Below are 288358 nucleotides of genomic sequence, written 5' to 3'. Positions count from 1 at the left end.
ACTCTTGGATTTAAATTGTGTCATTCATGCCTGTGTTTCAGGTTTGAGGAATTTGCTTTTGAAGGGTTTTTCACACACACAGTGAAACCAAACCAAACTGTGCCACCCTAACTGTTTAAACCCAGAGTGGACATTTCTATTTCTTGGATTGTTTTTGTTCCTTTCAGTTTAATCCTATGCATGCAGGAAAGTTATATGTGATATAAATAATGCCTTGTTTGTCTTTCTTGTGCATGATAAGTGCAACCACAGTTCTAATTTTAGTGTGCAACAGTGAATCTCTGTGAAGCCAGCCCTAGTGTCGCAGTACTTATTGTTATGAAGCTCAGTTTGGGTTTTTGGTAATGCAGTGTTAGTAATTGTCCCAACAGTCATTATTATCCAAGAAAAGTGATGGAGCATCCCGGTGTTCTTCTACTGCTCCCATGCCCATATCAGAAAGAGAGATTCATTTTCAAGGAAGTGGAGTGCACTAACTCTACTATCACTCTGTCAACAATGACCTGCCCCCCGAAGATACAGGGTGCCTGGCTGGACCGGCAAGACGTGGCAGTGTTTTGTCTCTTTCTCTTCCACTCCCCCTTTCCTTTTGAGATACCTGCCGGGGTTTCTGTGTCCACCAGCAAGTGCTGAGAGGTGTTCCAGGAGGTCGGGGGCATACCATCGCCCCTGCAGACATCCTGCTTTTCAGGTGAGTGGCCCCGTCTCGACATAAAGCCAAACCACAACATACAGGGCTGCCTGGGCGATGGATTCCTCAATGGGTACTTTCAAAGGTTTAGCACAGGATTTACTAGCTGATCAGAATGCTCCATCTTTATTAGATTTAACTAGGGCCCTAGCGGATTACAGAAGAAAGTTCTTTCCTTAAAGCAAGAGAACCTGGAGTTGCACACTGAACTACAGCGGTATAAACCACAACACACCCCCTGGGGAGGAGTCAAACTAAAACAAAGATCTCCAGTATTACAGGCCCCTCGGTTTGACCCATCTAACCATGTTCCTAGACCCGATTAAGGCCCAACGACTTCCACCACACAACCCATGCACCATAACACCAACCCCTGTGCCCTTAGCTCCTCCAGAAAGGTTTTTTGGAGATAGTGCCAAGTTCAAAAAATGTCTAAACCAGTGCCAGCTACAGTTTTTGTGTCGGGCAGCTGCATTCCCCAACGATGCTGCAAAGGTAGCTTTTATTATCTCTTATTTGGGAGGCATTGCAGCTAACTGGTCTATTCCGCTGGTCGAGCGCAATTACCCTATACTGCATGATTTCAACTGGTTCAAGGAAGCCTTGCGGAAACTGTTCACCAAGCACCTCTTTGTGCAAGCCAGTGACAATGAGTTGCTGAATTTGCGCCAGGGAAACAAGGATCTACTGTCCTATATCACCTCTTTCAATCGGTTGGTGGCAGAGACTGAGTGACCCGAGGAGAAGAGGACCTCACTCTTCTATCGTGGCCTCTGGGATGATCTCAAGGATGTTCCAGCCCAAACTGTGGAGCCTCCTACGGAGTGTTCCGAGCTCATTGACCTGGTGGTACGATTGGATCACTGCTTGAGTGAACATAAGGAAGAAAAATTCCGGGATGACACACGCTTAGTGGTGCTCAAAACTGAGAAAAAGGAGTCCACCATTCCCACTCATGATACACCTGAGTGAGGGCCCACTATCTAAGAAAGAGAAAGAACGTAGGAAAAAATTAAAACTGTGTTTATACTGCAGTAAGGCAGGGCATTTTGCTTGGGAATGTCCTAACAAGCCTACTGCTCCAAAGAAAGCCATCGGAGCGATAACAGGGCCTGAATTCTCTCTTCCTGACCAGGCGGAAAGCTAACTGGCTCAATAACTTCTGAGACCAGTTTATCGAGCGCTTCTTTCACTATGGTCTCACATCTTCTGGCTAATACCACCAGTCCAGTACCTCGACATCTAGCTCTTATTGTGACGTTAGTGTTGTCCCCTCAGGTTCGTAAGGTCATTCCCATATTGCTTGACTCTGGGGCTACCGGAAACATTTTAGACTTGGGTTTGGCTAAAACCCTAAATATTATGACTGTCAGAAAAGACCTCCCTGAACCAGTCAGAGCCGTGGATGGCTCAGAATTGTCATCCAGGCATATTGTTTATCAAACAACACCCTTGTCTATGCTTTGTGCAAACATCCATACAGAACAAATTCAGTTTGACCTCATAGATACCCCAGTATTTAGAGCCATTTTGGGGATACCCTGGCTTCAGTTACACAATCCCAAAGTTGACTGGGCAGCAAGGACAGTGACATTAGACTCTAAACATTGCTGGCACTCCTGTTACCAAGACAAACCATTACTAGTGACACCCTTGCATTGTGGGCCCACACATAGTACGGCTATCAAGCCGGATGACACACTGGCCATTACTGTACTGTATTAAGACTTACATGATGTCTTTAGTGAACAGAATGCCACCCAGCTGCCGCCACATAGGTCATATGATTGTCGTATAGACTTGATTCCAGGGGCAACGCTACCATGTAGTAGGGTGTATGCTCTTTCAGAGCCTGAGAATTAATACCTGCGAGACTACCTGGATGATCTATTGGCTAAGGGTTTCATTTGTCATTCAACGTTACCAGTATCATCGTCTTTGTTCTTTGTGCCCAAGAAGAATCGCTAGCTGCACGCCTGTATAGATTATCGCTCAATGAAAAAAGTGACCATAAAAAATCAGTATCCACTTCCGTTGATCCCCGGTACTTTTAGATCAGGTACATCAGTCGACCATTTATACTAAACTCGACCTCCTGGGGCGCCTACCACTTGAACCGAGTGATTAAGGGGGATGAGTGGAAGATGGCATTCCAAACTAAATTAGAACTTTTTGAATACACAGTGATGCCCTTCGGGTTGTGTAATGCTCCTGCAGCGTTTCAATTTTTCATCAATGTAGTGCTGCAGGAGTTTCTGGATATCTGTGTAGTGGTATACATAGACAACATTTTGATCTATTCGTCTTCCACTGAGGAACATATAGGGCATGCAAGAGCGGTTTTACAACAGCTTTGTGAGCATCATCTCTTCGCCAAGCTGGAAAAATGTGTCTTTCATGCTACAACTGTAGAATTCCTGGGATATGTGATCACTCCCGATGGAATTTCCATGGATAGGTCCAAGGTACAGCCCATCCTGGATTGGGCAGCCCCAAGATCCATCAAGGAAGTGCAACAGTTTTTGGGCTTCGCAAATTTTTATCTGAGATTTATACCCCACTTTTCTACTGTGGTATCTCCCATAACTCGTCTCCTACGAAAGGGGGTTAAGTTCCTCTGGGATGCAGAAGCTGAGAAAGCTTTCCAACCTCTTAAAAACACATTCACTGAAGCACCCATTCTCCATCATCCCGGCTCAGCCACTTTTCGTGGAAGCAGATGCTTCCTAAATGGCAGTGGGTGGTGTCTTATACCAACGAGATCCTAAGTCTGGGCATTTCCATCCAGTAGCTTACTTCTCAAAGTTGCTACCCGCAGAGCAAAATTCCACGGTGGCGGAGCGGAAACTTCTGGCCATCAAGCTTGCCTTCCAGGAATGGCATCACCACCTACTGGGAGCTAGACACACTGTAAATATTTACCCAGATCATCATAATTAACAGTTTTTTCAAGCAACCAAGGCCCTGACACCTCGTCAATTACGCTGGCTTCTGTTCTTTAACGAGTTTGACTTTGTGATCACCTATAGGCCCGGTTCTACACAACAAAAGGCAGACACGTTGTCTAGGATGGGTTTCTACTCTGATGTTGTGCTAGAACAGGTCAGAAGCATTATACCCTCAGAACAAATCGTGGCTGTGTGCACTTCCCAAGAGTTCCTTGAGAAAATACGGGTAGCCCAATACAAGCTTCCCTGTTCAACTGATGTGTATGAAAAAGAGGGTTTGCTATACCATGCTGATCAGTTGTACGTCCCTACTAAAGAATTACGGGATACATTGTTACACTGGGGACATGATTCTATCCTCGCAGGTCACCTGGGTGAGAAAAAGATGTTAGATCTCTGTCAAAGATGGTTTTGGTGGCCCACACTTGTGCAGGATGTCAGAAGCTACGTCCAGACTTGTTCCACATGTGTTCGAGCTAAATCCCCACATACTCCAGTCACAGGATTGTTACTTCCATACCAATTCTGGTGGCCCCATGGAATACCATAAGTATGGATTTTATTTCTGATCTCCCAGCTTCCAATGGACACGCTGTCATATGGGTGGTTGTAGATTACCTAACTAAAATGGCTCATTTTGTTCCATTAAAATGCCTCCCTACGGCTTCCAAGCTCTCTGATTTGTCTGTCCAACACATTGTAAGGCTTCATGTGTTGGCCACCACAATTGTTTCCGATCATGGCCCTCAATTTATATCACGGTTTTGGCATAGCTTCTGTTCCTCTATCAGTATGGAGGTCCGCTTGTCCTCTGCATATCATCCACAAACGGATGGGCAGACAGAACGTGGTAACCAGTTGCTGGAGCAAATCCTGAGATGTTACATTGACACATGGTCTACTGATTAGAATAAGGCTTTATCTCTTGTTGAATTTGTATATAACAACAGTGTCCACATGGCTACAGGAGTATCTCCATTTTACTGTTTGTTTGGTCTGCACCCAAGAATGCTACCTATAACTGGGTCCCAAACATACACAAGAGTCCCATCAGTACAGAAACACCATAAAGAGTTACAGGAGATTCAAAAACAAGCACAACACTATTTAAAACTCTACCAAGCTCAAGTAAAAAAGCAAGCAGACGAAAGAAGGAGACCTGCTCCCTCTTATCAGATAGGAGATCAGGTGTGGCTCTCATCAAAAAATCTCCATCTTGCAGGATCCAAAAAATTAAACCCCCGATTTCTAGGCCCCTTCATCAATCCTGTGGTAGTAGAACTGACATTGCCAGATGATTTCAAGGTACACCCCGTGTTTCATGTGTTGTTACTCCGTCCCTATTCCAATGATACCTGCTATGCCCCACCACCTCCCCCGGTAAAAGTACACGGGCAATGGGAATTTAAAGTGGCCAAAACTCTTGACTCCAGGTGCGTCGTGGTGTTCTACACTATTTATTGGCTTGGAAAGGCTATGGGCCTGAGGACAATTGCTGGGAACCCGCGTCCACAGTTCATGCTCCACGTCTTACTAAAAAATTCCATCTCCTTCACCCTTCCAAGCCCCGTCCTTTGAGAGAGTCCTTGGTGGGGAGGACTGTCAGGAATCCCCAAGGTGCCTCCTGCGTTATCTGTCAGCATCCCCAGGGATTAGGCTTAAATCATTTCTCTGCTCTTGGTTAAACCTTCATGTTTCTAAGTAAACATAATGTGCTGTGTTACACAATTGGTTTTATCAATGCTTGTTTTACCAATGCTTGTTTGCTAAAGTGAGCATGTGCTTCTAATTGGGTGTGGTGTTGACATGTGCTTCTAATTGGGTGTGGTGACTCGTCCACATGTGGAAACTCAACTGCTTTCCTTATTGGCTATAAATAGCAGAGTGAAGCATGCCTCCCTGCTTGGCTTTGTTTTGGTTCCTGATCTCAGGATCTGATTTGGCAGTCCAGCCCCTGCTGTCATCCTCGTATTCAGGACTTTTGAGGCAATTCTTTGTTCCTGTACCAGCTGACACCAGGCATTCCTCCAGCACTCTGGAAAAGACTGCAGCTAAGTGACTAGTATTCTCCAGGGAGTTTGTTCTTTGAGCGCTGCACTTTCCTAGAACAGCTGGTGTATTTTAGACCTCGTATTTTGGCAGAGTGCTTATCTTGAAGAGACAAATGCATTTCTGAACATTCTACATTATTATTGTAGTTACTTGCCTAAATGTGCTTCAGAAAATCTGCTTGAGCTCAAGTACTACAAAAAGTGACAGTGCAATTTTAAAAGAACATTTACGTGACTTTTCTTTCACTAATAGCATAACTCTTGGATTTAAATTGTGTCATTCATGCCTGTGTTTCAGGTTTGAGGAATTTGCTTCTTCAGGGTTTTTCACACACACAGTGAAACCAAACCAAACTGTGCCAACCTAACTGTTTAAACCCAGAGTCAACATTTGTATTTCTTGGATTGTTTTTCTTGTGCATGATAAGTGCAACAGCAGTTCTAATTGTAGTGTGCACCAGTAAATCTCTGTGAAGCCAGCCCTAGTGTTGCAGTACTTATTGTTATGGTACTCAGTTTGGGTTTTTGGTAATGCAGTGTTAGTAATTGTGCCAACAGTTATTATTATCCAAGAAAAGTGCCGGAGCATCCTGGTGTTCTTCTACCGCTCCCGTGCCCATATCAGAAAGAGAGATTCAGTTTCAAGGAGGTTGAGTCCACTAACTCTACTATCACTCTGTCAACAATGACCTGCCTTGAGGGTGCCTGGCTGGACCGGCAAGACGTGACAGTGTTTTGTCTCTTCCTCTTCCACTCCCCCTTTCCTTTTGGGACACCTGCCGGGGTTTCTGTGTCCACCAGGAAGTGCCAAGAGGTGTTCCAGGAGGTCAGGGGGCATACCATCGCCCCTGCAGACATCCTGCTTTTCAGATGAGTGGCCCCATCTCAACAGTGTACAGTAGGTTGACAAAGTGAGCTTCAGGCTCCCCCCCTCCCTACCGATGCAACCAGTCATACACTCCCACACAGTCTTGATGGTAAGAAGCCATAAAGTGCAGCTGTAAAGCTGCTCAAATAGAGTGCACATCAGAAATGTAAGGAACTAGTTAAGGTCCCACTGTGGCATGGCAAACGGAGAGGGAGGAAACAAGTCATGTAACCCTTTTAAAAAATGCATAACAACTGGAAACTAAACAATAAAGGCTGATACGGAAATCGCAAAAAAGCAGAAAGAACAAAAAGGTACCTTTAACTGTGTCCAGGGCAAAGCCTGGCCAGGCATAAAACAAATAACAGAATGTCAGATAACTTCGGCAGGAGGGGCTCTAATTAACTGAGTGCTGCACCAGGCAACAAATTAGTCCCAATGACAGGCGTATACAGTTTTAGTCAAGAGAAGCCTGGCTGCCAAAATTACATCAATCACCTCAGGAGGAAGGTTGAATGTTGATGTTGATCTTACCTCAACTTAACTGCACCAGCAGAGCAGCAAGCTGTGCAACTGTGTTGCAATGTGTGGAATGACTCAAACAATCACCCTTGTCACACAGTGGTGTCTACACAATGCATAGAGACTGCCATCTGAAAGGCAACTACAGTACCACTTGGCCACAATAAATATAGGGGGTAATTTTGACCCTGGCGGTACGGGACCGCCAGGGCTAAAAAGACGGAAGCACCGCCAACAGGCTGGCGGTGCTTCCAGGTGTATTACGACGCCGCGGTCGCACCGCCGGGGCCGGCGGTATTCCACCACTTTTGCCCCGGCGGTGATAATCCGCCTGGGCAGAGCTGCTTGCAGCGCTGCCCAGGGGATTACGAGTCCCCGACCGCCAGTCTTTTTCTGGCGGTTTGCACCGCCAGGAAAAGGCTGGCGGAACGGGGAGTCATGGGGCCCCTGGGGGCCCCTGCACTGCCCATGCCAATGGCATGGGCAGTGCAGGGGCACCCTGACAGGGCCCAATGCAGCTTTTCACTGTCTGCTATGCAGACAGTGAAAAGCGCGACGGGTGCAACTGCACCCGTCGCACGGACGCAACACCGCCGGCTCCATTTGGAGCCGGCTCCTATGTTGCGGCCGTGATCCCCGCTGGGCCGGCGGGCGGAAACCAGGTTTCCGCCCACCGGCCTAGCGGGGATCTCCATATGGCCGCGGCGGGGGTGCCAAGGTCGTAATGACCCCCATAATGTTGAAATGAAAGTGAAAGAGGATAAATACTGTATGTCAGCCAGAGTACTTATGTCAACATCTAGCATAGATCTCCATTGACATAGCTTCATTTCATTACAGAGGGAGAAACTCCTCCTCCTGGCCAGCTGGCTGTTCTGGATGACGAACCTCCTGCCAAAGACATCCTGCCACTCATGGACGAGGACATATTTTACATTGTATCACCTTCTCTGGTTGTGGGGGGGGGCTGACAGCCTCAATGGGTCTCCAGAGGAACTGCTTACGAGGGTAGCTACCCCATCTGCAAGCCCAAGGCCCACTATGGAGTCAGAGGACCCGAGGTAGTCTTTCAATGTCAAGCGGAAGACGTCCAGCAGCAGATGAGGTGCAGGTGGGGATGGAGGCCGTTGCAGGCAACTTAGAGGGAGTTTGTAGGTGTGTCAGTCCCACACCTCTGCGGCAATAAGAAGCACCTACACTCCACTCCAGAGATTGGATCAGTCACTGACTGACATAGCTGGTGTCATGCGGCAGAGGCGACAACAACAGCCCTGCCGATGTGACACCAGTGAGATTGCCACTCAGATGTGGCAACGCTAAATGCACTATCCTTTAATCTATGGAGTGGAAGCAGGACTCTTATACTGCTACAATGGGTTCCTTTCACAACCACATTGTTGCTGTGCTGACAAGCCAACAGACCCTTCTCAGCACTGTGTTGTGTCCTTGTTGGCACAGGCAAATGCTGCTGGAAACAGGGGAGCCATATCTTTAGCCCCTGATGTGTGTGTGCCTCAGATGTGCTCTGCACAAACACAACCACCCTCAGGGGAGGCACAACACACATCAGAGGAGGAGGATTTTGACTTTACTACTTTCTGGTGGAGAACTAGCCAGTAACATTTATCTGTGCCTCTTGACCAGTTTCCCATGGGACTTGCATTGACTAACATGCCACCGACCTTATCATCTGGTACTGTCTCCTTTGTATTTGCCCACTTGTTAGTCTTATCCATTTGTGGACTGTCAATGAGGTCTACCTTCTCCAATGGCAATTTGGATTGCATCCTCACTGGAGTACTCCTCTTCTCTTCCCCACATGTCACATGACTTGTATCCCATATGGACTTTGCCTGGACATCCTTTAGATCTGAAACAATGCTGGGGTTGTTGGTGCAAGAACTGATACTGTGATTCATCCTAGTTGTGTAGGAGGCTGGCCTGGTTTGTAGTGGGTACCTTGGGTACTTACACCTTATACCAGGTCCACTTATCTCTTATTAGTGAAGTAGTAGTGTTCTAGCAGGTTAGGCTGAACTAGGAGACATGCAAAGCTCATGCAATACACACTTAAAGATACACAGTACTTATACACAAGTAAAGACAATACTCAGTGTTGCCACAAATAAAGGTATTTATTTGGGTGACACAGTACCAAAAATATCTTAGAGACAATACTCCTTCTGCAGATAAGTATTATACACAATATATACACTAGACACCAAAATTAGACAAGTAAATAGTCATAGAAGAATGCAAACAGTAGGAAATTCGATAGAATGCAATGGGAGAAAATAGGTCAAGGGGCAACACAAACCATGTAAGAAGAAAGTGGAATGTGAATCACAAATTCCCCCCTAGACAAGTGTAGTGTGTACAGAATTGCTGGGAGAGTATGAACACAGTAAAGGTAAGTAAATTACCCCACCCCAGAGCCCAGAACAGCAGGAGTAAAGTACTGCAAGTTTCCTTAGGACACACCACACATCGTTTTTGGGATTTTGCAGCAGCCAACTAAGTCTGCAAAGAACAACTGCTGGATTATTGGACCTCAAGACCTGCAAAGGAAGGGGACCAAGTCCAGAAGTCAAAAGAACTTCCAGGAAGGACAGGAGCCCCTGCCAACCCAGAAGAGGGTGCAAAAGAAGAGTCCCTAGTTAGTCGAAGACTGCAGAAATGCACCATAGGAAAATGCCAGCAGGTTCCTGCATGATGCAAAAGATGTCCCACGGCGGGAAGATCGTTGCAAATGAGATTTTGTGTTGGAAGGCACCAACAAGCCTTGGCTACGACAAAAGTGTGTTTTGCATCAAAATGGCGCTGGATGGACCCAGGAGGGACCTGGGGGCCTCAACTCTCCTAGAGGAGGAAGAGGGGGCTATCAGTACTTTAGAGAGCCCTCAGGATGCCAGCCAGCACCCCCAGAAGCCGCAGGATCTGGGTTCAAAGGAGGTGAAAATGCAGTTGATGCAGCACAACAAAAGAAGGTCCCACGCAGCCGGAGAACAACTCAGCGAGTTGAGAATCACAGAATGGAGTGCTGGGGACCTGGGCCAGGCTGTGCACAAATTAATTTTGCAAAGAGAGTGCAGAGGCCTCAGGAGGCAAGGAAGATGCAATACACAGGGGTATCGTCGCTCTTGGGGAAGGCAAGGTCTTACCTCCTCCAAATTGTGTCAGCAGGACCTCAGGACAGTCTATGTCGATGATGTCCACCCTCTGTGTCCTTAGGAGCACACTCGTCGCTGTGAGAGGAGTCCCAGGGTACCGGTCATCACCTTGGAAGGTGCCTGCTTGGAGCAGGGGAGTGACTCCGTCACTCCACAGGAGATTTCTTCAGTCCTTCTGGTGCAGGATGAAGACAGGAAGTCCCCAGAGCATGCATACCATTGAAACTGTTGCAGTTGCTGACTTGGAGCTGAGGTTGCTGAAGAAAGGTGTCTCTTGTAGACACTTTGTTGCAGTTACAGTGTTTCTTGGAGTAGGCTGCGGTTGATCCGAGGTCCGAAGAGTCTGAAGTTGATGCAGAGGATTCCTGAAAGAAACTTGCAAGCAGAATCTGAACAGAACCCAGAGGAGAGACCCTAAATAGCCCTGAGAGGGGGATTGGCTACCTTATCAGGTATGGACCTATCACGAGGGGTCTCTGATGTCACCTGCTGGCACTGGCCACTCAAAGCCCTCCAGAGTGCCCCCACACCTTGCAAAGCAAGATGGCTGAAGTCTGGACACACTGGAGGAGCTCTGGGCACCACCCCTGGGGTGTTGATGGACAAGGGAGTGTTCACTACCCTTTCCTTTGTCCAGTTTTGCACCAGAGGAGGGGAGAAGGGGTCCCTGAACCGGTGTAGACTGGTTTATGCAAGGAGGGCACCATCAGTGCCCTTCAAAGCATTTCCAGAGGCTGGGGGAGGCTACCCCTCCCCAGCCTTTAACACCTATTTCCAAAGGGAGAGGGTGTAACACCCTGCTCCCAGAGGAAATGCTTTGTTCTGCCTTCCTGGGCTTGGGCTGCCCAGACCCCCGGAGGGCAGAACCCTGTCTGTGAGGTGGCAGCAGCTGTAGCCCCCAGGATGCATGGAATTGGCTCCCCAATACCAGATTTGGAATGGGGGTACAATTCCATGATCTTAGACATGTTACATGGCCATATTCGGAGTTACCATTGTGAAGCTACATTTAGGTATTGACCTATATGTAGTGCACACGTGTAATGGTGTCCCCGCACTCACAAAGTCTGGGAAAATGGCCCTGAACTATGTGGGGGCACCTTTGCTAGTGCAAGGGTGCCCTCACACTTAGTAACTTTGCACCTAACCTACAGCAAGTGAAGGTTAGACATATAGGTGACTTATAAGTTACTTAAGTGCAGTGAAAATGGCTGTGAAATAGTGTGTGCACTATTTCACGCAGGCTGCAATGGCAGTCCTGTGTAAAGGTTTGTCTGAGCTCCCTATGGGTGTCAAAAGAAATGCTGCAGCCCATATGGATCTCCTGGAACCCCAATGCCCCAGATACCTAGGTACCATATACTAGGGACTTATGGGGGGGTCCAGTGTGCCAATTGAAATTGGTAAATGAAGTCACTGGCCTACAGTGACAAATTTAAAAGCAGTAAGAGCATAAGCACTGAGGTTCTGGTTAGCAGAGTCTCAGTGACGCAGTTAGGCACTACACAGGCATACACATTAGGCCATAAATTATGAGCACTGGGGTCCTGACCAGAAAGATCCCAGTGAGACAGGCAAAACACACTGACATATAGGTTTTTATCTATGAGCACTGGGGTCCTGGCTAGCAGGATCCCAGTGACACAGTAAAAACACACTGACACACACTCACAGACAGGCCAAAAGTGGTGGTAACCATGCTAGAAAGAGGCTACTTTCCTACAATTTGTACATATGCAAATAAATGCACTATTTGTAACCTGCCTGTTGTATGACTGTAGCTTATTGGACTAAGTACAATGTGATGGATGTGCTTGCCCAAACGATACTTCCTACTATCTAAAGGGAATTGTGTGTAATAGAGACATAGAAAAATCTACACATACCTAGGGGAATAGGTAAGGTGAGCTCCATATGCATCTAAACTAGCACGTAGTTCCCAAAGTTCACAAGCTGAAGTGCCACAATTAGGAAATAGACAATGGGAAGGCTGTTAGAATTTGTTGGCAGGTGGGGGACACTTCCATGGATACTAGCCAGCAAAGAATACTGATGTCAGATTAAAATGGTACAGGTGTGAGTGTGTAAGTGGCTGGCATCAGTGTGTGAACTGACCCATCCTTGATTTGTGACTATGGGTTGACATATTCATCCCTAGAATACATGTAGCATAATTTAAACACAGAATGGAACAGTAGGTGACTACCTATGTTGGGGTGTGGGTCCATTTACGTAAATAGGGCTACTGACAGTGCCTAAACATGATTGAAGATCCCTTAAGTGACTCCACTGTAAAAGTGACCAACTCTTGCCCATGGACATCTCACAAAGTTACATATATATATATATATATATATATATATATAAACATTGCATGGAAATCTGACAGCATATGCTTAAATCAACCTAAGCAGCTATGACAACTCCTACGCAGTAAATCATTAATTAGTCGTGAAAGTAGGAAACTTTGTTTATTATAAGTAACATCAAATAGTTAAATCTAAAAATACCTATACTACACAATCTTACCCTACTTAAACTATTTCTAAACTAACCTACGCTAACTGACCTACATTACCTTAACTTAGTTCTATCTTAAACTACCTAACCTTATCTTGCACTAATCTACACATATAGCACAACTGACAAGTTAATTATTAGCCCCATCCCCATTAACACACAGTCACACAATATAAACATAAACTACACCTATACACAAACTAACTATACATTAAAACCTAAACAAATATATCTTTTTAGATATTTTTTTATTTTATATATTTTTTGTTTTTGCTTTTTCATACAAAGACTAAACATTATCCCCCCCACCCCGTAAAACCAATAAACAATCTAAATACAAAATCCTCAGATTCTTTTAAAGCTACCTACTATTTAACTTATCTAAAACTGTTCTATCTAAAACTATCTAAAAACTAAGCTAACTATAGGAAAAATAAGAGTAATTAAAAAATGTTCACGCATGCTGGGAGTTCTGCTCCACACCCCCTCCAAACTGATAAGGCAAATGGCCTGTCAGTGCTGCTCCTCACGTACACTGTCCACCTCTTGGCTGAGTTTCTTAAACTCAGGAATGATCATGTAGTGGAACACAGAGTACCCCAATGTTTGCATTCTAGCTTGTCTGGCCAGACTTGGTGGTTGAGGAGCCGGTGGTTCGACACTTGTGCTTGGCTGTGTGTGTGTGTGTAGGGCCTGCTGTGGACTGGCTTGGCCCTGCTACAGCATGGCTTGGTCCTGCTATGGGCTATCTTGGTGTTGGTCTGTGGCGGCTCAGCCCTGCCCTGCCTTGGTCAGTTGATGTTGTAGAGACTACTGGTGTACTTTGCCTGGCAATGTTCCATATACCTGGAGCTTTTGCCCGCACATAAAGCGTCTGCATTTTATTGAATGCCTTCGCCACATTCTTCACATGCCTGAACCGGTCCCTACCCTGTTCACATGTGCAGTTCTCATCAGCATTCATGTTGACTAGGGAGAAAATAATGAATTGTTAATACAGTTAAAACATGTACATGATGTACAAACAATCCCTAAACCAAAATATAGAAAATCTAAAACCCCAAAACACTATGGGGGTCATTCTGACTTTGGCGGGCGGCGGAGGCCGCCTGCCAAAGTAACCCCGTCGGAAGACCGCTCCGTGGTCAAGAGACCGCGGGGGTCATTCCGACTTTCCCGCTGGGCCGGCGGGGGACCTCCAAAAGGGCGCCCGCCGGCCCAGCGGGAAAGACCCTGCAACCAGGAAGCCGGCTCCGAATGGAGCCGGCGGAGTTGCAGGGGTGCGACGGGTGCAGTGGCACCCGTCGCGATTTTCACTGTCTGCAAAGCAGAAAGTGAAAATCCTGCTGAGGCCCTGTTAGGGGGCCCCTGCACTGCCCATGCCAGTGGCATGGGCAGTGCAGGGGCCCACAGGGGCCCCACGACACTTGTTCCCGCCATCCTGTTTCTGGCGGTGAAAACCGCCAGAAACAGGCTGGCGGGAAGGGGGTCGGAATCCCCATGGCGGCGCTGCAAGCAGCGCCGCCATGGAGGATTCCCCCAGCCGGACCCGGCTGGGAGACCACAGCTTTACAGCCGCGGTCAGAATGCCATCTGAAGCACCGGCAGCCTGTTGGCGGTGCTTCCGGCATCCTCCACCCTGGCGGTCATAGACCGCCAGGGTTGGAATGAGGCCCTATATCTAACCCAAATGCTAATCCCCAAAAAGACAAACTCCCAAAAGTACAATTACACCAAAAATCCAATACAATGACAAAACACAATGTAGGACAGGGACAAGATATTGACAAAATATACAATCATAATATCATTAGACACAACTCTCGCACAGACACTCTCAAACAACCTCCTCCACCAAGCAGATACTAGCAGAGAGTAAGTGAAATCTAAAGTAACTTCACACTTCCTAGTTTGTAGCATGTCACAAACAATGTGTAATTTCCTACCTGTATCCCACCCATTTTACACAAATACATAGTTTTTTTCTGACGCATCAGTACTGAAATTGAGTGATTGACGCATGACGCATTGCTCTCAAAACATTTTGCAACGCTTTGGCACAGATGCACAAATTACAACCAATGCAACAGTTGCAGTGCGTCACACAAATTGGGCAATGCATGGATTTTGACCCAAGCAAGAGGCCTATTATCTGTGATACACAGTAGTGATTCATACAATGCAGGAAACGCAAACTGGGATACACTTTCCTTGCTCCTTTCGTCTTACCTGACAGACTTGATATCTTTTGATGTGTGGTTTGTCAGAGTAAAGAGTGCGCTTATGTGTGCCTTTTTGTTTTTTTCATGCAGACATATTGATTAACAATATGTGTATTTCAGGAACATGTACAAGTTGTGATGTGTAGAGACTTGTGCTATGTTTGGCTACATGTAGGTAGCTGTGGAGTAGACATTTATTTGCACAATTATATTGCATTGGTATGCCTATAAAATACACTGTTGTATATGCTATGATGCTACATATCAACAGTCATACAATCTGTCTGCTTTACTGCCCTAGGTTTGGTCATGGATGGAATCCACACTTTTGGAAGCACAGAGACTGGCAGGTTCTGCCAGGATGCAGTGTATATGGCATCCTGCTTAGCAATTTAATTTATCAATACTATTGATATGTTGTCAGGCCAATATGAAACCTGTGATTGTTGAAAGAACAATTAGCACATTAGACTAGCCGACTTCCACCATGGAATTTCATGCTACAGACGCATCTTATGTCTGGGCTTTGAGGGGTTTATTTACAACTGGTGCATCACTTTTGTTGACGCACTGGCGGTGCAGAGGGAAGACCCATATCTACGAGGCCGCACAAAGACACTTTTTTCTTGGCCTCATAGATGTGGTGTAAGTCACTGCAATGCAAGTCACTGCATTGCCTTACAAAGCGTCAGGGGGGTGCTTCATGGCTGTTGCAGTGGGTTTTCCCACACAACAGCCATGGGTTTTGATGTATTCCATGATTAACAAGGATCTGTAAACCTGGGAATGCGTCAAAACTGTACGCCTTTCTAGGGGAGGTGTAACAAGGATATTTATTTCTCCTCATTGTTTCCTCTTTCTATGTGTGCTGCATTCTGCATCACACATAGAAAGAGGAAAACGCCTCCATAGGTGGAAATAATGCAGACACCCTTGCACAATGGTGCAAGGGTGCCTGTGTAGGCGCTAGGCAGCAAGTTGTGCACCAGCGCAGGCTGAAAGGACAGGAATGCACCGCATCTCATAAATACAGTGCATTCCTGCCCTTTCTAATTTTCGCAGTGCAGCAAAAAGACTTGCAGCACTGCCCAATGCCCATTCATTGAAAATATGCCCCTATTTCCGCAACTATATGTGTGGCACATGCACAAGGCACCTAGGTTTATGTTACTACTACCTGCATTGGAGTTGTATACATGTAGTTAGACCATGAAATTTTATACTTACTTTTATTTGATTGGTGTCCTTGGTACTTCAGCACACATATTTTGAGCAATCAGGCTAACAACATATAGGTAATTAGTAAGACACACCATTTCAGTCACATCCATTCCTCCATGTAACAGTATCATCCTTGCCTCATGGTGTAAGTGTTCTTGCATTGACTCTAGTTGTCCATTCCAGCACCAAAACAGGTCAAGAGGCAACACTCTGAAGTGATATTTTGGATAGCATGCAAATATTGCAAAGTGATTGCAAACATAGCTGCGTCGTAAAGAAATGTTTTGTGCAGCACTGTATGGCCATTGCCAATCAATGCCCCTCTCATTCCAATCATTGGACATCATGTAGACTATTCAGTGACCAACATATTTGAGACAGAAACCAAAGTCATATTAATTTACCCCTCATGCGCCCTCTGTGTAGTGTGCCTAGCATGCAGGGATAAAGTTCTGTTTCCCTAGTGGTACTTGATGGGTCACAATTAAATCATGACTGAGCTGTCTAAATCTCTCATATTCATGTACATTTTATCATCAGTCAATATGTAATGGTGCACTGTGATTGACACATAGGTATGTAATGTGGGGCATCTCTGTGTAGGACTGTAACTGATATCTGTCTTCCACAGACCTGTACACAATACATTGGTTTTCACACATATGTGTAAACTGGTGTGGATTGTGAGCCTATTTGCAATGATTCTATCATCATTGTTGTGTCAAAATAATGTTGAGATTGGTATCCTGAGTACATTGTGGTGCCTTGTTCAGGTTTCATTACAATCTATGTTGATGATTGTTGAATGCCATATTGGACACATAGTTTAAGTGTTTGTGACTTGCACATTGATGAATTCATATGGTTTTCCTCTAGGCAAGTTACCCCCAGAACAGGTGAAACAACTCATTGTTTGCAACTTTCGATGTGGCTGTATACCTGAGTGTATATCTGTACTTGGACAGTCAGTGTGGCTGACAGATATGGCTTTTGTACTGTTGATGTCACTTTGTGAACCTGGATAGATTTTTGCCCATGTCTTGGGCCTACACTGACATTGGATGGCACACATGGCCTTTTTAAATGATTAAACCTGTGTTGTTCCTAACACTTTAATCCACATACTAGTATACTGGCATGTGTGACACACTTACTAATTTACAAAATACAGTTAATCACTACCCTAAAAATGATGAGGCTTGAGTGATACAGAGAGTAGGTATGCCATTGAGGAGACACTTATCTCAAACTTCTCTATTGTGCTAGATTAGTACTCATATTGGCTTTTTTGGCCTGTTACATTTTTTATTTTGAATTTGCTATCCGGTGCAGATGTTGTGGTCACATTCATTCACACAGATTGAAATGTGAAAAGCAGTAGTCACTGATGTTCCGACATTGATAGATTAGTGAGTGTATGTCAATGTGGAACATCATTGTCTACACATTTTAGTGTGTTGGCCCACAATGTGGCCCGTCATAAGGGCCCAGATATTTACGAATGTGGTACTGGACAGTGCAGCAAGTCACTTATCAGCACAGCACTACGTTACTGAGAAAGGGCAGTGTAGGACATATTTTAGGCCATACAGCACAATCCTGAGTTTTCAAGCTGCACTGGCACAATAGGCTGTGTAGCTCAGAGACAGGCACAATTGTAATATGGTGCTTGTGTGACTGCATTTCATGTGAGAATTACTTTGTGCATGAGGGGCCAACTTCCTGCACAGCATGAACCCTTGGAGGCCGGTTAGTCTATGTTTGTGTGTCACGGAATGCATCACACATAGGGGCACATTTATGAGAGGCTTGCTTCACTGTTGCATCACTTTTAGTGCAACAACAGCAGCTCAAACCTTTCAGCCATATATATGCGGCCACACAAAGGCCCTCATTCTAACCCCGGCGGTCTCAGACCGCCGGGGCCAGGGTCGGCGGGAGCACCGCCGACAGACCGGCGGTGCCCCGCAGGGCATTTGGTCAGAAAGGGTAAACCGGCGGTCTCCCGCCGGTTTACCGCTGCCCTTAGAATCCCCCATGGCGGCGCAGCTTACTGCGCCGCCATGGGGGATTCTGACACCCCCTACCGCCATCCTGTTCCTGGCGGTTCGCCCGCCAGGAACAGGATGGCGGTAGGGGGTGCCGCGGGGCCCCTGGGGGCCCCTGCCGTGCCCATGCCAATGGCATGGGCACGGCAGGGGCCCCCGTAAGAGGGCCCCACAAAGTATTTCAGTGTCTGCCTAGCAGACACTGAAATACGCGACGGGTGCAACTGCACCCGTCGCACCTTCCCACTCCGCCAGCTCAATTCTGAGCCGGCATCTTAGTGGGAAGGTTGATTTGCCCTGGGCTGGCGGGCGGCCTTTTGGCGGCCGCCCGCCAGCCCAGGGCAAATCCCAAAATACCCTCAGCGGTCTTTCGACCGCGGAGCGGTATTTTGGTGGGGGAACTTCGGCGGGCGGCCTCCGCCGCCCGCCGAAGTTAGAATCACCCCCAAAGTCACTTTGCGTGGCTTTGAATGGCCTCATAGATATGGAGTAAGGCAAGCCAGCACAAATCACTGCATTGCCTTACTCTGCCTTAGGAGGTGTTCCATGTATGTTGCAGTGGGTATTCCCATGCCACACCCATGGATTTTGATGCATCCCCAGATTTCCAAGGCCATGTAATCGTGAGGATGCACCAAACCATTTCTCCTCCCCAGAGGAGGTGCAACACGGAGACATATGTATATTTCTCCTTGTTTTTTTCTTCTTCTGCAGCATTCTGCAGCACACCTAGAAAGCAGAAAAAGCCTCCACTGATTATTTTTGTGCAGGAAGGTGTCCCTTCCTGCACAAAACAATCCTGCCTATGATGCAGACACCCAGTGTGTTGGGTAACTTTACTTATTTTTCTATGGTACACATAACCTGGGGAGAGCAATTGATTTGATACATTTCACAGTTTACCTGGTGTGGGATACATGACATGCTTCATGAACCATGGGCGTCACATGTGGGCACACAGAAAAGCCATTCCTTGCACACAGTGATGCAACATAGCATTTTGCCTAGCATTGTATTGCTCTGGATCTGTCCACCACTGAAATACACATACAATGCCTTTGAATGTCTTAACATGTGTGACTTGCATGTTTGGATTGCACATGTGTCATAATGTATGGTGCAAGTATGAGGCACAGCCCTCCTACACATGCACTGTCTCAGTCACCAAACACAGAGATGGCTGTTTTGTCATACATAATTTACGGTCTGTCATGTAATTCAGATGTACTTACCAACGCGTAGGCCAATCCCATATCACCCATTACGGAAGCACTCATTGATGAAGGAGTGCCTGAAGATGTATGCATCATGAGCACTCCCAGGGTAGTTGGCCAGAACATTTACAAACATCCCCAGATAGTCCACAGTTGCCCATGCATTGATGGAATACGTGTGCTTCCTATTGCAGTACAGGAGTGATGTTGCAGCAGGAGACACCAGTTGCACATGTGTGCAATCCATAGCACCCAAGATATGAGGAAACCCAGCTATGGTATGAAGCCTTGGTGTTGCTGTGTCTTGGGGAACATGAGGTACTGGGGTGTCAGGCTGATTATGGCATCCAGGACGGAGGGTAGGAATGCAAAAAAAGAAGGCTGGGATATTCCTGTCACTATGGCTATAGTGGTCTGGAATGACCCAGATACCAGCATGTGGAGGACTGCCATCAGCTTGACCTACGAAGGGATGTTGATGGACTTCTGAGTTATTGCCTGCAGCCTTGGTGCAATCTGGTTGAGCAGGCATATGATAGACTTCCTCCTGAGTCTATAGTGAAGTCCTTCTTCCTGAGGTCAATTAGAGGAGTCATCTGTTGGTCAAATGCTCCCTTTTCCTGCTCTGTCTATGTAGTGGTGGTGGTGATGGGGTGGTTGTGGTCTCCTCGCTACTTCAAGATGAAGAATGAGCACCTCCATGCCATAGCTGAGCTTGCCAAAGTGTTTTGTGTGTGTTCTGTTTATGTACCAGTGCCAATGCGTCATTTGTTATGCCTGGTTTGCCGATGTACAGAAATTCTGATGCATTTCATTATCTGTGCACCTCTTCCCGATATCATGTCACTTTTTCTAAGACTGGTAAATACCACTGCATCGATTATACATTACAATGAATGAACAAATGCTTACCTTGCATATTTTAGGATGTGCATGGTGCAGCTGGTTCTGGAGCAGGTATTTTCTGATGCATTGTCCCAAATACGTCACCTTGTAAATATGGTGTACTGAATGCGCTGTTGGAGTGTCAAAAATAATGACGCAATGGCAACTCAAGCTGCTTGTAAATATCCACCTGAGTATTTGTAATTGTAAAGGCCAGTTTCAGGTTCCTGAACTGCACTAGTGTGGTGTGTGGTGCTATGCACCATTGTAGTGTTGTAACAAGACATTATGGGCCTGATTATGACCTTGGCGGATGGGATTCTCCGTCACAAATGTGACGGATATCCCACCCGCCGTTTTACAAGTTCCATAGGATATAAACGCAAGGATGCACTAATAAAATTGCACAAAAAACTCAAGTGCCACAAACAGCAGCCATTCCTGTTCTGATGCAAAAATTTTGGTCCTCTCTAAATTTTTTGCCACAGCGACATTTACCTACACAAGGTGGCATAAAAGTGTAATTTTAGATATGTCACATAATGAGAGGAACATGGATTTGCATAAGATTATGCTGGTGTAACAGAAATTTCACCACGGCCTATTAAAGGCCTGGGGCTGTATTACATATCTGGTGTACATTCCCTGTTTGTGCTATGGTGCATATTTAAATAGGTGTGCCTTGTGCAAACAGGGAGAGTGTGGTGTATTACGGTGAATGCGCTGCCTCCAGGACAGCCGCAAACTTGTTCTGCCCTGGGGGCAGCATATTCATGTGTAATTCGGAGCGGCTGCTTCAAAGCCACTCCGTGTTTCACTGTGCAGGCAGCAACCCGTCTGCACTTTTAAAAGAGGAGAAAGATTCCCTTGCAGGCAGGTGCAGCGAGTTATTGCACCCTCCTACAAGGAGATGTCTGGGAAGGGTTTATGAGACCCCCCATCCCCTCCAGGGGGCTGCCCTTAAGAGGTGCACCAAAAGTGCTCCACCTTTTTAGGGAAAACTTTCAGTGTGCATTCAGTGTGCCTCTGTGCCCGCATCCATTATACAGCACAAGCGCAGAGGCAAAGAGATTCCCTCATTTGCATGGGGCCATGCCTCCATGCCCATGGCAGAACGTTCTCTTGAAATAGCAATGGTGCTACATGTGCGCCAGCACTATCTGTATTACAGAAGGGTCTGCACAAGCTTCTGTGAACCCTTCTGTAATATCAGTGTCCCACGGGCACACAAAGCGGGCACACATGGCTGTTGCGCCCCCAGGGCACTTTCTGTAATACAGCCCCTGGTGTGTAGTAAGAGTGACAGCAGGCACTATAGACTTTTCATGCTGATTTTGTAGATATTATGGTTACTTATGTTTCCTGCAGTTTGATCAAGATTGTTAAGAAATGATCACAAAACAAGCAATGCACATCCACTTTCGTTTTTTCCTTCCTCCGCACAACTGCAATCTTGCAATGGAATTCACACTACGAACTGTCGTGCATGCTGTTGAACAGAAACACTGGCTCTTTCACATTCCACAGTTGGAGGCTGCAAACTGAGGGCCCGATTCACAAAGGTAAACTTAGACTTTTGGTCTAAACTTAGACCAAATGTCTAAGTTTACCACCTTGGGAATTCACAAAGGGGATTTAGTAGTAGTATCTTTACCTCCGCTCTCTGGGCAGATCTCCACCCTGAGTGCAGACGTAAAGATACTACTCGTAATGCTCTTTGTGAGGTCCCAAAGACATATACTTAGAAGTTTGGTCTATGTTTAGACCAAAGGTGTAAGTTTACCTTTGTGAATTGTGCCCTGAGTGTCCAAGATGTCTTTGGCCACTTTGTGTTTGACTCACATGGTAACGTAGAGAGAACTTTGTCTCATCTCTGACTATGAATACAAATACATGCATATCCCGGCACCACGAGCCCCTTGCATCTGTAAACTTCCTAAAGTTCACAAGACAGGTATCTTTCTTCCAGGTAGACCCATCATATCTGGAATTGTGTCGCCAACAGAACACATTTCAGAATGCATTGATTCTTTCTTGCAACCTTTAGTGCGTAACTTACCATAGTACACCCAGGACACCAGAGATTTACTATTTCAATTGGAAGATGTTGATTGGACAGATGATTGCAAATTTGTGAGCCTTGATGTAAACTCACTATACATGTCTGTTCCTCTAGAAAACGGTCTAGAAGCACTGACTGCCACACTTTCTCACAGAGATGCAACTTTATTTGAACATAATCATATGCTTATAGATCTCACCAGATTTGTTTTAGAGAACAATGTCTTCTTACATGACGGTAACTAGTATAGATAAGCCTAAGGAGTAGTCATGGGTGCCAAATTTTCTCTGTCCTATGCAAACCTGTACTTGGGACATTTTGAGAGACATAATCTCTGGGCAGATTGCCCACCGCATATCTCGCAATATATTCTATTCTGGGGAAGGTACATAGATGATATACTTATCATCTGGACAGGTACCATCTCTGATTTGACCATTCTTATATGTCATCTAAACAACAATAGCTACAATCTAGTTTTCACACATCATGTGGGCACAGGTCGCATTGAATTCTTTGATGTTATTTTATATAAAATGAACAATATGATAATGTCCATGATATACAGAAAACCAACAGCATGCAACTCCATTTTGCATGCACATAGTGCACACCCTACTGCTCAAATCAGTGCAATCCCCTATGGAGAAATTATCAAAACCAGACGTAACTGCAGTTATTATACAGTTTTCTTACAAGAGCTAAACTTATTGGAATGACATTTCTGAAGCAGGGAGTATTCAGTCCAGGTTATCTCTCAAGCAAAAAAAAATATATAACATCCAAAGAACGTAGGACCTTACTGATTTGTAGAAAAAACATAAGAGTAACAAACAGCGATTTTCCATGATCACCAAGTTCAGTCCTGTACGCATGTCAGTTTATCGCATACTGAAACATCACTGGCATGTGTTACTGTTGGACACCCATCTAGGCAGGACATTGGGTAGGAACCTATCTTTAGTACATAGTAGAGGAATCACTTTGAGAAATATACTGTGTCCCAGTTATTGTCGCCCCACTAACACAGGACAAACCTAAGACATGGTTGCCCAACAAACCTACACGTTTCTTCAAATGTCGTTGTTGCATTTCCTGTCAATTTGTTCTCAAGAAGATGATGACTTTCTCATATAACACATGTGAGATCAATCAGATACAACAATTTATCAACTGTAACACGAAATATATAGTATCCTGTATTGTATGTACCATTGGACAAATATATGTGGGAAGCACAATCCGTCCATTGAAGGAATGGATCCAGGAACACATAAGAGCTATCAGGAATAACAATCCTAACTATCCACTAGCAGTACACTACAATTTCTCACACAAGGAGTCGGAAATCTTAAAGATCAGATTCCATGGCATTACACAAGTCACCAATCACCCTAGGTTGGGTGATAGGAACAGGGAACTGAGAAAATGTGAAGCAAGATGGATCATAAAATTACGAGCTGTCGAACATGGCTTAAATGTTGATAGGGAGTTCCATGTGTTCCTGGAATGAGTGTTTATTTATTTACGTACAACAACTATACTTTCTGATATGACATGCATAATATGTAATGATACTTAGAATTAAGTGTATTTTGAGGTTTTGTAACTATAGTTTCGCCATTATGTAACATGTCACACACAAAAGGCATTCATGTAACATCTCTAACATATTAATATCGAATATGCGTGTAAAGAGCCTATGTATGCACCCATTGTGCTTGATGCTGTTAACTTCCATCTCCTTCACCTTTCTCCTTCACTGTACATATTTATTCTATAGTTTCTCTGTATCTCCTTCTAATATTATCTTTAATATAGGTGGCATGTGACTGGTGTTCTGGTGACCAGCCTTTACTGATGACTTTTCCAACTACACTAGTACTAAAAGACAGTTTAACCATTCTAAGTATACATCAATGACAACTGACACTCAGCACTATATTGTATAGTACTTTCAGTACTTCGTACTACAAACTAAGTTAATCTTATTGAGGACACAACTCTAACATTATACCTATATGATAATAGGACTCTTATGGATGGGCCCCCCTTAAAAAAAAAAAAACACCCCTGTTTCATCCATTGTTACCACCTTGAGGTTTTCCTATATATAGAGATCATGTCTCAACATGTCCACGTATAAACACCGCAATCTATATAACATACTGATGTCCATTTGGATGGTCTACCAGTGTTCATCTTGGAAACATCCTTTGAATTTATACTCCCGATCATACTACTACTACATATTCTATTTTATACATGTATCTATTTGGACCATTTTTTTTACTTGACTTATTTGAATACAATACTCATTACTCTTCGATATTATATATCACGTAAAACAAGATCTATATTACTCCTGAATATACTATATTTCATATGTTCAACATTTACGCCATGAATTGCACCATATGCATATCTTACGGACAATTTAAGATGGCCACACTTTCGGAATCAATGACTGGTATGCTACCAGTCCTCTTTCTGTCTCCAAACGAGCATAATTAGGCTCACTGCGCATACGCCCTTGTGTAAATTTCTTCTTACACCAAGAGCTGACACCTTGCGTGATACACAGCAGGTATTTGTTCAGATAAATAATTTATATGTGACATACAGTGGCTCATTCTGTGGCGTTCTACCTCATTTCCTTTATTTAAAGTGCACTTTTTGTGCACATAACTATAGATTGTGTTGGCAATTTTGTCCTTATGTCTCTGTGGGTTTTTTACCTCTACTCTACACTTTAGCCATAGACTGATGTGGCATTTGTTCCCCAACTGTAGATTATTTCCCTAACTTTAGATCGTTTTGGCAATTTTATCCCTTTCAGTGGGTTTTGCACTTCGATTCTTCCCCGGGTCTCAATGGGCGTTTCATGCCTACCTATAGATTTTTATCTATCATAAATCGGGATAGCTATAAGCATTCTAGATCACTTTCTAGTTTGCAACATGTCATTCTCTGGGAAATTTACTTTTTCTTCCCAATTAGTTGGGGTACACCGGTATCGATTCGACTCTTATCATGTTCCTTTCATTCCTTTGTTTTCGGACAGATGAGGCTCTTATCATGGTCCTGTAAACAGTTACGCATGCTGCAATAAATTTTGGAACTTTTGAATTTTCCCACCTAGGCAACAGTATGGAAGAGACAACCATTGGACCACATTCTATGACTGTTGCCCATACTTACATCTGTAACACAGGTACCTATACAAGAATTTCATGTTTTATTCTTATTGTTATATTTTTATTCTGTTGGCTTAACATGGATCGCATGATCTTTGAGCCCCTACGCTACATACTAATTACCCTATGTGAGGATACTAACCCACTGGTTCATCGTTTTATTCCTGCTTATTCATACATGACTGATCCAAGTTTATAGGGAGTCATCGCTCCAAAAATTTTTCATAGGTTGATGTTAGTGAACATTGAGTCCTCCTTTACTCTTCTGCGGATTCACTTCGGGTGTAAGATTCTGTTTCTTTCACTCTGGATATTGTTTCTTGAATCTATACACACCTATGGCATATTTTTCATGAGAATATGCTTCATCACTTAGATTGGGAATCACCTTGGCGGTACTATTATCTTCCTCGCAAATAAGGAGCATTTGGCACCGTTTGAACCTATGCACAGTGCACAACATCCCTTTATGTTATTATTTTTTGCTTTGCATGGTACTTTGTCATGTCCATACATTTTAACTTTGCTCTCCTGTAAGCATATGTATCCATCTTTTTGCAGCCTTGCAAAAGTCACTTCATGAGGAAACACGTTGTTGGCTGTTATTGTATTGGACTGGCTGTTATTGTATTGGACTGACTACGGGCTGTTACTGTCTGTGCTGTTAGTATATGGACTAACTACTGGCTGCTACTATATGGATTGTACCATGGAAAAAGGAATGTATTTCCAATAGTCTTATAAGAATGAACAAAGTTCTAAAGAACTTCCTTCGACGTAAATAAACCTATGAGGTTACAAGGAGAGAAAAACTTTGCTTCAATTTTGCTTTTCCTCAAGGACGGTTCTTATATTACTTTATATTCAGTGAGTCACCAAAGTTGTTTTATATACCTGTGCTTGAGTGCTGTGGTACTTACTAAACACTCACATGGTAACTTACAAGAAGAAGGGGGGGAAGGGCCCCATCACAATGTGTGTTCCTCATCCTCCGCCCTCTCCTGGAGAAGAGCCCATACGTCTCTCCATCATAAGGAGAAGATATTCATAGGCTTCCCCAGATAGTTTGACTGCATAATCCCTCTTTTCCCTAAGCTGCATTTTCCTACATAGGATGTTGGGGGTTTGATCTTTTGTGCTTCCCAGCTTTTCATTCTTAGACTACAGATAAAGTATCTCTTGGTGTTAAATTGTCCACTATGTCATACCTTGGTGTGCCCTTTGCATTTAAAATATTCTTTTAATGAGCACTGGCCTTGCAAATGTGCAGGCTTCCTACATCTTTCAAACTGGTGGTTGATTTTAAAATTCTTTGGTGTGTTTGTTGGTGATCCTCTTGGCTTGGGTTCATGTTATTTCTCTTCAGAGGGAAACTGCTTGGTCGTCAGCACTCCTTTCTTCTGCTGTTCCAGGAGTTAAATGTGGGTCATTTTTGTTTGTCTTGCTCTGCACATGTCTCAGTTTGCATATTTTTGACACATGGTTTGGTAGTTCCTCTTGCTTTGGAATGGTTGTTGGTTCAAGGTGTCCATTGCATGATTTTGGCTTCCCTTATAATTAAGCACTGAGATGAAGGAGAGGGACATAGATATAATTGCATTGATATTTATTTGAAATTGTCATTACTCTTAGGTCTACTATTCTTCATATTAGTCCTCATGCAATATTTTATTCGGCCTTCAGTGACAGCTTGGAAAGTTCAGGAAGACTCTGGGACCGTCAGCCACTTTTATGACTCTCTGGTATAGTAATTTTATTTGTACTTATATAGCGCTTGCTACCCCTGATGAGGCATTGAAGCACTTTTGGGCGAGTAGCACACTCCTCTTGAACCCAAAAAAGTAATGGTGGACTAGTATAGAGAAATATGAGTATAGTATTTGTATTAGTATAGGGAAATATGAGTTAATTTGGACGGTGGACATGTGAGTCTGTTAGTTAGATCGAATAGAATAATGGAAGGATAAACGAGGGAAAAGCCAGAAGCGTTAAATGGGAAATCATAGTAGTAAGATGAGGTTTGGGATGAGTAAAGGAGAGTTGGGGGAGGGAAGAGTTTGTAGAAAGGAATTAGAGAGATCAAAATAGTTAAATGAGGTTTGGAATGAGTTAAAGGAGAGATACACGAGGGAGAATTTAGTAGAGTTGTTTGGCAGATCATAGTAGTAAACAGGTCTGTGGTGAGCCAGAAAGGGGAGAAAGAGGAATAGTCTAGGAAGGGTAATTTTGGAGTTCATTGAAGGGATGAGTCAGAGAGTGGGATAGAGCATGCATTAACAGAGATACAGGGTGAGACAGAGTAGTGCAATGGAGAGAGTGAATATTCTTTTTTACATCTATTTTCTTTCCCTTGTACAGTAGGACTAAGGTAATAAATATATAGATAAATTATTACATGCAAAGGGAATATGTGTGTGAGGAAGACAATATATTGACATTTAAAGTTGTATCATATAAACACAGGCTTTCAAGTGTTGCAGTATTTGAAGTTAATTTATTTGTGTACTTTTTATAACATTATTTTTATCTTTTCCTCAATATTTCAATAGTGAAATGCGTGTAGATAAATAGTTAAGATAATGTTTACCTATTGTGATAGGTAAACAAACAGAGACTCAAAAGCATCTAATCAGACAACTTATCATGTAATGACTTGTGAACATGTTAAGCATAAAACTCTATATATATATATATATATATATATATATATATATATATATATATATATATATTTATATATATATGTATGTATATATATATAAATATATATATATATATATATAACCATAGGTAATATATATATTTGTTATGCAGGCCTAAAGAGTATGAATATATTTTAGGGAAAAAAACATAGTTATCATACATATTTGTACAAAGAAATACACATATCTAGATATGCACATACAGTCAACTTATAAGTGTTTACATACACAAAGATATGCAGTACGTTGCTGTTTGAGTATGGTGGTTATGTAGGAAAGAGCCAACTCTTCAGTAGACTTCTGAAGATAAGATAGTTATCCGTGGATCTTATACAGTATTTGGGTGCAATGAATTCCATAGTTTGGCTGCTTGAACAGAGAAAGGTGTACTACCTTATGTCTTTTTCTAGTATGGTGGGGTTTTGAAGCGCGGTTCTAATCTTGATCAGAGGTTTCTTTGTTGAATGTATTTTGGTGATTTTATTCCTGATGAAAAGTGGTCCTGTTCCATGTATTGCTTTGTGGGTAATACAAAGCAGCTTGAAGGTAGATCTTCTGGCAACCGATAACCCACAAAATGACACCAGTTTTACTCACATAGAAAATATCCTAAATCACATAAGGGTGTTATTCAAGCACACCCACAAAATAACAATACCAGATTGATTTACAGTAAGGGAAAATAACAAGCACATAAACACAAGGGGGCATATTTAGCAACTATTCACACAACGCAATACAGAAAGCCACCCTGCTGCACTATACTGCACTGCGCTGCATAAAAGGGAGAAGGCAGGAATGTGCTGTATTTAACTGTGCATTCCTGCTCTCTTTCTGCACTGGAACACAAACTGCTGCCTAGCGCCAACAGTCTCCCTTGCACCATAGTGCAAGGGTGCCTGCATTGTAGGCAGAAATGTTTTTGTGCAGGGTGCACCTTTCTGCACAAAAATAATTCTCACAGACATTTTCCTCTTTCTAAGTGTCCTGCAGAAGCAGGACACCTAGAAAAAGGAAACAATGAGGTGATATTTCTTTTTGTGCACCTCTGGTGGGGAGGAATACAATTCTGATGCATTCCCAGGCCTACCAGTGTTAGTAAATCTGGGAATGTGTCAGAATGCATTAGTGGATGTGTGAGAACAACTACGCTCCATCCATAGCACGTCTCCTTGATGCACAGAAACACAAGGCAGTGATTTTCATTGCCTTGCGTAGCTATAGATTTATCAAGCAACGCAGGGCCAAGCAACATGGCTTGGTGTGGCTTGATAAATCTCATTTAATTTTTGCATGGCCCTTGCGTTCCTTTGGTGGCACAAGTGCAACACAAAACCTTGATAAATATAGACCAAGATTAAAAAATATAGCATGAGCAAAATTCACGTGAAATGTATTGCAACACACAAATCAAAGTTGCAAACAAGGGTAAGCACAAATCCTGGAATTAAAACATCTTTACATGAGTACTGAAACATTACAACCCTTACTAGTTGAGCCGCAGGATTATGCACACCTGAATTCACACATCATCAGTCCTTTTAAATGCACTGGGACATGTTTCTCATTATTTTGTGATGCCCTTGTGCCTCCCATATTTTCGTTCTATTCATAGATGTTGGCACTTTTCCCGTGTACAGCATACAATTAGAAAATTATTTAAAACTACAGTTGACTACAGCTTACACACATTTTGTGACACTAGCTCATGCTACCAACGCTATTGGAACCCATCTTTTACCCTCAGGAGCAGCACTGAATTTTTTTATCCTGGTCAAACTACCCCAACTACGTTTGCAACCATAAATGTGCTTTTGCATACAATACCAATCAATCAATCAATCAAAGGATTTATAAAGCGCACTACTCACCCGTTAGGGTCTCAAGGCGCTTGGGGAGGGGAGCTACTGATCGTAAAGCCATGTCTTGAGGCGTTTCCTGAATGTCAAGAGGTCTTGGGTCTGGCGAAGGTGGAGCGGTAGGGAGTTCTAGGTCTTGGCGGCTAGGTGAGAAGAGGATCTTCCTCCAGCGGTGGTGCAGCAGATGTGGGGGACGGAGGCGAGGGCGAGGCTGGCGGAGCGAAGGTTGCGGGTGGGGGTGTGGAAGGTGAGTCTGTTGTTGAGGTAGGCTGGACCTGTGTTGTGGAGGGCTTTGTGTGCGTGGATGAGGAGTTTGAAGGTGATCCTCTTTGATACTGGTAGCCAGTGTAGGTCTCTGAGGTTTGGGGAGATTTGGTTGCGGCGTGGGACGCCAAGAATGAGGCGGGCGGATGCATTCTGGATTCTTTGCAGCTTTGTTTGGAGTTTGGTTGTTGTTCCTGCATATAGGGCATTTCCGTGGTCCAATCGGCTGGTGACCAGGGCGTGGGGGACAGTTTTCCTGATTTCGACGGGAATCCACTTGAAGATTTTGCAGAGCATGCGGAGAGTGTTGTAGCAGGAAGAGGAGATGGTGTTGACCTGCTGAGTCATGCTGAGTGTGGAGTCCAAGATGAATCCCAGGTTGCGTGCGTGGGTGGTGGATGAGGGTGCAGATCCTAGGGAGGTGGGCCGCCAGGAGTCGTTTCATGCTGAGGGGTTGGCGCCAAAGATGAGGATCTCTGTCTTGTCTGTGTTTAACTTGAGGCGGCTTGATTCCATCCAGCTGGCGATGGCGTGAAGTCCGTTGTGGAGGTTGTTCTTTGCAGTTGTAGGGTCTTTCGTGAGGGAGAGGATTAGCTGAGTGTCGTCTGCGTTGGAAACTATGTTGGTGTGGTAGGTTTGTGCGATGTTGGCGAGTGGGGCCATGTAAACGTTGAAGAGCGTGGGGCTGAGCGATGATCCTTGGGGGATGCCACAGATGATTCTGGAGGCTTCTGACAGGAACGGTGGAAGGCGGACTCTCTGGGTTCTGCCTGCGAGAAATGACAAGATCCAGTTGAGTGCCTTGTCTGGGGATTCCAGCGGTGTGGAGGCGTGTGCGGAGATTGTGATGACATACCGTGTCGAAGGCTGTGGAGAGGTCCAGGAGGATGAGTGCTGCTGTTTCTCCTTTGTCGAGCATGGTCCTGATGTCGTCTGTGGCAGCAATGAGTGTGGTCTCGGTGCTGTGGTTTTTGCGGAATCCGGATTGGAAGTGCCTTGCTGTCTTCCAGGAACTGGGATAATTGGCTGTTCACTATTTTTTCGATGACCTTGGCTGGGAAGGGGAGGAGGGAGATCGGCCGGTAGTTCTTGGGGTCGTCTGGGTCTGCCTTGGACTTCTTCAGCAGGGCGTTGACTTCTGCGTGCTTCCATCTTTCTGGGAAGGTGGCTGACTCGAAGGAGCTGTTGATGGTGTTGCAGGGGTGGGGAGCGATGATGATGTTTGCTTTATTGAAGATATGGTGTGGGCAGGGGTCCGATGGTTATCCGGAGTGGATGGAGGCCATGGTGTTGGCGGTGTCTTCTTTGTTGACGGGGGTCCAGTTGTGGAGGAGGTGGGTGTTACTTGGGGCATTGGGTTCGTGGGTTTTTGTAGTCAGCTGGTGGGTCTGGGGGTTGAAGCTGTTGTGGATTTCTTCTATCTTTCAACGGAAGTGGCTTGCGAGCGAGTTGCAGAACTCCTGTGATGGCAGGGGTTCGTTGGAGCAGGTCCTGGGAGTGGGAGCTCTTTGATGATGCCGAAGAGCTATTTACTGTTGTGAGCGTTGGTGTCAATGCGGTTTTTGAAGTGGGTCCTTTTGGTGGGGCGGATCAGTTGGTGATGTTTGCGTATGGATTCCTTGAAAGCGATGTGGTTGGAGTTGGTAGGTTCAAGGTGCTAGGTTTTTTCCATTCTGCGACATAGCCGTTTGGATTCCTGTAGGTCTGGGGTGAACCAGCTGGCCTTGATTCTGTGGAGGGTGTTTGGTTTTTTTTTGAGCGGTGCGTGGGTGTTGGCGCAGTCTTCTATCCAGCGATGCAGGTTGGTGATAAGATAAGATAAGATAACAGCACTTGAGGGCCACACTCCAAAATGTTATCTGACTAGCTAATTTAGAAATAATGTACATGTACACTACTTTACCCTTAGCAAAAAATGAGTGTGACACAAAGGGTGTCATTATGAATTCGGCGGACAGTTTACACCGTCTGCCAAAGTCCCGATGGGCAGTGCGGCCACCTCCCCACGGCCCCATCATGAGTTTCCCACTGGGTCAGCGGGCAGAAACAGGGTTTCCACCCACTGGCCAGTAGAAAATGGCCTACAGCATTGTCTCTGGCTTGTTATTGAGCCTGCGGCAATGCTATAGTGCACCAGCATCCCTTGTGATGTTCACTGTCTGCAAAGCAGACAGTGAACATTGCAACGGGGTTGGCCGGAAGGGCCCAGCACTGTCCATGCCCATGTGCATGAGCAGTGCAGGGTCCCTCCCGGGGCCCCTTGCACCCCATCTCCGCCAGCTGTTTCATGGGAGTGCTACCACCATGAAACTGCTGGCGGAAGGGGGAGTCTTCCATCCTGAAGCGGTAGAGTGGCAGTGGTGGCAGTCCGACTGTGGCGCTACCGCCGCGGTCATAATGTGGCTATCGGACCACCACATTGGTGGTGGTCCGAAGTCCTATAGTATCGTAAGGCAGCCCAAAGTGTTTGGAGATTTATCACTATGGTAAGCAGTAGGAACAAATAGGAAGAGGTAATCATTAAGAGGTATCTGTGTCAGTGTCTGCTGTGTAGTGGCACAGGACATTGTATCAGCAATGATTAGTATCTCTGATTGAAAATAAAAAGAGAATGCACCAAAGTGCCAATAGCCGATACGTATATGTCCTTGTGGAGACTTCATCCTCTTTCTGATGAAGGCAGGATTAGTGTGTTGTAGCTAATAGCAAAGATTTACCTCCCCTTTTTTCCTCTCCTTGGTTGTCATTAATAAAAATGGATAGTAGACCAGGCCATAATGGTTCAAGAGGGTGAGTTACTCTGATTTTACTTTCTACACCTTTATGTATTGAAGTTATGCTGTTATAGGTTGTAGCTGTCAACTACGTTTGCATGAAATATTCCATCACTGCACATTGGTAGTGGAAAGTTCTGTTTGGGGGAGGGGTGACTTAGCAAGTGGGCCATGGGTTCTACCATAAGCAAGAAAACTGCCCTCTGCCCCCTGAGTAGGTACCGAAAGACAGCATAACTGGGATGTAAGGGGCCCCTTACACTACTGGGCCCGATAGATAGCTACCCCTCTGGTAGTCGATACTTCAACATTAGATATACAAATAACATAGATAAAAGACACTGTACAATTCCCAATGGTTGTATACATTGACTGATAAAATGCCTCACCGGGTTTTCATATGTCAGTTCTTTGTATATATAACTACCATTGGAGCACTGCATCATCTGCACTATGATCACATATTTTGTTGATTGTTACATCTGGAGTCAAAACATTACAACATTGATACTATATTAGTCCTGTGTTTTGTCTTCTTTGTGTTTAATTTTGGTCCGAACTATCAGTCTAAGTAATTGTGGTTTCCTTCTAAGACACAGAAGAAGGTCCCACTATTGAATGAGTCCCACAGCACAATATATTAATGCATACCTACCCTGGCCCACATTGGCACATAGGGTGTTCCTTGTCATTTAAACACTGTCATGGAACTGGTCTAGGCTGTTTGAGACATTTTGGGTTCTCCAACTACAATACGAGGGTTTATAAATCATTTAATTATTCTAAAGCTTGGTGTTCAACATCATGTTCATTAGCCTGGAAAGAAACAGCTTTCGAAAAAGAAGTGCTTGTTCAGTAACAGATTATAGATCACCAATAATGCTTGGCTATGCCTAGGGGCGGCCCTATGTTGGTTCCCTATTGGATGTGTTTTGCAAAATCATAGGCTGTGCAACTGCAAAATAGTAAATCGAAATAGACAAAGGCCCCATTGCAAGTCTAAAATTACCTTGCAGCAGCAACATGTCCTTTGTGATTGACTGTGGATTGAGAGGAGGGGTAGTGGGTGAAAGGGGCTTCCCTCTCCCTTCTAAGTAGCAATGCGATGTATCAGTGGTTTGTGACAGTAGTTGTGCGTGTGAACCACTGATGGAATATTGACCTTTCAAAGAAGGTGATAGCCATTTGCCAAGTGGACGCTGTTCTTGATCATTAGATTCCACCTTTTGACTGTCACTTGCGGGCATCGAAGGCAAGTAGACAGTGGTCCTTAGAACCAGGTCGTTTCTCAACTCCCCCTACCCGTAAAGACACTCACACATAGCCAACTTTTATTTTTCAAAGCAGATACAGGGGTTGCTTTAAAAAAAGTTTTTTTTAAAAAGCATTCAGAGAATTTGACTATGTTCCTTGCAGGCCTCCATCACTGCATTCTCAGACATTCGCTGTCAATCACAAAATCACTCCTGATTTATAACTAGCTAAGAGTTTCTGCCAATCCCTGCTAATGGGAATTTTGAAATACAGGCAGTTTAAGCAACAGTGAGTGCACAAAACGAAAGTAGGTCAGTGTCAGAAAACAAGAACTGCTTTGCGACCCCACGTAAAATACATTAGGTCTCAGGTGCCTTGATGATGCTAGAGAAACTGCTGATAAGAGCTCTTCTGCATTAAAAGCAGATTTCTCGCTGATATCTACAAAACGTTTTTTTTACACGGGAACACAGTCGTTATTGGCTGCATGGGAAAACAAAGCTTGGGCGCAGCATATTTGTTTTACCTATTTAGGATCGCATTAATTGGCTTCAGCTTGACTGACAAGTGTCATAGTGGCTAAAAGGGTAAATTACAGACTTTTTGTCAAATTTAATAAAGTGGTAATGGGCATGGAGACAATGACTTCATCACCTTGGTGACCCCCAATACATGGTTAATGGGAAGATCTTTAGAGCGTCCTTCTACTAATCCTTTTGCAGGAAACCTGTAATTCAGCTGCCCCCACTCGTTGCAGTACAGTCTGCGTGCACCGAGGGCCTGTGAAAATGATTTAGGGTATTATGACACGGCGCGTTGCTGGTCAATTAAAGAAGCTGAGAGATTGCCTCAAGGCAGTGAATTCCTAAACAACTCAATTGATGCCAAAGGTAAAATGGCGGTCTTATGCTAATGCGCCGATGGCAGACACAGATAGGCCATTCTTTACTGTTTGTTCCTCTTCACACAATCACATCAGCTCCTATTTTGAATGTCTTGAATTAGCATATTTATGCTTTGAAATGACTAAGCTGTCCTAGTGTTTTAAAGAGGGTGGTTTCTAGGAAGGAACAGTGACAAACTGTGATTGATAGTACCTGTCAGGTGCTCCTGTCAGTTTGATCTATAGTAGAAACCTCAAAGTTATTAACACTTTTAACAGTGTGTGCCAATCGCGCTGTGTGGAAATAACACACAAATACTTTTCATACCTTTTGTCCGAATACGTTTTTGCCGCACCAAAAATTTTCACAACGTAAGAAACGAAAAATGATTACCGTGTAAATAAATTAGAGCTATGGTTCCACACCTGGAACAGACATTTTAAATACAGTTATAAATTTGATTTTTAACTGAAATGCAGTTACCTTTACTGTAGCTGCTAACTGGTGGAGGGGAGCCAAGCTGTAAGACATTTATTCGTGGAAAAATCATAGGTTAATATTAGTAAGTCTAGTAAGTCAACACAACTGCATTCAGTTAAGCCAATAGATTTGTCAATGCGCGTTTTGTTTTGTAAAGCTTTAATGTTGGAGAAGCTGCTAGCCGCTGTCACTGATCAATTTAAAAAGAAATGCCTAAAAGCAAAAATATTTTACTTTGCTCCAGAAAGCACACTTTGCCATAGTAAGGGAACTTCTTTGTGTATGTAAGTGCTCCATGTGAACGGGAGGAATCGTGTCACTCACAGTGAAATTAACCAATGGCCGAAGTGGCCTGACCCACTGCCCCATGATGTAATGGGTGCAAGACATATGTGAGTGACACAATAACACACAAATGGATGAATAGGCTGGCTGCAAGCCCCTATAAGTAAATATAATATACATATAATTTCAATAAAATAAAAATACTTTGGCTAACACCAGTTCTAAAGAGTAAGAAGCTGTTAAACTCACCATGGACGGAAATCGAGATTATGTGCAAAAAAAACTTTATTTACGAAGAGTTTCTCAAACTTCCCAGCCCTTCTCCTTTAACTTTTCAATATCTCATTGTGATCTACTAGTCCTTGCACACGCCAACATGAAACACTGTTTCAGCTGACCAGCTTATACTTCAGCAGCCCAGTCTGTATGAATGTGTATTTTCTGATTCTGGTTCATCCACTAAATTAGCTAATTCAACACCAGTTAGCTAGCCTAAAGACTATGGGTTTCCTTCTAACTGGAAACATACATATATGTTTGAGTTAGTGACCCCTATCGCCATCAGCTCAGCCATGGTTATCTCCAATTAAGCCCTCAACCTCCACTTTACCAACTGAGTCATTTTGTTACAAACTTCCTAAGATCCTATCCAAGGCTCCTCTATATAAGGGATCATTGGAAGCTCCATCAACATTAGCTTATAAGACTCACACCAAAAATATTACCTTTCCTGTTCCGGATCAAACTTTAGAAAAGTATTGTCAGGAGTCCTCCAAACTCCAGCTGAGATTAGCTTATCCTCTTTCTCAGTTCACAAAAATATTGAGAAGGATAAACTGGAGAATGCTAATCTTGACAATTCCCCATAAATGGCGAAATAAATTGTGGTTGATGCTCTGACAGAGATGGGTCATTTCAGACCTACAGGAGTTGACTCTAAAGTGGCTGCTGCAAAGCAGGCATGATTGATAAACAAGAAAAGTGTTCAAATACCCCAAAATAGAGAATTCGGGAATGCTGCCACAAATTCTCCCTTTTGTCCCTGTGGGCAGACTTACAAGATTGAAAATGCCACCAAATAGAGGAATCCCTATCATCTTTTTTCAAGTTTTACTCAATGTCAGGTACCCGTCACTCATTATCCATTAACAGTAAAATTACATTGGGTAAAGCGCCCTTGCCCCAGCATGGGGGGGGGCGGTGGGGGACGGGGCCTCTGAGGCCCAACGCTCCCCTTACGCACTGGAGATGCGCAAGGCTGGCCATTACTTCTGCACCCACGCCTCGCGATGCGTGGGGGTGGAATTTAATCGGGAGGGATCGTAGCGGCTGCGTTGGCCGCCAGCCAGATCCAGCCGCTGCGAACCGGTGGGGGGCTATTTAAGAGCCCCCACAAGAAGGCTCGACCTTCTTTTCCGTTTGTGGCGGCTGGTGACGCGGGGGCCCGCAGTTGTCGGCGTTGGATACACTGGACTCTCTTTTTCACGCTCCGTCCCCAGTTTTCGGTGTTTGGATCCTCTGGACTCTCCCTTGTCGCGCTTCGTTGGAGTAGGGGGAGCTGGTGAGGTGGTCGCGGCGACTGGCGCTTGTCCTGTTTCCTGCACGAGAGGTGTAGCGGTCGTTGAACAGAGAGATGTAAGTAACGCGCTCAGGGCTGCTTGTTTTTGGAGATCGCGCGTCGTAGCTGACTAGCGCATTTGGCACGCAGGGGTTAATACCAGGACGCGCTTGTGTTTTACTGCACCGCGTGTGTTTTAATGTGTGTATTTATGAGTATTTGAGGCGCGCTGGCTTTACTATCTTGCGGCGCGGTAGTGCATGCCTGGAAGACTGCATTTACAGGTATTTGACCACGCGCTGGTTTTTTGCTGCCTTACCGCACGGTGTTTCCACCTTGATTTATTATGAATATTTTGAGCGCGCTAAAGGCGGTGCACGTTTGTTTGGACCTTGTATTTGAAGTGCACGCTATTTAATTGAATCCCGTGTTTGTTGACTGCCCTTATATTATTTCAGGTATCTAGAGCGCGCTAAGGGAAGTGCGCATTATTTTATGTCAAGGGCTTAGAGCGCTATAGTTCTTAATTTAGCAGTGTGCTCATGCTTAAAATACTGTATCTTCGGTTGCGACTGCCTAGTGTGTACATGCTTTTAGCACGGGTTGCTGAAGTGTTTGTGCTCCCCCATTATTGAATTGTGTCTTTATTTGCCGTTTGCTACTTGGGGCGCTTCTTTAAATAAGGGCTTTCTGGAGATTTTGCTTTAATTCATGGCACCTTGACATTGCTCTTATTGTGGGGTTTGGCACTTTTTAAAACATTGGGCTCATGTTGTTGTCCTAAAAGTCCAGCACTGGCGTGAAGCCTGTGCGGGTGAGCTTTATTAGCAGGTTTTACTGTCCTTGCTAAGTGTTAAGTCTAGTGGGTTTTTGATGACCTTTTTGAATAACTGTGAAATATCATTTTGTTTGCAGGGTCATCACTAACGCCTTTCAATAAACAAAAAAAAAAAAAACTATTTCAGCTGCACCGTAGGGTAGCCTTTGTTATTGCATTTCATCATGACACCTAGCAAGGCTAGCGCTGTGAAGAGAAAAGGGAGGGACCCTGAGCTATCCCAGTTATTAAAAATGGTTTTGGAAAAGTTAGGGAATGATGACACGGACAGTAGTGACGTGACATCAGATAACAAAGATAATGGGGCAAAAAGCAGCCGTCCAAGGCGGTCCCATGTAGCCCCTTGTGCTGCGTTCCCCCGTGTTAAGCGCAGGAATAAAGGGAAGGCTCCTGCTTCAGCCCCTCATATGGAGGCGCCTACCTTAGCGGTTAGTCCCCCAGAGCAGGTCGTTCTGCCTGAGATTCCAGTTCCCGCAGTGTGCGCGCAACCTGAGCCTCAGGGTATAAGTGAGGGTGCACCCATGACACCGGGTCTAGGTGTGGCGGAAGTCTTAGATAGTATTTGCAAATTTTTGGCTTCCTTGGCTCCTGCTACGGTGCCAGGGGTCCCACCAACCCCGTGTCGAGGGTTCCAACTCCAGCAGCGCGGCCCTTGGCCCCTCCTTCACCCCAGGTACCCAAGCGGCAGGCACAGGCCCAAGATCCATCCAGGCAAACCTTACTAGAGGTGTCTAGACTGCTAGCCAGTGTTAATGGCCTAGCCAGAAACCCTCCCCCTGCCCATAGCTCTTTGGAATTCTAATGACTCTTTGCAAAATTCTTTAACAGAACTGAAACGGCAGGTAGTTATGTTGGCAGCAGCACATACATCAATTCCTTCTCAAGAGTGTCACCCCGAAACCGAGCGCTGTAAATACTGCAACCCCTTTAGTTTCAAATGTGTGCCCGAGTTAATCCGAGTTCCAGGAAAGGATAATTCTACGAAGGAAGGGACAACCGATGCATTACTATGAAGACCAGGTAAGCTGGAAGCACAGGTTAGTGCGGAAGTAAAAGAGAAGATTTGGAAAGGGGAATTTGTGGACATATTTTCATTAATTAGGGCACAGAGGAGGAAGTAGATATTAAGGATAAAGAGGCTGAGTCATCCTCCTCTGGGGACAAGAAACCAAAGGTAGAGGAGAACATTACGAACTGGTTGTTTGGTTTTAACGTATTCATGTCTGTGTTGCTGGAAAAGAAACCGGATTTGGGTATTTTATTGATTTACTATGCAAACAAGATACTGAAGGAACAGCACACTTACGGAGGGTCTGCCTGGTTGGAATATGATAGGGATTTTCGCTGGGCAAAAGTGGAAGATCCAGCCATTGGTTGGGATCAAACAGAGGTGAACGTTTGGTTGGAATGTGTTAATAACAAAGTTCCAGGGAGGCAGCCCTTTCGGTCGCAATACTCAGGTGATAAGAAGGGATCCTGTTGGGCGTTCAATAGGAAGTTATGTTCGCGCCCTGCTGGGTCCTGCAAGTTCAGTCACAACTGCTCTTTTTGTGGACACCCTTCCCACCCAGAATTCAAATGCATCAAAAAATCTAAAGAAAAAGGCAGAGATGCGAGCAAGCCCTCAAACTAACCCCCCTTGCCTTCCCCTATTAAGTTAGACACCCTGCTCCCATGGTTACAGGCTTACCCTGTGGCAGGTTCTGCAAAGATACTTTTACAAGGCTTTTCCTCTGGTTTTAGGATCCCTGCCCTTGATGTCTCTCCAGTGCATCATTGTAAAATCTTAATCTCCGCCTAACGGAACCGGACAGTGGTGGCCAAGAAGTTAGCAAAAGAATGTGCGCTGGGCAGGCTAGCGGGTCCCTTCCTGGGCCCACCTCTGGAAGGGTTTGTTTGTTCTCCTTTGGGGGTAGTTCCTAAGAGGGAGCCGGGTCAATTCAGGCTGATTCATAATCAGGCTGATTCTGCCCCGAGGGGGTCATCAGTGAATGAAGCCATCGATCCTCAGCTGTGCTCGGTCCGCTATGCATCTGTTGACCACGCATTCGAAAAGGTTAGAGCTTTAGTCCATGGGGCTTTGTTAGCTAAAACCGACGAGTATTTCTATGATAAATGCATGCCCATGGGTTGTAGTATATCATGCAGCTATTTTGAGAAGTTCAGCACATTCCTACAGTGGGCCTTTTCACTTCACACTGGTCACCACGACGTCATTCATTACTTGGATGATTTCTTAGTTTTAGGCCCTCCAAGGTCAGCGAAATGCGAGTGGGCGCTCCAGGCATTGATTGCAATGTTTGAAGAATTTGGGGTTCCTTTGGCCCCTGACAAGACTGCCGGACCCTCTACTTCCATTACCTTCCTCGGGATAGAGATTGATTTCGTGGCAGGGGAATGTCGCCTCCCTCAGGATAAGCTTCGGGTATTCAAGAAGTCCATACAAACAATGCTATCACAGAAAAAAGTTACCCTCCAGCAGCTCCAGGTACTGGTGGGTCAGCTTAATTTTGCGCTTAGGATTATTCCCATGGCCTGCCCCTTTTCTAGATCCATCGCTCGGTCAATGACCGGGCTAACCAGGAAACATCATCATACTCGGTTATCTCTGGAGGTTAGGGAGGAATTAAAGTTGTTTGAGGTTTTCCTGCAAGATTTTAATCGGGCGGTCATTTGGCCTCATCAGGCGATTTCCAGCCCGAAGCTGGGCCTTTATACTGATGCAGCCGGCATCATAGGTTTTGGCGCAATCTTGGGCCCTCTGTGGTGCAGGGCAGACTGGCCATCTGAAAGGGTCAGCTGGGGCTGGACTAAGAACATTGCTTTTCTGGAGCTCTTCCCCATTGTTGTTGCAGTCACTATATGGGCAGAGGAATTTAGGAATAGAGTTGTAATCTTTTGGTCCGACAACATGGCAGTGGTAGAAGTCATTAATCACCAAGGAGCTACATGCCCACTGGTCTTACGCCTGTTAAAACGTTAAATTTTATCATGTCTACAATATAACATTACTTTCAGGGCTTCATAAAAACACTGCTGATGCCCTGTCTCGCTCACTAATGCAGGACTTTCTCCGGTGCCACCCACAGGAGATGGAGAAGATGACGGAGTTCCCAGGATCTCTGTGGAAAATTGATGTCCCGCCCTCCCAGATTTCGTAGCATATGTTTTTGCCACATGACAATTAAACCCTACAATAGAATTTACTGTGACACCAAACATAAATTGCTAATTTTAGAGGTTCAGGGTCTTTAGTTGGTGCTGGCATACAAATAAGGGTAGGACCTGCAAAATAAATGTCATCAGTGGCTCCCAATTTGCTTCAAATTAGCCTTTTGTGTCTGTGAGAAATGCTGAAAATCGTTCCATTGTCAAGATATTCCATTGTTATAAAGACCATAACGCAATAGATAGTGACAAGAATATAAGTCTCTCATGATCATTACTTTCATAACCAGATGTAGCTCCCAGTGCCTTAGATGCGTGTAGTGAAAGTGTTTGCTTTCCTCTAACTGAAATTTTTTGTTACAAGTTTCAGCTGAGAGGTTCCCTTAAACTCTAAATAAATCTGAGATAGTTAAGCAATATCTCATTTACCAACACCTAAACATGTCCAGTTGTAAATCTGTGGCAGAGGCAGGGTTATTTTAAATGGGAGTGTGAGGTGAAGGAAGGGTGATTCTCCTGTGTTTAGCAATTATATCTCATACTTCTAAAGTAGCTCTAACAGGGGAGCATTAGTGGGCGAAATTGTGGGAATGCTTTACAGAGATGTGCTGCTACTGACATGCTTTTTAGATGTGCTGGAACTATTTCTTTGAAGCCATTTTGAAGGCCCAAAAAATGCTCCAGCAATTTGTCTTTAAAGTGAATCCTGGTTTGCCAACCTACCGTGATGAGCCTGTGTGGACATTGTCTAGCTAGGGGTGAGCAGCAGCAGGTGTGTGAGCTCTGAAGTCTGATCTCCTCCGGTCTGAAGTTGGAAGGAAAGGTGAGATGGCGTCAGAGAACAGGGCTGGTGTTTTCAGGGCTACTGCTCAGCTCACCCAGTGGAGGCAGCCTGCTCCTTCCCCCTCTCTATTGTATTTTTGGTCATAGACTGCAGCCAGAAAGACAGTTCAATTGGATTAAATGCTTATCAATGACAAATGTATTTTAATAAAGCACAGAATATGGTGTAGATGATTCTTTTGACACTATAAACAGAGAAATCAGCAACCAACATACTGTGCTAAATTATTATTAGAATAACCAGGTTTTGTGTTTTTCAGAAACTTAGTAAGATGTTCTCAGTGTGTATGGACAAAAGGATTTTATTCCCTCTATGGGATCCTTTAATCCGTAATGCTCTCCCTCCCCCACCATCTCCCATATTTATAGTTGCTCATTTCAAATAGGTGTTGGATTTAGGTTTGTAAAACCTGGAGCATTGACAATGCCAACCAGTCTTGCTTATGTGTAAGGGAATGCAAAACCAATTGCCATTGCCCATGCTTGTTACTCAATATTGTGCACTCTGAATTAATAAAATATGATATTAAATGCTCACAATTAAGGTAGAACACTGCCATTTCAGATTTAGGGTCAACTGAGCACAATCAGACACAATGCCAAGTTCAAGTTGAGTTCATGAAGACGCAGCAAAATGGAATCTGAAATGGTCTGATTGTCAAGAGCAGGTCTCTTAAGGAGCAGCTTAAGCCTATTATTACGGTGAAGAAAGGGTCCACCACCTCTTAAGGCAACTGTAGACTCCAAAATTGTCACAGGCAATCACGAGGTGTGATTAGAAGTGTAGCATGATAGAAAATGTCCACCAAGCCCGTCCGATCAGAGAGATGAGCAGAAGAACTAACCCTGGAGAAAAAAGCAGAATATGAAGGAAATCTAGTGAGTCCAATGCACAAGCAGCAGGCAAACATGCATAATTGTGATACACATTGGAACTGGTCTGGTCTCTTTTCTATAGCCCTAAACAAGAAGGATATCTGTAGAAAGAAACAGGAAATTATCTGCCGGCATCTTACCCTGGGCAATCCAGACACTAAATACTTGTAAGAGGAGACCTTAACCAAAAAAACATTTCTGCAATGGACTACTAAATATTTAAGCCATAATCTTGTAAAGCTGTACCATTAGAGAGGTGCTGCAGGTAAGAACAACCTTATGGCATTGGATTCTATTGAAACACTGCCACCAGTAAACAAATTCACACAGAACACACACCTCTCAAAGCCATGTGGCCTCAAACTAGGAAGAATTCATTCAGCCGTGCAACACCAAAGGAAAGTAATGGTGCCTTCCATGGTATGCAAAAGATGAATTTCTCAGATATGAGTGACATTTTGCAACACATCTTGGACTGCAGGAACAGGATACCAGAGTTTGGAAATCGTTGGAAGAACTCAAGGATAAAATCCAGCTTGATCAATATGGATAAAATATAATTGATCTATCAAATTAATTATTGCAAATGAACTCTCCAGCTTGGAGTAAGGATTTCCAATCATTCTGAGGAACAGAGACTTAACATATTTAAAAATATTTCACAGTTCTATTCAGTCTTTCAATCTATCTGCTTGCTCATGGGTGATATCAGAAGCAAAAGTTGTATTGATTCCAAGTCTTTTGCAAAATGGCATCCAAAATTTGGAAATGTATTGAGATGCATGACCAGAAACTATTTTATTAATCTTAAAAGGAAGACTGCGAATCCTAAAATATCAGCGGAACAGGTCTGAGCCATTTTTGACACAGAACAAATTTATGGCAGTGCTAAAAAGTGTGCTATTTTGGTAAATAAACTGCCATTACCGTAATATTGCACAACCTTCTGAACTTGGCAAGTTCACAATAAAGAAAATGTAGATAATATCTACCAAGGCCTTGTTGGCAGCTCAGAGTTTAAGGAGAGACCAGTCTTCTTCTTGGTTTCTATTTCACCCTAAGTGTAAGTTCATAAGTGCCTAAATACTCTTACACATCTCATTGGAGACTAGGCCACCAGAGCTTCCTCTTTTGTAGCTCCTCTGCGACATGGCCAGAGACTAATGATTCATGATTAGGGCACCAAGATTTATGGTATTTATTTTTTTACATTTCCACCTGCATTTATCCATATTTAATTTGTTGGCCACTATATTGGTATTAATCCATATTCATTTTATATTTTGAGAGAGAATTAAGTTGTAAAATGGTATATTTCCACATTTGTTTAACTGATTAACATGTACGCTACCCCTCAGATATCAGACAATACCCCCTAGACATAAGGCAGGGCATTTCCAATGCAATCCTAAGAGAAAGCAGCACTCACACCAGTAAGAAACCAAATAGGCTGTTTGTCACTACCAGGACAGGCCATGCTACTACGCTACTAGGCACATGTCCTGCCTTCTGCACACATAGCACCCTGCCCATAGAGCTAGCTAGGACCTACCTCAGGGATGACTTGACTTACATGTAGTAAAAGAGGAGTGTCAGGCCTGGCAAGTACATTTAGATGCCATGTCCCTGTGCAGTAAAACTGTGCATGCAGGCCTTACGATAGCAGGCCTGAGACAGGTTTGAACAGCTACTTCTGTGGGTGGTACAGGCAGCGCTGCAGACCCACTAGTAGCATTTAATTTACAGGCCCCAGGGATTGGGTTACCACTGTACAAGGGACTTACAGGTAAATTAAATGTACCAATCAGGTACAAGCCAATCATGCCAAGTTTACAAAGGAGAGCACATGCATTTGGCACTGATTAGCAGTGATAAAGTGACCAGAGTCATAACATCATCAAAAAGGGTCAGAAACATTAGAAAGAGAAGGCAAAAGGTTTGGGGAATGACCCTGTAGAAAAGCGCCAGGTCCAAAGTTCCCAACCACAGCCTCAACCTCAATATACTATTAAACATGAGGCTAAATCACCTATGAGATAGATTCTCACACAGAGTGCCAGGGTGTAATTGAGCCCTGCATCTCACCAATGAATAATCCACTATTTCCCGTTGCGAAACTAGAACATTCATATAGAATAGTCTTCGGTTACAGACATTTAAACAGTCAGAGATGCACATTTGCTATGCAAAATGCACACAGCACAGCACTCATTAACAATATAGGGGCACATCTATATTCTGTTTGCACTGAATTTGTGTCATTTTGTTTTTACCAAATGCAGCACAAACTTAAGTTCATATTTATATTTTGACGCTAGACCCATCTAGGATCAAAATATTGGAGTTAATGTAATTCTTTTGGATGCGTGAAACCATCTTCGGTCAATGAGATGCAAGGTAGGCGTTCTCTTTTTTAAAATGTCTCAAAGCCCCTAGTGCCTTATTTATCCTCCCCTGCTAAAAAGTTGCATTGGTGGGAGGAGGGCCTAAATAATGGCGCTAAGCCTGCTTAGTGACATTATTTAACGTCTGGGACACACAATGCATTAGGGGACATGTGGACCCATTTCCATGGTTAAACACTATGGAAAAAGCCCACAGGTGCCCACCCCAAGCCCCAGGAACACCCACACTAGAGGATGGGGGACTCCATCCCAGGTGAGTATAGGTAAGTATTTAAAAAAAATTTAAGTGCCATTGGGGGCCCTGGAAAGGGCCCCCCTACATCGCACTGGGTGCAATGGCCATGCCCAGAGGACACTTGTCCCCTGTGCTGGCCATTGGGCTGGTGGGCATGACTCCTATCTTTTATAAGTCAGGAGTCATGTGGTATGGGTGGTTTCGAGTCAGGAAATGGCACTAGGCTGGTTAACGGCATTTTTTTGCCTCTAACTAGCTTAGCACCATTTTTTGAGGCAAAACCTCCTTCCCCCGGCCCGCCACCCTCACCCGGCTAACGTCATTTTTGCTGACGCTAACCCACCCTTAGCGCCGGCTTGCAGGATTCCATAAATTTGGCGCCCGGCTGGTGCTTTGGACTGACGCAAGCGGGTGCTATACTTTTTGCCGCAAAACTGCATTTTAAATATGGGCCATAGTGTGCAAAAAATACAAAAAACATTGGATATTTCTAATTTGTTTTTCTGCCAGAATATAGCACCTGAAAGAGGGAGTTAACAGCAGTTAGCACTTTAGTCTTGCAGAAACAAATGTCATAGAACCCCACAAGGGTATCAGAACAGTCCGGGCTGTTCTCAGCATGTGTAACATCCATTTTACACTACATTGACCCTGAGGCATTATCCTATGTAGATGACATCTCCCTTATGGATGATGAGCTCATTCGACATCTAAGACAGGGGGCCCGCATTGTTCTGAGATATGCCAAATTTACCCACAATTTGAAGAAATCGGAAAAAGTGCCTTGATCAGTGTCCTCTTTCTGGGATACGAGTTATCAGATGAAGAAATTAGCCTAGATCCCCACTTTCTGGAAAAAATGTGCACAATTGCAACCACCAAATACCATAAAAAAGCTCCAGTCATTATTGGGCTTTTCAAACTTTGGTAGAACTTACATTCCAGATTATGCACAACGTATTTACCCATTATATTATTTAATACGTCCCGACTTTTCAAGCAAATATTAGACAGTCGACCACATACAAATTCTCAGAGCATTGCAAAAAGACATGTTTGTAGCAAAACACTTACATACAAGGGACAACAAAACAAATTTGGTCATCAGAATAATTGCTGGTGCCATAGACTTCACCTATGTAACATTTATGGAGGGTGATACTGTCCCTGTAGCCTACAAATCACATTTGTGTTCCACAGCTGAATACAAATGTACTCCCACAGCTCTCACAGAAAAGATTCTGGCTGCTTTTCAAATGTCTGTCATCAAAGAGCTCAGGGGAAATGCATTATTGTTGTGTCTTTGATCCCAGCCCTTGAGGCTGTTACAAACGCAAAAGCATTACAGCCACGTTGGATTCAATGGGCAAGGACTCTGACAGCCACTGATGTAGATTACATATTTGACCCAAAATTACAAACTCAAGAATTCCTTCAAAACAAAATGGAACATCCAATACCAACAAACACTTTGCCTCATGTTCAATATCAAACAATTATTCATACTGATGGTTCAGCCCAACCAGCCGTAGGCACTAAACACCAATCCTCCTTTCATGTGAGTAGCTACATGAAAGATGGTGAATTCCATCCACAAAATACTTACACACAGACCTTAGGGGACTGTCCCACACAATTAGCATGGCTCAGTGCTCTGATTATGGCACTGGAATAACTATTGTTAATAGTGTGTGATTCATACTACTGTGTCCAGGCCTTTAATGAATATCTGCTTTACTGGCATCAGAATGGGTTCAGAGATTCAAAAGACAACACCATTTAACACAGGTTACTGTGGGGGTTACTGTGGGGGAAAGTAGCGAATCTGAAGGAAATGTAAGCCAATGCCATGTATTTCATACATTGGGACATCAAAGTGTAGGAATACAAGCCACAGGCAATACCTTGGCTGATAAAGCAGTAGCTACGACTTCTGAGGCTGCAATTACTTGTTCACAAACTAGACTGGATGATGAAACACTAACTGATGTGAAAGCTTCGGCTGATGGCAAGCCATTACCAAAGGCATAGCCTGCTAAATATTCCTATACCATAACAAGCCTGAATACTGCCTTAGTAACAATACCAGGGGTGATTGATCGTGTGATCCCTAACCAAGACCAAAGATCTGAGTTGATAAAAGCTGCAAATGAGGAAGTTGCTTCTGCCCATGGAGGTGTGGTGGCTACTATTTCCTTACTACAAAAACGCTATTGGTGGCCAGGTCTATACAAACAGACAAAGCAGTATGTTATTTGCTGCAACATCTGTCCACAAATAAAAACGCCCACTGCAGATGCCCATTCTTAATTCAAACAAACCCTTATAATGTGTGTACCTGGACCATTGTGGTCCTCTCACACCTGATGGTGCATGCAAATACATCTTGGTCGCTGTTGACTCATGACCCAGATTTCTATGGGTATGTCCATGGTGGTAAGCTGACGTTTGAACTGTTATTAAAGATTTGCGAGTCTTCATTTGGACATACGTAGTTGTGGCATTCCACTCGGACCAGGGCCCTGCCTTTGCTTCAAGGGCATTCATGAACACCATGGCCTCAGTAGTAGTCCAGCTCCATTTCTCGTCCCCCTACCATCCCAAGGGTAACTGTGTAGTGGAACAGAAGAACCAAGATTTAAAGCGATCCCTGACAGTATGGGTCGTAGTTGGCTTAATCACCTGTATGGAGTCGAGAGAACACTTTATAATCTGCCTGCCAGAAGGTCCCTGGGAGGACGCACCCACATGAGGTGCTGTTTGGAACACAAATGTGTGTTCCAGTTATTGATGGATGTGGCGCGGAGGTGGCAGACACACCTTTTGACATACCTTAACATGTCACTGTCTTACAGGAATTACAATAGTTCCTTGCTGAAAAGACGTCTGCCTGTGTCGCGTCCTTGGGAATAAGGGATGTACCGGTAACATCTACCAGCTGGATTCTGCAAGTTAGGGATCTAGTATGAGAACAATTTCTGTGAAAAAGGAGTCCTTCGTGTTATGCACTGGTTCCAGTCTTGGGAATACATGGAACTAGAATTGTTATTCTACCACTGCTGTCTAGCTTAAAAGAAATCCGCTTAGTCTCCATAGATAATGTCAAGTTACACCAAATGGCTGTTCCTACACTGAAGACCTAGATGACTCCTGGGTAGTTCCCGAATCACTCTCACTACACACCTGAAAGCTCCTCTACAGGTGTTAATCAGGGATGCTGACACTTCCCAGAGCTTAGGGAGGGTGGAAAATGAACTTTCATTAGTACCACTATCTTCATCTGCAACAAGAAACGTCTAAAATAACAAGCAATTCTACTGAAATTCAACTCAAACTGTTGGAATCATTTACCACAACCACCAAGGGTGACTTCTGCCAGTTCTCCACTTCCTCACACGACTCCAATCTTTGTACTAACTGCTTCTGTATATTTTGCCGACATCAATGACTCTATCACCGACTCATCCACTTCTTCTGCGATACAACTGTCAAGACCACGTACGCTGATAGATTGACTCAAAATTAACTCTTTTATTCATCCATAGAACTATCTATGGCTCATACTAACTGTACTTGCCTTTCTCCTTAAGATCAGGTTTGTCATTGTCTTTTCCTTACTCATACATGGTGTTAGACTTTTCATCCTTGGCGTGGTCTCCCTTAACTTCTTGCCTCTGTTGTCCAGGTTGTTGATGGGTGCTGATCTCTGTTTTTGCTGTTTTTGTTACTCTGGGCACTTTATCACTGCTAACCAATGCTAAAGTGCAAGTGCTCCTATACAAAATTTCTATGTAATTGGTTCATCAATGATTGGCATATTTGATTTACTGGTAAGTCCCTAGAGGTGCCCAGGGCCTGTAAATCAAATGCTACTAGTGGGCCTGCAGCACTGGTTGTGCCACCCACAATAGTAGCTCTGTAAACATGGCTCAGACCTGCCACTGCAGTGTCTGTGTGTGCAGTTCTGAACTGCCAATCTGACTTGGCAAGTGTGCCCACTTGCCAGACCTAAACCTTCCCTTTTCTTTCATGTAAGGCACCCCTAAGGTAGGCTCTAGGTAGCCCCATGGGCAGGGTGCAGTGTTTGTTTAAGGCAGGACATATACTAATGTGTTTTGTATGTCCTAACAGTAAAATAAAAATGCCAAATTCGGTTTTCCTGTTGCAAGGCCTATCCCTCTCATAGGTTAACATGGGGCTGCATTTAAAGATGATTAAAGTGTAGATTCCCTTTGGGAGCGGATAGACATGTGGAGTTTGGGGTCTCTGATCTCACAATTTAAAAATACATCTTTTAGTAAATTTGATTTTAAGATTGTGTGTTTGAAAATGCCACTTTTAGAAAGGGAGCATTTTTATGCTTAAACCATTCTGCGACTGTTTGTGGATTCCCTGTCTGGGTCAGTTTGACAGTTGGGCTGTTTGCATCTCTCTCTAGACGGTGGCACAAAGGGAGCTGGGGTGTAGCCTGCGTATCCATCTATGCTGGCAGGAAGGGGAGGAGTGGTCACTCACACCTGAAAGGGCTGTGTCTGCCCTCACACAATGAAGTCTCCAACGCCCTGGTGTGTGTCTGGGGCCTGGCCTGGGCAAGGCAGGATTTCACAAACAAGAGAGTCTTTTCTTTGAAGTAAGCCTACTTCAAAGGGCAAAATGGGTATAAGAAGGGCACCCAAAACCACAGACTTTAGATCACTTCTGGAAACCAAGAGGAACCTCTGCCTGGAGAAGAGCTGAAGAGCTGAGGAAGAAGAGCTGCCCTGCCTGTGACTGTTCTTTGTGGAGCTATCCTGCAGTTGCTGCATTTGCCTGTGCAAGAGGACAAACACTGGCCTTTGTGTGCCTTTCTGCTTTTGAAGAACTCTCCAAGGACTTGAAATTGAGCTTGCCTCCTGTTGTTGAAGTCTCAGGGACAGCAAAGACTTCTCCTCTGCCAGTATCTGGACTCTCTGCAAGACTCCTGCCATGCCAAGTGGTGCCCTATCCAGTTCCTGTGGCTTTGAAAGGTGAAGCTGGAAGACCAAGGAAATCCACGCACAGACCGCCATGCGGGGACATTTCTGATGCAACCTCCAGAGCGCGGCTGAAAAACGACGCGCCGCCGGCTTTGCGGCTGAAATTGATACTCCGCCTGCAGCATGGCTGGGAAATCGACGCACGCGGCTGGAGAAACGACATGCAGCTGCAATGAGGCAACATCACTGGGCGCGGAAAAACAACGCAAGCCTGCCTGGACCCGAGGTGTTTTGTCTGCATTGACGCATCTCTCTCCTGCGGAGAAAGAAACAATGCACGCCGGTCGGACCGAAAAAGGAGAAGAGATGCACGACCTCGCTTGTGGGTGAGAAATTGATGCACCGCTAACATTTTTCGACGCACACTTGCCCGTGCGTGTTATTTTTACACAACCCAGGTACATTTTCAAGCTAACAGCATTAACGTTGTGTTTAAAAGAACATGAAGACTCTTTTTACATTTGAATTAATAACTTGACTTGTGTATGTTGGATTTTTGACATTTTGGTCTTGTTTTGTTTAGATAAATATTTCCTATTTTTCTAAACCTGTGTTGTGTCATTTTGTAGTGTTTTCCTTAAGTTGCTGTGAGTGTTGGTACAAATACTTTACACTTAGCTCTCTGAAGTTAAGCCTGCCTGATCGTGCCAAGCTGCCAAGGGGGGTGAGCGGGGGTTAGCTGAGCGTGATTCTCTTTTACCCTGACGAGAGTATATGTTCTCGCTTGGACAGGGGGTAACCTGGCTGCCAACCAAAGACTCCATTTCTAACACATGGTCATTACCTTCCTTAATGCTCTACAGTCGAAATCGTGGATGAGGTCCTAAAATGCACCTTTCCTCACATAGGGTTAGTCGAGGCTTGTCCCTAGTGAACATTTCAGCTATACCAATTCCTGATGGGATTGTTTGGGATAACCTATCTTTCAATATATTTGGCCCAGCTGAGATTCTTCAAATTCCATATGCTTTCAAACTGCCAATGAATGAGGTGATAATACCTGGGCTTGTTTCTGATGAATGGGATGTAAAAACATTTAATTCCATGCTTTCTGAGTATTTTACTGTCTTTGAAAATGAAGATATTTATCAAACAAAAGAAAATTATGGAGTTATGTTCTGTTATAATTATTAGGACATCATTCATAAAGCAAGTACCCTAAAGCCTATTTTTAATTATACACAATGGGAACATCCCACACCACCCTTGAGAAGTTCTAAAACATACATGGAAAAGTTTACATATTTTTCTGGGCATAATGTTAAAAATGCTGAGTCCTACTATTTAAAATTGTATCTAATGGAAATGCACAATGTACTGTTACCGGACACAAAATTGATTTATTCTGATTCCTTTGGGTCACGGTTGGCTATAGAAGGCTATGAATATTGGATGAATTTGATTGACTTAAAGAGTGTTTGGGGAACTAAATATTGCAAAATACAGGGAAGGGAAGATTTATTTAGAGCATGCCTGATACCTTTATAAATTATACTGTGCAGCAAACAAGTTGCCTAAGTTTACCAGACCTTTGTTTTGTGTCATAGAACATCTGGGTATTGTGACAATATACAGTGTAGGAAAGTTGTGCCAGCAATGGTTAAAAGGTTCCTCACTAGATGCTGTAAAAGAACACTTCAGTCTCCTGTCAAATAATACAGATTTACAAAATGTCCTGTTAGGACTCAGAAAACAAGATAAAAAGCGCTTCTCATATGCAAATTACAATGAAATTTGGAAACTTTCACAACATGAAGCCGCTGACGGTTAAGGCAAATAGATCAGAAAAACTTACAGAACACATTAGCCGTTGTAGATAATGGGATTAACACCTTGTCTGACCACATATACATTCTTAACAACATCATTTCCTATGCAAACTGACATGTCATCCCTACAAGATGGGCAGAGTCAACTTAGGTCCATTATGCAGTTGGGTTGAACACCACAAACATTGAAATGTGGTCGCATTCCATGGTAATATGTTAGAGTAAAAGATGTGGGAAGTGAACCGGTATTGGCTATGTAGTTTCTGGTCTTCAAAATTGTTACTTGTTGCTGTAACGTACTCCCCCCCATGCAACAGAGAGAAGTAGCAGACATTTGGGTGGTCTTTTATTAAGACCACCGCAGTGTCGGCCGCCAAAAGACCGCCATGGTGGTGAAAACAAGACTGCCGTATTATGAGTCACAAATTCAAAACCGCCAAAAACAGCCACAAATCTTACACCACCAGGCTGAACGATGGCGGGAGACAGTCTGCCCCACCTCCCACACTGCCACACTGACAATATGCCGCCCGCCATATTATGTTCCACAAATCAGCACAGGAGTCTCTGCACGGCTGTTAATCATTGGCGGTTTACACCACCACACAACTACCCATTGGGTATTATTGCTGCCTATGGGGGGCTGGGGTCCATGACGAACGATGCCGCAGTGACAGTCTTGTGTGAAGCAGCTGTCAAAGCCTTCATCTGCCCCATACCTCACATGTCTCCTGACAACCTCCATGATGTGGGCTGCCATGGGCTTCCTGACAGGTATGTGGAACAACTGTAATAGGAGGGGGAGTGTTAGCGAGATCTGTATGTTTGGTGTGTGTGTGAGTGTGTGTGTGTGTGTGTGTGTGTGTGCATTGGTATGGGTGTGTGGAGGTGATGGGGTGCGGTTGCGTTTGTCCTGTCCTGGGGTGAGCTACCTCCAGGGTTTTATGGTGGGGTGACCACCACGCAAACCCTGTCGTTATGCAGCCTCGTAATCCGGTCAGGGGTGTCATGCCACCTACCAGCCTGGAGAAGGCAACCGCCAGCCAAGGTGGTCCACCCGCACTGGCAAGACTGGCGGAGGTGTGGCTGTTTTTCGTAGGCCACACAGCCATACTCATAATACAGCGGTCTTCACCACCGGGACCGCAGCAGTGAGACCACCACCTCAACTGTGGCAGTCCTCACACCGCGGAACTCGTAATGACCACCTTGGCCTCATATTGCTTCTTCTACTGTAAATTTTCACAAGCTAAGCACACTAAAAGCTCTATTGTTCCAGAAGACATGTGGCGCTGACTACTGCCCGTGAAACCTTTGCACTCCAAGTAGTGAGGTAATCTGCAGAGATGCAGTCCTTTTTAAATATAAACTTTCCGAGACAGTTCGGTGAATGAATTAATTTTCAGCGCGTCCAATACTGCAGGGATTGTACAGTTCTTTAAGGCTGTTCGTCAGCACCTTTTCGTCTATATTTGATATTATACGTTCAGCCATACGCTCAATATTTTTGGACATTTTTGGGGGATTCCCAATTACTTTGGCCTTAATTGTTGGCAATTTGCTATTGCTATTTTTTATTCGTAATGACTGCCCCATCTCAGCAAGGAGGACTGACGGCGTTTCCACCAGTGCAACTGTGTCGTGAACACATGATGCAGTATTTGGTAGCACCACTCCTTAAAGAACTGTAGTGCAACTGGTCTTTATCATGTAGACCGGTCCTGGAATGTGTGCAGCCCATTTTTTGTTGCCTTTGGTGCCTTTTCGAGTGTGCACTGCAATTTTGTCTTTCTACGTGGCGCTTACTTTCACTGGACCTTGATCTGTTGATGTTCTTGCCGAAGGCTCATTACCAGACATGCATATGTACGGTGCACTTTCTACAGGAAACCACCTGCTGAAGTGGGTTTTTTCCTTGAGTCGGTTGTCATGGATATAATTGGGGATTTTCAAAATGACTGCCTTTTGATGTAATGTTGATATTCAACTTTTTCATAAGATTGATAAATTCTACATTGGCCATTTTATTTGGCCTGTGTCAGTGTGTTTTGCTTGTCAACTTGGACATTTATGTACATTTTTTATTTTATTTTTTACTATGGTATGCTGGCCTCTACACTTTGAACCGACAAGGGGAATGTGTTGTGAGGTTATTTTAGCATCATTTTATGGGCACGTCATGTTGGCCATAGGCCTGAAGCTTGTGCCTTTTAGCCTAGAAAATAATTAATTTTATTTTAGCAGAAGCTTTGTTTTGTGGCAATGTTTTTATTCTTTTATCTGTTGTTCGCTCTGCTTAGAAATTGCTTTCATTTTTTAGCACAATATCTTCACTCTGTGCCCCTCCTCAAGGCTGTACACAGTATTCCCTATTGTTTCATGGAAAGATATGTATTCTTACATTAGGGCAGTATTCTCAGACCATCAGATGTTTTATTATAATTCACTCCTCTGCCTACTATACGTTAGAGGGAAATTCTAGTCAGAAGTCGTCACCGCATGTTGTTTGCTTCATTGCAGCTCTCCACTCAGACAAGATGCCTTTTCCGCCTACATGGGAAAAGACTCTCGGTAGACCAACAGCCCTCTTCACAATTACCATATTCAGGTACAGGGGATGGTGTCTTCCCAGGGGTCCTGAATGGCAAATTAAGCCCAACACTGCTGTGTTCTAGTTTAGAATAGTATAGTATACTATAGAACTTTAGTGGTGTAGGTAGAAATTCTGACACTTAGCATTGTGACATTATGGTGGGACTTTTCTTATGCTTCAATTTCTTTGTCACCGGACTGCTATTGCTGTGTTTCATTATCCTTATTATTGCAGTACATGCCTTTCTTATCTGGGATGAAGTTGATTTAATAAAATCCATTGAACCAAGTCCTGCTTCTGTTTGTCTTTGCATGTGTTAGACAAATGTAACTGAGACAAAAGGTGTAACTATGTATTATCTATGTATTTCCCTGAGAAATCAGAATGTCATGCACACAACGGCCACAAATCACCTCTACCCTTGGGTACTTGTGAGGCACTGCTAGCTGGTCGGAAGAGTTAGGCCGAAAGTTGTCACTCAGTGTGGAATTGAATTCAGTTTCACACAATCCTGTGGTGCTGCTGCCCAAATCCAACAGTCTCATTGTTATTATGAGAACCAACACAACACCTACAATAAAAGGATGATGTTGTGTTGAAATAGGATCAAACATAAGAGTTTCTTGGCAAGATATACATTGGGGGCCAAAGGTTATGTTTCTTTAATTACTGGATCAGACGCAACCAAAGTTCCATCTACAACTTCAACCGCTTCTGGAAGTTTTTTAGTTTTGAGTGGACAGAATTTCCATTAACTTAATGCATGTCTACATAATTATTGGACCCTCCACAATGAATAAGCACAAGAATGAATGCCAGACAGAAGAAATTAATATCTTTCCTTGCAGAAGTACAAATACAAAAAGAGGTGAGTTTCCATGCTTTCCGATGGCTTGTAAGATCATTCAGAATGAGTTGAATAGTCACCCTACAAGGGTCCTTTCAGCTCAAGTAAAGGCCTGAAGTCTAGATTACCGTCTGCTGGATTTTTCTTTCTCCATCAAAAGGGCAATGAGTAGAGGCCACCTGCATGGGGTGTTCATCAGAAAATGGAGGTTTTACTGTAGGATTATACTGTGGCTTATGAATTGGTCTAGTTCCTATTTGTTTCTTACTCACAAGACTCCTCTTCTGAATTCAGAATGCTGGTAGAGCAAAAAGTGGCCTACTAATGCTGATTGCAAACATTTTTTATAGGCTGGTGACTACATTTTATAATGACTCATCTTACTTTCATTGCCTTGTGTGTGATATGACGAGGGACTGGGATTTTTTAATTATTAATTACTACTATAACTGTTTTGATGGAAATGCCTCACGGGGTGGCTGAGCTTCAGGTAGTGTTGCGGTCTATTGGTAACGATCACCCTAAGGTCCAGAAGCTTCTTTGGGTGGGTGAATTCAATGCCCACCACTGTCCAAAGGTTGGAAAGCCAGTTTGTGGACCATTAGATAATGAAGAGGATACTTTAGTTCACTTTAAACACAATGAATGGTGTAACACCCCTAGTAGTCTTTTAGTAAAATTTAACCTTGTAATGGTGAATGAGGTTTGGACCCATTAAGCCGTCTCACTCCTACTTTTAGGGGTGTGGATAGAGAGTCTACAACTGATTATATTTTATCTTCAGAGGCAGTGGTTATGTTGATATAGGACTTTGAATCTGTATTTTCATGCTTTAGTGATCATGCCGAACTGTCCTGTATTTTGAAGTTGGAGGGAGTGAGCAAATCCTACCCCAGGGTGGTTTAAAACTGGTGCTGTCAACAAAAAATGGCTCCACCATCAGATAGGACAAGGTTGATAGAGGAAATTTCCTTCCTGGTGTTCTTAATCATAGCCAAGCAGAGGCCTGTCTCTGCTTGAAACCGGAAATGGTCCCTTCAAAATTTAAGTCAGCTTTTTTTGGGTATCATGACCAACATAAAGCAAGCTTTGTCATGTGAATCCCGCCCTACTAATCTGAACTCACAGGGATGGTTTGACTTTACATGCACGAATGCCCTGAAAAAGTTACACCTGGCTTTGTGCACATACCAGAAAGACAGGGATCTCATTAAAAGGTTGTGCACTGTCTAGAAGGAGGCACATGCAGTCAGGATAAAGGAGTTGAAATAGAGGGCTTGGGAGGCTCTTCAGACAGCCAGCATGGACAAGGATTGAGCTAGCTTTTGGAAGGTGTTAAATGCCCCTTACATTAGGGAATCGAATGATCCCACTACTGAAGTACACAAACAGGAATCAAGGAGGATAGAACATTTTTGTATGGTTTATTTAAGTGATCTTGTGATGATAGAAGCTGCTGACCCAAATAAGCAAGGGGTGGATTTCACTCCCCTAGTTTTTGATTTAGATGAGGTACAAAGTGCTTTGGGAGAATGCAGTAGTGGTAATGCTCCTGGTCCTGATGGGGTACTGCTTGTGAATGTTTTTAACACCATCCCAAGGGTCAGGCCACCTCCCTCATGGCAAAAGTCAATCATCATCCCAATTTACAAAAAAGGGGATAAGTCACACCCAAAGAATTACAAACCCATTTCCTTACATGATTCCACTGCTAAAGTAATGGGTTGGATTTTGCTGCATGGATTAGAGGACGGGGCTATGGCCAACAACATTCTAGCATACATTCAGTATGACTTCAAGAAGGGGATAGGCACCATCAACTAAGACATACATTTGGGTATGTTAATAGGCAAGTACGCAGTTGGGAAGAAAGGCTCAATTTTTCTGGCATTCGTGGACTTCACAGCTGCATTTGATTGTGGTGTATACTCTAAACTTTGGGCTAATATGTCTGACATGGGAATTGAGGGTGCCATTATTACTTTTATCAGGCAGTTGTACTCTGAGGTGAGTGCCTGCATACGTTATGGCAGGGGAAGTGAATGGACACAGTCCTTTAAGATCAAATGGGGGGGTTAGGCAAGGGTGTGTGCTTTTCCCCTTGCTCTTTTCCTTGTGCACTAACAGAGCTGAAGAAGCTCTTGTGAGAAGCACCAGAGATGTCTCATACATCAGTGCGCATCTCCTCCCCATTATTCACCATGCAGACGATGCACTGCTCATGGCAAGAACTGGATGGACACTGTAGGCTATAATTGAGGATTAGGAAGTGGGGTTGGGAGCACACTGCCTCACATCCAGTAAGGTTCGCCCCTTTGCCTCCTAGTAAATGCAATTCATAGTTAGTGCTTACTTGAAAATGATCTGCAGTTTTTCACCAAAGTTGTGCAGACATTGCTGTATATCTCTAGACATGTGTTTCTGAGTTTAGCGCTTCGTCAGTGGAGAGTAGAGAATTAAGAAAATTAATCTGGGGTTGCTGGAAATTCTGCTAAAATCCTATCAGGTCAAATATCAATCACAGACACACAGGTGCATCTCCAAAGCTCGTCAGCTCACTGGCTCAAGGGAGCCTTTTAAACAGGAAGGGAGGTTGGGAGCACCTTGCATCACATCCAGCACAGTCCGCCCCTTTGTATCCTGGTAAATACAGTTCACAGTTAGCGCTTACTTGAAAATTATCTGTCATTTTTCACCAAAGTTGGTGCAGACATTGCTGTATATCTCTAGAAATGTGTTAACGGGCTCAGCCCTTAATCAGTAGAGAGTAGAGAACAAAGAAAATTCATTTGGGGTTGCTGGAAATGCTGCCAAAATCCTTTCAGGTCAAGTATCACTCACAGGCACAAGGTGCATCTCCAAAGCTCGTCAGCTCACTGGCTCAAAAGGGCCTTTTAAACAGGAAGGGGGGTTGGGAGCACACTGCATCACATCCAGCACAGTCCGCCCCTTTGTATCCTGGTAAATACAGTTAAAAGTTAGAGCTTACTTGAAAATTATCCGTAGTTTTTCACCAAAGTTGGTGCAGACATTGCTGTATATCTCTAGACACATGTTTCTGGGTTTAGCCCTTCAACAGTAGAGAGTAGAGAACAAAGAAAATTCATCTGTTGTTGCTGGAAATGCTACCAAAATCCTCTCAGGTCAAGAACCTATCACAGGCACACAGGTGCATCTCCAAAGTTCGTCAGCTAACTGGCTCAAGGGAGCCTTTTAAACAGGAAGTGGGGTTGGGAGCACACTGCCTCACATCCAGCACAGTTCAATCCTTTGCATCCTGTTAAATACAGTTCACATTTAGTGCTTACTTGAAAATTATCTGTAGTTCTTCACCAAGGTTGATGCAGACATTGCTGTATATCTCTAGAAGTGTGTTTCTGGGTTTAGCCCTTCATCAGTAGAGAATAGAGAACAAAGAAAATTAATCTGGGGTTGCTGGAAATGCTGTCAAGATCCTCTCAGGTCAAGTACCACTCACAGGCACAAAGGTGCCTCTCCAAGGCTCGTCAGCTCACTGGCTCAAGGGAGCCATTAAAACATGAAGGGGGTTGGTAGCACACTGCCTCACATCCAGCACAGTTCACCCATTTGCATCCTGGTAAATGCAGTTCACAGTTAGCACTTACTTGAAAGTTATCAGTAGTTTTTCACCAAAGTTGGAGCAGACATTGCTGTATATCTCTAGACATGTGTTTCTGGGTTTAGCCCTTCATCAGTAGAGAGTAGAGAACAAAGAAAATTAATCTGGGGTGGCTGGAAATGCTGCCAAAATCCTCTCAGGTCAAGAACCAGTCACAGGCACATAGGTGCATCTCCAAAGCTCGTCAGCTAAATGGCTCAAGGGAGCCTTTTAAAGAGGAAGTGGGGTTGGGAGCACACTGCCTCACATCCAGCACAGTTCACTCCTTTGCATCCTGGTAAATACAGTTCACAGTTAGAGCTTACTTGAAAATTATCTGTAGTTCTTCACCAAAGTTGGTGCATACATTGCTGTATATCTCTAGACACGTGTTTCTGAGTTTAGCCCTTCATCAGTAGAGAGTAGAGAACAAAGAAAATTAATCTGGGGTTCCTGGGAATGCTGCCAAAATCCTCTCAGGTCAAGTACCACTCTCAGGCACACAGGTGAATCTCCAAAGCTCGTAAGCTCACTGGCTCAAGGGAGCCTTTTAAATAGGAAGGGGGTTGGGAGCACACTGCCTCAAATCCATCACAATTCACCCCTTTGCATCCTGGTAAATGCAGTTAACAGCGCTTACTTGAAAATTATCTGTAGTTTTTCACCAAAGTTGGTGCAGACATTGCTGTGTATCTCTAGACATGGGGTTTAGCCCTTCAACAGTAGAGAGTAGAGAACAAAGAAAGTTCATCTGGGGTTGCTGTAAATACTGCCAAAATCCTCTCAGGTCAAGTACCACTCATAGGCACACAGGTGCATCTACAAAGCTCATCAGCTCATTGGCTCAAGGGAGCCTTTTAAACATGAAGGGGGTTGGTAGCACACTGCCTCACATCCAGCACAGTTCACCCATTTGCATCCTGGTAAATGCAGTTCACAGTTAGCACTTACTTGAAACTTATCAGTAGTTTTTCACCAAAGTTGGAGCAGACATTGCTGTATATCGCTACACACGTGTTTCTGAGTTAAGCCCTTCATCATTAGAGAGTAGAGAACCAAGAAAATTAATTTGGGGTTGCTGGAAGTGCTGCCAAAATCCTCTCAGGTCAAGAACCAGTCACAGGCACATAGGTGCATCTCCAAAGCTTGTCAGCTAAATGGCTCAAGGGAGCCTTTTAAAGAGGAAGGGGGGTTGGGAGCACACTGCCTAACATCCAGCACAGTTCACTCCTATACATCATGGTAAATGCAGTTTACAGCTAGCGCTTACTTGAAAATTATCTGTAGTTTTTCACCAAAGTTGGTACAGACATTGCTGTATATCTCTTGACAAGAGTTTCTGGGTTCATGTCAGAGTCACAAGATCCTCGTGGTCTGCGCACATTCCCAACACGTCCACCACAAGACAGCTCCAATACTTTGATTAGAATGTCACAGAGTCTAAGAGAGTCCAAGTGGGGAAAAGAGGATTAGGTAGGGAACACCTGGGAAGGAGACCTGTAGGAAGCAAAAGGTTAAAACACACAATATCAAGATTATATCATATTAATCATTACTAGACTATGATTCTAAGCATTGTCATACTGGAAACATGGATAACTTAAGCATGGACTAAATAACTAGGCCTCAAGATGTCTGGTTACCTGTGAAGGAATCAAAAAAGATTAATACAACTTTTCAATGACCTTCTCAATGAAATGTTACACATGGATTAGAAACATCTGAACCTTCTAGAATTACATTTTCAAATTCAAGCATAGTCTTTTGCATAAGGACAAGAAAATAATTTGAATGAATTTTATAACACCATAGGAATTGTTCTTAAGGGACTTATTATGCACATACAATACAACAACTAGAATACAAGCAGTTTAGTTTCTTAGAATGCAGGAACATGAATTGCGCACATTGCGGATTTTCACAAGAATTTGTAAATGCCATGAAATGGTTGTGCACAATGAATAACATGAGTTAGGCACAAGAACTGAATCGCGCGTCTTGCCGATTCGAAGACCACCAAGTAAATGCCATGCAATGGTAGCGCACAATGAATAACATGAGTTCAGCACAAGAAATGAATTGCGCGTCTTGCCGATTCGAATGTCACCACGTAAATTCCAGGAAATGGTAACACACAATGATTATCATGAATTAAGCACAAGAAATGAATCGCACGTTTTGCCGATTCGAATGCTACCTTGCGAATGCCATGAAATGGTAAATCACACTGAATATTCATGAATTAAGCACAAGAAATTAATTGCGCGTTTTGCTGATTCAAATGCTACCTTGCGAATGCCATGAAGTGGTAGCGCACACTGAATATTCATGAATTAAGCACAAGGAATGAATCGCGCGTCTTGCCGATTCGAAGGCCACCATGTGAATGGCATGAAATGGTGGCCCACAATGAATAACATGAATTAAGCACAAGACATTAATCACACGACTTGCCGATTCGAATGCTACCTTGTAAATGCCATAAAATGGTAGCGCACAATGAATATCAAGAGTTGTACACGGGCAAAGAATTGCGCGTCTTGCCGATTCGAGTGTCAGCATGTAAATGCCATGAAACACCAAACGCACATTTACACGCACAAGAGCAAAACTGTTTTATCATGCAAATTAGGCCCAAGAACTCGAAAGCTTTCGAGAACAGGATCGGGGGCCCAGCCCGACCTCCATCTTACTGCCCTGATCAAGAATCACCAACAAAGTGAAAGGGCAAGGCCTGGAAGATCAAAGTAGGCCTCCGGAACAGGAGCTCAGGAAGCTGCTGCTGCTTTGCACCGGGACCTCTGAATAGTGAGCACGTGGAGCTGGGCTAGCTCCCTTATATAGAGTCTTGGCCCAGCCCACAAACCACACCCAGGCATGCTGAAGGGGAAACCTTCTAGAAGGCTCTAGAAAGGGACCACATACTGACACACTCTGAAAGCCTGCAGCAATACATTGCAAATGAACAGTATTTATAAGCACCTTGAAAATAAGTCTTCAGGATTAAACTCTGCAATGCAAAAGGTTAAACAACACCATATCAGCACAATGCATAAATTACGTTATCTTGAAAGTGCTGAGTTTTTGCATTCTAGTTGCCCGTAGGGCGCGCACTGCCCTGATGTTGACAGTTTAGCCCTTCATCAGTAGAGAGTAGAGAACAAAGAAAATTCATCTGGGGTTGCTGGAGTTGCTGCCAAAATCCTCTCATGTCAAGTACCACTCACAGGCACACAGGTGCATCTCCAAAGCTTGTCAGCTCTCTTGCTCAAGGGAGCCTTTTAAACAGGAAAAGGGGTTGGGACCACACTGCCTCACATCCAGTACAGTTTGCCCCTTTGCATCCTAGTAAATGCAGTTCACAGTTAGCGCTTACTTGAAAATTATCTGTAGTTTTTCACCAAAGTTGGAGCAGACATTGCTGTATATCTCTACAGACGTGTTTCTGGGTTAAGCCCTTCATCAGTACAGAGTAGAGAACAAAGAAACTTCATCTGGGGCAGCTGGAAATGCTGCCAAAATCATCTCAGGTCAAGTACCACTCATAGGCACACAGGTGCATCTCCAAAGCTCTTCAGCTCACTGGCTCAAGGGAGCCTTTTAAACCGGAAGGGAGGTTGGGAGCACACTGCCTCACATCCAGAACAGTTCACCCCTTTGCATCCTGGTAATTGCAGTTTTCAGTTAGCGCTTACTTGAAAATTATCTGTAGTTTTTCACCAAAGTTGGAGCAGACATTGCTGTATATCTCTACACACGTGTTTCTGGGTTGAGCCCTTCATCAGTAGAGAGTAGAGAACAAATATAATTCATCTGGGGCAGCTGGAAATGCTCCCAAAATCATCTCAGGTCAAGTACCACTCATAGGCACACAGGTGCATCTCCAAAGCTCGTCAGCTCACTGGCTCAAGGGAGCCTTTTAAACAGGAAGGGGGGTTGGGAGCACACTGCCTCACATCCCAACACAGTTCGCCCCTTTGCTTCCTGGTAAATGCAGTTCAAAGCGCTTACTTGAAAATTATCTGTAGTTTTTCAACAAAGTTGGTGAAGACATTGCTGTATATCTCTAAACACGTTTCATGGATTAGCTGAGACTACATGCAGCTCTTGAGATACCCTGGATGTCATATGTGAAATCGACTTTGGAGGAAATCAGGCTGCCTGATCTATTCACCTCAGGACATTCATGTTTGGCCTGCAGTAGGATAAAGATGAAGACAGCTTTTTTGGTGAACACTATGGTGAAAATAGTGGAATCTAACAAAAACAAAGCTGCTGTAATTTGCTACAATCTAATTACCCTGTATGTAGGCCTGCAACCCTATTTATCAGCTACTCCTTACAATCTAATCAGCACATTGTGTTTTTTTGCCCGTCTTATGAGGTCCTTATGAAAATTCTTATATTACCACTACTCAAATGTTATAATTTCAGACAGAGCAGACATGTCCTTTGTTTTCTGCAACATCTTGATATCCTGTTGGTTTGGGAGACTATGGCTCTCTGCATTTGGCAGTGTCTAAGCTAAGAAGTTGTGTTTCTCTTTGAAAGGAGCCAAGCAGGAATGATAATGTTTTTGCACTATAATTGCACTTTCAATGTGCGGAATGGTAACAAATGTCTAGTTTTTTAGTATTGTATACTCCTTGTGGGGGAACTGTATTGTATCAATGTTTTTTTTATTGATTCATATTTTAAAGTGTGTTGTTGGTTGAAGGTAAGTTTTGGGGGACTTCGCAGTTTATTTAGATTTTTAGGGTAAATTAAAACTATGAATGCATTTTTAATGCTTGTTTAATGTATATTGTACTTTTATGCTACGAAAGCGTAGAAAATAAAGTTTACTGTCTGACTGAGAAAATGGATGACTAAGGCTGAATCTGGCCACTCAACTTGGAAATATAAGGTGGAGATGAAAGTTACCTTGATTCGTTTTTAGAATGTCTTCTTGTTTTGAGTAGTTATGGTCCTGACAATTAAATATTTTCTTAACTTCAGAAAGGAAGACTGAAAAGTTATCAAAAGTGGACTAAGTTGTGAAATTAAACATGTAACCCATGGTAAAGTGTTTGCAGTAATGTTGCTAATAATGAATCCCACCTGTTCTTGATCACTAGACTATATGTGCAGCTTAAAGGTAAAATTTACTTGAAATGCAGATTACATTGCTTTCCATTAAACCCCTGTCCAACAGTCTCACTAATGGTGATTCAAGAATACCTTTTTGTAGACTTGCCACTGAGTGAAGAAGGAGGCATTTTCATTAGTCGAGGTCTGGATTTGTAAAGTTAAATTATTCACCACTGTCAAAAGTTCTTGAACTTGCTCCATTTTCACAACCCTTTTTTGGCATTTCAATTTGTCAATGGCAGGTCATGTGGTGACAGATGAAACCTCTTATTGAGGTGAAGAAAGGGTCGACCACTTCTTGAAGTCATGCTTCAGAATTGCCACAAGTAGTCAGGAGATGCCACTAGCAGTGAAACAAACCATAAAGAAAGATTGCAGCAGTGAAACAACAAAATACAGTAAAGGCGTTTTCAATAGCAACATAAACACTGAATTTACCTACAGTTAAGTGGGAGGTAACACTGGTAAGTGTATTTAATAGCTGGAAATGAGTTCCTCTAGATTAATCTATAGACTGATAATTCATAATGGAAATACATTATTAGATGGACGGTGATTAATGAAAATCCACAGGGTAGTGTATAGCACATTTCTATGATATGCGTGGGCACTAGTCCTATTGGTCATATAGGGGCAATTTTCCAAGGTTCTGGAGTTTTTTTACTGACCATTCTCTCAACATTTGCAGCAATACCTGTGGGAGCACTTTAGAGTGCCCCTTAAAATATAATGCAATAATTTCAAACACCTTATGCAGAAGCCTTATCATCCCTGACAAATCTCCCCATATATATTTGGTATGTCCTCAACATTGCTGTGAAGTTAGATCATGGTGTTTAACAATCCCTGAAAATGTAAAGCGTTATCATGTTGCATAGCTCATAACTCCCTTTGTCAGGTGAAGAACTTTCTGGCTTTTTGAAATTGCTTAAAAGCAAATTCTACAGAAGGTCTGCCCATCACAAGGAACAGTATGAACTGCTGTGGAAACATACTGATCTGTGAGACTGAATGCAGGAAGGTAAACTACCTAGAAACTGGAAGCAGCATCTGGTGACATAGGGCCTGATTACAACTTTGGAGGACGGTGTTAACCCGTCCCAAATGTGACGGATATCCTGCACACCATATTACAAGTTCCATAGGATATAATTTGACTCGTAATACGGTATTTGGTATATCCGTCACATTTGGGACGGATTAACACCGTCCTCCAAAGTTGTAATCAGGCCCATAATCTCCACATATTTTCTATTTTAGGTATCCCCTCTTGGATTATGCATGTTAAGTTATTTAGGTATAATTTTTAAGTGAAAATGCACAAATGCCAATATTACAGAATTATTTGTTGCATAGCAACTTGACAACTCAGGTTGCTCAAATATATTCATGTTTTATTTTAGCATGACTTGAATTGCTTTTTTAGTTATTGTTTTTCAATGATGAACAAGGCTTCAGTGAAATTATTATACGGATATCTCTGTTTCTATCGAGCATGGGCATAAGCTGAAAAAATAAACATAAAATGTACTACAGATTCAGATACACAGTTACAACCAGGACATAAATCAAGTGCTGGTGAAAATCGCCAGCTACCGGTAAGGGACTTCAACGGTAAACACCCAAATCTAAAACGAACATACAAACTCTTACATAGTAAATCGGGGATTGAATCCAAGTAAGGTTCAAACTGAGGGTACCATTTAAAATCGAGAAATTGTGTTGTCAATTGACCATGAGATGTACGTAAGAGATAATTGTTCCTAACATAGGACCAGTAGACAGATTTCAAATGTTGTTTCTGAGCCTTCCCCAAATTGTGAGGATTCTTCCAAAAATCCCCAAGTCCCAAGATGTAAAGCCACTTCGAAACATGCTTGAGCCAGGAAATAGAAGCTACATAAGGTCTGTCTAGAATATCTAGGAGGGAGTCCCTATAAACAGTGACCTCTGGAGTGGTCCAAATTCGTACCCAGAATAGTAAAGATCTTAGAGCTATCACATCAGAAATGCGAGAAAACCTGAGGTCCAGTAAAACCTTAGAGCTATCACATCAGAAATGCGAGAAAACCTTGAGGTCCAGTAAAACCGGGAGCAATGGTGTACTGCGAGGACATGCAAGAAGAGCTCTTGCAAAATTATTTTCATATACAGACAGTTTGTTAGTATTAGAGGAGCACACACCTCAGCGTCATATGTTGCTGCACCCTGCGCCTTTGCCAAATAAATCTTAGTAGCCGGAGAAACAGCTTTCACAGTGATGTATTGTAAAAGCGCAGAATGGCACCTGAAAGATGCTGGAGAAGTGAAACACTCTTACCAATCTGGCCCTCCCACTGCATGTTGTTTGTAATTCTACTTCCAAGTAATCTATTGAGCGTACCTTATTTAAGGGGGCCCCATCTAAGGTAATAGTACATCTCTTAGCAGAGCCCGTGTTTAATATCATTAATTTAGGTTTGCAGGCATTGAGTTCCAGGCCATGGTCCACACAAAAAGCACTGAGCCTATCAACCAGGATCTGCAGACCCAGGGGGGTTTTAGAAATCAAAAGAGAATCGTCTGCAAATAATAAAATAGGAACTTTTTGCACATTCAGCGAGGGAGCATCATTTGGACAAGAGGACACAACGTGCACCACCTTGTTAATAAACAAAGTAAAAAGTGTTGGTGCAAGGACACATCTCTGGTGAACCACCTGCCGGATGGCTATATGATCGGTTAGCTCTCCCTGGCTACCCCATCTTACCTGGGCATATGTATTCTCGTGCAACCGTTGTAATAAATGTACTATATTATCAGGAATACCTATTTTATACAGAACGTACCATAACTTTTCTCTGGGGACCAAATCAAAAGTGGACCAAAGGTCCACAAAAGCGACATATAAGTTTTGCTTTGCCAGGACGATATATTTCCAATATAGGAGGGTCAGCCTAAAAACCTGATCCACCGTACTAATTTTTGGACGAAAACCTGCCTGAAGTGGAGATAGTACCTGATGAACATGAACCCAATCTAAAAGCCTATGCAGAAGCTGCTTGGTCTATAGTTAGCGGGGAGCCCACACCACCCTTTTTATTAATAGGAATTATTTCAGCCCCTTTCCATGTCTCGGGAATAGGGCCTCCTGCTGCTATAGCATTTGATAACATATTTATATACCAGGACCAGATAACTGGCTCAGATTTAAAAAGATCCCCGATATATTATCAGAGCCTGTAGCCTTAGCCGATTTTGAGGAGTTGATAGCAGCTAAAGTTTCCATAGTTGAGAAAACAATACAATCTATGGAACCATCAGTAGGTATTCTTGAATCAGCAATCTCGTGCCGCTATTTAGCCAGAAACGATGAAGAGGAATCCTGTGTTGTGGATAAAGCATAAAGCTGAGAGAAGTGTTCCACCCATCTTTCAGGTTGAATATGCATCCGAGTGGTACCATTACCCCCTCTGTGTCTATTAGCCAGTAGCTTCCAGAAGGTCCCGTTATCTTGAAATGTAGTTGCATCCAGCAATTTCTGCCAGGTAGTATCTCCCCAACCTTTCTTTGCCAATTGCAGGGTTTTATTATACTTGAGTCTAGCAGTTCTAATCGCCCCTTGTGAGTGAGTTATGATAGCTGATTTTAAGGCTAATTTAGCATTAGAGCAATCCTTGTTAAACCATTCCCTGATTTTAAAACTATCACAGGTGAGTGCTTAATAGTAGTCTTCCTATAAAAAAATATCCTGCAAATTCCTTACCATTTCTTTGTGAATGCTCAAAATTGGAATGTCACTAACTTCATGCTCCTCATATCCAGACATAATTTCTGAGAAGGACAGATACATTTTCTTGACCAAATAAGGGTTAGATGTTACTTTTGGTCAGCTACCGCAAGTATGCCTGTGGTTCAAAAGAGGTCCCGGAACCTCACAAATCTGGGTATTCTGCAGTTTCCTAAACACATTAATATGTAGGGTAAGGAGTAGAGGATTGTGATCGCTCTCGTGGCGAAGGTCTACCTTCATAGCTATAGAGAGGGACCAAAGCCTGACATCCACTAAGAAATAATCAATAACACTGGAAACCAGCCCTCGCTTAAAAGTGGATGCAATGTTCAAGTCAGAGCTAGTGTGTCCATTACATGCTCTTAGTCCAAATCTAAAACAAAGATAAGTCAACTGTGAAGCCGCGCGAGAGGCCATACATTGAACATTTTCCTTCAATTGAGGGATACCCCGAAATTCGTCCTCCTCAGCCGTCAAATTAGTATTAAGGCAATTGGGTTCTAAGGTGCAATTCCTGTCCCCTGCAACCGCTAATTTAGTTTACGAGTGCGGGGTATCCATAATCCCCGAGTAACAGACCTGGCATTCTCTGTTATTGTTTCTAAACAGCAAGCAATGTTTCATGGAATATTATTGTGCAAAAGGCTAACTAGGACTCATCAGTAATTGTTTATTCTGAAGATGTTCATCAATGTGCAGACAGAATATATAAAATGGAGCAAAGTATTACTAGATAGAGAAGAACTTCAATCCAGGAGTGTGAGGCTGAGGGAAATCCAGTGAACACCTTTCCTTGCTGAATGCTATGGAGAAGGCATATTGAGTACTCCTACTAGCTTATCAGCCTGTTTGTGGTCAATATAGCCAGCAATATAATGAAGCTGCTGCTTCTTTATTGAACATTGCTTCTATTGTTAAAAGGTATGCAGGTGCAGGCCATCTATGAAACTCAAGTAGGCCCCTTTTTGGAGCTACGGTTAGCTTGCGAGGGAAAGGAGGGGTTGGAGATATTGATGTAAAGAGACTCTAAAATACCGTCATAATATTACAAGATTTTCTACTGGTTCACCCTTGGCCAACTATCATTATCTTGTTTGTTTTTTCTAATAGTTACTATTCATATCCCGTGCGCTAGGATAGGATTATAAATGCAATATATCTTGAAAACATGTTCCTAGCTTCGAAGTGCCCATGAGTGTGTCTATTCATGTTGAAAGAGAGCTTGGGTTCTACTAATTACTCCTGTGAGTCACACCGTACTGATTGGTACCTAATATGCACTCTCCCTATAAAATCCTCAGTTGTTTGTGAAATGTTTGTGGTCCACCGGATTCTCTGTGTCATATGGCACATTAACTAAGTCCTTAGTACCATAGGATCTAGAAAGCCCTTTTCTTGAGCCATGTTCTTGAGAGAAGTCCTGTAAACATATCTCTTGAAACTTTGGAGTTACCCTTCCCCCGCCGTTTGTCATGAGTATTAGAAGAAGATGCATGCCACAGCCTGTGAGTTTTGAGTAGAAGAAAAGATGCAGTTTCCCTTAAAATCTTTGTTTAGTTTCGCAAATATTTAGCAGAGCTGGGACTAGATTAGCCCCAGTTGCTTTAGGTGTTTGACAGTTCCTTCTCAGGCATTGTCATTTGGTTTGATTGTTCTTCCTTTTGGCATCAGAGAGGACCAGGCAGCCTGCCCCACCATCAATAGTTTGGATGATGGTAATAGTGGTTTTATCTTTCTGCTTTGTTAAAGCTGAGTCATGTGGATCCGAAACATTTCTGACTGCAACACTTCATCTCCACAAACCTAAATTGCAAAATGATGTCCTTAGCAATTTGATAAAATATTGCTGAACAAGAGCCAACCAAGCCATCTAGAACTCTGACCAACTGGACTCTTGTAATGGAAGAGAACTCTATTGCTCCAATCTGGGTGTGTGTAAGTAATTGGGGTATTAGTTGAGGGGGCAATTACCTATCTCAAGTAATATCACAATCTTTGTCAGGGTGAACCACTAAAGTCACTAAATAACTCTGAGCTCAACCCCATGGAAGCTATGGCACAGGAAGGCCAGGATTAAATGAGAGGCAATGTGCAAAGTATTCATGCAGTACCAAAACAGTTATGAAGTCAAAACACAACACAAGAAAATTCCCAAACCAACTTAGAAAAATAGAGTCCCTTTTAATAAATAAAATGAGATCCAAATGGCAAATGTCCCTTATGAGGAACTAGAGATATGAATTTGTAATGTTTTAATAAAAATTGCACCGGCTGCCATCAAGAGCTCTCTAGACAAGGACCTATGCGCAATTTGAAGCCAACCGCTATGTAGTGTGGGCTAGCTATAGAAACCAGGTTGGACCCAATCTGAAGCTTTGCCTTTGGACTTCTGGCCTGATTCACAAATTGCATTTTGTACTGCAAATGCACTACAAATATTATTAAAAATATGTTTATTTCAAGTATTACGGTAAATTAATTTTATATATTTACTTTAAATTTAGAAAAATGAAAAAATACCTGTGTTATTAATTTTAGTTTGAATGTTTTTTATTAATGCAAATATATTATTTTTTTATTACTTTTCTACATTTAAATTACGTTTTCACCTGAAGTAAAAAAGAAAATATTTTTTAATATATTATTGTTGAGTAACTATTAAAAGAGACAGAATTAAGCTAAGGTAATTTAATTATATTTTAATACAAATGTACATTAATGTTTAAATTAAAATAAATTGATAAAATTATTGACAAGTATTTAATAAACATGTACTATTTTCTTAGCATTTAATTATATTTATGTATATTTTTAACTATTTTAAATCATTTAATTTAATTTACCATTATTTCCTTTGTCCTAAGTCCCTAACTCCATCACTTCCTATGGGAGGGTGTTGCAGTACCAATGGTTGATTATGTGTAGTGCCATACTTACTACTGTTTTACAGTGGTAATTTAGAAGTGCAGTTTGTGAACAGAATTTAGTAGTACATTTGTAGTACCATTGTAGTATGACAAAATGCAGTTTGTGAATCAGGTATCATGTCTCTGAAATAGAAGTCCAAAATCTCCAAGGGGCAGGGCAACAGGATGTGGTTGAGAAGCGCTCCAAGAGGTCATATAGCCATCGAACGAGGTACCAGTGAAGTTGATTATGTTTTCTTTTGGTGGGAAAGCTCCCTACTGGGAGAAATTTGACTTTCACACCAAAGGAAGGTCCCTCACCACTGAATACTTTTGGTGACTTCACCCGATGAAGAGATCTATATTTTGCACTTAGTCACTATTTTGGAGCTCAGATTCCTACACTGAGGCAAGGCTGGAGGTTGTAGCCCAAGAGGGCTCATCAACGCTGGATACCTTCTCTGTGTGGTCCCTCTGAAATGGATTTGATGGTGTGTGTTAGACCTGACAACCTTAGGGTGGTCACCCCTATTTTTTTGCCTACCTATGTCCACTTTTTAGATACTGTTTTTGCTGGTTTTAAAACTCTGCGCACTTTACTACTGCTAACCAGTGCTCAAGTGCATATGCTCTCTCCCTTTAAACATGATAACATTGGATCATACCTAATCGGATCATTTCATTTACTTATAAGTCCATAGTAGAGTGCACTATATGTGCCCAGGACCTGTATAATAAATGCTACTAGTGGGCCTGCAGCACTGATTGTGCCACCCACTTAAGTAGCTCCTTACCTTTGTCTCAAGCCTGCCATTGCAAGGCCTATGTGTGCAGTTTCACTGCCAAATTCGACTTGGCATTTGAAAGTTCTCACCAAGCCTAAAATGCCCCTTTTTCTACATATAAGTCACCCCTAAGGTATGCCCTAGGTAACCCATAGAGCAGGGTGCTGTGTAGGCAAAAGGCAGGACATGTACCAGTGTAGTTTACATGTCCTGGTATTGTAAAACTCCTACATTTGTTTTTACACTGCTGTGAGGCCTGCTCCTTTCATAGGCTAACTTTGGGGCTACCCTCATATACTGTTTGAGTGGTAGCTGCTGATCTGAAAGGAGTAGGAAGGTCAAATTTAGTATGGTCAGAATGGTGATACAAAATCCTGCTGACTGGTGAAGTTGGATTTAATATTACTATTTTAGAAATGCCACTTTTAGAAAGTGAGCATTTCTCTGCACTTACATCCTTCTGTGCCTTACAATCCACGTCTGGCTGGGTTCAGTTGACAGCTCCCTTCTGCATTCACTCAGACACACCCCAAACACAGGATACTGAACCTCACTTGCATACATCTGCATTTTGAATGGGTCTTCTTGGGCTGGGAGGGTGGAGGGCCTGACACTTACATGTCAAAGGACAGTAACCTGCCCTCACACAAAGGACTGCCACACCTCCTACTGGGACCCTGGCAGACCCACTCTTTGAAGTCTTCCCCACTTCAAAGGCACATTTGGGTACTCAAACAGGGCCTCTGCGGCTACGGAATCAGACACTTTTTGGAGAAGAGAACCTGAACCGGAACCTGCAATCTGCCAAGAAGAGCTGCCTGCCTGCTCAAAGGACTCACCTGACTCCTTTCTGTGAAGGACTGCTGCCTTGCTGCTATCTGGCTGTGCTGAGAAGTGCTCTCCAAGGGCTTGGATAGAGCTTGCCTCGTTCCATGAAGTCTCAGGACTACAAAGACTTCATCTCTACAAGAAGGATTCCTTGTGCGGTAAAAATCGACGCACAGCCTACCAGAAACTACACACAGCCTGAATCGTGGTGAACAATTCACCACACGTTGAACCGGAACGACGCAGCCTGACTTCGCAACAAGAAGATCGACACAGCTCCAGCGTAGCAACTGGAAATTTGAGGCACTGCCCACTGGATCAACGCACAGCCGAGCCAGAACGGCACAGCCTGACTTCCAGAGAGGAATCGACTCAGCACCTGTCGTGCGGTAGAAATTTCCTTGCAACGCCCACAGGATTGACGCAGCCCTTGTGACTTCGTCCAGTCAGCGCAGGAAATCCACGCACCATCCCCAGGGCATTTGAAAACCTGGAAACCCTAAGAGGATCCACGAACGAGCGGCGGAAATTAATGCATCGCCGTGTGCGGCCCGAGAAATCGACGCACACCTCCCTGTTTTCCATGCATCTCCTCCTCTGCGGTTCTTTGCGGAGATTTTGAATGCAAACCAGGTACTTTGTGCTTGAAAGAGACATTGATTGCTTTTGAAAGACTAAAGACACTTTGGCCCTCATTACAACATTGGCGGTAAAAGCTGATTACCGCCGTGCAGAAGACCGCCAACACACCGCCGCGGCCGCAGAATTCCGCTGCAGCTATTATGACCCACAGCACAGAATCCGCCAAAATTCAGACACCCACACAAGTCCGCCACACCAAAGGTCTGTGATAAACTGGCAAAAACAAAACCTCCACCGTCACGCCAACAGAAATACGCCCACACTATCACGACAACCGCGATATTCCATTGGCGGTACACACCGCCGCGCTCAAAATACACACACACATACAAAACACAGCCACATTGGACAATTCGAAATACACACACCTGATACACATACACACACCACTCCCACACACCCATTACAATATAAAACACATACCCACATCACCCACAAACCCCTGCTACCAAAAATTCCAAAAGAAGGCCAGAGAGAGACAGCACCAGCAAGAACAACAGCATCCACAGGCACACAACACCATCACCCACAGAACTTCCACCCATCTCACACAACACACCACTACATATCAGCACACTTATCACCACACACTTCACCCCACACATCACCTACACCACCTCATGGCACGGCAAAGACACCCCAGGTTCTCGGAGGAGGAGCTCAGGGTCATGGTGGAGGAAATCGTCCAGGTAGAGCCACAGCTATTCGGAACACAGGTGCAGCACACCTCAATTGCAAGGAAGATGGAGCTATGGTGAAGAATAGTGGACAGGGTCAACGCAGTGGGACAGCACCCAAGAAATCGGGAGGACATCAGGAAGAGGTGGAACGACCTACGGGGGAAGGTGCGTTACGTGGTCTCAAGACACCACATGGCGGTTCAGCGGACTGGCGGCAGACCCCCACTTCCTCCCCCACAACTAACAACATGGGAGGAGAAGGTCTTGTCGATTCTGCATCCTGAGGGTCTCGCAGGAGTAGGTGGAGGAATGGACTCTGGTAAGACAAATCTTAACTATTACATCCCCCACCCTACCAGCATGCCAGCACATACCCCCACCCTCACCCTCACCCCGAGCACTCCAACCCCTCACATATGTCCCACTATCACAACCCACCCATCCCAACACCAAGCCCTGCATGCAACAACAAAGCATGGACACCCATCACTAAAGCATGCCCACTGCACATACCCATACAACCCCTAAACCATCATCACACAAGGTCCCACACAGGAATGCAATCACTGGGGTACACGGTCACCCACATACTGCACACCATGACACACACAGATGTAATAACCATCCGTTTATACCCCTGCAGGACCCTACCCAACGTCACCGGACAGGAGGGTCCACACATGTCCACACCACCAACAGAAGAGGCCCACAGTGATGACAGCACCTCTGTCCAACTGGATCTAGATGACCAGCCCGGTCCATCGGGGACCTCTGGACAGTCGGTTGCCCTCACCCAGTCACAGGCCACCACATACCTTCCCCCCTCTGGAAACACCAGCACAGCACCCACCCAGCGGGCCCATACCTCCTTCCCCAGGACACATCAATCAGCTGTGTGTCCACCACTACAGGGAACCCAGGCTAACCCACCACCCCAACAACAACAGGGTCCTGGGGGCAGTGGTAGTGGGCACACGGTCCAGGGGACAGAGGCCCAGGAACACAGGGGAACTGGGAGGGCTGCTGTGCGACAGGGGGCAGACAGGCCAAGGGAACCCACTCTCCACGAGGCCCTCTCCTCCATCATGGGAGCCTACGACCACTCCCAGGAGACGATGGCAACGGTACTGGCCAAGTTTCAGGAGACCCAGCACCTGCAGGAGGAACAGGCTTCAGGGAGGAACTCAGAACCATCAGCTCCACCCTGGGCACCATCGTAGGGGTGCTGAAGGAACTCGTCAACACCAGGAGGGACACTGTGGGACTACAAGGGGCCCCTGACACTAGCACGGACGATGAACTGCCCACCACCTCCGCCGGCGCTAGTGGACAGGACGCCCCGCTACAGGACCACCACACCAGCACCCCACCCCCTGCAGAGGGAGAACCACCCTGCAAACGGTCCCTGAGATCCAGGAACAAGACAGAGCACGATGCCAAGATCCCTGCCAAGAAATGAGACCACCCTGATTGTCATCCTACTGTCCCACTTTGTCACCCTGTCCATACTTAAACTGCCCCAGCTCTACTTCCTATGCCCATATGGGCAATGCACCTGTGAGACTAATAGACTGGACTCTGCCATGGACATTCCTCCGCCATCACCTCTCACCATTTCACTACCCCCTCCAATATAGAGCACTTAAATAAACACACTTAAAGCACAAAACAATCTGGAGTCTGTCTGTGATTTCGAAATAGTGTATTAGCAATTACAGTGACAAAATGCTCTTTCAATTGTAATGTCAACATACCTATGTCACACAGCTCTAGTCCATGAGGAATCTAAGCAGATGTCACACAGTGGGACCCACATCTGTGAAATCGTAAGGGAAAGTGACAACTCAGTGACCATACACTGGGTGAAAATAACAGACAGTAGAGAGGTAGTAATGTTAAAGTACATGTAGTAGGCAGGTCTGTACTCTTACCTGTGTCTCACTGGAAATATTGCTGATCACTGAGTCCTTGTTGTTCATGTCTTCTTCCTCTGCTTCCTCGTCTTCACTGTCCACAGTCTCCACAGCTGCCACAACACCGCTATCTGGACCATCCTCCTGCAGAAAAGGCACCTGTCGTCGCAAAGCCAAGTTGTGAAGCATACAGCAGGCCACGATGATCTGGCACACCTTCTTTGGTGAGTAGAATTGGGATCCACCTGTCATATGGAGGCACCGGAACCTGGCCTTCAGGAGGCTGAAGGTCCGCTCAATCACCCTCCTAGTTCGCCCATGGGCCTAATTGTAGCGTTCCTCTGCCTTTGTCCTGGGATTCCTCACTGGGGTCAGTAGCCATGACAGGTTGGGGTAACCAGAGTCACCTGCAAATGGCGAGGTACAACTGTTAGACACACACTAACCTATAGGGATATCCCCAGACCCTGACAACCATTCCCACTGACTAGGATCCAGGTGCTCACCTAAAAGCCACACACGGTGCCTCTGGAGTTGACCCATCACATAAGGGATGCTATTCCGCAGGATGTAGGCGTCATGCACTGAGCCAGGGAACATGGCATTCACATGGAGATGTACTAGTCTGTCAAACATACCATCTGTACATTCATAGAATGATAACTCTTCCGGTTTCTGTACACCTGTTCACTCCTGTGGGGGGGGACCAAAGCCACATGTGTCCCATCAATGGCACCTATGATGTTGGGGATGTGTCCCAGGGCATAGAAATCACCTTTCACTATAGGCAAATCCTCCACCTGAGGAAAAATGATGTAGCTCCGCATGTGTTTCAGAAGGGCAGACAACGCTCTTGACAATACGTTGGAAAACATAGGCTGGGATATCCCTGATGCTATGGCCACTGTTGTTTGAAAAGACCCTCTTGCAAGGAAATGGAGCACTGACAGCATCTGCACTTGAGGGGGGATTCCTGTGGGATGGCGGATTGCTGACACCAGGTCTGGCTCCAACTGGGCACACAGTTCCTGGATTGTGGCATGGTCAAGCCTGTATGTGATAATCACATGTCGCTCCTCCATTGTCGACAGGTCCACCAACGGTCGGTACACCAGAGGATGCTGCCATCTCCTCACATGTCCCAGCGGACGGTGCCTATGAAGGACAACAGCGAGCACAGAGTCAAAAAACTCAGAGGTACGTACCCACAGTTTACACAGAACACCATTCATACACAAAAGGTGGCCGGGTATGTGTGTTGAGTATAGGGCTAGGTATGTGTGACGCAGTTGAAAATGAAGCCATGTGGGCCCCTGAAATGGCGGCTGCCTGACCTGTAAAGTGGGACAATGGTATGTGAGGTAACTGCGCTGGCGTTGTACACCGTCGCGGTAGGCGGTCGAAGACCGCGGCGCAATGCTGCATTGGTTAACATTGTACCCTAAGGGTCCCAGGAGCCAATGACGATGTACGCCAGCGGTGATGGTACGCACTGCCGTAGACCTGACTGCCATTTTCTATCTGTTCAGTCACTCGATACCTGATCTTCGACAGGAGAGGACCTACACTGCAAGTACTGCTGTGACCTCAGTCTGGAAGAGACAATGGCTCGAGTGTCTGAGGAAAGGGCCCCTGCCTTCACATCGGAGGAGTTGGAGAAACTTGTGGATGGGGTCCTCCCCCAGTACACGCTACTCTACGGTACTCCAGACAAACAGGTAAGTACGCAAGGAGCATGTTGTATGGGCTATGCCTGTGTGGAGAGGGCTAGATGTAAGATGGAAGGGGGGAGAGTGCTGAGTGCATGAAAGACGGTAAATGCATATGCCACATGGCAAGGGTAGGGATGGGGGCCAATCAGTTTGACGGTGCAGTTGGTAATAACTTCTCTTTTTCCCCTGTACATTTTATGTAGGTCAGCGCCCACCAGAAAAATTATATTTGGCGTGCCATCGCCAAGGACGTCCGGACCCTGGGGGTCTACCACAGACGGAGCACCCACTGCCGGAAAAGATGGGGGGACATTCGCCGCTGGAGCAAGAAGATGGCGGAGGCTCAGCTGAGGATGGCCTCCCAATGTGGGAGGGGTTCCCGTCGCACCATGAACCCCCCGATGTTCAGGATCCTTGTGGTGGCCTACCCGGAGTTGGATGGGCGCTTGAGGGCATCACAGCAGCCACACGGGGTGAGTACACTCTCATTCTGCTGACTTTGCGCACAGTGGAGGGATCTGGGTGGGGGAAGTGGGCTGTGGGTTTCCCTAGGCCAGGGCGAGTTCCGTAGGCAAGGCCCCTCCAGAAGGCAGGCCATGTGGCACCCCACCCCACCTCTGTAGAGTGACAACTACACCTAGTCATGCTCCTGTTTCATCTATGTGTGAAGATGTCGTCCATAGCCTTGTAGGCCATTTCCCAGGAATTGAACAGTGGAGCCCAAGAGCGCGGCGTAGTGCAGGGGGCTTCTGTGTCTGTCGTGTCCGCCAACTGTAGCGGTAATGTATGCACTCAACATGTCTTTCTTCTGTCGCCCTCCCCCTTTTTGTGGTCTCCCTGTTCTTGTGTGCATTAGCATCATCAGGCGGAGGAGTAGTGGCACCGGAGCACCAGGGGGCTGCATCCCACATGGCCATGGAGGGCCACACTACGGACTCTGAGTTCACCAGTGAGACGGAGGGTGAGGGGAGCTCCACTGTGGGGACAGGAGCTGAGACCAGTGATACGGACTCGTCCTCTGATGGGAGCTCCCTTGTGGTGGCGGCAACATCTGTGCCCCCCGCATCTACAGGTACAGCTGCCACCACCTCACCAGCACCACCCTCCCAGCAGCCCCTCAGCCTTCGCCCCGTGCCCGCTCACCCAGGATGGTGGGCATCACCTTCGCCGCAGGCACCTCAGGCCCTGCCCCAGTCACCCCTGCTGCCCTCAGTGAGGAGGCCATTGACCTCCTCAGGTCCCTTACTGTTGGGCAGTCTACCATTTTGAATGCCATCCAGGGTGGGTGTAGAAAGGCAGTTGCAATAAACCAATGCATTCCTGGAGGGCATTCATTCTGGTCAGGCAGCCCTTCAGTGAGCTTTTCAGACTCTGGCCTCAGCACTGATGGCAGCCATTGTCCCTGTGTCTAGCCTCCCCCCTCCAACTTCCTCCACCCCGGCCCAATCCCCTGTACCTTAGCCTATCCCAAGCACACCTACAGACCAGCATGCACACACCTCAACACACAAGGGAAGCGCAGGCAAACATAAGCACCACACATCCCACAGGCACTCACGCAAGCATCACACACATGCAGACACACCAACATCCACTGCCTCCACTGTGTCCGCCTCCTCCTCGTGTCCCTCCTCCCTCCCAGTCTCGTCTACACTCACACTTGCATGCACTACCTCTACAGCCACTACGTCCCTCTCCAGCACACCCACCACCACACCCCGCTCACGTGCAGTCACCACCCCCACTACCATTCACACATCCTCTGTGTCCTCTCCCAGTGTGTCTGTGACGCCCCCTCCCAAGATACACAAATGCAGGCACACACCCACCCAACAGCCATCCACCTCACGACAGCCTCCAGCGCATGCACCTTCACCCAAAGTCAGCAAACGTACACCTCCTACAACCACCACCTCTTCCTCCACTACCAAACCCCCTACAGCTACCCGTCCCAGTGTGTCCAAAAAACTTTTCCTGTCCAACCTTGACCTCTTTCCCACACCTCCCCCACCCCGTCCGTCTAATAGGTCCCGAACTAGCACCTCAGCCACAACATCTCCGGGACCAGTAGTGCTTGTAGTCACCGGAATCTGGAGTGCACCGGCCACCAGGGCAGCCAGTGTGGCACGGAGCCACAGCACAGACAGTCCCCCACCTGTGAAGCATCAGAAGTTGGCCAGTGCCCGACGGGAGAGGGGGAAGACTCCAGCCACCAAAGCAGACCCAGGGGTCCCGGTGGGAGTGTGGAGTCAGCTGTGACACCTTCCAAGGTGGGGAAGGGCCACAAGAAACCAGGAAAGTCTGGGAAGAGCAGCATGGCGGAGAAGACCGCCATCATCCCCACTGCCCAGGAGGCCACCTCCAGCACAAGCCCAGCTGCCCAGGACAGGACCGCCAGCACAAGCCCAGCTGCCCAGAGGGGCCCACCAGCACAAGCCCAGCTGCCCAGGAGGGGCCCGCCAGCACAAGCCCAGCTGCCAAGGACAGGACCGCCAGCACAAGCCCAGCTGCCCAGGAGAGGACCGCCAGCACAAGCCCAGCTTCCCAGGACAGGACCGCCAGCACAAGCCCAGCTGCCCAGGACAGGACTGCCAGCACAAGCCCAGCTGCCCAGGACAGGCCTGCCAGCACAAGCCCAGCTACCCAGGACAGGACCGCCAGCATAAGCCCAGCTGCCCAGGACAGGACCGCCAGCACAAGCCCTGCTGGGCCATGAAGGCCCGCCAGCAAAAGCCCCGCTGGGCCATGAAGGACCGCCAGCAACTGAGTCCCTGCAATGGAGACCGCTGCCTCAAGAACCGCTGAACAGGGCACCGCCATCTCAAGCACCGCTGCACAGGGCACCGCCATCCCAAGCACCGCTGAACAGGGCACCGCCATCTCAAGCACCGCTGAACAGGGCACCGCCATCTCAAGCACCGATGAACAGGACACCGCCGTCTCAAGCACCGCTGGCCCATGAGCGGCAAGGGCACTGACGCAACTGAGTCCGTCACGGGGTGAATGATGCACTCTGGGCACCATGCCTCCTCCAGAACCAGTGGAGACTGTCATCCACTACCTCAGTCCTTAGCAGGATGAAGCACACTGGGCACCATGGCCCCTCCAGAACCAGTGGAGACTGTCATCCACTACCTCTATCCTTAGCAGGATGAAGCACTCTGGGCACCATGCCCCCTCCAGAACCAGTGGAGATTCACATCCACTACCTCAGTCCTTAGCAGGATGAAGCACTCTGGGCACCATGCCCCCTCCAGAACCAGTGGAGACTGTTATCCACCACCTCTTTCCTTAGCAGGATGAAGCACTCTGGGCACCATGCCTCCTCCAGAACCAGTGGAGACTGTCATCCACTACCTCAGTCCTTAGCAGGATGAAGCACACTGGGCACCATGGCCCCTCCAGAACCAGTGGAGACTGTCATCCACTACCTCTATCCTTAGCAGGATGAAGCACTCTGGGCACCATGCCCCCTCCAGAACCAGTGGAGATTCACATCCACTACCTCAGTCCTTAGCAGGATGAAGCACTCTGGGCACCATGCCCCCTCCAGAACCAGTGGAGACTGTTATCCACTACCTCTTTCCTTAGCAGGATGAAGCACTCTGGGCACCATGCCTCCTCCAGAACCAGTGGAGACTGTCATCCACTACCTCTATCCTTAGCAGGATGAAGCACTCTGGGCACCATGCCCCCTCCAGAACCAGTGGAGATTCACATCCACTACCTCAGTCCTCAGCAGGATGAAGCACTCTGGGCACCATGCCCCCTCCAGAACCAGTGGAGACTGTCATCCACTACCTCTGTCCTTACCAGGATGAAGCACTCTGGGCACCATGCCCCCTCCAGAACCAGTGGAGACTGTTATCCACTTGAGAGACTGTGGCTTTGCACTCCCCAGGATAGAACAGTGGGCAACCCACCCACTGTAGAGACTTGAGAGACTGTGGCTTTGCACTCCCCAGGATTTAGCAGTGGGCAAACCACCCACTGTAGAGACTTGAGAGACTGTGGCTTTGCACTCCCCATGACTGAACAGTGGGCAACCCACCCACTGTAGAGACTTGAGAGACTGTGGCTTTGCACTCCCCAGGATTGAACAGTGGGCATGTGGCACCCTCGTGGATTTGGCATCGTGCACTCAAGCGGCTGAGGTGCCCCCCCATTTACCTCCCCCTGAGGTGCCTGTTTAGTTGCTGTCTGATGCCCCTTCAGTGTTCTCTCCGTCATGGTCGGGGATCTTGTGTGAGCCTCGCCCATACCGTATGGTCCCAGTGTTCCACGGACTTTCTTAGAGCACTACCTGGACTACTATGCTTGGTATATATTTTGTACATGGTGTATATATATATTTCTGCCTACTTGCTTTTAATATATTACAATGGTTACACTCATTTTCTATTGTCTTTGCATTCTTCTGTGGGGTTTGGGGGGTGTAACTGCGATGTATTGATTTGCATTAGTGTGTGTGTTGTAGTGGGTGAGGTTGGGGGTGTTGCGTGTGTATGTCCCTGTTTTTTCCCTCCCCCCTCTGCTGTGTCGTAGGTGCTGTACTCACCGTGGTCTTCGCTGCCGGCGTTCGTGCTCCTGGTAGAGGAGCAGGAAGACTATTGCAGGGAGAATTTGGAGTTACGGATCCATGGCGTCCTCGTTCCTGGTGGGGTGTGTAGAGGTGAGCGTTTTCCCTTTGGGATTCTTGTTTCCGCCGTGTTTTTATCCACGGTGAATCCGCCCAGGAACAGGTGGCGGATTGGCCTGTCATAATAGTGTGAGCAGTACATTGTCTCCCGCCTGTCTGTTGGCGGTGACCGCCGCGCTGTTTGTTTGTACCGACGTGGCGGTCGGAGGGTTAAAGTGGCTGTCTTTGTTGGCGGTTTCCACCACGGTCGTAATTGCAAATTTTTTACCGCCGGCCTGTTGGCGGTCTTACCGCCGCTTTAACACCGACCACCAGGGTTGTAATGACCACCTTTATATCATATTTACAACATATACTTATTGCATCTTAATCATTTTTACCTGCATCTTATCAGATAAATATTATATATTTTTGTAAACACTGTGTGGTGTATTTTTGTGGTGCCATAACTGTGTTATGGCATGATTTATTGCACAAATACTTTACACATTGCCTTCTGAGTTAAGCCTGACTGCTCAGTGCCAAACTACCAGAGGGTGGGCACAGGATAATTTGGATTGTGTGTGACTTACCCTGACTAGAGTGAGGGTCCTTGCTTGGACAGGGGGTAACCTGACTGCCAACCAAAGATCCTATTTCTAACATTGGTGATCAGCGGTGAGGATAGGACTTGTATTTGTGCAGTGACATACAATAGCTAAGTGTTCATTACCTACCCACAGTTGAAGGTCAACTTGATTTTTTATCTTTTTCTGTAATTTTGTTTTCTACCTGACATTTTTTAACTAAAATCCTCATTCAACATGTCTCAGCAAGATTTTGATCTGGCCATTCTGGAGACCTACACTGTTAAACAGCTGAAGGGGTTCAGCAGGGATAAAGGAGTACCTTCCCAGAAGGCCTCCAGAAAGGAGGAATTCCGAAAGGCACTGAGGGCCTGGGCAGAAACCCATTCTGATGAGAATGTTGAGGAGGAGGGTCTAAAGGATGGTTCATCAGAGGATATTTTGCCATTGGTGGAGGATGTTACCACTGCAATTGTGCCCCCTGCCGAACCAGGGAGCAGTGTCTCTGATCAGGGCCTGACCGCAGAGGAAAGGAGAGAGAATTCCAATTGCAAATGGGAAGGTTAAAAATTGAAGCTCAACAGGAGGAAAGGAGGGCAGAGAGGGAAGCCAAAGAGGCTGAGAGAGCTGAAGCTGCAGCTGAGAGAGCTTTGGCTGAAAATAAACTCTTGCTGGCTCATGAACTGAGCCTCAAGGAGCTGGATATCAAGGCAAGACAGTCTGAGTGCGGCAGTGATGGTGGCAGCATACATGCAGGACCTGTTGGGGAGAGAAAGGTTTATACACCCAGAAATTTGGTGCCAAGTTTTGTCGTGAGAGATGACTTTGATAAGTGGTTGGCTGCCTATGAAGTTGCAGTAAGGGCTCATGGGACCTCTAAAGAGCAATGGGGGGGCGGCCTTGTGGTTTATGTACCAGCAGTGGGGAGGGACAGACTCCTTACACTAGATCCACATTATCATAATGTCTATGCACCCAAGAAAGCCGCTTTACTGGCCAATTTTGGGCTGAGCCCTGAAAAATATCGTCAGGGGTTTAGGGACAGCACCAAACTTACCACACAGGCTTGGGGAGACTGTTTTGATTTCTCCAATAAGGCACTGAATGGATGAGTGCGGGCAGCAAAGTAAATGATAAAAAGGGTTATATGATTTGATTCTAAGAGAACATATGTTCAATATTTGTTTTACAGAGTTGCTCCAGCACTTAGTGGACAGTAAACTGACTGATCCCAGGAAGCTTGCTGAGGAGGCGGACCTCTGGGTTAGCACCAGAGTGTCCAAAAAGGTATCTGGGGGGAAAACCCAAAAAGGTGGTCAGGGTTCCCTACCGAAGAAAGAGGGGGGAGAAAAACTTAAAGATAAGGAACTCTCAAAAGGCCCTCAAAACAATTCCCAAGGGGGTGGGGGGGTGGTAACCATTCCTCATCTAACTTTGGAAAGAATCCAGGGTACTTTGATAAGAAGATAGGGAAGTTCATCCCCAAATGCTTAGAGTGCTACCACCATGGACACTCTAAGGGTGACTCCCAGTGTTCCAAGAGAGCACACGCCACCACTGGAGGGCAGACAACTTGGTTGGCTAGTGTAGCGCTCGAGGGGGAGACAGTCCCAGTTAGGTTTGGGGGACAGATAGAGGTGCCCCTAGTATCCCTGAGAGATAAGTAGATTGTGCCAAAATCCCTCATGCCTGCCAATACTTCCAAGTATAGGCAGTGGGTCACTATTGATGGGCAAAGGATGGAATTTCTGCGTGACATAGGAGCCAATATGACTACTGTCAAGAGTCAGCTGGTGTCAGCAGAGCAGATAGTCCCTAATACATTCCATCAGATAACAGTAGCTGACAATCGTGAGAGTCACCTACTGGTGGCTCTGGTTCCCTTTGAGTGTGGGGGGTCTCTTGTCCTCTAACAGTAGCTGTGATGCCATGCCTGCAGATTGCATGCTAGGCAATGATCTTGAGCACACCGCCTGGAAAGAGGTAGAGCTCCAATCCCACCTGGTGATGTTAGGTTTGCCTGAGTGGATCTGCATGACTATAAGGTCCATGGCTGCCCGAGAAGGGAGTCAAGGACGTCTGGAGCCCGGGACAATGGCCCAGACAGCTGCACAAAGGAAGGGTAAGAGGTGCGGGAAACCCACCTCAGATATTCCCAAGGTGGTGGACGGGGTCCCAGAGGAGGAGGCCCCTGAGCCACCTGGAGAGGATATTGCTGACCTGGGTAACCTGCCTGAACTTGCTAGCTGGAAAGTAGAGGGTGGGCCAACCAAGGCAGAATTCTGCAAGGTGCAGAAAGAATACCCAACCCTCGAGGGTCTGAGGCAACAGGCCGCAGCCCAAGCAGTTGGTGAAGCCTCTGGCAATCACGATATCTACTAAGAGAATGATCTCCTTTACACCAACGCTGATAGTCTCTCCAGACACTTCCGCCTTAGGGATGAGAGCTCCCAGGAGGTTGGGTAGCTCTCCCCACTTTAAGCTGGGGGACACACATGTTAGACATGACAGCCTTAGGGTGGTCAGCCCTAGCTTTTGCCTGTCTCCCTTCACTTTTTAGATACTGTTTTTGCTGGTTTTAAAACTTTGCACACTTTACCACTGCTAACCAGTGCTCATGTGCACATGCTCTCTCCCTTTAAACATGATAACATTAAATCATACCCAATTCGATCATTTGATTTACTTATAAGTCCCTAGTAAAGTGCACTGTATGTGCCCAGGGCCTGTAGATTAAATGCTACTAGTGGGTCTGCAACACTGATTGTGCCACCCACGTAAGTAGCTCCTTAACTTTGTCTCAGGCCTGCCATTGAAAGGCCTGTGCGTGCAGTTTCACTGACAAATTCGACTTGCCATTTAAAAGTACTTGCCAAGCCTAAAACTCCCCTTTTTCTACATATAAGTCACCCCTAAGGTATGCCCTAGGTAACCAATAGGGCAGGGTGCTGTGTAGGCAAAAGGCAGGACATGTACCTGTGTAGTTTACATGTCCTGGTATTGTAAAACTCCTAACTTTGTTTTTACAGTGCTGTGAGGCCTGCTCCTTTCATAGGCTAACATTGGGGCTACCCTCATATACTGTTTGAATGGTAGCTGCTGATCTGAAAGTAGTAGGAAGGTCATATCTAGTATGGCCAGAATGGTGATACAAAATCCTGCAGACTGGTGAAGTTGGATTCAATAGTACTATTTTAGAAATGCCACTTTTAGAAAGTGAGCATTTCTCTTCACTTAAATCCTTCTGTGCCTTACAATCCACGTCTGGCTGGGTTCAGTTGACAGCTCCCTTGTGCATTCACTCAGACACACCCCAAACACAGGGTACTGAACCTCACTTGCATACATCTGCTTTTTGAATGGGTCTTCCTGGGCTGGGAGGGTGGAGGGCCTGACACCTAGATGTCAAAGGACAGTAGCCTGCACTCACACAAAGGACTGCCACACCCCCTACTGGGACCCTGGCAGACAGAATTGAACTGAAAGGGGACCTTGTGCACTTCTGAACCCACTCTTTGAAGTCTCCCCCACTTCAAAGGCACATTTGGGTATTCAAACAGGGCCGCTGTCCCTACCAACTCAGACACTTCCTGGAGAAGAGAACCAGAAACTGCAACCTGCCAAGACGAACTGCCTGGCTGCCCAAAGACTTCATCTCTTCATCTCTACAAGAAGGATCCCTTGTGCAGTGAAAATCGTCACACAGCCTGCCAGAAATGACACTCAGCCTGCATTGCGGTGAAAAATTCACTGCACCCTGAACCCGAACGATGCAGCCCGACTTCGCAATGAGAAGATTGACGCAGCACCAGTGTAGTGACTGGAAATTTGACGCACGGCCCACTGGATCGACGCACATCTGACCAGGAACGATGCAGCCCGACTTCCAGAGAGGAATCGATGCAGCACCTGCCGTGCCGTAGAAATTTCCACGCAACTCCCACCGGATCGAAGTAGCCCCGTGACTTCACCCTGTCAGTGCCGGAAATCCACGCATCGTCCCCGGGGCATCCGAAAACCCCGCAATCCGAAGTGGATCCACGACCGAGCGCCGGAAATCAACGCAAAGCCACCCCTGCATGAAAACAAATTGCTGCATCGCCGTGTGCGCTCCGAGAAATTGACGCACACCTCCCTGTTTTCCACGCATCTCCTCCTCTGCGGTTCTTTGCGGAGATTTTGAACGCAAACCAGGTACTTTGTGCTTGAAAGAGACATTGATTGCTTTTAAAAGACTAACAACACTTTATAGCATTTTTACCATGATTTTTTCAGCATATTCTTATTGCATCTTAATCGTTTTGACCTGCATCTTATCAGATAAATATTATATATTTTTCTAAACACTGTGTGGTGTATTTTTGTGGTGCTATACCTTGTTATTGCATCATTTTTTGCACAAATACTTTGGATTGTGTGTGACTTACCCCGACTAGAGTGAGGGTCCTTGCTTGGACAGGGGGTAACCTGACTGCGATCCAAAGACCCCGTTTCTAACAGTGCAGAAAAGCTAAAAGCAAAGAAAACCTGAATCTTCAGCGCAGCAGCAATGCACCTTCAGATCAGCTTGGCAGGTTTTTTCAGGTCCTCCAGGGGTCTTTGGTGCCAAAATGCTTCTAGGTGTAAAGTTTCTCACTATGTTAGGAAGAGTATACTTTGGCACAGCCCAGGGTTCTAGGACCTAAGGAACAGTACTTGGGGCTCAGAGCTCACTTCAGCAGCAGGGTCCAAAGCAGATCCAGTTGGAACTGGTCACCTGGGCAGTTGCTGGAAAGGTCTCTTATAGCTTGTGGTGTCCCTGTAGCTTGACCAAGAGTTCAACCTTATGCCCTCTGGGCCCACTTTTTTGTCCTTGGTACTAGAAGGAGAGTATGTTCAATCATTCAGGACTCTTCTCAGGTCTCAGATTTCAGGGTCAGTCCTCTTCTCATCTTCTTCATGTCCAGTAATGCTCTGAGGAGGGTACTAGGGATGCCACATTTATACTTGCCATCAGCTTTCAGGTATTGGTGACTCCTGGCACCTACCTAACCAATACAGTGAACATTCCAAGGTGTAAACCTACCCACTTTGGTGGCATTTCCTGAGTGCCCTACAGCAAGCAATCCCACTGTACTCCTCTTTGCCTAAATCTAAAATGGTGAAACCAGGTATCCCCTTGTGCAAAGGCTGTGTAACCATCCCAGAGTTGTGGCCAGGGAAATAAACAGCCCCTCCTCTGTGGTCACAGAAAACCACTTATGGGGGCAGCACGCTTCCCATTGTATTTGGAGCTAGGCTGACTGGGGGAACAAAGAAGAGGCCATATGCCGGTGACATCTGACATCAGCTTGTTGTAGGGGAAGCTGCTTTGAGGGCAATTAAGGCATTGCCCAAATGGCCATCCTGCAAGAGGAACAGAAATACATCCCCACACCCAGGCCTTTGTCTTCTGCTCTAGGAGCAGTTTTCATACTTCATTTATGGCTGAGCACTCAGAGGCCTGCAGCTAGAGATTAATGGATGCTCCTATTAACCTTGGTTTGATCCATTCCCTTTGCATCCGCTAGGCTCAGCCAAACAAGAGGGGAATCATTTTTATTAGCACAAGTGGAATAATGCTGGGTGGTAGGAATTTTGTGAATTCCTAAAGGTTCTGGAAATTTCCATCACAGAAATGTAAGGAAAAATGAATTACTTCACTTAAAGTTTGAGATTTGCAGGGCATTGTGAGTAAAAACCTCATGGAATCAATGAATGGCATCATCCTGGATTTTCCTAGGGGTTTCTTTTTGTTTTTTAAATGTGCAGGTTTGCTAGATTTCAAAAGGTGCAAACTGAGCTAGGGCCCAAAATTCACAGCTACCCGCTTCTCATAAAATGGGTACATTTTGAATAGAAAAGTGTGATGTATCCATGTTGCATTTTTGGTAGTTTCCTGGCACGGACACTAGGTCTACCCACACAAGTGAGGTACCATTTTTATCAGACGACTTGGAGGAATGCTGGATGGAAGAAAGTTTGTGACTCTCTGCAGATTCTAGAACTTTCCATCACAGAATGTGAGGAAAATGTGTTTTTAGTCAAGGTTTGGGGTTTACAAAGGATTCTGGGTAAAACAATCTCATTAAGTTACCCCATCCTGGATTCCTCTAGGTGTTTAGTTTTCAAATTTGGACAGGTTTGCTAGGTTTCAATAGGTGCCGACTGAGCTAGGGACCAAAATCCACAACTACCCGCTTGTCAAAAATCTAGTCAGTTTTAAGTTTTAGGATGTATCTATGTTGCATTTCGTGACGTTTCCTGTTGGGGGCCCTGGGCCTACTCACACCAGTAAGGTACCATTTTTATCGGAAGACTTAGAGTACTGCTGGGTGGAAGGTCCTTTATGGCTCCCCATGAATTTCAGAACTTCCATTAAAGAATGGTGAAAATACATTGTAAGGTACAGGTCAGTTGTTAGCTCTGGGTACTTCGGGTTCTTGGAAAACCTACAAACCCTACATATTCTCACAACCAAAAGGGTCTAGCAAATGTAATGGTACATTGTTTTTGTAAATTGGCCGCTGTGACAAAAAGTTACGGATGAAAACATTATTACAATCAGCTGTTTTTTCTACCCCTTTTCAATATTTCTTTATTTCAACACTTAGGGCTTAATTATGAATATGGCGGTCCAACCATCGGACTGCCACTACGACAGTTGAGAGGCCACTGCCAACCCGGCAGCCTCTCGGCACCCATATTACAAGTTCCCTGCCAGGCCAGCCAGCACGACAGTGCAGCGGCCCTGGGTTTGGCTCCCAGGGACAGCCGAGGCCAATCTCCCCACACTATTACTGCTGGTAGCAACCTCAGGATGCGCACTGTTTGCCATGTAAGACAGTGTGCATTCAAGGGTGCTGGCAGGGGGGAGCCCTGTACTGCCAACGATGTGGTCATGGGCAGTGCAGGGGGACCCCTGTGGCCCTGTCTGTGCCTCTCTGCCAGCCTTTTCACGGTGATGACCCCGTCATGAAAAGGCTGACAGTAAGGCAAGTTGTGATCAGCACAGAGGTGCCGACATTGCCATTGCCGTGGTTGACCATGACTTGCATCACCGCCAACCCATTGGGATCCATGATCCTGCATTGTGATCTAGTGGTCGGATCGCTAGGATTGTGGCAGTCAGTCCACCAACCTGAGTATGGCAGTCTTATGACCACAGTTCTTGTAATTAGGCCCTTAGTTTCTTTGGGAAAACTGTGAGGGATCTACACATATGACCCCTTGCTGATTTTTTTCCACTTTTCAGAAATATATAGCTTTCCTGGATCACCTATTTGTTTTACACTGGTTTCCACCACAAGCTGGTAGTAGATTGAAGCACAAAAAATAGGAAAATTGGGCTACCTCTTTGAAAAATGCCAAAACTGTGGTTAAAATGTTTTTTTTAATTCAGCTTTGCATGTTTTCTGAAAGCTTGGAAGACAGTAACATTAGCACCACAAACCGTTCATTGATGCTATTTTTATGGAAAAAAACAGACACTTTTACCTAGAGCACATTATTCCTAATTTCCCCAAAAAACTGAAAATGTAGCCATATTTTGACTATTTTCTCAGTTCCCTTCAGGGAAATACAGAAACCCTGGCTATCTTTAGAATCCCCAGAATACTATAAAAAGGACACAAATTATTTGTGGATACCTTATGTGGACAAAACGTTAAGGAGGCTTAAGCATGAACTACCCCAAATAGCCAAAAAAGGGCTCAGCACTTTGCAGAAGTGGGGTTGGGGGATGAAAAGGGGTGAAGGCCTATCAGCTAACGGGTTAAAGACACTTCTTTGTTTCCACCAAAATAAACATTGTGAATGCATATTTGTGCTTATATAATAGCTCATATACTAGGGGTGGGAAAATGTAATGTAGGCGTGATTTTAATTTATTAGGTTAAATTGCATAGCTTGCTTTAAGTCTGGAGACAAACGTATCTGAGAAAGTACCACTCATCGAAAATAAACATGTCAAATAATCAGTGGAAACTGATAGGTGAGGATTGACGGTCTTCTTGTCGTGTTAATCCTACAGAAAGGGTTAACATATAGAGCAGAGGTCTTCAAACTGGGGGGCCTCAAACTCTGGCCAAAAGAAATATTATACAGATAACATGCCTTTGCTTTAAGCAGAAGCATGATATTGCAGTTTTAAAAAGGTAACAGTACTTAACTGCAATGTTTAAATAGGTTTAGACCTATTTAAACCTTGCCATCTTTCTAAAATAATTGTGAAAAATTCTGAAGGGGGGCCCAATGATTTGTATTTTTCAACTGGGGGGGCGCGGTATTAAAAAGTTTGAAGACCACTGATATAGAGGATTCCAGACCATTTCCAATTTTCTGCCTGCCTGTCAAAAAAGTCTGTCCATCTGGCCAAACCACTCATTAGTCTCCCTATTAACCTCCCCTCGAGTAAATAAACTAATGGGTGCTACCAGCAGTTAATAATTAGGCAATCAAAGTTTCCTCCGTGGCCGCCATTCTTCCCTTTGATGCAAACCATCGTGTGGAAAATGGTTTCAACGTTTTAATCCCACCAAGGCTTCCTTTGAGTGCTGGTCACAAGGGAAGAATGCTTTGCGCTACCCTCGCTGATCCAGAAGGGCACTTTGTTTGGGGCGTGCTCCGTCCTGCAGGAAGCTGTGTTTGGCCTGGGGCGTCTTCGGGGATGATACATACCACTGGCAGGCACTGGCTGAGGGCGCGTTTGACGAGAAAACCCTGAAGATAGCACGTGACTAAAGTATCCTGGTGGTTGACAACCCGTAAGCGTTTCCTATTCTAAACTAAAAGTATAGTCGGGGGAAAGAAACGAATTCCCGGCGAGGCGGGGAGTATTTTATGATCCTAAAGTTTTTTGTTTTTTTTCAAGCGCTGTGTGCTTTCTGAATCTTTCAAAAAGTCCTTCATATTTCCTCATGAAAATATGTATGTCAGAATAATTTTAAATGTTACAATTTAACTTTCCTACCGCATTGTAATCTCCCAAAAATGTGCGCAGACGTTTAGCAGTCTCCGCTTATCCCGATGACATTTCTCACCAGCTTGTGTTAGAATAACAGTCCAGTATCAATAGGCCTAATTGAAAACATGTTTTGAACATTAGCCGCCGTACATATGTATTTTCAATGCTCCAGTCTACGTCGAAGCTGTTGTATAGTGTTAATCTCTTGCATAAATGCAACACAAATAAATAAAAAAACAAACGACACAGTTTAGCACGGAAAACGAAGCCATTTAAAAATCATTGTTTGTAAACATCTGGAAATGTATATGCAATGTATGTTTTCGTTTCGTGAGATTTAGCATATTGACATAATTTACATACTAATGAAATAGGTCCCCGAACGAGATCATATAAACCACCTTGTGCTGAAGAAATGTGACTTCATCGTAGGTATTAGCTGAAGCAAGTAAACAGATCTGTGTTTGTGGTATTCGAAGTTGTCGGTAGTAAATCGTGCACTGCTTGATGTTAGCACGATATGCCACAAGATAATACACATCTCCTTGTTTCCAGAACTATTTAAAAAAAATAGCACAAAAAGTACTGCGAACAGCTTTTACTGCCGATCATTCTCACCGGTTGAGATTTGTTTATGTGATCTACCAGTGCCACAAACCATTGGAACAGAACCAGTGCAAAACCATTTGCCTGGTCAAGACCTACGTTTTTGTCACTGATGTCATTCCTTTCTCTTATGATCAAGACGTGTTTTTTTGGGGCTGTATTCAGACATTGTTTGTGCAACCCTCAGCGAGCTGTGTACTTTCTGGTTGTCTTGAGCATAGTGCTTTACCACAAGTAGGGCAAAGCGATAAATACATCTAGACACTCATGTTGCATATGGCAATTATGGTTTGAGCAAGTGAATGTGTAAATGGCACTGGACTGAAAGAAGTGTGGCTGGAAAGGCATTCAACTCAACAAAGCACTAAATGCTGGCATTGCGATTAAATGTATTGAGACATAGATCAAAAGAATTGGGACTGTTGAAATTAGCGGTGCATAGGCTGTAAAAAACAGAGGTTGCAAAAGTCAACAAAAAGGAAAACTTTGGGACTGAGGAGGAAAACGAATGTTCACTGTGAGATAATTGTACAGTTTGCTCACACGATCTGCAGCAGATTTTATTTTACAAAATCATGCAGGCAAAAACCACGAGGTGCACAATTCACATTCCAGTTACAATGCGAAATTGGGCAAAACAGGAGTCTGCACCTTGGTCGAGATTTGTGCACCAGTTACTCTGAGGCCCTTGTAAAAATGTTAGGAAACAAAACTCTAAGATGTTACTCTGAGGCCCTTGTAAAACGTGATTTAAAACGTTCCTTCAGAATGTATGATCTGTTCAAGCAAGGTGTTTTATCACGGGAGAATAAATCCACCCTGACTAACTGTAATAGATCCTTTGCAGGCATAGTGTTGTGATGTGTCTAAGCAGGAGGAGTTCGCAAACAGGAACGTGAATACTTCCTTGTATCAGGGAATACCAACAACAAGCATTGACAAAGCAAATAGGTCTTGTTTCGCTAGGAGCCATATAATCACGCACATATTTTCTAGTCTGTTTAAAATATTACTTCCAATTATAGAATTTCAGGTTTTTACTTAAACCTGCTGGTGGACAGGTAGTTTCTCCTGAATGTTTCCATGACCTACTTCCTCCATTATGTGTGAGCAGCCTGTGATTCTTAGGAAACAGATTGACCGCTCTGATTTCATTTTCATCTCAATTTTGTTAGGGATAGTCTTTGGTAATAGTAGGCGATTTGAAGAAAGTTCCACAATCAATTGCTGGAGCTGCAACAGTATGGAAGTTGGGAGAAGGGCCTCTTTGTTAAACAGTCAGCATTAACGTAGGTGAACTGTTCCAACAATCAACAGTTTTATGAAAAAAGTCAGAGGGTGAAGGTTGCATTGTATGAGGTGAAAGGAAAAGATACAAACAGGATCGTATTGGATAATAGAAACTTTTGACAATGGGAAGGTATTTTGGTGCACCTGTAAGAAAGCTTGTTGCATGCACATCTTTACATTGAGAACAAAAACGCTGTAAATCGAACAGTATGTTCCACAACCTTTCAGCCCCACATGGATCTTCAGTGAACAAAGCAATTGACCCCTAACTATGCTCAGTTTGTTATGCCACAGTGGGTCAGGCTCTTGAGAAGTTGCGCGACTTAGGCCGCGGGGCCCTTCTTGCCAAGACTGACATTGAATCAGCATTTCAGCTTCTCCCAGTACATCCAGAAGATCCAATTTGCAGTGTCTTATTATTACGATAAATGCATGCCAATGGGTTGTAGTGTATCCTGCAGTTATTTTGAGCAGTTTAGTTCCTTGTTGCAATGGATTTTCACCAAACGCACTGGGCACAGGGATGTGATTCATTACTTCGATGATTTTCTGGAACTGGGCCCTACTGTATCAGCAAGGTGTCTGTGGGCTTTACAGGCCTTGACTACCATGTTTGATGAATTTGGGGTTCCACTAGCCCCAGATGAGACAGCGGGCCCCGCGACCTGCCTTACATTCCTCGGGGTCGAGATAGACTCGGTGGCTGGTGAGTGTCGCCTCCCCTTTGATAAATTGATGGCTTTTAGAAACTCTATTGACTCAGTTCTGGCACAAAAGAAAGTCACACTCCATCAGCTGCAAGTGGCGGTGAGGCAACTGAATTTCGCTTTACGAATTATTCCCATGGCGAGACCCTTTTCCCGGTCCATTGCAAGGGCTATGGCAGGGCTGACTGAGAAGCATCATCACACCAGGCTGTGGCTGGAGGTCAGAGAGGACTTCAAAATCTGGGCTTCCTTTTTACAAGATTTCAATGGGGCGGACATTTGGCCTCCCCGCCCAGTCCCTAGTTCTACTTTGGGCCTCTTCACTGATGCAGCTGTTAGTGTGGGTTTTGGGGCTATCCTGGGACGCAATTGGTGTTGAGGAGATTGGCCAGCTGAGTGGCATGATGCTGGGATGACGAGGAATATGGCATTCCTAAAGTTATTCGCCATAGAGGTTGCTGTCACAATTTGGGCTTTTATGTTTAAGGATAGATCTGTGATATTTTGGTCTGACAACATGGCAGTGGTGGAAGCAATTAATAGGCAGAGTGCCTCATGCAGGTTTGTACTTCGATTACAGAAACATCTTGGGCCCTCATTACAACCCTGGCGGTCCAAGACCGCCAGGGCTGTTTTGGCAGAAGCACCGCCAACAGGCTGGCGGTGCTTCAGAGGGGTTTACGACCGCGGCGGTAGCGCCGCGGTCGCACCGCCAGGGCCAGCGGTTTCCCACCACATTTGCCCCGGTGGTGATAATCTGCCAGGGCAGCGCTGCTTCCAGCGCTGCCCAGGGGATTACGAGTCCCCCTACAGCCAGCCTTTTCCTGACGGTTTGAACCGCCAGGAAAAGGCTGGCGGTACGGGGAGTAGCAGGGCCCCTGGGGGCCCCTGCACTGCCCATGCCACTGGCACGGGCAGTGCAGCGGCCTCCTGACAGGGCCCGTGCAGCTTTTCACTGTTTGCATAGCAGAAAGTGAAAAGCGCGACAGGTGCAACCGCACCCATCGCACGGCCGCAACACCGCCGGCTCCCATGTTGCGGCCCACATCCCCGCTGGGCCGCCGGGCGGAAACTCTGTTTCTGCCCGCCGGCCCAGCGGGGATGTCATTATGGGCACCGCGGGAGTGCGGCCGCATTGGCGGCCGCACGGCGGTTACAACTTGGCGGGCGGCGGTTGCCGCCCGCCAATGTTGTAATGACCCCCCTAGTCTTAATGTGTTTGAAACTGAATATTACCTTCCATGCAAGACATGTTCCGGGTGTTCATAACAATGTGGCTGATGCTTTATCTCGCTCATTAATGCAGGATTTTCAGAGGTTCTACCCATAGGCGGTGGAGAAGATGACGGAGTTCCCAGCATGTCTGTGGAAGATTGGAGTCCCGCCCTCTCCTATTTAGTAGTAGCGTCCCTAGCAACCCACACATTGGGTCATACGAAAAATCATTAAAGCAATATAGAATGTTTTTGAACACTCTCAAAATTACAGATTGGTTTTCAACACAGGCCATTTGCTGTTTTTTAAGGTCACTTAGGGAACCTGGTAAACCAGTTTCTTGTGCAAAGGCTCACCTTGCTGCCATTAGTTTTTTCTCAAACTTACATAATCAGGAGACTCAACTTAACGCATTTATCATTTAGAGGGCAGTGGCCGGGTGGGTTCGCCTAGACAGCACAAAGAAGGACACTAGACGCCCCCTAATGGCTCACATCTTGGTGGAGCACCTGGCCAGCCTCGAGAGGGTTTGTTCCTCCCCCTTTGAAGCAACACTATTTGCGGCAGCATTCTCTACAGCCTTTTATGGAGCTTTTCATGTGGGAGAATTAGTGGGGTCATCCAATGGTTATTACACAGGAGGCCTCCAGTTGGCCAACGTTCAGATTATCCCAGGGTTCGTAACAATTTGGTTACAAAGGTCCAAGACAGATCAACAAGGGAAAGGGTCGACCACTGAACTTAAGGCTGCCCATGGCTCCCTTTTGTGCCCAGTAAATCGCTTGGGATCCTACTTAGCAGTTCACCCAGTCCCAGATGCCCCAGCTCTGTTTCTTCAAAAGAACGGGGAGTGTTTATCATGTTACCAGTTCTTAGCAGTAATGAAGGCGGCACTAGAGGCTGCTGAGGTATATCCACAAGGTTACTCATCACACTCATTCAGGATTGGGGCGGCTACTCTAGCGGCCAATGCTGGGATGTTTCCTGAAGAAGTGAAGACCATTGGGAGATGGTCATCCAATTGTTATAAACGTTATATAAGGTCTGAGTTACAATAAGAAGTGTTACACACTCCTGTTTTTGATTCTTCGTGCTGGTCACTCATGCTACTTTCTTTCGTTTCAGTACTATGCTGTCTCACGTAGTTTGGGTGCTGGGGAACTCTTTTGTTCGGCGGGCGGCCTACAGGTTGCAATTGCTCCGTAAGCCCAAGCCGGCGGCAATTCGTGATGTGGCCTTTCGTCGGTGTGGGACTGGTGAGCTGGGAGTCACTCAGCTGCAGCAACTTGTGAAGATGGTGAAAGGGTGCAAGGGACTCCAGTTCCCGGACTTCATTGTCATACATAAAGGAGGAAATGACCTGGTTCGACTGGGGCGCAAAACTCTGAGAGAAGCGATTTTAACTAAAATCACCCGATTATCCAACGAATTCTCGAAAGCTGCCATTGCGTGGTCGCATATGGTACCTCGTCGAAACTGGGGTCCGAACACTAAATCAAGGACCATGAATGTGTCCGTTCATCGACTTAATGCAGAAATATCAAGACTGTGTCCTGGCCCAGGCCGCTTATGGAACATCCCACACAAACTGCGAAAAGGGCCAGACATGTTTCATAAAGATAGGGTGCATTTATCTGACGCGGGAATGGACCGTTTCATTGTGGACATTTGGGCCTTCTCTCTCAGCTTGTTTGGGGGTGGGGATGGCAAAGGGCCTTGGGGCCCCTGGTCACCCTTGTGGTGGGAGAGGAGATAGTAAAGTCACCATAACCAACAGAGGTGTCCCCAAGGCAGGGTCCCCTGGATAACACCAGAGGTAGGATCCTGAAGTTCTGAACCAACCTGCGGATGTACACACCAGCTTGGGGGGTAAGGAGCCCAGATCGCTTGGGTGGGCATGGGGCTCCCGCTCCTGGCCGCCCCGTTACACCTCTATGGCAGATTGGTGTTTGGGGAGGGGGCAGAATCCAGAGCATGAGGGCAAGGGACGGTGAAGTGTGGGGAACCTCCCCCCCAGGGATACAGGTGAGGTACAGTTCACCTGTGTGGTCCAACGGAGGTTCAGGACAGGAAGGGATCCTGTCACATTGATTTATGACTTAAGTGACTGAGAAATTTTTATTGAAATGTTATGAAGTTATTTGATGTATTGTATTGCTTTTTAAGTGAAATATTAACTGCATGTGTTTTTAAATCCCTTCAATTTAAAATAAATTCCTTCCAACAAAATAAGTCTTGTCGGTCTGCATGTGGCAGGGGTTGGGGTGAGGGCTTTCTGGTGGCCTCCGGGTTCTATTGCATGCACATCTTTACACTGAGAACAAAATCGCTGTAAATCCAACAGTATGTTTTCCAGACGGCAGTGTAGAACAAAGGAGCCTGCAGGGGTGATTAGTAAACAGCCTTTATCTGCCTTGAAGGCAAACAGGGAGCATTTCCAATAAAAAGCCACAATCCAGCAATTAAAATATTACCATGTGATTATATATATAAAAGGATACAATGACTCTGGTATCTGTAGTGTAAGCAAAATACTACATGAGCATGATCACTTGTGTGAAAACAAATGGGAAAATATATGCATCCTCACAATGCCATGGCCTACACCTAAGCACAAGTGTTACATAGGAGTCATCAAGATGAGGGAAGAAATAGGCTGAGGGAAGGGATGAGAAGGCAATGGGTCATATTTACAATTGTAGCTTCTTTAGAGAGCCCAGGGTAGAACATAGCACATAACAACAGGCGTCTGGGTTTCCAAAGGTGTAAAGGGGTGGGGGAGATCTGTAGCAGTGGAGGTGATGGGGAGGGGAGAATTTATACAGCTGGTAGCTTCTATGAAGGTGAGTGACTGATAACACTTTTCTTGTCACTAAGTTTGTGCAACTTGCCAATCAAAATATTCACAAAGTTGAACTTTTTCAGTCTGTCTGTTGCAAGTTGGGGGTGCAAGATTAAGGTTCTCAGATCTTGTTTGAAGGATGAGAGTGAGGTCATTGTACTTAGGCCAGGTGGCAAAGAGTTCCATTCATCATTTTAGCTGTCTTTTTGGAAGGGGGTTCCAATAGAAGTGAGACAGTGCTTTTTGTGATGTGACAGCTCTGAGAGTTCTAGACTGTCAGTTGCTGGTGAAGGAGCTCCATGTTATCCTGTGTTCTCATCTACCAATAAACTTATGTTTATATTTCAAGGGATTCAAAGGTGTTTACTTCACAATATTGCCATTCGTAGACCTGCAGTTTCTGTGTGAGGTAAATGAGACTGGATTAATGTGCAGCCTTGTGTATGATGCAGACCAGTTTAAAGAAGCCTCTCGCTTTCAAGGGGAGCTAATTAAGGGACATGAGGATGGGCGAAATGTGGCTGCTTTTCCTGGATCCTGGGACTAGGCTGGCAGCTTTGTCAATGTGTTTTAGCCATGTTGTACAAAAAAAATTTAAAGTTAGGAAATAAGGGCCAGATGTAGCAAAGGGTTTTTCCCATTCTGTGTCAATGGGAAAATGCGTTCGTACATATGGCCCTAAATCTCTAAGATGTGGCCCCATCAAAATACTTTTTTGTGGTGTAAGGGGGATTCGGGATGAGTAACAGGGGTGGAATGGGGAACAAGGTAACAAAATGACAGGTGAGGAGGGTGGGGTTTTGGGGCAAGCAACCACCGGGGTGGAGGGACAGAAGAAATAGCTATATTGCCATCTTTGCATGCTCTGTCATAGTGCTTTTTCTGAGAGGAGGGGTGGGGAAAGGGGCATGCAGCAACAGGGTCAGAGGTCGGGGAATGGGACAAGCAAAGACGGGGGAGGGAGCAGGGGTAGAAGTCAAGCAACTAAAGAGGAGTAATCAAAGGGGCAGGGCAAGCAATGATGAGGGGAGGGCTGCAGGGCAAGCAACAATGGGGAAGGAGAGTGGTTGTACGGGGGCAAGTAAAACAAAAGAATGCTAGAGAGGGTGGGGTGGACGGGGCAAGCAATATCAACAGAATATGGGAGGGGATGGGAGGGATGGGGCAATCAACAATGGAATGAGGAAGGGTGTGGGAGTGATAAGGGTAAGCAGCTATGGAATCTGGGAGGGGTGGGTGGACAGGGGCAAGAAAAAACAGAATGTGTGAGAGGGTGGCAGGAACAGGGGCTGCCACAAGCAACAATACAAGGTGGGGGTGGAAATAAATGGTCTGCAAACATATGCACTCTTATGGAGTGCTGCAACTAAAATAACAAAAGTACCTCCAAAGGCGCATGGGCAATGGAATGACTCTGAGCACTGAAAGGAAGCAGAAGAACGTTGTACTTGGTCCATGCTCCAGTGAATGGACAAACACACAAAGAGGATGTGATTTTGGCATGTGCTGACCAATGAGAAGCAAGGAAATGAGAATGACATTAAAGCCAGCCAGTAACAAGTAATGGGTGGGCTCTAAATCCTCATTGAGCATACAGAATGCCTCACAAGCAACAGCACATGGGCTTACTCAGGCAAAACCTAAAAATGCATGCAAGCCATTTGCTTAAGAGGGCTAACCCAAAGCCCACCTTTTCTGTGCTACTGTGCATTTCTGCCAACAGCACTTTTCATCAAGGGACTTACAGTTTCACTATCACAATTGCAAGTGATCAAATTCTCAGAAAAAGGTGGGGCTAGTTGAATGTGTCACACACCAATTTGGTACACTTGGCAGACACAATAATATTTGCAGAGATCTCATGGTACCCCATGTTCTACCATACCCAGTCATGGTTTTAGTCATGATGCCGTATATGCTGTAACTCTTTTTTACTGCTACTGATGCATGCAGAATTGCCAGTAATAGAACCGATGCAAACCAAAAGGGGTAAGCATTACACATGTCATAGAGCAATAAATTAATTCTCTCATATAATATATAAGAATGGTAGATAGATTTAAGATTAACTCCTTGTTTTCTCATTGCACTGTTTGATACTCTATCTAGATATGTCAAAATGGAAAGACTAGTAGCTTAAATGATAACGTGAGGCACTTGACTGCGTAGTGCTCTGATGTGATGAGATACATTTTCAGCCTACAACACTTTATAAGGTAGTGTTTGGAAACATACTTCTGATTGGCAAGCATGAAACTAGATGTCCACAAATGCAAATTGATGCTGAGTGAAAAAAACAGGATTGAGGGCAGGACTTTGCAACTAGGCCACATGGCCATATGTGTCCAAAGATACCATACTTGGTTAAAAACATGTGAGGTTACATATAAGACATAATGAGGTTCAGTAAGATGCAGAATTCCACATGGTGCCTTCAGGGAGGGGTATGCTGACATTATGGGTGGGCCCGGTGGTATTTGGAATGACTGATGGCAAGGTGGCACTCTGGGAAGTGGAAGGCTCTTGGATCCCAGGCCTGACAAATAGGTCAAGATGTGCCTTCAGCGTGTGTATATCATGCAGGGTAGGAGCAGTTGTGAGGCAGGTTCCCCACAACATTAAAAGTGGAGGCCCGGAGTGGTGCAGCCTCTTTTCACACCCTTCCTCACTGCGGCCATGAGACAGCTCTGATCAACTTCTAAAGTTGTGTAGCATGATGACTGCAACTGCCTTATATGCACTGCTGAGGTAGTTGGTGGTACGTGCCAGCTGAAAGAAGAATCCTGACACCTCCATTAATGAACTTTGGGAGATGCTGAAGTATTTTGGAGGTTACCATCTTCAGGTTAGCTAACTCTGTATGGATCATGAGCTGGCACTTTGAGACTGAAGCAATGTCAGAGGTATTGAATAGTGAATACCATCTTAGATCTGCTTTAATTAGGCAAAGCATTTCCCAGGGAGCTGCATGGACTGGAGGATGCACCATGTGGTGATGATGGAAGAATAATGGAGAACAATTGCAGACCATTAAACTTTGTTGCAGAAGAGAAGCTATTGGAGAATACTTTGTTGTGGAAGATAAGCTATTTTAGAATATTTAACTGTCTCTCACTGCAAGATTCTCTGAGTTTGGAATTCCCAAGGAGTAAATTAGAGGTTGACGTGGATTCCAGGTAAACACACCAACCCCAGGAGACCACTCCATGAATGCCATTGAGGAAATGCTTCAGCAAAGTGAACACGATAAGGAATTATCACAGAATCTGGAGGTCCGGGTGGTGTAGCAGACGATAGGTAAATAGCACCAGCTGAAATCTTATAAAATAGGTGAAGATAATAAGAAAATGAGAGTTCCCTTCATGAACGAAGCTTGGAAGAATACAGTTTTAAGGGATGGAATTTAGAAGTTGAATACTCATTTTACAGCACTGATTTTCAAAGTTTGTACCATGCCCTTCTGGGTGACTCAGTGGCATGCTCAGGTCACTCGAGACCAACTGAATGGAGACCAAACTGTGAGCCCAGTTAGTGTCAACGTGAGTCCTTGCTGCCAGACGTTTTCCTCTGTGCAGTCACAATAAACAATTGCACATACTTTCACTTTGGTCTCTTAGATGGCCTTTAAACACATCTTTAGGATGCCTCAGGTGAGAGGGACAGGAGGCGCTCCTAATTGTCTATAGAAAAACCTACATCACAAGTGGTTAGAAATGAGTTGCACAATACATTTATGTGATTTGATTAAGCTGGAAAAAAAGTTGTAGCAATATCATGATAGAAATTGTCTAAATCTTTAAAAATGTTTTGAAAGTCGATGCCTGGACTGCTTAGCTCAGCTGCAGCGCCGTAGTAATGGCTGTCTGTACAGTATACATATTACATGATACTCTTGGCCTTGGAAGGGCAGGAGACTGAACTGAGAAAGTTGGGATCTGAATCTGCGACAAAAGTCAGCATTAAGTGCTCGACATACTGATCTTTATTAAGACATGTATGCAGATCATCAACAATAAAATCTATTACAAAGGGGATAGAAAATGTAAACATATTCCTCTCGAGATAGCTGTACAGATAGCTTTTTACATAAATGCACATCTTAACAGCCACAGCTAAATAAATATTGGTTATTAATATCAGGGTTGGGATAAGGTGGCGACACATCTTCCTATGACTTCAATTTCTGTGAAGTCACAGAACATAACTTCTGCCAATTAGTTTCCAAAACTTTACAGGGCAGATTTAAGAAAAGTGGCACTTCACCCAGTGCAGTGCCACTTTTCTTGCGTCCATTAGCACCCCACTACCGCCACCATGAGTGTGCCATATTTAAAATATGGTGCACCCTGGTGTAGGGTAGGGGGCGACAGCATCAGAATTTTTGAAGCTATTGATGTACTGTTCAGGGTTAGCGCCAACATTTTAGTGCTAACCCTGAACAGAACATGGGTGTCCATTATAAATAATGGTGTCCACCCTTTTAACACTTGCTCTGAGCAGGTGTTCAAAATACCGAAAACAAAGCGATGCAAAGAAATCTTTGAGATTTCTTTGCGTAATTTTTTTTGCCCCCCAACAGGGGAACACCCCCCTTGTATACATTATACCTTGTGCAGGCATAATGTGGCGTAATGAGTCACAGAGTGCTGCAATGCATGCATTGCGCCACTTTGTAAATCTAGTGCAGTATTTTCGCCACAATATTGCCACATTAGCGTTAACAAAATGACACCAATATGGCAACAAAATGGTGCAAGGGGCTCTTAAATCTGCCCCTACATCTTTAGGGCTTGGATTCTTTACTTCCAGCTCATAAGCAGTGATATGAGGACTGAGGGCTGAGTTTCATTAAAGAGGGTCAGCGAGTCCTGGAAGGTGTTCTTCAAGATTGGTTAGTAGGCTCAACGATTGGCCCGTGGTAAGTTATGAAGGCTAATGGGACCTATGTGAGTCCTCTCTGGGGGTGGCCCAAGATACTTGAGTGTTGGCACTAAGGTTTTAAGAACCAGTAGATTATATCTCGGGGTTTCTGTAGGCTAACAGAGTAGGACTGAGAATCTGTGGGTGCCGGCTCAAGACTGGAGCATCACTGGGGGGCCTCTAGAGTTCACTATGGTTCAGCAAAGGGGGGTTAAAGTTTTCCAAGGACTAATAAACGGTGTCTGTGAGCAGATTAAGGCCAAGAGGGGAGGTTGACACACTGAACAATGGCCGACTGGGTCAGAGCTCCAGATGAGGTTCACAAAGGTCCAGATTTCCTGCCACCCTGCTAGGCATAAATGAGTGGAGGCTCAGGGGCTCCTAGTGACTAGCTTTGTGCCTCTGTGACCAGTAGGCAGAGTATGGTGGGTGGATGGTTTCTAGAGAGATTCTGTTCGATGACAAAGGAGCTGTGGGAAAGATTGGAGGTAGCAGCAGTAGTGCCATGTCAAAAGACTTCAAGAAAACGTTAACCGTAACCCACCCCCCTCCCCTGGGTACACTGTTGGGGGTAAGTGGCCCCGGGCCTGTATCTGTTCTGTGGAATAGGTAGCTTTACAACAATGCTGACCGTGAAGTATCAGGCCTGTGTGTGATGGAAGTGCCCACTGCATCTGCCTCTGCTGACCGTGTCAGTTTAAGGGCCGAACAACTTTGATGCATTTTAGAAGAGAAGAAAAGTGGAACTAGCGCCTGGTATCTCTAAAAATAAATTTAAGAAACAACACAAATATTTTGATTATCCGATTTCGTCCATAAGACAATTCAAAAACGATAGGCACTGAAATCAATAAGGTGAATGTCTCAAGACTATAAGGTGAAGGAAGACACATTGTTTACATCCATACTGAGAGATTCACAAAGAGAAAAAAGTTATATATTTTGAGGGGCATACCCAGCTAAGGCCTTTCTGGAGAGTTGAAGGTACACAGGGGTTGGCAGGACTGAAGTTGAGTCGTCTATATCTGTATGATGTTTGCTCCACTACAAGCCGAGGTGCAGTGACATATGGCATGATAAGAGCACAACTCGGGTCATCCTACACAACACCAAAGCACTTCCAACAAATCTCACAATACAACTCTACATACTTTCAGTGAAGCACAACTTTCAGAGTAACATGCTACATGTCTGTCAAAGTCCACCTCATCATGGGTTTGGAATTCTTTATAAATGAGACTACAGTGCAATGAGTTGCACGAGTTGAGCATTTGATCTTTTCTTGCGCCTAGGTTGGTGATAGAGGCCACGACCCTTAAGTGTCGGTTTAAGGTTTCTCTGTCTTCGGGAATATGGGAGGTGTGTGCAGTTTAATGATAGCTTCCACGACAAAGGGATCCACAGGTAGTTGAGGTGGGAATCTCAAGCCTAGGTGGTACTTGTGAACGTAGGATTCACTTAATAGAAGGGTGCTTCAAGGCACAAATCCAAAGGGAAATAATGAGAGGATTAATTTCCATATGCAGTTCCCAGTGATGTCACAGAACGTCGCGTCATGCCATTACAATAATTCTCACTTAAAAGGTCAAGTGCCTACTTTACAAAAACAACAAGTTAGCAAGCTTACTAAGCAATGTGGAAAGAACATGATTGCTTCTACTTTTTAAAGATAGGCAGCGCAAAGGGCTTGTAAATAAGTCCCAATATGTTGTCAAATAATCAGTAGTTTTAAGAACTTCAAAACAGAGAGCAGAGAGAGAGGGAGTGTTTTTGTCTGTGTGTGCACCTAAAAATCCTAGGTGAAATTCGACAGCCACTTCACCATACCCGACTGAAAGACCTTTACCCAATTATTTACTAGAGAACACATTTATTAGGGGAGTGTAACACCCCAAACACTCCTCAAACCCAAAGCTACGCCACTGGCAATAGATTTTACGGTGCAAGGTTTCTGTTCCTCGATGTTCTCACAAATATATAAAATGCAGTCAGTTGTATGGAATTTTACAAACATATACAGCTCAGGATACAGACATAGTCTTTCCAAACGCAGGCAGCTGCAGCTTTGGGGCACAAAGTGACACCTCTCATCCTCGGGCTAAGGCGAACAGAGCCTCCATTCTAATAATAGCAGGTGGAATCCGTCCACCCACGTCCACTTATGCTCTGGGGTGCTCTCGTATACCACGAACTGAGGGCAGTAAATACAACACACATGGTGGTTTTCTTGCAGGGAGATGTTAGAAATGGGGTCTTGTGCAGTCTCATCGGAGTAAAAGTTCATTAAAAAAGTTAAAAAAGAGGGCCTGGTAGTGTTCATGTGAAGTGTGACAAGCAGCAAGATGTCTTTTCTTTAAATTTAAAGGACCCACACCAAACCAATTTCGCTCCCTTCTGTCAGTTGCACAACATGTGTTTCTTATTGAGGACATGTTCCGCTATCACATATTTTACTTTAGTGCAACCGTGTGGACAACTGCCATGATTTTGCACCAGTACGTAATTTGTGCCGGTGATTGCCTTAGCTCGACATCAGCACTAACTTTTAAACAACTACACATGTTTTGGGGAATACACCACATGGGGGCTCTCTCAGCCTAAGTTTTGAGCTTGGCACAAGTGTTTAGAAATTCAAAGTATTAAAAAATGATCAAACTCGTACTTCCAGGCCAGCCTTAAAGCTTGGGGTGACCTGCAGTAGTCTAAAATGTCGCACATTTTTAAGTGTTATAGCTAGTAAGTAATGCTGGCCCAGGCCTACAGCAATAGCGGACGTTTGTGTGGTGCCGATGGCAGTGAAATATCTTGGGCCCTGGCACTAACGTTTTTTTTCCTCAAATTAAGCTCTGCTATAAAGCTATTGGTGTGCAAAGTCATGTACCACATTGAGAATTGCGTATCACATACATTGTCCTAAACTATGTATTACTGATTCACACGTGTTTCCTTTAAAAAATCATGAAAACTACACTGTTTCTACTCAGTCATGCAATGTAATTCTTAGCTAAGCTCTCAGTCTCACATAGGAGCAGTAGTGTCACCGGCCCCCTACCAGCCTACATCCACCCGAGTACATACTGGTCTGAAGCTGTTTTGGTGGTCATCTTGTTGAGTGGGGTGATGAGAACATAGGAAAAGATAGATGTTTTTATCCGGTATGGTTACTTTAAATACTGAGTGAACTTTTCCGGTATATTACAGTCAGTTTCAGCATTTGAAAGGTTGCAATTCAAGAACGGGCGCCCTCTGCCGGTCGCCTGCTTTTTGTCTGAACGGATAAACGTAGCCTAACAAACAACACACCTCACCTGGAGAGGTGTGTCTCTGCAATGAGAGTTTTGAAGAAAAACTAACTGAAATAATCCCATTAGGTTTACTATCAATTTATTACCAAGGCTAATGTTTCCAAATAAATGATTAATACTGTCTAGACAACACGTGCAGAGGGGGTGTTAAGCCTCCATCGTCAGTCTTTTAAGCCTCGTGAAACACATAATCTAAAGGGAGGCGTTTCAACTAATTCGCCTTCACAGGTTTCCTACACGTACAGTTTGTTTTGCACTTCTTTATTCTCCTTAGAAAAATATGGTCTCATTATATGTGCTGGGATGTGAATGCTGTGCTTAAACTACATAATACGGACTGGTCATTTTATATCTAGGATAATTATCTACCCAACATCAGTGTTAAAGGGCAGGGCGCGATTCATGGGAAATGTTTTATTTACATTTTTTATTATGAGTTAATGGCAACAGATGCACTTTCCACAAAATATAAACATTTATGAACTCCACTTAAAGTAGGCATTATTGAGGACTGTGTATTTATTTACTTCAGTGCTCTAAATGGTCCGGTACAGAGTACCTGCACTTTTTTATTTTGAGAGGGAGAGTACGTGCACTTCTTAAGAAAAATGTAATACTTTTAATTGGAGAGTACCAGCGCTTCTCAGAAACAAGCAGGTACTCTGGTACAGAGTACCTGCACTTCAATTTTTCCATTTCAAGCACTACTTCTACCACAATTTCCTTATATCGTACAGTTATGTGTATGCGACAAGACTTCCAAAATATGTGCACAACATAAGAATTGTATTAGATTATGGGTAGTGTATATTTGCATTTTTATTGTTCACAAATTTGCCTTAATGAAAACTATAATCATGGACATTGGAGCGCCATTGTGTTGACTAAATTATGCGATAAAACAAGACAAATTAGGTGGCATAATGCAGCACACTTTTATGATAGTATTGCTTCATTATTTTGCAATTTTTGCACATGTTAGCAATGTCTAGGCATAGTTTGCACCTCATTAGTACCAGTTTAGCAGCCAAATATAATAAGCAACATGAAAGTGTCCAGTCAACCTTTGGAGAGGGATTCCAACTTCAGATCAACGCACCACTGCATTTTCAGTAACCTTTAAACTGTTTGAGCTAGAAACAAATGTCTTTTGTTGAAATGTGCAGGTAATACTGCAGATGACAGGTTATGAAGCAAATGCGGCAAATCCACATTTCTGCAAAAACAAATGTTGCAGGAGCCTAACTGCATAATTCCAGTGATTTGGTGTAAATCCGTTCAGTAGTTTTTGAGTCATTAGAGATTTAAAAATATAGATATCTAGGGATACGGATCCAACTGTCCTCATGCTGATATCTGATTGCCTGCCAACATTTCAACAAGGGAGTGTTGGCAGCCATCTTTGGACTCGGCTTCAGTTGAGTTCCACAAAAAAAAGTGATAAAAAAAGAAAAGGGGCCAGGCTAGGGTCACTCTGAGCCCCTAGCCTTGGTCTGGGGGTCCCTCATGGACCCCGCCACCCCTAAGAAGCATTTTTTTAAAATCTCTGAAAAATCTGCAGTTCCGAAATTATGGATTTTCCTGTCATTTTTTATTTTTCCCCCCTGGTAGGCCAGGTCCCGGAGCCATTGGGGGATTGAAAATAGGAGGGGGACATACGTGGCCCCCCTGCTAGGGCTTCTATTTCCCCCAGGGACCACTACCTCCCCGGGCCATGATGCAAAAATGTAGCCCCTCTGCACCCAAGGACCACCACTTCCCCAGGGCAAAATCATTATTTAAAATGGGGGAGGCCCATAAAGCCTTCCCCACAGTCCCGGTGACCGCCACCTCACTGGGGCTAATTCTGAAATGTATGCGGCTAGGGCACACAACTTCCCACAGCCCTGGGGACCACTACCCCCCGGGACTGAAATAAAATAAGATATCCGGCCCTGGGGATCACCACATCCCTGGGACTAAGCAAAAACATTGGAGGGGGGCGCACGCCCCTCCCTCGAGGAGCCAATAGTGGCCCTGGGGTAGCCACCCTCAGGTCTGCCTCCTGCTATGTCCTGGGGTGCCCACCCCTGAAATAGAGTTGTTTGCTCTGACATGGCAGGAGCTTTGACAGCTCCTGCCAAGTCAGAGGAAGCACTCCGCTCCCAGCAAGTGGGAGTTGTCATATAGCTTTCACTTGCTGATATCTGAAGTTTCCTCTGTTTCCCTGCCCACTAACAGTCTGTGACAGCAATGCCAGCTCCCACAGGAGGCAGGGAGCTGGTTTTGACTGCAGGGGCCTTCAGGCTGCTTCTGCGGTCCCACTGCTCACTGTGCACCCAGAAGAGATGGACGGGCCCAATGGGATGCTGTCCCTGGGGCTTCCATCACCCTGGGGAGGAGGGCCACCTGACTCACCTCCTCCATTTAGTGAAGGCTGGGCCCTGGGTGATGAGGTATCTGGGGCTAAAATTAGCCTGGGGATGGGGCCACGTTGCCTCCCACCCCCACTGAATAGAAGTGGGCCCTGGGGGATGGGGTCCCTCAGGGCCAAAATTGGGCAAGGGAGGGGGGCTGCGCAGCCACTCTCCCCCATGGTTCTCTCTTCAAATTGTTAAGAGTATGAAAATGTGCAAATCACCTGGAATCTGTGCCTGCTTGGCCCCGCATCGTATACCTTTGTAGTATGCATATGTCTTCCCCCCTTTTGACAGGATGATTGACAGCTTCCCAAAGGTCCCCTCAGTGCATTTCCTGGCAATTTTGATGGTGTGTTCTTGATGCTGAGGAATATGAAGACATCTCGACAAAACAAAGAAGCACTTACTTCATATAGATAAGAGGGCCCTGGTTTAGTGGTCTTGTTGGCCTCTCTATAGGAGGATTCATCTTATCACAGAATTCTAGAGAAAAATGCACAGGGAATAATCACATTGCCAAAAGCACACAAGATCACTGGTGACATTTTCTTGTGCTCCATTACACAGCTGTAGTGTAGAATAGAGCTGGACATTTACCCAAGGAGGTAGAATGCACTCCACTTGTCTAGATATTTCATACAAAGTTGTGGACTTGTTGGATAGAAGGCCAGCTGAGGTTCCTTTGTGGCAGAGTCACTCACACAACTACTGACACAGCCACACAAACACTCAGCCACCCACTCTCAGATACACTCAGAGACTCAGGCACCCACTCACAGATACACTCAGAGACTCAGGCACCCACTCACAGACACACTCAAAGACTCACACACCCACTCAGAGACTCACACACCCGCTCACATACCCACTTATAGACTCACACACCCACTCACAGACCCACTGACACACTCACATGCCCACTCACAGACCCACTTAGAGACTTACACGCCCACACAGACCCTCACACACCCACTCACAGACCCACTCAGACATTCACACACCCACTCACAGACCCACTCAGACTCTCACACATTCACTCACAGACCCACACAGTTACAACCCACTCACAGAGACACTCTTACACCCACTGTCACCCCCTCTTACACATAGTCTCACACCCAGATACTCTCACTCTCACATCCACATAGACCCTCTCACACCCACTTTCACCCTCAGACACTCTTACACCCACTCTCACACCTAGAGACACCTTCTCACACCTATTCTCACACCCAGAAAGACAGGCTCTGCAGCCGATTCCTGCTGCACAAAGCCGAAGGCTGTGTACAGCATGGAGTTGGGTTATTAGGGAGGTTTGCTGTAGGGACTAGATGTAAGCCAGGCCCTACGGCCAACCCCCGCTGCACACGGCTGAAAGCCATGTGCAGTGGTGGTTGGATTAACATATAGTATTGAAAATTACTTTATGTTAAAAAAACATAGATATTCACTGAAAAATACAAATGTTATAGGGAAGTTATAGTTAGGAAATAGAATTAAGAAAAACATAGAAATTCACTTAAAAAAACAAAGGTTACAGGGACATTATAGTTAGACTCTGAATTTACTTGTACACAACCAGAGAAATTCAGCAGTTATAATTAGAGTTCTTTCAAGTAACCTAAGGTAACTATAACTTGCACCCTCGCCATGCACTGCTAATTACCCCAGATATTACAGCACTCGTGACAACTTCTATAACATGAATAAAAATATCAATGAAACATTAGAAGTCAAATAATCGGCACGAAGTTATAGTTACTGGAAATAACTAACTATAACTTCTGAATTTCTCTGGTTTTGTGCAAGTAAATTTGGAAACTATCTATACAGTCCCTGTAACCTTTGTTTTTTTTTATGTGTATATATATATATATATATATATATATATATATATAAATATATATAGATTACCTAGTTTTGGTCACGACTAGGTAGTAATAGCTAGGACCTAGTTTCTATAGAAAAAAGTTGGTTTTGTTTTGCCTATAACTTTGGTGCTGTTTGATGAATCTTCACAAAATGTTCCAAAAATCAACAAATGTCACTTCAGTTGCTGTTTGGAAAGTTTCGGGTTGATCCGTCAAGCAGGGGTGGAAAGAAGGGGTTGTCCCAAAACATGTTTTCTCCTTTCATTTTTCCATAGGGATTTTGAACGATAGCGTTGAAACCACTGCTAGACGGAAATACACCAAATTTGGCAGAAAGGTAGCTCTAGGTCCAGAAAGAGGCCTTTTTGTTATTTTGTGCAAATCCGTTCAGTAGTTTTAGAGAAATTAAAGGAAATTTTGATTTGTATATATAGGAACGCGAAAGATTTGCGACCCCTTCCGATCTCATGCTCAGATTTGATTGGCTGATAATGATCAAATGGAAGTGTTGTCAGCCATGTTGGGACTCTGCTTTGGCCGAGTCCCACAAAAAAGTTACAAGTAAAGAAAAGGGGCCAGGGTAGAGTTACCCTGACCCCTTAACTTCGGTGGCGAGGTCCCAGAGAGAACTCCACAGGGCTAAAAAGCAGTTCTTTAAATTTGCGGTAGATCTGTGGATTCGCCATTAATAAAAACAAAAAAAAGATGTGCTGACTCCTGCGATTCACCTTTTTTAAGCCCCCGGTTGGGCCAAGTCCCAGGGGCATTGTTTATTTGAAATAGGGTAGTGGGGGGCTGCCTGATCCCACTGAAGCCCTGGTGACCACCACCTCCTTGGGACTTCAAACAATTAAAATGCGGGGGGCACCTGGACCCTCCCCCCGTGCAGCCCCAGAGACCACCACCTCCCTGGGGCATTGAATACATCATCTACAGCCCCAGGGACTGCCACCTCCCTGGGGCATTGAATACATCTGGTGTGGGCCATGCGCCTCCCTGCAGCCCCATGGGACCATGACCTCCCTGGGACAAATCCTGAAAAAAGAAAGAGGCTCTGTTTCGGGCCCCAGAAGCCCCAAGGATGACCACCTCCCTGGGACTATGCATGTTGGAGGGGGGCCATGCAGCTCCCCTCGAAGAGCCACTGATGGCTCTGGGGACCGCCACCCCTAGAGGCCAGCTCCTGCTATGTCCCTGAGTGCCCACCACAGGACATAACTGTTTGCTGCAGCTTGGCTGCAGCCAAGTCACAGCAAACATAACTCCGCTTTCAACAGTGGGACAAGTCAAGCCCACTATCAGAAAGTGGAGTGTTCATCTGGCTTCCCTGAAAACATTGCTCCATCAAGCAGGGAGCTGCTTTAAAGCAACTCCCTTCTTGGAGGAGCAATGCCGGCTCATGCAGGAGGGGAGAGAAGGCTGGGACAACGGGGAAGGCCTTGAGCGTGCCCCCAACCCCCGGTCCCAGATAGCCTGTACAGGGCAAAAAATAAAAAATAATTGTGTGGGAGCGTGGGGGAGGCCATGAGGCACCCCCGTGGCCCCAGATAGCCCGTAAAGGGCAAAAAAAAAAAAGTAAACAAAAAACATAGTCTAGGTGTAGGTCCCAGGCCTTCAATCTATGAGTTGAGGGTTTGAATCTAGGTGTATCCCTATTAATTTCCGTTCTTTAATTTTATTTTTAATTACAAATGTTTAAGGTTCATACTCAAATGTGATTTCACTATTTTTAATTGACAAATACATTTTTATTTCCAATCTGTGCAGAAATATCTCAATCTGAGTATATCACACATCAAAGCCTAAATAACTCTCTATTTCTCTCCCTCTCACTCTTTTTCTCTCTCTCTCTCACACACTCTCTCTCATTCAATCTCCTTCTGCCTCTCACACACCCACTCAGACCCTTACGCACTCACTCACAGACTCACTCAGACCCTTGTGCACACACACACAGCCCCAATCAAACCCCAACGCACTCACTCACAGACTCACTCAGACACTCACGCACCCACTCACAGACCCACTGACACCCTCATGCACCCACTCCCTGTGACTGACCTCTGCCGCACAAGGCCGGAGGCTGTGCCCTGTGGTTGGTTTAACGTATAGTAACGAAAATTACTATACGATTTAAAAAAACATAGAAATTCACTGAAAGAAACAAAGGTTAGAGGGACATTATAGTTATGAAATAGAATTTAAAAAAACATAGAAATTCACTTAAAAAAACAAAGGTTGCAGAGACGTTATAGTTAGGCTCACATTTTAAACGTAACAAACCATAGAAATTCACCAGTTACAGTTAGAGTTATGTTCAAGTAACTATAACTCATGCCCTAAGGTAACTCTAACTCACGCCCTCGCCATTACGGCACTCATGACATCTTTGATAGCATCACTGATAATATCAATGATAATATCAATGTAATAGTTGCAGAACATTTTTTATGAAAAAACTGTGCATGGTGGGGGTGCGGGTTATAGTTACCTTGAGGCACGAGTTATAGTTACCATTGTTTTTTTCAGTGAATATATATATAATGTACACATACACACACACAGAGACACGCAGACACACATATGTTCTTCTTTACTATTAATACGACTTCTCAAGAGCAAGCGTAGTAGAACTAACTAATGCCATTGATCTGAAGTCACCCATTGCCCCCAAGGGATGCCCATGTATGGCATGCTGCGTGTGATATGTTTCCATATCAGGCCTGCTGTCTCTCAAAGATGAAAGGAAGCTGTTTTCCAGTTACATGTCAGAAACAACAAAGAGTAAAGTAAAAAATATGAAGGACTTGTCACAGAAGATGGCTCTTTTTTAAACTTGTACGTCAACACTTAGCACATCAGCTTGAAAGTCATAGCATGGTCTTTCACTTAGTAAACATAAAAGCAAGTTAAAGAAAATATAGATTTAAGTGAAAACAATGTAAAAAAGCACAAAGACTATTAAAATGACTTTATCCTCGACAGCTCTGTACTTGCATGATTGATGAGTGATTTGTACATAAATAAAACTGCTTCGCATTATTCACTCAAAAACCACAAAGTTTATTTAAGGAGGATTAAAGAATGGCGTCTTGGTAGTACCTTGCTTCACATCCTTTGGTAGAATGCCCAGTCAAGAGTTCAAAGGTGAAATCATAGATGTATTGATATAAGAATTGAAAGTAATAGAGAATATTTATGTTCTTCTGTATTTGTTTATGTACTTCTACCAAACTGCAAATTGCACATAATACATCCATAAAAGAAAGCCAGACATTTTGAAAGCTACCAATTGTACTGTGCGGTTTGTCCATTTAGAGACCGATAACAATCAGTTTGTCATAACTACTATTTTCGTATATACACAGAAACATTTAAATTACACTAGTCTCACTATTTAAAATCACACAAAAAATCGACTGAAAATGTACAAAATGAATAGTGTTTTATTGGTTTGACTTTGTTTAAAACGCTATGAATGAATTGAACGTTCCCAGCCCATTATTTGTTCTTTATTCTGTGCTGTAAATAGATCAAATAGTCTGGGAGACCATAAATTGCCAGTGGAGGGGCAGTGCCAGAAAGGGGTGGAGACCTGAGGGACGGAGTCATGAGAGGCATCTCATGAAGTGCAGAGTCCATGACAGGGAGTCCAGACCTGTCAACCCCGAAACATGTTTCACTATGTATGAGAGAGGTGGTAAAGCATGTACGGGCGGGGCTTTGAGTCTCTTTTACCTGAAAATACATGTAGGAGGCGGAGCCACAGAGAGAAGGTTGGGCTTAGAACCTTTAATGGGTGGCAGAGCCCCTACTACCCTTCATAAAATGCTCAAATAATCACTTACAAAGCCACCTATGGTGTCCTTGGGAGGATAAAAAACACTTGAAATGTTTGTAAAAGCGTAGAACCTCCAAAAAAAGCAGGAAACCTACTCTATGTCGGGATTTTTAGCTCACCTTCCTTTCCCTGTGTAATATTAACTCTTCACTGGGTATCTGTGTGAAGTGTCAATATATGTGTTGCGCATAATAGCACCATATGAGTGGGCAGGTGTGCAAACTGCCCCCAAATAAAAGGACAGCAATAGAAATATGTGATAGTAAAGCTGTGCTAGTTTACATAATCAGATACAAATATACTCTGTAGCAAGTTACCTCAAGGGGTTTAGACACCTGCTACAGAGATCTATACATGTCCAGCAACGTTATGGTAATATAGCCAGTGTTGCTGCCCATAGTGTATATTGTAGGTTGTTCCTGATTGCCTTTGACTAATTGGCGCTCTCAAAGGTTGTAGAGATTAGAACTGGATCTGCTTCCCTGATTTAAGCATTTTGAGTGATATTTGTTACCTTTTGGAAAATTATTAACAAGTGGAGAGGAGAACTAATTTGCTTGCTTGCCAATGATGAGTACTCACTTAACCAAGGGCACCAGAATATGAAGTACTAATACTTTTTTTACAATCTTAACAGTGATGTATAGGAGAGATGTCAGTTCCATTCCATTAATTTTCTGAAGATTATCAATTCTGAAATGCATTACAAGCCACGGACCATCTAAATGTTTCAGAGATAGAAGATTTTTTTTTAGCAATTTTAATTTACATTTGTTAAGTTTAATAGTTTTCCCATGCTATGTTTCAGTAAGAATAATTACAGATTACATGTTTGTGGTTCCACTCAGTTCTCCAGTTATGCAAACTAGCTGCATGTTCAACAACTGAGCATAACAGGGTGAGCAAGAGAAAGAGGATGAAAGGATCCTGAAAATATTTTTTTTTTTTAACACAGATCCATGCCTTTCAATACCATGTTCAATGTTAACCTGCTTGGAGGATGGAAAGTAAGGCAGAAACAAGAATGTACGGCAATCAATTCTCAAGAATATCATCTATTAAAATACCATGAAGGTAAATATATATAGGTAAATTTACTTTACATAATTCTGCATCTATGTGCTTGACACTGTAATTATCACCGCCACCAGCGACCCGTAAACAACTTTTGTAAAAAAACTACCTTTCAAGTTTCAGATGGACGGCAAATCCACCATCAGGATGAACCTCGCAAACCGGCTACCAGGATCCCGGAGCAACTTCAGCAACCTCCTCATCAACCTCATTACCCTCTTTGCCATAAACTCCAAAGACGTCTTTCTCCTTGTCAACCTCAACTTACATCTTGACAACCCCGGAGACTCAAACACCACAGACATACTAGACAGCCTACAAAACATGGGCCTCACTCAGCTCATGAAAGGACCTATGCAATCTGCAGAACACACCCTGGGCCCCATTTTTACCTGCAGTGACAAAATCAAGGTCAGCCACGTCTTCCCACTCACATGGTTGGACCACTTCAACATCACAACCATACTGATGGATAGGCTACGCACCCCTAGCCGCAGCTGGAGGAATGTGACCGAAGTCACTAGGATCCGGAGGCCTCCAAAACGGCCCATACTCCCCCCGCCAGGAATACACGAGACGACAAGCTTTACTCGTTGGAAGAAGTATCTTTTATTTCAAAAGACATAATTCAAAATGACTCATAACTTCAATAAGCCAAACATCAAATAGCAAGCATGGCAAGGTTAGTCAACAGGAAAAACAGTTTTTATCTACATGTTACTGAGAAATTCTTGTGACCATGACCAATCTGACAGGATCCCTTCCTGTCCTGAACCACCATTTTGACCACACAGGTGACCCATGTGTCACCTGTATCCCAGGAGGGACGGTTACCCCGACTACACGGTACCTTGTCCTCCAGTTTCGGGTTCCGCCCCCCCTCCAAACACCAATCAGCCCTGGGGTGTAATGGGGGGAGCCAAGAGCTGGAGCCCCATGTTCTCCCCCAGCGATCTGAGGTCTCTTACCCCCTGATCTGGTGTGTACATCCGCTGGTTGGCTCAGAACTTCAGGATCCTATCCCAGATGTCCTCCTGGGGGCCCCACCTTGGGGAACCCCTCCTATTGTTTCTAGTCACATTTTTTATCTCAATTTCCCAACTTCTTTCCAAACTACTAAACATAAAGGAGAGGGTGGGTGGGACAATCGCGGGCCGCACGCCAGGTCCCGCCGCCGCACACAGGAAAAGAAGGTCTAGCCCTCTTGGGGGGGCCTTTAAATAGCCCCCCACCAGTATGCGCCGGCCGGAACCGGCGCACGGCGAACGCCGGCCCCACGTCATGCCCCCTGCAGGATTGACTTCCGCCCTAACGCCTCGCGAGGCGCCAGGGCGGAAATCCGGCCGAACTCCGGCACCCCCGGCAGAAGGAAAGGGGGGGAGTGCCCCAGGGCCTTGGAGGCCCCGTCTCCTAACGGGACGCGCCCCCCCACTGCGGGGCGGGCGCTTTTCCCATGGCTCAACACCCTCCAGTTCCACCCTCTACTCTATCAGTTTAAAGAAGGTTGGACATGATTGACTGCCTGTTTACTAGATAAAGTGTTCCTTTATCTAAGAAAAATCAGAATAAACAATATCAGCTGTATCCTGAAAATCTAATGTTCATAGGGAATAGTTAGAAATAATATATCTTCCACCAAACTTTTTTTTTTTACTTTTTTTTGGGGGGGAACCTCATTATTACTTCAAAAAAGCTAAGCTGCTTATACAGTTCCTGTACATTCCCTATAAATTCTGCAAATGACAGCTAGGCAGATGTCTGCACTTCTTAGTACAGAATGTATGTGCATGTGCTGTACTTGGTAATCTTATAACAAAAGGTTCTAGCAATATAAAGAAAGTGATTTACTAATTACAAATTGTATGGTATCGCGATGCCATGTATATAGTGCTTCACATCCTTGACGAGGCATCGAAACATATTTGCAGATAGGTAGCACTCAACACCGTGTGGAATTCATGCTTCACTGGAAGGGTTGTCTATAGGGGAAGTGTTTCGGTGTTGGACACGAGCAGCCACAGTGGTGCACTTTTTTTTGCTCTCTGCGCCTAGTCGTGTAATGGCAAGAAGTCAGTGCTTGAACGCACGCTCTTTTAATGAATTAATTTCTATGCATGATTGAGCGGGTCTCTATGGAATCTACCCATGACAAAAGAGGTGTGACCTGGCAGCTGCTCTATTTATTCCTCCTAGAGCACCTGGTGTGCAGCCCTCAGGCACGTCTGCAGTGGTAAATGATCAGAGTCCATCTAGGAGCGGCAAGGAGTAAACTATAGACAAGAGTTGACTTAAGTTCGTGTTTGCTGAACCGCAGACAGGGCCATCTGTCAATATATGACAGCTTTTCTGCATATCCTCAATTTAGTGGCAACAGTAAAGTGGAAGTAAACAATTGGCAGTTTAATTTCAATTAAATGTAACTTTCCTCTGTTTATTACAGGATATTATATAAAGCAATTAATTATTTAAATCAACATTTTGGAAAATAAATTTGGACTCATCTATTTTGGCAATTACCTGGATTCCAATGTTCCCTCTTTCAGATGGTAATAGAATTACTATTTTTTTTTATATTTAGTAAACTTAAAAATGGGTGCTGTCAGCTTTTTAATGGACAACAAGTCACTTTACTTGTGAAGATTTGACAGTCAGTGCGTGTTTGTAACTCTGCAATCGCGAAATCAATATCCGAATAAACTATTTTATGTGTTACTGATTTCGGGTGGTTGGGATGGATAAGGAGCGCCCAGGTACATGGGTGCTGCTTTTAGAGAGTAAGATTTCAGAGCACCTCAGTGTGCGTGTTTAGTTGATGCACTGGGGGAAGGGAGCTCTCGGCAGGTGCGCGTCACACACTGCCTCGCGCTGAAGCGGAGGGAAGCTTTATGAAAGGCTCCCTGACAGGCTTGGCAAGAAGAGCGGCCGGCTGAAAGATCTTCGATCCCGGAATAATTAACATAAAGCCCTCCCACCACGTCTGATTGGCTGAACGGAGCTGACTGGCAGGGGAGGCCACGCCTTCCGCTGCTTCGAAGAAAAAGTCAGGCTGTTTAGAAATTTCATCCACGCCAGAGCTGCGTGGATTGAATTTCTCCAGGAAGGTACACAAAGAGCTGCAAGTTATGCGTCTTTTGACGGAGTGAGCCGTTTCCAGGGGCCACGGTAAGTCAGGGGACCCTTTTTAGACATGTAAAGAGGTCAGAGGTATACGTGTGCGTGTGAGCGAGCGGCTGGTGTCCTCTCTGCAGACACAAAGCAGGGGACGCGGCAGCAGTGCCGGACTTGCACTTTGTTTATGTCCGCTTCAGTGCTGAACTTTGCGATGCGCGTGTGACGACGACGGGACGCCCTGCTTCCAGTGTATAGGGCGAGGTCACGCTGGGGGTTCACAAGTTAGGGTTGCCACCTTTCCCAGATAAATACCGGCCATGTGTTCCTGTTATAAGGTTTTGTGGAGGCTCGGACATTATACGTAGCTAGGATTTTATATAAAATCGCCCTTATTCATCTTAACATGACTATGGCGTTTTTGTTTGCTACTTTGCTTTACTTATTTGTCATGCCCCGAGTCGGTGCAGAGTGAGAAGCGAAGACTAAACAGACGTGTCAGACCAGACATTACAATGACAGCAGACCCTGCTCGCCGCGGCCTCTTCATTTATTTACCCTGTCTTCCTGCCAGGGGGCATAGTTGCCACTGTCTGACTGGCAGATGGAGATAAAGTGCATCAGTGTCAACCGTGGTGGTACCGGTCCTTATATATTAAAAATAAAAAAATAAAAACAACATATTTTGTGCGAGTTTTCCTCCCGCAAATTTGGAACTTCTTGGCAATGAAGCTGGTCATATTCCAGGGCTTAAATTATTGCACCTGCAAAAACTGTAATTCAGTCAGTGGACGACGCATCTCTGGTAGTTCTCCATCGTATTTCCTAGGGGCTTAGCTATTAATTGCGCAGCAGGTACAGTGACTCCGAAGGCTTGAAGGACCAACCGAGCCTCGAATATTCTTGTATTTTACTACCCGACCAGTGTTCAGGGTGCTGATTTTCCATGGTTGCACTGGAGTCCATCGCACGCCTCTCGTTAGCTTAAATTTTAATGACATTTGAGATAAGCTAGATAAGAAAAAAATATTTCAGAAGGCTATGGATCGGAAGGTAACTTTGTGCCCAGTTTGCATGATTTGGTACCTTTTGATGGCACCTCACATTCTCAGTATTTCAATCTATTTTTGAAATGTAGGTTCATTTTATTTTGTGATCTTTTATGGTGAGTTTTGCCTTTTGGTGGAGAGTTGGTGAAATTCATGGAGATTTGGTGTCAGCGACAGAATTGGACAGGCTGCTACACACCGAGAAACGTCATGGGTTGTGCATAGGTCTACTTGGATTTTAGCTTTTATTTGGAAAACTGTCATGGTTACTAACCTTAGTACTGCATATAAGGGTTTACTTCCACATCCCTTTCAAGTTCTAATGCCACAGACACATCAAAATCAAGGAAAAGGAGCATACTTCGGTAAAATTACAGCAACCAGGGCATATCTAGAGTAATGGGGAAATGTTGTAGATATTGTTTGGAGCAATATGTTGATTTAGAAGGAGGAGCCAAACCGCATAGGAATTAAGCTTTTTAGAAAACTTTAAATAGAAATATAGTGACTCCCGCCCCGTAAAACCAGGGGTCTGACTACCTAACATTGGCCCTTTTGTATAACCTCTTGGATTACACTGGATAGCTGTGTGCTCTGTACAGCAGCAAACAAAAATAATTATACTTTAACATGTTTTGCCCCAATTCAATTATTTTATGCATCATTCCTGCTCAGTGCTTGAAATGGAAAATTAGAAATGCAGGTACCCTACACCATACTACCAGCAAACTTCTAAGAAGTGCTGGTACTCTCCACCTAAAAGTATTGCACTTCTGCTGAGAAGTACAGGCAGTGCTTAGTTTGTAACTGACAGACTGCCAGAGCCCATCATCTGCTCTGAAGCCTACAACTGGTACAATTAGATGTGCGCACACGGAATAACAAGACTGCATAGACCTAAATCCACCTCATGCCTTTGTAATCAACTTAACAGACATCCCTTTCCCTCACTACTTCAGGTGACTGCTTTCTTTCTTTGTGACACTTTTCCCATCTTTCTCTTCCTCCGTCTTTCCACTTTTTACATTTTTCTGTCTCTTGATCCCTGTAAAAGTGTTATGCAGAAACATAAGTGCCATCCTCAAAAATCTGTGCTTGTGCCCCCCACCGACAACCACCGGCTCAAATTAAGCACTGAGAGCAGACACTCTTATTTTCCAAAAACAGAAGTGCAGGACTCAGTACCTGACAGTACCAGCCCATTTAAAGAACTTCCCCTGCCACAGTTCTTCAAAAACCCACATGATTGGCAAACATGCCTCCTAACTGAACAATCAGCCAGACAACTATACAACCAACACACCAAAGCAATCTGATAGGTTCTCCTCTATACAATATATGAGTATATCATCACGTGCTGGCCTCCATTAAGTATGATTCACCTCTCAATGAACACAACCAATGCAACACCCACAAACTAGTTTGCTTCCGATAAACCAGTGTCCCAGAACAATAAATTTCCAGAAGCGTAAAGGGTCCCCTGTCTCCAAAAGTAGAACAGGACTATATAAATTGTATTGAAATGCTGTGAAAATGCATGTAACATAACAAATGCCTATTATTCTAGGATTTCCCCTCACAGGCAAATTGTAATAAGTTGACTCGTCAAACAGTACATCATGTTTGTAAACATTAAAAAATCTTGGCTACCGTACATTGCAAAATGACATTAGTAAGTGCTGCCGGAAGAGGAGATCAGACTCAAGAGTACCTTCATAGGGCTCCTAGGGAATCCTGCTGGTGTTTGCAGACATTCTGTAAAATGCATGGATAGCTGGCAGACAACAGACAGCACTTGTGTTTGGGAGATGCAAACACACAGTATGGAGGTTGTAGTTTCCTCTCAGTCCGCAGGGCCGGCCCTGCTCCTTGTTTGAGGATCTGTCGATGAGGACTCGGTAATTGGCCTCTGGCCTGCAAAAGTCACCAACCTGTGATAAGAGGTTATTATTGCCTTCACCTTTGACCTCTGCGGGTCGTAGAGCGTGCCTGCGGCCACTAGTTGACTTTAAGGGTGTCTAGTGTCCGTGCACTCACATATTACTTGACTCTAGCAGCAACGGAGTTGCTAAAATGGAAAGGTATTTTCTGGACCATTTTTATTCACATTCTAATTTGAAACTTCTGGCTGCACTGAATGGAAATGATGTGTTGTTTAGACAATCAACAACTGCAATACTTGCGTTTCTTTTACGATGGCATTTAATATTTCTGATGGTTTCACACAATGATCACCTTGCCAGGGAAAATATAATTGAATTTGAGCTGGCATTTTATAAACCACACTTGGGCATTTTAATAAAGGCAGAACTTTATTTAACACAGCAGTCTCCGAACACACCTATATTTCTTTTCCCAAAGCTGCCATGAATCTACCACGTTCCCGGAAAAAACAGCAAAGGCCCCTGTGCACCCAGCCTCAAAAGCAAAATAAACAGCAGCTTCATTGACGTCACAGTTTCCGGATGAGGCCTGTTCAGAGAAGTGCCTTGTCTATGCTATGTATGTGTATATTTATCAGACTTGAAAATATAGTGGGACAAACGTATATTTGAAATACACCTCAGTGGGGCTGTTCAAATCTTCAAGCCACATTTGAATATTAAAATCCTTTCTACTATGGAGCTGGGCTGTAAATGCGATAGTACAGAGCTTACTTGTGCGTGTAGTGTTTACGACAGATTGCTCACAAAATGCAACAGCACAAAACGTGAAGATAGATTGTCACAATAACATAATGCTACAGGGGAACATTCTTTGGCCTGTAAGAAAAATGCTTTTTAAATATTTTTTAAAATTGTTAAGCGTGCTGGAGTCAAAACGTTTCTTAAAATAATATAATTTGCTAATATAGAACGAGTATGAACCAATCACGTTTTCCCGTGTTTGTTAACAAGGATGCCTTTCCACTCTAATAAAATAAAGAACAGTCGTTCCATTTGATCGAAGGGTTCATTTTATGTCAGACACTGGGCCCTAGCGTTCTCTAAGTCGGGTAGATTCTGTCAATTTCGCTGTTGACAAGTCACTTTCCAGTATGCGTTCTGTGAGGAGTAAAGGCCTTTATGTGGGGTTTGTCTTTTTTAAAAAAGAAAGTTTTACCGAAAATGCTGTGACAAATAAGACAAATTGTCACTAGCCCCTTGAAATGTATGTTGAACTATTTTCTCACGTTTGATGAAAAAAAATATTATAGGCATTCGAAGTAATAATGTTCTACTGTATTTTTTGAAAGCGTAAATATTTATATTTTTTGTACATCGACATCATATTTGATACCACCTTGTCAGCAGAGTAACAACTAGGTGCACAGCTGATGGGCAGACATAGCACCAACGCACTGCGACATTGTTATTGCTACACAAAAAATCTAGCGCAACGTCGTATTTATCAAAAATTCGAAGTAACGCTTTTTACTTCATAATAGTAATCCCCCGAGTACGAAAACTGGACCACCAACTCTGTACTTACTGCTCAGTCGGTGAAAGCATTTTGTCACTATTTTCACGCCTATTGAAAACGCACTTACGTATCTAAATAAGGCTCTAGTGCACTCTGCGGGCTACTCAATTTCTCAATGAATGTGCAGTTTTTCTTCAAGTGCGGTTTCACGTGCATGTTACACGTGCACTGAATGCCGAATATAGGAACACGTAGCACCGGTAGAGCCACCGCTGGAGTTCAGCGCTAGATAAATGGCTGCCTTTTCCCGCGCAGACGCTCGCTAAAATGTGGAGAAGTTAAAATCTCGATAAACCGAACACGCACTTTTTCTCGTTTTCTGTCACCTGCTGACTGTCACTGTGTTTGTCTCACGTTAGGGCGGCACGGGTTAGCACTAGCCGTAATGAGGGAGCTGTAATTAAATCGACACCTTGAGGAAGATGAATAGATGGGAAGGTTTCTCTAGTAATTAACCAGTATCTATGTAAACATTAAGGTATGCGTTCACCCCTTAATTATCTAGATAAGGCCTTTTAGAGGTTCAGATGCACCCTGGCCATTTAACCCCTTGGGTCCCTGGGCGTGTGCTAAACCACAACAGACTACTTTATTGTCATGATAAACCTGTAGCACGTTTTAGAGGTAAATTATGATATGTCATTTGATTACATTTTGCATTTTAACAAAAACCTCGTCGTTTGCTTAATTGGGCCATTTTCTGTGAATGGGGGCACACCCGCATTTGCTGTAAGATAACCATATTGGTGACTTTTATTGTGTGTTGTTCGCTGTGATTGGCATTGCTCGGTCACTAAGGGCGCAGTGGGAAATCAGTTTTGTTATCCAAGTTGGATTTTGATGTGTTTTGTATTCTGTAATTTTAGCTGAAAACGTATTTGCTCCTTGTTTATGGAGTAACACCGTGAATTCCACCTTATTTTAATTCAGTTTATTATAGAGAAACTGAACAAGGGCCGTTTTTAAACCCGAACAACATACTATCTCGTTTGTATCAAAAGCGATGTATTTGCACTTCTCTTTTCTAGTGCATTTAATTGCATTATCTGCTGACCCCCTTTAAGCTATCTTATTTCCCGAAGCCCGGTTTGCGTCGCATAAAACTATAAATAAAAACTACAAAAATACAAAATATAAATATGGTTTCATACAAATATACAGAAAGTCACCAATTTTCTTAGAATCCTCTTAAAAGCTCTCATGTATTTGTATGTTTTGAATATACATGATAACTGCATTGTCCTGCTGCCAATGCAAGCCACTCTGTAACAATAAAACTAGGTTACACACACATGGAAGTACGATAGTGGTTTATGTGGGACAACCAAACTCCCATAGATAGAAAGTTCAAGGAAAGCTAGTCTAGTGGCCAGATGGGGGCTCTTTCCTGTCTGATGTCTTCTAGGAAAAGCATCAATTGTAGTTTATTACCTACGGAAGCCTCCTATGAACAAGTCAGGTCAGTTGTCGGTGGTTTTCTACGGAGAAAGTGGTATGAGTGCTCAAGGATTACTGAAGAGAAAAGCGGACACCCAAACCTGTGTAAGGTCTTGTAGTCCTTTAGGAGATGGAAGTATTTTTTAACTAAATCCAGAGTACAATTTTTTTTATTTATTTGAAATGAGGTTTAGACTGCTTATTTAAGAATCAGCATTAGATCTGTAACTTGTTTTTAATGATTATTTTAGCCTAAGCATCGAGATTCATAAAAAAATGGTAGTGTATGTTTTTAGATATTTCGATTGTTGTGCTAAGGACAGCCTGGGTGAGCTGCTTCTCATTCATTAAATTGTTTTGCTTGTTTAGTTTTGGGTAATGCACAGGCTAGAGATCACATTATGTTTGATGGAAATCTAAAGCATCTATTTTTATGGTAGTGATAAAGAGTTGCATGAGCAGTATCGGAAAATATCATCAGGGATGTAATTCACCATCACATGTCCAAACTAAACTAGGCTTCATTTCCCAGACCCCCTTCCAATAAATTGCATTACCAGCTCCTCCATGAGAGGGGTGCGAGAAGTGGGCAGGGAAAAGTCAAATACATTTAGCACCTGGCCCTAACTGCCCAAAACAATCTCTGTAAACTACCCAACACACAAGCCTTTGTAAAAAGCTCAAGAATTACTAGACCACATAGTAATCAGTCGCAGTGCGCTTAGGTGAACCCGCAGGCTTCGAATCCTGTATACATTCACATAGAGCCCATGAACGACACACAATTGCGGTATACAAAGGCATATTGTCCCCTTTTATATCAAGAGGCCTTTTACCAGGCACAGAGTGTACAATAACACATATGCCACATTCTTTGGGTGGGAAACCTGTGATTTAAAGTGCTGACTCACACATGGTATACGGAAAATGTCCATATTAAAGCATGGCCTCAGTGTGAGTTGTGTCTGGCAACTTCAAAACAAAAAAGTACCATTCATTGCAATAAACTTGGTAATGAAATTTATAAAAGGGCGAATTTAATGTCATTTCTTATACATTGACAAACCATTGAAAATCCTTCATATGCCATTGAGTTTAGTTGCTGTTTATGCAGAAGGGTACGAATGGCTCCAGGGGTCATATTGCATAAAGTGAGCACTGGGAGCGCAACGTGAAGACACAGTCTGCCACATCTTTGGGCTGACGTATGTCTTATGCACCTGGAATAGTGCTATTTTACCACTTTAGACATTGGTAAAAGGTCGTTCATCACCAGAACTTTCAAAGCATGTCCTCCTTTTGTCTGGAAATATACCATCAGTGTTGTTATTTTTTAAGTAAGTAACTGAACATAACACAAGTACATGCACAAAATAACATAACAACTCAGGTAGATAATAACAGGGCACATAGCAACACAACTGTAAAATCACTTTCTAGTATTTCAGCACAATAACACAGCAACACAAAAGAACACATCACCACCACAATAAAATTCCAACACAACAAATGTGCATAAATGTTCTTGTCACCGATTAAAGATCCAAAATTCTGTTTTCACAATATGGTGACAAAAGGTCTTTTCATTAAGCACTGCCTTCATTTACCACCAAGGACATGAAATAGCACCCCTTAAAATTTGTTGTGATGCAACCACATGACGTCAAAACAGTGGGTCTTATTTTTTACCAAGTCACTGAATTGTTTCCACTAATTAATTCAATTGCGAAACAAGTGAGACGGTGCATACATGAACTATTGTAAGAGGGGGGTTTAGGCTAAACACAGCAGTGTAATTTGAGATTACAGATTGTTAACACTGCAAGAAGCAGAGGTGTACTGAGCTGTGACTTTCTGAAAGGGGACCAATAAACTTACAATGCACATTCAGTTGACAATGTTGAGGCAATAAACGCCTAATTTAACCTGATTATTGGAAATGCGCGAAGTGTTCTGATCAAATGCTTAGTGCTTGCCAGATTTGCTTAATTATTTCCCAGATCCTGGTAATTGCCATACCTTGAAAATCAGTAAAGTAGCTCAGTGAATGGCACACCTGTTTCAAAGATCTGTGTGTGACCTGCAGGTCAAAGGTTTGATTTCAAGCAGCACCAAATCAAGCCCCTAGTTAGAGAAGGACGGTTTTGTGAAAAAGTACTATTAAATGTGAGTCAAGGAGATTATTGCATGCTCATCACTGCTATTTAAAATCTAATGTTTTACTGCATTTGTAATGTATACAAAGGAGCATTCCCCCAATAGGGGGGCCGAAAAAATGGCGTAAAGAAATCTAAGAGATTGCTTTACGCCATTTTTTTCGGAACGTTTAAAACCTGCTCTGAGCAGGCATTAAAAAGAGGCTCCCTCCCATTGGTTACAATGTGCCTCAGGGTGCTCTGCAAGATTAGCATCAACATTTTTGATGCAAATCCTGCAAAGCGCCGAAATAGCGTAAAAAATTGTGACGCTAGTTCCCTAACTACCGCCATGTGCACCGTATACATACTGTGCACACATGGTGGCGTTAGGGGGGCACTAAGGGGGGCAAGAAAAGTGGCCTGCACTAGCTGCAGCAGCACTTTTAATAAATATGCCCTCTAGAGTTTACCTTGCACCATTAAAAGAACAAAGACCAAGTTATTCCCCATTTACAGCTAGTTCTGTTCTAATGCTACACTTACTGGGTGTGGGAAGGTGATTTCCAATTCATTGCGAATTTACCAAAAGTGTTTAAATCAGGACCCCAGTTACTCATCCTTTTGTCAGGAGGCAATTCAGTTTGTGGTGTGGTCTATAGACTAATCTTTATTTTGTATTATTATGTGGCTATATAAATCAGTTTTAAAAGATTACAATGTTGACTATAGTCATTCCAGCGCTTGGACACCCTCACTGGTGCTAAGTTGCGGTCCACAAGTCTACTAATTGATTGATTCATTGGGACACCTTTTTTATTTACTAAAGTTCTTTATCATAGGGAAATAAAACAATTTTGGAATAAAGTCATGATATCTTTTTTTGTTAAATTCAATATTTTGCAGTTCAGTTTTCACAGATCTGTTGTGAGAATACTCAAAGCTCAACAACAGCGGATGAGGATGTTAATGATATTTGCACATTTTGTTCTTTTTATTTGTAAGTACGTGAGGGCGGATCTTAGAATATAATAAAGCAAAACAGCATTTTCAGTCAATGTTTTTGGTGGCGTCTTTGAGTTTGCAGTAAACCTGCTTGCCAAGCCGCATGTTTTATTTCAGCTTCTTTTTGCTTAACACTGAAAGCTAGCCTTCCAAGAATCTGCTGCCCCTGGGCGACTAAAGCATTCCTGCTCATGAGACAGTTAATACATTGCTCACAGATTAATTTACGGTGTGATTAACATTACTTTTTTACGGACAACAAAAGTGAAAACATCTTAAATGTGGCAGTAATTAATTACTGCACATTTTGAAAATACATTGTAGTGTCTGGTATTGTTATTAATCAAGAAATCATGGCACAGCTGGTATATTTGCTATTAATTACTAATGATACATTTTCAATCCTTAGACTTGTTCAAACACTCTAAATGTAATCTCAGAACTGTAATTGTCTGTGATTTGAGAATGATGTAGGAACCTGCTCTCCTGCCAACCCAAAGGTAGAATTTAGTACAGGTCCTTGATAACTGCAGGTCACCAGCATAATGGACAGTACATGGAACAGCGGGGCAGCTTCTCCGTATTCATGGTTCAAAATAATATAAATATATTTAACTTTATGCCACTGGATTGTAGTGTGCAGGAGGCTTGCATTTTACTGCTTTTCCCCTAAAATTTGGCCTTTTAATAACACAGTGCTATTTAGATTTCATATACTTACATTGAGACCGCGGGAAGGGTAGACTTTGTCAATGACCTCATGGTGGCCAGTGATTTCAGTGAAACAAGAAAGTCAGATGCCTCTTTATGTCGTTGGAGATTAAATATGAAAAAAATCTCAAAGCCAAGAGTATGGCTGCAGATCCTTTTCTTCCTCCAGGACAGAACAACAAGTCCGTTAAAAAAGTCCAATTTTGTATATTCATTGTAAATGGACCACAAAAGATTCTAGGAACTCGGAGTACTATAATTGTCTTTTTTTAAATAAATGACGTCTACTGTAAAGGTGATTGAGATTACAAAGGAAACATACTTCCAACTTTTGATCTGTAGAAACAAACATTAGGCGTTCTAGTTAGTCAGCTGCTCTTCTGACAAAATGTTTTCAAAGAGTTATCTAGCAACATTTGGTATGTTCTACACCAACCTGCATTTACACTGAATCAACAATAATGGCAAAGTAAATCAATATTTCCCTTCGTACGCCTATCTAGACAGTCTGTTGACAGTAATCATTCATAAGTTACACTCCATACGTCTACTAATTGATTGCTTCTGGAGTCAGCACATGTGCAGATGGTGCTACTGTTGGAAGTGATATGATTGCTAAACTTATGAGCTTCATGTTTAAAACTTTATGCCGCATATAGATTGCTGCAATAGGGAGTGAATATATCTTTTGATGCTTTAGAAGTAAAGCTAGGTGATTAAAGGTTACTAGCAAGGACATAGGTATTAGTAGTGTAGCAGGCCAGTGAGACTGAGACCCAAGTGATGTGGGACACTGGGAGCAGCACTATTACTAACCACAAGATAGAAGTGATGCATTTTGTGCTTGAATTAAGGCACTAGCATCCTTGCTAAGCCAATAGCTGCTTGTGTCAACAGAGAGGTTTTGGCATGGAAAAAAACTACTACACATTTCTCTGGAATCAGAATCTAACACAAATTCACCCAGCACTCATTTTGACTGCCCCACACAGTTGTCTGAAAGACATGCTGGCTTCTCTGAAAGGAAGTACCTTTTTGACATGTTAATCATTGGAACAAAGAGCACCTGCCCCTGTTTTCTGCATTTTCTAGGGGGCTTTTGTATTATAGAATGGTGAGTAGATGCTTGTGCAACCCCTTCTGTAATACTGATAGCATCAGCGCGCATATGTTGCCAGTGTTATCTTAAAAGGACATTCCCTTATTTTCACTGGGGTATGGTACCAAGCAAATGAGGCAACACTTTCCCTCTGCACCTTTGATGTATTACAGGCTTGTGGCAGAAGCAAAGAGGCTCCTAGGACACACATTCACTGTGTGCCACAAAAAAGGTGTCACACAGTAGGTACAACCCTAAAGGCAACCTTCTGAATAGGATGAAAAGGGGGTCCATGGACCTCCAAGACATCCCCTTGCAGGTTTGTGCACTCACTACATCTGCATTCGGGGTAATATTTGTTTCCCTTTTCAAATGTTGATGGGTGCTGCCTTCACAGTGAAAGAAGGAGTGGCTGCTTCAAGAAGTCACTCCACCTTTCACTAAAGCACTGCCCCCAGAGCAGTTAAGAGTTTGCAGCTTTTCTGGGTTCATTACAATGATTGTAATGGGGCGCACGGCCAAGACTCCCCAGATGGACCTTGTTAAAGGTCTACCACGGCACAGACCTGCCTATAATATAGCCTAGATGCACAATCAATAGATTTATGTTTAGTCAAAGTCACTTTTGTGACAAATAACACAAATCTATTTGTGGCAACAGTAATTATGATTCACAAAACCAGGAGGCAAGTGCTTTGTCCAGTTGACCAATGGACTTTATCAGGGCTTAATGAATTTGCATTTGCTTAAAATATTAATCAAAGGGTGAATAAGATTAAAATGTAGTTTAAAATAGAGTTTTTGAACAGCAGCATAATGTATTTCAAGTAGAGAGCAAGTATTGCAAGACAGAGAATAAAATCAGTACACTAGTGACACCTTTGCAGTATTATAACATTCTGTTGAGGTCACCCTCTGTTCAGCCAGCATAAATTGCAAAAGTCCTGTTTTTTCTTGACTGAATCACACACTGGGCAACAGAATAAAAAACAACTAACATCCGATTAAAGACAATCACCATAACAAAAATAGCTATAGTCTGATTTGAAGACTAGGTTAGGAGAAAGATAGCAAAGGAAGTATAACTAGATGGAATTTGTTGTATAGTACTGGGTACGCCACAGATCGGACTGGTACGACATTAATATACAGATAAATCACATAAAATATTTTATACATGTTGCTTCATCCATTCATCCATTAGTATCTGAGGTCAGAATAAAGCTAAAGTGAGGAGAGATACGATGTAAACCAAACCACATCAAGGAAATCATTGAGGATATTATGCATGGGCCAAAGTAGAATTTGTGTTTATCATAAAAGTGACTTTAACTAAATATAGGTCTATTGCTATTGCTCGTGCATCTGATGTTGCCCTGTTAAATAATGATACGAAATGTGTCAACTGATCGGAAGGCAAGTTTAACCTCTTCACTGCTAAGCCTTTTCCCCCTCCTGTGCTAAGCCTTATTTTGGCTATTTGGAGTAGTTTGCGCTTAGATACCCATAACGTTTTGTCCACTTATGCTATTCACACCAAATTGGTGTCCTTTCTTTTTAATAACCTGAGGATTCTACAGGTACCCAGGGTTTGTGGAATTCCCTGGAGGGGACGAACAAATTAGGCAAAATACAGCAAAACTTGTTTTAGTTTTTAGAAAAGTGGGAAACAAGTGCTGCAGAAAAAAAACATCAGTTTTTTCCCCTGCAAATCTGCATCAATGAACGGTTTGTACCACTAAAATCACCACCTTCTCAGCTTTCAGAAACAGGCAGATTCGAATCAGAATTTTTTTTTTTTAACACAGTTTTCACATTTTACTGGGGCATAACCCATTTTTGCTATTTTTTGTGCTTTCAACCTCGTTCCAGTTAGTGGCAGAAATGGGTATGAAACCAATAATGGATCCCAGAAAACTATACATTTCTGAAAATTAGAAAAAATGTTAAATTCAGTAAGGGGTCATTTGTGCAGATCCTTCAGGGTTTTCCTATAGAAAGAAACAGTTGAAATAAAAAATATTGACATTGAGTTTAAAATAATTGCTATTTGTGTCTACGTTTTCATTTTTTAACTTCATCTAACTATGGCAGATTTTCAAAAGCAATGTAACGTTGCGTCTGCTGAGCCCTTCTTGTTGCGAGGATATATGAGGCTCGTAGGTTCACCAAGAACCCTATGTTCCAAGAGCCAATAAGGGAGCTGCACCTTGAAATAGTTTTTTATTGTGTAATGGGCATCCAGTAATTCATTTGGTAATATATCAAGAGTGAAAAATAGGTGTCAATGGAACCTATATATTTTCATAATGGGCACAAGATATGGAGTTTGGAAGCTGTGGTTATTTGCACATCTATGAATTTGGGTGTACCAATACTAGCATGTAGAATTACAGGACATTTCTCAAAATGACTTATTTCTTACACACTGTCTTGCATTTGGAAGGCTCAAATGCAGAGAGAGATGCTTGATAATAACACTTGTTGTGCTAGTCCATGTTCCCTCAAACCTCCCAAAAAAAATGGTACCTCAATTGAGTGGGTAGGCCTAGTGCCTTCAACAGGCAACGGCCCAAAACACAACTTGGACACATCACATTTTTCAACTGAAAACAGGCAAATGTTTTGCAATGTGCCTATCTGTGGAGTTTTGGCTTTAGCACAGTGGGCACTTAGGGAAACCTAGCAAACCTGTATATTTGTTAACAGTAGACTAGACACCTAGGGAAATCCATGATGGGGTGACTTTTGTGGCTCTCACCACATTTTTCTACTCAGAATCTTTAGCAAACCTCAACATTTGTCTAAAACCACATTTTCCTCACATTTCCGTGATGCCAAGTTCTGAAATCTGTGGGAAGCCACAAACCTCTTTCCACCCAGCATTCCGCCAAGTTTCTTGGTAGAAATGGTACCTAGTTTGTGTGGGTAAGCCTAGGCCCGCTACAGGAAATGCCCCAAAACGCAACATGGACTCCACATTTTTCTACTGAAAACTGACTCATTTTTTGCAATATGGCTGCAGCGGATTTTGGACTGTAACTCAGCTGGCACCTAGGGAAACCTAGCCAACCTGTACATCTTTTAAAACTAGACATGTACGGGTATCCAGAATAAGGTGACTTGTGTGGCTCTCACCACATTTTTCGACCCAGAATCCTTTGCAAACCTCAACGTTTGTCTTACAAAATACATTTTCCTCATATTTCTGTGATGCAAAGTTCTGGATTCAGTGGGGAGCCACAAACTTTCTTCCACCCAGCATTCTCTCAAGTCTCCCAATAAAAATGGTACCTCACGTGTGTGGGTAGGCCTAGTGACTGCGATAGGAAACAACCCAAAACATATCATGTATACAGCACATTTTCCATTGAAAACTGACCCTCTTTTTCCGATGTGGGTAGCTCTAGATTTTGGACCCTATCTCAGCCGGCACCTAGGCAAATCTAGCCATCCTGTACATTTTTGAAAACTAGACACCTAGGGAAATCCAGGATGGTGTAACTTGCATGGATCCAATTAGATTTTCTTACACACAATGGCCTGCAGGCCCCAAACGTTTCCTGAAATTACCCATTTTCCTTACATTTCTCTGATGGAAGCTTCCGGAATCTGCATGAATCCACAAAATTCCTACCACCGAGCATTGCCCCATCTGTACAAATAAAAGCAGTGCCCCACCTGTGTGGCTGGGCCTAGTGTTGCAACAGGAACTGCTCAAACCAAGGTCAATGGGAGCAGTTGCGTGAAAACACGTATTGACCATGGCAGGAACAGTTACTGTCACTGTTCCGGAAATTTTCGTCACAGAAATGTAAGGAAAATGTGTGGCTCCTGATAAAGAAGGAGGTTTACAGGGTGTTGTGGGTAAGAAAATGGCGTGTGGTGCATTTGAAGCACACCACCCTGGACGTCCCCAGATGTCTATTTTTCTGAAGTGATTGGGTCTGGTAGGGTTTTCCAGGTAGTAGCATACCCAAGCCCAGAAAGTGCACCCCACACCATTGGAAGTGGGATGATATTGGGAGTTAACCAACTTTGCAACAACCAAGAGTCACATCTCCTTTTCCTTGCCATTGAGATGAGATGCCTTAGTCAGCATGGGGGTGAGGGGGAGAGACTGTGCCCATTTTGGTTGGTAGGGGCATTGCTGGGCAGCCTCCACCCCTACTAGTGCAGGGTGCCTAGTAGGCTTTCTTCCCCCTATTGCCCCAGTAGGCTATTGCCCCATCTGCCCCCCCGGGGGGCAGACATACTGTGCCTTTTTGTTTTGAGGGTGGGGGCATTGCCATGCCCATATTGTGCATCCCCCTCTACATTAATAAATACAAATAGTCCCTGGTGCCTACTGGTCCTTCTGCCCCCCCCCCCCCCCGGGGATAGATTGGGGACTATTGCCCCTATCTGCCCCTAAAAGGGGGCAGAAAGACTGTGCCCTTTATTCTGGTGTGGGTTCATTGACATGGCCATTATGGCAAGCCCCCTCACCTACACTAATAATAAAAAGAATTCCCTGGTGTGCTAGTGAGTTGTCTGCCCCCAGGGGGTCAGATCTGGGGCTATTGCCCCCTTCTTCATCCCGGGCTACAAAAAGGCTGTGTCCATTTTTTCAGGATGAGGGCATAGACAGGGCCATCATGACCTGCCCTCACCCCTACACAAATTAAATAACAAATGCCTGGTGTCCTAGTGGGTTTACTGCCTCCCTGGGGGGAAAGATTGGGGGCTATTGCCCCCATCAGGCCCTTAAGGGGGAGGCAGAAAGATTGTACCAGTTATGTGAGGATGGGGCATTGACAAGGCCATCATGACCATCTCCCACAACTACACTAATAATAAAAACAAAATCTGGTATACTAGTGGGCTTTTTGCCTCCCCTGGGGGGCTGAAAGACTTTGCCCATTTTTTGTGGGGTAGGGCATTGATAGGGCCATCATGGCCAACCCCTATGCCTACACTAACTAAATAAAAAAATCCCTAGTGTCCCAGTGTGCTTTCTGCCACTCTGGGGGCAGATTGAGGGCTATTGCCCCCATCTGCCCCATTGGAGTGGGGGGGTCAAAAAGACTGAATTGTGCCCTGAAAATAACCGGGGAGCAAAAGCCTTTGCCCAAGGAGCTGCTCCACCTCCCTGGGGTCTAGTGGGTGGATTCCCTCCTTGGGGATCACCCTCCTTGGGCGTTCCCCAAGCAGGGATCCACTTGGGAAAGATACGATTGGAAAGGGGAGATTCTCCCTTTTCCAACAATACCTTTCCCATCTGGATCAGTGCTCAGGAAGTTGAGATAGACCCACAAGCATCAGTGCAGAGAAAAGTAGCCGATTGCCTCATTTCACTTTAATTTTCAGGTACATGACATCAGGCGCGTGGCACGCACGGATGTCATTTCCCTGAAAATAAAGAACAGCATCGGACGGTGGGAAGCTTTCTCCCACCTTCCGGGGCTGTCTCTTTTTCCAGGAAATCCCTCTGGTGTGTGCACCAGAGGGATTTCCAGTGCTGTGTATGTCGGACGGCCATGAGCCGTCCGATAGACAATAGCTCTGATGCATAAGATGGCCCCCGGACGTCATACACATCGAAGGCATTAAGGGTAAGATGTTCACTGCAAATAGTAGTTGGAACATGCTTTCATTTTCACTAGGGTCATAAGTACCCAGTTTAAGCTAGTTTAAATTAAAAAAGCCATTAAAATAGTGTGAGTTATGTAATGGGGCAGCTTGTGAGAGCCTCAAGACTTTGTTTCTGATTAGTGTCAAGAGGCCATCATGATGGTCACCAAGATATTTATAAAGCACAATAACCACCTATGTAGTGAATGCAGATTATCAGCAACCCTTTTTACAGAGTGTTTATGTCTCTTCTGTATTCTGTAATTTAAGAAACGCCTTTGGGCCTGAATGTTGCTGAACCAACTCTTCTGCTGTATTTGTTCTGATGTACATGTTCATATAAGTGATAATATACCACTTTAAGCTCATATGATATGTCATAAAAAAATATCAAACCTCTTTAAGAGTACATGTGAATTTCAAACACACAACAAAAGATAATGTATATTACTGGCATAGAACCATTTTGTTTGGATATTCAGCTTGTCTGTCCTTTTTAGGTCACAGCCTACTAGACAGTGTAGCTCTCTGGTTTGCTAAAGACATCTTGTGGACAATCAGAAAGTTGATCTAGAAATGCATTCTGCTGGTTGCTTGCCATTGGCTTTGTGGTTTGTACCTCACATTTTCTTGATTTCTGTTTGCTGACTTTATTAGTTTTAGGCAGTCCAGCTTGAGTTCATACCTTCCCATGCCAAAACCATGCCTTCCTTCCTGTAAACAGGCCTGTAAATCCTGTTTTTAGCTCATCACATTTGCTGTGTATTCAATGACCGAGGTCAAATGTCAAGCGTTGTCTTCTGAGGGTGCTTGTTTTCTTTTCTTTCTCTTACTTCAAAGTGAGAGAATTTATGTGACAATCTTGCTGCATTCTGTGGGTAGGTAAGAGTTTGTTTTCTAGCACACAACATTTAAATGAACTGTGTACATATTTAAGAATATATCAGAATGAGAAACACAAACGCAACACATTTTTTGTTATTTCTCAAGCTTGTTGGAAACAAATACTTTAATACGATGAAACAAATCATTAGACTAGATGATGCAATTTCCACACATTTCCATCTGTGGACTGTATAGTTTGTGCAAATGTAATGGTAATTTCAATTGAAAATGTATTGTCTGCTACAACACTATGAATATTCCACTCTACACCACTCCCATCCACTCTGCACCACTCCACATTACACCACTCCATGCCACTGCACTCTGCATTACCACTCTATGCCACTGCACTGTGCGCCACTTCATGCCAGGCCTCTCTCCTCTACCCTGCACCACTCTGCTCTATTCCAGTGCACTCTTGGCCACTCTACTCTACACCACTGCACCATTCACCACTGCATTTTTCACCACTCCAGTGTAGTCCCACCAATCTAGTCTGCACAGCTCCACTCTAAGCCCCTGTACTTTATGCAATTGTAATCTACACTACTCTTCAGCACTGCACTCTACGCCCCTGCACTGTATGTCAGTACACTCTATGCCAATGCAAATTACTCTGTAAAACTCAACTCTGTGCCAATGCACTCTATGCCAGTCCATGGTATGCCACCCTAAGCTACTTGCTTGGCACCTCTGCACTCTATGCCAGTGCACTCTACACCACTTTACTCCATTACACTTTATGCCACTCTATGCAACGGCACTCTGTCCTACATCACTCCACTCTACTGCTCTTCACTGGACTCTGAAACAATCTACTCCGTGCCACTCTACTCCACTCTGCGCCACTGCACTCTACACCACTCTACTTTTAACCACTTCACTGTATGCCAAAGCACTTTACACAACTGCACTCTGTCACTGCAATCTGTGCCACCGTACTCTACTCTGCATAACTGTACTTTATACCATTGCTCTCTAAGCCACTGTAATCTATACCACTGCAGTCTGACACTCTACTCTTCAGCACTCTACACCAATGCACAGTACAACAGTCCACTGTACACTATGCTACTCCATGTATGCCACCTCCACCCGACTCCACACTATGCTACTCCAATACACAACGCTGTTTTGCCACTCCACTCTACAACACTCTACTCCACTCTTCACCATTCCACTGTTTGAAACTCCAACCAGTCTCCTCTACGTCACTAAGTTATAGCCATGCTGAACAGCAGCCACGCGGATGTGCAACATGGCTAAAATAAATTGGCAAAGCCAGTAGCTCCTGCATAGGCAAGACCTATAAGCTCTGCTGATGCTTGTTCATGCTGTCAGGAATCTGTAAGAAGTCTTACACACATGCAGCCACTGTACAAAGTCTAAAATAACAACAGCCACCAAGCTACTTAGTCTTTCTCGTATTCAGACATTTAGCCTTCCTTCTTTGCCGTCATGTTGTCAGTATCCCAGAGTACTTTAAATCCTTGCAAACCCCTGCAAGAATGACATGACAGGACATGACATGAGATTATGACAACATGACAAAACAAGACAGAACGTAACACTCTCTTGAGAGTATGGGCCACACAACATTTGACATCTACTTCAGTTTTCTAGACACAATTTGTCTTTGCTTGGCAGGGTATGTTTACAACACCAACAACAGGATTCGTGTTAGAATCCTTGTCACATATTTAAAAGAATGTGTGTGTATAGTACTTTAAAGAGGCAAAAGTGGGCTGACTGTGGCAGTGTAAGGTTACAGGGCTGGGCTGAAGAGGTGTTTGTAAATTATATGCAGTACTTTTTACCATACCATAAATCCAGTTACTGTTCTGCATTGTATCTTCCACAGACGTTTAGTTTTCTGTATATCCTTTTTTAACAAACAAGCGCTGCTCAATATGGAAATGATGGTTTTATTACAAAATCATTACAGGGAATATTGTATATACTTTGCAGTTCGATATGACGTAAAACACATCTTGCACTAAATAAAATGTTATTTCGTCTCTCACACTACCGAGTACGCTTTTCTGAAAACAGAGATTCACCATGTTATGCCACGTTATGTTAATCATTTTTCACTTTGCAGCATTTTATTATAAATTGTCATCATCGCTAATAATGAAAACTTTAAAAACGACAATAACGCCCACTGATATTTATGACTTTGTCATGACCTTTTTCTAAAATTTAATGTGATGCCCTTGACTCCTTTCTCCTTTTTAAAAAAATGAGATTGTTGTGTTATTTCGATGATTTGATACCATTTGGTGCCTCCATAAAATGCTGCCCTAAGGTCTCCTCAAAGGGCGCTTGGCTTGTTCTTCCTTGTAATTCGGTATCACCCACTTATAGAGAATGTATTCATTGTGTGCATCTATCCCCTTAATTATAAACATGTGCAAACGTGGTTCAAAGTGGAGCTAGGGAGGGACACATTCTAAATTTTGGTGGGGCATGATTACACACCTTGATAAACATGTAAATGTCATGTCTTCTGATGATTATCCAAAATAGATGGGATCGAAATGATCTGTGAACTGACACTGGTGTTTACCCTTAAAAGATCTGAAGGAGCACTGTGACAGCTGGTTCATTTGTGTGACTTCCACACCTTGTTATGTAAGTTTGTCACGGATGTGCATGACACGTCTCTTTTTAGATGTTACCAAGAGACAGTTTTATCTGTGTCCCCATCCTTATGTAATCAAAACGGCTTTCCAATAAATATTGCATATGTGTGTACATAGATAGAGTGTCTTAAGCATGACACATGGAGCACTGGATCAGCACACTTCATCCATTTGCTCTTTTGCACTATGAGTGATGGCATGTTTTTCCTAACCACGTGCACATCCGCCTAAAACGAAGTGGGCTGAGAATCAGAACTGATGGGCTAATACTTTATTTTGCCAATATGTTTTTATATTTATTCTTTATCCCTTGTTTTATTTTTACTCACTCTTCAGTATTTAAGCTATATCGTCAGATTAGAGTAATGCAAAATCAATAATGTTTTTTGTGGCCATACCGATCTTATTTTTTTGTGATGTGCATTAAAATCAATAAGGTACTTGTTCTAAGAATGCCTGTCTGCTTGTTCTATTAAAATTATGTATAAAGTTGACTTTATTTAATTTTTACATGTTTATTCCATGCATATAGCCACTATCTCTAGGCAGAGGACTTTTGTTTTACATTTTGAGTTATAAGTTTATAATTAAAAAAAATAGAAAAACAACCACTGCACCTGCTTAACAAGGCCAACCCGTTGGCGTAGACAGTGCTTATTTAGTTTGCCACAAAAGTGGAACATTGTAGTGCAAGAATTGAGCAAGAATACCTCCTGCCTTATAACATAAAATAATGTGGTGCACATTAGTAGCTTTTTTAAATTAGATCAATTGCACATACAATCACTTGGAGATGTATCAATACGAAAAAAAAACATTCACAGATATAAACAGCTCATTCCTTAATTCATTCATTCATTGTTTCTAGAAATGCACATCAGGATATTTGACAAACTACTGCTGTCTTCCCTCCACATGAATTGCCAGATGGCTATAGCTTTCCTCCTTGCCCTAACTCTTTGTGCCTACGTTTCTTCCAGTCTCTGGACCTGCCTCATTTTAGTCACCCAAGTCTTGAATGTTGGGGAGTCTGGGGATTTCCATTTTTGCAGGATCAGTGATTTGGCCACAAGTGAGCAAATGAAAAAGAACTGTTGCTCCCACAAATTAAACTTGCTATTAGTTAGGGAAATCCTTAAAAAAGCTCACCTCAAGTCTGGTTGTATGTAAACTTGACTTGCTTTGATTAATCGACTATGGGATTGGGCCATCTTTAATCTAAAATCTTCCCTCCTAGCATGATTAAGCTTTTGTTGGAGCATTTCAATCTCTTCTCATCAAATTCTATTTTGCCACGCTGTATGGGCGATAGTTACGCCTTGTATAAAGGCTTTACCTGCCCCCCAGATGGCATAGTTTGAAGCGGAGCCCTGGCTTATTTGTAAGTACCTAGTTAGTTCTGTCCCCATGTTGTCAACCCATCCCTCTTGTGTTAGATAGGACCTATCTAGGGTCCATCTTATTGCCCTCCCTATCTCACTGTTGGTTATGAAATCAACATTTGGAGGCTCAATGATCAGAAAAGCGATTGTAGAATATTACGGATCCTAGTCTCCTCCAGCTATAAGATATAAAAAAATAGTCAATGTGAGAAGCAATATGGAATTGCTTTGAGAAACATGTATGTTTCCTTGCTACGGGGTTGTCCATGCTCCAGGGATCTATCAGAGCCAAGTCCCACTTAATCTGTATCAATTGTCTTAAAGATTTCTGCTTATTCTGCATTTCTTTCCACCATGAACAGTCCCGACTAATATCTTGGATAAGATTAAAATCTCTGCCCACCAAAATTAGCCCTGTCAGCGGGACAAAAAGATCATACAGTTTCTGAAGTAGTATCTGCACATTTTCTATAGGGCCATAAAAACTGACCTTAAAGAAATCAAAATCCATCTAGCTTTGGGGTAAAACCGTAAAACTTTGTCGGTAAATCTATGGGTGAGTAACCACAGCTTCAGCAGATGTGAAAAAAACCTGTAATATAAATGTAGGCAGAAATTATTGTTTGGTGGTTACTTTTAACTGTGTTCCCTGGAGTAAGATTGCTTGTGCTCCAGTGGAATTGAGCCATGACAGGAGGGCTTTTCGCTTCTGTGAGTTACTAATACCATTGTTATCACACGAAATTACCCTGAACCCCTTTTCACTTGACATAGCCATGCTGATCCATTCCCATGATTTCTTTTTCCTCCTGCCTGGACATAGCCTGTCTCTGTCTAGATTTGACTTTTGTCATAGGATATAGCTAATCGTTTTGTCTAGATTATCTCTTTTATTTTTGTTATTCCCCTATGAACACCCCTACTCTGTGTAGCACCACCCTTCTTAAACCCCCCAGACCCCCAGTATCTGAGGCCCCCGCCCGGGCACTCTTGCAGCATTCCCCTCCCTTTCACCCCCCAGGTGACACCTCCACTTCCTATCCCCCTTCACCCCTCTACTTCCCATCTCTAAGTTGTGGCACCCTGGCATGGTGCCTGGAAGAGGTTCTAAAGGGAATTACCTATGGAAGAAGGGCGCTCATGCTTTAGCCCCCCTCCAGTCATCCAGGAAACAAAAGTGAAAGGTTAATAACAAACATATACATCACCCACCTGACCCCCACAATGCCGTGGGGATCAATCGAGCAAAGGCCCCAGTTCCTTTGTGCGGGTTATCTAGAAGACAACCCCCCCCTTACTACAAACGCTTCCACTCAAACAAATTTGGTCCAAAAAAGTCCTTGCTTGCCCCACAGTTTGAAAGATCTGTAAATGACCTTTATATACCATTTTGAGTTTTGCCTGTTGCAGGATGCCTGCCGGGGCCCCTACTGATTTAAAGGTCTCAATCATTCCCTTGAATTTCTTACAGTCATGAGCTGCAGCGGATGAAATGTCGGAGAATACTCTGAAAGAGCAGTTATCTGCGGTGTAACAGACCCCCTTTTGAATCACTCTAACTAATACCCCGCTCTTTTATTCTGCAACAGCCAAGTCAGGGCATAGATAATTGTGAATAAGTCCTGATACCACAGTCATGATGGTAGTCGCATTCTCACATCCTTCCAGGACTCCTACAAACCATAGGTTTGACCTGTGTGAGCGATTCTCCATGTTGTCGAGCTTCCATTTAATTTATGTCATTTCAGATTTGAGTTCCAAAGTTGCTGGGTCTGTCTTCTGTTTAAAAACCTCTAAATCTGAGATTTGCTGTGATGGATGGGACATCCGTATGTTTAGAAGCTGAATATTCGAGTTAAGTTGGGTAATCTGCTCACTTGTTTTTTTGTGGGTCTCTTCCTGGGATAGCTTCAGTTTGCGAAGCTCACCAAGGATCTGGTGCAGAAGTGATTCCACTGGGGGCATGGATGCCAGAGGCAACCATGTATGTGATCCTGGTAATCCCTGCAATGAGCGGCCCAGAAGTGAGAGACTCAGTCCCCTATTGCAGATTGGATTCAGAAGAATGGTACCTTCATTATCGACATGTATTTGTATTAGGGTTCACACAGCATTATCTAATTCATCCCTATGCTGTGGAAGGGTAATTCCAACCTCCTCATTCTCTCCTGCAGCTGGTAATTCTCCTAACGAATCTTGCTGCCCAGGCGGGTGTCTTGCGGTCGTAGCTGCGAAAATAGGATATGTTGATAAGGTTGTGATGGATTATGCCTGCTTATTGCTGCACTGTATGGTCTTTCCAATGTTATTTTGGATACTGCCCACTGGGCCAGTCTCTGTTCTTGCCTCCACGCTACATCCTGTAAAATCTTTCTCACCGGAAGCCAGAACGGCAGGCAGTATGTCTTTGCTGATGCCCAGCGGGGGTTGAGAGACCAATGAGGCCCTGTTATTGTTCTCACACAATATACTCTCAAGAGAGATTGAATGTAAGGAGATCTCTGGACTGTCAGGGTTAGTCACTAATTCTTCACGTCCGCCTTCACCTTACAGTTGCTGGGACTGTTGCCCACCTGATGTTTCAGATGCTTTAGATACTTCGCAGCAGTGTGAGGCACTGTTTAGAATCCCAGAATAGCCTTTTCATCCTGCGCTTTCTTGTAATCTATTTTCGTTGGTGCGGGCTATTGTGCAATTCGGTGCGAAGTAGCTTCGAAAGGGCTAGAAAGGTGGCTGAGAGATGAGAAGTGTAGCCAGGAGGCTGAAAGCCGCATCCATGACTGCAGAGACTACTTCTGCAACCTACTGGGTTTTGCCTCTGCCTGGAGAGGCCCCTAATGTGCACCCCCAGGCTGCCTCAAATTGTCCTATAACACCCTTTTGAGATTAAAGTCTGTGTCCAATTAAAGAAGTGCAGGTAGTCAGAATTTGTGAGTAACTGAACTGTGCATTTAGAGCACTGCTGCTACGTAAAAAGAAATAGGGGAATATACCCAGGACACTGCCTAACACACAATTGTACTCAAAATAACTCCCACCTGCAGGCACAGAATGGGAACATGTGTAGCAAAATAGCATTGTTTTTCGTAAAAGAGTATCTCACAGGCAAATTTATAATCAATCTATGGCGAAATTCATTCATCTAATGGACTGTACATTAATCATGAAAAACAAAAGATATGAAAACATAGAACACTGATTTACTGTTCCCGTAACAAGAAAATTGGAAACTTTAAAAGGAACAGGTACTTGCACCACACAACTGGCAAATATAACGAAAAGCAGGTAGCACAGAAATACAGGACCAAACTTACTAAGGGTTTGTGCATGGTTAAAGTCAACGCAAAACTTAACAAAGTCTTGTAAGGGTATTTACTTTTTGTCAAAAAGGTATTTTGTGCTGTATTAATGCTCTTTTCTTAGCGTCAATAGCTCACTGTGCTGTGCACCACTTTGCATCAAGGGGGAGTCACCTGGATGTAATATAGGCGGATCAGTGCATTTACCCATGGTTATTGATGCCAAGCCTAATCTACTTACATGCTCAGGCCAGGCTTTGTGTAGAAAGATCACACCTCCATGAAGCACTTGCTAACAAGGAGAAATGCTTTTACTTATCCAAACATTCTACGCCTTGCTCTTGTGCCACACTGTGCAGCACACACACAATGTGTGAAACGTTAAAAAAAATTGTCCTGTTTTATAATTGTGTACTAGAAGGGAATTTTATCAGTACAAAAAACTATGCCAGCCAGCACATTCATATAACCACAGGTTGATGCAAAGGTTTCACACACAAGTGCAGGAGTAGTGAGCAGAAGCAGTCCATTTAAATAAATGTGGCTCAGAGCTGATCCCACTCTTGCATATCACAGTGCTGCAACCATAGGTACTGGATGTAGAGTGCTGGGGGTGCCCCTCTAGAAATAATCATGCTGGAATTCAGAAGGGTTAATGAGCAATAAAGATGCCTTTAAATATTGTGTTTATCTTGTCTCATTTGCTACCCAAAATCAAGACACCTTACTTGGCGATGCACAAACGATAAATATTCACTGGAACCCGATTTCTGCACATTATCATTTTTTAACTCTATAGTTCTATCAGTGAAACTGTACACCTGTGATAAAAAATGCACCACCTGCTGCATACCACACCCTTACTGCTCGCCTACTGAGCGGGCAAGGCACATTTACTACACTTGCTTTTATGTATAACGCTTGGTTTTGTCACATTCTCTGTGACTTCAAGGGCATAATATTAATGGCAGCACCCCAACTCTAAAATTCTCCCAGCATCATTGTCTGCAACCTTGGTTGTGGTCTGAGTTGCACAAAAAATAATAAAGATGCCCCACAGCAATTCATTTTTTGCACCCAGAACAATGTTCCAATCCAAAGAAATGCAGGAATTGCACTAGGTTAAGTGCATTATGCTCCTAACTACAGTATTCAGACAATACATCTACTCAGTGGTTATCTTGAGCGAACAGTCCCCCTTCTCTGTACTATGGGATTGAAAACAGTAGTACTTCTTCAGTTTACATGAACATATGTAGTACTTGAGGAAATATGACAGAAATTATTAAAAAAATATCCACTGAGGATCAGGCATGGCTCCAGACACTCATATAAATCTCACAACTACATAGACAGCAAAAAAGAGGTGCAACAGAAATAAAATAAGAGGCAATGAGGGTGGCACACTGGGCAAGTGATCCCACCGTGACACAGTGATGGAGGAAACGATGAAATGACAAAAGTTATGTAGAATGCTCTTGATTCCATGAGTATCTGCTACCAGAAACACCTTCAGGGCAACATCTCCCACACCATTGAACATCCTTGTCAAATGTATTGAAAAGAGAACATGCAGCAGCCTCATAATCAGGCATGCTGTACATTATAGCAATTGCGACCCAGCTAAAGAAAACAGTGCACACCAGCCTGAATGGTATGAGAAAAGGCCCCTTAAAGAACAATACACTTAAGCCATCTTACAAACCAAGCAACCCTTTCTGGTATGATTTTAGCATTGGGTTGCATCACCACTTTGGCTCCTTGCCATTACGTTGACCCTGTCTCTACACAGAAACCTCATAAACCTGAGGCAGTCGCAGTCTGAAACCCTTCAACCCCTAATGATCCACTACCAGATGTGAAAGACGAATGCATCAGAGAGCCCTATTTGAAATTTGGAAGACATAGACTGCATCAGCCCTGCCAAGTACCTCACATCAAAGGTTCAACTAACACATTTCTGTACTTGTCCCCCCATTTCTGTACTGAAAGGCATTAGTCACGCAATGAAACCTTCTCCATTCTTGCAGTGACTTGAGCGGACCACACTGAAATATAAAGACGTTAGGTTAAAATTATTCCTGTCCTAAACTTGCAATGTTTTTGGTTTGTGCTTTCCCCCAAAAAATAATAGGTGTAAAGAATGCCAAATGGGAGACTGACACAGTTAGGAGAGAGAGAGAGATGAGAGGGGTGTGAGGAAATAGGAGTGGAACTGCAGAGGAAGAAGAGTCAATAGGGGAGGCAAAATAAGCATAAGAGAAAGGGAGGGAACAATTGGAGGAGAGAGGTGAAATTATAAGAGATTCCAAGCAAGGTGAAAGGGGGGCAAAGGGAAGAGAAAAGGATAAGACTGAAATTTGAGGATGGGTAGTGAAAAAAAGGACCGTGGTGGGGGAGAGACAAAGAGAGGGAAGGTATAGTGACTTGGAGTAATAAAGAGAGACAAAGAGAAGAGAGAGAAAAACGAAAAGGGAGGCAGGAAATACATGAGAGGAGGAAAGAAAAATACAAAAATATTGACGGAATGAATGAGATAAGTGACAGAGAAAAGAACAAGGCATACAAAAAGCTAAGCTTGGAGAAGAATAGAGGGAGACGGTTTGAAAGGTAAAGGAGGGAGAAAAGGTGTACAGAAGTACAGAGATGAGGAGAGGAAGGAAAGGAAAGAGGGAAAATTAGGAAAAAACTATAGTGAAAAGATTGTAATGAGTGGAAATATTGCATGAATGGGGAGGGGCAGGGAAAAGGAGAAAGAGTACATGGAGGAAGGTGAGTAGCGAAAGTGGGTATGAGTGTTTGAAGGACAGAGAAGAGAAAGAAGCAAAAAATGTTTCCAGATATTTTCTGGTCTGTGACAACAAGAGCGGGACTGATACGCCTCACACACACAAATAATTGTGTCAAAATATTTTTACAAAGAGTTATCTAGCCCTGCAATACCACATTAGTCACGTCAGAGTCCTGCTCACGTGCTCTTGCAGTCAAACAATCTGGGGCCTAGTTAAAAGCTGTGCCAGAGTGGGAATCCTCTAGTTTTGAGTGGAGGTCCTTAGTATGAGGGAATCACATTAGAGATTACTTTAGGGATTATATTTTGGGGATGGGTGCAAAGGGTAGATTGTCTTCTGATTTCGGTAGTTCATCCAGGGGTGGGATTATTTTCCACTGAGATTCAGTTCTAAATCAGGACTGCAAAAATCCAGAAGCAAAACACCACTCTACATCAATGGATCACCTTTGGAAGCTGTGGTGTTTAAGTACTCAAGCGTGTATAGTCACTGAAAGTATATGGGGAATGATGCATATCTGCACATGTCAGGGTCTATCACAGCAGTCAGTCATTTACAGCAGATATGCATGTTTATTTTGGAAAGGTTGTAACTTTCATTCACAATTTTGTTTCAAAATCTTTCACTAGCGCATGGGTTCACAGCAGGAGAACCCTCTTGGTACCCTAGCTACTGTTTGCCTCATTCATGTTCAAAATGGGATTCATTAGTGACCTGGCATAGGCAGTTCAGGAGTGTTGCAGATTTTCTGAGTTAGTTTCCAGGCTATTACAGTGACATAGAAACCTGAGAAAAACTGGTAAAATTAGTAATTTCTGGCATTTGCATCATTACAGCAATTTAACAGGTTTCGTACACTCACTCAAAATGTCACACATAATGCATTAAAGTGTCACAAATAAGTACCCTCAAAACATAAAAATGTCACACATAAGCAAACAAAAAGCTTGACAGCTATGCATCATAGCATCCGTTTCTCCAAATCGCAGAGCAAGTCATCATATGCTACAAGAGCTACTACCATTCTCTGAATGCCTGATGGTAATGAGACCTCTCAGCGCTATGTAACCTTCTTTATAGGATTCCTTGTAATTTCCTTCTTGGGACCCAACAAGTTTGAAGGTTTCAGTCCATCTATGTTCCTATAAATTCAGTTTTCCGCATCCTTGTCGCAATGTGAAATAAATTTACGAGTCTCTTCTTCTAAGAGGCTGAATTTGTATAAAATAGAATACAAGGATTCGGATTATGCTTCAAGATAGCATTTTATTCGCTGCATCGATCACCTCCCAAGAGTATCCAAATGGAACTCTTTGGCCAAACCAACTGACCTTTCCCTTAGATTTCGTTGTCTTTTATTGCAAAAAAAAAACACTTTACCACACTATAAATGCATCACAATTTCCAGACGCCTTAAAGCAAACATTTCCTTAGCATCTTTAAACCACAAGAACAGGATGTTAAATCACAGAGATAACATTTCTACATAGGGGGGTTTAACACATCTACAAAGTTTCACATCTGCAACAAATTAAATTAAACAGGTGATGAAGGCATACAAATTTGTTCGTAGTACAGAAAAAATTGACAAAATGGAGCCCTCCTGCCAAGTTAAGAAAGTCATTTTCACAGCAAATATTAATGGGTCGAAAACCTTCTATTTTTCATCCAACTGCCAGTAAACTGGAAGACGTATAGATGAGGTGGAGTGTGTAATGTGTAATGCTTATAACTTATACTCAGCCTTTAGGACCGGATGCAGTCACTTCAGAATGATAGCTGTCCAGTCCTACATGTCTCTTCTCAGTTATTTTGTTTCCAAGTTTAAATTATATAGTGTAGTATCAAAGATTATTGTTCAACAGGTGATTCAAATTGTTTATAACTGTTTGAGGATGTGTTTTGAAAAACATAGCAGATTTTAATGTTTTCAATGTAGTATCCTGGCATGTTGTGTCCAACGCAAAGCCAGTACAAGTTTTTGATCTTCAACCTAGTGTATATAATGTAAAATTTGTGATACATTTTCATGTACATTCGTTTTTTGCTTTACACCTAGTGCCCTTCTTGCGTGTACCACCTCTCTCCCCTTTGATGGATTTCACACGTTTACACTGTCCTTTGCTCTTAATGTGCATCTTTTCCGTTGCTTTTCTGTTCTTTTTTCTCTATATAACTTCTCCAGTCCCATCTATCATTATATCTAAATAGTCCACACTGTAACCAGGGACCTTGGAATTATGTGATTTCGCAACCATGGTATTTTCTGCATTATTATGCGTTGAATGCACTTGCACATAATCCACCAACTCCTGAATAATTTGCAGATGTCAAAAATACTTATGTTTATTTCTATCTCAAACGAACAAAAGATATTAAAACAAGCCACAGAATTTGGCCCTTCCTTGCCACATGACTCCAGTGGCCTGACAGTGCCTAATAGATACACAATTCTCATCTTGTTAACTTTTCCAGTTGGTTGGATTAATATTACAAAGTAAATTATCCCTTTACCATTCAGCTCTCAGTAATGCTGTTGCCTAAATCTTATGTTCTGAATGTGCAAATACAGTGATTTATATTTCATTGCCTCTTTACTACCTTGTACACATATGTTAACGTGAACGAAGATTTCTTTCAGGCCATTTACACTAACTTCAGCTTATTTATGTTTTTTTCAAAACTATGCCAACACTCTTTAGGTTGCTAACATACTTGTGGATGAAAAAAAGGATGCTAATGTGTCTGTCTATAACCCCATATCTAGAGGTGGTCCCATTTGTATTAGCACATTTGAGTTTGTGAGCAGAAGTAGCTTAATTTACTGTTTTTTTTTTGTTTTTGCAAGGGATCAATAATGTTGTTCTCTCCTCTACAGTAGTGCAGGGTCTTGCTTAACTCTTCTTATGACTGATTCAGGTAGCAGGATAATAGCAGGCTATTGTTTTTGCATCCATTGTAGTCAACTATAATATATGGTATTTGTGTCGATGCAGTGAATGTCTTGGAATATTAACGAGAAATGTGTGTATACTAACTGCCGATTTGCATGCAAAAAGCTGAAAGCTGACTAGAGAACATTTTTGTACCTGGCAAAACATTGCTATTTTCCAGAGGTGTATTCTAAAAAACAGAAATATGTTCAGTGCTTTGTTCAAAAATATGTCGGACTGACACACTGTATCCAAAGTGTAGCTCAGCATAGTTTACTGAAGTTAAACCACAACCAATAATGACACTTTCTAAGTTAGTTTGTTGTTTATTTTCTGTTGCAATGTTCAAAGAATGCACTAATTGCAAATGGATCCATCAATGATGCCTATGTTGAGCTTCCTTTCTTTTTTTTAAAGCAAGGGACCGTCTGAACATTCCTTAAAATCTCAGCCTGACGGCAGAGATGAAGGGATGAGTGACACTGTAAAGTATTGTTTAAATGAAATCTTGAACAGCCCTCATTCCCTCATAGAAACGTGGTTGTGTTTTGAGCGTTGCTAATGAAATACAAGATGCGGGCATGTTATTTCTGGAATTCTGCTGTATTTTGGTTGAAGAATTTGGAAAAGGCAGAGCTCAATGACTCTGTAAAAAATTAAGTGACTTCTAAACTGTTTTGTCTACAGTGTCAGCTGATTGCACGATCTATTTGTTTTGGAAGAGTCTTGTGTGGTCCCAAAAGCTTTTCTGCTATAGCATCTGAGTGTGTTTGTTGTCTGCTGTCCGTGGGTTCTTCAAGGCACCTGCATGTTTTAAAAGCCTTGTTTCCCCAAATGTCTCCATCCGCGGTGTGTTTTGATCCGAATCCTTAACATCTCGGCTGTGTGTAACATATGAGTCGATTTGGAAGGACACCTGTGTGGTCTCCGGAACTTGTTTATGAGGACAGCTGCATGGAACATTACACCACGAAGATAGGTGGAAGTGGAAGTTATAAGATAATGAGAAGTTTTAAGGGTGGTAGCACAGGGCTGGGGTCAGCAGTGGCAGGTTCAAGGGCTGACTGTGGCAGACAGGTGCTCTTAGTCAAGATTCCCTGAACGAGGCAGTATACGTGACATACCGGCGCAATGTGAGTATGGATAGATGATGTATTGTTATGCTTCAAATACGTTTCAAGCAAAATTAAAACGATTGACCTTTTTCAGTGAGAACATTCAGTAGGAAAAGTGTGACATGCGAATGACCTACTGGCAATACTGTGACGTGGGTGAAAAGTGTCTACAGGGTTATGGAGTGTTTCCTAATAGTTGAACGTTTTCCAGGACTTTGCCTTTGAATATTTTTGACAATTTTCTGGGTTTTGTTTTTCTACAACCAAGATCTTTTGAAACTATTTTCCAGTGCAGAGGCTAGATTACCTTCCTTTTTTAAAACAAAACTCTGTGGCCCTGATTTATACTTTTTGATGTTAAACTGTGCTAACGCAGTTTAGCGTCAAAAGGTATACCGCCGGCTAGCGCCATTCCAAGATGCAGGCCAGGAGTCATGTTTATGGTATGACACTAGTATGACGTTAGCCGGCGGTAAGGCCCAGTTAGCGTAAAAATATTTGACGTTAACCGGCTGGGGGAGGCGTAGGGAAAACTGGAGGTTGTTCATCAAAGAATGACGCTAATCAGGTTAGAGTCAAGAAAATGATTCTAACCTGATTAGTGTCATATTTCGCCACACAATCCCCATGGACATGACTTCTGTCTAAGTAAAGACAGGAGTCATGCCCACCAGCCCAATGGCCATGCCCAGGGCACTTATGTCCTCTGGATATGGCCATCAGGCCCATTGCCATGTAGGGGAGCCCAAGTTAGCTCCCCCTATGGCACTTACATTTTTTTTTTAATATACTCACCTCTACTTATCTGGGATGGGGTCCTCCCATCCTTAGGTGTCTTCATGGTGTGGGTAGGTGGGGGTGTCCCTGGGCCCAGGGAAGGACACCTGTGGACTCTTTCCAGGGTCTCTGACCATGGAAATAGGCCCACAGGTCCCCTAATGCCTGCCCATACCCAGGCCTTAAATAATGTCGCTAAGCAAGCTTAGTGCCATTATTTAAGGCCCCCATCCCCCCATGCATAATTTTAGCATGAGGCTAAATATGGCGCAAGGGCCATAGCGTTTTTTTTCTGCACGAGGACGCCTACCTTGCATCTCATTGACCCAAGGTAGGATTTCTTGTCCGGAAAATGACTTTAACTCCATAACTTTGGTGCTAGACGTGTCTAGCGCCAAAGTATAAATATGGAGTTAGGTTTGTGCTGTATTAGCGTAAAAAATGATGCTAATTCGGCGCAAACCGAGTATAAATATGCCCCTTTGCCTCAGACTGACAGGTACCCAGTGACAACTGTGAAGGCATTAGCCTTTCTTATTCCCTAATGTAATGTTTATAATCCATACGTCAAATTGTATGTGCAGTGGTGGATTTCCACAAGAGTTGACCACAAGACAAGCTGTGATGCCATAATATAGGAGATTGTGCAATATACGATTACTAATTAGCAATCAATAACAATTTGGTTTCTGAAGGACAGAAAATTGTGAACTATGCTGAGCCACAGTATGGATACAGTGTCAGTCAGACACATTTTTGAACAAAGCACTAAACATATTTAGGTTTTTGAGAATATACCACTGAAAAATAACACTGGTAATGTTTTGCCAGGTACAATGTGGTTCTCTTTTCAACTGTTTACATTTTCGCATGCAAATCGGCTGTTAGCGTACGCATATTTCTTGTTGTCTGCATTGCAACAAATATCATACCTTACAATTGAATGCAATTGACGCAAAAATACTTAATTTGGCACTTTAGACATTTTTGCAATCATGTATTAAAACATCTGCAAACACTTTCGTATTTTTTTAAGTGCTCAGTGCAAACATTAAAACATGATAGTTGAGTCAGTATTTAGAACTTAGGGGCATGCTTATCAAATGTTTGCACAGTGCAGGGCAACAGGCAAAGTTGATGCGTTTAGTGAACGGGAGAGAGCTGAAAGCGCGCTTCTGCTTTCTTCCTGCTTGGTGCACTTGTGGCTGCCTTGTGCCATGGTGCAAGGGTTCCTGCTTGTGTTGCAGACTGGATTATTTTTTTAGCAGAAAAGGATACCTTCCTGCACAAAAACAATCCAAAGAGGTATATTCCTCTTTCTGTGTGTGATGCAGAATGCATCACGCATAGGCAACGTAAGTAACCAGGAGAAATAGATAAATTTATCTTTGTTAAACCGCAAAAGCTCCATAAATCAGGGCCTTCATCTACATCTGTATGCTTTTTTCTTCAGGAAAATAAGCCCCCTTAGAAAGGAAAGTCAGCAGAAAAAAACTAATATGCACTTTATCAACTCTTTGATACACTCGTTAATACTGTTAATATGTAAAGGCACAAAAAGAGAATATTTGAACACAATATTTACTTTTTCTCTAAAGTGATACCGATGTGGATTGCAGGATAGTTAAACTTCTTGAAATTCATCATAACAGGTTTAACGTTACACCCTTAAGAAAATAAAGCACCCATCAGAATGATGTTTCTATGAGCATATGCGACTTACTCTTTGGCTTACTTCTGAGTTCTAAGAGTAAGCCAGGAATGCTAAAAGAGTAAGTCACAGCAAAACTATCAGTGTGCCCAGAATAGGTCCAACACAATGCCCAACAAAACTAGAGTAACACAATTTCACCATACTTTCATGTCACTAGAGAAACTGTTCAACTAATACATAGTGGCAATATAGATTTTTTTAATATCGGGTATTCTGTTATCTGCGCCTGAAAACAGGGAGTATAGTGTATGAGTGATATGATTGGACTCAACAAGCGAGCCTTCATGCCCCAAAAGAACCTATCAAATTATTTCAGAAGGAATTGTACATCCTGATGTAAGCCAGGGACCCACTCTGCACCTGTGACCTTGCTGAAACGTGCAGAAGAGTTTGAGATGTCAGGGTTACTGGTGGACCAGAACAGCAACATCATTTATTAATCTGATTTGTGGATTTCGGAATAAAAGATTCTCAGAATTCATCCACAAGTTAATATTAGCAACATAATTCCCCTACACCAGTTAAAAATAGCAAGTGCTCTCAATTCGCTGATCATGCCCGCACTGGCTATACACCACCAGTATGTGTGGCCCGATGATGAAGGCTGCCACAACAGTGGGTGAAAGTCTTTAAATCAAAGAAAGAATTTTCCTTCCTCTCTTTTTCTTCTTCATAATAATATCATAAAATCAGTGATTTCAAAACGTTCTGGTAGATTTTCTTGTATGGTACAACTTACTTACCCACGTTCAGATATTACTCACATGTGCTACAAAACTTGGAACTTCACAGGCAAATCCAACAATATGTGGTAATGCCATTTACCATTTATTCTGCAAATCTCAAAATCCATGTTTGCTTCTTAATTTAGCTTTGCTTTCCATTGTATATTTCACATTAGTATAGAGTTGTAAAAAGGTTGAACCTTCACATGCACATTCTGTATGTGGCTATTTAACATTCCCAAAGCTCTTTTATTGATTCTACACTGTGAAGGCTCTGCTATTTCGTTAATGTAAATCGCGAATTAAAAGTTTATAAACCAAGCTGGTAGAAGTCTCGTTTAGAAAGAGGATTCTAAATTACTCTAGAAACTCGGTTCTTGCTAAATTCAATTTGGAATTAAGAAGTTATAAGAAGGTACTTTGCACTTACATGTCGGGCACTTGCTTTTTCCTTGTGATCAAATGTAGTTACAGTTTTTTTGAAGATTAAGTGCAGCTCAGTCGTCTGAGAGGCCACAGAGATTAGTCGTCCTTTTATCACCTGAATAATTCCTGTCATGCTGCATCACTTCAGATGTTTATCCAAATGGGCAACTGCTGATTTACAGTTGGATTACTTCTTTAATTGCCTTTCACATTGCTGGTCCCTAAGCTGAGAGGGCCGTAGTACATATGCAAACTGAGCTAGTTTATCACCATTGAAACTATGTGCAATTTCAGAGATTGTAGATGTGTATTCTTTAGGGTTATTAGTAAAGGTGAAGTGCAGGAACGTCTGGCTTCATGTTCCCTCTAAAGCAATATGGCTGTGTGTGGTAACGTCTTCTTACAACTACTATTATTTACATAACGCTCATCAAAATAAAACGGACGTGTTTGTAACCCAGGGATCAGGTCTACTGAGAACCTTGCATAATTCCAAAAATGAACATTCTGCAAAGGTCATATGAGGTTGAACGTGCTGTGTTAAGCTGTGTTCAGTCAACCACTGCACCCGACTGTGTTCAGCTCACGAGCACTACAGGCAGCAAATTCTTTCCAAAGCTATAAACCTCTACTGTATTAATCTGGACAGAGATATTAGGTCACTTACAATCCTTAGGTTTCAGCAGGACTACCTAACAACCAACTGCTTGACCATGATTACATTACAGACAGATTATAAGGATGAAAGTGGGGCCAAAGCAGGAGCTTCATAAACAGTAGAAACCGTCCTGATTATTGATTTACCAAGATGCCAATATAATGTGTCAATAGAAATCTATTTCCTTATCGAACTCCTGAATGGCTCAGCATGCAAAACACTTTCAGGTAAAGCTGTAATTGTTTTAAAGGATTTACAAAATCCTGTAAATCACACATGACACTTCACGCTAACTTTCTAAAGAAAACAGACAGCAGGAAGATGAACATGGCAAAATAACACTCTATTTGAATAATCACAATGAAAGGGTTAAAATTAGGTAAAGGTGCATATCTAGGTCTAGCACAGACATCCTTTAGCTTTTTTCTTCCTGTTATTCTTTCCTAAACTGAAGATGGTTAGTAAAGCATTTCCTTTTACACCCCACCTCCACCCCCGTGCCCCCAACCCCTTATTGCTCTTATTCATCTTTTAAAACTGCATTCTATACATTTGGAAGGCAGTACACCATACACATGAAAGACAGATAGCTTTATATTTAGGAACATTAAATGATCTCTGCCTTATATCAAAGAAAGGTTTCTTTTAAGTATTAATCATATTATTATATATGAGACTATAATTGAAGTGTATTTAAAACCACTTTGATGTACTGTTGCTATTTGATCAACCAGCTTCTCTGAGAGGATAGTTCATAAGTTTTCGATGAAGGCATTGTAGTTCTTTTCTGTTTTAATGTTCGTTGGAAGCTTGATTCGTGTCTCTTTTACTAAGGACTTAAAAGGATTGTCCACTCAAGGAACTCCATCATGATAAACAGTGAAGGTCATCTTGGCTGCTGAACACAGATGTCTTTCATGTTTTTCTGTAAATAAATATGTCTACTACCCTTATACGAACATGTTCATGTTCACAGTGCTGTGCGCTCAAAACATTGAACGTGGGTATGTCTGGTATTGGAATCCAGCCAAGACGTTTTTGTAGAAAATAAATGATGGAGATCTTTAAGTAACTCCATGTTTATCCTCTGCCTTCTTAGACTTGCAGTGTGTTTCCTTTCTTAATAAGGCACCTTTCTGAGAATATTTGCAACATATATGAAGTAATGCACATATCATACTGCATTTCATCATAAGTTGAGACATCGAAGTGAACATATAGGAGGAATGACGAAATATAAACAGCCCTGTAATATTGAAGGTTGTGTCTGGTCAGAACTCTGTATATTATCTCACAGCTGCAAAATACTGCCTTATAGACCTTAGACCTTATAGATGGTACATATTTGAGACTTCACTGTTGCTTGGACTACCTTAGACCGCTATCTTTATGAGCTGCATGTTGGACACAGCACACACTGCTTGAATAAAATAGTTAGAACTCTAGATGTTATGACTACATCACCTAGTTCTAAAGCGTATCAGATTATATATGTTTTAAAGAAACATCAAAGATGTCTTCTTTAAGCTGTAACAGAGTTTATGTACGTGTGTGTCTGTCTTTCAGTAAACATGACTGATAACATCTTGTGTCTACCAGAAAAGTCTCGCATGAAGAAAAGGAAACTATCAGGGTTGATTGATAAACCCACCTCTTAATCTTCGACTTTATTTGATGTGCAAAGATGTGTGAGGTCCAAAGAGACATCTGTCAAAAGAAAAAAACATCTTTTCCCAGGATAATATGGAAAAAAGTGATGCATTTGTGAAATACCAGGGGCATCTGAATGGATAATCTGCTATTCTGTTTGCAATGAGAATGTGGCTTCGTCATAAAAAAAGAAATATTCTCCAGGGAAGGCCCGTCTTCAAAGAAATCCTTATGTCTGTTACTTGCATATGTTTTTGCCTTTGCAAGCTGTAGCCTTCCATAATGATAAAATAACCAAACAATGTATTTTAATGGAAAAGATTTCCTTCATAGTTATTACATACATAAAATGCATGCCGATGGGAAAAAATAAGTTGTTATTATTATTCAAAAAACATTTAGCAAACTACTACTACAAACCACTACTACACATGAGGACAGCTTGCCTCACGAAGTATGTGCAGGAGTGCCACAACAGTCCTCCGGTGCCCATCTCGGGAGTATTTCCTGTCATCTCAAGCGCCTTGATACCCTAACCCTGACCTATCACGTTTACCTGTTACCCTGCCTGCGTCCGTTGCAAGAGCAGTGAGCCCTAATTCCCGAACCCCTACTTTCACTTCTCCCACATTGTTCAGAGATAAAATAAGATACAAACAGTACCACTCCGGCCAATCAAAAACGGGACCTTTTGTCCCATTCCTAATTCACCCAATCAGGGAAAGCATATGAAACAGACTGTAAGAGTTAAAAGGGGCCCGTGCCTCTAGTAAACAGAACAACCTCACTGATCTATGCCCAGTGAGGACCGTTGTGATGATTATGTGATAGCCCTTGCTACTGGGTCATGCTATGTGGGCATAAAACCACCATGGCACCAACTTTCTGTGCGTACGGTTGTTGATATGCTTTTTCTGGCCATGTTACTGATCATGTTTAAATGCTTTACAAGCTGAAGGAATCACAATGTTGACCACTTTGCAGATTGCCATTTTTATGCCTGCCTGACAAATTGTGACATTGAGAACAGACCAGTGTAAACCGATCACAAGAGAACCTTATCAAGCTAAGAAAGGACCTCCGCCACCAGAAGCACCACACCGTAGACATAAGGCCTCCCAGTTTTAAGAACCATAAGGAATCAGGTGGGCTTAACTTTGCTTGTATAGTTACAGAAACCTTGCTGAACTTTTGTGCTGTAGAGCAATATTGTCACAGCGTATATGTGCCCTCTTTAGAGGAAGAGTTTGTATTGCATTCACTCTATGAGGAATGTTTCAATTATGTTTCAAAAGCGTGCCTTTTGTGTTCACTTAGGGTTAAGGCAAATTATGAGTTTTATGTGTTTCCACATTGATATGTTCCCTTCCAGAAGCATATGTCAGACAGGAAAAGGATATTGCTACACATTTGCTTGAGATGTCAACACGTCTTTGTGCTCTTGAGATCTCACACGTCAGTGCCTAAAGAAAATGCAGATTGAAAGGATAAATTGAGATTATAGATCAAGTATACATGAATCATATTCTGTTTTCAGTAAATATTGCCAAACCACAAATCATTTAGGTGCTAATCTTATTGTGACACTGATGCAGTCACAAAGAGTGGGTTGGAGGGAGGAAAATTACTTTTAGGATGTAAGGTGCTAAAAGATTCCATTTTGACCAAAAGATGTAGGATTAACACAGACCAGACGTAGATATTCACAAACTAATGGGTCTCCTTTATGTCTTGTTTTTTTTGTTATTACAGAACTGTGATGACAGCAAGAAACTGTTGTTAACTGTCCTTTGGTCATTAACATTATCAGCATGCCACTTAAAATATATATGGCGTTCTAGCAAATTAAAACTTTAATGCACTTTGTGAATTTGGATAGAGCAACAAATGTTTCGGGTGGAAAACTGGAGCATACATAACATACATATGCGTATCTCTAATAATGAGAGTACACCCCGCACTCTGAAAATGAGATAGCAAACTACCAGTCATAGCAGTGGGCTTCAGCTCTTACAGATCATCGAAATGTAATATAATTCAGGAGCATCAAAGAACTACTTCCTCAAAACAATGAGAGGTCTTGATAGCTGCGTGTGGTTGGATTTCTGAAAATATGGCTCTTGATAGTAGCAGAATATCTTGCGTCTTTCAGATGAAAAACACACACAAAATATCACATCCTTTGCTATTCAGGTTTGAGGAAGTAGTGACTCCTGTAAGGTCCATCCTAATATCAGTAAACACACACCCACTTTTAAATAGGTTTCATATTTCTGACACCTTTCTAAGCTGTTGCATTTTGGCCCCTGTTTGCACGCCTTACCCATATTCGTTTGTGACACTACCAGACTGTGGTGGCAAGTGAGTGTTGGCTGCCTGATTTTCTCTAATTTCTGGATTGCAGAAGCCACCCCAACCAATTTAAAGAAGTTATGTTCACCCATGCACTACTATCAGTACTGAGGTAAACAACACACATCCTTGCTACGTGTTGCAATTGTTAAACTGCAAATGACCTGTTCTTTACTCATGTTCGTCAATTTTATGTCACTATAATTTACTTATAACTAGTTTCCTATTTTCCTACATTAAGGACCAGATGTAACAAATGATTTTACCCATTCTGTGTCTATGGGAAAAAGCTTTCGTACATATGGCCCTAAGAACTTTAATTAGGGGTATGGACAGACTTGTTACTGGAGAGCACGATCATTATTTTTGCAAATCTCTAGATACTCCACATCACGTTCATCCATCTGAACGTAAGAAGTGCACCCCTATGCTGTTGATGCATGTTTTGGGAATCTCTCCGATATGCAAAAGATACAGGTGCTGCAAAGGCACGTTTGGTTGTCCCAGTTAATGGTACACATGACAGTGCTGCCTGTGGGCCAAGTGGCATCATCAACCATCCTACACAGAAGATTGAATGCTATTCTGGATGTCTGATAAAACTTTTTCTCCATATTCAGCACATGAAATCATGCATTTATTTAGATCCCATAAAGGCATTACTCTTCCCCCACGCATTCTTCCCTCTACTTTTTTATACTTAAATACCCTTTGAATTATATACGCCTTCCTACACTGTCATCAACGTTTGGAAAGCAGGGTGATACATATGTGTTTAATCCATAACAATAGGCTGTGGATCTCAGGTATCTAGTTCTCTTTAGTAATTGGGTGTTGTACACATTGTTGATAGCTCCAGGTTTGGAAGGCCGGTTGACTTGTATGAACCTTACCCATAAAAATCAATTGATTCCAGTGGCATTTACAAACCTACTGGGTCCTCAGCCCCTTGGTTTATAATAATGCCCGAGCTACTCAATGCAGAGGTCCTAATCACTGCATGCCGAGGGTGTAAGCTAACTAGACTTGCAGAATTTCTATGATTTGTGTGTTTAAAATCTGCCCCTAACTATAATGTCCCTGTAACCTTTGATTTTTTTAGTGAATTGCTAATTTAAAAAAAATCTTATTTCCTAAATAAAAAGTACCTGTAACCATTGTTTTTTTTTTCAGTGAAGTTCTACGTTTTTAAATGTTATTTCCTAAGTATAATGCCCCTGGGTGTGTGAGTGGTTATAAGGGTGTGTGAGTGGGCATGTAAGTGGCTCTATGGGTCTGTGAGTGGGTGTATGAGTGGCTGTGTGGGCCGGTGAATGAATGTGTGCATTGCTGTATCGGTCAGTGACTGGGTGTGCGAGTGGCTGTGTAGGTATGTCAGTGGGTGTATGGGTCTGTGAGTGGGTGTGTGAATGGTTATATGTGTGTGTGAGTGTCTGTATGGGTCTGTGAATGGATGTATGAGTGGTTATGTGAGTCTGTGTATGGCTTTATAAGAGGCTGTATGGGTGTGTGAGTGGGTGTCTGTGTGGCTCTGTGAATGTGTGTGTGAATGGCTGTGTGGTTGTGTTAGTGTCTGTATGGGTCTGTGAGTGGCTGTGTGAGTCTGTAAGTGCGTGTGTGAGTGGTTGTGTGAGTCTGAGTGGGTTAGTGAGTGCCTGTGTGGGTCTGTGAGTGGGTATGTGAATGGTTATGTGGGTTTGTGAGTGGAAGTATAGGTGTGTGAGTGGGTGTCTGAGTGTTTGCATAGGTCTGTGAGTGTGTGTGTGAGCGGCTCTGTTTCTTTGAGTAGGTCTGTGAGTGTCTGTATGGGTCTGTGAGTGGGTGTGTGAGTGGCTGTGTGGATCTGTGAATGAGTCAGAGAGTGGGTGTGGGAGTCTGTATGGGTCTGTGAATGCGTGTGTGAGTGGTTATGTGGGTCTATGAGTTGTGTGTGAGTGGCTGTATTGGTGTGTGATTAGATGTCTGACTGTATGGGTGTGTGAGTGGATGTGTGAGTGACTATGGGTTTGCGAGTGTGTGTGTGTGTGTGAGTGGCAGTATGGGTGGGTGAGTGTGTCTGTGATTGGCCGTTTGGTTTATCATTCAAATACTATCTTAGAAAAAAAACATTTCACCAAGCCCCCACTAAAGAGAGGGCTCTACAGTGTGCGTACATTTGTCAATGTCTTCCTTTACACACCCAGTCATTTCAGACCCTCAAATCCCTCCCTCATGTCCCAGAGTACATCAGCCCCCAAGAATATTTGGGCCTCTGGTGCTTAATGCCCCAGATGCTGAGATGCTCCCCGGCTGGGGTACAAGTCTGTCAGGCCGCTGTAGTGAGGTTGTGTGTCTGCATTGAAGCCTTCTCCTACTGAGAGTGGGGGGAAAGTGGGGGAGAGGAGGAGACAACGCAAGGAGGCTTGGTGCAGCATAAGCCTCTGGTTTCCACAAAAAGGAAAAAGGCAGCCCGTCCAACATCCTTTCTGAGTGTTTTTAGGGGTAGTGAGGCGAGGATCCTTTGGAGTACCCAAAATAGCTAGGGATGGTCTCTTGGAAGGATGCTGAACAGCCTGTCTGACTGCAAGGACTGCAAGAGGGCACCCAAACAGTCTAAGTGATGGAATTCTGGGATGAGGATGTCATGCAATGCTGCCAGCGCATGAACCCACCCCCAGCTGCCACGCATTTCAGGAAGAAGATGGCGCTATCCATGGGGGTCTGTCAACTGTAGCTAGGCACTTGTTTTAATAGCTGACTGCTTTTTTGGCCTCCTAATTCACACAAGTGTCTTAGGAGGATGACTAGCTTTCACATGACCCCAGGAGGGGGAATGCGTGGCTCTTCTCCCTCTTCTTTTATTCAGCAGGGCCCTGGGGGATGACGTCCTCCGGGGCTGAAATTGGCAAGGGGAAGGGGAGCCACACGCTCTCCCCTCCCCGTTAGAATTATTAATCCACCCCCTGTGACCTGGCCTACCTAGGGGCATACACAAAACAAGAGTGGGAGCCTCTGCTTGTCCTTTTTTCAATTTTACTGCAGTTTTGCGGATCCTCTGTGAAATCATGACAACATTTGGAAAAAAGAACGTTTTTGGCCATTAATAGATCTGTTCTATTTTCTGCCTCATTACCCTCCTTATGGCAGTGGACTGTTTTGTACGAGGAACATCACAACAGTAAAGAACATTGTGTAAATCTATGAAAATTAAAGTGATTCGCAAGACGCTTCATCTTCCAAAAACACCTACGTAAAACAATATGATTCATCCGCTAAACTGTCAAACTGTAGGGTACTGTAAATGTAAACCATTTATGCAAGCAGCTGATTAGCAAAGATATCTTGAATCCTACTTCATGCTGTGGAAATTGACCTCCCTGGGTCCAGCTGGGTTGTAAAGGACAGTCAGCCAGTCATAATTGGGTTCCAGTGGGCCATTCGCACCCAGAACGTAAGTGCCACTGCACCTGCTGCACCTGCTGCACTAGTGATAGCTATACCCGGATGTACAAGATCAAGTCTCAAGCATCTTTGCCCTTTAAAAGCAATATATCTAGGGTTAGTTTCGTTTTCTTTGAACATTGCTGTTATCCATAATTAAAGAATACTGACAGTCCCTTAGAACATAACTGTGATGATGTAAATATTTTCCAAAGTAAAGATTTTCTCAGCATTGTGTGGCTGTTCAAAGGAGTTGTGTGCTGCTAATTATCTGTCTTGTGCTGATCACCCTGCATGCCTTTGAAAGTCTTTACAGTTTGTTTATACAACATCATCTGTGTTGTATGACAGATGCAGTCCTTGCATAATGACAGGTCCAGTTGTCTACATCAAACTATGTGTACTTTTACAAAGCACACAACAGCTAAATAAGGGTGATCCATTGAGCTTGTTGCTGAGAAGTGAGCGAGGAGGAAACAGAGACGGAGTACAGAGACTGAGTGATATGGAAAGAGAACGAAAAGGGAAGGAAAATGGGGTGAGGAAGAAAGAGAAACAATAGAGAGGTGGAGTGGGAGAGAAAGAAAGGGAGGGAAACTGAGAGAGAGATAAAGAGTGAATGCGGTTGACACAAGAAATATAGTTTGATTTTGTTGTCACGGAGTATGCATGTTATTGGTGACAAATATTTGAAGCTGTACTATGAATTTGGTTTTCTAGTAGTCTGTAGTAGAACAAGAGGAAACCTTAGTGGAGATGTTTTTATTGTTTTAGGAACATGTTTTTTTCTGAGAAATGGGGGTTTTCTATCAGCTTCATCTTACAGGACGTTGCTATCACTGTACATCTGATTAAATACAACGTCTATGTTACGTTTCGTTTTTATGAGGCAAACTTTTATCAAACAGTGGGAAATTATATTACATAGGTAGCATACATGTCTCTGAAGTTAAGTCTTCAATGCCAATACACACCATATTGAGGTGAGTTTATGGCAAGAAACACTTGGCGATATTTGCAGGACTTGGAAAAGTGGAAATATATGACAAACTGCAGACATGTAGCTTGTATAAGGCTACCTCAAGAAGGAAACTAGCAAACTGAAACATTACCTCGATGTGTTCAATAAAGTATTAAGCATCACTACTTTGTGGCCCTTACAGGCATTTACTCAAGACAAGAAATCGGGTTGTTGTATGCGGGGCGATTACAGAACTTCGACCTCTAATTCGGTTTTATTCACTCTTGGGAACTCAAGGGCACAGCTAATAGTTTTTTTTTATTGCTTTTGATATTGAGTACTGCCAAACACAAGAATACTCATTATCCTGTGTTATTTATTGTGTTGCGGATGAAGGAATTTGGAGCATCAACTTATCCTAAAATATTTTTTCCACTTCCATACTTTGAAATGGAAGCAGGTTAAGCTTCCAGGAGTGCTCGGTGGCCCCAGCCGAGTGGACAGTGTTCTCTCTTCATGAAAAATCTGTTTGTGAAATGGAGGTTTCAGACTAGAAGTTAAACGCAGTGGGGGCAAGAGGGCTGAGGGCAGACCGGTAACCAAGAAGGAATGCCATATCATCTCCACAATTAAGAACCAGTTGTTCTTAAAGTCAAATGTTGAAGCAACGGAAATGATAAGCATTGTAGATTGTTTGAGCCACGAGCCAAATCAGTTTGCCCACCAGGGCACTGGTTTCACAACTGGTCTCAATGTCACTCCTGCTTTAAAAACAATTTGTGTCGCAGAGTTTAAGAGAAGTTGGAGCTTCCCTGGGAGAAGCTTAATCGAGTTTGGTTTGTGAATGATGAGACATGAAAAAGGAATAAAGGGTGAAAACCTATGTCTAATATATCCTTCTTTTTTCTTTCGTTAAACTGGGTAATATGGTTAGTGTGAAAATGCTTAAGTGCTCAAGTTGTTTGTCACAAAGCGACAACCACCCTAACTTTGCAGATCTGTGTAGTCCTTAAGACTCAGAAAGTACAGCTGCAACGAGAGCCAGTGGTCTTTGTGGCCATTTAAGCACTAACAGTCATTAGAAATGGGTGCTAATTATACTTGGTCCAGTTTTTGACATGGTAATTAGCACAGCTGAGTTTGACAATGAGGTAATTAAAGTTGGCAGGATAGGCACAGAATCGGTTTATCCACATTCGACATTGTTTTAACACCAATATGTTAATCATGCACACAAAACACTTAAATACATATACTCCATAAATTTGGCATCTAGATGAGTTGCCTTGCAATAACATGAGAGAAATTATACTTCTGTCAATCTATGCAGCTCAACAGTGGATTAGTGATGTACGGAATTCAAGAAGTTGTCAAGTTTTTCAATGTTCACAACTTGATGTTACGATTACATTTGTTTGCCAAATAATATTGTTTGAGTGAGATCTTTTAAAAAAACAAAAATTGCAGGATAGCTTTAGAAAAAAAATCATGATGTTAGCAGTAGTCAGCTTTGCCAGCTTGGCAAGCGCCTAGATTAGATCCTAGAATATCACAATGCATACCTTCAGCTTTGTGCCATACTGTCACTTGCACAATGGACGTTATGCTGGCTGGCTTTGTTTGTAATCCTTGATTCTGGCAACTGTTTTTTCTAATGGCACAAAGTTGCTTATTTGGGCTGTGTATTCAGTCATTCAGCCTCATTCATGCTGGTGGTTGTAAGTGGTAGGTCAGACTTTAGACCGAAATAGAGAAAGAAAATTAGAGAAGAAAGAGAGCAAGACAGATGGAGAGAAGGGTATCAAAAGTGATAGAGGAAGAAAGCAGTGAAGGAAGCTAAAGAGACACAGGGACATATTTATGAGAGGCTTGCACCACTGGAGTGTCACTTTTGTGACAATCCAGTGGCACAGGTCTCTCAAACATATCTATAAGGCCATGCAAAGCCACTTTGGTGGCTCTTCATGGCTTCATAGATACGGAGTAAGGCAAAGCAGCACAAGTCGCTGCGTTGCCTTACTCTACATCGGTAACTTACTACACAGCCATGTGCCGCCATTCTTCGGCCGATGTCTATGGTGGAGCAAGAAAGAGTCATCAGGTGCAGTAAGGACTAGGTAACCCTGGAATTCGGGAACCCTAGCATTCAGCAACGGTGTTGACAGCTCCTAAGCTTCATATGAAGTCACCAAAATACATCATTGGCGAATCTTGAAATAAAACCTAAATATTGTACCGACCAGTCATGTGAAGCAGTCTCTGGTAGCTCACAATGATCAATATATTTCTAAGTTCCTGATGAAAGGAACACTTATCGCAGTTCAGTGTTTGGGTTGCTGACATGCAGAGGCTGATCTTGGAAACTTTTGATAGATGGATGTAACCAAGTTGTAGGATGGAAGCGAATGCGGGGCTGGGAAATGTGTCTGCTGTCTGAATAAATCACCTCCAGGAAGGGCATTTTTGGAGGGAAGGACTTTTGATCGATATGTGGCTGTGAACTGGCATGGTGCGTGTGAGAAATAAAGTTCTATTCTGGACCGCGGCTCTTGAGAGCCTTTGTGGTAGCACCTGCACCCTGCCATGGGCATGCTTTTAATAGAGATGAACCTGTGCAAAAAAACGTTGTCTTGTTAGATTTATGGCTTAAGAATAAAAGTTCTGTGTAGGAGGCTGTGTTTTATACTCAGAGACTTACAAATATTTGTGATTAGGTGAAGATCCTTTAGCCCACGCAGTATAAAAGGTAAAATATCATTTAACTTACATGATTTTTTTTTGTTGGTTGCTTCTGTATTTTTTACCAAAATGTGTTTTCCGATTGTACAAACTTTCTATTTTCGAAGAGTAAGATGAGTTTATGGAGAGTGGCACACTCATGTCCTAATAATGTTCAATCAATATTTGGAATGGAACGATCCATTTTATGGCTTAAATTATTTTAATGACTAATGGGTAGTTCAAAATGTTGCCTTTTTAGTTTCGATGTGTACCCGTACATGCACTCTTGATGAAGTGCACAATAAAGACCTGAATGCATATATGGAGTAATATTCGATAGATATGTGGGCATGAATTTAATTACACTTTTATATAAATCCTAACTTTATGTTAAAATATTTACAAAACAAATTGCAATATGAAAGGACATTCATCCGAATTAATAAATCATTGTGTTAATATTCTTTCTTGGAAATCTTAAGTGAATGATTTAAGTGATATAAGGTAAAAGTGGATGCAAACTTGCACTATGCATACTGAGAAGATCCTTTGGAAACACATTGGGAAAGACACATGGGAGTGCACAATAGTGCGCAGACATATTTGACTTTGTAAATTACAAATCTTGACTGTCACCTTCATATTGAGCAAATTTGGTGCACGTCTCAGTTTTATAATGGCTGATCGGCTAAACTTTCATCTCGCAGATGGTACTAAGAATACAGTAACAATGTTGTCAGTAGTTCCAGTAGTATCTCTTATGACAGAAGTATAGTGCGTTACGGTTGGCAGTCATGAAAGTGCTGACCCTTAAGGTGGATTATTGTCTCAACTCTGCAACAGTGATGAAGACATCTTTCATCCATATTCTTAAAACTATGGCCAAGTTTCTATCCTGTGCCAAAGAATACTCTCAATGTATGTGCTTGCTGGCCTGCAGCTTTGAATAACATTTTTGGCTGTATTTCATATCTTTAGGTTCATACTCCGATCATATTGTCCCCTGTTTTAGTTCTGAATTTGCCATTAGTGCAATTTTAGTGCTGTGCAAGGTCCGATGATATCCTTTCTGTAGAAATAAATGCATTGACACATCTGGTGCAATAGTGCATTGCTGCATCCTGGCAAAGCCCATTTAGCACAGGAAAAAAGCCCTTACTAATGAACGCATCCCACTTGTCGCCACTGAACTGGGAAACACACACATTGACTGGTAAAAGCACACCAACCATTTGGATCATAATGTTTTAAGCACACAAGGGTGGTTTGAACATAACAGTGCTCAGAGTGTCTTGATTAGGCCCAAAGCACTCTAACAGCCCTCGTTGCTAGGCCCTCATAGATTGTTTTTTAATTTTTTTTACAGCAGAGTAAGCTGGCCTAAATCTCGGTTACACTTGTTGCACAATGTTTGCCCGTTGAAAACTAGTTGGAGGTGGCAATGTCCCACAGAAAACTAGCTATGTGTTGCAGCCACATCCATTGTGCTAGCAATGTGTTCTGCATGAGTTTATACACTGTAGAAAACACAATAAGCATATATCTCACATTATTTTTCTATACAAAAGCATACATCACTTGATTATTCTACATATTAGGCAGATGATCGTCCAGTCATGTTTCACATGAAACACATAGTTTTCTTTTTGGAAAATTATGTATATTATTTATAGAACAGAGTTAAACAATGTCGCTCATCCCAACATCTGTCTTCCTACCATCAATCAGTGAGCCTCCACAGAAAGTGACAATCCTGCATTAAGCTTGCATGGTGGCTCATTTGCCATGCTCAATGTTTGCGGGTAAGGGAGAGTAGCACCCTACTATCAAACTGGCGGGTGCCCCTTCCAGGAGGGCATGAATTGAGCTTGGGAGGTAGGGAGCACCAAGTACTGGCGAGAAGGAGCACCATGCTGACAACAGTGTTGTGCATTTATTGAAAATGGACCATCAGTACGCTATTTTGTCAATTAGTGTTCTGGCTGGTAAAAAGTGTTGACGGTGGGTAGCTGAAAATAGCCTACAAAATTCCCATCCCAATTTCTATTAAATAATACTTTAGGTCAATTAGACTGCCTATAACGTGTTGGCATTCATGCGTTTGATTGCATTCTTTCAGAGATAACTGAACATTACTGCATTGTTTAAATTTTTAAAATGTAAATTGTATAGAATAATTGAGAAAATATTGAAATGTTTTAATTCCGGGGGCCCAGTGGATTGGGTGCGGCATTAAAAGGTTACCACTGCTCTAGGTGCACATTCTTGCTCTCTTTGAGTTGCTGCCATAGCTCTAAAATGGATATTGATACTTCTGCTTGCTAACATATACATCGTATGTCTACTTGGTATTTGAAGCCGCCTTCAATGTAATGTAACACTGTGCAAGTATATTTCTGTTTCTTGTATAATTGTGTTCATATTCTAGCAAATACATTCATTTACACTCGCTTATTTAATGTGGCCATTAAAGTGGAGTGGGGAGGGTGGTACATGCAGGAGTAAATGTAACAATCTAAAAAAAAAGCTAGAACAATAATGTGTTAAAATGTCTCAAATATGCTTATTTCATATATGACAGAGCAGAGAAGCTTAATGAAGTGTACAATTGTCTATTGAAACCCAGTGAAAATCTAATTTATATATGTTTGTCCATGTCCTCTACAGAGTTAAATGGGAAGCACCTTGTTTGACATAACACAGGGCATTGAAATTCCTGGCCATGGGCAGATTCACTTTTCAGGTATGATTTTTTTCAAATTTATTTGAGTGCTTGGTATCTTAATCTTGAACATTTGTGTATTATTAACACAGTGGTGATAATAAGATTAATATTTAATACATGCTTACTGATCTGTCTAAAAACATAGCAGAGAAAAGCTACTGTAGAAATTGCTGAATGTTATTAGTGCATAAATCGTCAAAATATATGTAAAATCATATTGTGCGTTTAAAAAGGTATAAATCAATGCACATTTAAGGCTTCATTGTTCCATTTCTCGTCTAGTTTCTTGTGTTATTCTTCTGTTGCTTATTTGGATATTAGCAGTTTCATATAGAGTGTGCTATATCTCAGAACAGTTTACAAAACAAAAGATACGTTGGAACCAGTGCTTAATTGGTGCTTGTTGTTTCCAGTGCTGAGCACCAGCACTTATTTTTGAGGGCCGGGGCTTATTTTTCTGCCTCAAGCATTTGCTGCTAGCAAAAGACACATATGGGAAAGACGGAGGAAGAGAAAAATGAAAAAGCATCACAAAGGGAGAAAGTAGAAAGCTGCAAGAGTGAGCTGAAGGGGCAGGAAGTGGCTTTATATTGATTGAAGAGGCCCGAGATGGCTTCAGGATTATGCTGCCTCAGTATTCTGTGTTCGTACATTTACTTGCAGCACCCGCATGTTTAAGAGGAGGGCTTTGGGCACCGGCACCTTTTAATTTACAAATTAAGCACTGGTTGGAACCATCCAAAGTTTTAATTCTTATGCATAATTAAACAAAAATGTAAAATCAGCTCATGATTCCAACAATTAAAGTGACAGTATGAACATACACACATCAATAACCACATACATTTTAACAGTTAAAATAATATTTTGTGCATTCCACAACTAGTTGTGTTGATACATAACATAGTCTGGGTGGTAGAGGAGAAAATAACAAATAAAACAAATACAATGGCAGAAAGTAGGCGTATATTTGCAATGCTAAATTTAAAGTGACCAGATATGAATACCTTTTACATGTTACATGGCAGGAACAAAAATATCGAACAAAAGCGAGACCTTAAAATTCCTAAACTCGCTTATGCCTTATCACTTTCCCTGCTCGGTTAAAATATGTTTGCATGGAACGTTGCTTAACATGTTGTGTTATTTTGTTTTGTTGAAAATCCTGATTGTAGTGGAATTTATACTGGTCTGTTTGGTGAGAGTGAGTTAATAATATATATACCGATATAGTGGAGACAGATTTCCTACTATCCTTTAAAATTGGATGACAAATCTGTTACAATTCAATTCGAAAATCTATTTTCTGGAAAAGCTAATGAAATAAAATAATATGAATTATTATGTAAAAGTGACACCTTTAAAAAGCTTTGTCATTACAGTTGCTACATTTACACGAATACTAAATAAAATACTATTCTCGTTTGCATAGCAGAGAACTGAAGTATGGCAAGTAAATGTTGACAGTCTTAAAAATACATATTCAGCATGATGTTTAGCAGACGGCAGAATTTGTTTCATATTGAGTGGTAGACTTGGAAACTGAAAAAATCCCTTTGTTTTGATATCGGAAGTTTTTCCAATTCTGCTCTATGAACGTTTGTGATGTTAAAAGTTTGGTAAGGTGCCCACCATAGCAAGTGATCCATCGGGGCCAAAGCAAGTTTTGTAATGAGATCTTGTATTAACCCATATGCAATAATGTCTCGGAAATGTTCGCCCTCATGGAAATCTACGAGCAGCCATATGTTCCCCCTGTCTGTGTTCTCTGGATGGTCTTAGTTTTAAACATACTGGGCCAGATGTAGGTAGGTGGCAATTTGCGAGTTGCAAATTGCGAGTCCTTCCGACTCGCAATTTGCAACTCGCAAATTGCTATGCAGTACGGTGTCTCAGACACCGACTGCAACTCGCTATGGGGTCGCAATGACCCACCTCATTAATATTAATGAGGTGGGTCGCAAATTGCGGCCCCATAGCGAGTATAGGCACTCGCTAACATGGAGGCCTGCTGTAGTCAGCAGGCCTCCATGTTAGCGACCTGCTTTTCAATAAAGCAGTTTTTTTTTTTTTTAAATGTAGCCCGTTTTCCCTAAGGGAAAACAAGCTGCATTTCAAATAATCCGAAACCTTTTGTTTCGGTTTTTTCAGGGCAGGGAGTGGTCCCTTGGACCACTCCCTGCCCTGAAAAAATATTTTGGGGTCCATTCACAAAGGGGAAGGGGTCCCATGGGGACCCCTTCCCGTTTGCGAATGGGTTACCATCCACTTCAAGTGGATGGTAACTGCGACTCCATTTGCGACCGCATAAGCGGTCACAAATGGAATTGCATACCATTGCGAATCGCAAATAGGAAGGGAACACCCCTTCCTATTTGCGATTCGGAAATGCATTTTGCGAGTCGGTAACGACTCGCAAAATGCATTTCTGCATAGGAAACACGCATTTGCGAGTCGCAAACGGCAAATTTTGCCGTTTGCGACTCGCAAAGTGCTTCCTACATCTGGCCCACTGTTCGCACGTGCTAGGCGTCATAAATAATTAAGTACTTAGGTGTTATTTCCTACAAATTTTCAGCTACAGATGAGTTTCTCCAGCCTGGCAGTGAGAGAATAATGCCTGCTACGATCTGCTCTTCGTGCATCACCATTACATTATTTGGTTTCAAGGATTGACTCCCCAACGGCGTTGGTCCACAAATTCACCTGGGTGCTGGTGATCAGTCATCCCATCTGTACATCCATCCATCTCCCTATCCTTGTGCTCAATCTTAGACCCCTTGCGCTCACTCTATATATTCATGTAGATGTCATTCTGCTTCTTTGTGGTCTCCTGTGAAACAGATTTATCCTTTCACGAGAAAGATTTTCGACGTCCTCACTGAAAAATAAGAGGCTTTTTATTTAATCTGTTCATGATGCCTACTGTGTTACATCACAGACCTCAAAGTAGCACCAACTTCACAAAAAACCTTTAGTTATATGTATTGTGAGTGTGGGGGACGATGGAGAGAAGATTTTTCTCTAATGTGTTAGTTTCTACAAATAGCAGATGTGGCAGAATGGCCACAGGAGCCTATCTATGTTCACAATCTATGTTCACAAACAGATGTGTTACCGGGTTCAAATGCAAAATGATGAATTGAATAGACTTTTTAAAAGAGAGAAAAAAGTCAGAGTGCATATTCCAAGGGAAGCAGTCCCTTCGACACCCCATATGTTAAGGAAAACACCGACATTCCCTCCCCCATTCTGAAGTTTGTATTCTCCTTGAGAATTGGTTAAGAGGCAGCACAGGGTTTGTAAAGCTTGTAGTCGTCCTCTAAAATCTTACTACTCTGCCTAGTTAAGTGCTAGCATCAAATAGGAGCAGTGAGCCAAGTATCCTGCTCATGCAACATTGTAACCCTACACCTTTGTCAGCTTACTTATGTGCAATAAAGGGTTAAGATGTACAGCAACTCCTGTCCACAAAAGCCCTCACACTCATTAGCAACATTTCTTTTTACTCTGTGGCTTACCTGGTCTATAATATGAATTGTTTTGTGTGCTGTCTCAGATGGAGGACAGTTATGCAGCTGGGGCTTACACTGTTAAATAAAAACTGTGCACAGTGGAGTAGTTTAGGTGATAAAGACTAATATGTCTTCTTACTTGATAGGAGAACCAGCACACTAAATTTGTTGGGACTATTGTTAACTGAATATAGTTTTATTGCTTCTCAGTGGGTGTTCATTACACCACATGCCACATATCACATGCATAATATCATAGCCAATACATCGGCATACCACTGCGTTGTATGGCAAGTATATAATTACTATTCTTAACTCCACTTATGCTTACGTCTCAAAGTTAAACTCCACTTATGCTTACGTCTCAAAGTTAAAGTGAGTGGAGTTAAGAAGAATAAATATTTACTTAGCTTACAATGGAGTGGTAGAGCGACATAGTAGATGTGTTATTATTGTAGATCAGTATTAACAACCTTGAATAGTGTCACAGAGCAATTAAAGTTCATAGAGAAATATAGTTACCTAATAGTTCTACTAGGAGCCTCGGTACAATCAAAACCATTGTTTTAGTGTGAATGCTAAATTTGAATCATCCACTGTGATGTCACAGCAGTGGTTAACTACTGTTGTGATGTCACACAAGGGAAGTAGTTGCTTTCTTTTTCTTATCCTGCCTCGCCCAGGTCTCCTGAAACCCAAACACAGTGGTTAAATGATCATTGGGGGTCTCGCCCATCTTCCCCTACCTATCTAGTGTCTCCACGGATCCAAGGAAAGTCAGAACGTGGGTGGCACTGTCCATATACAGCCACCTTCTCCCCTGTTTATGTGGGTCTCTCTGAGAGGAGAAAAGAAGGTGCCCTTGCAAACACCTTTTATTGCCAGCAAAATGCCACTGCTCCACCCTCCATGTGACATCATAGAGTGTGGCTGTGGGCGGAGAGAGGGTGGGTGTGTGGAGAGGGCAATGGGAGTGAGTGGCAGGACAATGGTTTATTTTTGTTTAATTTTGGGTGGGGTGGGAAAGGGTTTTGCAGAGGTGGTCATGGTGAGTGACAAGAGACTAGTATTTGTATTTTGGTCCACTGTATTTAACAAGCATTGGCAAAGCCAATATGTCTTGCCTGTGCAAGAGCAATTGGCCCGAGCTATTGGCTTTGTCAATGGATTGTAGCCATGCCCTACAATAGCGTGGCTGAAAGTAAAGAAAAAAGTGCATTGTTCAGTCAGCGCAGGGCACATTATATTGCTTCTTTTTTCATTATTTTCAGCTACACTGCTGTACAACATGGCTAAGCAAAACACTGAGAAAGCCAAAATATCTTGACTAGATGAGACCTATTGGCTTTGCCAATAGTTATTATAAAAGCTCTTTGCACACCAGAAATTCCTGTCTAGTTTCTTGCTGCACTCAATCACAAAAAATGTAATACAATAATCATAACTTAAAATAACACCATGTTGAAATCTGCAGAGGAGAGGCAACTTTCCAAAAAAATAATTCTATATTATTTTGAGTGGGTAGGAGAAGCAAAGTACTTTAATAAACTGAGCGAGGAGCCAGGATGAACTGCACTTTTTGTGACAGACTGGCAGTGATGGCTGCAGGCCCACATTTACAAGGCCACACAAAGCCACTTTGTGTGGCTTTTCATGACCTTGTAGATATGAAGTAAGTCAATAAAAAGCAAGTCATTGCGTTGCCTTACTTTGCTATAAAGAGGCATTCCATGGGTGTTACGTTGGTGTCCCCATGCAACACCCTTGGATTTTGATGCATTCCCAGATTTCAAAGGTTTTGTGAATCTGGTAATGCATCAAGAGGCTACACCACCCTAGGGGTGGTGTAGGGGTGGCAAAACAGGGAAAAATAACTTTATTTCTCCCCGTTTTCTTCTCTTTATATGGGTGCTGAGCCTCTCATGATTTTTTCTATGCAGGAAGGTATCTTTTTCTGCAGCAAAACAATGATCCCCACAACACCATGGTGCAAGGGTGCCTGCACTGGTTGATGGCAACAATATGTGCATCAGTGCAGGGGAAAAGGACAGGAATGTGCCATATTTTGTAGATACGTCCCACTCCTGTCCTTTTGTTTTGACGCTGGGCAGCACAGCAAGAATGCTTGTGGTGCTGCTCTGCATCAAAACGTTATAAATGAATCCCTTAGTTATTAATTTAGAGTATTAGGGTTTACATTGAGGGTGGTGGGGTGGGTGATAGGAGACTAGTTTTTTTTATAATTTGTATTTAAATGTTAAACTTGGTTACCACTTACTCCTCTGTCCCCGTGTACATGTTGTAAGCTGTTTCAGATGATTTGAGGGGGGCATATAACATAAAATTACAGATGGGTAAAATGTGAATAACAGCAACGTTATACACCTCGAGGTTCTGAGTGACATAGACAAGTCGAGCATTGTTCTCGCTGTCTATTTGATGTCACTCAGAATCCCTCGGAGAAAAGCATCTTCATTATTCACAGTTCCCCATCCATCATTCCATATGTTGATTGAACGTTGAATGACACACAAACTTGCAAAATAACTTTGTTGTGCAAAATAATGTACCCTTTATAGCATGACAAATTCAAAATCTGTGTATAACTTCAAATTGAGTTGTGAATACTTACACATTCAAAATCTCAATGTTCTGACGTTGAAAAATGGAGCACTACTTCTTGTTTAGAGTCCGTGGCATTGGTTGAGACCATTAGGGGTAACGTACTCCATTTTTCAAACTATGATGAACATATGGGGTAGACAGATAGGTGCCAAAGGTGCCAAATCAGCACTAAGAAAACAATAATGTTTGTAAATATAAAAACATTGTACATTTTATTTGCTCATTAAAATGTCAGGAAGGTTTGAGCAACTCTGTTTTGGGGATATGTAGGCTTTATTCGTGTGCCTTTGACATCACAGATCGCCTTCCAACTTGATTTGCACATGAATTATCACTCGAGGGGATACTTCCCATAGCTGATCCTGTTGTCTTCCACCACCTCTGTTGTGAAGAGTACGGCGCATGACAGACAACTTTGAAAGCTCCCTCAGGCTCAGGCGATTAATGTGCCACACAAATCCTGTATTAAATTACATATGTGGAAGAAGGAAAAACTGACGCAAGATAAGATGTGGTATCTCTTTCACAGCAATTGAACTGAGCTTAAGTGTGCATGTGAAAGGGAATGTAAGGGTTTTTTTCTAAAGTATTGTAGTGTTTGTGTTCTTGCTTTGGGAAACATATTTCTAATGTATAAAAAACACAACTGGTCTATTTTGTGATATTATACACCATGGTAATTTGTTGTTCACCTTTCTTGGACATTATTTAGATTTCTTAGTACACAGTTTTACTGTCCTGCATTAAAATTGACTCAATCTAAAAGAAAACAGAAAAAAACAAGTTATTACTGTACTAGACATTTACCTAAATGTGATTACCATTTCTGACATCCAAGAGTTTTACAGAGGATCTCAGAACTACTATGAAAGTGCAGAGGTTCCAGGACTAGGTCCTTTTGTGAATTCGAAGTTTGTAATGTTCCAATTATAAATTTGCATTTTAAACTTATTTTCTTTTTCTTCGTGAAAACTCTTCCAGGGCACCCCACCAATATTTTGGGGCTGTGGGCTTGGAGGGTGTTGCCTCTCTATTCCTACCCTGGGTACGGTTTTACTCCTGCTGTTGATTGAAATAAACCATCACCTGTGTCCTTGGTGTGGTGTGAATGTGCTTTTGCAAGAGGTTATGAATGCCTATAAGTGTGCAAGTCTGTGATTATTCACTTCTTCAGAGCTAGAAATACCATTTTATGAACTCTAGCCTTTCGACCTCTGAGAAAACATGGATTTGCAAAACCTTTAGGGCCCTGTTCAGAGCTTAGCAGATGGGATACTCCTTAATAAATTTGGCAAATATCCTATCCACTATATTACAAGAACATTATAGCCTTGTAATTCTGCTGATGAAACTCCCACCGCATCTTGAATAAGTATCCAGTCCACCAACCTCGAAAAAAGCCCATAGAATTTTGGACTCAGAAGTAAACAATCCCTTGGTTATGCACTTCTTCTAATAAATAGTGAGAATTAGTAATTATGCACATGCCAATTATATTTCAAAATTTGCCTTCAGATTTTGATTTACCTTATGACAATCCAGCAGGACTTCTGGAAGTAACTCTGATGTGTGAGTCTTAGAAGGAGGTAATTTAGCATCCAGTATAACTGACAAAAATAGATGTTGTGTGCTTATGATTAGAACATGGTCTGTTCCAACCGTGATTTGATAATAATGTTTACTTTTGTACATGGATGCTTTATACTGTCTAAGCTATGCCTCTGGACCTGTTGGCACTGATGGAAGATTAAACCACCACTGGGTTAATGGATAAAGCAACTAATGTGGTTATAATTTGGCTTCCATTAAATTATAAAGGCATTCTAAAGTAAATGTAAGGCAAGTAACTGTGGTAGCATTGCCTGTGAAATATCTGTTCCTTTGAGAACAGTGTTTGTGATGTAAACATTTGTTTTCCTCAATTGTGAAACAAACCACGTTCATGAGAAAAGAAACCATTCTTTCCACCATGATTGAATTACATTTTAGAATGTCCAGTCTTATTTTTCTGCTGCGGCCATAAACCCTTTACCTAGTCCATTATTTGGGGATGATAACACCATTTAGCCAAACCTGTCACCTCTTGGAATACGTAAACATGCCAAACAGCAGCCGGAAGAAAATCATTTAACTTTAGCAGGTCATGTGTGATCTTGCTCTCTATTAACAGTTGTTGTATTAACTCTTAGCTCTTGGGAGGTTGAACCACATTTTTCTAAATCCCTAAACGTTGCTGCTAATGGCGAAATATATTTCAAGTTCAGCAAATCCATATTTACCTGGAAAACGTTGAAGTTGTTGAATTGTGTAATTCAACGGAACATGTCTATAACAGTACTAGGTTTGGATAACGATGCTAGGGTTTATCTACTCCAGTTGTAGAAATCTATTCGGAATCTCATTAGAATAACTTAAAAAACAGGTATATAGGCAATCACGTTTTCTGAGAGAAAATCTGTTTACTAATTTAGAACTTCAAGAAAGTCCTTTACAAATTACGTATTAGTTGTCATGATTTCCAGTAAAGTACTTCGGGGCTTATTTCCAAGCCCCTTTTTCCCATAGAAAAAGTGACGCTCCGGTGGCGCAAGGGGCTTGTGAATAAGCCCGGGTGTGATCTTGGAAACAGACGCAAGGGAATGCGCTTTGACTTGCATAATGTTGCATAAGAATGTTTGTTCATTTTTTGGCTATGGGAAGGGAGCTTTATGCTTGAGGGGTGATAGAGAGATTTTCTCACTTACTAAACTATTAAAGCATTATGCTTTGTAGATTATACACTAATTACCGAGGTAAGAACTTTGTTCAGCCATCAAGAGAGACTTGAGTAAAATTCAGAACACCATATTTTGCATTCATGCTTTAAGGCTACCTCCAAATATGGCAAGAATTTTAAGTCTTAACAGTTAAAATATTTGCAAAGCAGGGAGTAGCAATGGAAGCATGGAATACATTTCAATTGCATGGAGTGACATGTGAACAGTTAAAAAACTGATGTAGAAAATGCACATAATATGGCTTTATAGGGAAACAATGATAACAAAATGTTAACACTGTTTAAAAATACATTTTCATCAAATGCAAGGTTAGCATGCCTTATTTTATACATGTCTATTTGTGGGCATCACATGTTGATGAAAATAAGGGTACTCTACCACATAATGTGACAAGTGGCAGTGTTACTTTCCTAGTAAGTGACCTTCAAGAATCTGCACTCTCTGACCCAGTTTTTCGTTATCACTCCAACTTCCTGTCTATCTCCAACCTCTTCTGTAGCCCACTCCTCCGACCCCGCATTTCTTCTGTTACACGCATACAGAAAACGCACTGAGCAGACAAACTAACATGATACGTATGTACAGTGACACATACACACATTAACATAATCATACACAGAGACATGAACTCCCACACACATGCAAATGCACACAGTCATACACCCACACAGATCAAGATTTACTTTGAACACTCACACTATAAACACCTAAACGCCCACAAACCCACAGAGTATGTTGTGTCCTCATGTGACTTTTCTGTTGAGCTACATCCTTTATCACTTACGTATATGACTTTAATACAATGTTGCATGGGTTTTGTATGGTTAAGGTATGGGCAGTGGCAGTCTCTGCAAAGCTCTAGGAGAGTCGGGGATGGGGAAATAAAAATAAAACTTACCTGTGCACAGGTTCTCACACAAGCCTGGTGCTGCTCTCATGCTATGCCTAGCATGAGAGCAGCACCAGGATTCCTCTGAGTGACTTGGTCTGCTGCTCAGAAAGTGCATTGGGCTCTGTGCTGTATCTCCAACCTGTCGGTGCACCCACCACCCCTCCATATTATGGCCAACAATACAGAATCCAGATCTCTAGTTGAACTCCTGGTCTCACTGGTATAAGTTTCCACTCAAAAAGGTTGGCATAGTCGCACTTTACTTATTGAGGTTCCCATGGTACATCAGACTATCGGTCCCTGTGTATTGAAGCTATTTCTGGGAGCAGGAATGGGAGAGTCTCGGGCTCTCACTCCCACATTTCACTGGTAATTCTTGTCATCATATGTAGGCAATCCCAGCTTCTGTAGTCAGTGTATATGGGCACATACTGACCAGCATGGGTTTCTGCAGGAATCTGGTTCTCTTCATTCTGTCACATCATTTGGAGCCCCTGTGCCTCTCTGCCATGCTGTTAGCATCTCCTGCACAGTAGAGGAGAAACATTGGCTGGTCAAGAGTGAAATCATTAGTTCAAGTTCTTCATTAAGCACAGTTCTGAGGTTGGCACTGCTCTCCATCTTTTCATTACAGTGGCAGGTATGCCCCCAAGTTTTCACCTTAGGACCACTTTCTTTTTCAATATGCACAAGATACCACTGTGGGTGCGGTTGTTCTGCCAACTGAACTAGGTTTCTGTGCTTTTTGGATTTCAAACGCAGTAGGTCCTTTAAACACCTCCCTGGCCACTAAGAGAGTGCCATTGGTGATATGGATGATGCAGCACAACTAGGATTATAGAGAAATCACAAGGCATGACAGTAGTCAAGGAAGGCTGTACATGGTGATATAGGTAGGTGCCCCAGCAGACAAAACTCCACAATATGTACTTTACTGAATAGGTGACATTGAACTTAGTAAATCAAAAAAGATTACACATGGTTCCATTTAGTGCTGTAGGTTTCAATCAAGTGAAAAGCTTGGTCAGCAGATAGGAACCGAAGCTTCTCGAAGCAAGGGCCCTCACTCACCATCCGGTGACATGCTTCATCATAGGGCCAGCTCCTCTATGACCACAAACCCCATTGGAATATAGGTAGGTATAATAATGTCTCTTAGAGAGAATTTAACATATAAGAGACGGAGCACACAGGATCCCCTGTGTCACTCTATGTAGTTGGTCAACATGTTTCTCGCTTGTAACAGAAGAATTACCTTATGCGATTCATCAGGACCTAATACCTACCTATATTCCAATGGGGTTTGTGGTCATTACTCCACTGACTCCCCGTTTTTTTGGTTTTTAATCTTGTCAGAGGTATGAGCACGAGTATTAAAAATAATTAGTTGTTACCTCTAGGCATTTTTAATAGTTTTTTTCATATACCAATCCTTCACTTCATTATTCTTGACCGGCTATTTACGATTCTCAAAAGACCTCCGGCAAAGAGCCCCCTTGCGGGGCCCGTCAGGCATTGCAGTGCCGGCCTGACGAGGAGCTGGCCCTATGATGAAGCATGTCACCGGATGGTGAGTGAGGGCCCTTGCTTCGAGAAGCTTTGGTTCCTATCTGCTGACCAAGCTTTTCACTTGATTGAAACCTACAGCACTAAATGGAACCATGTGTAATCTTTTTTGATTTACTGTCTATTGGGAAACTTACACACGGGACCAGGAGTTTTCACTCCGAATATCCCATTTTTCTGCCCCTCTTTTGTTGTTTCTTCGACATTGAACTTAGACCAGTGAAGCTGTGATCTCGCCAAAACCGAAAAAAGGTTTGTGCATGAACACTGTGCTCAATAATCAGTGTAGCAGCATTAAACAGAGTGCTACTATGGAATTTCCAACACACACAAAAGAGATTCACCTCAACACCATAAGGAAGTACAGCTTCAGGAACTGTGTAGTGGGTTCGCATCAGAGCAAGTGACCATCCACCAAAGCATCTTAGACCAGCCACCAATCAAGTGTACAACATGAACCGCTCCAGCACAAGTGAAAAAACACCTTAGAATTGGGACTAAGATGAAGGGACCAGAAAAACCTAACACTGCCAACAGTCAAATTGCTAGTGTGCTGTGCATAATAAACAAACACCTCAAAAGAACACTGCAGGCATCAAAAAGCCCACAAATGGACCAAAAAATAACCTGCAGGTTGTTGAGTGAATACACCAACCATAAAGACAGCACAGTACCTATGTTTAAGTGCAAGGCATCACTGAAATAATGTTTAAGAGTATGTACCATAATACTCAGCTCCACAACATGAAAAGGAACAACATTGTATAACAGTAGTGTAGTGAGTGAGTTGAGTAGATAAATTGAGTGAAGTGAGTAATGTAGTACCAATACACGCAGTCACAGACTCACTCATTCTTAGTCACATACATACTAGTGAGCGAGTTTTGACAAGGTGAGTGATGTTAGCATGCAACTTTGTGGGCACATTACTGCAAATAAGATGTGTGGGTGTGTGAATGTGTGTATATGTACACACTGTGTTTCGTTTACAGGATTTTGAGGGTTTTTCTTCTGCTCTGTGTGCTTGAAGCATAAATAACAAAATCTGCTACTCTGACCTGACTGTTTGATGAATGTCGAAAATCTGATGGTGGAGTGATCTCTGACTATGTGGTGAACTCAGCAGGTCATCTACACTGTGCTAAATGAGCCACAGCATGCAGCAAGCACTGTATATAAGAACATTAAATACATTGATCATTTGAACCCAATTGACAAATTTTCATAATTCTTGATAGAACATTTGGTTGAGCTGTGTTTTGGAGAGTTTTGTTCAGAAATGTCAAAGGGCCCGAAAGAAAATGTACATTGCACGACTAGCAAGTAAATCTTATATACGTGCAAAAAAAGAATAGAGAAGTCTGTGTAGATAAAAAGAAATTTGAGGTGAGCAAATCTAGAGTGTCGCTGGTGTTGCAGGGTGCTCCTTACTAGAGTTGTTATCCACCTAAACTTGGGAACTACCCAGAGTTCTCTATTCTTTTTTGCATAATTTATGCGTCACTCTAACCCTGAAAGGGATTTGTTTTGACTTATACTGGGTGCTCCCTTGTGTGTGGACAAAGCTAAACCTCTCTGATGAGCTCTAATGAGAGCGAAAGCCGTGTCAGAGGTTGCTTTTACTCATTCCAGGTTGGCTTTGGACGGTATTTTACCAGTCCAAAGCTGTAATACTATGGTAAATGGCTTTTGTCATTTTACAGCTCAGCAAGGTTGACACTGTGTCAAACTTGTGCTTAAAGACTTTGCTGTACAAATGGCAAAATACTTTGTCACTATCTAGCTCAGCGTGGATAGCAATGTGCTGATCCTATGCTTAAAAACTTTGCTAGGTAAACAGACATTTGAGGTGGGCAAATCTAGAGAGTCGCTGGTGTTGAGGGTATTCTTTACTATAGCTGCTCTCCATTTAAACTTGGGAACTACCTAGAGTTTTCTATTCTGAAAGGGATTTGTTTTGATATATATATATATATATATATATATATATATATATATATATATATATATATATATATATATATATATATATATATATATATATATAACACCAACGTTGCCAGACATCCGAGGCTGCTATTTCAGTAGCGGTCCAGGCGTGGACCTAGCCATCCACATATTATTACCAACAATCCTCCTGTTACATGCAGAAAGTTCCTGGACACCAAGTGGAGGTCCAAAAGACTTTATTCACCAATGCTTCCTCCCAGAACGGCTGAAACGCGTTGTTCTGGGAGGAAGCATTGGTGAATAAAGTCTTTTGGACCTCCACTTGGTGTCCGGGAACTTTCTGCATGTAACAGGAGGATTGTTGGTAATATATATATATATATATATACATTACATGCAGTAAGGCTAGAGAAATTAAAGAAAGTGCATTAATATGCATAATTTATGTCACTGAAGAAGAAAGCATTTTTAGGGAATATTCATTTACGCTGGTTTACTTCGAATAATTTCGTAAATTTTGTGTAACACAGGTTATGCCAAATTCCTGAAACTGTGCCATTCTCCCAAGTCGTGATTATGTGTATTAGGGGGGAAATTTGAGTGTGGGAACGATGTGAATGACCTGAAGACAAGCAATCATTTTTCACAGCAGTTTTGTCTTTCTCATTTTTTCCAAAAATTCATGCAATTATCAGCAAGCAAATCACATAAATTTCGAGCACCCTTATTTTAAATACTTATTGTAGAAGAATAATGCTATTTCGTATAATTTGACAAGCTGTATGTCATATTTTGCCTCTTGTTATGGTATGTAAGCAAGTGTAATTGTTTGTGAGAAAAGGTTTACAACATTTTAAGAGCGGTATGTTTTACTTCTGTAGTTCTTTTAATACTTACAATATGCCTCTGTGCACAAAATAATATTAACAGTAATTGGGTTCTTTGACTTTAAAGTTGTAATTAATTAAACACAGCTAAACCCGTAGGAGTCATCGAGAGTTTGTGCTTTTTAGAATTAGCTTGAATACACGACATTGGTCAGTGTCCCCCATGCTGTTTGAAGCTATTGATCTTCATTTGTAAATGTAAATTAGCACTTGTATAGCACACTACTCACCCATTAGGATCTCAAGGTGCTGTACTCATACCGCTATGGAACCCCTCCTGGCTTTTCCTTGTGAGGCACCCACTCCTGAGCACCCCCAGGGTGAAGCCAGGCATCCAAGCGCTGTTGGGGCCGTATTGGAGATTAAGCAAGCTATTGCCCAGAGTTGCAGAGTGGGACCCATGAATTAGATTAGGCACCGAGGCTAGAATTATCTGGTCAAGGGGAATTGAGCCCAAGACCTGCCGAAGCAGGACTTGAACCCTGGTCTTGAGACAGATCTCTGCTTCAGGGTCTGCCGCTCTAACCATTGAGCCACACTTCTCCACTATTTGCGGTTTATAGCTATGTTATGTGTGTGACTTATTTTGATTAATTTGATGTGACTTGTTGCAATGTTGCTGTTTGTGGGTGTTGTTTCATTTTACTTAGTTTCAAAGATACATTTTGCAGGAAATGCAGCAAAAAATTAAAACATGAGGTGTTAATTCTGCTGCTGCTTTGATAATGAACTTAGCAGTTGCGACTTTATTTTCTCAGTGCCTTCCTCAATGATCTCTGAGTCAACAAGATCATGGAGGTGAGATTCCCCGCACGAAGCACTATGTAAACACGCCATCACACTGCTTGTGTTTTTACTCACGGTTTCCTCTTGCGGTGGGGCTGCAGCACTCTGTGTAGCACGAAGTTCACCAGCCAAGGTCAGAGGAAAGCATCATCCCCGGCATCACCTATTGTACCCCAGAAAAGAGTTTCAAAAGAATGTGTGTGTGACGTGTTACTGAAAATGTTTCCCGCCTCTGGCCTTCTGAATCTAAAGTTCTTACTCAGATATACTTTCAAGACTTTTCCTGAAAAAATTGCTATCAGGCAACTGAAAAAACATTTTCTTTTCTGTTGCTGTTTTTTTAGAAAACCTACACAATTATTGTTGGTAAAGCTCTCAGCACTTCTGCTTAACACTGTTTTGTCAACAGCACTGTTCGAGAGAAAATCTTACATTTAAACAAATACATTAAAGTAATTGTGGGTCTCTGGGTCCATGAGTTGATCATTCATTCAGCAGAGGGAAAACCGCAGGTCACAGGTTTGAATCTGGGTAAAGCCAATTTAAGACGTAATCTTTATGAGGAAGAATACACGACTATCTTTCTATTGGGTATTAACACGACTTTGTAGTGCCACAAACTCACAAGACAGACAGCGAATGAAATTGAATAACTGCAGATATTTCATCATTTTTCCTCTTTTTATTTTCCCTCTCAGTGTAATTTGGGAAGAACAACAAAACTCTTTTGTGAGAATGAATGACTTTTCCGACTAGCCAAATATGTTTTATACGTTTCAAAAAGATTCTTTGCATTTGCAAACCGTGTATTTTTCAACTAACAGGCTTTGTACATCCGGACCATAGCTTGGGGAGGTAAACATGTGACTCTCTATCTATTAATATACAAAAGTCGAGAAACGCATTGAGGCTTAAGCACAAAGCTAATTGAGTTAACTATGTAAACTACACCATATGTACTCTACTATTTGTGCACAATTTGCAACTGTATGAGGTGATCATGATTTCCCGAGCTTATGCAGATCTAACACTTGAAGGATGCTGTGCATTTGCTCAGTATTCCCTAATAGGGAGACCTACGTGTATTCTTCTAGACCTTTGTGCACATACTGCCAAAAAATGCATATGTTGTACATGAAGAGTATTAGAAATATTAGGTAACTCCATTCTCACAGTATTTTTCATCTTTCAGTGGCAACCACTGCACACTCCCTGATGAAACTGAACTGAATGTTGCACTTTCCTACAATATCTTCTCCACTTGAGCCAGCACCTATTGCCTGTGAGTTAAGTGCACAGTTATCAACGTTTCATAGATAGGCATTTTTTAATACTTCCAATTTAATGCACTGTATTTTCCAGGATACTTCGTTGATATTCCCCTACAGATGCCAAGCGGTAAAATCTCTTTGGGACCTTATGTATGAGTAATGTATGATGCGTCTCATACAACATGCACATGGTGAATCATGAGTATGGCTTTTTCAAGGTGTGAATCTGACTCTTGGGAGAACTTTTGTAAATAGAACCCGCAATATTGTGCATGTCAAGGGACACAATTTGGCCACTATGTAATCCTTCTACAATAACTAATGCTTACTTGATGGGACGGCTAGAAGATTAGAAAAAAAAGTGAATGCTTTGTGTAGCAGAAAGAATACATTTGCCATCAAGGTCTACCCATCATATTGCTATCCTACCACTCTCAATACTAGACTTTGGATTTCTCCCTTTAAACACCGATTCTTGAAACATCGATTGGTGAATTGCTGCATGGGGTTGCTTGTCACCTGTTATGTGTAAAAAAAAAACCGCATCTCCCCAGTTCTGATATCGCTCCTCTTCCTTCTTGATCTATTTCAGGGTACTTTGCAAAAGGCAGAGAGCCTTCATGTGAAACAAGTCTTTCCTTTTCCAAAATCTGACCTCACACTAATAACCTATGTGGAATCTGAGGTCCAAAATCCCAAACATATAAAACACACAAGTTGTTCTCTAAAGCTCCTGAACCTCCACCTTTGGAATGAACTCGACCTGTCCTTGAAAGATCAACTTAAACTTTAGTTCAGGAAACCAGTGATGAATGGGATCACCTCTTGCCTCTGGGGATCGTGGCCCACTTACTAACAGTACTTCTCCAAGACCCAATATCTCTTATAATGCTTATAGGAAAAGTATCTGAACTATCCCACTGACCTGGAGTTCTTGGAGTGAACTTAGACTTAGATCGAGTCCACCACCACATGGCCTGAAGTAGCTGCAAAGCAACATGTTTTAATGGTGTATAAAGCTTCTCAAATGCATAAATACATTTGTACATTAATTGTCTTGTTTCTACCACAAAGTTGGTCAATTAGAGCTTCCCCTTATGTGCATGAAGGAAATATAAAAGAGAGTCTATTATGTACCATCAACCCACTTCTTTCAACTCACAAAGTCAAATCGAATCACAGTATAACTTTCCAATCATCTCCATTTCTTTCTGCTGTTTTTGCACATGTGCACCCTTTTTTAAATTAGATCTGCGTGGATTCCTAAAACTATCTGAAAATTGTAAGAGGCAAGGCATATTTCCTATCTCTGTTGTGTTGCAGATGGACAACTTTGCATTTATTTCAACCAGCAATGCTTTCTTCCAAATTGCTTCCTCTCATCAGCAGTGCTCGTAATACAACCCTCCACAAATGACAAAGGTTTGTTTCTTTTCTCTGTGATCTCATGCAACTGGATCTCACTACCCTGGTCATTCCTTTTATTTGCCCTTGTTTTTTGCTGGCTTTCTTGTGACCTTCTCTTCATTTCTTATGGAGCACAATCCAACAATGCATCTCAGAAGTCTTTTGTAATTGAGCCTCACATTGTACTAAGATGGCAGATCCGACTACAAAGATGCCCCTTACAGCGTTGCACACATACCGAGGAAGATCCTGTAGAGTTCCACTGAGTGCGCTTTCTTACTGAACCCCTCCTTTTTCTCTCGATCTGGTCTCTCATCTTTAAGAGTAAAAACGTGTCCATTCTTGCGCATGTAATTAATGCTATTTCAGCTACATATGACGTAGATTACTGTTGGTCAAGACCCTAGTTGCTCTTTCCGAGACGTAACAAATTTGTCATACTAATTCCCCTGCACTAGCAAGTAATGCTTTGAGATTATTGTCACAGGTTAGAACTGCTACAAGGGAGCTTTGAACCATGAAACTATGTGTAAATGTAATTTTAAATGTGCTCAAATAAGTTCATAGTGGACTTGAATCCCTGCTTGCAACCCTAGGATTCTGGAGCAGCCAAAGCAAACCCACGATCTGTACAAGATAAAATCATGAACTGGTTAGCATTTCTGAGTCAGTATATTAAGATGCTGCCATTGAGTATTGGTCTTGCAGTTGCCTCACCGGGATTTGTGAATTCAAGAGTCCCATATAGAGAGAGGTGTCACCCATATCAGGGCGACATGCAGACCACAGTGCAATGCATAGGACAGATTATGCATTAAAATTAAAGTACTCTGGCTTTTATCCTTGTTCATTGTGGGGCTAGAACCCCTTGCTGAGGGAATTGCTATGTCTGCTTTCACACAAAGGCTTTACATCACCTATAAGAGACAGGGGACATTTTTTAAGACCACCAATGGTGGCCTATGTTTGCACTACTGGTACTGGTGGGACATTTACCAGTATGCTCTAATTTGAGGTTTATGAACATTGGGATCCATCCATAGGGCACAAATCGGGAACCAGGTAACAATCAATCAACATGAATTTGAACAGTGTAACGAATTTGGCCACACACTGGACACACAAGCCTGAAATAAAGTTAGAGGGCTTTATTACAAGTTAACACTCAGGTTAATGTAAACAAATCTCAAAAACATACTGTAAAGATACATAATAGCAATGGGATAGCTGAGTCAGCAAAAATAATTCAATATATTTGCATAAGGTAAACAACAAACTCGGTAACTGCAATACAAAACATTCAGAAAATGATCTGATGCTCGGAAAACAAGCTCTTGTCAAATATTTTACCCATTAGTGCATAATAAAGTAATCTTACTGAATTTGCCATGTGCAAACAAGAATTCTCCTAAAGAGCATAAAGAATGAGTATGCCCTAACCTAAAGGACATAAGGGCAAAGAGTAAAAAAGCAAGAACAGGATAAAAATGGTTTAAAAAATAGAATGAGGAAACAAAAAAAGAAATGGAAGGTGTCAGCATTTCAGACCTCGGTCAAGAGTCTTCTTTAGAGAATCAAGTGTAAACCTAAGACACACTCAGCAAAGCATGGGGACATTTTGGGACAGTCAGAGGTCAGTACCTCTCAAAGCCCAAGGGAACCTGCTCTCTTATTGACTAGTTAAAATCCTAGTTAAACTACACATCTTGATCAGATAACGCCACCTGTTCACGAGATAACTTGCAACAATACTGTGCATTCCCAAGACAGGCCTGGGAAGGTTGCTGTCCTTTTTCTCCTGTACAACTTTTGCACCATGTCTGAATGGGGGCAGTCACTTCTTTCTCGATGTCTCCATATACCTTTTCCAAGGTTGCTTTCTCAGACTCTGTATGGATAGGATAATAGTACATTTATTTCCCAACAAACTTTTCATGTGAAAATACCTGAAATGAAAAGAAACATTAGCAGAAAATGGAAAACAGTTTCTCAGGTTAAGAAAATCAGGTCTAGTTATGTCAACTAAAGTAATATTTGAATTGTACATTTAATTTGCATTATAAAATGTCAGTTATACTTTCTCAGTATAAACGTCATATTACAGTTAATGTAAAACAAAATAAATTGTTAGCACCTGTAATTTAATGTAATGGGGAACTATATTTTTCAATGTTAATCAACAACATTTAGTGTACAAGTAAAATGAACTGTTATGATTTTAAAAGTAAACACTCTCAAAAAACATAGTGATGGTTATAAAACTATAGTAAATGATTACATTTCAATTAATAAGGTTATACAACACAGTATGATTGTAAATTCAAGTGTACCTCTTTACATTTAGTACTCTACAAGTTCACACAACATGGTAATGATAGGGTTACATATAGATCAACATTGTGACATCAGGGGTGATAGCAATCTATGCTATTCCAGCACCATGTCTTTGTTCGCCATAAAATTGTGATCCTGATGATGGTGCTATTTCTAGGGAAGAGTGTCTGTTTCTTAATGGCTAATTGCAGACATTCTCTGTCTTCTAGAACTTAGACCTATTCCATCAAATGCAATTTCCAAAACCTAAACACTAGAGTACATTCTGCCTTGGTTAAATGCACCAGCCAACGTAGATTGCTGCAAAACTGGTGCAAAAGGTGCTTTTTCTAAGTGTTTGTTACAATTATATACTATGTAAAATGCACCCTGGTGGCTTCATATGTTTTTATAGAGCGAGCACCAAATATTAACTGAAAAAATTGGTAGTGTATAGAATGCTGAAAATATATGGTTATGATTCTGCTGCTCCTTGGACTTTGGCATATGAAATCTGATAATATTTATTACCTATGCCTGCTTGTTTCAAATGACGTTTTGAATATTTTGGGCCCAGTTCACAAAACCAAAAGTGCACATTTTCAAAGAACAAATTGTCGATCTTAAGTGTGCTTCTCCCCATTTGCACAGATTGGAAAAATAGCCCCAAGAACTAGAACCTGATTTCTTGACTAAGGCACTGCATATGTTTTCCAACAGCTGAGTGAGTACTACGCCACACTAAATGTTTGCAACAACACAGACCTAAACATGTGCACATTAAATATAGATATGTGCATGTTTAATATAGCTGGTTCTCCACACAACACCTCTGTATGAGAAGTTAATGAGTAGCTGTGTCAGCACAGATTGTCAGGAGAATATAGGTACCTTCTTCAAGTAGATCCTGTGACTAAGACAAACCAAATTGGATCTAATTTGGGGTTTCATAACTAGATTAAATGTGATTTGAGAATGATGAATAAAACGGTTGACACCAGAGACAAAGAAGTAGCATAAAAGCAAACATTGGCAAAGCCAAAAGATCTGACACTCATCGTCAACCTTTTGCCTTTTTCAATGTTTGTTTCCTTTTGCCATTGTTTTTGCAAAACTTTATTGCTGGGGAAGCTGCCAGGTCTTCTTCCTCCTGAAATAATGGATAAAAGCAAACTATGTTTTTATTTAAAAAAGCACACATTAGCATAGTATCCCCTAGAATGTAAGTGAACTAATTTGTATGATTATGTGCTCCTTATGAAGGGGCAGAGTGCCTTTTCTATGTCATTTCAAGTTAGTTAAGGGCTGAAGTGGGCTGACCCATTGCCCATCCTGAATTCTATAGTTGGTGTGATTAAAATGTGAATGACACAATAACAGACCAAGCGATGAAGAGCATTGACTGAAAGCTTGTTTAAAAGTACTAGAGAAATAATGTTAGTAAAACCAAAAGATTACTAACTATCTAATGATTAGGGCCTCTATTGCTAAATATTTTGCAAGGACCATAAAATGTTGCTCACTCTGGCTATCTACCAGAAAAACAAATGCGCTGGTGCGAGTACCCTGTGTGATGTTTGACACCTGGACCAAAACGCAAAGGAATCTATAAAAAAAAAACAAATCACAGTGTCACTAAAACGAATGATGCGAAGTTAAAAAAGAACATGTCTGTAATATGATATTCTGTGGTCTAATGTTTCAGTGACAGGTTTTGGAGGCGAAGCGCTTTACTTTTTTATTTGACGACTCTTATTGTTATTGTAGGCTAAACAAGCTATCCTTCCGCAGCTAAATTGTTTTCGCTGTTAACAGTTGGATAGCTGCGCCTTTACAATACAAATACAGTTGTTCCCAGGAACATTTCCCAAGATTTGCTTACTTCGAAACCCAAATGTCTTTATGACAGCTGCCCAAAGATACATTTTCTCCTTTTTTAGGCAATAGATTTGAGAATGTTTGCTTTGTGGGCTCTTTCAATTAACTTTGATGTAATTATCACATTGCAGGTTCCCTTCTGAATTAACCTGTCTCACAACAGAACAAAAAACAAATCTTCATTTTCTTGGGAGCTCAGTGACAGATTGATTCAGTGTTAGTACAAGAGCAGGTAATAGCTTTCCAGGGCTCCATGTCACACATTCGTTGAATAACAACAGGGAAACTTTTCACTCTTACATGCAACAAACACGTCATTTAAAATAAGCCACTGTCTAGAGATTGCCAGTGACCTTTAATTGTGAGTTAGCAACCTCTTTGAAGATTTAACATATAATTGCAGTGAGGTATACGGTTATTTAAAAGGTTGGGGGTGCACTGCCAGTCAGGAGAAATAGATTAGTTTTAAAGCCTTTATGTTCTCGCTTTCTATAATTAACTGTAGAAGAGCCTTTCATTCCAGCCAGTCAGCCTGTGTTTAATCAGTTACGGAGCGAGGTAGTGACAAGGAAGTGGTGAGTGGTCAAGACCAGACACCATAATATTCCTAAGTTATCTCTGTGCCAACATTCCTCAGGTTGGAATCCTACAGGGGTATCAGTTTACAGCAAATGAAGACGTAGACCTCTGTATAAGAGTTCACATGTTATAAAAATGCAATAGGTCTGTCTTGAAAGCAGGAACGCAGATCAATAGAAATGGACCAGGATGAAATATAAAAGACACAAAGGGCCCGATGTGGAGTACACTCTTGAACATCGACCGCGTAATTTGGATAGGACACTATATTGAGATCAAAATATTGAAAAAAAATCAACATTTGTCTATATTTTCTATACCTTACTCCACATATATGTACCTACACTGTTCTTCAAGGTGCATAGCGGTAGAGTTAGAAATAATAAATCTATACTCTATGGCTCTTATTTACGCGGTTTTGGTGTAGAGCAGTGCCGCAAGTCATCTTGCTGTGATGCCCTACCCAAAGTGAAAGGGCAGGAATGTGCCATATTTATTAAGTACGTCCATTTCTGTTCTTTCCCTCCGCGTTGACCCATTTTGGCAGCCTAGCACCAACGCAGGCACCCTTGCACTAGGTGCCTGTGTTGCATGCAGGATTGTTTTTGTGCAGAAAAGATTTCTCCTCGTTACGCCTCACCTCGGAAGGTGTAAGGCTGTGACGCTTTCGCAGGTTTACATGATTAAGTAGGTCTTGGGCAGCATCAAAATCCTTGAGTGTTGCGTGGGAAAACGCACCACAACACCTATGGAACGCCTACCTGACACAGAGTAAGGCAACACAGCCACTTGCACTGCTTCACCTTACTCCATATCTATGAGGCTAATCAAACCCACACAAAGTGGCTTTGCGTGGCCTCATAGATATAGTTGAGAGGTTTGCAAGCCTCTCATAAATCAGCCCCTATGTATTTACCTTTCAATATTTTGTCCTCTGATTTTCTTTCCTCAATACTCTTTTACCACAATATTCTAGGCTTGATATTCTTAAGTTTAATCAATGATTTAGCATTTGATGGGCCAGTTACTCCTTCACAATGTGACTTATATCAAATCTAGTTTATAACGTGCATTATCTTTTGGCGTTCACAGTAAAGCAGACAAAACATGTCACATTTGTGACAGAGTAACCCATTTGCCAAACTCATCGGGTCCACAGGGTTCGAAAGTGATTTGTTGCAGAACAAGAATCACTAAACAGAGGTGAGCAGGTCTGTTTCATGGAATTTTGCAGGTGCTGGAAAAGTAGCGTGATGCTGTCCCTCAATTCCCACATACACACAGATCCACTCTATAGTTATACCTTAATAAATAATTCTCCTTGCTATGCTGCTGTCACATGTTGGATGACACACTATATTGCTAATAAAGCCAGAGGGGACACTGCAGTTGAAAGCAAATGATGTTCCTTGAATCTGCTTCCGCTTAATGGAGCGCTTCGCCACAATTTTACTGCTTATTATCTAGACTCGGATCAAAGATAAAATGCTCCTGCATATTAATTTATCAAAGCTTAACTCAATTAATGATAATTTATATTAATTTATAAACATTGTTTTGGGATAACAGCGGTGTGTCTTGATAACAGTGGTGTATTTTGATACCTGATGGAAACAGTTCATTAATTATGTTTAGAGATGGAAACGCTGGAACACATAATTTGTTTACGTCCCGAATTAACAGACATTAGAAAGAAGATGCTGAAAACGTATTTTACTACAGAAGGGACAAGAACAGCATGTGAGTCTGTTCTATTCTGCTTCCGGGGCACTATACCCAAGCAGGTGGGACAGGTTCCGACATTTTTAACTTTAGCTATCAGAAGATGGGAAGGCAAATCTCTGACTAGTTAATCTAGTAAACAACTTTAAAAAAATACTGTTTTTTAAAGTTTTTCTCTACATTTTTTTAAATCTTGGAGGGGGGTGATATTTATTATTCATTCTAAAGTTTTAAAGCTTCACATATTGTGTATGGTTTTAAATACCAGAAACAATAAAATATTATTATCATACTTATGTTTACAAAAATTAATGGGGATTCAGAGGACTTGCTTTCTAATTCTAAGTAACATCATCAGGATAATTGCAGGGACTTTTTGCAGTAGTACGCAGCTGTGTTAAACCTAGGTATGATCAGCACCACTGGAATTATGCAGCAGGGGAGAACCAAATTATGTGGCAGAAATGACTAAATTATGCTCCAAGAAAAGGCAAATTCCGTGGTGTAACGCTGAACATTTTGTCCAGGGGAGGATCCTCCGCTAAGGCGGAGGAACATCACTCCCCCACCACTCAACAGCAGCTGCCAAAGTTCTGCAATACAACGCTAATAAACTATATTATTGTTGTATTGTAGAAGGGGCGGCACCACGGGCTGACGAGCACAGAGCTCAGCACTTCCCCTCAGTGCACATGTATGTTTGGCCTGCCGTCTCGGGCCATACTCAAACATACATGCACACTAAGCTCTCTGTTGGAGAGAGCAGGCAGACTCCCCCAGTCTGCCTGGGAGCGCCCTGGCTGGGCGCTTCGACCAATCGGAGCATGACAGCAGCATTCAGATTGGCCGCAGATAGGCTTGGAGCCTGTGCCTGCGGTGAAAAAAAGAGGAACTGTGCGGTGATGGCGGCGGCAGCAGATTCAGGTACGTTTTTTGTTGTTGTTTTAATATTAATTTTTCTCCCCCCGTGCCGCCCCACCCTCGCCACGCACCGCGAGTCGCTCCTGATTTTGTCATAGTGTTATTTAATTATTTTGTCATTTTTGCATATGCTAACTCTGTCTGCGGAAAGGTTTCACCTCATTAGTAGCAGTTTATCCCAAAATACAGCAATAAATAATTGAGAAGTGACCAGTGACCCCCTGAGAAAGGCCCTCCGCTGCAAGGCAATTTGTGTTGTAAAATCTTTAGTAACTTTTGATCCGTATGAGCCAGAAACAGTTTTTGTTAACGTTTACCGATTATGCAGCACATGATTGGTTATGTGGCAAATGCAGAAATCCTTATTATGTGGAAAAGGCAGCGAAATTGCATAATTCAGGTGGCCCTGCATATAATGAAGGTATTTATTCATTTGGAAACCTGTCTAAATTGTCACAAGGCAGTGACATGTTATTTAAAGGAGAAACAGGCCGCCTGATTCAAGGCGATCGTCCAGGCTTGAAAACTGTTGTTTGTCTCAGTGAATCTTTGGGTGATAACCAAGTTTGACTTCACCACAGACTTGAGGCATGGTGAATAAAACTTTGAGGGGAGAGGAGTAGTTGCTGCAATTGAAGAATGGCTTATATTTGCAGTATTTTGTTTTATGATTCAAAAACATTTTACCAAGTGCAGATGCTTCTTGCCAATGCACATATCAATGTGTGGCATGGAAGCACATTTAAGTAATAAGTGTATTTGGGATGAAGCCTTGTCTGTTTTCAGACGTTTTCAGACGTTTTCAGAGCTCTTAAAACAGAAGTTTTTAAACAATCGACTCAACCATTCACATCTGGTCAGACCGGTGAAAAGCAGATTAACACTCAATTTCAGCAAACTATTATCTTCTCCTAATCTTATCTTGTTGCTGTGTGGGTGTAGTGGCCAAATATTTATGTAACAAAGCAATTCTCGCTACTTTGAACCATTGTATCTGATTCCCTCAATCTGCCCACATTTTCTGTATGAACTGATACTTTTTTTGACCTACAATGTCAAACTTTCCCTTTTTCATTTGACTTTCACATTCTCATGAGGATGACTCAAGGTATCAATTTCTCCTCAGTAACTTTCAAAAAATGAAAAAATTTACTACTGCTGCACCTGCTCTTGGTATCACAATCTACCCCTTACTACCATCAGACCACAAGGTCTTGTGTGCCAGCAGCAGCAGGGGTAGTGCTCTTCTGAAATAGAATCATTGCACCATGGGAATGTGGCCGCAGCAACAGGGTCTCAGAGACAGCAGATATGTCTTGCAAAGTCTGGGAGAGAGCCAAGCATCACTTGAGAAGAACCAGCAGAGATCCCTCTGTGAGTAGGACTGTTGGAATAATGTCTTTCTGACTGTGTCCCCAGACCTTCTCATATGACAAGACTCCTGCCGTGGACCAGGGAGAGGAGGCTGGAGCTCCAGATCATGACTATATATTAAGCGACTTCAAAACATGGGGGGAGGTTTGAGGAGTTGCCAAACCCAGAAATAACAGCCTAGGATCCTTGGGTTAGGCACAGTGCTCATTTAAGTTAATCACTGCCTTACAGGACAAGATGGGAGGAGGGGATACTTTTACATACTTTGCAGATTTGTGTCTGCTGTATCCTTGTTGTCCTTGGCGTCAGCATGAGCTCAGTAACTACTCCATGCATGATCAGTGCTGCGATTTGGTGAAGCAGGCACATTTTGTAACAGCTCTGTCAGTGTCTGTGAAATGTACAAACTCGTGCAGGTTTGCAGTTGCATGAGTTGGTGGGTGCACCTCATAGGTCACAGCTCATTTTGATGCTTCTTTTATTTGGTATGAAACTACTTTTTGCAGTGCTGTCAGTGGTTGCTTTCTGCAAACTGAATTTGCCTTTTCATTTATTGATGCATTTGTGGGAGGTATTGTCAGTGGGACAGTGAATAGATACAGCAAAGAGTTGATGGATGGATGAATAGATGCATTAGTGCAGGAATAAGAGACCAAGACCCAGACTTAATAAGGGCTTATGTTGCCCTTGTGTTACGCAAGGTAACAAAGGGGAAACACGAGTCCTTAAGTTTAAATAACTAAGCCACGCAGAGCCACCTTGAATGGTGATGGAAATACTTTCAGAGCTGAAGATAAATGCCTCATGAGCACACACTTGTAGGAAAGTTGGTATGGTATGGAGACTGCCGGAGGAAAGAACTGGGATATCCTTGTATTGACATAAGTTGACTGATTTAAGTGTGGCACACCCTTCTGGAAGTATCTCTGTTATGCCTGGAGGATTATTTGATCAGGGATTCTCACATATCGTCTTTCTAAAATTCCTGATTGCACTTGATGTTTAAGAACAATAAGAATTCTTGAGAAGTGGTGTACATCGCCTCTATCATATTTTAACTCTTCCTGTTTGTCATGTCACCACAACAATGGCCATTCCTTTCATTTTTAGATTTGTTTCTTAAATCAACAGTTGTTAACACGGTCTTTTCATGGACATGAACTGGACATGGACTGTTTTCATTTTGCCAACATGTTTCAACTTGTTTTACTATGGAATATTTCATTTTAAATATAAATTGATTTTTCACAATATTTCACAACCTTGGAGTGGAGTACATTTCTGACCATTTCAAGGGATATGGCAGGATTAGAGTGTAGGCATACCCACAAACGTATACGTTTGTGGGTGTTGCCAAACGTATGATGCTAACCACGCTTCAAAATGCCCACTTCCACCCTTTATGTGCGATTTACTATTGTAGATTTCCCCACACTTGTTGAGAAATGGAGAAATTATAAGTAGAGAAACTACTTAGTCCTGCCAGAAAACGTTTCGTGAATTCCTGGAAAATGTTAAATGAGGGATTTTGTGCGTAAAAATTTAAATGCATTTATGAACTGGGTCCTTCACATTTGTGAGCCTAATTCCAAGTAGCTGAGCAAAAAATGAAACCAGCGAACATGATTTTGCTTGGTGTAATTTACATTTATTGTTTTAAATGTAAAAGATTTTAGCTGGTTACAGAGACACATGGGGTATTCGTGGTCCTCAACAACACCATTTGTTTTCCCTACCCAGATGTTTGTGGGAAGGTTGAGGGATTTCTAGAAGAAAAGTGTGCTTCCATTGTTAATTAGGCAGGAATGTTTGCAGGGAGACCCGCAATTTCAGTTAATTCCGACGCAGACAGTGCCTCAGCCTGACTTAGAGGCAGTGAGTTCGACTACAGACATAAAAATGCAATGGAAGGGGTGTGGCCTGCCCCTCCCCCCTCACCCCACACCCCCGGCAGACACGCCCCTGAACACAATCTGTTTCAAAGTTGCTAATTTCAATCTGCTTCTCTTCCTTAAAGTTCATATACATGGCCACGATTTTTGTATGTATATGTTCCTCTTGCTGCTTGAAACTTTTGATTGGCCATGTAGGTTTGCCTGGGTTTTGCAGCCTCCATCTCACAATGGAAATATACTATGACTATCTCTTAGCATGGTATGTAGGCGTATCCCTTTTGATAGCTATAAAGCATTCATTTCTGTGTTTCTAAAATGAATCCCATGGCTGTATGCATAATGCTGCACCTACACATTTTAAATATTTTTTTGTTTGTGTTTTGCGTTAGGAATTTAAATGTGGTTAATATATGCTTTCTCTCCAGTTGATTGGCAGGACACCTTGTTGGAAATGAAATTCCTTAGTTTGGCACAGTAATTTTGCAAGGCTGACATTACTTTTCAGTCTTTGTGAACTAGGGAGTTGTCACTGAGGAAGTTGAGTTCAAACATATTTTACGCAGTCACTGTCACAAATAGATTAGCCAATACAACCAACTCGGAATTGTTGTAATGGTGTTGTGGTCATATTCCTCTTACTTGTGTTTAGAAAGTTGCAAACTGTGCAAATTCTACAAATATGAGGAACACTTTACCCACTTGGCTGGTAGGGATATCTAGACCATAACTGGCTCTTCATTTTTGGCTCACAAATTTTAAAAATTATATACATTTCTTGGATTCTGTAGGTCTACAACAATAAATCAAGTCTCTCAATATGTAGCCTCGTTCACCATAATTCAGTAATACAAATTAAGGTTATATATCCTGTGTCTATATTTGCATAACGGAGACGTCCTGATGCTGTTCCTTTGTTCCTTTGTTTCTTGATAATTTTATTTTTGACAGCACTGCAGTTTGTATGTCTGAATAATCTGTGTGTCTGGTGTTTGTATGTTGTAACTGTGTGTATGCATAAGTATATATATGTGTTTTACATTTTTGGATAGTTGTGTGCAGAACTTTTAGCTGATTGGAACAACAGAGGCACGAATTGCTGTTAATATGTACATCTGATGTAGATGTATATGATAATTTTCTTTGTAAAACCTTTTATTGACGTGTCCTAAATATAAATATTTTATGTGGATATGTAAAGAGGTAGGGTGTGATCAGGTTATATATTTGTGTATGCAAATCTGTGTGTGGTGGTATGTACACTTGTACAACTGACACAGACATTCACAGGTATCTCTGTATACAGTATCCCAGATGCACATATTGTAGGTGTGAGTGTTGTTTGGAGGATGGGTATCTGGATGTGTCATGTTGGTTTACATGAGAATAAGCAACTGCCACGGAATCTGACACAGACACGCATTTATTAGCTTTCTCAACTCTCAACTAATTTACATACGGATCGTCAGTTTGTGTTGGGGCCAAAGGACTTGGAATGTGTCTGTCTGGGAATTCATTTGTATGTGCATGTCCATCATTCACTTCGACACATATTAATGTTGAAGATTTTTTGCATCGTAGGGAAATCTGTATGTCAGTGACTGTGTGGGTTCTCTGGTTGTGTACATGTGCCTCACCCAAACATGTGATCGTGTTTACATGGAACTGTGAGTATGGTACTTTATCTGTCCGTGTTAAAGGTGTTAACACGGATTTACACATTTTAGGTAGTTATACAATTCTTTTTGGATCCATGAAGTCCTATGCACTCACTTTGAAACGTGAGGTGAATATTCATACCATGTCTGCCATGTTAATTTTACGGGACGCTGGACTTAAGGCATGCAGCAAAGAAAAAAGTGATTGCAGAGGTCATTCCATTTGGGCAGTTTGAAGAAGATAAGGTCATATGCCAGAAACGAATGTCGGTAGTATTGGTACTCCGTGGATTAAGACAACAAAGTTTCAACTTTTATCGTTCGCTTTAAGAAACAAGCCTTGAGGGTTACTGTTACAGTGTATCTGGTGCAAACTTGTCTATGTATCTCCGAGAGAGTCATAAAAAACAGTGGGACTAATCAGCGGCATGGTAGTGGATCTGTACCATGCCCTTCTCCCCACTTTAGGAAGAATTTATGAATGTGCTTTTCCATTTCCTACCTCCTCTAAATTGCTACCAATAAAATATCCCCTGATGATACTCAAATTCAGAAGCCATCTACGATCATACACAACATTTTTTGCAACTTTAGCTCCTACTCATCATCAACGATTTGATGTTGTTCATCCAAACATTTGCAAGTATAACCCCTTCTATTTCACATTCCCTCCTCTGCAGAGAATATGCTGTAAGTACGTATATGTTTAACACATGTTCTGATATCAACTGTACACGTAGCATGCTTATCATCTCACACCATTTTTACATGGTCAGATTAATTTAAAAAATCATAGTTTACTTGTGAAATCTGAAATGTAGTTAGCCAGATATTGTGTTGACATAGTTTTCACAAGATGCTGGAGAAAAATTAACATATTTTGTATTGTCTTTCAATTGCCTTTTTTAACCACTTAGTACCCCTGACAAGGAGATGAAGTGATTTACGTCAGGCAGCACGCTGCTTCGAAGTCAAGATTAGTGGGTATCCAGTGGCATGATTCTTGTCCACCCAAGCAGAATACTCGAAGCATTCCTTCCAATATATTTTGGTAGTTAATATTAATAGGACCTAGGTGTGATCATTGGAGGGGGGAGAGGGTATGTGAGTTCCTGCAGATGGTTGGTGGGGATGGTATATGAGTTTGAGGAGAATAGGTATTATTAGATTGCAGGGGTTGTTCTTCTTTCAAAGAAGGAGAGGTTGTGATCCTTGAATTGTGGTCACTTGTCAGTATACGATCATCGAGATTAATGCAGACATGCATGTGACTTTAAGAAGGTTGTGCTCAGAGAGAAGAGGCAAGCAAAGGATGGAAGGGAGAAAAAAAGGAGAGGAGACAATTAGAGTTTTAAGTAAAGGACATAAAGGTGAGTTTTTCATGTGTAATTCAAAAATTCAGTAATTGCTTTTTGTAACAGCATGTAATTTCAGTATGCAGCACTGTAGAGAAAAATAGTATAATTTGCATGTGAACATAGTAATATATTAGGTATTGGAATCAGGTGAACAAACAGTCTGTCGAATGCTAGGCTACCACTAGATGACTGCACCGGCAAAGCCAGATGTTTAGCGCAGGGGTTGGAAGTATAATGTAATGGTTGGATGTATATATTAGGAAATATCTTGAGCTTTAGACTGTACTCTATTAAGCAGTAACCTGATGGGCATCATAATTTTAGAAAATATATGGGTAAATAATGCTAATCTTGAGAATGCAAGAGTGAATGTCTGGTGACAAAGCTTGACTTGTAGTATTAATTATAAAAGAAGAATGGGACCTATTTTGGGTGCCTTGTTTATGGCGTGGCACAAGTATTGTCTTAGTTCCAGCATCTGGAGAGTGGAGATCCAGACACTGAGGTCAGTGGGATTGCGATTTATGTAAGAAATAAATAAAGACTTTGGGCCTGATTTAGATATTGGCGGAGGGGTTACTCTGTCATAACAATAACAGCTATCCATCCGCTGAAATCTAAATGCCATTATATTCAATGGACGGGATAGCCATCACCATTGTGATGTAGTGACCCCGCCACCGTTTGGGATGGCAGAGCTTGTTTCTTCAAGGTGAAGACCATCCCTTAGGTGAGGGCCAGCCTTTTGACTTTTTTATTACAGACAAATGCAGAAAACTCACAACTTTGTGCATTCTATAGGCAGGAGAGTACCCTGCTGTGAGGGATTCTATAGGCAGGAGAGTACCCTGCTGGGAGGGACAACACTACACAAAGGATATTTCTGGAGTACAGCCAGAAATCCAGGGAAGGACATTTACATTCTTGTACCAACAACTACAAAGTTTTGTGCAGTGTCTGGTCCCTCAAATCCTCATGAAGCTTTTATGTAACACTATCTGAAATTCTGATTTCAAAGAACCCCCTTCAATTTTCTGAAACAAAGTTTCAATACATTTCCAAGACCTTTGCATATTTGTATAGAATACCTTAAACCTAAAAAATACTTTCAAACTTATTATTGCATTTTTCCACCAAACAGCCACATTCCCTCTTTCAAACAAATGTGCACACATTTTAGTAGAAATTATAACCAATGGCGTTTTCTTCTTGAGGGTGGGGGAGCATTGCCTCCCGCCCGCTGTGAGTCACAGAGGAAAAAATACAACGTCAATAAAAAGATTTCATAGCCATTTTATTTTTTGCTGCACAGTACGCACCAGTCCAGAGACATACTGGCCGCGTCCTCTGCTTCTCGCAGCAGAGGGCTGGAGCTGTGCCTGGACTGGACGCTCCAAAGTGAACGTCACTTTGGTTGGCTGCTTTGCACTTGGCAAAGTGAGATGCACACTTTGAAGCTCTCCAGCCAGCTGTCTTGAGACAGCTCGGTGAAGACCACTCACAGGCCCATAGAGCCTGAAGGAGCGTCCACCTAGGCCGCGCCATCCAATCCAGGCACTTCTCTCATGCTGATCAACAGCATGAGAGCAGCATCTGGATTGGATAGGGGAGCTCTTTCTCTATCGGAGAGCAGAAGAAAACAGAGGAGGACACGTAGCCCGTTGGTAAGTGCCTATTTTTAATGTGTAACCCATATGTGTGTAGTGCATGTGTGTGTAGTGCATGTTTGTGAGTAATGCATGTAAGTGTAGTAGTTTTGTTTTATAGTTGGTGTTATTTGGGCTTTTGAAGGGAGGGGTGGTTTACTTTGGGGTTTTGGAGAGAGGGGGTGTTTTATTTTTATTTTTTTGCTAAGTGGTGGGGCACTTCACTCGCCCCACCATTTTCAAAGGGCATAAGCCGCCGCTCATTTTAATAGCTTTGGAAAGAATTCAGAGAAGGCTGTAAGTTTTTTTTAAAGGATTCCAAAGTGCCTGTTCACTTCAGGCACTTTTTTAACGTCTTGTCTGCACGCACTTTCCTCAGATAGTCTATGACCCCAAATATAACGAAAAACCTGTTTTGTTCTTTGCAAAACATGTATGGCTGCTATTGCTATTGAATGGTGAATTGTAAAAAAACATGCATTTGTTTTGGAGCTTTCCATCTCTGTTCCAAGCAGAAAATAATTCTGTAGTTCTATTAAAGTAAAATACTCATGATGCTCAGATTACACGTTGCACAAGACAAGAGAAGCTCTCACAATATGGATAAAGTGGCTAGAATCTTATAAAGTTCGGGAAGACGAAAATTAACATTACCTATTACACTTTAAAAAAAAAGCATTTTGAGGCAATGTTTTGGGGACGATGTCACAGAGTACACATTAAAATAATGACTTCATATTTGCGGCTGCTTACTGGAGTTGTTTGTTTTATGAGGGACCGGTTTTGCTTAGGGAATACATGATAAAGGATTCAATCTTGGAAAGACACGGGGCCTGCAGGGTCACAACATCCCAAAATATTCCTTTACTAAAAGCCATTAAATCGCATAATAAATTCAAAAGCAAATCATTTTGTGTGAATGAGCTGTTGTAAATATGCTACCTGAGGTATGACTTAAACATCAAAAAATGTGAATGGTATTTATTCTGGTTGAACAGTGATAAGGTCATATGTCAGTTTAACTAATTAGGGTCTTGGCCTATCTGCCTTCCAGTGTAATATCCATTGCCTGTCAAATTAGGAATGTGGACTAGATCTAGAGTGGGGATCTGTATTTCTGTATGCAGCAAGAAGTACAATTTTTTTACTTTTAAACGATTGTGTTGTAATTTATACTGTAATTAACCCCTCAGCTGCTGGGCCTTTCCCCCCCCCCCCCCAGGGCTGAGCCCTTTTTTGGCTACTTGGGGTAGTTCACGCTTAGGCTTTCATAACTTTTTGTCCCCATAAACTATCCACGCCAAATGTGCATCCTTTTATTCCAACATCCTATGGATTATAAAGGTACCCAGAGTTTGTGGGTTTCCCTGGAGGAGACCAAGAAATTTGCCAAAATAGAGCTAAAATGTTGGTTTTTTTTCAGAAAAAAATGGGAAAAAAGGGCTGCAGAAGAAAGCATGTGTTTTTTTCCCCTGAAAATGTCATCAAAAAAAGGTTTGCAGTGCTACAATCACTATCTTCCCAGCTTTCAGGAACAGGCAGACGTGAATCAGAAAACCTCATTTTACAACACAAGTTTGGCTTTTTACTGGGACTACCCCGTTTTTACTATTTTTTGTCATTTTATCCTCCTTACAGTTAGTGACAGCTAAACATTTCTGAAAAGTAGACAAAATTCTGAATTCAGCAAGGGGTCATTTGTGTAGATCCTACAAGGTTTTCCTAAAGAAAATAACAGATGAAATAAAAATAAATATTGAAATTGAGGTAAAAAAAACAGACATTTTTCTGCACGTTTTACTCTGTAACTTTTTCCTGTGATATCATACTTTCAAAAGTAATATACCTTTACATCTGCTGGATTCTTCTGGTTGCGGGGATATATAGGGCTTATAGTTTCATCAAAAACCGTAGGTACTCAGAGCCAATAAAGGAAATGCGCCTTACAATGGGTTTTCATTGTATACCGGCTGTACAGCAATTCTTTTGGTGAAATATAAACAGTGAAAAATAGGTATCAAGGAAACCTTTGTATTTCCAAATTGGGCACAAGATAAGGTGTTCAGAAGCAGTGGTTATTTGCACATCTCTGAATTTTGGGGTGCCCATACTAGCATGTGAATTACAGGGCATTTCTCAAATAGAGGCTTTTTTTACACACTGACTTACATTTGGAAGGAAAAAATGTAGAGAAAGACAAGGGATAATAGCACTTGTTCTGCTATTCTGTGTTCCCCCAAGTCTTCAGATAAAAATGGTACCTCACTTGCGTGGGTAGGCCTAATGCTCGCGACAGGAAACTCAACATGGACACATCACATTTTTACATTGAAATCTGATGTGTTTTTTGGAAAGTGCCTAGCTGTGGATTTTTACCTCTAGCTCAGGCGGCACCTACGGAAACCTATCAAACCTGTGCATGTTTGAAAACTAGACACCTGGGGGAATCCAGGATGGGGTGACTTGTGGGGCTCTCACCAGGTTCTGTTACCCAGAATCCTTTGCAAACCTTAAGATTTGGCAAAAAACAATACTTTTTCCCTCAGATTTCGGTGCTGCAAAGTTCTGGAATCTGAGTTAAGCCACAAACTTCCTTTCACCCAGCATTTCTCAAAGTCTCCTGATAAAAATGGTACCTCACTTGTGTGGGTAAGTCTAGTGCACGCGACAGGAAATGTCCCAAAACACAACGTGGACACATCACATTTTTCCGAAGAAAACAGAAAGTTTTTTGCAAAGGCCTAGTTGTGGATTTTGGCCCCTAGCTCAGCCAGCACCTAGGGAAACCTAGAAAATCTATGCATTTGTGGAAACTAGACACCTAGGGGTATTCAGAATGGGGTCACTTGTGGGGCTCTTACCAGGTTCTGTTGTCAAGAATACTTTGCAAACCTCAAAATTTGGCAAAAAAACACTTATCCATCAGATTTCGGTGCTGAAAAGTTCTGAAATCTGAGAGGAGCCTCACACTTCCTTCCACCCAGCAATTCTCCTAGTCTCCCGATAAAAATGGTACCTCACTTGTATAGGTAGGCCTACTGCCCACGACAGGAAATGCACCAAAACACAACATGGACACATCACATTTTCCCAAAGAAAACAAATCTGATTTTTGCAAAGTGCCTAGCTGTGGTCCTTGGCCTCTACCTCAGCCTAGCAAACCTATACATTTTTTTAAACTAGACATCTAGGGGAATTCAGAATGGTGTGACTTGTGGGGCTCTCATCAGGTTCTGTTACCCAGAATACTTTGCAAACCTCAAAATTTGGCAAGAACAACACGTTTTCCTCACATTTCAGTGATGGAAAGTTCTGGAATCTGAGAGGAGCCACAAACTTCATTCCACTCAGCATTCCCCCAAGTCTCCCGATAAAAATGGTACCTCACTTGTGTGGGTAGGCCTAGTGCCCGCGATAGGAAACACCCCAAACCGCAACATGGACCCATCAAATTTTTACATTGAAAACTGATGTGTTTTTTGGAGAATGCCTAGCTGTGGATTTTGGTCTCCAGCTCAGGCGGTACCTAGGAAAACCTACCAGACTTGTGCATTTTTGAAAACTAGACACCTTTGGGAAGCCAAGATTGGGTAACTTGTGGCACTCTCACCAGGTTCTGTTACCCAGAATCCTTTGCAAACCTCAGTATTTGACAAAAAAAACCACTTTTTCCTCACATTTCGGTAATAGAAAGTTCTGGAATCTGAGAGGAGCCACAAATTTTCTTCCACCAAGCATTCCCCCAAGTCTCCCAATAAAAATGGTACCTCACTTGTGTGGGTATGCCTAGTGCCCGCAACAGGAATAGATCACACAACGGTCAATGTTGGTCCTTACATGAGGGCAACTGTTGACCCTGGGGTGATCCATTTCTGACGCAGGCACTAGGTACAGGCACTCAAGTGGGGTAGCGTTTTTATCACAACAGGTGAGGAAACACTGGGTGGTAGGAATTTTGTGGATCCCAGCATATTCCTGTAGTTTGTGTGACAGAAATGCAAGAAAAAATTTAGTTTTTATCCAACATTTGCAGGGTATTCTGGGTAAGAAAACTTTGGGGAATCCACACAAGTCTCACCTCTGTGGAGTCCCCCTGATGTCTTGTTTCCAGAAATGTCTGGGTTTGGTAGGTTTCCCTATAAGGCCGCCGAGCCCAGGACCAAAAACGTAGGTGCCTGTCTTACAAAACCAGGTTGTGTGGTGATAGATAATTTTGATGTCTCCACAATACGATTTGGGTGGTGGAATTTGGGGCTGAACGAAATTGGGGAGCTCCCAAGAGAGCACTTTCTCTGTGCTTGCTGCTGCATGCACCGGCTCTCTGGGATGGGCTAACCCTCTATTGTCCCACTGTAGACTGTGCTTGCAAAGGAACAGCAGGACTGTCCTTATCACCTCTCTCATAATCATTGGAAGAGCAGTTATCGAATGGGAGTACTCCGACTGAAAAATCACTCAAGGGAGTCATCGCTATTGTCCTATCCCTCAGATGCTGTATCTGTATCTGCTGTCTCAGTCTCTTATCCTATGTCAGAGCTGTCCTCTATAACCCGAGTGAGGGCTTGAGCAGCAGTCATCCAACAAGTTGCCATCTCTGCTTCTGGCTAAACTGTTGCTCTAAAACACTAGCCTATGTAGACAGTCACAAAATTGCTGGTGGGTGTAGGTGTGTGATAGGTGCAACAGTAGAGGTCACCGTACCTTAGCTTCTTCCCTCAATTTGCCCGTTCTTTCAAGACACTCAAAAAAGGACACACTTTTACTTCACCTTGTCACATACCTTTCGTCACAGTCTTTAGCGACTCTAGCGCCCGATCCAACAATCATTATTTGTGCTCCCATTCCAATGACCTCCTCCTCGGATTCCCTCTCTACCACCCAACAAAAGCACCCTTCATCTTTCCATAGCCCCCCGCACATTCATTTCATTTGTATTAAAGAACAGGTAATGGCTGACTTTACTAATGTACTCACCTATTTACATAAAATACAGATTTGATCTTTGCAGTAGGCATATAAACCTTCTGCGTTACTTTATGGCATCAAAACTGCCACTAGACAAAAGTCAGATCCTTTTGTAGCAGAAACATAATCACAAGACTTACTTGACTTTTTAATTGCTGCCTAAAAGCTACAGTTGAAACATGTCAGTTGAAGTATGTGTATTGATTTGAAGACACAAATTGCAACTGCAAGACAACTGGTGGCGAAAATATATATATATATATATATATATATATATATATATATATATATATATATATATATATATCAAAAATATATATATATATATATATATATATACAGATCACTTTTATTTGTGGGTGTGGTTCTCCCGCGGGCCAATCGCAACCCCCAGGGAAAGAACACACGCGTTGACCAAAGTGATTGCTATATATCTCTCTCTCTCTCTCTCTCTCTATATATATATAGATCTATATATAGACATATCTATATATAGATATATCTATCTATATAGTTAGTTATATCTACATATATATGCATATATATGTATAAATATATATATATATTATTTTAATAGCTGTATGGTTTCCTTGGGGGCCATAGTGGCCCCCAGGGAAACCATACAACTATTTAAAAAAATTATTGTCCCCACAGGGGGACAGGCGACCCCCTGACGTTTTTTTTTTTTTTTACAAATTGTAAACCCCTGTGGGGGTGGCACCCGTTTGCCGAGGGGGCGACCCCCCCCCCCCCCAAGTGAAATCCCTGTTGTCTAGTGGGGGTCTCCTGGCCCTCAAAAGGTCTTGTTTGAAAGGGGAGAGTCTCCCCTTTTAACCGTTCCCCAACATCGGGAATGCAGTTTGGGGCTGTTTTCCCCACTGGAGCAGGAAGTACATTTTTACTGGGAACACACACAAACAGCAGAATGCAGAAGGCAAGTGGCTGTTGTGCACAATGCTTTTGTTTTGGGACTTTTTTTGTACCTGTTTGATCTTAAATAGCATCCTTGGTTGATTTAGAGTTTTACAAAACAATAATTGCTCAAGTAACTTGATGTCAGTATAAGGGGAGGAAAGGTGAAGTTTTTTTACTTGTGGGGGAGCGTGCTATGTTCCCTTTGTCACAAACAAAAAAGGGAATGAGGCTGCTGCATGCAAAAGCTCACATGATTTTTCTAGGCAAAATTACTAACTGGAAAAATTGTGTCCTGTAATTTATATTGCACTTATATATCACTTAGTACCCCAGATGAGGCCATGAATCGCTTAATGGCAAGTAGGACGCTACATGGAAGCCCAAAGTTAGTGGTCAGTCCATTAGATTTTGGTGTTGGTTTTGCATTCTCATTCCATGCTTTTATACCAGTTTCTTTGGGGTACATTATTGACACAGGTGTGATCATTATATGGGGATATTTGAGGAGCAATTGCTTGCTGTAGTGATAGTTATGGTTTTCAAAAGATCTTAAGATGGATAGGCAGGAGATTAAGAGAAACTTGTATACAAAAGAGACAGGCAAAAGGAAGAAGGGAAAAAGTGATGCATTTAAAATGGGTATGGAACTAACTAGCAATGACAAACATTTGACAGTATGTCAATTTTTAATGCAGGAGTTTAAGGAATATATCAGGTGTAGAAGTTTTGCATGCGATTTGTGTATGTAAACGTGCTCAGAATAAACACTTTTGAATTCTGCTTCTAAGAAATGTAGCTTACACAATCTTTCTAGAGGCAGTTAAGAAGTGACACATATAAGAATGAAAAGGAAGCCTGGTACCTTAAGGTCCCTTTACAGTTAAGCATGTTACAAATAAGCTCATTCTATTACCTGTAATTACAATGAGAACACCTCAGAGAGACCTGTTTATATACCTACTACAGCAAAATACTTAATACTGTAAAGAATCATTACGGATTAATGCTAATGCACATTCATAAACTGTGCATATCATATAAAGCATATGTTGACACCCGTCAACTTAAAAATATAGCAAGGCAACAGGTACCACATTGCAGCAATCATTAGTATAATCGATCTATGTTTGTGAGTCATTCAGAACCTGGTTCAAAATTAGGCCTGGGCAGATTTCACAGAGTTTTGCAAAGTGCAGAAAAACCTACGTTCCGCTATGCGGAGTTCTGCGAGCGGTGGAGTTTGGTAAGTTGCATTGTTTGCGCTGCTTTTCAGCGCCTGGAGTTTCTCCCGTGCTGTAAAATCTGCGCAAATGGCATCATGCAGAGCGCCAGAGGGTGCTAACTTCCTTCTGCTGATCAATTAGATTTTCTACTCAAGCCGCAGCTTTCTCAATGCGAGCGGCATTTTCCTCATTGTGAGTAGTCGCGGCCTACTGCGACTGCTTGCGTTCAGAAATGTCACTTGTGCTTGCCAACTTAGCGATTTCTCTGACTCGCCCTGCCAGCTTAAAGTTGTTGAGCGTGAGTGAGATAAAAAACTCTGCTCCACTTCACTTTGCAGAGTTTTTCAGAACTTCATGTGGGACGGGTAGTGGGGAAAACTGTGCAAAACTCCGCCGGCGAGTGGAATTCTTCACCCACCTCTGTTCAGAATGTATTGCCCACTGCATTCACCTGAAGAGCATCCTCATAAAACACACACCATATCCAGCAGAATGGATGCATCCGAGGTCACCTTCACCTTCCAGCATCGACCCTGCCTCGTAGTATTGTACTCCTACAACCGAACATAATGAGTGTGGAAATAACTCTCCATTCTGAATCAGATGTAGCAAAATTCCTTAGAGAAATTTCACTCTGCCTATCTCAGAATCTGGGCTAAAGTATTATATTATTGGGCAAACCTCTCCAGACATCTATCTCCTCAACTCCAGGTGAACGATCAAACCAGATACAAATTAATTTATTATATTTAACGGCCCTTTCAAGATTTTATTCTGCTGATTATGAGGTTTGGTTGTAAAGTATTTGTAATTGTTATGGTAACAGTTGACCTACTTAATGACCAAAGGTCCAAAATGATTGATAATCTTTTAATAGCAACTGTAGTCCTTCTTTTAACCATGCCAATTGAGACACTGAGATCATGAAAGTCAGTGACTTAAGAGATCCAGCTACTTGAGAGAGAAATGTTAATAATGCCATGAAAGCGCTCCAACCCGAGACATTCATTTTCTAAAAGAGAGATTAGTTTTAACTTTGATTACAGTAAATAATTATATGTGAGTTAGGAACAGTGTGGTATCCCACTTAGGCCTTACACCAAATTCCAGCCTTGTTACTCCCAACAACATGTTGTTACGTAGCTCAAGTATCTTCATAATGGCTGAACCTTCTAGCATATCAATTCAAAGTCAAGAGCCAGACCAAAGCACCATACATTCAAACTAAAGTTATTTTAGAATGATTTATGTCACTTATTGGTTGCAGAGAGTAGCAACTAAATTTATAAATAAAATAACAGAGGGCATTAGCAGTGACCTGGATTGAGAGCATCTTTGCCTCAGCACGTCCTCCATGTCAACCGAATAGTAATGTCACATATATGTTACAAATTATTTGAGTGAGAGGCATCTCCTCAATAAGTTAGCAACCTCTAAAAGTGATCCACCAAATAATTATAACCTGGATTTTTCTTTGTGAATACTTGGGCATCATATCTACTATATATTGAAGTCCTATTGCAGTTCCATCACATAACAACACAACTTCAAATAATTATCTTCCAAAGAAAAATGTGCCTTATTTAGAGTTTGGCAAATGGGTTACTCCATTAGAAACGTGACAGATATCCCACCTCTGTGTTACATGTGGCAGAGTTTTCAATGCAATTGTAATTAAGCAGATGGGATATCCTTTGTGTCTGTTCTGGAATAAATCCATTCGCCAAACTCTAAATGTGTCCCTAAAAAAAACTATATGAAATCAACTGTGTTTTTAAGTACTTGTTATACCTGCCAGCTCTTGGTGTGGTTTCCCCTGTCTTTTTTACTTCTGACCTCCTGTTTTTGATAATGGGCTGAATTTCTTTTTTGCTGGATTTAGGACTCTGAGCACTCTACCGCTGCTGACCAATGATAGACTGCAAGTGCTCTCTATCTAAATTGTATTGGTCATTGGTTTATCCATGATTGGCATATCTGATTTACTAGTAAGTCCCTAGTACAATGCACCATGTGTGCCCAGGGCCTGTAAATTCAATTATACTAAAGGGCCTGCAGCACTGATTGTGCCACCTGCCTGAGCAGCCCTGTAAACATGTCCCAGACCTGCCACTGCAGTGTCTGTGTGTGCAGTTTTAAACTGCAGTGTTGGCTTGGCAAGTGCACCTACTTGCCAGGCCCAAACCTTCCCTTTTACTACACTACTACAGGTAAGTCACCCCTAAAGTAGGCCCAAGGGAGCCCCATGGACAGGGTGGAGTGTAATTTAATGGTAGGTAATGCATTGATGCCATTTGCATGTCCTGATAGTGAAATACTGCAAAACTTGTTTTTGACTATTGCAAGTTCTATTTCTCTCACAGGGTAACATAGGGATTGCCTTGAAATATCTTTTAAATGTAAGGTTGCCAACTTATTGAGGAGATGCATTGATTTTTTTACTTGTAAGTTTGAAAATACCACTTTTAAAAAGTGGCCATTTTCTTGCTTAACTATTCTGTGGCTTTGGCTATCTGTGGGACACACATCTGGGTCAGAAAGACAGTTGGGCTGTTTTGTGCATTCACTCTAGACAGGCACACAAACGGAACTGAGGTGTGCACGCATATCCTGATGGCCCACCACCAGGGTGATGGGCTTTCTGAACTAGTGTTTTGGGAGGAGCTAACACTTGCACCTGAATAGGGCTGTGTCTGTCCTTACACAAAGCAATTTCCAACTCCCTGGAGTGTATCTGGGCCATGGCAGGAAAGGCAAGGTCTTGTGAACTACAAAGACTTCTCTTTGCAGTTTGCCTACCTCAAAGACAGAAAGGGGTAAAAGTACTGGACCTCTAACACCACATAGGTAGACCACTTCTGGACTGAGGACATTCTACCAGGAAGAAGAGCTTGATGCTGTAGGTGGGACTGCCACTCTGCCTCTTGCTTTGCTGTGCTGGCCTGTTGCTTCTATCCTGGGAGTGAAAGGACTGGGTTTGGCTTTATACATCCTGCTTTCTAAGGTTCTCCAGGGGTTTGAATCTAGCTTGCCTCCTGTTAAGAATTCTGAGGGCCATCAAAGACTTCACCTGACAGCGCCTGGGCTCTCTTGCTCAGAGTCCTGACTTGCCAAGTCGTGCCAAATCCAGGTCCAGGGCCTTTGGAAGTGAGTTCTGGTGCAAACCAGAAGAAACTAAGCATATTGACTCCTGAGCTACTTCAGAAGCGGTGCCGCTGTCCGACTCCGTGCCACTGTCTGCACCGGAGCCGTGGTCCCCACTGAGTGCAACGACCGTGACCTGAAACATATGCCCACCACCATGGCAGTGCCTCAGAATTCCTGCCACAACGTGAGTCTTAAGTGCTGTGTCACCGACATCTGTGACACCCAACTCCGGCACAGCACCTGTGGCCCCATGGTATGATCGCGACACCGAAATGATGACATCTTGCATCATGATCAGCTGGATTAATCAACCCAGCCTTGTCATAAGGAACCAACACCTCTCCACCCTGGTAGTAGTAAGGAACTGATGCTGCACCGGCCCCAGCAACTCCTCACTTCCCCAGCTCTGTGCAATATCTTTGTTTCCTCATCGTTTTCCAAGGTCCGTGCAACTCTGTAACCTGGTGTTGGACTGTTGGAAGTGACTCTGTCAAGATGTAGTGATAGCCTCAGTTGGAGCTATTGTGTTTCTAAGCACTATACTAAGATTTAATCTTTGAATTTTTTTATCTTTGCTTGGGTATGGTGGATTCTTGTTGTTTTGTTTTACTCAGATGAATATTGGCTATTCTTCTAAACTGGTGTTTAACACTTTCGTGGTGTTTTCACTATGTTACTGTGTGTGTCTGTACAAATACTTTACATATTGCCTCTGAGATAAGCCGGACTACTCATGCCAGGCTGCCATGGGGATGAGCAGGGGTTACATTAGCTGCAACACTCACCCTGACTAGAGTGAGGGTCCCTACTTGGACAGGGTGCAAACCATTAGAGGCCCTATTTCTTACAGTAACATATAGTAATTCCCAATCATCAAAAGTGGCATGCAAGCAGACTTTGGTTGTAATTTATCCCTGGTCAAGCACACCTAGAGCGCCAGCAGGTTACATACTACCCATGATAGGAAATATGTACTCTACCATTCCATCCACTCTCTAATTGTCCAGCCACTTGAGTGTTGTCCACTGAAATCTCTGTTGTAATTTATGGCATTGTGTTGCTTGCTTTTGTGGGTCAATGACACATATAAGTGGTTGGTTTCTGTATGCACATTAATTTGGTTCCACTCTCTGGTCTACTTTGGCTTAATATTATTGAGCCTTCCACTTATATTAAAGCATCCACGCTATTCCTGCTGAAAGCAATTCTTCACTGGACTGCCCATCTCATCACAGAGATAAAAAGATTCAACCACATCTCACCCATCCTTAGTGATGTACATTGGCTTCCTCTCAAGGCTAGGATATAGTTTAAAACGTGTTGCCTCCCCTACTAGGCATTCCATCATCACAAACAATCTTACCTAGCTGACTTACTTCTCCTATTAGTAGGCACAAGACAACCCATAAGCAAATACTCTCTCTATCTGGAAACTCAAAAATTAATATCCTCTTTTGTGCCTGGAACTCTTTAACCACTCATTTGAACCTAACACCTGGCATCCTGGCTTTCAGAAAAGGTCTTAAACATGCCTTTGCAGTACTTATTTTGAAAATGTCAGACCCTAAGAACTGAGACCTATTGGGGATCAAAGAAGACTTTCATGAACAAACCAACCTCTTTGGTCTCTGTATATTCTTGTTGAATTATGAGATCTCTATCTCCACTAGGAACTTCCCCTTCCTCCTACCACTTCATTTCTATCCCATTTCTAAACCGCTCCTGAAAGCTCCTTGGTTTTTCAGTTGTTTGATGTACTGGTTCTGTGTTGACCGTAAAGTGCTTGATGACCTGCTGCTGGATAAAACTATTATACAAATAATTAAACCATTGTGTAATTATTTGAATACATAAGGACTCTGTATTATAAATGTTCATGTGACAATTTATTGTATCCTATTCTATGCCCGATCCTTTCTAAAGCGCTTAGTTGCTCTTGTGCCCTGTACATGTGTAAAATCCCTCAATAAAATTAATAAAAGAATAAAATGAACATCAGCGTAGACAGAAGAGGCTGAAGCGGTAACGGACCTTTGACTGAGAACACAAGCGTCTTGACGTCCCAAATAGCCCTTTAATCCTGCCAGTTGATCAATCCAATGAAGCATTTATGGCACCCCTCTCCCTAGGTCTCCGCAAAATTGCACTATTGTGCAGTGCTTGAAGGTGAAAAGAAGAGTCGGTGCAAAGATATTTCAGAACGCACGTGTGTTCACTCTCATTTTGTTGCTGAAATTAAGTAGCTATTTCTTATTTACTGCTGCAATTGGAAGAAATATTCCTTCTCAAAAGTGACAGTAGTATTTATCCTGGAGGAGACTGTTCAGTAACAACAATTTGATTTTAACTTTCAGTATCCTAAAATTAAATCAAATCCCTTGATAAATATTTTATCCTTTAGAATTCCTATTTGAGGTTACAGTTTTTGCTGTCTTGCGTGAGACAGGGCACTTAAGGACAGGCCAGTCAAGTGGAAACCGTGAAAATATAAACGTGCTTGAACCACACAAGTTGCACGAAAAAACAGACTTGTTCTAAATCAGTATGGATGAGATGCTAAATGACCTGCAATGTGACTTTCAAGAATGCAACTCACAGCTCATTTTCTCAGGGTTCCTGCATAATTAAAATTAGGTAGAAAAAACATTTCAGTCACATCTTGCCATAAATGACTAACCTTTATGGACACGGTTCTTGTGAGCCTGCCGATGCCCAGCATTTCATCACACTGGGAGGGCATTTTCCATGGTTTTGTTACTGAAGCTGAATGTAGCTGACCTTTACTTTGTTCCTAAAATATGAATATGCAAATTTCCAGGACTATGGAATGGTATCATGAACTATGTGGTTATGAGCAAAAATTGGTTTGCGCACCTCTGTAGCTGTGTTTCTGTAATGTATACATCTAGGGCCAGATGTAGCAAAGTGTTTGCGCCTCGCAAACGGCGAAAATCGCCGTTTGCGAGGCGCAAAAGCCACTTTGCTATTCAGAAATGCATTTTGCGAGTCGGCTCCGACTCGCAAAATGCATTTCCGACTCGCAAATAGGAAGGGGTGTTCCCTTCCTATTTGCGACTCGCAGTGGGATGCAATTCCATTTGCGACCGCGTACGCGGTCGCAAATGGACTCGCAGTTACCATCCACTTCAAGTGGATGGTAACCCACTCGCAAATTGGAAGGGGTCCCCATGGGACCCCTTCCACTTTGTGAATGGACCCAAATATATTTTTTCAGGGCAGGGAGTGGTCCAAGGGACCACTCCCTGCCCTGAAAAAATACCGAAACTAAAGGTTTCGTTTTTTTTTTTAAGTGCAGCTCGTTTTCCTTTAAGGAAAACGGGCTACACTTAAAAAAATAAAACTGCTTTATTTAAAGCAGTCACGAACACGGAGGTCTGCTGACTACAGCAGGCCTCCATGTTTGCGAGTGCCTATACTCGCAATGGGGCCGCAATTTGCGACCCACCTCATGAATATTGATAAGGTGGGTCATTGCGACCCCATTGCGAGTCGCAGTCGGTGTCTGAGACACCGTACTGCATAGCAAATTGCGACTTGCAAATTGCGAGTCGCAGGGACTCGCAATTTGCAAGTCGCAAATTGCCGATTTGCTACATCTGGCCCCTAGTCACCAGTCTGTGCACGTCCTCTGTGTGGTCAGTGCAGATTACATTTGACACAATTAACTCATGCTATTAGTGGCGAAGCAAGCAAGCCATGGGCTGTCATGTGTGCAAGAAAAATTAGTGCCCCTGGCACAGGGGTGGGGACCAAAACAGCTGTATTTGGGTGATAGCTAGCCCCTCGCACCTTTTGGTCCTGGTGCCACTTCACGTGTTGCTTTATTGAAAGCCACACTATTGAATCTTATGGAGGAATGGGAAACATGTCACAGTGTTTTACTTGGCATTTTCTCAAATAGGGTCTACTTCATAAAATGTGCACTCGTGATATCTGCTAGTGCACAAATCAAAACAGAGGACATGAGGGCAGACCGATGATTAGGAAGAGAAATCACTGAAATGCTGCTGCACCTGTGCAAACAGGTGGTTCACATTGTTCATGCTAAGTTCCCTCTTGTAATAACATCTTTTGTACCTAAACATGTTTAATCATTGAGGTATGCTAAATGGATGTGCACTTTTTTCAAATATTAGCACTTAGAAAAGTAAGTGTACTGTGAAATATTTAATATTTTTACAGTTGTAACGTTACTCGTGCGTAGAGGAAGGTATGTTCACCTGATAGGTTTGGATATCCAGATCTTCCTTTGACTCGTAAGAGCGCAGTTAACAAAAGTAATAGCCTTAAAGTTAGCGCTTCATAACATTATTATAAATGCAAAACAAAACATTTGACTAACAAACTCACTATTTGTCAAGCGCTTTGCTGGTCGTTCTGTCCTATAAAGATTAAAAATCAATATTGAAACAATGCACAATCTCAGTAAAGAAATGAATACCCACTTTAGGACTCTGTAAGAATTTTATCAGATCCGAACGGGGATAGCATATTACCTCTAGTGATATGCTATCCCCGTTCCTCATTTTCCTTATTTTCCTCAGTGGCGTTAAGGCAATGCCAGTTTTCTTCTCCTTGCATACCTTTCCATGATGCGGCCCATAAGCCTGATTGTACAGATTGCACAAGTTACTGAGCAACGTCGCACTGGGGGAATTAACAATTTTCACCATCATTTGCACTGCAGCTCAAATTTCGCCCATGTTCGGAACAAACACCGCAAATATCATTTTCCACCGATCGGTCAGTGCAAATGCTGTTGAAAAATTACCGTTCACTAGTGCAGAACTGCTCGGTCACCGGTGCACTGCTTGTAATCCAATCCCTGCAATTCCCATAGAGTATCTTCAGGGGTGTCCTGAAGAGTGAATCCACGTGATACTTTAATGCGTGGAAAATAACTGTGCCAGTATTATTATATTTCAGCAGTTTCGTACATGCATATTTATGTTGTTTCAGAAACTGTAAATGTTTCATTCCACTTTCACGAAAACTTGTTTGCTTTTGAGCGGGCAGCATGTACAGACTTCCCAATGAGAAGACGCTCTGAGCGAAACAAACATGAGATGGAATATTTCTTTAGCCTGTGGTTGGATTCGCGCTCTAAGGTCAGAGCAATTACGCCTATGTGTTCATTAACTGACATTTAAGGAGCTGGAGTTCTCAAGGGATGTGTGTGTATGAGGTTCCACTTGAAAAGCAGGAAAACTCAGTAAGGGTAATTATTGATAGTTAATGACTACTTGCTGCATAAGTCGTGTTACCAATGGTCACTAATGTAATTTGATTCAAAATCTAGGTTCTATTGTTTACTCGATTAACTACACAACTTCTAGAAAGGATGGGTCAATTGAATGTTATGTTATGTTAAAATTGCTTATATAGCGCCTGAAATGCCCAGGGGCCTCGTAGCGCTTATACTGCAGCACGGATAAGTCACTGTTTATATTCGTATAGAAATTAGGTTTTAAATAACCAGGTTTTCAAGGACTTCCTCAAAGAAATCTCTTGTGAGTTTGCTCTAATATTAAGGGGAAGGTTATTCCAGAGTAAAGCACCTTGATATGACAAGGCCCTTCCTCCCCATCTTGCTTTCTTCACTGTTGGAACTATGACCAGCATAGCTGAGGAGGATCTAAGCGGTCTGGCTGGGATATAGACGGATGCCAGAGTTTTGAGCATTTCAGGGCCATGATCAAATATAGCTCTATGAATGTGGCATAAGGCCTTGAACTGAATCCTCTTATCCACCGGGAGCCAATGTAAAGATGAAATTCCGGCCCTTATGGATTGTTGCTTAGGTGTATTCAAAAGCAAACGCGCTGCTGCATTTTGTACCCTCTGTAATCTTTGTATCACATAGCTTGGAGATCCTACAAACAGGGAATTGCCATAATCTAGACGAGAACCTATCAATGCCTGAATAACCAGTCTCCTGGCAAGAAAAGGCAATATTGATAAAACCTTCCTCAGAGTCCTAAGCAGAGCAAAGGAAGTTCCAGCTATTCTATTGGCGTGTTGGAACATTGAGAGTTAGGGATCCAGCCATACCCCAAGACTTTTAATAAGACATTTCGGTGGCGGGAGGGTGAGCACTCCTGTTGATAAGCTAGGATTGATTGAAGAAGTTTTTTTTTGTCCAAAGAACATGACCTCAGTTTTATCATCATTGAGTTTCAGCTTACTTCCTGACATCCATGCAGCAACTGCCTTCAGACAAGGACCCAGTGCCGTCCCCATGTCCGGATGAGTCTTGGAGAGGGAAACAATAAGTTGAGTATCATCTGCATAGGACACCAGGTTCAGTCCAAATGGCTCAACGATCTCTGCCAATGGCCGCATGTAAACATTAAAGAGTAGCGGGCTCAGAGCAGACCCCTGTGGGACTCCACAACTGCTAAAAGTACGCCTAGAAGTACACGATCTATCCAGTACCTGAAAAGACCTTCCATGGATGAACGAACGAATCCACTCCAAGGCAGTTCCAGAGATTCCAATTCCTTGTAATCTATCTATAAGGATGTTTAAATCAACCGTATCGAATGCTGCACTTAGATCTAGGAGGATGATAGCGGTATCAATTCCTTTATCCATCCTCTTTTTAGCTTCCTCTGTGATCGCAATCAGTGCGGTTTCAGTACCATGGAGAGGCCTAAAACCCATCTGGGTGGGATGTAAAAGCCTCTTCTCTTCCAGAAGAGTAGACAACTGGGTATGTACATACTTCTCTGCAAATTTAGCCATTATAGGTAGCAATGAAATCGGTCTGTAGTTGGTCAGTAACTTAGGATCCAAATTAGTTTTTTTTAGGAGAGGCTTAACAATGGCCTGTTTCCAAGAGTCTGGGACAGCACCAGAAGCTAGCGAAGTATTAATAAGATTTGTGATTACCGGACCTAACACTGATATTCCCATAGAGAGAATCTGAGGAGGAGCAGGATCCAACGGAGAGCCTGATTTAGTTGATGCCAGTAAATCAGTGACTTTATCCAGACTAATAGGAACAAAATCTGTTAAAATGCTTTCTTCCCTAACCTCCTGGTTTGTCAGCACATGATCTCTGGTTGGGGTATTAGGGAAGGATACATAAATGTCCTGAATTTTGCTTTGAAAAAAACTAGCAAGATCCTCCACATGTTGCTGCGGGGACTCCAAAAATTCTGGCTCCTCAGTTTGATGAATAAGATCTTTTAAGGCATTAAATATCTCCTTAGGAGAATTAGCTGCTTCTTCAATTTTACCAGAGTAATATGTAGCCTGTACCTTTTTAATTTCTAAGTGATAGGCTCGAATCATATTCTTATATTCCTTTTTCAAGGAATCATCTTGGGTGTGCCTCCACTTCCTCTCTTGCTTCCTACATTCTCTTTTCATCTCAAGTAAGCCTGTGTTAAACCATGGAGCTGACTTCTTTCGTGGCAGTTTTTTGGCGATAGAGAGGGGAATAATTTCCTCCAGGCTATCCTCTATCCATTTGTTCAAGGAGTGAGTGAGATCGGTTATATTATTTGTGTTAGGGTTTTCTAGTCTCTTCTCCAGTGAGTAAAGAAACTCTGTGGCCTTTAGTTTGTGCCATTTCCTTCTACGTAGAGGGGTCCTAATACTCATACTCTTATATTGAGAAATTGATAATTCTAACTCTAGCAGAAAGTGATCAGACCATGCTAACGGACAAGTTGATAATTTTTTTTAATCTAACACATTGGAGAATACCAGGTCAAGTGTATGACCTCTATTATGAGTAGGACCCTGAATTAACTGTACTAGGTCACATGCCTTCAAATCAGCTATTAGCATCTTAGTAGAAGCATTATCTTCATTTTCTGCATGTAAATTGAAGTCTCCCAGCAATAGGAAGTTTGATTTAGTACATACTAGTTGTGAAATATTCTCAGCCAGTGAGGTCATGAAGTCTACCATAGGACCTGATGGACGGTAGACCAGAACGCCAGACAGGGTATAGTGAGGGTTCACACTAATAGAAAAGGACATGCTCTCACATCCTTTAATTAATGTGGGAGCAGTTATAATCCTACAGATGTCTCTATAGACAACTGCGATGCCACCCCCCCTATTCGGTCTGTCAATTCTGCTAAGTTTATAGCCAATGGGAAGTGTCATCACAATGTCTGGATCAGAACTTTCATCCAGCCAAGTTTCAGTTAGAAACAGGGCTAAAGGTTTTATTTGTTCCACCAGAACTGAGATGTTTAAATCAAGGTTTCTTGGCCCTTGGCACGGCCTGGCGCGGACGGGCGCAGACGGGCTTGCCTTTGGTGCGCCTTCGGCATGCCAGCGGCGCGCCCGCTGCTCACGTCCGCTGAGCAACGCGGTCATGGCGTCTAAAAATAGCCCGGCAGTAGTGAAAGGCTAGAGCGCTAACCCGCAAAATGGCGCCCACAGAAGGACTACTGTCCCAAAATGGCGGCGGTTTTCCGGTAAATATTGGAAAGGGAAGCTTCCTGAATTAAAATGTCTTTTAACCCCAGTAGTAAGTGAAAAGGATCAAATTTTTCAGCAGTTATGACTATGATTTAAAAAACGATATGAGCATCTGTCTTTAAGGAGAACATGAGCACCTATATTAAAAACGAAGTTCGTTTACTTAGTAAAAAGCGTGCAAATTCAGCAAATGTGCAATGTGCTACATACATCAGATTCAATACATTGGAATCAAACAGTTTAAACTAATAAAAACAATGGCTTGCCGCATGCAGCAAGCGTAGGTAGTCGATCAAAACCTCTGACTACCTTCCGCTGCGCGACGCGGTCATGGCGTCTAAAAATAGCCCGGCAGTAGTGAAAGGCTAGAGCGCTAACCTGCAAAATGGCGCCCACAGAAGGACTACTGTCCCAAAATGGCGGCGGTTTTCCGGTAAATATTGGAAAGGGAAGCTTCCTGAATTAAAATGTCTTTTAACCCCAGTAGTAAGTGAAAAGGATCACATTTTTCAGCAGTTATGACTATGATTTAAAAAACGATATGAGCATCTGTCTTTAAGGAGAACATGAGCACCTATATTAAAAACGAAGTTAGTTTACTTAGTAAAAAGCGCGCAAATTCAGCAAATGTGCAATGTGCTACATACATCAGATTCAATACATTGGAATCAAACAGTTTAAACTAATAAAAACAATGACTTGCCGCATGCAGCAAGCGTAGGTAGTCGATCAAAACCTCTGACTACCTTCCGCTGCGCAACACGGTCATGGCGTCTAAAAATTGCCCGGCAGTAGTGAAAGGCTAGAGCGCTAACCCGCAAAATGGCGCCCACAGAAGGACTAGTGTCCCAAAATGGCGGCGGTTTTCCGGTAAATATTGGAAAGGGAAGCTTCCTGAATTAAAATGTCTTTTAACCCCAGTAGTAAGTGAAAAGGATAACAATTTTCAGCAGTTATGACTATGATTCAAAAAACGATATGAGCATCTGTCTTTAAGGAGAACATGAGCACCTATATTAAAAACTAAGTTCGTTTACTTATTAAAAAGCGTGCAAATTCAGCAAATGTGCAATGTGCTACATACATCAGATTCAATACATTGGAATCAAACAGTTCAAACTAATAAAAACAATGACTTGCCGCATGCAGCAAGCGTAGGTAGTCGATCAAAACCTCTGACTACCTTCCGAATGTGTTCCCTTCCAGTACAAAATAGACATAGGGCCTGATTATGACCCTGGCGGACGGCGGAGGCCGTCCGCCAAGGTACCGCCGCTGAATGACCGCACCGCGGTCAAAAGACCGCGGCGGCCATTTAGACATTTCCTCTGGGCCGGCGGGCGCTCTCCAAAAGAGCGCCCGCCGGCCCAGAGGAAATGCCCCTGCAACGAGGACGCCGGCTCAGAATTGAGCCGGCGGAGTTGCAGGGGTGCGACGGGTGCAGTTGCACCCGTCGCGTATTTCAGTGTCTGCTTAGCAGACACTGAAATACTTTGCGGGGCCCTCTTACGGGGGCCCCTGCCGTGCCCATGCCATTGGCATGGGCACGGCAGGGGCCACCAGGGGCCCCGAGGCACCCCCTACCGCCATCCTGTTCCTGGCGGGCGAACCGCCAGGAACAGGATGGCGGTAGGGGGTGTCAGAATCCCCCATGGCGGCGCAGCAAGCTGCGCCACCATGGGGGATTCTAAGGGCAGCGGTAAACCGGCGGGAGACCGCCGGTTTGCTTCTTCTGACCGCGGCCGAACCGCCGCGGTCAGAATGCCCTGCGGGGCACCGCCGGCCTGTCGGCGGTGCTCCCGCCGACCCTGGCCACCGCCGGGATCAGAATGACCCCCATAGTTTTATATTTTTCCAAGTTTCTATGTATGTTGTACTATGCAGTACACATGCAAATTTGGAAACGTTTGGAGAGCACCTTTCTACACTATGTCTCCGTAGAGGCATGCTTTGTTTACCAAAATCATGTCTACCAATGTTAGAAGGTAGGGATTTGTGTCCAAACTCATGTTTGAAACAGGGCTAAAGGTTTTATTTGTTCCACCAGAACTGAGATGTTTAAATCAAGGTTTCTTGGCCCTTGGCACGGTCTGGCGCGGACGGGCGCGGACGGGCTTGCCTTTGGCGCGCCTTCGGCGCACCAGCGGCGCGCCCGCTGCGCACGTCCGCTGAGCAACGCGGTCATGGCGTCTAAAAATAGCCCGGCAGTAGTGAAAGGCTAGAGCGCTAACCCGCAAAATGGTGCCCACAGAAGGACTACTGTCCCAAAATGGCGGCGTTTTTCCGGTAAATATTGGAAAGGGAAGCTTCCTGAATTAAAATGTCTTTTAACCCCAGTAGTAAGTGAAAAGGATCAAATTTTTCAGCAGTTATGACTATGATTTAAAAAACGATATGAGCATCTGTCTTTAAGGAGAACATGAGCACCTATATTAAAAACTAAGTTCGTTTACTTAGTAAAAAGCGTGCAAATTCAGCAAATGTGCAATGTGCTACATACATCAGATTCAATACATTGGAATCAAACAGTTTAAACTAATAAAAACAATGGCTTGCCGCATGCAGCAAGCGTAGGTAGTCGATCAAAACCTCTGACTACCTTCCGCTGCGCGACGCGGTCATGGCGTCTAAAAATAGCCCAGCAGTAGTGAAAGGCTAGAGCGCTAACCCGCAAAATGGCGCCCACAGAAGGACTACTGTCCCAAAATGGCGGCGATTTTCCGGTAAATATTGGAAAGGGAAGCTTCCTGAATTAAAATGTATTTTAACCCCAGTAGTAAGTGAAAAGGATCACATTTTTCAGCAGTTATGACTATGATTTAAAAAACAATATGAGCATCTGTCTTTAAGGAGAACATGAGCACCTATATTAAAAACGAAGTTAGTTTACTTAGTAAAAAGCGCGCAAATTCAGCAAATGTGCAATGTGCTACATACATCAGATTCAATACATTGGAATCAAACAGTTTAAACTAATAAAAACAATGACTTGCCGCATGCAGCAAGCGTAGGTAGTCGATCAAAACCTCTGACTACCTTCCGCTGCGCGACGCGGTCATGGCGTCTAAAAATTGCCCGGCAGTAGTGAAAGGCTAGAGCGCTAACCAGCAAAATGGCGCCCACAGAAGGGCTAGTGTCCCAAAATGGCGGCGGTTTTCCGGTAAATATTGGAAAGGGAAGCTTCCTGAATTAAAATGTCTTTTAACCCCAGTAGTAAGTGAAAAGGATAACAATTTTCAGCAGTTATGACTATGATTCAAAAAACGATATGAGCATCTGTCTTTAAGGAGAACATGAGCACCTATATTAAAAACGAAGTTCGTTTACTTATTAAAAAGCGTGCAAATTCAGCAAATGTGCAATGTGCTACATACATCAGATTCAATACATTGGAATCAAACAGTTCAAACTAATAAAAACAATGACTTGCCGCATGCAGCAAGCGTAGGTAGTCGATCAAAACCTCTGACTACCTTCCGAATGTGTTCCCTTCCAGTACAAAATAGACATAGTTTAATATTTTTCCAAGTTTCTATGTATGTTTGACTATGCAGTACACATGCAAATTTGGAAACGTTTGGAGAGCACCTTTCTACGCTATGTCTCCGTAGAGGCATGCTTTGTTTACCAAAATCATGTCTACCAATGTTAGAAGGTAGGGATTTGTGTCCAAACTCATGTTTGAAACAGGGCTAAAGGTTTTATTTGTTCCACCAGAACTGAGATGTTTAAATCAAGGTTTCTTGGCCCTTGGCACGGTCTGGCGCGGACGGGCGCCGACGGGCTTGCCTTTGGCGTGCCTTCGGCGCATCAGCGGCACGCCCGCTGCGCACGTCCGCTGAGCAACGCGGTTATGGCGTCTAAAAATAGCCCAGCAGTAGTGAAAGGCTAGAGCGCTAACCCGCAAAATGGCGCCCACAGAAGGACTACTGTCCCAAAATGGCCGCGGTTTTCCGGTAAATATTGGAAAGGGAAGCTTTCTGAATTAAAATGTCTTTTAACCCCAGTAGTAAGTGAAAAGGATAACATTTTTCAGCAGTTATGACTATGATTCAAAAAACGATATGAGCATCTGTCTTTAAGGAGAACATGAGCACCTATATTAAAAACGAAGTTCGTTTTCTTATTAAAAAGCGTGCAAATTCAGCAAATGTGCAATGTGCTACATACATCAGATTCAATACATTGGAATCAAACAGTTTAAACTAATAAAAACAATGACTTGCCGCATGCAGCAAGCGTAGGTAGTCGATCAAAACCTCTGACTACCTTCCGAATGTGTTCCCTTCCAGTACAAAATAGACATAGTTTAATATTTTTCCAAGTTTCTATGTATGTTGTACTATGCAGTACACATGCAAATTTGGAAACGTTTGGAGAGCACCTTTCTACGCTATGTCTCCGTAGAGGCATGCTTTGTTTACCAAAATCATGTCTACCAATGTTAGAAGGTAGGGATTTGTGTCCAAACTCATGAATAAACAAAGTAATGTAAGGGCTCATGTAAAAAGAGAAAATGGAAAAGAAATGGACTTGCCTACTATCTGTGGCACAGAAGTACTCTCATTTTCATGTTGAGGTGCTCAAGAGATCACTCAGATGCCTCCACCCAGTGGGCAAACAAACCAGTGGCTGAACTGGGGTGATCCATGCCCATGATCTATGATGTAATAAATGGAATCAGAGTGAGATTACTCATTTAAATAGAACAGTGGTGGAAGAAAACTGATTTAAACCCACACTAATTATTTAGGAGTATATAGTTATATACATGTACATATTGAATTGTTTTCATTCCAAGAGCTTGTCAGCCAACTAAACATTTCAGGTCCTCTTAATACCAAGGATTACCACAGTGCCAAGGGGGTAATCAATAACTTAACCCTTGCCGACTAAGGTAATTAGTGAGATTACATGTCATAAAAATACATGTTTACAGGCTCTAAAAGGTTGTAATAACAACCTCTTTAAGGCCTATTAGTTTTAACATATGATTTTCATAATAAATATGTCAGACCTAATGCCTTGGTCATAGCCATTTTACAACAGATCAACTTAAACCATCTGACATAACTTTTCCCACTGAACAAGTCAGGTCTATATCCTTTAAAATTGGCTTGCCATTATAACCAGTTCCATACTACTATCTCTTTCAAAAGTGTGTCCATCAGTCAAACCATCATTAAATTAAAAATGTACAAAATTACCCTTAATAAATAAAAATACAACCCTTCCAAGAGGATTTAACCCCTTCACTGCCAGGCCTTTTTTTGGCTCTTTGGGGCAGTTCGCTCTTAGGCCCTCATAACTTTTTGTCCACATAAGCTACCCATGCCAAATGTGCGTCCTTTTTTTCCCCAACATCCTAGGGATTATAGAGGTACCCAGAGTTTGTGGGTTCCCTGGTAGGAGACCAAGAAATTAGCCAAAATACAGCAACAATTTCGTTTTTTTAAAAACAAATGGGAAAAAAGGGATGCAGAAGGAGGTTTGTCGTTTTTTCCTTGAAAATGGCATCAGCAAAGGGCTTGTGGTGCTAAGATCACCACCCTCCCAGCTTTCAGGAACAGGCAGACTTGAATCAGAAAACCAAATTTTTTCAACACAATCTTGGCATTTTACTGGGACATACCCCGTTTTTACTATTTTTTGTGCTTTCAGCCTCCTTCCAGTTAGTGACAGAAATGGGTGTGAAACCAATGCTGGATTCCAGAAAGCTAAACATTTCCAAAAAGCAGATAAAAGACTGAATTCACCAAGGGGTCATTTGTGTAGATCCTATGAGGTTTTCTTACAGAAAATAACAGCTGAAATGAAAAATATTGAATTTGAGGTGAAAAAAACAGCCATTTTTCTCCATGTTTTACTCTGTAACATTTTCCTGCAATGTCAGATGTTTGAAAGCAATATACTGTTACATCTCCTGGACTCTTCTGGTTGCGGGGATATATAGGGCTTGTAGGGGCTTGTATGTTCATCAAGAACCCTACATACCCAGAGCCAATAAATGAGCTGCACCTTGCAATGGGTTTTCATTCTATACCGGGTATACAGCAATTCATTTGCTGAAATATAGAGAGTGAAAAATAGGCATCAAGAAAAACTTTGTATTTCCAAAATGGGCACAAGATAAGGTGTTGAGAAGCAGTGGTTATTTGTGCATCTCTGAATTCTGGCGTCCCCATACTAGCATGTGAATTACAGTGCATTTCTCAAATAGACGTCTTTTTTACACATTTTCTTTCATTTGGAAGGCAAAAATGTAGAGAAAGAAAATGGGCAATAACACTTGTTCTGCTATTCTGTGTTCTCCCAAGTCTCCCGATAAAAATGGTACCTCACTTGCTTGGGTAGACCTAATGCCCGCGACAGTAAACGCAACATGGACACATCACATTTTTACATTGAAATCTGATGTGTTTTTTGCAAAGTGCCTAGCTGTGGATTTTGGCCTCTAGCTCAGCCGGCACTTAGGGAAACCTACCAAACCTGTGCATTTTTGAAAACTAGACAGCTAGGGGAATCCAGGATGGAGTGACTTGTGGGGCTCTCCCCAGGTTCTGTTACTCAGAATCCTTTGCAAACCTCAAAATCTGGCAAAAAAACACTTTTCCCTCAGATTTCGGTGACATAAAGTTCGGGAATCTGAGAGGAGCAACAGATTTACTTCCACCCAGCGCTCCCCCAAGTCTCCTGATAAAAATGGTACCTCACTTGTGTGGTTAGGCCTGGTGCCCGCGACAGGAAATGCCACAAAACACAACGTAGACACATCACATTTTCCCGAAGAAAACAGAGCTGTTTTTTGCAACATGCCTAGCTGTGGATTTTGGCCTCTAGCTCAGCCGGCACTTAGGGAAACCTACCAAACCTGTCCATTTTTTAAAACTAGACACCTATGGGAATCCAAGATGGGGTGACTTATGGGGCTCTCACCAGGTTCTGTCACCCAGAATCCTTTGCAAACCTCAACATTTGGCAAAGAAACACTTTTGCCTCACATTTCGGTGACAGAAAGTTCTGGAATCTGAGAGGAGCAACAAATTTCCTTCCACCCAGCGTTCCCCCAGGTTTACTGTTTAGAAGGTACCTCACTTGTGTGGGTAGGCCTAGTGCCTGCGACAGGAAATGCCCCAAAACGCAACGTGGACACATCACATTTTCCCAAAGAAAACAGAGCTGTTTTTTGCAAAGTGCAGAGCTGTGGATTTTGGCCTCTAGCTCAGCCGGAACCTAGGGAAACCTACCAAACCTGTGCATGTTTTAAAACTAGACACCAAAGGGAATCCAGGATGGGGTGACTTGTGGGGCTCTCACCAGGTTCTGTCACCCAGAATCCTTTGCAAACCTCAAAATTTGGCCCAAAAACACTTTTTCCTCACATTTCGGTGACAGAAAGTTCTGGAATCTGAGAGGAGCCACAAATTTCCTTCCATCCAGCGTTCCGCCATGCCTCCCGATAAAAGTGGTACCTCACTTGTGTGGGTAGGCCGAGTGCCCGCTAAAGGAAATGCCACAAACACTATGTGGACACATCAAAATTATCAAATACTAAACTACCTGTTTTTGTGGGGTTATGAGGGGGGCACCTGCGTTTTTGGTCCTGGGCTCCGCAGCCTTTTAGGGAAACCTATATATGGATATATGGAGACCTATCGTGATCGGGCAGCAGAAATGCAGAGAAAGATATGAAAGGAAAGGCCTTTCCTTCATGCCTCTCTCACCCCCTCCACGTGATCGGAGGAGAAATGCTTTTGCATTTCTCTTCTGATCCATGCTGGAAGACATCATCAGATGCCACAGGGGGGATGGGGGTTGGGGTGAAAGGGTAAATTATTCCCCTTCCAACCTGGCCCAGGGGAGAAGGGTGCCAGGCCCTCGGGGGGAGAGCTAGCGCTTCCCCCAAGGGCCTCTACCAGGACGTAACCATTACGTCCTCGGCACCCGAGCGGTGCTGCTGAGGACGGAACTGTTACATCCAAGGCACCCAAGGGTTTAAGAAGGATTGCCACATAAAGCATCTTCTACTCCCAGACTTTGTCAATGTAGCTTTCCAAAACTAAAGCACTTGCCTACTGCAGTATCCTGTGAGATTCTGTGTAGCAAATTACCAGTCCACTACCTTTGACACAATGTAATAACAGCACACCTATAAAGTCTTACTGGCTTGAACAAATACATTTAATAATTAGTAAGCTAGACTGATTGCCTTTGTCGTAACCTTTCATAATTAACAGACAAGACCTGTGACATTGAACATAACTCCTCCCAGTGAACGAATGAGGCTTATAACTTGTGTCATTGTGTTCTCACCAGAACCAACTCAATCCCACTGTATTTAGCATAAGCTTTCAAGGTTCATGCATAAAGTCATAAAATTACAAATATTTAAAATTACAATTAACAATAAACATACAGCCTCTCATCAGAAGGCCTAACAAGATTTAGCAGAGTGCAAATTGTCTCCGCCTAGGTGTGTCAGAGTGAGTAAACAACAGAATAAAATGGAAAGAGGGAGAACGTGTTTGGCTCCTTCTAATGAAAGGAAGAGAACCAGGAGAGGCCAGAGTCACCAACTTCAAACAGTCCAGAAAGATAGAAGGATAAGCTACAGTCAGACGTGGCAGACTGGGCTTGCAAAATGACTCCAGTGGGATGGCCAGCATCCAGGCTCAGTCCCAAATCTTTTGGAACTTACAAACGAGCAGTTTTAGAGCCCATTCTGGACACAAGTCAACCTGGGCTTCATCCAGCAATCCATATTTATCTAGATTGTTAGAGAGCTACGGAGTCAGATATTTTCCCCAAGTTTGGCAACAGATGGAACTAGAGAGATAGGTCTGACGTTAGTTTCCTTTGTAGAGTCTAGGGTAGGCTTCTCCAGTAGGTGTTTTATAACACTATGATTCCAATCACTGGGAACAACCCAAAGAAAAACAGGCATTGAAAGGCAGAGTTAGAGCAGGAGTCGTGGAATAAGATTGAGCGTTCAGAACCCTACCTGGACAGATGTCATCAGCTAATCCAGATTTAATAGACAGCAGAACTGACAAGTTTTAGATTTTTGAACAGGGCTGTGACCACTACTAAAGCCTCTTAATGAAAACCAGGACGATTCTCCACTTTCATATTTAAAGAGCATACCTACTGCCTTTTTTGAAACTTTTCATAATATTTAAGACCTATTGGGCTAGAGATAACATTTCCATGCTAGCCGGTCAGGCCAATAACCTTTACCATTGGCTTGTCATTATAACCAGCTCAGTGCTACTGTATTAAAAAAACATACTTTCACAAGACATCTATCAGGCATAAAGTCATTAAATACAAATATATGCAAAACTACAGTTAGCAAAAAATACAGTCCTCCTAAGAACACCTAGCAAGGATTATCATCTTGGAAAACATCTAATCCCAGGGTTTGCCAGAGGGAATAACCAACACTAAAACCCTTGCCTTCTATGTCTTTTTGTAGGCTTTAACACAGTGTAATAACAATCCTCCCTTAAATATCTATTAGTTTTAACGGATGCTTTTCACAATAATTATCCCAGGCCTACTGTGTTTGTCACAAATTTAAATAGTACATGTATTAGGCCTATAGCTTTGATCATTGAATTATAACCTTAAACAACTCAGACGTACTCTATTGAGCATAGGGTTTCCAAAAGATCAACAGTACAATCACTATTTGAGCGAAGCATGCAGCTTTTTCCCACCCAAATGCTGTACTGAAGTGATCAACATGTGAAAGGAGTCATCGCCCCTTTTTCTGCAGTGCTTCTTCATGGTTTTTTCGGTTGATCACAAGGTTAGGTGACAGCTGCCTACTACAGTATCCTGTGACGTTCTGTGTAACAAATTACCAGTCTACTGCCTTTGAGCCAGCAAGATGTGGAAATGAAATCCATAGAATCAAAGATCAGACAGCAAAGTGAGATGAACCTTGATGAGAAAAATGCTCCAGGGCAAAGATGAACTGAATTTTGGAGGATGGTGGGACCAAGAAGAATAGATGGGAATGCTGTTAGTGAAGGAACTTGGGGCCAGATGTAGCAAAGGATTTGCGCGTCGCAAACGGCTAAAATCGCCGTTTGCGAGGCACAAATGCCTCTTTGCTATGCAGAAATGCATATTGCGAGTCGGGACCGACTCGCAATATGCATTTCAGAATCGCAAATAGGAAGGGGTGTTCCCTTCCTATTTGCGATTTGGAGTGGCATGCAATACCATTTGCAACCGCATATGCGTCGCAAATGGTATCGCAGTTATCATCCACTTCAAGTGGATGGTAACCCACTCGCAAATTGGAAGGGGTCCCCATGGGACCCCTTCCTCTTTGCGAATGGACCCAAAACAATTTTTTCAGGGCAGGTAGTGGTCTAAGGGACCACTACCTGCCCTGAAAAAATACCGAAACTAAAGGTTTCGTTTTTTTTTTTAAGTGCAGCTCGTTTTCCTTTAAGGAAAACGGGCTACACTTAAAAAAAAAAAACTGCTTTATTGATAAAGCAGTCACGAACATGGAGGTCTGCTGACGACAGCAGGCCTCCATGTTTGCGAGTGCCTAGACTCGCTATGGGGCCGCAATTTGCGACCCACCTCATGAAAATTAATGAGGTGGGTCATTGCGACCCCATAGCGAGTCGCAGACGGTGTCTGAGACACCGTTCTGCATTGGAAATTGCGACTTGCAATTTGCGAGTCGCTCCGACTCGCAAATTGCAAGTCGCAATTTCCAACTTTGCTACATCTGGCCCTAAGGGCCAGACATAGCAAAGGATTTGCGCGTCGCAAACGGCGAAAATCGCCGTTTGCGAGGTGCAAATGCCTCTTTGCTATGCAGAAATGCATATTGCGAGTCGGGACCGACTCGCAATATGCATTTCAGAATCGCAAATAGGAAGGGGTGTTCCCTTCCTATTTGCAATTCGGAGTGGCATGCAATACCATTTGCGACCGCATATGCGGTCGCAAATGGTATCGCAGTTACCATCCACTTCAAGTGGATGGTAACCCACTCGCAAATTGGAAGGGGTCCCCATGGGACCCCTTCCCCTTTGCGAATGGACCCAATACTATTTTTTCAGGGCTGGTAGTGGTCCAAGGGACAACTACCTGCCCTGAAAAAATACCGAAACTAAAGGTTTCGTTTTTTTTTTAAAGTGCAGCTCGTTTTCCTTTAAGGAAAACGGGCTACACTTAAAAAAAAAAACTGCTTTATTGATAAAGCAGTCACGAACATGGAGGTCTGCTGACGACAGCAGGCCTCCATGTTTGCGAGTGCCTAGACTCGCTATGGGGCCGCAATTTGCGATCCACCTCATTAATATTAATGAGGTGGGTCATTGCGACCCCATAGCGACTCGCAGACGGTGTCTGAGACACCGTTCTGCATACCAATTTGCGAGTTGCAAATTGCGAGTCGCAGGGACTCGCAATGTGCAAGTCGCAAATTGGCATTTTCCTACATCTGGCCCTTGGTCCACTATGTATTTGATCTATGTAGTAGTCACGGTTTTGATGTCTGGAGATTGAACCAAACAGAAGAATCTGGAGTTCTGTTTTATTGTTTAATAGGGAATTAGATTCTCTGTGTTCGTCAAAAAATGCCCTAGTGAGAATTCAGTTAATCTGCTAAAATGTATTGAAAGTCCTGAAAATGTACTCTGATCAGTCGATATTTGTTTTCTCTCCTTAGATAGCACAGTAGGTGTCCTCAATAACATCCTATGTTCATGGGATAACTTTCAAATACAGTTAGCATTATTAGACATGAATCAACAGGCAGATTGGCAAGGGATTACAAATATTACAAAGTTACAACTGTGTCAATGTTCATTTTTATCGCACTTAATTCCATCCAGTAGTTTTCGAGAAAGTAGTGATTTAAATGTGTACTGGCATGCTCATGAAGACGCTAAACTTTTGAGATATGTGGCATGTTGAACCTTAGATCCTCAGCAGATTCCTGATTCCACAGTAGACTTGCAGATCCATTAAAAAAATAGAAGCTCTCCATTTGACTAGGAAACATTTACTCCCATCATCCAGCGGATTGTTCACCTGGCTGTGGCTGGCCCTCACAGAAACATTTCTGTTGTAGCAACCATTACCCAACAGGGGCCATCGAGCACCAAAACGCAAGAAATAAATGAAAAATGCCAGAAAGGGGTGGAGTGAGCCTCCGTTGACACCCAGACCATGTAGAGCAGCCCCAAAGGTTCCCTTCCAGCATTAAACTGATTGTCAAAAAAGGTAATCATAGGATTTACGAATTCACAAATCTTGTGCCTGATTCACTGGTCCTAAAAACTCCCTGGGTTCTGAGGACCTTCCGGAAACAGTAATGAAAACAATAATAATAGAAAAAACATATTACATGCTTTCAAAGGCCAACTTTTAGCTATGTTAATGTTTTTTCCGAATTTGTACTCTCTCTATGCAAATAGCAGTCTACTACCTCTAGTAACAAAGTCAAGTTCGTCATAATAAATTACAATCTGGCATGGAAAACTTCTATAATGTTTCTATAAATATCCAAAATATAAGCAAACATGACAACTTCTGTTGGTAGTTCCATTTATCAGGGGCTATGGCATAGTATTATTGGTTGGGAAAATCAAGGCAACTACAAAATGCATTGCAAAGAACATATTTTTGCATACATGTAAGGTATTCCTATAGGTATGAATTGGTCCAGGGCTCTATGAAGTGAGAAAATGTAAGCAAAGTCCTTTTTAGAATTTCGGTCAAGGGTTTTGCCCAAACCATACTTCAGATGTTTGTGAACTCACACAGGGGAAATGTAGTTTTTCCACATGGAGTGAAATAAGGGGAAAATATATGGTGCTGGTGGGTATTTTTGGAATTTACTTGATTTCCAGTTATAAAAATGTTTTGAAATAACATAAAAAAAATCTGTTGAATAAGCATAAGTGTCTGCATCCTGGATTGCACAAATGTCCAACTTTCCAACTATGTATGATGTCGATAGTGACATTGGGTGAAATCCTCTTTGAGATGGCAATGAGTAAATAACAAGCGACTATTCAATTAATGGCAAATATACCGCATGTATACCGAGGAGCTCCCCACTGTAAGACAGTGAGCATTGAGTTAGTTTCCCCTGAAAGGCAATCCAAGGCAAAGACCAGACACTCACTTCCATTTATAGATTAATACACTATCCGAAAAGCAGCTGCTTCACTGTGATATCTACAAATACAGGCATCCTTACACAATAAAGCTCATGTTTGTAATCTTAATTTCTTCAGCTTCCTTCCACCTCTTATTATTCGCTGCAGCCTAAACGGTGTGATTTCACCCAAAAGCCTGTCTCTCATGCCTGCAGTACCTACTTGGGACACCTGCAGCACCCTCCTGGGGTCCTAGCTCTGTGTGACCCCTGATCTACATACCAACATTCTCCATGCCAGTCTCTATATTCTCTAAGGTCCTTGACATGAACTTTATTCACCAATGGGCCGACCTGCCTTTCCCCACTACCAGAAGTGCTGTATCCTAAGCTCATAGCACCCATCTGTTCTTCCCTACTGCGACCCCACTACCAGGCTTCCTACCAGGTACCTATGCCATTCATGAAAGTAGCACTTTGCTCATATCCAATAAAGAACATGCATGTGGCCTGCACACATTGTGGAGCTTATCCTTCCTTCCCAAAGGTTTCACCCAACAAACAGTAACTAACAAGAGGTTAATTCAATATCCCTAGGAGAATCTGCTTATGGGTTTTCAGCTACAAAGAGGATTCTCCAGCATAACTGATTTATCTAGTGATGTAGAATCAGTCACTACTAGAGAAAATCATTACAGATCTTCACCTTGAAAGGGTCCAGGAAACCTCCACAGTAAAGGCTCAAAAGTTTATATTTTCCCAAAAGAGAAATTACATTTTCATCCAATGGAACATTAAATTTGTTGTCAATCCTAGAGGCAAGAATTTAATCCTCTTGAACGGGTCTTCAAGGTTATGTGTACTAAGAGTGTGGTGTAGCACAAAATTCAAAATGGAGTGCAGTATTGTTTCTACTACTTAGAAAGGTCGTTCCTTATTTGTTCATGTGTCTTTCAAAATATTTTGATATTACCATCATGTGTTTTGCCAATAAAACTCTGCATTCTGGTTCTGCAGTAAACCAGGTAATCACTGAGAACGAGGTTTGCACAATTAGAGTAAGAATGGTCACTATGGTAAGGGTCTGTTTGAAGGCTAGATATAGAAGAATGTGCCTTAGAGAATGAAGGGAGAAAAACACCATGTGCCACAGAAACCACCAGAATTTCAATAGCTATTCCATTTTTCAGCTTTTATCCTTAATTTTTATGGCTGGAAAAACATAAAACATAGAGCTGGATAGTGAGTGAATGATTATATTCAGAAATGCAGAAACAATCCCCTTAAATTGGACTAAATGGTGCAGATATGTATTAAATGAAGAGTGATAAGGCTAAACTATGCAGAATCTAATTGTATTAATTAACATATACTGACCTGAAAGGTAGTTCATACACAGCAGAACAGGTCCTTCAGAATCAATTGCCATCCTGCAGACACCTTATCAACCATAAGCAAGCTGGTTAGGTAGTCTGCTAAACTTGCATGATCAACCACTGCGGACTGTTAGAGTAATACGAGGGGAATATTCTTACCTTGTTCATTGACTGTGGGTCATATAATTGAGACACATTGGCCAATTGCTTGTTTGTTGTATCTAAATCACACTTGAAAGTCACTAAAAATCCCTTTTATTTCCATTTTATCTTATGGTATGACTCTGAAGATTATCTTAGGTAATGTATTTCTAATTATGTTTACCAAAACGACCTTGCAATGTTTTCCATTTCTTTACCTTAAAATGTTATGAAGTTGTCTTCCATCCCCTACTTACTTAGAGACAAATACTGTAGTGCCTGCTTGTCTTCTCTTCGATAGTTATCTTTCTAAACTGTGTTGTGCCTGTACCCTTTCACTGTAACAACAGATGCACAATATGCTGGATATTTTTCTGTATTGAACCCTAATGGTTACTGTACACATTTATTAGTCAAGGCCAGGTTTGGTACTGTACCCTTTTTATGTGTTTGTTTCCTTTTTTGTCATCAGAGGTATTTGTTTTGCAGTCCTAGCCCACTTCTGCTCTCAGAAACCTGCTACCCCTACAGTCACTCATTGACTGGCTTTTGCCCCTCTTCAGCAGTAAGATACATCTTATTGTGGTTCACGCAGTACAAATACCACATACTTACGTACATAGATACTTTTCAGATTTCTCAGATGTGTTTTATCACATCTTCTGTAGTTTTACATGTGCCTCAGAGCAAGGGTGTTTTAATTGGCCAGTGAATGTGTCAATGCCTAATTGCTGTGTTGATTTATTGTTAACCTTTAAAGACAAACTGATAGAAGGTCACACTTCATGCCTCTTTCAAAGGCTCAGCTGAACGAAGGTCTTCAGTATTAGACTATAATGAGGAAGGAAATTGGCCCTGTTATACCAATGGTTCATATAGGTTTATGTCGTTCCTACCCCTGCCTATCCAGGGTTAAGATATTTGTAAAATTGTAAAGTCAGGCTTAGCACAGTTTTAAGAGTCTTAAGCCAGGGAAGACCATATAAATCATTTCCATAGTTCTATGTGTCTTCAACAATTTTTGAAACTCAAGTATTATTGTATAGTGTGGAGTGGTAGATAGCAGTGGTCATCATGGGTGAGATCTAAGGGGCACGACTTGCCCATACTTTTTTAATTTAAGAAAAACGGTTCCCCTACTTTTCATGAAAGAGGCAACAGTCCCGGTATTGTTAATTTTGAGAGATGAAACACTTCAGCTGAAGTGGAAGACAGGAGTCTCTTGTGCTGTGAAACCGAGAGAAGAACAGAGAGCTAAATAAACCTTCTTGTTAGGTTGCCTGCTTAACTGAAAGAACTTCAAATGTGCACAGCTGGTTAATCTGCAACGTTAAGCGTGCTTGGAAGCCGGAATTATCTTTAATTAATGGAATCACTTAAAGCTTTCTGGTGACACAGATTTTTACTTTTTGAGTGGTATTGTGAGGGAGTTACCCGATGAGCTGTGAAGTGTGTGCTTTTAAATGACAAATACAAAATAAAATCTGCTATGTACAGGATATTATTAAAATCTATGTTTTGGCAACAATTTTTAATCTTAAAGCTTTTTGCACATGTTGTAGCAGTTTTTCTTATACTGCGTGTAATGCAAGTTCCAAATAATAACTTAGATATTCACAGTGCTTTCTGTAACAGACTGGGTCCTCGTAGCACTAAACATACATGTCACTCACCTTCACTGCACTAGCCACTGTTCAGTTCTCTGTCTCTCTGGTTACAGACACAGACCTCTGCAGTGCATTAACTAATAGAGATGTCATAATGCACAACATTGCATTTCCCACAAATTAACTTAATTTTCTTGATTTTTTTATTTAAGCTCTGCCTTGTTTTATAGGTAGCTACTAGAAAGTGAAAGACTGAACAAAGTTACAGACTATTTAGGGTTTTAGCCACACTTTTGACTCCGCCTTCACACTCACTCATCCCACCCCCCTTGTGCACAGCATCACAGTTCCCATACTTTTTTTAATGCAATTCTGCCACTGTTAGATAGTCCCATTGTTATCTAACAAGAGCAAATCTTTGAAGGTAATTTAAATGTAGTAAAAAGAGAGGGACAGAAATGAGTTATCATGTCACAGCTGGCCAATGCGCTGGATGGAGCGGCTGTCTTTTGGAGTGGTTGAGTTCCTGTTATTTTTAGGAGACAAATGTGCGTATCATTTATCTTTGTATGCTGTCTTGTTAACAGTCAAAGCAATGGTCAAATTAGCATGAACACGACACTCATCTCTCCATAATCCCCCACCTCCCCTAAGAAAATAATGTCCATTGTTCAGAGTGAAGGAAAGCCGTCAGTGTAAGTTACAGACCCAGTAGTGAAGTGCGTATGCTTTGACAGTTGTGGATTTATTTCCTATACGCCTACTTCCTCATAAAATTAATGTTATTTGCTTTTACACCAGTTAATATTTATACAAGGAGTCGTTCATAAATCACCATCAGTGCAATCATGGCATCATTATATTCCTTTCAAGTGCATAAAAGAATGTTTAATGTGAATCAGTTTTAAACCCCAAAATAGTGGTGTTATAACAGGTTCAGGTTGCTCACTGAAATTGGCTCCATGGAAAATGTGCAGTTACAAAACAGCATTTCAGCAGCACAAATATTGGGTCAGAAAGATATGTCAAAGTAAGTCGAAGCCATAAAAGCCAAAACAACTGCCTCCTCTTTAAGCAAAGCCACACAACTCCAAAGGAACTGAGATAAAAAGAGGACGAGGAAAAAGGCAGGATGGGAAAGTCAGTCCAGCATGAATGACAAAAAATAAAGGAAAGGCAAAAGAGGAGGTGCTATGGGAAAGAGGAAGAGATGCTATAATTCTTGCTACAAAAACAACGAGAAAATATAACAAACCTTTCTAAAACTACATAACTAGATTCACCTAATGGAGCTAACCTTTTTCTTGAGCTTAAAAGTTTGTTTTTTCTTTATCTAGAGTTTTCATCAGCTGCAAATTGAGCACTTGAGCATGTAATAAGAATGTAGAGAAGGGAATGGATCCTGCTCATACAACAGGTTAATAAAAGTGAAAGCATATTATAATCATGCTCTACAGTGTCTCCATAGAGGTAAAGTGTCAAGTTTCTTTAATGGGAAAAATCCTTTAGGTTGGAGGTTTAAAATATAAATAGCAGTCAAAGATATATGAGTGAGCAAGACATGTGGAGTTGACGTGGGAATGTGCCCTACAGGAAGCAGTGATTTCAACCTTATTTCAGTCTGAGGAATACACAAAGAGATGTGTTTTGAAGCTTCTTCAAAACTTAAATAATCCTTTTCAATATGGGATGAAGTGGAAGTGAGCTTGTGATGGTGGAACCTTGTCCATGGAAAGATCTGCAACCAGATCTTTTAGGCTTAGCCGGTTGGATAGACAATAGATTCACAGTAGCCTAATTTGGACCTTTGGTGGTAGGTAGAAACTAGTTAAATTGCATGGACATGTCGTGGCCAGACTTGTGGACAAACATACAGTATCAAAGTGAGAGATCTCTTTAACTGGGAGCCCAAAGAGCGATCTATGGCCAGGGATGATGTGGTAATAATGCTTTAAACCCCGCTAAAACAAGGCGCTTGATTTTGTACAATTTGCTCCTTTTCTTGAGAGCCCGAGAGCCTTTAGGAACCTCATGATGATGCTGATGCAATAGCTAGGGTGAGAAAATACCACCATATAGATCAAATCAAACCTTTACAGGGAATAAGACAAATGGAAGGAGAGGGGGATCCTGCTGTGAATAAAAAAAAAACAGATGCTAGGAGATGCACTTGGTTACGGTGTACACATAGAATGTGAAAGTGGGATTGTTGTTCTGAAATAACACTCAGGTTAAGATTCTGTAGGTATAACATTGGAGACCGAACTTTGTTGTCCGGCCAACCAAATGGTAGGGCTAAGTTATCAAACAAGCACAGATATATGATTTTCAAGTAAAGCACATTTTGATGCATTAGGTGAACGCTTATCAGGTTCTTGTTCAATGCTTCGAAATGTACAACTCCTAAATTGCTTTACACGTTTTACGTTTTTTCTTCATAACTTTCTGTGTTAAAATATCGTTATTTTAAAGATTCATGATTACACTGAAACAATTGCAGCCCAGTGCTAATAACATGTTTAAAACCACGGGTGTTCTGATCCAAAGTGCTATCCTTGCCATATGCCATCTTAATAAAGCACACTCTATGATTTGTCTAGTCTCTGCACACTAATAGCAGTTGTTGCTTATGGACCTCAGAAGGGTAAGTGGACCAGCTTTGAATTAAAACCTGTTACCTGTAGGTTACACTCACATCTATACGAAGGATACCTTAGCCCACTGAGCCCACTTCTCCAGCGTATGTTATGTTACATATTGTCACCGGGTTCTGTGCAGAATCCAACACCAGTTTAAGTGCAGGTTCAGGCAAAATGGCCCTGAAAGTAGCTTTATCAGCCTGCACCGATGCTATCTTCAGCCTAGCTTTGACAGAGGAGTTTGAAGTCAGAGTCTGCGATGCAGTCTCGCGACTATCAGTCTGTACTTGAAGTGAATTGTATGCCATTCACAGGCTGATCATAAGTAGGTAAATACACCGAGTGGATCATTTTGACTGCATGTTTTTATGAGATCAAATGCACCAGAGCAAATGAAGAAACTTTCATGTGCATGGGCCATGGGAAAACTCACATTCAAATTTGGAATCGCTACCAAAGCGTTCAGTATAAGAGAAGGTGCAGGAAACCGCCTTCTGTAATGTCAATGTGTACAATATATTTCAGTCCTGATTACGAGTGAGCTAAAAATATGACTCTACTTAGCGCACAGACTAAATACCAGTTAGCCAGAGTAACGCATTTACAAGATGTGGGAAATAACTCTGATTTCGAGTTTGCCAGGAGAAAAGTAGAGACGACCTGTGTACCACATCTACTTACACCAGACCTTTACACATGTTTACCCCTGATAATTTCAGCAGGTTTGACTTGATGACATTTGTGATGACAAAATGGCTGTTTACAAAATAACTCAGAAGGCCATCCTCTGAAAAAATTCTGTTCAGCTATGAAGTGTGAAAGTTTGATCGGACTCTACGCAGTTTCTGTCAGATGCACGCTTGCATCAGTTCGGGTGAGGGGTGTAAACCGGAGTTATCTTACCTGAAGTGTTACAGATATATGCTTTCAATTGTGCCTTATTAAAGTACACTACTTATGGTAATAGAAATGCCCCAAACGTGCTCAATTATTTGTAATGAGAAAATGCAATCAATAAATAATTATTTTTGTCTTTTAGGTTCCTGTGCTTCTTTGTTTTTAGAAAGAGATTGCACTTTGGCGACTTGCATGAGTGAGGCTGCACTGTGCCATGGAAAAGTGGCCTGCACTGGCCTGGGTCCTTTTGCTGAGTCTAATTGCTGACTGGCTAAAACATGTCCAGTCGAGGGACTTCACTGTGAAAGACATCATCTACCTCCATCCTTCATGTAAGAATGAATTGTTGTGTTCTTGACATTTGATTTGCCTTTGAAAATGCATTGAAAACTGTTCTTTCCTATATCACTGCACTTTGTCAGCACACTCACTTGTCCACTCTCATTTAAAAACAACAAATCATCTGCAAGGCATATCTCTCCCATTGTGTAACATGGGGATTGCCTTGAAATGTCTTTTAAGTGTCATTTCCTATTGGGAGCAGATACAGATTTGGAGTTTGGGGTCTGTAAACCCACAATTTAAAAATACATGTTTTGGTGAAGTTGGTTTTTACATTGTAGTTTGAAAATGCCACTTTTAGAAAGGGAGCATTTTCTTGCTAAACCATTCTGTGCTTCTTCCTGTCTGTGGCAGCATTTCTTTTGCCACCCATAGGGAGCTCTGACAATGCTTACACAGGCCTGCCAGTGCAGCCTGCGTGAAATAACGTCCACGTTATTTCCCAGCCATTCACCACTGCACTTAAGTAACTTATAAGTCGCCTATATGTCTAACCTTCACCTGGTAAAGGTTGGGTGCAAAGTTACTTAGTGTGTGGGCACCCTGGCACTAGCCAAGGTGCCACCACATCGTTCAGGGCAAATTCCCCGGACTTTGTGAGTGCGGGGACACCATTACACGTGTGCACTATACATAGGTCACCACCTATGTATAGCGTCACAATGGTAACTCCGAACATGGCCTTGTAACATGTCTAAGATCATGGAATTGTCCATTCTGATATTGGGGAGACAATTCCATGATCCCCCGGGTCTCTAGCACAGAACCTGGGTACTGCCAAATTGACTTTCCGGGGTCTCCACTGCAGCTGCTGCCAACCCCTCAGACAGGTTTCTGCCCTCCTGGGGTCCAGGCAGCCCAGGCCCAGGAAGGCAGAACAAAGGATTTCCTCTGAGAGAGGGTGTTACACCCTCTCCCTTTGGAAATAGGTGTGAAGGGCTGGGGAGGAGTAGCCTCCCCCAGCCTTTTGAAATGCTTTGATGGGCACAGATGGTGCCCATCTCTGCATAAGCCAGTCTTCACTGGTTCAGGGATCCCCCAGCCCTGCTCTGGCACGAAACTGGACAACGCAAATGGGAGTGACCACTCCCCTGACCAGTACCTCCCAGGGGAGATGCCCAGAGCTCCTCCAGTGTGTCCCAGACCTCTGCCATCTTGGAAACAGAGGTGTTGGGGGCACACTGGACTGCTCTGAGTGGCCAGTGCCAGCAGATGACGTCAGAGGCTCCTTCTGATAGGCTCTTACCTCTCTTGGTAGCCAATCCTCCTTCCTTAGTAGCCAAACCTCCTTTTCTGGCTATTTAGGGTCTCTGATTTGGGCAAATCTTCAGATAACAAATGCAAGAGCTCACCAGAGTTCCTCTGCATCTCCCTCTTCACCTTCTACCAAAGGATCGACCACTGACTGCTCCAGGACGCCTGCAAAACCGCAACAAAGTAGCAAGACGACTACCAGCAACATTGTAGCGCCTAATCCTGCTGGCTTTCTCGACTGTTTCCAGGTGGTGCATGCTTTGGGGGTAGCCTGCCTTCACCCTGCACCGGAAGCTCCATAGAAATCTCCAGTGAGTCAAAGGAATCTTCCCCCTGCTAACGCAGGCACCAAAAGACTGCAACACTGGTCCTCTGGGTCCCCTCTCATCCTGACGAGCGTGGTCCCTGGAACACAGCAACTCTGTCCAAGTGATTCCCACAGTCCATTGACTCTTCAGTCCAAGTTTGGTGGAGGTAAGTCCTTGCCTCCCCATGCTAGACTGCAAAGCTTTGGACCGCGTGATTTCCAGCTGCTCCGGCTCCTGTGCACTCTTCCAGGATTTCCTTTGAGCACAGGCATGCCTGGGTCCCCAGCACTCCGTCCTGCAGCGCACAACCTTCTGAGTTGTCCTCCAGCATCGTGGGACTCCCTTTTGTGACTTTGCGTGGACTCCGGTTCACTTTTCTTCTAAGTGCCTGCTAGGGTACTTCTGTGGGTGCTGCCTGCTTCTGTGAGGGCTCTCTGAGTTGCTGGGTACCCCCCTCTGTCTCCTCCTCCAAAAGGCGACATCCTGGTCCCTCCTGGGCCACAGCAGCATCCAAAAACCTCTTCCAAGACCCTTGCAGCTAGCAAGGCTTGTTTTTTTGGTCTTTCTGCGTGGGAACACCTCTGCAAGCTTCATCGTGACGTGGGAAAGGAGAAGGAGAAGTCTTCCAAAGGAGAAGTCCCTAGTCCTCTTCTTTCTTGCAGAACTCCAAGCTTCTTCCACCCGGTGGCAGCTTCCTTGCACCTTCAGCTGGCATTTCCTGGGCTCCTGCCCACTCTCGACACTGTCACGACTATTGGACTTGGTCCCCTTGTCTTACAGGTACTCAGGTCCGGAAATCCACTGTTGTTGCATTGCTGGTGGTTGTTCTTCCTGCAGAATCCCCCAATCACGACTTCTGTGCTCTCTGGGAGTAGTAGGTGCACTTTACTCCTACTTTTCAGGGTCTTGGGGTGGGGTATTTTTCTAACCCTCACTGTTTTCTTACGGTCCCAGCAACCCTTTAGAAGCTCACATAGGTCTGGGGCCCATTCGTGGTTCGCATTCCACTTTTGGAGTGTATGGTTTGTGTTGCCCCTATACCTATGTGATCCTATTGCAACCTATTGTAATTCTACACTGTTTGCATTACTTTTATTGCTATTACTTACCTAATTTTGGTTTGTGTACATATAACTTGTGTATATATATATTACCTTCTTACTGAGGGTACTCACTGAGATACATTTGACCTATTGTCATAAAAATAAAGTACCTTTATTTTTAGTAACTCTGTGCATTGTGTTTTCTTATGATATTGTGCATATGATATAAGTGGTATAGTAGGAGCTTTACATGTCTCCTAGTTCAGCCTAAGCTGCTTTGCCATAGCTACCTTCTATCAGTCTAAGCTGCTAGAAACACCTCTTCTACACTAATAAGGGATAACTGGACCTGGCACAAGGTGTAAGTACCTCTGGTACCCACTACAAGCCAGGCCAGCCTCCTACAGTACTGGACCTCTGACACCACATAGTTAGAATACTTCCAGACTGAGATCATTCTGCCAGGAACTAGAGCTGGATGCTGTAGAAGGGACTGCCATTCTGCCTGTTGCTTTGTTGTGCTGGCCTGCTGCTTGCTGCTTCTGTCCTGGCAGTGAAAGGATTTGACTTTGTTTTCTACATCCTGCTTTCCAAAGTTCTCCAAAGGCTTGAACTGAGCTTGCCTCCTATTAAGAAGTCTCAGGGCCATCAAAGACTTTACCTGCCAGAACCTGGCCTCTCTTGCTGAGAGTCTGGACTTCCCATGTGGTGCCAAATACAGTTCCTGGGCACTTCAAAGTGAGGTCTAGTGCAACCAAGAAGAAATCAAGCACATCGACTCCAGAGCAACTTCAGAACCAGCACCGCTGTCCGACTCCATGATTATTTTTGCACAAGAGCTATGGTCTCTGCCGAGAGCAACAACCACAACCTGCAACACAGGCCCAAAACCACTGCAGTGCCTCTGAAGTCCTGTCACTGCGCAAGTCCTGATTGCTTTGTCATTGACATCCGTGACACCCAACTCTGACTCTGCTGCAGCACCTGATCATGACACCGCAATATTGACGCTTCACATCTTGACCTGCTGGATTCATTGACCCTGCCTTGTATGGAACAGATGCCTCATTACCTCCTGTGCAACCGTAAGGAACAAATGCCTCACCTCCCCTGCCTAGCAGTAAGGAACCAATGCTTCACCTCCTGCGTAGCAGTAAGGAACCGACGCAGCACGTCTGCAGCGGTGCTTGACCTCCCCAACTCCATGCAATGTCTTTGTTTCGTCATAGGTACTGTGGCCAGGGTCCTTGTGACTCTGTGACCGTCCCACACTCCCTCGCACGTGGCGTCGGGCTGTTGGAAGCAACTCCAACAAGACTCCATGATAGCCCCAGGTGGAGCTTTGTGTATCTTAGCACTTAACTAGGATTTCATCTTTAAAAATTCATATCTTCTGTATGCTGGTTTTTTTGTTGTTGTGGTCTTGTTTTACTCAGAAAAAATATGGACTACTTTTCTAAACTGGTGTGGAATACTTTTGTGGTGTCTTCACTGTGTTACTGTGTGTACAGATTCTTTACATGTTGCCTCTGAGATAAGCCGAACTGCTCGTGCCAAGCTACCAAGGGGGTAAGCATGGATTCTCTTAGCTGTGTGACCCCCCCTTACCCTGGCGAAAGGGAGGGTCCCTACTTTGACAGGGTGCAAGCCACTGCTAACTAGAGACCACATTTCTAACAAGCGTTCCTCAACATCACTCTCAAAGGGTGGAATGATCTGCCGCTACATATAAGAGCCTCCTCCTCACTTCTTGAATTCCACATGAAGCTGAACTCCTGGCTTTAAGAGTAGTACCACTAGGCCCTAGATGTGGCTAGACTCCTACCTGCGCAGTACCAGGATACTCCCCCAGGTGAAAGTGTGTTCTACAAATCTGCACAACATCATTTACCTTTAATGGAAATAAAATGTGCTGTATTGGGTTATGTCACAGGAAGCCAGACTTTGTGGATTATGCAAGTCATATGTTGTTTTCACGTATTGCGCAAATTATTTATTTATTTTTTTTATTCTTTTTTAAGTGTGAATTGTAGATAACATCCCATTTACTTAAATTGTGTTTTTCATATCTGTAGTCATTTTATTGATATTTATGGAGAATTATATGTTCACATTTATAATTTTTTTCTAAACCGAATTAAGCACATATTATATAAAATAACAAATCAAGAGATCATGAATGTACTGTCCTGAGAATTGTTTTAAAATATGAAAATGCTATGAATGGGAAAATAAAATTCAAAAACTAAAAATGGTGCCCTAAACGCCATAAAAGGTTTGTTTTAATGAGACTTTATGGCTGAGGTTTTAAAATAAAAGTTATTCCAGGGCACAGTAAAACTTTGGTAGAAGAGCAATGTTTGAGACATCCTCATTATAAGAATGGATGCCCATAGCACGTGTATATTCACAGACTCTGGAAGTGGCATAACTCATGTGGCTCCTGCTAGGAAAAGTTACTATTCACATTCAGCCGTTCTATTGGAGGAAAATGCTGAGGTGTGCCTCTGGACCTTTTGCGGAAGCAGGGATATAATGGTGATGCATATTTACAAATAGTTGCTGCTCTGTGTGTTACATGATAGGGTGAGAGAAGAACAGCTCCATATGTACTAAGCATGGCGCTGCTGCTGCCATCCCCTGTCCTGGTGCACTTTCTGTCTACTTAATGTCATGCACACATAATGCAAAAGTGTCTGTTGGAGTCTAGCTTAGGTTTTGTACTGAAAGAATATTCTTCCAGTACAAAGTAATATGCTCAGACATTGTTCAAAACGTTTTCTACTTTGCATGTGTGCTATATGGTACAGCACATATACAAAGCTAGAAAGGTATGGAGAAAACAACAACGAGGTGTAAAGTTTGGGTTCAAATCCAGCTGTAAACTAAATTCCAAATCAATACTTTGTGCCACTTTTGTGATATTGCATTGGCACACAGTGTTGACAAATGTGGTTCGGTGTACCTAGCCTGGACTTCATGATGTGTTCTTAGCTAGCACTCGATTCTTGAAGAGACACAATTCACATTAACCAGATTCTTGTTGTTCAGCATTTCCAAGCCGCAGTTGTGGAACCAGGGAACCTACTCACCTTAACATATTTGTGGTTGTATCAGATGGCAGAGCAGAAGGGCTGTGTCTGCAAAATCCTGAACTATAGTTTTTCAGATACCAGCATCTGTTTGTACCAACCGAGTACTGTGCTTGTTTCTATTTACTAATCAGGACAACTGCATCGGAACCTTGTACAGTGCTGCTTCAAGTATCCCCAAGAAATCTCATGGTTAGAGCTAGTAAGCATCCACTCCTGTCTTAGCCAAACATGAGTGTGTACCACAGTTAATAATCATTACTTTCGAGGTCTTGGCACGTGGATTAGTTCAACACTGCCACCAGGTGTTATGTGTTCTTGGAGACTGGCTATACTTTAAACACTCCCAGAGGATTTGGGTTGTACATGGAGGAAACATTGTTTCCGTCAATCATTACCTCAAAAGTTCCCTGTAGCTAAGACAGCTGGGGTTGTCTGACTTCTGTAGGAATTACTGGGTAGTAGCACTATCAAACCCACTGATAATTTCAAGACATATTTAAAATACTCTGGCGAGGACAACTTTGGTAGTTACCCTCTTACCAGACATGTTCACTTACAAAGATGTTTAACCCGAGCATCCAGATATGCAGTGACATCCAGTTTATTATAAACCCTCGGTGATTCATTTTAATCTAGTTGGTAATGCATTATATAACACTCTTATCAGTCAGATAATTTGCTGATATGTTAATTTGGCCTTGAGTAGTGCTTTGCAGAACTGTAGGGGAATATGACCAATTTAAGCAGACTGCTGGCAATAAAAGACATTTTGTGAATAGGGGCTGCCGGTAATCTGAGAGGGAATACGGTAATCAGAGAAGGGAATATGTTGTTGGAATTCATAACAAATATAAAAAAAACTTCTGCTTATGTTACTGGTGACATATTAGTTTTAGGTTTCAAAATAACTTGGATATGTGTTAATGCCTAGCAGTATTAAAGACACAAGGAAAACCATCTAAAAATGAAGGACTGATGGCACCAGGGCAGAGGGGTTGATGGCACAACTATGCCGCTAAATAGTAACTATATAGTAATACACTGTGTGTGGAAGTCAACGTTGTGATACATCGGCATCCCAAAAAGAGATTGAAAGGTTTGAGTTGATGTTTATTTCGTGCACGGGCTACTCATGCACGGGCATGGCATAGAAGCAGCCTTCCATCTTTTTAGTCTATATGTGCCATGAGATAAAGAGGCAATTTGTAAATGAGTCCAACCACTCTAGAAATGACACATCCTAAGGTGAGGCTCAGTGCCTCCGGCCCCTCCTCTGGAGATATGCCACCAAACACAAAGATCAGGAGCCCAGCCTAAGAAATTCCTTGATTACAACAGAAACGTGAAGAGGGTAGGCCAAAAAAGACACAGGCAGGGAGAGAATGAGATGAATCAGACACTTTGTGAGATCTGCTAAAGATTTATGGTGTTAACGTTCTGAGGCCTGCAGAGGGTGGGAACAGCCCTAGGCTGTAATAAAAAGCATAAAATTAAATGTATGAGATCAGCAGTGTCGTGTATAGAAAAGTGCGATGTTGGTAAAGTGGTAGTGATGAGAAGGAGGTGTGTCACACCATTATGATAAATTAGAACAGCTGTTTTTAGTCTTGAGTGTAGAGAAGCGGTCAACACAAATATTTAGTTCTAATTGGACACAGATGTAAAATGACCTGAATATTTAGGACATATTGTAAAATAACACACATTTTAAAATTCAAATTTAGGAAAAGCAAAATCTGGCAAAACACATTATAAAGATAACTTTCAGGTTCATGTGTGTCACATGATGCATTACAGATGAATGAAAGAATGAAAAGAGTAAGCCGCTTGTACTGAATTTCTTTATAACCTAACAGCAGAAGGCGCCAGCCACATAACTGTTGCCTTTGTGTTTAAAAGCATTATTGCTCGTTGGTCGCAGGCCTTTTACTCCAACACGCGCCATTTGGGACTTATTAACTTCTCTGATCAGAAGCCAAAGTGGCTTTACACGCAGCTGTCTCGGCCACTGCTTGAAACATGACTTCATTAGAGAAATGCTTTGAAGTAACAGTGAAGAAAATTCCATATATCTTGCAGGAACCTAAACAATCTTACTTTTTTTCCCAGTGCGTATCAGATGTAGTATCAGTTAACCATTTACCACAGAAGGTAGTCAAAGAGCTCGAGCCAGAGCCTAATTCCCGAGGAGCCCTTCCTTTCATTCCCTTGACGCCATTTCCTCCCCGTGTGAATGGAACCGTTGACTTGTTATGACATAAAGCATCATGGGATGCAGACCAGTGGACAGGGGAGTGTTTGACTCGTTTGCAAGAGAGCCTGCCGGACGCTTTATTACATTAGTCGGACAGCTTGTCAGCGTTTATTAATAGTATTCCGACATTTGTCCGTTTTACAGAATGACATGGAATAAATTCTAGAAGTTTTATACACACAGGGCCAGATGTAGGAAGCCTTTTGTGCCTTGCAAATGGCGAAAAACGCAGTTTGCGAGGCGCAAAAGGCTGAACGCGATGCAGAATCACATTTTGCGAGTCAGTACCAACTCGCAAAATGTGATTCCGACTCACAAATAGGAAGGGGTGTTCCCTTCCTATTTGCGACCGCATCGCGATGCTGAGTTGCTTTGTGAACGCGAAGGCGGTCGCAAACTTCAGAGCACGCAGTGGTCCTATGGACCCCTGCCTATTCTGAAAAAAACGAAACTAAATGGTTTCGGTATTTTTTCTTTTTGCAGCCCGTTTTCCTTTAAGGAAAACGGGCTGCAAAGAGAAAAAAAAAAAACTGCTTTATTAAAAAAGCAGTCACGGACATGGGGGTCTGCTGTCTCCAGCAGGCCACCATCCCTGTGAGTGCCTAGACTCGCTATGGGGTCGCAAACTGCGACCCACCTCATTAATATTCATGAGGTGGGATTTTGCGACCCCCATAGCGAGTCGCAGAAGGTGTCTGAGACACCTTTCTGCATTTCGGATTGCGAGTTGCAATTTGCGAGTCGCTATGAATCGCAAATTGCAAGTCGCAATCTAATACCTACCTACATCTGGCCCTTAGTATTTGCGAACATTGTTTGAACTTGTGGTAAGAGCTGTTAACGGTATTTTAATTTGTTGTGCAAAACGTAATTTATAAAAAATACCACCAGCAACAAGAAATCATGCATTTATATGGTACAATACGATGCTAATATCAGTCACTGCAAATTTTAACAATGACGCCCTCATAAAAAAATATGTGATCCAGCGCCTTGACAATAAGCCGCTTAGCATTTCATTTTCAAATTTCGCCGCTTTTACGCTCATTCATAAATTCACGCAGAGCATGTGCTTCACACTTCTTGGGCACAGATTTAGGACATTTTATCGTCCAGCGTCGAAACTGCACCATCAGTTTTGTTTTGCTGTTTCACTGAGGTTTTAGAAGTGTGTGCTTTACCTACTTCAGAACAGCAAGTCATCCTTTCTTTCATATTCTTTGAAGATTTAGTGACATGTTAGTATAGTTAGAACATTAGTACTGACAGAGTCAACCCTCACTTTTTTGGCAGGATTGCTGCTTGTTTATAATTACTAGGGAAAACACAGTCTACTTATTCTTTGATTGCCAATCTTGACTGCTAGAATTTCTTAAAAAAAATATCAGCAATTTCGTAACATTTCAGAGTTTTCTTGGCACTTGCCAGTGTGCCAGTACCGCAGTTTGTGTGGTCTTCACCATACTCACACCACCCATGATATGTCTGGATACATTTGTTTGGTAATTAATGTGGAATCACCGGAAATACACAATAGTAATCATGTCTTCTTGCCCAGCTATAATTCATACCATAATATTTAAAGAGAGGAACATGAGTGGCTTTTATACATTTCCCCAAGCTTTTTACTAATTTTCATAACAAAATACCGGCATAGTAGAAACCAAAAACGATTTTGGCAAATAAGTATAGACTAGACTCATGAGACACCAAAAAAGCGAGAGCAGTGATCTAGCCAGGCCCTCTTCATGAAATGGTTATGGCGTGTTTTGCAGTGGCAAGTATTGGATTTGAAAAGTGGGAGGTCAAAAATTATTAAGGATCAGGGTTGCACAAGCTAGCATAGCAAAAACTGAAATAGGGAGTGCTCGGGGTAGAATTTCAAGAAAATGTAGAAGAAAAAAGAGCCAAAGGTATCCCTTTAATAATCAGTCTGTTTTCAGTTTGCCATGAGAAGCAGTGTTTGCATATCCTTATCCTGGCCTGGTACATGCGCTACTGCGCCATCAGATGCCAGGATAGGGCTGGAGGAGGGCCCTCCTTCTCTATCCTAGCTTCTGAGAGGATATGGGGATGTAGAGTGACAGTCCTCACCCAAGCCTTATTTGCAGACATCTCCACTGCTCGAGGCCGGTGTGCCACGTCGACGATCTTCTGTGAATGTCTGAGGTGGGCTGAGAAGCTACCACTTGACACATGCACAGTTCCAAAGGGACAGTGAGGTCCCCTTTGTTGCTGGCATTGTGCTGCACTTTCTTTTAAAAAACAATTGTTTTCATGAAAAACTGTAACACCATGTCATCAGCTTCTTGGAAATGGAGGTTGGCCTGGGCTGGGGCATGTTTTGGTGGGTCTACGTCCTGGTGCCCCCTATGAGCAGACCTCACCTGTGTTTTTTCATACTTGAAATTATCAGTAGAAAAATAAGTTAAATGAGCTCTGCTTAGCTGACACCTCTCTATTTTTGCAACTGTGTCACTGAGAGCAGGGTGGATTTCCAGGAGTTGATTTATATTTCTGCACATGCCTATCATTAGCGGGTGAGTGCAAGACCTTGCTGGGCTGCAATTTAGCAATTCTGACCAGCATTGAAGCTTTGCTGCTATTCTCTGTCTCCTTCTAGCATATATATCTTTTGTTGAGCTATCTTTTCTTTTTTCCTCACTCTGTTTCCTGCTCTTATTCACATCTTTCTTTTACCTCTTTTATTAATAATCTCCCCCTTTCTTCTCCTCCTTTCTTGTTGTTACTCTCTCTTTCCACTGTCTCTTAGGTTTTCTGTTCCCATCTCTTTTAAACTCTTAGGGCCATATGTACGAACGCATTTTCCCATAGACACAGAATGGGCAAAACTGCTTGCTACATCTGGCCCTTACTCTCCTGTTATTTTTACATCTCACCTACCACACAGCGCAAGTTGTTTGGTTGTAAAAGACTTTTGTGGGCTTACCAAAAATATACAGGGGCTTATCACCTGCGCATTGCTTGGCACTGGTTGGCTTCATTATCACTCTCATTTGCTTGCTTCTTATTCAATGGCTTGCCTTTCTATTCTTGTGTTTATCCCTCCTCTGGAGCATAGACCCGTACAATCCTTTTGATTGGGTGACTAGTATTTTTCCACTACTGACTTTTAATGCACTACGTGTTTTTTGGTTAACACTTCATGTGAGTGCATGTATTCTCCATCTTTCTCCCTTGTGTGCTTCTCTCCCACCAAACACCTGACACTACTCTCCTTGTTGCTCTGTCCCTGTGTGCTGTTCACTCTCTCCCTCATGTGCTGTCTCCCACCCAATACTTGCCACCGCTCACTGTGTTGCTCTGCTCCCTAGCTCATGTGCTTCTTTCCTACCCCTTGTGTTGCTTTCTCCCTCTCTTGTGTGCTGCTTGCTCTCATGGACGTCTACCCCCACCAAACTCCCCTGCCACCAATATGTTCTCTCCGCCATGAACTTCTCCACCTGCCGCTGTGTTGATTTGTCTGTCATGTGCTGCTTTTCTCCCCATATATCATCAAGCATTTGTGCTCCTGAGAAATTACTCTGTTCGCCAGAGCTGTTGCATCATCACTGCTTTTTGCCTTTTTCTTTGCTAATACTGCATAGCAATGGTAAAAAGTATTTTGTTTTTCTCCAATGCTGCACAGCATCAAAGAAAAAAGCACTGGCAAAGCCAATATGTCAGCAAACCGAGTCCTTTTGGCTTTGCCAATTCTTGTTGTTATTAGCCTCTCACGTCTTTTGGCATTCTCACTCTCCTACCTGTGAGACAGATTTTCTTTTCGTTCCATTTAGCTTCATAGGCATTCCAGACTGGAGGTCTGTTTTATAACAAGAAGTCTAATGGTCAGTGTCTCAGCGAAAGCCTCATTTGGCGTCCCAGGCAAGAGATGAACCTCTATGTTTAGGGTCAAAGTATTTGTATTTGTATTTGGCATTTTAAAGCACATTAGACCTACAAGGCATCAAAGAGCTAAAAGGAAGAGAAACAGTAACAGCCCGTAAACGGGCAAACCATCAGACCCTAACTAAACCCTATTTCACAAAGAGCCACGCTTTAATTGGCTTGCAAAATGGCAGGTGCAAACTCAAACGTCTAATATAATCAGGAATAGAGTTCCATAACCTTGCCAAGGCTACCGTAAACGTGCGTTCTCCCCATGTAGCTTTCCCACATTGTGGCACCATCACCTTAAAATGTTCCACAGATCTCAAAGACCTCATGGGTACATACCAGTTCAGGGCCGCCTTAAGATAGTGTGACCCTCTGAGAGCAAAGGGCTTTATGTGTCAAACAAAGCGCTTTAAAAAAAAAATGCTTCTTTACTGGCAGCCAGTAGTCTGAATGATTTAGAGCTAAATTAATCAAGTTGGTTAACATTAAGATAGAGGGCATTGCAGTAGTCTAAATGCAAGGTGATAAGGGAAATGACCACTGCCACCCAGAGTTCTTCAGAAGAAAATACAATATTTTCTTTAAGATTCCAATCATCCCAAAACAGGAGCTCACAGTTCTATTAACCTGGGTGTCAAACGTGAGGGTGTTATCAAACATCACAACTAGTTTTTTGGCAGCCCCCTGGAAGCATTTTTAATTTTTTTTTCAGAAAATGTCTTCCATCACCGCAAAATGGAATTGCCCATTGCGGATAAACTTCTAATAATAGAAGCTATTAGGCATAGGGACAGGATAGGAGCACTTTATCATTTATTAATAGATACACAGCACAACGATCTTTCTCTCCAGAATAAAAAGTGGGCTATGCGTTTTGGTCAGTTGGGATATGGTTGGAAGAATCACTGGAGATGGCAGGACAGACTTTTTTTATGGCTAGCCTAAAAACCCAACATTACAAGATGCTATTTAACTTACATTATACACCGCCCAGGGTCTCTAGATGGAGTGGCTCCAATGGGAAATGTACTTGCTGTGGGTGGCGGATGCTGACATTATACATATGTTTTTTGCTTACCCTAAACTGAAGCCATTTTTCCGGGCAGTGGAAAAGTTTCTCTGTGTAATTATCAAGGGGTGGATCTGTCTTTCGCCCGCATTAGTGCTGAGGGTAATGGACTCTGCAGAGATTGGGGGGGGGGGCACAAAAGGAGTGGTATTTCTTATTTATGACTACAGGGAGTGCAGAATTATTAGGCAAATGAGTATTTTGACCACATCATCCTCTTTATGCATGTTGTCTTACTCCAAGCTGTATAGGCTCGAAAGCCTACTACCAATTAAGCATATTAGGTGATGTGCATCTCTGTAATGAGAAGGGGTGTGGTCTAATGACATCAACACCCTATATCAGGTGTGCATAATTATTAGGCAACTTCCTTTCCTTTGGCAAAATGGGTCAAAAGAAGGACTTGACAGGCTCAGAAAAGTCAAAAATTGTGAGATATCTTGCAGAGGGATGCAGCACTCTTAAAATTGCAAAGCTTCTGAAGCGTGATCATCGAACAATCAAGCGTTTCATTCAAAATAGTCAACAGGATCGCAAGAAGCGTGTGGAAAAACCAAGGCGCAAAATAACTGCCCATGAACTGAGAAAAGTCAAGCGTGCAGCTGCCACGATGCCACTTGCCACCAGTTTGGCCATATTTCAGAGCTGCAACATCACTGGAGTGCCCAAAAGCACAAGGTGTGCAATACTCAGAGACATGGCCAAGGTAAGAAAGGCTGAAAGACGACCACCACTGAACAAGACACACAAGCTGAAACGTCAAGACTGGGCCAAGAAATATCTCAAGACTGATTTTTCTAAGGTTTTATGGACTGATGAAATGAGAGTGAGTCTTGATGGGCCAGATGGATGGGCCCGTGGCTGGATTGGTAAAGGGCAGAGAGCTCCAGTCCGACTCAGACGCCAGCAAGGTGGAGGTGGAGTACTGGTTTGGGCTGGTATCATCAAAGATGAGCTTGTGGGGCCTTTTCGGGTTGAGGATGGAGTCAAGCTCAACTCCCAGTCCTACTGCCAGTTCCTGGAAGACACCTTCTTCAAGCAGTGGTACAGGAAGAAGTCTGCATCCTTCAAGAAAAACATGATTTTCATGCAGGACAATGCTCCATCACACGCGTCCAAGTACTCCACAGCGTGGCTGGCAAGAAAGGGTATAAAAGAAGGAAATCTAATGACATGGCCTCCTTGTTCACTTGATCTGAACCCCATTGAGAACTTGTGACCATCATCAAATGTGAGATTTACAAGGAGGGAAAACAGTACACCTCTCTGAACAGTGTCTGGGAGGCTGTGGTTGCTGCTGCACGCAATGTTGATGGTGAACAGATCAAAACACTGACAGAATCCATGGATGGCATTGAGTGTCCTTGCAAAGAAAGGTGGCTATATTGGTCACTGATTTGTTTTTGTTTTGTTTTTGAATGTCAGAAATGTATATTTGTGAATGTTGAGATGTTATATTGGTTTCACTGGTAATAATAAATAATTGAAATGGGTATTTATTTTTTTGTGTTAAGTTGCCTAATAATTATGCACAGTAATAGTCACCTGCACACACAGATATCCCCCTAACATAGCTAAAACTAAAAACAAACTACAAACTACTTCCAAAAATATTCAGCTTTGATATTAATGAGTTTTTTGGGTTCATTGAGAACATGGTTGTTGTTCAATAATAAAACTAATCCTCAAAAATACTACTTGCCTAATAATTCTGCACTCCCTGTATGGCAATATTTCCTATGTGTATTGACTCTGACAGAACACTAAACATACATGGTATGGAAAATCAGTTTATATGAGCTCAAAGGTTATAGGAAGCGGCGTTGGGGGGAACAAATCTGGTGAGAATTGACTAAGTGGTTGGAAGATTTTACTGTATGAGCCGGGGGGGGGGTAGAATATATCACTGCCTGTTCATGTTGTTCTCATCTTATGGACGTTCCCTCCCTTATCTTGCCTGTCAATGATTGTGATATTGGCTTGTTTCTTCCACCGTGCTGTTGTAAATGATGAACAAGTGTTTAAAGATGTTTGATGGCCTTGCCTGAAAAAAAAAATCAAATCATCCAAAAACTGGAGCTCACAGTTCTATTAAACTAGGTGTCAAAAGTCAGGGTGTTATCAAACAAAACACCCAGTTTTTGGCTGCCCTCAATGGGACAAGTAAAGCGCCACAGTTTTCTGGTCATCAGTGATTATTCCAGAGAGAACAGTCCACTCCAAACACCATAATCTCAGTTTTCGCCCCATTCATTTTCCATCAATTCTCTCTCATCTACCTGCTGATCTCCCCCCTAACACATCCTGAGTCTGTCTGCTACCTCTTCCCAGTCAACGAAGATGAACAAGATGATCTGGATGTCTGGGTAGGACGATACCTGGAAGCCAAAAGAACGTGCCAATTTTGCCAAAGGGGTGACATACAGATTGAATAAGGTAGGGCTTAGGGATGACCCTTGGGGGACCTCACAAGGAAGTTGAAAGGGTGCTGCTCTGAAGTCTCCGCAGCTGACTGGAATGGTCCTGTCACCTAAGAGTGTCTTGAATAACTGAAGAGCAACATCCTTCAGCCCAGCCTGCCACGGCCTTTGCACCAACAAAGATGGAGAAATGATGTCAATGGCTGCTGACAGGTCTAACAAGACCAGAATAGCTGCCCCTCCCTGATCAACTTGCCTACGAATAATATCTGTGGGCTGATTAATATATGTGAGAGCTGATTCTGTGCTATGGTTCTTCCAGAATCCATTCTGCGATGGGTCCAGGAGTTCTTGATCAAGGAGATACTCAGCCAGTTGCTTGATAATATGCTTCTCCAAGATCTTAGCAGGGGTTGGCAACAAGGAAATAGGGCAAAGATTTCAAACCTCTAGAGTGTCCATCCGTCTTCTTCTTCAAAGGGATGACAACTGCCTTCTTCCAGTCCTGTGGGTGCACCCCAGACTCTAGGATCTCAGCAAAGATCTTGTCCATAGCCTTGGCCATAAGGTCCAGGACCAACTGCAACACCCTAGATGGACGTGGATTGTCTGGAGAGCCTGAGGTTGTGCCAGCTAGCAAGGTCTTAATCTTCAATAGAATCTGACTAAACACCTGGGCTTTTATTGATCTAGAACCACCCATTCCTCACCACGTCGCGTCCAGGATTCAAACCTGACTTCTCAGGTCCAAAGTCAGTGAATTTAGTCACTTGGGCACATCTTCTCCATTGAGGGAACCTGGGCACATTATTTTGTTTGCTTGGGACTACATTCACTTGTCTTATGAAAGCTTATTAATAACAGACTATTTTAGCACAAGACACCGGAATTTAGCTATTAGGACAAGTTAGTAAATGATGTGCAATCATCTTAATGCACCTATGCTCTAATTCTGACAGTTCTTTTCAGTTGTTTGACTCAATACATTTCAAGTTACATGAGAATCACAGGGAGACTGAAAAAATTACTTTAGGCATTGGTGTCCACATTTTTATCTTGCACGTTTCTCACTTTTAAAGTGTGTTTTGTTGTGTCACTATGTTATTTATGTTTGGAGATGGGTGTGTGTGTGTGTTTGCTTTCACCAAATATTAAAAATAATCAAACCATTCGTTTTCTTTATAGTTCTTTGAGATTTATTAGATGTATTTTTACCATAACAACATAAACATATGGCACATAGCTCCAAAATGTGGAGCAATATCAGGAACACAGGCGAGACAAATACAATGGACACTGTCTATTGATGACATGTCAAATGAAGTGATGCCTTAAGAAGTGAAATAAAAACCTTACTGCACCATGACTTAAATACTCATTTGTATATTTTACAATCTAATTTGTATGTGTCTACCTAGAGATAATTCTGTCTAGTCATCCAAGTAAAAAGGGTTACCTAATCAATTATCCTTTTCCTTGTCTTCATATTTTTAGATCATAGTATTAAATTGCCGTTTTTATGCCTTATTTCAGTTCAATGGGCAGAACACGTAACACCTCTCTATGAACCTAACATCGTATTTTCAAATCTCGGCATGGTCAACTCACCCTGTCATGCAAATTAAATGAAAGTTATATTATGTATTACTAATTGCATCAGCATTGTTCAATAAAGTGTAATGGAAAACATGCTACTAAATCAATACGCTGGTACTATTTTAAAAGTAAGCGCCACTCTCCAGTATGGCATTGCAATCATTTAATCTCATGCTTGTGTAGAAAATAGTGGAGAAATAATTTAAAATCTTTGTCGTCATCGGAACTAATCTTCTGTCAGTACATCGTATGTCCACCACACAGCAAATATTTAGAGCCTCTAGATGCACCCAAGCCCTCCTTCTGTGGTATGAATTGATAGATGCCAGAGGGGTTAGGAGGTTTATCTAATAGCACAGGTCATTATCGTCTGGGACCAGCTGCAGCCAGGTCTGACCTCTAGCTGCACTGTGGGATGCGGATGTGGTGCAGTCCACAACTCAGCTTCTACGGTTGCCTGAGGGGGGTGCTTGGCTTTCCAGGTGACCAGCCTGGCTGTATTTAAGTTCCATCTCATTAAGGTTTTTCTTGGTGTTTGATTGTAGGGTAAGGGTTAATGTGAGCATTTTCCGTGCTCACAGACTGCTATGCAGTACAGCACTTTGGTGTGGTTTGGCTGTACTTCAAGGAAGTACTGAATGGCTACTTTAAAAAACGGCATACTCCACAAAATGGTTGTTTGATGCTAATTTGGGTACCAGGTTTACTGATGGTGTACATTTAACAAGAATTCGAACCATTAATGTATAACTACAGCAACTGTATATTTTGCTATCTTTTAATGCACAGAAGGGCAATTTTTGTCTGTCATGTACTTCTTTACAGAATCAATATGAATACACTAGTAAAGTCACTCTACACCTTCATTTATTTTTTATTTTTCTAGCTACACCATACCCTGGTGGGTTTAAATGTTTTACCTGTGAAAATGCAGTAGACAATTACGAATGCAATCGCTGGGCTCCTGATTTCTACTGTCCCCGAGGTAAGTCATCCTGGAAATTAAGCTAATCAGCAATTGAAGTTTATAACAAAGTATGGGAACTGTGGTCCTATGTGCAATGGGGGCAGAGTCAGTGAGCCTGGGGTGGTGTAAAAGACATGGCTGTATGGTACCAACTATTTTGCTACTATTACGTTGGCATTTCACCTTCAGATAACTGCATATAAAATAATGCACACACCTTAAATGACGAATACATGTCTGTTAAAGGAAGTGGTGGAAAATACACTCTTTTACCTTAAGAAAGCTATTTGGTTAATGTGATCACTGCAGATCTGAACTCTGATTAGAGCACTGGGGAACAGCAACATGTACTTATAGGGCAATGAGTTCTTAGACTGTCACTGAAAGGACTTTGAATATGCAAGTCATTATTTTGAAATTTTATTGTGCACACACTATGTCAGGTGTCCTCAAAATGGGCAAAGAGATTTAGGCCCAGATTTAAGAGGGCCTAGCACTATCCTAATGACACATCAGTGCCATTTTTGACAGTAATGTGTCATTAGATGGCCAAAAACAATGCAACATATTTGCAAAGTGTAACCCTTTGTGCTACATCATTCATGTGCAAAGCATAATGTATGCAAATGGGGTTTTCCCCATTGGGGGGGGGACAAAAAAATGGCGAAAATAAATCCAAGAGATTTCTTTGCATCATATTTTTTTGACACTTTTAATGCCTGCTCAGAGCAGGTGTTAAAAGGAGGCTCCCATAGTTTACAAAGGATATCTGGGTGCTTTGCAGGATTAGTGTCAACATTTTTTAAGCTAATCCAGCAAAGCGCCGAACAAGCGTCAAAAAAATTCTGACGCTAGTTCCCTAACTACCGTCATGGTGTGCCATATATTAAATATGGCGCACACATTGTGGCATTAGGGTAGCGCTGAGGGGCGCTAGAACAGTGGTGCTGCATTAGGTGCAGTGCCACTTTTTATAAATATTCCCCCTAGGCCCATATTTACAAGACAGTGGCTCATCAATATAGATGCACCACTTTTCTTGCAATCCCCTTGGGTCCCCTAACACCACTATGGTAGTGCTGTATTTACAATATGGCGCACCATGGCGCATGTTAGGGTCAATAGCGTCATTTTGTTGACTCTATTGTAATGCTACACTGGATTAGTGTAAAAAAATACGCTAATCCAGTATAGTGTTTTATAGGAGCCTAATTTTAATGCCAGCTTTCAGCTAGAAATAGTGCAATAGAATCTTGTAGATTTAATTGCGCCATTTTTAGCAACCCTCTAATGAGGAAACGCTCCCTTTGCATACATCATGCATATATCATGCATGATGTGGTGCTAAGGGTTCACAAGGTGGCAGAAACCTAGTTTGCGCCACCTTGTAAATATGGCGCTATGGTAGTGGCCCTTTAGCATTACACTTGCGGCAAAAAGATTGCCGCAAATGTGGCGCTGAGAGGTGCAAGGGCCTTGTAAATCTGACCCAAAGTGTTTAAGATAAAACAAATGGTTTTAAAATATATAGTTTAGTAATCCACAGACTGTAACTAATACACATATTTTGATAAGTTTCCATTAGGACTCACTGCAGAACTGCTGTTGTGTCACAGATGGATATGGTTAGCTTTTTCAGCTAAAACAATAGAAACTTTGTCAAAATTAATTTAACAACCACATGCATGTTTTTCTATCAAGGAGCCTCTGTAGAGGATGCACGGTCTTTATAGCCTATTGCCAATGTCTATATAAGTACGTTGAAGGCCCTGAACCTGAGCTGTATACCAAAACTACAGACAAGGGCCTGTAGCGAGGGAAAGTTTTACAGAACTTGGATAGCACAAGCTAGAAGCGCTTAAAGTCTATTAGACAGTCCACAAGGTGCTCTAGATTAGAAAGGGAGATACATAAAGACAGACATTAGAATGTTTTAGTAGATGGTCTGCACCAGCCATTACTGGCTGTAAAACACTAACTTTACTGTAATTTTCCATTGTTCTTATTTATAGAATTATTGATCGGTATCTGTAAATAATTTAGATGTTTTTCACCAAGAGTTTCTGAGTTACAGACAACATGAGTGAATCGGAAGTTGCCTATGATGTCACTCAGAATCCTGAGGTGACCTGAAATTATCTGTCCCTGCTTCCAACACGTATTCATGGGGCAGAGTAGAAATGGAGAAGCCAGCCATGTATAATATGTAAAAAAGAAAAGCCATTTCATGTGCTCACTCAAGGTAAGGAATGGGCACAAAATCTGATATATTAACATGTGGCAAAGCTGAGTTCCTGCGCATAGTGTAGGCTTGGGCATTAGCCCATGTGGTAAGGCCACAGAGTACAAGGCAGGCAATAGAACTGGGCAGGGATATGTTCTAATGGTAACTCATATAGGGATATTGGTCACAAGGCATCGCCGAAAACTCAGAATTAGGAAAATGGATACAGGGCAAGTGCAAGGAATGGATACATTCTCTGATCACCTCAGGTATGGCAAACTAATCTACTGGAACCCTCGCAGGCCCAAGACCATGACATATTCCCATTGCCTGAAGGAGCAGCTTCAAACCTTTCCTCTAGTCCTGCCTGAAAGCCCTTTGTTTGCACCTTAGCTATCAGCAAGGCTTTAGGCCAAGACTGTCATCTGTATAACTGGTATAGGTATTGGCAATGGCTAAATATTTAGCTCCTGACAACAAATAAGCCATTCAGATGGGAAGCTAAAATTCAACTACAATTATATTTCCAGTCCAAGTTTGGAGTCAGTATGTCCGCCAGTTGATGGGAAGTCACTGTAAAAAGTTTCACATTGGACTTTGAAAGCAAATAGAATGGTTAATGCACCTGTCCTTTAAACCTCCCACCCCACCTCCCCTGCCCGGCTTGTCCAGTCTGTTTGAAACTTACCAAACACTAACTTGAACACATGCATAGTTTATTCACTAAGCTGTTTGTAGAATCTGTATTCATCCAGAAATTTAAACATGATAAAAAAACAAACAGGTTTGTTATGCACATGTTTTTCAACCGTAAATAGTTTGGTTCTTATAGCATCATAAAGAATATATAACTGATATCGCAGGCTACCTCATAAAATGAAACACATTCATGTTATTTAAATAAATCTTCGGAAATCACATTTAAAAACACTTTATATGGGCATCCCACTATAGATCCAATATTGTCATTTTGATGTCACTTAGAACACTTTGATAAAAAAAATCCTAATTTTTCACAGATACCCATCAATGATTATATAAATTAGAGCACTGGAATATTACAAGTCAAATCCTTAAAAAAAAAAAAACGTTATTTCTCCGCCATACAGCAGTTAGTGTTCCTGAGGGCAAGTGTGGAAAGCAACTGAGAATTTAAAGTGCGGATGATCTTATCTTTAGAGATGGGATTTGCTTTAAGAACGTTAGACTGTGGAATCCCCTTCTTCTTCTCTGTCAAGTGAGCTCTTCCTACACTGGTTGTGTTCAGTGGTGAGAAAAGATTAGGAAATTCCATTCTGTGCTTTTGCTGTCAGTCTGAACGTTCTCAAAGGAGAAATGTCTGCAACTGCCTGCTTGAGACATCGCCTCTTTATCAACGAAACAGACATTTTCAAAACATTCCCTTCACATTAAACAACCATGTCATCAGCATGCCTCAAATGAAAAAGCACAATTTTAACATGTATTAAATGGTAGCCTCCATCTGTAAAACGTAAATAAACATTGTTTTCCTTGGGGAGTTTTAATTAGTAGATGTACCAGGGATTTCAAATTAATTGCTGAAGTTCCAAGAAAAAATGGGCGTTCAGAGATTATGTCCAGGAGTGCAAGGGACCTACGCTCAGTTACGTCGTTTACACCCCTAGGTGCAGTACGTGCCCTGGTGACCTACGAGCAACGATGTCTTATTGGGGATTTTTTATTAAAGTCAGTGAAGTATGTCCAAAGAGTCAATTATAATAGAAGAAAAAAATCGGATACTTCTACACAAATCACTTTTCAGCATCACCACTTTTTTGGATTCAATACATTGATTTTCAAAGGTGTCCAGGGAGATGCCTTATAATGAATGTGGGAATCATACTGAGGAAGAACGTCAACATTTATTTTGACCAATGAACACCTTTATCGTTCTCTATACATAGTCGGTTTTAGCAAATGAAATATGTCATGAGGAGTCAATGGTAGCACAGTGTGCCCTCTTCTGGTGCATGAAAAAAACAGCTCTGGTGATTGTAAGCTGAAATAGGAAAACAACAAAGGACATGGCAGTGACTTTACATTTATCGGCCCCGATTTTAGTAAGTGGTGTCATTCCCAATCTTGGCTTTAGGATCTGAGTTTAGAAGAATTCAGAAACAGCACTTAGAATAGCCTTTCTCAGATTTTATTTTTGAAAATTGGCTTGGCACCCAAATAAATGGCCAGGACCATTAGTACCAGTCTGTGTAAAGGAGTCTAAAAGGCTATGGCCGATGTGGAATTTGTCGAGGCAAAACACGAGGAAGGAGTTGAGAAAAATAGACCAACAACAGCACTAACGTTTGTAATCTAAAATGGACTTCTCAGTACTCGCAAAGCGAAACTTAATGTGAGCAGCTCAATTGGAGCTCTTCATTTTCTGAAAAAGAAAAAGTACACACCCACAAGGGAGGTAGACACCCACAAGGGAGGTGCACACAAATCACCCCACTACCCCAGGCAGTCAACCATTGTAAACAAGGAAGGACAACTTAAGAAAAATAGGAAGCAGAGTAACCTCCAAATATTATTATGTATACATAAAATATACAGACAGAAATTGGTGTATATGGTATGCATGTCATTCAGTTAGTAGTGGTTCATCAAAGGTTGATCATCCACACATACGGTGGTCCTTTAGAAATAAGTGTCCTCTGGGAACCGACTTGAAGGGGGAAGGAGGATGATTGCCTTAAACTCATTTGGATGGGAGTCCCATTGAAGGGGGTAGGAGGGTGACAGTGCACAATCTGAATATGATGCAGGAAAAGGGTGGTTAATATGCTATGGTCTGCACAGTATCAGTGATGAACCAGTTGTAGCCTTAGAGCATATCACAGAGGTTTAGAGACTATGTCCAAGTAAGAACTTCAAGGCTGCTATCATTGAATTACATAGTCCCAGTTCTTAGCGAAAGTGAATTCTGCAGAGAGTTGATAGTTCTCAAATGCTACTTACATATGTATTTTATTTTCAAAATGTGTTTTTCTTTGTTTAATAGAGACAAGGTACTGCTACACTCAGCACATAATGGATTTCAGTGGAGAAAGTATTGCAGTCACAAAGCGCTGTGTGCCCTTAGAGGATTGCATTTACACTGGATGCAAAGATTCAAGACACGGAGGACAAAAGGTTGGTAAAACTCTAAAATTGAATGGGTGGAATAATAGATGAAATTGAGCAAGTAAACACTGACTTTGCTGAACTGCCACATTTTGCCTGCAGAGGCTTGTAAATAAATTGAATTCAAACACTGAAATGTGCGGAGCTCCATTGAAGACAATGAAGAGGATGAGGGATAATAATTCCAATATTTGTCTTTTTGTCTTCTTCCTTTTTAATGTATCCCATTCTACCCTGAGTTGGTGGAATGTCCTAAGAGCACTTATAGCCCTTCTGGCTCGGTCTTTAATGGTTGGTAGCAGCCATGTCCCTCGTTATAGCCCAGAGCTGCGGGTTCAGGGCATTTAACAACTGCTACAGCCCTCAGCTGCATGTCATAATATTATATGTATTCAATTCATAAGTGCCAACATCACTATTTTGTCTGCCAACGCTACTAAACATCTGCAGAGAGAGAAGTTTACGACTGTCGGAACAATGCCATATACGTAGGACAACAACTGTATACACAAAAAACACTTCCGCATGACAGTGCACATAACAAAGATGTCAATGAGGAAGTGTGGACAACAACATGGCTGATTGGGCGCGTCTCTGAGGAGCTCCTGCTCCCGACCATCTAATCCTGCTTAATCTTGGTTGTATTTAACTTGTGAGGACCCATACGACTAGCTCTCTCACTACACAGTTGCACATCTGTATACCCAGTGTAAAAGAAAACTTGAAAAACGCTGCACAGACAACGAAGCTGGTAATGTGGACCCTGCTAACTGATGTGAGAGATCACGCTGTTGAAGGAGAGCCGTGGATGCCACGTGATCAGGAAAAGTGGGGCTGAGGTTCGGGTTGCTATGTGTGGCTGCTGGGGCCTGCGCTGCCTCACAGGAATTGCCTAGCTGCAGAATGGGGAGCCCCGATGGACCAGTAGCACCGCTGCTGCTGGATGGCGGAGCTACTCTGAGGAACCTGAAACTCTGGCTGAGACGGTGAGATGAAAGCGGTGCAGGGATGCCTAGACGGAACCACTTTGGGGAGGACAGTGTGCATCCTGCGCCATAACCTAGTAAGGAGAGCACCACACAAGGCAGAGCGGTCACCCCCCTCTGCCTGTGGACGACGAGGTGTCTGGTGACTACTGGCTGTGCTTGCAATCGGGGGCACAAGAAAAGAAGAGTTCTTTGCAGCAGGAGCCTCCAGGAGTTCAATTCTCAGTCGCTGATGGGACAGCATTGAGTGCAGAACCACGGAAGGGAAGACCAGGCTCACAAACAAACCAGATAGCATAGAGTGCAGCCTTTCAGTTCCATCTGCGGCAGGACGTGAGAAGGCTAAGGGGAGAGTAGTAGGACAAATGAGTGAAGGTGCCACAAGGTTCGCACTGTGCGATAACCATTATGACACTAAATACCCCCCTACTGCCTTAGAGGAAGAGCACAACTTATGCAAACTGGTTTGCTGCACTACAGCAAAAGAGATAAGTAGAATGCTTCAACTTTATCCTAACTATGACTTTCACGAAACTGTGCTCTCATAGGAACCACAATTGCTGGTGTCTATGGGGGGGGGCTGCAGTACCCGAGAGTACTCCGAGAGCACCAGTGAGGCTGACGGCTTATTTCGCCCTACAGTCATTCCGTGATACTACTCTAGGAACCTGAAGAACTCAGGGAGCACCTAGCCATGTGTGAGACATTGCCAGACCATGGGGTGGACTGCAGAGGAGAGGTGCAGCTCTTTCCCTTAGAACTACCCACAAAACTACACCTGGTAGCCTGTAACCGGTCAAGACCACCTTGGTTTGAGTTTCACTGTTCTGTTACCAGGGGCCACTGAGGCATTAGACTTGTGCTCCTGGACTGCATTTGAACACTGGGCAGAGACAATCTAAGCTCCTGTAGACAAAACAGACCCAGGGTAAACTCAGGGCCCGACCTACAGGTGACCTGGCGGTGCCAACTGCCTGGCTGCTGCCACTTGAGGACAACTATACCACTGATAGAGCGTCCTGGGCAAAGACAAAGTCCAAAAGTCAACGAGCAACACCATCACACAGTATGTGATGCCTCTCCAGATCATTCATAGGATCACCCACCAGGGACAAGATGCTTCTGATGACTCCCCGCAGAGTGCAATGGAACCGAGGGCAGAACTGATGGAGTCAATACAGGGGTCGAGACTGGCCCTCGAAGGACAGATTGTTGAAGTATCTACAGATGTAAACTTATTAAGAGCCGACTTAGGCAAGGTGGCTGAAAAAGTCGGGAAAGCAGAAGCCAACATCACAGCCCTGACGAAAGAGGTGTGGCAGCTCCAACAACAGGTACATCACCTGAACTCCTCCATGGCCCTTCTTGAAGAAAGGGCTGAAGATGCAGAGGGCCGCTCATGGAGAAATATTGGAAGAATACTTGGATTCCCCGAGCGTGTGGAGGGCGATCAATGGAGAGATTTCTGAAAAAATGGGTAATTGACATGCTAAGACTTGAAGAACTGTCTACGCAGTTTGTTATTGAACGCACCCGCACTGCACCTGCGCCAATGCCCGTACTGGTAGCCCCACCACCGCATATAATTGTATGATTAATGAACTACAGGGACAGAGATGAAATACTGAAGGCGGCTAGAGAACAACTACGCACAATATGAGGGGCATAATATATAGTTATTTACCCTGATTATACACGCCAAGTTCAGGAATGTCATAAAACATTTACGGTAGTCAAACAATGGCTATGTACCATGGGCCTCAGAAATAAGTTGTTGTACCCTGGCAAACTTAAAGTCATACATGAGGGGAAAACACACTTCTTTGCTGACACTTTGGAGGTGTGACCCTGGCTGGATATGACAGGGGATGCACAACATTGACCACTTGTGGAAACTGATGCCGTCCATATGTAAGGAACACAACCAGAAAATCAACACCACGCAGGATTTTCTAGGAGAAACAGGCAGAGTGTTTGTTCATGACGATAATGCCATTGTATGGCAATCTGATCCCTTCTTGGTGGTAGTAGAGACTCCAGAGTCAGCCTCTGCTGGAGGCCCAAGTGACATAATCCCTGACACCGAGCACTGATACTTGAAGAATCCCTTTAGCCAGGAACACTTACTTCAATACTGATTTGGCAGTGCTAGCTCTGAAATATAACTACTCGGTACTGGTATTTAAGTCCAGTGCCTGAACGCAGACTTCCGGTGGTGAGCGGAGCTCTGACTGTTGGGTGGGAGTCTGAGGGATGTGGAGGGGCGCATTAATACATTCTGGTAAGAACTCTGGTTAATGATTAGCAGCAAGAATACAAGGAATTGGATTGTTGAGATTAAGTCTCCAGATGATTAGTGACTCACTTGTGTGTAAGTTAGTAAGTCAGGCCAAAAGACAAACACAATTGGTGGTTTGGGGGGTGGACATGCTGATTTCTAGGGAGGTTCACAGAATTTTTGGGGGGAATATGATAATGTCAGTCCTGACATATTGGTTGGGCTAATATGATGTTGTTGCTTGATACTACTTGCCCTGGGAGGGGGAGGATAGTTTGGTTTTAACAATTGTTTGGTTGGAGAGTTTTTTTCACTGTCTACGTGACTGGCGGGATCACAAAGGGAGGAGGTGATTGATAAGGACCTATTTATGATAACAGCAACCAAGTACAAAGTTCCAACCTGGAATGTCTGAGGCCTGGGCACGGCACAAAGGGATATAGAGTAATATCACTGAATAAATGGCATAGTGACGGCATTGCCTGTATACAGGAAACACACCTCAATGATGATGAAGCTGGTAAACTAGCTAAAAAATGGAGGGGACAAACATACTTTGCAAACTACTCCTCCTATGCCAGGGGGGTACTGATAGGGGTCCTGATATGATTTGCCCTGGGAGTCCCCTTTGCACTAACATATATAGAAGCAGACATAGAAGGAATATATATATATATATCGTATTGCAGGGTAGATTGGATGGAGTGTATGTGATGTTTGTAAAATCATACGGTCCATATATAGATACTGATTCCTTCTATGATGGAATTAGAGACATGGTGTACCTGTCGACAGACATTGGCCTATCATTTTTGGGCGATTTGAACTGCACACTTGATGATGATCTAGATTGCTCTCTGATGCAACACTACACCAAGCCAAAATTGACAGCGCAATTGTGAAGTGTCAATGCACATCTGGTCCTCTGTGACATATGGGGGAAAGACACCCACATCAAAGCGAATACACCAGCTACTCTCCCACTCACTGCACATAGAGCAGACTAAATAGCATATTATTGACCACACAATAGGCTTCTCGGGTCACAGAGGTGACTCACTTATCCCGTTGTCTATCAGATCATGACACAGTTACATGTACACTAGAATGGGGACTGGCTCCACCAGGTTCTGACGCATGGAGATTGGCAGTAGAAATACTACAAGGCTGTGTGGGCAGGGAGATACTTGGAGGGGGACTTTGACAAAATATATCGACTGGGTGCCTGCGGGGTCCCAAGTGATGGAGTGAGAGGCAATGAAAGCCTAATTGAGGGCAATATGTATAGGACTCACGTGTGGAGTTTGAAAGACACTACAAGGGAGCATTGGCATAAATTCAAAAATCTTTCTCTAAAACAGAGAACGAACGAAGAGAGAAGGCAGCCCTGCAACATCAAGTAGCAGCTGTGAGAGTTAGATTAGACCAGTGCTCACTTAAATCTCACCTACAATTACTACACAGAGAGGGTGATACCAATGGGCTCCTTCTGGCTTGGATACTTAGGCGTGAAACTCCTAATACCCCAATACTGCATCTGAAGACACCGGGTGTAACTGAGGTTCACACGCAAAGAGATATTATGAACAAACTCAGGGGCTATCTCAAGGTGGTCTATGCCACTCCAGGTGATCCGGGAGCAGGGGGGAACCAGATCTCAACTTATTTTGCAGGCCTACCGCTGCAGCGAATCGAGGAGGCACATGCACAAGAGCTTGATGCTGCTCTCACCTTGGAGGAAGTGCGCAAGTCATTGTCATCCCTTCCTGGAAATAAGGCAGTGGGTAGTGATGGCTTTCCAGTGGAATTTTACCAAACTTATTCTGCAGATATTAGACAACACCTACTGGAGGTATATCTTGAGGCAAAAGAACGGGGAATGCTATGATAAATACAGACACCTAAGTCTTATGCAAACTTCTCGCCCTCAGACTCAGGACAGAAAGTTCTCAACTAGTACACCCTGATCAATGTGGGTTTATCTTGGGGCAGAATACGACCATGAACCTACGAACACTAATGCAGGTGATGCATGAGGTTGAGGGGAGAAAGGAGGATCTAGTGATTGTGTCAGTGGATATAGCTACGGCCTTTGACACTGTGAACTGGCAAAACTTACTCATGAACTGTCCTACAGACGATGGGATTCGGACAGCAATTCAGAGCGTCAATAAAGTTATAGTACACTAAACACACGGCCAATGTCCGTGTCGGATGACGATGTTTGTCACAGTGGGAGGTGGGTAGAGGGACACAACAGGGTTGCTCCTCATCCCTCTTGTTATGCTCCATGGCTCTATAACCACTGGTGATACAGATTCACCATGATATGGCGGAGTGGGGCATACCGGTTGTAGGTACGACACACATAGAGTCACTTTTTACGCAGACAATACATTAATCTACCTTACGGCTCTGTGACACTCTCTGCTCATACTACTGCGTTACCTTGACAACTTTGGTGAAATTACAGGACTGAAGGTTAACTCACGGAAATCGTCGCTGTTTCCACTGGGAAGTCTAATGTGAAGGGGCATTATGACACTTCCAACATTATCTCTTAAATGGGAATTTGAGCAGTTACGATGCCTAGGAATATATGTGGCCCCACTTCACAGAAACAAAAACAGTGTAATATGGACAAGATCATGGCAAGTCTCTGAGTGTCTGTACAATTTTGGGTCTTTTTGCCACTATCTATGATGGTCTTTTTGCCACGTTGCTTATGCACGTTACAACACTTCTTTGATACACTGCCACTGGCAACTTTCAGACACCTTCACTCCATGCTCACAGACCTTATCTGGGTGGGAGGTAGACACAGAGTAGCTAGGGAGTACTTACATCTCCCCACACTACAAAGCGGCTTGGCTGTTCCAAATATGGAACTGTACTATTTTGCATCACAACTCCAACATGCAGCCCACTGGCTTGTAGAGGGAGAAAATTGGGAGCAGGCCCTATTGGTGAACACAACACGCGTACCATCCTGCCACGACTTTTACATTCGGGCAGCTGAGCCAAGGATAGAGTCCAATATATTATCAAGTACACAGTATCACTCTGGGAAAGAGCGGTGAAGATAGTCCAGAGGGAGGCACCATTTGCCTGGGAGCTTGAATTCTGGGATCTACTGCAGATTCGAAACCTGGCAAACACTGTCAATGTAGCAACATGGAGGGGGGTTGCATGTGACCTTGGGTGACCCTTATTCAAATTAAACATTTATCACATTCAAGGAAGAGCAGGACACATTTGCAGTGGGGGAGGGTCAGTTCCTTACATATGCCAGTATCGTAGACAATATCCGAGACCTCTGGCCAGAATTCCCAGTCCCTCCTCCGTCCTCGTTCCTTTTCTGAGCTCTATCGGAGCTAGGTGACAGAAGGCATTTGTTCTCTCATTTATACAAAGCTATGTTGGCGGACGGACCGAGGATGGAGTTTCCGGCGAGGGTTGCATAGGATGAGGAGCTGGGGTCCTGCATGGAGAATGAACAGTGGAATAGGTCATGCTCCCTTATATGTGCAGTTTCCTGTAATGTACGATTCAAACTTGTCCACTTCAATTATCTCCGTCACACACACACTACGCCGGTACTACTCCATAGACTTGACCCAGCCAAGCCAAGTAAATGTCCTAGGTGCCCTGTGCAACCAGCAACATTCTTACATTTAGCATGGCTATGCCCACTGGTCATGGAATTTTGGATCGCAGTAATAGATGATCTATCTGACCACTGTGATAGCACTATCCCATGAGACCTAATGGGGTCTACTAGGAGATATTAAACAATGCAGGGGTAGGAAAATAGTGTACAAGTTCACCCAACTACGTTACATTTAGCTAAATATAGAATGGCTATTACATGAAAAGGGCTATTGCGCCCTAGCATGGACGGATGGTGGAGGGATGTCACATAATGGTCAGCGGTGGAAGAAATTTCTTTAAAAAAATGTAAACTAGATGATAGAACAGCTGAAGATCTTCAAAATGGGTGAATCTGCTACAGAGATTTGAGGGATGGGGCAGAGTGGGGTGGGAGACTGAGTTGGATGAGGAAGGGTGATGCTTGCGTGGTTGCAACTGTCTAGATGAGTAACTTATAGGTTAATACTGTTGTTGAACATAGAATGTAATATATTGCTTTATTATCCATGGTATCAATATAAATATAAATATGAGTATATATATACATATATGTTTGATGGCATGTGTAGCTGCAGATACACATGCTGTGCATTATCCTGCCATCTAGTGTTGGGCTGGGAGTGTTACAAGTGGTTGTTCGAAGAACTGTTTTCGAGTCACGGGATCGAGTGACTCCTCCTCTTCGGTTCTATCGACTCCATTGTTAGATTGTTTTCTTTCCGCTGTCGGGTTCAGACGTGTTTCCTCTCGCTCCGAGATTTCGATTTGGAAAACTCTGTAAAACTCTCTCTTCGTCGGTATTGTATCAATCAGGTTTATATTCTTCCATCGACACATCACTACCGTCGGGAAAACAACTTTGTTCACCCTTTGGGGCGTGTGTGCCCAACTCGGGACTATTCGGGCTGACTGCGTCGAAGCCTCATGGATTGGACTCCATTTCGAGTCTGTCCTCGGTGCCACGCGAAGTACCCGTACACAGACCAGCATCTGGTTTGCAACCTCTGCCTTTCCTCAGACTATCGGGAAGAGAACTGCGAGGACTGTCGATCCTTCTGATTGAAAAAGATTCTTAAGCACCGAAGAGCGAGAAGATTCTAAATGGCATCGAAAAGCGGTGAACATCTCGACGTAGAAGAGGAAGAATTGATGCAGACTGCAGTCTCAGTCCGAGATTCTGAGTCCGAGCAAGAATCAGACGAAAACAGACCAGTCACAGCAGGACAACATGTGAGTATGTCTGCCACTGCACCCTCACAAAAGAAAAAGCACAAGGCCTTGGGTACGCCACTGCCGGAAGGCCATGGCTCGGCCCGAAAAAAGACTGTCGGTGACCAACTTCACAGTTTGGCTCCGAAAAAGGCCACTCCTCCGAAAACATTGGAGACAACAAAAAGCTCAGTTTCCATCTCCACTAAACACCACTTTTCGGAGTCGAAAATTAGAAAACCAGTTTCGGAGACGAAACGTTCGTCCTCCACATCTTTTTCGATCCCGGAAAAGCACGATTCGGAGCCGAAAAGGCCAACTTACACAGAGGAGCATGGACTTTCAAAGAGACTTAAAGAAAGTCACAAAACCTCTGAAGAGGAGTTAGAGATACAAGTTATGGATGAAAGGCAATCCAGGATCCACATCCATAAGGAAACAGGGAGAATTCTGACAGCACCTCCTTTGAAAACAAAAAGGAAGCTAGCTTTTGAGGAGGAATTGGATACTCTGCAGCCTCCAGCTAAAGTGCCAAAGCAGAAAAAGAAACCACCAACTCCTCAATCTTCTCCTCTTCACTCTCCTCCTCATTCTCCACACCTATCTACTTCTCCTCCTACTAGTCCTACACCAGTGCAATCACCCACACGTTCCTATGATTCGCAACGAGACAATGTTGATCCATGGGATCTTTATGACCCAGATCCCATTCCAAGTAACGATCCTGACAGCTATCCCTCTAAACCATCACCACCTGATGATAGTCCTGTCTATAACCAAGTCATAGCTAGGGCTGCAGCATATCATGGTGTTACCATGCATACGGAGCCCCTAGAAGAGGATTTCTTATTTAACACTCTATCCTCAACACATTCTAGGTATCAATGCCTCCCGATGCTCCCAGGCATGATAAAACATGCTGATCAGATCTTTAGTGAACCTGTTAAAACATGCATCATAACAACTAGGATAGAGAAAAAATAAAAACCTGCACCCTCTGACCCTGATTATATCACCTATCAGGTACCTCCTGATTCTGTGGTAGTTAGCACTGCCAGAAAGAGAGCAAATAGTCAGTCATCAGGAGATGCACCCCCTCCTGATAAAGAGAGCAGGAAATTTGATGCTGCAGGGAAAAGAGTTGTGTCCCAAGCAGCTAATCAGTGGAGAATAGCCAACTCGCAAGCACTATTAGGGCCATATGACAGAGCCCATTGGGATGAGATGCAAGGCATAATACAGCATCTACCCAAAGAACACCAGAAAATGGCACAACAAGTAGTGGAAGAAGGGCAAGCCATTACAAACAATCAATTAAGATCTGCCCTGGATGCAGCAGATACCGCTGCTAGGATTGTCAACACTACAGTCACTATACGTAGGCATGCATGGCTCCGATCTTCTGGATTCAAGCCAGAAATACAGCAGGCTGTGTTGAACATGCAGTTCGTCAAAAAACATCTTTTTGGCCCAGAAGTAAACACAGTCATAGAAAAGTTGTGAAAGGACTCTGACACAGCAAAGGCAATGGGTGAACTCTACTCTGCACCATATAGGGGGTCCTTTCGTAAACCTCAGTTTCGAGGTGGTTTCAGAACACGGACCACAGAGGCATCCACCTCACAGACAAAGCCAACCTACCAACCGCAATACCAATGCGGTACTTTTAGAGGCACATACAGAGGACAATACCCCAGAAATAGATGGAAATTTCAGGCCTCTATGCATCTCCCACAGAACCAAAAACTGTGACTTCCCTCATTCCCTTCTACTCCACACCTCTCCTGTGGGGGAAAGACTACAACAGTTCCACATAAATTTGAAAATTATTACCACAGACGACTGTGTGCTGTCAATTATCCTCAATGGCTATTGCCTAGAATGATAAACACTCCTCCAAATATTCCACCAAGTTTACACAAACTATCCACAGAATGTCGAGCCTGTAGTCGTTTTAGTTACAAACATTTGTACATATGTATATACATTTACATTAGCATGGACATCTCGTACTTTGTACCTCTATACCCAATCCTTACTATTCCAAACAGTGCTATCGGACCCCAAGCGGTGGGCCATATACCTAGGCAACAACACGCAACCCTGACAGACGCGGTGCGCTGATACCTGACTGCGAAGAAACTTAACCGCCTAATGCGCAGCGAGTTCCCCACTTTAAAGGAACAAACCTCTGCAGCCCTAACCAATTGTAGCTATTGAAAAGACAATTGCTGACAGCAATACCGTCACATACATAATCAATGGGCAAACCAAAGACCCCACGCGCACCTTCTGGTACAATGGATGCTGCTGCCCCACCCCCACCTACGGAAGCCTCAGCCACACAACAAGCACTGCAAAAGATGGAAATAACACTCCAAACACACACAACGCAATTTGAAAAGATTTTACAAGCCATATTAGACACCAAAATCACTCTGGAAGCAAAAATAGGATCGGTAATCGAAGATGTTAATCTATTGCGAACAGACCAACACACGTTAACAGAAAGGGTCGCAGGCTTAGAAAAAGATACGTCACACCTCTCACCAGCGGTAACCAAACTCCAGTCACAAATGGGGACTGTAACAGCAGAGTTGGAGACACTGAAGCGCAGAGCTAAAGACGCGGAAGGAAGATCCAGGCGTAACAATATCCGCTTCGTGGGATTTCCCGAACGGGATGTGGGCCCCTGCGCAGAACTCTTTATTGAGCAATGGCTAATAGAAACAGTACTGAAGGACAATGTCCTGAAGTTCTTCTCAGTAGAACGTGCCCATAGGGTTCCTGGAAAACCCTTACCACCTGGCGCTCAGCCTCGACCACTAATAACAAGACTCCTCAATTACCGGGATAGGGACCTCATATTGCATCTGTTTTGTAAAGAAGGCCCAATGCGCTTCGAAGGAACAAACATATCAGCCTACCCGGATTTTACAGCAGAGGTGCAGAAAAAGCGTAATTAATTTTTCCGGGTTAAAGAGCGACTAAGAGATCACAACATCAAATACGCTTTGCTGTTCCCGGCCAAACTTCGAATACAGGATGACACCCGCACTCTCTTTTATACCTCACCAGAAGATGAATGGACGTGGCTACACGCAAAGGGACTCACTGACCCATTAAATGCAAGAAATCCCATGGAAACAAAACACCCCCCTAGGGACAAACGCAAATCCCATAGGCAACAAGAAACTAAACCCACCCCGAGCAGTCCCACGCGGAATGTTCTTTACTACTGCAGACTACATCCCTCCTCGCCAATACATCTCTGAGGTCCGTGTCGACACAATCGGGACCGGAGTCCGAGCTAGGGGTACATTCTGACTCTGCAGATTCCACCTGCGGCCCCAACCTCACTCCACGGCCAGCGGACGATATTTGCTGAATACATACCGGCCTTGGACACAACGGTACAGGACATCCTACAGAAGAAGCTAATGATTGTCCGCTAAAGCTTATTGCTACCCACCAGCTCTGCCTCTACTTCACTGCTGCTCCTGACCGCAGCAAAAGATTCACGGTTGGTCCCAGTAAGCAGCAATCTCAGCAAGAGCATAACGGGTCGGGACCAGCATTGACTTGAACGTACTTATTCGAAACACCCCCGTACCATATGGACCGTTCCACCTGGTTGGCAAGTATTGTATCGTCGAAGCCCTTGCCACAACCACAGTTATTGTTAGATATAGTTAATGTTATTGTTTTAATTAGCAGAGTCACAACCACAAGGCATAACTTAGCTTATGGTATTCGAAGTAAATGTCACTATTATGTTAACAATAAGTACACTCTAGGTAACCGCAGCTTAAACTGGCTAGTCACAATGGGCGTGAAATACACTACAGATGCAAAAAAGCCAGCCCCCCAAACTCACAAAGCCCATGCAAAAAATCACAAATAACCCATGGCAGCCCAGCGACAACAGTATAACTCACAATAAAATGTACCAAGTTAAGTTGTTTGTCAGCACATTAATCTGTAACCGTACTGTATAGAAACCACAAGTACATGCAGGGGCACATGAAAAGAGAAAAATGTTTACTCTCTTACGAACTTAAAGGAAATGTACTGCTGTTCGAGTGCTGTGTTTAATAAACAGATTTAAAAAAAAAAAAGGTTATAAAAAAGTTTAAAATAGGTAAAGAATCACATTACAGTTGCAAAACAGACTCTCTTTGCAATATTGCTGTGGCCATTGAGCATACCTTTATACTTACACTTGTAATAAGGCAAACAAGATATCCGTTGATTTTGTTGTGGAGTAACCTGTCCGTCAAACTAAAAATCAGACCCTAAGTGAATAAGCATTTTTGCAAACGTAATATTTTTGTCCCAAAGTTTGTTTTTAGTCGATATGTGATGGGCTGTATTACCAAAGAAATTACACTTTCTAACACACAGCAATGTTCTGTAAGGAAACAATATTTTATCTACCATTAAAGTGATTACCATAACAAACACAATTATGTTCTGCCTGGAGGACTTTAACTATAAGTATTTTCTCATTTTGTGCTCTCCCCAAACTGTGCCTGATTAAAAAAAATATCAAACATCTACTCCAATTGGCGGAGACATATATCTGGAGCAAAGAGTTGTGAACTGACTGTAATGTTCAGGTGTGTTCCCGGGCAGCTGTGAAAGTTCTCAGTTTCCCAAAAGTAGGTTTACATTTTTAGTACATTCCAGGTTTTTCACACACAAAAGCAGTAAAACTGCCCATTGTTTCTGGCAAAATGGATTTGATAAGTTGTTCCTCATAGTTTAAAAATATCCATAGTCCCTACTGTCACTGAAGGCCAATACCAGGTAAAATTACTACAGGCTACTCAACATACACAGATTGATGATTACTTCTTTGTGGTTCTCCACCACCACAAAGTTTACTACGTCTCATTTGCAAACTCTTGGTAGGGTTATGCTGATAGGAAATGTGTGCTGTGATTCAGTAGACATTACAGGTGATGGCGAAAAATAGAGTTCAGAAAGTCATAACACATTTGAAGCAGTGATTAATTGATTGCTTGATTGACTGATTAATTCATTTGTTTCGGAAGCACTAGGTTTCCACAAGGTGCCCGGCATTCTTATGACAAGTGAGATGTTTAGGTTGAGGGACATTAGTTAACTGTAAAGGGCTTTAGAACATGCACGTCTAATATGTAAGAATACTAGAATTAAATTAAAGGTTCTGTTTATACCATATCTGAAACATAATCTGAACTGTGATGCAGATATTGCAGCACAGCTGAATTTCGGTAGGGCTTTATCTTAGGACATTAGCCATCATCTAAGTTATATATCTCAAATCAAAGCTGAGTATTAATAACAAGTCTGGAGGTCAGTTATCTCATAATAATGCTATGCAGTAGTTCATGTATCCTATGAGAACATTCGTATTATGAACAGCATAGCTCTGGAAGAAATATTCAGAGGATTTGCTTTAAAAACTGCTGTGCCTGGTCAAATAAATTAGTTTTTTCAACACATAAAAAAAACAAAAAAAACATTACTGCATAAACGTAGATTTACTACAAGTAATGTGCTATTAATTTGACTGTTGAGGGAGTGGGGCATCAAGACCTAGTCAAGGCTGACATCTTGTAAGCTGCAGCTCATCCCAAGAAACAAGAATATTAATAAAAAGCATTTTTGCTTGCCATTTACGCACTGAGCTTTATATCAACTATCTAAATATCTACCAAAACAAATACTGGTGGCCAGATTTACTAAAGGTTGATACAGCACAACACAGCAAGTCAAGTTGTTGCACTGTGTTGCATGACCGGGAGACAACAGAACTGCGCCATATTTACCTAGATATATCACAGTTCTGCTCTCTCCTAGTTCAGCCGCATTTGTGAGTGCCTAGCGCCAAAGCAGGCACCTCAAGGGTGTCTGCATTAAGATTAGGATACCTTTTGTGCAGGAAGTAGCTTCCTGCACAAAAACCTTCCTTTGTGGCGTATTCCTCTTTGTATTTGTGCTGCATAATAAAGTACAGATACAAAGAGGAAGCAACAAGGAGAAAAAAAATAGAGCTCTCTCATTATGCCAGCCTCGGTAAGGTGCATCATTTTGATGCAAACCTATGTATACAATTCCTTGTAAATATGGGATTGCATCAAAATGTATGAACGGATGCTCGAGAACGCTGAGGCTTCAACCATGTAATGCCTACTGGATGTAAGTCAAAGCATTCGGGCTTTGTGTGGCTTGGACAATACCAAAGTAGATTTTGTGTTGGGCTGCATCAAAAAGTAAAGCAACTCTAATGCAAAATCTTAGTAAATTTGGGCATGCATGCATAATATCAACTGCTATTATATTTTCAAAGTTAAGTATTATCGGGAAGTATAGATTTACTATTCTAACTCCACATCTACTAACCTTCACTGTCAATATTGGTGCAAGTTGATATATTATTCCATATATTAGAATGCAGTATTTTCTGGAAATTAAGTGATCCTGTACTGGAAATTGTACTAGACAAGAGTATCGCAAACTGTGTCGCGACCCCGACTTTTGGGGGGTTGAGGAAAGTGGGAGCAATAAATACAAATTATTTTAAATTCAGTGTTTAGATTGTCAAACTTATCACTGCTTTGAAGACAAAGATCAAATGTCAGGCCCTTTCTTCTGCTAGATTGCTGCAGGATTGGTGTTTACCTTTCTTTCTTTGACTGCAAAGTGGGAGAAGTTTGTTAAGTGAACTGTGTGACAATTGTGCTGGAGTCCAGGGAAAATGAAAGGAAAGGCTCTGGGATCTTGTATATAATACACAACAAAATGTAAATGCCTGCAAATGAGTTGTATCTATTCAGACGTTAGGAAAGCATCTATGAAGTACATTTTATTGTAATTCTGAAGTGTTCTGGAAACAGAGATTTTGATACGTTCAGGTCTCTGTGAATATTTATGATTTGGTGATGCACAAATGACAAAAATTCACAGAAACTCGATCTCCAGACATTATCATGTGTATGTTGTTTAGTTCTGTCAGTAAAACTGAATGCCTGTACAAAGTTAAGGCTACTTCAATGGTAAAAACTATGTCACTGAATGGCAATGCACTACCATAGAAAGCTTTAGTTACATTCAAAAAGCGCCCCTCCTTGTCTTTATTAAAAAATAGGTGGGTTGCGAAAATTTGTCTAAAAGGTAGGTCCTGGTTTTCAAACATTTGGGAACTACTGTACTAGACATATAGAGTATCTCTTTATTGCTTGAACTACTGGTATTACATGTGAAACATCTTTGACTGAAAATGTTTATCCACAAATAAATCATGTATTTTTAGTTATTTCCCACAAAGCAGTCATACTTACCATTACCATCTGCTTTCTTTCAGATTTGCATTTCCTGCTGTGAAGGGAATATCTGTAACCTGGCATTACCTAGCAATACAACAGATGCAGTTTTTTCCACAACATCTCCTATAAATAAGACTGAAAGACAAAAACAATATATGACAACACTTCTGATGTGCGTTGGGGTCATATTGTTTCTAAGAACATAGCTATTTTAAAGATAATGTTTGTGCTTCTAGTAAGTCACAAAATGGACCTCTTTTGTAAATATTTTTATATTTGTGACTCATATTTAAGAATGCTGTACATTGCATTCAACTACTTCCAGGGCTCTTTCTTGAGCACGACCTCTGGCCTGAATTACAAGTTAGATCCTTAGGCTTTGGTTGAAGAACGTGTTACGAGATCTGTTTTAACACATTTCTTCTAAACTAAAAACACACCTTTGGAGATTACAATCAAAATGTAAGTATCAAACTGACTTTATGCTGAGCGAAATTCCTCAAAGTTAAAACCAATGCATGGGCCCATGTGAGCAGAGTATGCATTGCAAAGGTTTAACCATAAGGGCCTCTTCACAGTGTTATGTTTCACTCTGAGCACAAATACCTACAGTTCCTTCTCATGCATTGTGACTCAACACATTTCTTGGTCAGCTCAGTGCTTAATGGGTTGAGCTCTATGTAGGAATAATGTGATCCTCTCGGCTCTTGCAGAAGTGCAGCATCCTCAATTGCATGGAGGCTTGCTCACCCCATGTGGTCTCCCACAACTTGTCCTCCATCAAGGCAAATTTTAACACCACTCAGCAAACATGCACAACTTCCAAAGGCCGTGGCTTGAGGACTGCTTGATATAGATATAATAGAATACTAACTGCCCCAGTGCAAGGGGAGGTGTTAATTTGCATGACTGTGGACTGAACCTAAAGATGCATGTCCTAAATACATCTGTACGACCAGACAAGTACTGATGTATAGATGGGGACGCAGTGCACATGCTGATATGTTTTGGCCCTGTGGCAGCATGTGCGCCACACAGCAAATCTAAATATAAATAAGGGAGTGTGTTTCCATTGCATATTCTTTTGTTCACAGTTGCATGTACTTTTCCATGTCTTCATCACTACCAGCTACCTTCTGAATGTGCCATATTCAGAATGAGAAAAACATGGAATTGACCAATGCAGGGATATACAGTCACATGAACATATACATTTGTGAAGTAAATCTGTTGAAGAATCACAGGTTCTGTATATTCTTCTCATCAACCATTTCCGAATCTCCACACATTGCTGTATCACTTAAATCTTTCTTTTTGAACTAGTACTATATCACATGTAGAATACTTAACAGTTGTGTTCAAGTTTGCAAGTTGTGTTCAAATTAGTGCCTTCTTATTAAGACAGTTCCCTCATTGTTCTTGAGCACAAGTGAAAGCCCGAGAAATAATCCTGAATCTACTTAAAAAAAGCATAAATTGTTTAAAAGAGAAGAAAAATAGTTGAACAAACAAAATGCTCCCAGCATATGAAACAATGGCGAAGCTAGAATCAGGTTTGACGAGGAGCATGTGTAGCATGTATTTTTCTGGGAAAGCTTTATATATGGATATTTCAAGAATGACAATGATTGCATTTTGCATTGATGACGTAAGAGTTCATTTTAGCAATGGATTCTGTACTAATTAAAGGTGTACATTTCAATGCTAAGGCTCACTATTTACTGACTCTATTGATGTAGAGTCAGTGTGAGCCATCCTTAAGACAGAGAAATAAGTAACTCATCGGATATACAATGACATGTTTTATAAATGCCAAAATAACAAAGAAAATGCATGTCAAATTATGCACAAGATGACTCAAGTAAACTCTGTTGTCAATCCATTGTCTGTTAAATATCCTGAGAACTGGCGTGCTGTATGGCCAAAGTATTGCACTAAGCCAAATATTATTTCCGTTGTTTTTAAGTTAGTATTTCAGAATGCGAGTCCGGAATATGGCAGATTCCACAGATATCCTAAAATAATATTTTTATTCTCTGACTTTCTATACCAAAGTTATTTAGGTCGAGTTAACAGGATCTTGGCTGACCAGGAAGCACAACATTTGAGAAACCACATGTAACCCTGTGCACTCTGCTTCCAGTTGTTTAAATGCCTTGTAACAAAAGTATACAAACGTCCTTTTTTTAATTCGTTTGTCACTGTTATTCCTATAGAACAGCATATTGTCACATCCGTATTGTGAAAGCATTGAGTTTATCTTGTAATATTAGAAATCTATCTTTTAGGTGTGTCATCATGTTCTCAAGCTGCACTTAACGTTCTGACCTGACGTAGCATTTCTATATTTTCCCGAAGTTATATTTATACCAGATATTCTGTCCTCAAGCCCTAAGTAAAGTTGTACTTATGTTATTTGCCTGTACCTATGCATCCTCATAGTGCATTGTTAAACTTGTAAATTGTGTACACAGTATTTATTTTTATATGACATTCTTGGAAACCAAGGTTAGATTTTCTTACAATAGTGTATAAACTGTAATAAATTATTTGCCATAAATGTCCAGTAATATTATAAGTTCCTGTGTTTTGTTTCTTTCTTTGTTTTTTGGCTACTTATTTTAAAGTGCTTCCATTAGTCATCATTAAAAAAACCAGACTCCTGAGTTAAAACCTGATATTATGACTCGAGTTTTGACCTGCCGGCAGTAGAAGTATTATTTCACTTGACTTTAAAATTACATACATTATTGTTAGTCGAGGGGTCGTATATGAAACTTTTTAATAGTGACAATAGTGGAGAACTTGCATCTCCAGAGAAAAAATCTGTTTTGTCATGTGCCTCACGCACACATTGGTATTATAGAAAAGACTGCAGTACTGATTGAATCAGTTCTGATCATCATGTGCTTACCAATTCTCTCTATGGTGATTCCTCTTTTGCTCACGGGAGTCCTGGATTCACACAAGGTCATCACAATTACTGGGCCTATGTTTTCATCAAGGAAAATGTACCAGTCAATTTGCCCTTTTCACTAGGCTGAGAATGCCAGACAGCAGGGTAATGGCAAACATTTCAGTCCCACCCTAGGTCTTTGAGAAGGGGCATGTTGTGTTCCATAGACTTTGTTGCTGTCAGTGTGGGGATTAATGGTATGGACTGAATCCTAGTTTTGAGTTGTCTCCCAGATGGTGTCTTGGCACATTAACAGGCATAATAGAAGTATGAAAAAAACACCGGAAGCGCTGGTCCCAGAAAAACTTGGAAGGTTGAATGAAGAGGGTAGTGTATGAAAGAGAGGCAAGTTTTATCTTCCTCAATTCACCAGGAGCACACTTACCATCTGTGGTTTTGCCCATCCAGCACCTCTACAATCATCCTGTCCGTGGTGCACCACACATGCCGTTCAGGAATGTGAAGGACAGTTCTTCTTTTAGTTTCGTTGTGGATTTCTGGAATTACAAGGAGGGATGCCGATACACTGAATCGTTAAGGTCTATTTATCTATATATTTCTTTAACCTTATAGGACATAGAAGAGCGACTGATCTGCCTTCTCTTGCTGCTGTAAATTAAGGTAGCTGCATATTAGGACCAGGACAAGGAGGGAAGTGGCAACAAGACAAGAACAAATTAAGTACTGACTATGGTCATTCATATGCAGTCTTACTCAACCCCACTACAACCCTAATCACAGCTGGAGGCCTAAAAAAGCTACACACGGTTGATGACTACTATGCTCTGGGCTCCTATCCACCATCCCAAATTCTAAAGCCAGATGGTGATTGGCAGGTGAAAGTACTAGCGTTTTACAGAATGCAGAAAGTGTGAATGCCTGGACTGAGAATGTGCGCAGCATGTTCCAAATGAGCATACACACTATCTAATGGCGTACCAGCACTAATGTACTTAAGACACAATGGGGGTTATTACAACTTTGGAGGAGGTGTTAATCCATCCCAAAAGTGACGGTAAAGTGACGGATATACTACCAGCCGTATTACCAGTCCATTATATCCTATGGAACTCGTAATACATCTGGTGGTATACCCGTCACATTTGGGACGGATTAACACCTCCTCCAAAGTTGTAATAACCCCCAATAGCTCTGCGGGGATCTTACAAAATGTGGTCCCAGCATCCTAAACTACTGTTATTTTGTGGGCCTCTAAACTCTACAATTAATATTTATATGGTAGCTGTGGTATGAAGGCATAACACATCTACTTAACAGTATGGGTCATACCTATCAACAACCAAATGAATGTCCAAACCGCTTAAAAGTGGTCAAACACTGCTGCTCACCCTGCTACCACATAAACTTGATATGACACTGGAGCACTCAAAAACTCTGTAGTTTTTTAATAACATGTTTCAAGGAGGCAGTAAATATATTTGTAATCTTTTAATTCCTTCTACTTCCACCACTTCAACTGTGGTCGATAATCTTGAAAAGACATTTGGCAGCCGATACATGTTTATTTTGTAAACACTGCGTTAACGTTTCCATAACTCCTTCCTCATCCTCGACTAACTGTCTTTGCCTACTTTTCCTAGATATTTGTTCTGTTAACTCGAAGGGGATGGAATGGGGAGTACTAAAATGAAAATGTGCAAACAAATACATACCTGAATTAACAGTTGCTGAAAACGGAAGTTGGCTCTACACTGCTTGTATGTAGTGCGCTTTAGGTTACTTTCTGAACAGGTTATAAACGACCACAACCGATAATGCACCCCTTCGAATTGCAGGAAGACAGAGGCACAAAACAAAGGATAGCATCACGCAACATGAACTAAAGGCTTATGCGAGTCTTTGGAACAAATTTCAAAATTGTTTATGCTGCTCCAGAACCCCAATATGCACATAAAATTATTTTTTTCTCTTTGAAAAGCGTGATTTGTAAAAACTATGCACTTGAGTCAGTATTTGCAAATGCAATATATATTCTAAAAACATCAATGTAACAAAACACAGAGTGCCTCAATGAATACACAGCTTTCAACAATGTTTGCTTGAGAAAAGTCTCTTTTGATTGGTGTGACACAGCAGAGAAGCGCCATAAGGACGTATAATAAAATGTGTGTTCTGCTGGTTGGCTGGCTTCCAAAATCTTCACTCTAAAATGTTCATGTGCGAAAGTTGCACGTTGTGCTATTCTATTACTTGCCCGAGGGATGAAACTGACTAGAGGCACTCTGAGGATTAAAGGGTTAAAGAAGTACTAGGATGAAACACAATCACTTCTTACAACTGACAGATGAAGTAACTTTGATGTTCAAGTAGCCCAGTGTATGTCAAAAACTTTTCAACACTGCAGAAAATATATGTTTGCCTATGTCCAGTTTACACCAGCTTTAGCAATCACCAAATGAAAGAACATCTTGGGGGAAGAGGTCGAAGGGGGCTCTTCACTGATGCCTACGAAAGAGTAGAAGAAATGTATGAGTGGTGACTAGTTCAATCAATGCAGTATGTTGAATTTTTATAAAACATTGTGTTCCGCGTTAAGTGTCACTGTTATTATTGAAATAGTAGAAAAAATTTGTATACCAAATATATATGCAGAATTAACCCTTCGCTGCCAGGCCTTTTCGCCTCCTGTGGCGAGCCTTTTTTTGGCTATTTGGGGCAGTGCGCGCTTAGGCTCTCATAACCTTTTCTCCACATAAGCTACCCATGCCAAATTTGCGTCCTTTTTTCCAACATCCTAGGGATTCTAGAGGTACCCAGACTTTATGGGTTCCCTTGAAGGAGATCAAAAAATTAGCCAAAAAACAGTGAAAATTTAGTTTTTTTTTTAAATGGGAAAAAAAGGCTGCAGAAGAAGGCTTGTGTTTTTTTCCCCTGAAAATGGCATCAAGAGTTTGGGGTGGTAAAATCACCATCATCCCAGCTTTCAGGAACAGGCAGACTTGAATTAGAAAACCCAATTTTTCAACACAATTGTGACATTTTACTGGGACATACCCCATTTTTACTATTTTTTGTGCTTTCTGTCTCCTTCCAGTTATTGGCAGAAATGGGTGAGAAACCAATACTGGATCCCAGAAAACTAAACATTTCTGAAAAGTAGACAAAATTCTGAATTCAGCAAGGGGTCATTTGTGTAGATCCTACAAGTGTTTTGTACAGAAAATAACAGCTGAAATAAAAGAATATTGAAATTAAGGTGAAAAAACAACCATTTGTCTCCACATTTTACTCTGTAACTTTTTCCTGCGATGTCAGATTTTTGAAAGCAATATACCGGTACGTCTGCTGGACTCTTCTGGTTGCGGAGATATATAGGGCTCGTAGGTTCATCAAGAACCCTAGGTACCCAGAGCCAATACATGAGCTGCACCTTGCAATGGGTTTTCATTCTATACCAGGTATACAGCAATTAGTTTGCTGAAATATAAAAAGTGAAAAATAGGTATCAAGAAAACCTTTGTATTTCCAAAATGACCACAAGATAAGGTGTTGAGAAGCAGTGGTTATTTGCACATCTCTGAATTCCGGGGTGCCCATACTAGCATGTGAATTACAGGGCATTTCTCAAATAGATGTCTTTTTTACACACTGTCTTACATTTGGAAGGGAAAAATGTAGAGAAAGACAATGGGCAATACCACTTGTTTTGCTATTCTGTGTTCCCCCAAGTCTCTCGATAAAAATGGTACCTCACTTGCATGGGTATGCCTAATACTCGCGACAGGAAACACAAAATGGACACATCACATTTTTACATTGAAATCTGACATGTTCATTGCAAAGTGCCTAGCTGTAGATTTTGGCCTCGAGCTCAGCCGGCACCTAGGGAAACCAAGCAAACCTGCACAGTTTTGAAAACTAGACACCAAGGGGAATCCAGGATGGAGTGACTTGTGGGGCTCTGACCGGGTTCTGTTACCCAGAATCCTTTGCAAACCTCATAATTTGGCAAAAAAACACTTTTTCCTCTCATTTCGGTGACAGAAAGTTCTGGAATCTGAGAGGAGCCACAAATTGCCTTCCGCCCAGCGTTACCCCAAGTCTCCCGATAATAATGGTACCTCACTTGTGGGGGAAGGCCTAGCGCCCGCAACAGGAAATGCCCCAAAACACAACTTGGACACATCACATTTTCACAAAGAAAACAGAGCTGTTTTTTGCAAAGTGCCTAGCTGTTGATTTTGGCCTCTAGCTCAGCCAGCACGTAGGGAAACCTAGCAAACCTGCACAGTTTTGAAAACTAGACACAGAGGGGAATCGAAGATGGAGTGACTTGTGGGGCTCTGACCAGGTACTGTTACCCAGAATCCTTCGCAAACTTCAAAATTTGGCCAATAAAACACCTTTTCCTCTAATTTCGGTGACAGAAAGTTCTGGAATCTGAGAGGAGCCACAAATTGCCTTCCGCCCAGCGTTCCCCCAAGTCTTCCGATAAAAATGGTACCTCACTTGTGGGGGTAGGCCTAGCACCCGCAACAGGAAATGCCCCAAAACACAACTTGGACACATCACATTTTCACAAAGAAAACAGAGCTGTTTTTTGCAAAGTGCCTAGCTGTTGATTTTGGCCTCTAGCTCAGCCGGCACCTAGGGAAACCTAGCAAACCTGTACAGTTTTGAAAACTAGACACCGAGGGGAATCGAATATGGAGTGACTTGTGGGGCTCTGACCAGGTACTGTTACCCAGAATCCTTCGCAAACTTCAAAATTTGGCCAAAAAAACACTTTTTCCTCTAATTTCGGTGACAGAAAGTTCTGGAATCTGAGAGGAGCTACAAATTTCCTTCCCCCCAGCTTTCCCCCAAGTCTCCCGATAAAAATGGTACCTCACTTGTGGCGGTAGGCCTAGCACCCGTGACAGGTAATGCCCCAAAACACAACATGGACACATCACATTTTCACAAAGAAAACAGAGCTATTTTTTGCAAAGTGCCTAGCTGTGGATTTTGGCCTCTAGCTCAGCCGACACCTAGGGAAACCTAGCAAACCTGCGCAGTTTTGAAAACTAGACACCAAGGGGAATCGAAGATGGAATGACTTGTGGGGCTCTGACCAGGTACTGTTACCCAGAGTCCTTCGCAAACTTCAAAATTTGGCCAAAAAAACACTTTTTCCTCTAATTTCAGTGACAGAAAGTTCAATAAATCAATCAATCAATCCAAAAATTTGTAGAGCGTGCTACTCACCCGTGAGGGTCTCAAGGCGCTGGGGGGGGCAATCAGGGAGGGGCAGGGTGGGTCACTGATCGAACAACCATGTCTTGAGGTTCTTTCTGAAGACCAGTAGGTCTTTGGTTTTGTGAAGGTCGGTGGGGAGGGAGTTCCAGGTTTTGGGGGCGAGGTAGGATAAAGATCTGCCTCCTGTGGTGGTGCGTTGGATGCGGGGGACTGTGGCTAGGGCGAGGTCAGCAGATTGGAGGTTGCGTGTGGGAGTGTGGAAGTTAACTCTTTCATTGAGGTAGGTTGGGCCAGTGTTGTGGAGGGATTTGTG

General features: G+C 42.7%; 1 protein-coding gene and 1 long non-coding RNA gene across 2 annotated transcripts; both read left to right on the top strand.

Annotated features, from left to right (window-relative positions):
• The first annotated feature begins 92059 nt into the window (after positions 1-92059).
• LOC138283384 (uncharacterized) lies at positions 92060-117011 on the top strand. The gene is made up of 3 exons (XR_011201230.1): positions 92060-92243; positions 116395-116513; positions 116631-117011. It is a non-coding gene; the product is annotated as an uncharacterized lncRNA (long non-coding RNA).
• A 2536-nt stretch (positions 117012-119547) lies between these two features.
• Positions 119548-282465, top strand: LYPD6 (LY6/PLAUR domain containing 6). The gene is made up of 6 exons (XM_069225220.1): positions 119548-119675; positions 169255-169330; positions 240983-241172; positions 259005-259103; positions 264332-264462; positions 279929-282465. Exons 3-6 carry the CDS (start codon positions 241055-241057, stop codon positions 280094-280096), a joined length of 516 nt encoding a protein of 171 aa, XP_069081321.1. The 5' UTR covers positions 119548-119675; positions 169255-169330; positions 240983-241054; the 3' UTR covers positions 280097-282465.
• Positions 282466-288358: the final 5893 nt, after the last annotated feature.

This window comes from Pleurodeles waltl, chromosome 3_1 (assembly GCF_031143425.1).
Source record: "Pleurodeles waltl isolate 20211129_DDA chromosome 3_1, aPleWal1.hap1.20221129, whole genome shotgun sequence".
In the NCBI taxonomy this organism is placed as follows: Eukaryota; Metazoa; Chordata; class Amphibia; order Caudata; family Salamandridae; genus Pleurodeles; species Pleurodeles waltl.
This window is presented reverse-complemented; position numbering and strand designations above follow the sequence as displayed.

Excerpts from the sequence above, each read along its gene's own strand:
- LYPD6 (XM_069225220.1), top strand. The coding sequence starts at position 241,055 with ATGGAAAAGTGGCCTGCACTGGCCTGGGTCCTTTTGCTGAGTCTAATT. Across the intron at positions 241,173-259,004 it reads CATCTACCTCCATCCTTCAT|CTACACCATACCCTGGTGGG; the intron begins GTAAGAATGAAT and ends TTATTTTTCTAG. Across the intron at positions 264,463-279,928 it reads CAAGACACGGAGGACAAAAG|ATTTGCATTTCCTGCTGTGA; the intron begins GTTGGTAAAACT and ends GCTTTCTTTCAG.